The 288,358-nt window shown below is 44.4% G+C and overlaps 1 protein-coding gene across 1 annotated transcript; it reads right to left on the reverse strand.

Annotated features, from left to right (window-relative positions):
* Positions 1–2,782: 2,782 nt before the first annotated feature.
* LOC144767802 (putative DBH-like monooxygenase protein 2) lies at positions 2,783–172,561 on the reverse strand. Its single transcript, XM_078651180.1, has 13 exons — positions 172,292–172,561; positions 162,145–162,291; positions 161,583–161,744; positions 141,852–141,935; positions 134,694–134,858; positions 101,069–101,171; positions 93,160–93,326; positions 60,808–60,899; positions 59,620–59,716; positions 58,050–58,109; positions 35,706–35,836; positions 19,652–19,757; positions 2,783–3,381 (listed from the first exon to the last, which is right to left on the reverse strand). Exons 1-13 carry the CDS (start codon positions 172,559–172,561, stop codon positions 3,142–3,144), a joined length of 1,824 nt encoding a protein of 607 aa, XP_078507306.1. The 3' UTR covers positions 2,783–3,141.
* Between the last annotated feature and the right edge of the window lie 115,797 nt (positions 172,562–288,358).

A 288,358-nucleotide genomic window follows, 5' to 3' on the forward strand; every position in this document is an offset into this window, starting at 1 on the left:
AGACTGCACTACCTTTCTTGCCCCTGCAAACACAAAATCCAAAAGGAAACTGGAAGGAGAGAAGCTGGTACACTAAGGAACTTCATTCAACCAACCAGCAGTACAAAAAACTGGAAAGAAGATGGAGAACACGTCACAAAAAACAGACAAGGGTGCCTTCAAAGTAGTACCAATACGCTATCACTTACAGATCAGAGAAACCAAAGAAAAGGCCCTACTTGAGAGCATAGTTAACAGCTCCAATAGCTGTAGAGAACTTCATGATTGTTAATGACTACATCACATCAGCCCCCACCACAAACAGCATCACCCCCTCACAACACCTACACAACAACCTATTTCATGTTTTTCAGTACCAAAACTGAAACTATAACAACCAAACTATGGAAGCCTCACCACCAGCTTCCCCACAAAAATCCTCAGAAAGACCCAAACTACACAGAGAACCATCACCATGGAAGAGACAACCAATATCATGGACACCATCCATTCTGGGGCCCTAAAAGTCCATTGCCCTCACCTGATCTATGACATGGTCACCAGTCGATAAGCAAAGTACTTACCCGCACCCTGAATCCCTTCATCACACATTGCAATTTTCCCGGAGGCCTGGAAACATGCAGCAGTCAGTGCACTACTAAGGAAACCCTTGCCAGACTAGACCCAGCTAGCAAACTACCCCTAATCTCCCTATTACCCTACCCAGCCATGGCCCTGGAGAAAGCCATCAACAAGCAACTTGTCCACTACCTTGAAATGCACAAACTTCTAGATACCACTTAATCAGGCATCAGGCCCAATCTCCATACCGAAACTCCTCTAATTGCAGTACCTGAAAACATCAGGGTAATGCTCATTTGACAAAAAACTGTGACCTTTTTCCTGCTTGACCACTCAGCAGCTTTTGACATGGTCTCCCATTCCATCCTGACCAGAAGACTCTCACGAAGCGGCATTCAATTACCCACCTTCAACTGTATCTGTAGGTCCTCACAGGAAGTACAAAAGCAGCAAGACCTGTCTTCAACCTAACTCACTGCACCCACTTCATTCCACACCTCAAGGAACTTCACTGGCTCTCCATACACAAAAACTCCCAGTTCAAACTTCTCAAACACACACACACACACACACAAACTGCATAACATATGCTCCACCTACCAGAATACCTGCACATAGTTCCACCAACCTTTCGGGCACCTCTGCTTAGCTGGAATCTCACTGCCACATGTACCTTGTGTATACAAAAGCAGAACCTGAGGTTACGCCTTCCTGTCCATCTCCCCCAGAGCATGGAGTAACCTCCCACAGTCCATCAAAGTCTCCTCATCTCTTCTTGAGGTCCAAAAGAAGCTGCCTGTTCAAATAATTTACCTAGGGCGACCACCACCTGCTCACATGCAAAGCTCCTGTATAACCTTATGGTGATTATTTCACTTTGTAAATAGGTATAACATAAAATAACATACATAAAAAATGTCCTAATGCAAGTGACGAGAGCACAGTCATTACAGTTGCAATAGGGCTAGAGTGTGCAAATGTATTTGTTATTTTGTATAAAAAGAAAAAGACTTTCATAACACCTTTAATTGATGGATATATGAGAAATACAAATAAAAACAAGCAAGAGAAACAATGATTCAATTACGTAAAATTTTTGGTGTAATCTTTCCAAAAACGCTGTGCTATTGATAATCCTAATTCATGTGTGTGATCATTAGCTTATAAGAATTTAAAGGATGCAACACAGAGATAAAGAAAAGAAGAGTATATCACAGTAAAACCAAGTGTCTCAGTGTTCACTGCAAAGTTTTTCATCCAGTAAAAATTATTTCTGCACCGCTTTAGAGTCATGGATGGATAGTGTGTCTGAAAGTAGATATGGCATGACCCTAACATGTTAGTGACACTGGCTCAGGGGATCCAGTACAGGAAGACAATCCTTTCTACAGAAGTGGTAACCAGGGACCTGACCTTTGAGGAAATTGGAATGTAGGTAATAGGCATTTAAGGAATGCTCACTCCCATACAGGACCTCTTCGCTTTTCTGGACCTTGCTAGTGGCCATGAGGTCTAAGAGGCGAGGAAGAGGATGAAAGGCTATAGTTACTTCTTTCCTTGTGAGTCCTCTTCCTTTAGTAGGATGAATTTAGCAGGTCCTCTTAAGTCTTCTCCTTAAAAACTTCAAGGATCACTCTGACGAACCCAATGCGCTTGGGAGACCTGTCCCAGCATAATTTTTAGAACTGATTTGGACAACTTTATCTTGCAGACTACAACATTAAGGATTGATTCCAATGACAAAAACAAATGGAAGCGGCTTCAAGCTTACTAGTTAAAACTGGTTCTGTAAGCTTTGTTAAAAAACTGTGAACAATATGTATGAATATCAGGTTGAAAAATACTGATTGCGAAATGTGAACAGTATGTTTGCTACCATTAAAGATTTTAAAGAATTGTCCTGCTTACTAATAGGTCTCTTCTAGAAAATAAAAATTGCAGTAGATCGTAATTCAATGTATTTTATAAATTTTAATTATGTGGGTATAAAATTACTTTCCTTTCCTATTGGAAATGATAATCCACCTCCTGTGTGGGGTCAGGTAATTCTCAATGGATTTCAGTAGCAAAGCATTAACATATGAGATAACAATTCTGTATTTGGAAGGGATTCCTATAACACACCCCTTCCAGACACTAATTGGTATTCATTCAGAATCCCATTTTAGGAGATGGAAAACCTTTTCTAAGTCCTAAAACTAGCATTAGTACTTCGGAAACTGTGTTATAACAGAAGCAAAGACTGACTGGAATATTTGTGACTGTTAAAATGCTTAGTACATCTGGCCCCTTTCAACTCTCTCTGACCGGTTGATCGGTCAAAAGTGATGTGCTTACCTTCTGCTGCTCAGTATACAACCAACACTTGGTAGCTACTTGGGCATTCATGAGAGGGAAGCAAAATGCTACCACAATATGTGTGAAGAGAATGCTAAAAAAGAGTGCAATATTCTGGAGTAGGTCTATACCCATACAGCATTGTGTAGATATATATCATTTCATACATAGGAGTGTCTGTAGTCAGATTCCGAATGCCATTTAATTATTTCCAGTGAACAGTGTCGACCCAATGTTTAACATCTAGGAAACTGGGATGGTAACAATCACAGAGAATGCTGACAAGAGAAATACTATGAGATGAAGGACCCCTGTAAATGAGCTGTGTCCGGTGTCAGTCGGAAATGTGAAAGTTGGCTTCGATGTTGTATTTCTTGGAGTAGATGGAGATGGAGCATGACTGGTTGACTCTGAGCCATTGCAAGAAGTTGTTGATGGGTCACTGATGTTGTGAATATAGCCATAATTTACCCAGTAAGATCCCTGAAAGCAGAAAACAAAGTGGAGAGGATTAAGTATCACTATGCACATACATCAGCCATCGGGCATTATCAGTGTCATATATATTGTTTAACATTTTACAATTTCCTTGCAGTGAGGCACACGTAAATGTACAGTCTAGTACACATTGGTGATTGTGGCTATTTACAATTGTGGATCTTCTTAGTTGAACAGATACCTGTGCTTCTCTTTTGAGGCTTAAGTGGGTGACTAGTGAAAATGTCACAGTAAGTCTTAAAACCCAAGCAGACATCCTCAAACAAATGGGCATTCTGGACTGCCTACTACAGATTGTTCAAGACCATGTAAGAAAAACTGTGTTTTTCTCTTGATTGGATGCCCCCTTTAAATGCCACAAGGCATTAGCATCAAGCCATGGATCCTGAAATCAGAAAGGCCATGATATGGTATTAGTGGAGGGCTTTTGTGATCAGCCCTTCTTTATTTCTGGCCTCTTCAAGGATTGCAGAAGCATCACATCTTGCTGTACACCAAATAGAATATTTTTTATAATTCATCAAGGTTCTTACAGTTCTGTAAATACAGAGGCTATGTCACATTCCATTATGAGTTACATTCAGAGAGATTTTGGGTTTCATGGTTTCCTAAATAAGTGAAATTGTGAAGGATGTTACTCAACCCAGTCTTCTACACACCCAAAGCACTATAGTTCTGGGTACAGAGACACATGAGTGACGTCTGAGGAAGAGGGAAATCAAATCAAAAAATTAACTCTAATAGTGAACATGTTATAGTTCTAAAAACATTTTAGCTATCATGGAAAGAAAGAACATCAACCTGGGAATATATTATGTGTCAATCTCCTAGTTATCACATTCATGTAAAATCACAGCCTGGATGCTTGAATATACCCTTTCTATAGTAAACTATCAGAGTTTATTACGGAACCCATCCAGAATTTCCCTGCTTAACAGACATTTAATTTATAAGGATGGTTTATTCCTGTATAACCAATATTGAGTTTGGGACACAAAAGGAAGGGCCTCTGTAGTGTTGAGAAGGGACACAAGAAGGGAGTTAAGAGGTAATGCTCCACGAGCAGAATTGGTGGATATGTCCTCCTCAAGTTATATTGTCAAAAAACAAAGGGATAAACCCTTATGGGAAAGTATAGAAGTGTTCCTCCAGACTATGTGTATCTCCTACAATAGTGGAAAGCACACAGCTTTGTTTAAATACCCCTCACCCACCAAAAGGACCCTTGGTGGCATGCTTCATCATCTGGGTCTTCCCGCCCCGCTGCGGGACTGGGCGTGCTACGACCTATGACCACTTGGGAGCACTGGTTATGAAAAACAATACTATGTGTGGTGTAGGAGTGTGAGTGGAAGGGTCAGAAGTGAGTGAATGGTGAAAAATTAAAAAAATACCTGGCTCAGTGGAAATAATTTATGTTTATGCTCCTTTGAGATGGTAGCGTTAAAAGTGGGGAATGAGATGGAGATACTATGCTTTAATGAGCAGTGTTTCTTGCGTCAACATGATTCAAAGCCCTCCCCTGGCTTCTCATCAGGACCTAAAAGAGATCCCTTCCACACTCAAATCAAAACAACTGTGTATTTACATATAATCCTAACTAAGTGGTGCACATACATTTAAATGCACAGTATACTATACACCAGTAGGTATATTGCTGAATGTTTTTCTTATTTCACCCAGATAATGCCCCATGAGCCTTCAAAACTGGAGGGAAGGGGTACCTATAGTCACACAAATATCAATGTTACCTCCTCACCAGGACTGGCGAGGCTCATTAGTCTGAAAGGCATCAGAATAACAATCAAGTGCTGCTGCCCAATGGTACAATAAATGGCTCTTTTTCATTCCACCGGTGCCACGGCTATTTGTTATTTTGCTGGCTGCAACTCAGCAGGATGCTTCATTTCCGTGGTTCATCAAGGCTGCCCTGCAGGCTTATGGGCTCCTGCTCACGAAGAGACTGTGTTAGTACTAATGACGGGAGACTGACCCACTCCTAATGCAGGACTTACCTAGAAATCACTCGATAATAAGGAAATGAGCATGGGAGACAAGAGGGATATGTTATCACTTCTTGCCACAATGAAAAGATAAATTTTCGATGGTATTAGGGTGACACAATAAAGCAGCATATACTTACTTTTTGCACCTTAAGGAGAATGAAGCATTTTGCCTGGATTGGTACTCATTGAGATGGTGCATTGTGGGACTTTGATACATCTTACAAGTCTGCCTTTGATTTTCTATGATTAAGGCTAATGAGCTGAAAAGCCTCAGAATAACAATCAGGTTCTGCCGCCCAATGGTTCAATAAATGGCTCTTTTTCATTCCACTGGAAGTTATTAAGCTTCTATGCAAATTAAATGATACCTCGTAATGAGAGAGGTGAAAACCGCGAAAAGAAACTGCGACAGAGAGAATCAAGGCAAACACTGAACTTCAGAACTTTTACTCCGTTTGGGCTGAACCAAAGTGAGGAACTGTATGTCCATTAATAAACTGAACTGAATTCATTTTCGTATGAAACTGTTAGAAGCCAAGACAATCACAAAATCACACAATCACATATAATTATTGTCATTAGGATTAGTGCACAATTTTCCTAAATACAACAAATGCATGGCATAAAACAAGCGGTGAGGTAGGAACACAATTAAGTCATTCCTTATAATCAAAATGATAGCCTTGACAAAGCCCTCTAGAGGGCATAATTGTTTTCTTGGGGGGAGACAGAACTCTGTCCAAATAGAAAATCACATGATTTTTCTTAAATCTAAGGTGCATGGAAAGGATGTACGTAATAACAATACGGACAGCACAGTAAAAACAAGGTTGTCCTGTTAAGTACTAAACCTCCCTCTCTAAATGTCTTAATATGACACAGAGAGAAACGGCGCAGTATCAGAGCAAATCGGCAATGGCTTTACTGGAAACTTTTTAAAAAATAAAAGAAATTGGGGAATTCATTCTTTCTGCAAGTGCGATTCTAAATTATCTGAAAGGATGTTTTTATAGTTAGGACCTAGTTTCCATAGGAAATCCGCAACATTCTAACCTGGAATGGTTGGCCTCCTTTCTGGAGGGGCGTACCTTCGAGGTTTGGGAAGGAAACGCAAAATCTCCTCCCCTCCCACTTCACTGCAGGGTGCCCCAGGGCTCATCCCTGAGCCCCACGTTATTTAACGTGTTTATGGCACCCCTGGAGGGTGTGGTGTCTCCGTTTGGCTTCAAGACCATAAGCTATGCGGATGACACCCAGCTAGTAGTGGGTCTGACACAGCTGGAGAAACAGCCTGAGATGCTCCACTCATGCTTGGGAGAGGTGTTTGATTGGATGTCCAGGTCATCGCTCAAATTGAATGGCTCAAAAACTGAGCTGATGATCTTGGGCCAGTTCAAGCTTCGCCCTCTCGCCGAGCAGCTGGCCCAACTGTATGGGCACCCCGCCTGACCCAAAGAAGGAGATCAAGAGCTTGAGGGTCTGGCTGGAGCCGGATTTGTCCTTTAGGACACACGCCAAGAAGACCTCTGGCGTGTGTTATGGAATACTCCGGTCGGCCCGTAAGGTTCTTCCCCTGTTACGAGAACTCTCTCGGAAACTGTTAGTCCAAGGTCTAATCATCTCGCGCCTGGACTACAGTAATGCGCTCTTTCTCGGAGCGCCGGAGTCAACGTTCAAGATCCTGCAACAAGTGCAGAATGCAGCAGCAAGGTTGCTGCTGAACATTCCGGCCAGGCAGTCAGCCAGGCCCGCTTTAAAAGCACTTCACTGGCTCCCTATCCGAGAGAGAGTCACCTTTAAGGCCCTCTGTATTGCCCATAAGAGCATACAGGGGACAGGACCAGCCATCCTGAAGGATATGATCCGGCCTTACAAGCCTACAAGAGCCCTACGCTCTGACAACAAACACCTCCTTCAGACGAAGAGAGTTAGGAGAGCTCGTTCAGGCGGCAGGAGCTTTTCCATCCATACAGCGCGGGCCTGGAACTCCCTCCCACTCTCATTACGTTCTGAACGAAATATTCTCAGGTTCCGGAAACATTTAAAAACCTATCTATTCCCGGTATAACTTTAGCTCTCTTGCTCTGCATGTGCAGCTCGCTTTAGGTCTCTATAAGCGCTGGGATGCTCTTGGGTAACCGTGCGCGGTACAAAATTCGTTATTAATAATATTAATAATAATAACTTTGGCGCCAGTCGACAAATCTTCGTGAAATTCCTAAAGAAAATGGCTAGATCCGCTCCTTCCCTGAAAGTTTTGAGGTGATTCGTGAAGTGGGGGCCGAGAAAAAAGAGGGGTCTCAAAACGTGTTTTCCCCATGCAATTTTCCATAGGACCTTTAAGCGAGGCTACAGCCCGAACTGCTGAACGGAATTACACCAAATCTGGCAAAAAGGTAGTGTTCGGTTCGCAGATTACGGTTTTTGCTAAATGGTGTAAATCCGTTCAGTTGTTCCTGAGAAAATCAAAAGTAAAATCATCGATATATCTATAGACGATGTATCGTATGCGTACACTAAAATGTACAATTATGAGCACGAGCTGCATGCTGATTGGCTGTCAACTGTCTGTCAATACTCCAAACCAGGAAGTGTTGGCAGTCATCTTGTGCCTCAGAAAAAGAAAAGGGGGCAGGGTAGAAACACCCTGACTCTCTAGGCCTGCTTAGGGGGTCCCACAAGGACCCCCCAAGGCAATTTTGTTTTAAATCGCGGGATAAGAGTATGGTACGCGGTGAAAAAGAAACAAACTGAAGTCCGCTTTATTCTTAATTAGCCCCCGGGGGGCCAAATAACGGGGCAATTTTTTTCAAGAACGGGGGGCCCAGAGGGGCACCCTGCCCCGGGGACCACACCCCGGGGCTTTAACTATATGTAAGGGGGGCTCTTGGCTCCCCGCAGCCCCCGGGGCCAGCACCCCCCCCGGGACTTCATTTTATTAATAAAACCTGTGTGGGGGGGCTCTAATTTAGAAAGTAGGGGGGTCCGTGACAGACCCCCCAGCCCCGGGGACTACCAACCCCCAGGGCTTTTCAATGTCTGGAGGGGGGTCACGCGGCCCCCCTCCTGGAGCCCTCAATGGCCCTGGGGACCGCCACCTCCCAGGGCCGGCTCCTGCAGTGTCCCAAGGTGCCTACCCCCAGGGACACTTTTGTTTGCTATGGTAGGGCGGGAGCCTTGTGGCTCCCACTCTACCATAGCAAACTGCTTTCCTATTTGAAAGAGAGAGCAGGAAATAGGAAAGCATATTGCTTTTCATCAGAGAGAGCAGCATGTAAGCTGCTCTCTCTGACGAAAGGCAATACCTGCTCCCGAAGGACGCGGGGTGCCACTGGGACCGTGGGGGCATTGGGGCTCCACCCACGGTCCCCAAACTTATATTTCAGCTCTAGGGGATGGGGTCCGCGGGGACTTAAAAAAATTAGTGATAAAGGCTATTTTTTTTTACGCTACATTTAGCATGCGCGTACCATGCACGTACGTACGATGTCCGGTGCGATGTCTGTAAGTCGTCCCGTAAGCGTACCTAAGCTAGAACAATTAAAATATTTTTCAGATATTTATGAAGTGTATGTGTTTAGATGTTGGGTGGCTCTAAAAAGAGCCCTTGTGTTTATTGGAAGATTTTAGTACCTACACAAGTAAGTAGTGATGATCTCTCCTATAGATGTCTTGCATATTGAAACGCAGATTGTTGTTGTAAATGGACCCCATTTTATAATCTCGGAGAAAATCAGAAACAGATGTATTCACATGTTTCCTGGCTTTCTCAATTTGTGGACAAAATTGATTGGACCAGTTTCAATTCTGCCTTTGGCACATATTAGAATAGACAAAGGTAGTTTGGGGGGAAAGTGACATCAATTCAGTAAAGGTGTGCTTCATAAACATTTCCAGACCTACCCCAGTCAAAGTGACTAGGTCATTGCCACCACAGTGCACAATTATGAGGTCAGGGTGTTGGAGATGCAAAAAGGATTTCACCAATGGCATCAATTGGTGACACTTTAACACTCTCTGTCCAATCCATTTAATGTCTACATTTGGTAAACCTAGGTGTTTGTGGATTCCTTTCTGTTCTGCATACTTTTGACTCCAGAAAATATAGCTGTGTCCCACAATCCACACTCTAAGCATCTTGAAGAGAGGTCTGGATGTGCTTAGGTGGTCTCTGTAAATGAAAGGGCAGTTTGAAGAGTTTTTTTCTAAAATGGTGGATAAGTAGAGTTTTAAAAAAAGGCAAAGAAGTGATTGGTTGTTTGAATACTTTTTAGATAGAAAACTAGGGTGCAGTTTTCTGTTTTTTAAAAGCCTGTTATTTATTGGTTAAGAAAAAGTGATAGAAAAGAACATTACTTAAGATAAGCTGGTATATTGACAAGTCAAGCACACTTGCTGTTTTGATTTGCAAAAATGTATGATGAACTTTTCACCTGTGTGCTCATTTAGGTGTTCTCTGAAGTGTTTCTATGGTAACTGGCAGAATGTGGAGGGTTGTCAGGTTTGTCAGTTGGAAAGGGTTCAAAAGTTCAAGTAATAGAAATGTGTGTTTCGTTTTGATTTAATGTGGGAATAAATGTGATTTGTTTTTTATTTGTCTATGTGTGTAGATTGAGTGTGTAGATTGTCAGGAAAAGTTTTCTATTTGCTGTAGGACTTCCTAGGGTTGTTTAGGGGGTTTCAGAATGATCTCCAAGGTCAAAATCTTTTTTTAAATCACAGAATACGCATATGGTATGCGTACGTGGTGAAAAAGAAAAAAAATCCCGAAGTCTGCTTCATTCTTAATTAGCCCCCGGGGGCAATTTTTTTTTGATAATGGGGGTCCAGAGGAGCCCCCCTGTCCCAGGGACCGCCACCCCCCGGGACTTTAAGTATATGTATGCGGGGGGCTATTCCCCCCCCCCCCCCTGCAGCTCCGGGGACTGTCACCCCCGAGGCTTCTTTTATTTAAAAAACCTGTGTGGGGGTGCTCAAGTCCCCCCACATGCCCCGGGGACCGCCACCTTCCCGGGGTCTGATTTAGAAAACAGGGACAGCCACCCCCGGGACTTTAAGCATATGTATGCTGCTCCGGGGACCGTCACCCTCGGGGCTTCTTTTTAGTTAAAAAACCTGTGTGGGGGGGCTCAAGCCCCCCCCACATGCCCCAGGGACCGCCACCTCCCCGGGGTCTTATTTAGAAAATTGGGGATCCGTTACGGAACCCCAGCCACGGGGACCACCAACCCCTGGGGCCTTTGAATGTTGGGAGGGGCCCCCCTCCTGGAGCCTTTGATGGCCCTGGGGACCGCCACCTCCCAGGGGCACACTTCTGCAGTGTCCCGGGATGCCTACCCCCGGGACACTGCTGTTTGCTGTGGTAGGGCGGGAGCCTCGTGGCTCCCACCCTACCATAGCTACTGCTTTCCTATTTGAAAGAGAGAGCAGGAAAGCTGCTCTCTCTTTCAAATAGGAAAGCATATTGCTTTTCGTCAGAGAGAGCAGCATGTAAGCTGCTCTCTCTGACAAAAGCAATGCTGGATCCCGAAGGAAGGGTGGAGCCGGCTGGGACCGTGGGGGCTTTGGGGCTCCCCCCACAGTCCCCACCGTTATATTTAGCCCCGGGGATGGGGTCCCCGGGGATTATAAAAAATTTGTGATAAAGGCTATTTCTTTTTTTACAGTAGATTTAGCGTACGCGTACCATGCACGTACGTACGAGTGTGTAAGTCGTCCGGTAAGTGTACCTAAGATAGAAAAAAATCAATTAAAAAATATATTTTACAGATATCTATCAAGATTATGTGTTTATATGTTGGTTGGTTCTAATGAGACTTTTTCTTTTTTTTGGTACTTATAAGTAAGTACTTATGCATAGTCTAAACTTGTTGAGGAGCAGTGTTTTATAGAGTGCTGAACTTTTGACCTTTGTGTACAGTTGACTTTTGCATTATTTGTTGGGGGTAGGGTGCAACGTTATATCAGTTGGAAAGGGTTGAAATTTTGAACCAATAGAAATATGTGTTTGGTTTTGAATTAATATGTGTAGGAATTTAATTTGTTATTGCCATGTATATATGTCTAAATTGAGAGGGAACATATGCCATTCTTTGGATTTGCTGCAAAAACTGAAGTAGAGAGATTCTGTATAAGAATATCTGCTGTGTGAGTGGCATTCTTCTTAATCTACAAATCAGTTTGAGAGGTGAGTTGATAACTTGTAAGGAAATGTATGTGGTGCATTTTATTTTTAGTAAAAGTAATGTGTTTATCCTTCTAAAGTTTGTAGAATCATATTCTGAGTTTGTCTGCATTTGGATAGCTATTGTGATTAAATTATTTGGTAAGTTAATGTGTTTAGTGAGTCACCTTTGTGCAATAAAGTGCAGTACTAAAAAATGTAGAATGGGTGTAGTCAATTTTTTAGTTGTAGAGTAGTTAATAGTGTTGCTTGCTTAGAATTAGATTTGTGTTCTAAATCTACAATTTTGCAGTCAGTATACATACACTGCTGCATACACTCTTTGGCAGATTTACAAGCCTCTTGCGCCTCTTTGTTGTTCTATTGTGTAACTTTTTGGATGTAATGTTGACAAAAATAATGCAGCAGATTGGAAATTTATTTGCAAAATGAGTCAGGGTTGTCCACTGAAATTTAGTAGTTATATACATAGAATGTGCGCAGTCCTTAAATGTTTTAGTGTAGTAAATGTGTTTTGGTAAAATTTATGGTCTCATATTTTATGCCTAGTATCACACTAAGCGTCTGTGTACATTAAGGCATTATATTTGCTCTTTTTTCTATAATCTACCCTCTCTCTCCTCACAGTCTACCTCTCTCTGCTTATACTGTCCCCTGTCTTCTGATATTACCCCTCTTTCCTTATTCTCACTTCTCTCTCCTCATAGTGCTCCTTGTCCTTATTGTCCACCCTGTCCTCATATTCCCCTCTCTGTCCTCATTGTCTCCTCTGTCTCCTACTACTCCCCCTTCTTTTGATACTCCCTACTCTGTTCTCTTACTCTTCTCTCTCTCATTATAAATGCCTTTTAACAATTCCCCAGTCAGTATACATACACTGCTGCATAAACTTTTGGGCAGATTTACAAGCCCCTTCCAGACTGGAAATGTATTTGCAAAATGAGTCAGGGTTGTCCACTGAGATGTAGTAGTTATATACATAGAATGTGTGCAGTCAGTTAAATGTTTCAGGGTAGTAAATGTGTTTTGGTAAAATGTATGGTCTCATATTTCATGCCTAGTATCACACTAAGCGTCTGTGTACATTAAGGAAGTATATTTGCTCCTTTTTCTATAATCTCCCCCCGCTCTCCTCACAGTCTACCTCTCTCTGCTTATACTGTCTCCTGTATTCTGATTCACCTTACACTACTAATGTATTCATTCATTCATTTATGAACTACACATTCATTCCGACAAACTTTGACACACTAACATAGAAATATAGTTCTTTCTTTGACCAGTGAAGGTAAATCTAAAAAGAACAGTTTTTTTTGTCTTTTTAGTTTTCTATTTTTTTCGATTTTTTCAAAAAGTGTTTTTTTTTTTAAACCAAAAAAATAGAACTGGAAACAAAAAAACTGTGGAACAGGAGCAAAAAAGTAAAAATAAAAATGTTTTGGACAACGGTGGTCTTCTTTCCTCTTCGCAATGAGGTCAATAGACTGCTCACCGTAACAAAGTAATTTGTTGCAATATTTACAATGAAATTTCCGATCCGCAAACTGTGGCACAATAAAAAATATACTGGAACCCAAAAAGTGTCCAACAGGAACAAAAGAATGAAGAAAAAAAACTTAATGTCGAGGACAACGACACTCCCGCTTCTTGCGTCTTATGAGGTCAATTGACTGTTCCCCATAACTCAAAAGTTCATCGCAATAAATGCATAGAATTTTTAGTTCTACGAAATCAGGTTCAATCTGAGGGTGTGGACTGCTTCCCGAAGGTGGTGGTGGTGCATTCGATGTACTTGGCACAGCAGCAGGTGGGAATAATACAGAAGAACGGGAAAGGTGCCCTTAACTAGTACTAGTGGCCCAAATGGGGTCCTATATTACAAAATAGCAGTGCAGAACTCACCAAGACTAGAAGCAAATCAGACTGTCCAAAACCAACTCATTATAAGACAAAGTGCATTTTATTATTTCATATCTTTTTATTTATAAATATGTGTTCATTTATAGCAAAGAAAAAAAACATAACTGTCATAGAATACACATAGCAGTCCCATAGCGGTTATGACAATCAAATTAAACACCCATTTGTCCCAAAACACATACAAACCAATTCATATCACTCCATGATATCCACAGTTATTCAATACATCCGAAAAGTTCGCACCCATTCATAAATTCGTCATTTGTCAACAGCATATCGTGCAACGGTAGCCAGATCTTCGTTGGTGAGTTGTGTCCCGGAGGAATCACCCCAAGGGACTCGGGAGACTCTGAGAATACATTTCGGGACCGCCTTTAGGCGCCAACGCGCGTTTCGGTGCTCGGCCAGTTTTGGGGCCACACCTACATCAGGGCACACAGCAAAAAGGACAAACAGGTGCACAACCGCAAATAATATGAGGTGCAAAACACAAGGTATTAAATCAAGAGCGATTCCACAAACAGTCAATCCGTGGTGTAGGACAAAATATGAGTGCACATCCAGGTTCGCTCGCTCCAGGGAGACCGGTGACCACAAAGCCAAAGATAGAAGAGAACTAGGCGAAAAGTCAAGTGAATGATATCCTGTAGTCAAGAAGGTGTCCAAGAGTCCGGGATGGAACATAGAATGGTGGAAGTCTTCACGTCCAAAAGTGCGGCTCAGTTCGAATCAACCTGAGACTTGATTGCTCAGGGCTTGTTTTCTCAGAGGGGCACACATGCACGACGTAAAGTGTCCATAGACCTCTGATGGAGAAGAGTTCTCCTAGAATCGTCTCTCGGTCGCCACAGCAATCCAACGTAACGTGTGGCGGGAGTAGCCAAACAGCAGCAGGTGGGTTCTCTTGCAACCTCCGTGTTGCAGCTCTTGCAAAGTTGTTGGTGTGCAAGTTTTTCACGTGTCGCACCATACTCGCTGTGCCAAATGAGTATTTTTTTGATGGCTTGCCCCTGGAAAGAGTTGTTTGGCATATTTTGCAGGCTAATAGCAGATCATTACACTTTTTTTCCCCTTCAGGGAAAATAAAAAACTTCTAAATCAGTGCTTCTTTTTTCTTCTTCTGAGGCTCCTCAGGAATGAATTCTGCCTCAGATGAATAGCTGGAAGATTATTCCATAGGTGTTGTCATGGTGATCTTCCTTCTATTTTGATTCCCAGAAGAGATGCTTCTTCTTAAAAGGTCAAAGTAGAATGATAAAAATGGGAGGGGTCTTTCAAAAGTTGGAATAGGAAGAGTTATGAACCAATCAAATCTCTTCTTTTAGAGTCACATGGCTTTGCGTATGCCTACGGTGCGCTTACGCTGCTCTTACGCTGCGAGTACATATGAGGTACGGCCGCGATTTGCGTAATTGCTTTTCAAAGTAATATACGCTTATTAAAAGTTTAAAAAATATATTTTTATGGGACGCCGTACATGACGTCACGGCGGAAGCGTTGATGCGACGCGTAACGTCAAAGCGCATCCGTAACGTATGCGCGGGTACGCGCACAGTACGATTTACCGTATAAAGTATGGTGCGATCACCTTACGCTTACGGTACGATCATCCAAAAAAAAACAATGAGAAAAGAATTATATAGAAATTAATTTTAATATATTGGAAAACAAAATCAATTAATAAAGAAATATTTTTGAATGTAGTTTTGTTCATATTTTACGTAAAAAATATGAAATATAACTTAAAAAATTTGGGAAATTAGTATAAAAAGAAAGAAATATAATAATCAATACATTTAAAAATTATGATTTACAAAACCTTTGAAATTCACTGAAAAAAACATAAGTTTTACACACGTTATGGTTAGGAATTAGCATTTAAAAATCCTTGCAAATTCACTGAAAAAACCATAGGTTTCAGCCACGTTATAGTTAGGAATTAGCATTTAAAAACCTTAGACATTCACTGAAAAAAAACATAGGTTTCACACAAGTTATTGTTAGCTGGACATTTCACTCATACGAAACCAATGAAATTCCCCCGTTATAGTTAGTTCAGCTAACTATAACTCACGCGCCCGCAATGCACTGCTGATGACGTCACATATTACATCACTCATGACATGGTCAGTGACATCACTGATGACATCACTGATGACATCTCAAATGACAGGAGGTGGATACATTAGATCATTGAGGCACCAGACCCGGCTACTTTTCTTGCCTCTTTCTGCACCTCTGTTGCTTCTTTCTGCACTTCTCTTGCTTCTTTCTGCACTTGTCTTGCTTCTTTCTGCACACCTCTTGCCTCTTTCTGTACCCTTGTTCCTTCTTTCTGTACTTCTCCTCCCTCTTTCTGTACTTCGCTTTCTTCTTTCTGCATCCCGCTTGCCTCTTTCTGTACCTCAATTGCCTCTTCCTGCACCTGTCTTGCCTCTCTCTGCATCTCACTTGCCTCATCCTTTTGTCTGCAACTTAGTTGTTTCTTCCTGCAGCTCTCTTGTCTGTTTCATAACTTTTCAAGATTCTTTCTGCGCCTCTATTGCTTCTTTCAGCACTTCTATTGCCTCTTTCTGAACCTCTCTACCTTCTTTCTGCACCTCTCTTACCTCTTCCTGTACCCCATTCATTCTTTCTGAAAGTCTCTTGCCTGTTTCTGCACCTCTCTTACCTCGTTCTGCACTTCTTTTGCTTCTTTATGCACCTGTGTTGCTTCTTTCTGCACCCTGTTCCTTCTTTTTGCACCTCTCCTGTCTATTTCTGTAACTCTATTGCCTCTTTCTTTACTTCTCTTGCCTCTTTCTGTGCCTCTGTTGCTTCTTTCTGCACTTCTATTGCTTCGTTCTGCACCTGTCTTGCTTCTTTCTGCACCCCTCTTGCTTCTTTCTGTACTCCTGTTCCCTCTTTCTGCATGTCTAATCCCTCTATCTGCACTTCCCTTTCCTATTTCTGCATCCCTCTTGTCACTTTCTGTACCTCTCTTGCCTCTTTCTGCACCTCTCTTGCCTCTTTCCAGACCTCTGATGGTTCTTTCTGTACTTTTCTGGCCTCTTTCTGCACCCCTCCTACCTCTTTTTGTACCTATGTTGCTTCTTTCTGCACCTCTCTTTCATCTTTCTGCACCTTTGTTGGTTCTTTCTACACTTCTCTTGCCTCTTTCTGCTGTTCACACAGGAGGTCAGTTAACTGACGCTCGGAGTCACTCTGGATAGCCTCGGTTCAGTCAGCAGGCAAGACAGCCCCTCTTCCTCAGACAGTAGGGCAGTCCTTGTTCTGAATTTTCCACAGAGTTCTGATGTGGGGTCTAAGACTGCCACCTTTTATCACTGCTGCCATCTAATGTGTGGGGGCAACCCCTAGCCCATACTCTTACTAGTTCTGACCAGTCCCTTGCCCTTCTTTGGCTGTCCTTCTGACTGCCTCTGGTTATAAAAGCAAGTACAGGTCTGATGTCAGGGTCCTTTGTGTGTTCTGTATGCATGGCTACTTGAAATGTAATCAGGGCTGGGTACAACTCTTCTCCCTGCCATCATCCAAGGATGGACCATCCTGTCTACAACTAAGCCCCTTTTGTCCCCATATCTGGAAGGAATCAACAACTAACTAAAGGAGAGACAGTCGCAGACATGTGACCCTGGCTAGTGGCAGAAAGGCAACGTCTTGTTGGTGAGCAACGAGAAGATTGTCTGTTTTGCCGCTCGGCCAGGGAGGAAATCCTTTAAATGGCAAATTGCAAGCAACACATTAGAGCAGACCTCCACGTACAAATACTTGGGAGTTGTAATCGATGACAGGTGGTCGCTGAAAGATCATCAGTCTTACAGAAAGGCACAGGCTATCAAACTACGCCTCGCCCTAAACTTGTTAAAAAGAAAAATTAATTGTCCATCCAATTCGCATTTGTTGAAGATAATATCTGCAAAATTTCTCCCATCTCTCACGTATGGATCGGAGTTGTATAAGGGAAAAGATGCTAACTTTTTGAACACCCAACAATCAGAGTTGTTCAAATACATCTTTCATAGTCCGAGGTTCGTATCTCAATCCCAGATCCGCTTGGAATTCGGTCTACTAAACCAGCACCAAATCAGACAAGCAGCCATATTAAAAACATGCTGGAAACTAAGAGCTGCTGAAGAGGACACCCTTATGGGCCTTTGTTGGACTGAGATAAATAACCAGAAAAAGACAAAAAACTCATGGAAAATGGTATGGGAGAACGCCGTCTCGAGCCTTAATATGGAAAAGGCGTGGAACACAAATCAATCATTTGTGGCGTTTAAAAAAGAGACTAACGCAGCAGCAAAGCAAATATCATGGACAGCAGATAAAGCTGCCACAGCAAATAAAAACATGGATGGACTGTGTTGGGCACATATGGGAAGCCAGAGCCACAACCATATTTAGTCAACCATATATCCCCAGCTGCTCAAAAAATACTTTTAAAATTACGGCTGGTAACCACCATATTAAAAAATCACACACCTGCATGGAAGCAAACATGGCCGACACCCTTCTGTAGACTATGTGGGGAAATGGAAGAATCCTTGATGCACATATTGTGTATTTGCCCATCTTTAACAAATCTGAGACGTTATTACCTACTTCATGTTTTTCGTCTTTCTCAAATTAGATCATGCCGCCCGGCCGTCATGCTGGCCCTGAACAGCTACAAACTGCAGACAGCTTGTAGGGCCACTAGATTTTGCCAAAAGGCACTTCAGTTAATCATGAACACTGAGATAAAGGACGGCAAAGGTCCAAATCCGACTGTGCGAAGTGCAAGTACAACTGCAAAATCACTATGTACACAGACATTTTAGAAAGTTTCTCTATTTTAATGTATCTCTATTTTGTACACTTTAACTTTAAAGTACAAGTTGCTTTTTTATATGAACAATATTGTAAAGGTTTTAATTAACTATATACAATAAAAATTTACTTACTTACTTACTGGTTGGTGAGCACCAGTGAGGAAATGTAACCTCCTGGGAAGATTTCTCAAGGCGGACAGATTTTGCAATGCAAGAGGTCACGTATGCTCAGGATCCCTCGTGTTCAGAAACCTTCCGTTGAGAAAGCTGAATGACGTCACAAAATCTACCTGAGCAGCAGAAAGAAAGCAGCATCCTCTTGTGTTGTGCATGGTGCCATTTGTGATGATTTTCCAACATGGGACACTTACCCAGTGCTGAAAATCACAGCAAACAGCATGCCCCTAATGACCTCCGCCGCTTGCAGAACTCTGCATAGCACAGAAAAGTTTTTTTGTCCCTTATACAGATCTCCTCCCAGGCTAAGGTCCGGAAAGAAAGTGAGTGCCTGCAGACATGACTATCTACTGTCCTCCTGAAGGGCATCTCGAGTAGGTGTGGCACAGGCAGGGTCCTGGAATAAATACTTTTGATGAGACGCTTGGTGGTATCACCAGCAGCAAAAGCCAAGCTGGTGAGCCTAAAAAAACAACCTAGGTGTGTGGAGCAGAAAGCTTTAATGCGCCTGCACCCATGGGAGAAGCAAAGGCTGCTCTGCACATGTGCCAATACTCGGTTACAAGTTAATTCCAATGAAAACTGGGTTTTAAGAGTCACACATCAATGATAAAATAGGAGTTAATAAAACATGGCCTGAAGGAGAATGAATATGCATTGTAAAGAATCATGCCTGTCTAATACCATTGCATTTGGGAAATGTCAGACACATACCGGCATTTCAGAGTCAGGTTGTTCTCAACAGTCATATGTAAGGGTCATCATTTTACAAATAAAACATGTTCATGTCACAGAAATAAACCACAACATATGCTGATTCAATGAAGAATGACAAACATTAGCTTATCCTGTACAGATAAAGCAGTTTGCCAATTTTCTTCAAATGAACACTGAGACAAGCAGCATGTAATTCCTACCATGCCAAGCACCAAACGTTCCCAATTCACCAGCCTTGAAGTGTAGTGACTGCAATTGGTAGAGCATCGAACATAACAGACTCACTGCATTAATCCCTGAGTTCAGGAAGTAAAACCCTCTATAAATAATTTAACATATAACAGCTCAAACTTTGCAGTTCTACATCAACAGTTTAATATATTCTCATGCACAAATATATTTTTGTATTCTTTATATGGCAATAGAAAACAACTTACATTAGAATGAAACACTAGATTATACTGAAGTGTGTCCTTTGTTGCCTTTTGCACCAATGCTATATTATTAGGGGTCCAGGGTATTGAGTTCAAATCACTGGAATTCCTGTAAAGAAAAGACAGATTGGTTAAAAAGGCTATTTGGTTTCCTATATCACTTTTATTAGGAATCCCCAAATGATGGTAAAATGAACTACCAGGAGCTTTCAAACAAAGTTGCCAACTAGAGGCTCAGTGCCCTGAAGTCCTACACGTGGTGGTGTATCTCTTCAACAAGGCTACCTGCTCACATCAAAGATGGACCACCCCTCTAAAACTATCTTCACAATATGGAGGTCACTGAGAGGTGGGCAGAGGCAGCGCCCCCTCCCTCTGACGTGCTCTTTGTTACCTCAGAGTCTGCCCCCATGCCCCTGGTTTAAGGGGTCACAAAGACAGAAGAAGGACTCTATCCAGGGCTCGACCACTTGCTACCCCTGATGAAGCAAAAGTGGCCAAGCCTGTAATGTCACTGGTGGTCAAATATATCATTTCCACTATCCCTGGTGATTTATAATGTGGCAAACAGCCTGGAAGTGCTATTCCCCCATTCATGGCTTTTGGACCTGTAACACTACTTTAACCATAGATTTGTCCAAAATATGTACTTCTTTGTTCAATCCCTCTAAGCACATCCACTGCCTCACCTGCTCATTTATTTTAGTTAAAGTAAAAACAGGTTGGTCCACTAATTGCTTCAAATATTTCTATATGACCTTTAGATACAAGCAGCAGCACCCACTATATGGCTTCATCATAAACATCATTATGAACAGACAAGTGGGATATTGAACTGGAGGACACTACAGGCATCTTTTAGAGTCAATGAGTGTAACAAATTCTTGAAAAAGTAGCATCTCCTGATTAGGAGACATCTCCCTGAGCACTGCTTGAAACCCGCATTGGCGGAATGTATAAGGTTTGTTGTCAATTTATACACATAATGTAGACTCAAATACTCGTGATGAGCTTGAGAAGATTTTAATCATAGTTCGATATTCAATTTTTCATATCAATGATAAGGGCTTAAATGAAAATGTCTCAAATTTCAGTCATCTCTCCAGATGCATTTCAGGCAATATCAGCCCTTCATCAGGGTATCAGGGTATAAAATCTACAAAGGAATCAGCAATGTTGTTTTGAGAAAACCAAACCATAGGATTTACATGCTTTCACCTCTATCCGGGTGAATGATATGGTTTGGATCACGGTATGTGCCTGAAACTCTAAAGCACAAAACAGAATCTGATGTGCATTGTTAACCGAGCAAACTAAAGAACTGTATAACAAATTAGAGTCATTAAGTCAGTGTACCTTTGTGCTGCTTAAAATACTATGTGAAATGGAACAAGTGTGTATGCATGGGCAAAGGGGCTTGTTTAATAAATATGAAAAGGTAGGCTGGTATGCCTATAGCATTGGCCAGCACAGTGAAAAGTGAGTGTGTTGTTGAAGGCACCGTACCCAAGATCAACAATTAATACAATAAGTGTGCAACATTGTCTAACATGAGTGCAGAAAAGCTAACAGTGACCGAATCTAGATTCGAATACACACGCAGTGCCAAAAAGATATTGTGGCATGCAAGTAATTTAACTTACGTAAATGAAATTGTTGTGACGTGTGTCAGATAACAGCAAGAAGCACCGGAGTGAGTTGATAGGAAGTGAAAGCTCGCGAGTTTGGGCACCATCTTGCAACTTGTCACATATGTAACAATCCAAACATTGAAATCAATGCGTATATGGAGAACAGAAATAAAAAATGACAGTATGGAGAATAAGATACAGACATCAAAACAACATGATACAGCATGAGTAAAATGTTGGTGTGGAAAATAATGTATAAAGGTTGAAAAGTCGAGCACTTCACCCAAACTATTCAAATACAAGGCATATTAAGTGCCTGTGAGTGGTCAAAGCTTGAAAAAGGTGCAATGTGATAAAACCTATTAAATAATAATACGGGAATGGTGTGGGAAATAATTTAATGAAGTAAAAAATGCTGTACCTAATCCAAAGAAAATAGAACATAAGGCGTAATCTGCGCCTGTGAAAAATCGCAGATAAGCTGAATGATCAGAGGGTGTGGCAAGGCTATAAGGTATGAAAGAAAGATGGAAAACAATCAACAGGAGAAGAAGCACCTAGAGATCAAATTGATACGGGGGTGGATGCCACTAAATGGTAAATATGTGACAAGTTATATTGCAAATCAGACATCAGGAAAATCAATGTAGGAAGGAAGTCAGAGAGTGTGTTACAGAAAACATAGGAATTCCGTTCAGTCGTTAAGATCATGAGGTTTTAAGGAGTCGAGAAATGTAATCCAATAATACTCCCTTTGGAGAAGACGGTTTTTATTGTCACTGTCTTCATGTTTGTCCACCACTTCCAGGATCATGAACTTGAGTTGACTGATGTTATGGAGATTTTCAATAAAGTGGGCAGCAACCACTGAGTCCATATTTTTGGCCCGGATGTTGCTCTTATACGTGTATTCTGGTCTTGATTTTTCTTTCAGTTTTTCCCACGTATACTAGGCCGCATTGGCATTTAAGAAGGTAAATCACATTAGTTAAATTGCAGTTTGCTGTCACTCTCAAGTGAATTCTTGTCCCTTTCATGGGATGAGTTATCAGTGACCGTTTTATGATAATATAATCGTTGCTGCAATTGTAGTACTGTGATGATCCTTTGTTAATGTTTGTTGGGTGTCTTAAGTCATGTGATTCATTGTTTAAGGTTCTTGCCTCTACTGTATGTAAAAATCGGCGTCTCTGCAAAAATGCTTTTGTAGTCTGGTTCTAAGGCCAGGATGGAGCCATGGTTGTTAATAGATTCCTTGAATCGGTGACTCATGATGGAAAATTTCGACACTATTACCATGCGCCTTTGCTCTTTTTTCTGAACTTGGGTCATGAGTTCTGTTCTGGATTTGGTCGTGCTGCGTAATCTGACTTGTTCTAGCACGCTGCAAGGGTAACCTTGTTGGCTAAATCTTTTTAACAATGTGTTGCTTTATTCCTTCAGGTTGACAGGGTTAGATACTTTTCTTTTAACCCTCAGTTGTTGAGAATATGGTAAATGATTTTTGAGTTTTCTGATGAAAGCTGTTATAATGCAGCTATGTTATTCCTATCAGTTGTCTTTCTGAAGAGGTTAGTTTCCAATTTGTTGTTGACTCTGCTGATTTGTACATCAAGGAATGCTATACTGCTTTCATGAACCTCATAGGTAAATTGAATTCTGTCATTGATGTCACTAGAATAATCTAGTGCTGTATTGAGGGTGGCGTGTGAGCCCTTCAATAAAATAAAAATGTCATCAATGAATCTCAGGAATACAGAAGTGTGTTTTTCCCAAATATCCAATCTCAGAATGTCCTTTTTTTCAAATTTGTTCATGAAAATATTGGCGTAGGCTGGAGCAGTGCAATTGCCCATGGAAGTACCAGTGAGTTGTAAAAACCACTGGTCTTCCCATCTGAAGTAATTCTGATAGATAGTAAAATATAGCAATTCCATGAGAAACAGTTGAAAACTTTGTTTGAGGTTAGAATTCAATAAAGTGTAACATAACATAACTTCAAGGCCTAAGTTATGTGGAATTGAGGTATATAGGGATTTGACATCTACAGTGCACAGCGATATTTCATCATCTGCCATAAAAATTGTTTAGTTATGGATATGAAAAATTGAATATCGAACTATGATTAAAATCTTCACAAGCTCATCAAGAGTATTTGAGTCTACAGTTTGTGTATACATTGCCAACAGACCTTATACATCCCGCCAATGCGGGTTTCAAGCAATGCTCAGTGGACGTCTCCTAATCAGGAGATGCTACTTTTTCAAGTGGCAGTATGAAACATGGCATCCACTCAGCAAACTTTCAGCTCCTTCAGATGAGCTGCCACAACAGCGACTCCTTTAAAGGAACATGGAGCTCTACCAGGTCTGCAGAGATTTCTAAATATGGTGTGCAGAGCCTATCCTATGTCTATTTGAAAAATGTAAAAAAATACTGATTATGAAATTTACTCCAGTCAACAAGTAATGCAATTTCTGTTGATCAGTTTGCAGTTGTAGTTGGATAGGACTGAAGAATAATATTTTTACCTTTGTAGCCACCTGTTGGATACTCTACCTAACCAGAGATTCCTTAGCTTGCAAGTTTCTTTGCAAGCTCTGCACTGCATCTGAAACTTTTTCAGCAATTACTCTAACACGCTGGTAGATGGTATTATCAGGCTTAGAACTGCCTTCAGAAGGGATGGCAAGTAGCCATATATGAATATCAACCCTACACACTGACATCAATTTTCTTTTGATATTCTTGTGAGCATTTTGGCTTTGATCAATTATAACAGATTACAAACATGACAGGGTGGAGGACCTAACTTGGGGCCTCTATGGGAACATAAAAGCCTGCTCCACAGAGCCCACTCCACCGGGAGGGAGGTGAGCAATCTGCAGTTGGAGAGAGTATCCCCTAAAAAGAATGTTACTGAAGGTAAGTCATTTCTTCTTTTGATGGATACTTCTACCTGCAGAAATGAAAGCAGTACATCAGAGATGGTGAAGGATCTGAGGGATGGGCCTTTAACCAGTTGTGCAGGACGGAGGGGAAGAATGCACCTGTTAACAGACTTGAGAGTCGAGACAGTGTGGGGTGAATTTGTCAACAGATGCACAATTAGAAGCCTGGCATATGTTCCGCACTGGAACACTGATCCCCAGTGAATGGTAGTGGTAGCCTTGGTTGATGAGGAATGGGCCAAAATGCCCTCAGGAAGTTCCTTCTTTGCCAAGGTGCAACACATTCTTCTGCACAAGTTTTATGCATTTTGGGAATGTTCGTTTCAAAATGGTCCTTCCTTTCCTAGTACCACAGCATTCAGCAAACGCTAGTCATCCACCCCTTTACAAAATAGTCAGATTTATGTAGAAACTAAAGGCCCTCTTCAAATCCAACTGATGAAGCCTTCTAACCTATTTAGTAGAATGTGGAAGAGAAACAAAGCTAGTAAGTGTGATATACTCCCACACATACAAGGGCCACACTACAATTGGCAGAAAGAAACCAAAGTTCAAAGCACCAAGTTGTCAGGAATGATTGGGAATTATGGTTGGTGTACTGACATCACCTATAGCTCACTTACATGGAACACAGATGTCTTTGTAATAAGGAAAGCCTTCATAATACACACCTATATCACAGAACAGCTGTGCATAGGATCAAACAGTGCATATCAAGAAAGTGAAAACCAAGTTAGGATCCAACTGCGGCATGACTGAAGGTGCAGGAGTAAGCATATAAGTATGCCCTTTCAAGAACCACATCACAATAATGACTTAAACAACAATGTTTAGTTAGACAAATGAAAAAAGGACTAAAGGGGTTGACATAACATTTAACTATACTCACAGAAAGCCTTGCTAGGCATTCAACAATCAATCAATCAATCAATCAATCATTTGTAAAGCGCACTACATACCCGCGAGGGACTCAAGGCTCTGGCGCTACTGATCGAACAGCCAGGTCTTGAGTATCCTCCTGAAGGTCAGCAGGTATTGGGTCTGTCGTAGGCTCAGTGGAAGGGTGTTCTATGTCTTGGCGGCGAGGTGGGAAAAGGATCTCTCACCCGTGGTTGTTCTTCAGATGCGTGGGACGGCGGCGGGTGAGAGGTCGGCGGAGCGTAGCTGGCAGTTGGGGATGTAGAAGGAGAGCCATCTGTTAAGGTAGGCTTGGCCGGTCTTGTGGAGTGCCTTGTGTGCATGGGTGAGGAGCTTGAAGGATATCCTCTTGTTGACGGGAAGCCAGTGCAGGTTTCTCAGGTGGGGGGTGATTCGGCCATGGCGTGGTACGTCAAGGATCAGTCGTGCCAAGGCATTTTGGATGCGTTGTAGTCATTTGATGAGCTTGGTCGGGGCTCCCTCGTAGAGGGCGTTTCCGTAGTCAAGTCTGCTGCTGACGGGGGCCTGGGTGACTATCTTTCTTGTATCTGTTGGGATCCATCTGTAAATCTTGCGGAGCATGCGGAGGGTGTTGAAGCAGAAGGAGGAGACGGCGTTGACTTGCTTGGTCAATGAGAACTTTGAGTTGAGGATGATTCCCAGGTTGCGTGCGTGGTCGGTGGGTGTCGGGGCTGCCGCAGTGCCGTTGGCCACCAAGACTCTTCCCAGGCTGAAGGGTTGGGGCCGAGGATGAGGACCTCCGTCTTGTCCGAGTTCAGCTTCAGACAGCTGGTCTTCATCCAGTCGGCAACGGCCTTCATTCCTTCGTGGAGGTTAGCTGTTGCGGTGATAGGGTCCATGGTGATGGAGAGGATCAGCTGAGTGTCGTCAGCGTATTAGATTATGTTGAGGTCGCGCTGGCGGGCTACGTGTGCGAGCGGGGCAATGTAAATGTTGAACAGCGTCAGGCTGAGGGAGGATCCCTGGGGTACGCCGCAGATGGTCTCGGAGGCTTTGGAAAAGAATGGGGGAGGCGGACGCTCTGGGTTCTGCTGGAGAGGAAGGAGGTGGTCCAATCCAGAGCCTAGTCTAGGATCCCTGCGGTGTGGAGGCATGCGCGTAGTGTGCGGCAGGAGACGGTATCGAAGGCGGCAGAGAGGTCTAGGAGGATGAGTGCTGCGGTCTTGCCATTGTCCAGCAGGGTCCTGGTGTCTTCGGTGGCGGCGATGAGGGCAGTCTTGGTGCTGTGGTTGCTGCGCAACCCAGACTGGGAAGGGTCCAGGATTCTGTTTTCTTCGAGGTATCGGGTTAGCTGTCTGTTGACGATTTTCTCGATGACTTTGGCCGGGAAGGGGAGCAGAGAGATGGGCCAGAAGTTCTTGAGGTCTCTTGGGTCTGCCTTAGGTTTTTTTAGCATGGCGTTGATCTCGGTGTGTTTCCAGATCTCTGGGAAGGTCGCGGTCTCGAGGGAGAGATTGATAGGGGGCAATGGAGCTGCTTGCTCTGTTGAAGACGTGCTGCAGGAATGGGTCTGATGGAGAGCCGGAGTGAATTGTGTGCATGGTCTTGATGGTGTCATCGATGCTCACGCTGGCCCAGGCTAGCAGGGGGTTGTGATCGATTGTGTGTGGAGGGTCTGTTGTGTTGCTGTCTGTTGGTGCTGTCGGGGTGTTGAAGCTGTCGTGGATTTCTGCTATCTTGCAGTGGAAGAAGGTGGCGAGGGAGTCGCACAGGGCTTGCGATGGCGGGATTTCGTTGGTGTTGGAGCTGGGGTTGGGGAGTTCCTTTATGATCTTGAAGGGCTCCTTGCTATTGTGTATGTTGTTGTCGAGGCGGTCTTTGAAGGAGGTCCTCTTGGCTGCCCTGGTGAGGTGGTGGTGGTTGCGGATGGCATACTTGTGTGCTGCATGGCTGTCCGGACTGTGTTCACTGTACCATGTCTTCTCTAGTTTCCAGCAGGCTTGCTTGGAGGCTAGGAGTTCTGGGGTGAACCAGCTGGCCCTCTTGCTGGTGTCTCTGTGGTAGGGTTTATTCAGTGGGGTGAGGGTGTTGGTGCAGTCCTCGATCCAGCGTCTGAGGCTGTGGGCAGCGTCGTCTGTGTTGGAGGGTTCGGTGTGTGGGCTGAGAGCAAGGTTTGCGTGTAGTTGGTCTTCGGTGATTTTGCTCCAGCAGCAGTGGGGGATCTGTTGGCTGCAGTGGTGTCTGGTGGGTTTTTGGAAGGCAAAGTGGATGCAGTGGTGGTCAGTCCAGAGAAGTTCGGTGGTGTGGCTGACGGAGACGTTCAGGCTTGAGGAGAAGACGGGGTCGAGCATGTGTCTGGCGGAGTGGGTGGGTGTTGTGACGAGTTGCTTCAGTCCAAGGTTGGCAAGGTTATCGATCAGGGTTGTAGAGTTGTTGTCATTGTTGTTCTCAATGTGAAAGTTCAGGTCTCCGAGGAGGATGTAGTCGGTGGAGGTCAGGGCGTGCGTGCTGATCAAGTCAGAGATAGAGTCACTGAACTGGGGGCGGGGTCCGGGGGGGCGGTAGACGAGGGTGCCTCTGAGGGGGGACTTAGGGTCTGTGTGGATCTGGAAATGCATGTGTTCAGCGGTGCTGAGCATGTCATCGGTGCTAGTCAAGACCCTGATGCTGTTCCTGTGGACGATGGTGATTCCTCCTCCGACTCCGTAGGTGCGGTCTCTGTGGGTGATCTTGTAGCCATCTGGGATGGCTATGGCGATGTCGGGTGCAGAGGAGTTGTTAAACCAGGTCTCTCTCAGGAAGGCGACATCCGGGTATGTTGTGTCAAGCAGGTCCCAGACCTCGACGGCAGGCTTGAGCGCAGAGCGGGTGTTCAGTAGTTTGATTCAGAGGTGGTTGGGGTCTTTCTTGGCGGGTGGTTCATCGGCACGCTCATTGGTTGAGAGCGTGCAAAGTGCTGGCATCGTAGTGGCGGCAGTCTTGGTATGCAGACAAAATATCGAACTTTTAATATCGACATACACTAATATCGAAGTTTTAATATCGAAGGGACAAAATATAGAAGGTAAGTAATATCGATATATTTAATATCGATATTAGTAATATCGAAGTTTAAAATATCGATGTAAGTAATATCGATGTTAATAATTTCGATGTTACCAATATCGATTTTTTAAATATTTTTGTGTATGTTATTATGTATTTATTATGTTTTTTATTAAATTTTATGTAATTTAATTAAATTTTGTATTTTAGTACTGTAGCGGGTGGTGGGTTTATAGGGGAATAGGGTGGGAAGTAATTTAATTATGTTAAATTAATTATTAATTAGTAGGAATTATAAATTAATATTTATTATTGGTAAATATTTTTTATTAATTGGTAATTCATTTTTAATTAATTGATTAATTGGTAATTATGTTCTGCAGCGGGTTGTGGGTTTATAGGGGAATAGGGTGGGAAGTAATTTAATTATGTTAAATTAATTATTAATTAGTAGCAATTCAAAAATAATTATTATTATTTGGTAATTATTTTTATTTAATTGGTAATTAATTTTAAATAATTGAATAATTGATAATTATGTTCTGTAGCGGGCTGTGGGTTTATAGGGGAATAGGGTGGGAACTAATTTAATTATGTTAAATTAATAAATAATTAGTAGCAATTAAAAATGAATAATTATTACTTGGTAATTATTTTTAATTAATTGGTAATTAATTTTAATTAATTGTTTAATTGATAATTATGTTCTGTAGCGGGTTGTGGGTTTATAGGCGAATAGGGTGGGAAGTAATTTAATGATGTTAAATTAATTAGGAATTAGTAGGAATTATAAATTACTTTTTATTAATTGGTAAATATTTTTAATTATTCGGTAATTAATTTTAATTAATTGATTAATTGATAATTATGTTCTATAGTGGGTTGTGGGTTTATAGGGGAATAGGGTGGGAAGTAATGTAAATGTAATTAAGTAATGTTCTTTAATTAATTGTTTTGTTAATTATCTAATTGTTAATTAATTATTAATTAATTAAATATTAATAAATGGTATTTTTATAAATTCTTTAAATTAGATATATTTTGCTCATCATGTTTTAATAATTATGTATTGGTATTTGTAAATAGTTTATATCTATTTAATAGTTAATATTTTTATTATTTAAAATAAAACATTTATTTATAAGTATGTTATTTTTACTCCTACGCTATCCAACATTTTCCCTACTGTTGCACTCTCTGGAGTGGGAATGGTAATGTTTTACCCCTACGCTATCCAACACTTTCCGTACTGTTGCGCTCTTTGGAGTTGGAATAGTAATTATTACCCCTACGCTATCCAACACTTTCCCTACTGTTGCACTCTCTGGAGTGGGAATAGTAATGTATACCCCTACGCTATCCAACACTTTCCCTACTGTTGCACTCTCTGGAGTGGGAATAGTAATTTATACCCTTACGCTATCCAGCACTTTCCCTACTGTTGCACTCTCTGGAGTTGGAATAGTAATTGTTACCCTTACGCTATCCAACACTTTCCCTACTGTTGCACTCTCTGGAGTGGGAATAGTAATTGTTACCCCTACGCTATCCAACACTTTCCCTACTGTTGCATTCTCTGGAGTGGGAACAGTAATTGGTACCCCTAGGCTATCCAACACTTTCCCTACTGTGGCACTCTCTGGAGTGGGAATAGTAATTTTTACCCCTACGCTATCCAACACTTTCCCTACTGTTGCATTCTCTGGAGTGGGAATAGTAATTGGTACCCCTAGGCTATCCAACACTTTCCCTACTGTGGCACTCTCTGGAGTGGGAATAGTAATTTTTACCCCTACGCTATCCAACACTTTCCATACTGTTGCACTCTCTGGAGTGGGAATAGTAATTTTTACCCCTACGCTATCCAACACTTTCCCTACTGTTGGGCTCTTTGGAGTTGAAATAGTAATTATTACCCCTACGCTATCCAACACTTTCCCTAATGTTGCCCTCTCTAGAGTGGGAATAGTAATTGTTACCCCTACACTATCCAACACTTTCCCTACTGTTGCATTCTCTGGAGTGGGAATAGTAATTTATACCCCTACGCTATTCAACACTTTACCTACTGTTGCACTCTCTGGAGTAGGAATAGTAATTTATACCCCTACGCTATCCAACACTTTCCCTACTGTTGCACTCTCTGGAGTGGGAATAGTAATTTATACCCTTACGCTATCCAACACTTTCCCGACTGTTGCACTCTCTGGAGTTGGAATAGTAATTGTTACCCCTACGCTATCCAACACTTTCCCTACTGCTGCACTCTCTGGAGTGGGAATAGTAATTGTTAGCCCTACGCTATCCAACACTTTCCCTACTGTTGCACTCTCTGTAGTGGGAATAGTAATTTTTATCCCTACGCTATCCAACACTTTCCCTACTGTTGCGCTCTTTGGAGTTGGAATAGTAATTATTACCCCTACGCTATCCAACACTTTCCCTAATGTTGCCCTCTCTAGAGTGGGAATAGTAATTGTTACCCCTACACTATCCAACACTTTCCCTACTGTTGCATTCTCTGGAGTGGGAATAGTAATTTATACCCCTACGCTATTCAACACTTTACCTACTGTTGCACTCTCTGGAGTAGGAATAGTAATTTATACCCCTACGCTATCCAACACTATCCCTACTGTTGCACTCTCTGGAGTGGGAATAGTAATTTATACCCTTACGCTATCCAACACTTTCCCGACTGTTGCACTCTCTGGAGTTGGAATAGTAATTGTTACCCCTACGCTATCCAACACTTTCCCTACTGCTGCACTCTCTGGAGTGGGAATAGTAATTGTTAGCCCTACGCTATCCAACACTTTCCCTACTGTTGCACTCTCTGTAGTGGGAATAGTAATTTTTATCCCTACGCTATCCAACACTTTCCCTACTGTTGCGCTCTTTGGAGTTGGAATAGTAATTATTACCCCTACGCTATCCAACACTTTCCCTAATGTTGCACTCTCTAGAGTGGGAATAGTAATTGTTACCCCTACGCTCTCCAACACTTTCCCTCATGTTGTATTCTCTGGAGTGGGATTAGTAATTTTTACCCCTACGCTATCCAAAATGTAATAAATTGTTTTTATTAGTTTTACATTATTATTAATTGTTATTTATATTATTATTTTATGTATATAAATGTATTTGTAATTTATTATATTTTCATTTATTTATAATTTATTAAAATAATTATTTTACAATTACTATTAATTAAGTATATACTATGTATTATATTTGTATTATTATTATTTTTTTATTACATTATTTATTAATTTTAAATATTATAATCTATTTTACTATGTTTATTATATTTATAAGTATTATTTTGTTAATATTTTATTTTTTTTATAAAAAAAACAATATTTTCTAAAAAACGATATTTTTAACATCGATATTTTTTTTCGATATTTTTGTACTTACCTTGTTAGAGATAGGATCCCGATATTATTCTACTCGATATTTTTGTTGCGATATTTTGATACATCGATATTTTTGTAGTCGATATTTTGTCATAGATTCGGCAGTCGTCGTGGCGGGGACCAGGGGTTCTGGCGCTGGGCACGATCCAGGTGGGGACGGGCGCAGACGGGCTTGCTTTAGGCGTGCCTTCAGCGTGCCAGCAGTGTACCCGCTGCAAGCGGCCGCAGAGCAGCCACGCAGCGGCTGGCATATATGGGGAGATGGGAGGGAGAAGCAGCTAGGAGGGTGGGCGGGGCAGCAAATAGGCAGTGTGCAGTCAGGGGGGCGGGGCCACAGGGGACGCAGCGGCGTGGGCGGTGAGGAACAACGAAGATAACAGAAGGAAATAGGGGATCAGAAATGAGGGAAAAACAAGTGGCACAGAGGGCAAAAGGGCACAAAAAATGAGGGGAAAATGAGTGGCACAGAGGGCAGAGTGGCACAAATAACGAGTGGAACAGAGGGCAGAGGGCACAAAAAAGGAGTGGAACAGAAGGCAAAAGAGGCACAAAAATGAGGGAATAACGAGTGTCACAGAAGGCAAAAATGGCACAGAAATACCGGAAAAACAAGTGGCACAGAGGCAAAATACAGAATACAGAAATACAGGGGCAGCTAATAACAGAAGACAGAATGGGCAGAGAGGCACGGGGGCAGTGAGGGGAACAGAAGGGAAAACCGGGCAGGGACACGGAGGCAGCGAGGGGTACAGAAGGAAAGACCGGGCAGAGAGAGCACGGGGACAGCAAGGGGAACAGAGGGAAGAAAAAGGGGCATGGACCATGTACAGGCAGCGCGGGAAGACAGACAACAGCAGTCACCGACACAACAATGAAAATAAAGGCAATACAATAAAAGCGATAAAGCGGAGGATGAACAAACCTACCTGCGGCCTACCATTGGACACCAGGAATGAAGCACAGGTGGTAGCCTGCGGGTGGTGGAGGGCCTCGAACTTCCTCAGCAGCGGCAGCGGCCGCTAGAGCAGGAACACACAGGTGGTACTGTGCGGAGGGGGTGCGACCCACCTGGTAGGGTCAAGGGTCACATCAGATAACTTGGCCTGAAGGGAGTTAGTCTGATGCTCCTCACATCAGACCACATGTTTACCCAGAGGCAAGAATACATTGATTTAGTTCATGAGTTCCAAGCCCCCAAAATTATGTCCTCTAGTTCTAAGTGCAGAATAAAACTTCTGAGTTGGTTCTAAACAATGGGGTGTGGGTTGTGAAGGTTTGTGTGTAGAAAACTGATTTAATGCTGAGAAAGAACATTCTCCTGAATAGGTAGATGGAGAAGAGGTCAAAGTTTCAGGCTCGGAAGACAGGAGGAACAGTCTCTTGGGTTAGTACAGAGTAGTCAAAATGATGTGAGCTCAGTCTCTCCTGACCTTCAGAACTCAGGAAAGAAGAAGCAGCAGTGGAAAGGCATACAGATTGAATGTGTTTCCCAGGGAGCCTTGAGGCAGAGACTCTAGTGTGCAGGAAGCATGACGCTGTGTCCTCTGCAGTAGCTCAAAATTGATGCAAGGCATTCCCCACTGATGCTTTGCCACACTTTCTGGTGCAAACACCTTTCATGCACCACCAGATGATGTCTGCTTAGCTCGTGCACTGCTGTATTTAAGGAATCCACCAAATGATAAGCAGATTGAGAGCTCCCTTGGCGGTTGAGCCACTGGCAGAGACTTAGGGCCTTATTACGAGTACGGCGGTCCCTGGACCTATGCACTCGTTGTGGCGGTCACTACCGTATTATAACGGTGGTTGTGGGACCGCTACAAAATCGCTGCCCCGCCAGGATACAGGATCCTGCTGCGGCAGCAGTCTGCAAAGGGCCTGAATATGCTGGTGGTGCTGAGGCTGGCACTGCCAAGCATATTATGAGCTGCATTTCCATCCCCAATTCATGGTAGGTAACCTGCTATGAAAAGGGTAGTGGAAATGAAGGTAAGGGGGTTCTAAAAAAGCCCTGGATGAATTTGGCCATGGGGGTGCATGCAGGAGGCCACATGTTGTGCCCCCCTAAATTGCCCCTTCATTCCTGCACACTGTCTCTTGCACAATATGGTACATGCCACACCAGGCAGGAATGTGCTACAGGCTCTCGCATGGTGGCGTATGCTGTTTAGCCTCTACTATGAGCCTAACATACCCGCTTCCATGAGACTGCAGCCATACTGCAACGCCCGCCCTCAATTTAATTCATAATCGCCACAGGCTTGGCGGTTTTCCTGGCAGTTCCAGAGAGGCAGGAAAACTCTTAATTAGATAATTAGTGCTTCCTGGCACATTGCTGTTGACCCAAACCAACCTACTTGTTGCAGTACCAGTGGCCGTGTTGCTGTCTGTCAGAAACTATCACTGTTTAATTTGGATCAATAGGAGAAAAGTCTTCAGGGCTAAATAAATTGCCCATAAGCTGGAAGTCATTCGACACAAGCACAAACTGAGGAAACTTCTGTGACACTACAGGATGGACACATGAAAAGATGCACCCCCCTGGATGCAGGGCGGAGAATGTGTTCAAGAATCGAAGCTCTAGAATCAATATGAGCCTGACATCTTTCTCAGGCATTAGGAAGTAGAGAGAGTAACATCTTTTGCCCTTCTCCACCTCTGGGACGCTATGTGGCTGCCTTGTCCAGAAGTGAAGTTCCTAACATAGATTGCTTATCTTGACTGCTCTAGAAGGGAGCCCATTGAGCCCAAGGAAGTTTCAGGATGGTTGTATGAAGTAACAGTGCTGGGAATGCCTTTACCATGCATATGCTATTACAACGTATGCCTTTACCACGCATTGTTTATATATATATTTATATATATATAACAAATGAATTTGTTATATATATATTTATATATATATAACAAATGAATTTGTGGGGGAGACCACCCATGAACTTAATGTTAAATGCATGGTAATCGCATACGCTCTAAAAGCATATGCGTTCTAAAATCATGCATGGTAAAAAATGCATGGTAAAGGTACAATGGGGTAAAAACTATGTTGTAACGACTGTCCCCCATTCAGGACCATTTACCATTTTCTGAAATCAAGTTTACCTTAATGGTCTTGGCATTTTACACCAGAATTACTGGTTGAATGAATTTTGTGTTAATAAGGTCAGTTAAGTGTGGAACCACATTAAGTGAGAATATTTATTGAAAATCATGCAGTGCAGCAAATCACTGTGCTGCGCTGTGCAGTGTGATAGAGAAGGGAATGAAATGAGCGCATTCCTATATTTTCCTTGTGGTGACACTCAATCGTCTGCCTAGTGCCAATGCAGGCACCCTTGCACCATGCAGGATTGTTTCTGTGCAGGAAGGGGCACCGTTCTGCACATAAACAATCCTGAGAGGCATTTCCCTCTTTCTATGTGTGCTGCAGAATACAGCACATTAAAAGAGGAAGTAAAGAGGAAAAATACAAATAATTCTCCTCATTACGCCTCACCTTGTGAGGTGGAGAATTTTGATATATTTCCAGGTCTACCAGTAATAATAAATCTGGGAATAAGCCAAAAACCATGGGTAGATGTGTGGGAACACCCACGCTCCACCCATGGACGGCCTTCCCAGGGCAGAGTAATTGTGTGGCACAAGAGTAATACAACTCTTTAATCAATATGCCCCTCAGTACAGGAATACCACTTTTCCCAGATATATGTTCACGGGTCAAGCCCTCTCGGTAGAGCCTCATAAAGGAAGGACAAGACGAGCAAGGCAGGTCATAAGAAATCAATTCCATTGCTTACTGATAGCATTCATTACTCCAACTCCAGTTCTAGGCCCTCCTGCCCTATCTTCCTCCCTGCATGTTCCCTTAGGGAGTGTGCTGTCCATGGCTGGTGTTAACGGGAGGAGGATGAGCCTTTCTTAATAACAGATAGAGTTAAAAATGAAAGCAATAGTAAATATGCTTTTTCCTAGATTTCAAAGGAGAGAATTCACTTTTTGAGTAGGGGCTACTACATAACCTGCCTCTGAGATGGGTATATACCTTACAGAGCAAGGTGCTTGATTGGCAAAAATGAGAATTAATAGTAACTCAGTTAGTTACATCAGATATAAGATGAGAGCAGACACATACCTGGTGATGTCGAAGCCAAGGAATGATGAGACAGGGCTGTAATCTGGGATGCTCCAACACTGAGCAATGTCGTTCCTGGGGTAGTAGAGAAGGAAAGCAAGGCACATCTCATCAGTGGTGCTAAGACCACCCTGTCGGGAGACACAACCATACAAGACTAGTCAGGCAGGTGCCACGCGGGTTATGTGACTTCTACCTGTGACACAAAAGGGTAACATACAGGCTAGAAAGTGGCAGGCAGTGGCCACAGACATCAGTGCTGCTTGTAATGTGCCTGCCCTATAATGTGTTTCGCTTTGCCTCCTAACTGGACCTCTCTGGTGGGATTCCAGTCTTTTATCCTCACCCTAAACTAACAGATCACACAATGAAGTAGACAGATACTTTTGCATAGGGGTGGGCGGAATTTGCGTAATCACGTGACGCAAATCTCCGCAAAACGGTAAAAATCTCAGCGAACATGCAGAAATTCCACAAACAAGCGGAATTGCTTGTTTGCGAAGCTTTTTTACTGTTCGCAATCGCTGTTTGCGGGCTCGGAGGGAAATATCACGCAAACACGCACTTTGTGGACGCGAACAACCAAAAAATTTCGTAGCCGCGGAATGCAAAATTTTGGGCAATTTTGCATTCTCCGCGGAACGCGAAATTACCCAAATTCCGCAAATTCCGCAAACAGAACGAAATTTACCACCAGGCCTACTTTTGCAGTGCAATGTTTCCTTACTATGACCAGCTTTAAAATAGTCCAATGTATTTACAAAACACTTATGGCCCTCACAGTAGCTCTACAAAGCCAGTTCTGATTTGTACGTGTAGGCAGGGGCGGCCTTAGGCATGTGCAAGCTGTGCACCTGCACAGGGCCACCAAACCTCAGGGGCCACCACAGCCAATAATCCTCTGAGGATGAATACATATTTGCGTGGCGGCCCTTGGCAGGGATTTGGCAGCCTCCGGATCTGTTCAACTTCCAAACACCCTGACCCCCCTCTTCACTGGCCTCTGCGCCTGCATTCCTCGCTCCCTGCCCAGGGCCGCCATGAGCCTAGAGCCGCCCCTGGTGTAGGTGACCCCCCTCAAACAGCAGCTGCCACTGCCACAAGAGCAGAGAAGCAAATATATTTTGGATAAGGGGGTCTAAATCATCCTTGATCGATAAGGTCACATTCGTTCTGTGAGTCATCTCTCTACTTCTTTGTTCATTCATCTCTTAATTTGCTTTTAAAACAGCCAGCTAGACACAGCCAATGCATTTAGGTCACTAAACTTCTTCAGAACCACAAGAGACACGATTCTTTAAAAAAACATGAATACAAATTCATTTACAATATTTATAAAAATAATACACATGTACATGCAAAAGGTATGCATCCAATCACTTTTTAGGTCCATTTAGGAAACATGTAAAGAGAGAATTGAAACACGGAGCAAACAAATTCAATAAACATGATCGATAAACTTCTCCTTCATTAAAGTGAAGGACTTTGTTTTGATAAACTGATTTTCAAACTAGTGTTACTAACAGTATCATGGCACAGCTATTTTTATACATAGGATCAACAGCAAAGAGTAGAGACTATCTTCACCAACTGAGATTCATATCCTTTAGAATGCAACTAAGCACAATGAACCATGCGTACACTGTATTGTTCCAATAGATTGAGCCCATGATCGGGTCACATTAGTCACCTTTTGCAACACCTGTGATAGATTTTATTTAAATTAAAGCAATTAGTTGATCAGTCAGTCAGAAGCTTTGGTGATGCTGAGACATTTCCTTGTTTGTTTAAGGTTTCACAAATGAATATTGAACACTGTACTCCAGTCTCTTATAGCAGTGGATCCCTGCTGGAAAATCCCTAGATTTAGAAGTATGGGTATTGGTTCAGTGAGCTACAAATGAAATACTCATTAATTCATCTCCTTTTAAATCATCCTCTCTTAGAAAGCGAGAGGAAAAGGGTCCTGTGTCCTTTATTAGGGAACCATGATATCAGAGCATGAAAGGATGCACAAGTCACATTGGGCCAAATGTATGGCCCGGTTTGCAACATGTTTGTACCAGGAAATGTGGTACATAAGTGACAAAGACCTTAAATGAGGTTTATTGATCCACGTAAGGCCACTTTGCTTGACCCCGTGTAGCTCAATAAATCTGGAGTAAAAAACGCAGTGCAAATCGATGTGACTTATTCTGCCCTAGGTAGGTGTTCCATGGGCGTTGCTTGGATGTTTCTACGCAACTCCCATGGATTTGGATTTTGATGCATTCCCAGATTTATGAGAATTGGTAAACCTTGGAAAGCACCAAAAAGATGCACCTTCCTGTCTTGCTTCGCATTTCCAGATAATACAGAACACCCCTGTCCCACACAGAGGCTAAAACACGACAAATCAATACACATAACAAAACACCGCCTGGAAAGGGATTTCACTTTATAAAATGAAGCACATCAAAGGCTCTTTTCAGAATAAGGCTTGGGGGGTTTTATTTATGCAATGCTCTCTAACAGAAAGGCTTTCACACATGTCCCTAAGGGCCATAGGGAGCAAAGTATTCCCTATTCTATAAGTGATGGAAGGTTTCGGCATCAAATCTGTGACTTTTACTGTGTTCTTTCTCAGAATTCCCAAAATGCTTGTCAATCAGATTTCTAATCCTGTTTGAGCAAGAATTATAGATGGTGATGAACCATATTTTTGGGTTTACAATGTTCTTGTTTTCATTAGGGAATAGGATCTGATTTCTAGTCAGGGGAGTAACTTTCTTCTCCGCTACTCAATACCTTAGAGGTATATCCTCTGTTCTGAAATCTTTGTTTTGTATAAACGGATTGTCTTCTGGATTCTGTGTCCATACTACATACTCTCTTACATCTTAACAGGTCCCCAATGGGGATACTGATAATCAAACTTTGGGGATGGTGACTATTAAAATGGAATCCACTTTCCCAGCAGTTTCCTTATTATGAATGGTAATGATTACCTTACCATTCTCTATTAATATTCTCTCATCAAGGAAATCAATCAGTTTTTAACTCATAGTGGTGGTAAATCATAAATTTAAAGGATTATCCTTCAGTCTGTTCATGAGAGTACATGGCTTTTCTTTGGGACCATTCTACAATAGGAAAAGATTGTTACTGTATCAAGTACATATTAATACATGGCCCATATACTCCTGAATCTCATCCACCCAGGATACCTGCTCCTCCCACCAGCACATTTCGAGGTTTGCAAAGCTGGGGGTTTTGTGTCAGTCGGCAAATTAGTGAAAATATATATATATATATATATATATATATATATATATATATATATATATATATATATATATATATATATATTACCTACTGGCGGTCGCCAGTAGGTATATATAGTTAGGATTTTTTCTCTATGGGTTTTTTGAAAATTCTATGTCTAATAACTTTGGCGTTTGTGGACGGAATTGGCTGAAATTTTCAGGAAAATGGCACATTTTGTTTCTGAGCAGCCCTTGAAAATTTGGGGGGGGGGTTTGTCAAGGGGGGGCTGAGAAAAAAGGGGGGTCCCAAAACGTGTTTTTAACATTGAGTTTTCCATAGGGCGGTTGGCCTCACTTTTAGCCCGAACGGGTGAATGGATTTGCATGAAACTTGGCAAAATTGTAGGGACTGGTAGCCCGATGTGCCTTTTGTAGGTCTCAATATATGTGCTACAGTGGATTTTGAGAAATTAACGTTTAAAAAAAGATATATATCTGTAACAGCGGACCGGGCAACGCTCCAGGACGCGTACTTTTCGCGCAACGGAGCTTTGTGAAGCGAAGCTGATTGGTTCTCCGGCGTCTGTCAACATTCCAAACAGTCCGTAGCGGCCGCCATCTTGTCTCTCGGTAGGATCGAGAGACAAGAGGAGGCCAAAGCGAAGGGGCAAATGACCATAAGGGGGAATAGTAGATCCTCGCTGACCCCCTACGTTTGATGTGGAGGTTTTAAAAGGGCCCCGCGGGGCAAAAAAATAAAAATAATAATAATCGAACGGCTGAATGGATTTGCACGAAACTTGGCAAAATATTAGGGACTGGTAGCCCGATGTGCCTTTGCTAGGTCTCAATATATGTGCTCCAGTGGATTTTGAGAAATTAACGTTCAAAAAAAGATATATATCTGTAACAGCGCTCCGCTTCGCGTACTTTTCGCGTTACGGAGCTTTGCGAAGCTGATTGGTTCTCCGGCGTCTGTCAACATTCCAAACAGTCCGTAGCGGCCGCCATCTTGTCTCTCGGTAGGATTGAGAGACAAGAGGAGGCCAAAGCGAAGGGGGAAATGACCATAGGGGGCATAGTAGATCCTTCCTGACCTCTTAGGTTTGATGTACCATTTTGCCAAGTTTGGTGTAATTCCGTTCAGCCATTCAGGCTGTAGACGTATGTAAATGTCCTATGGAAAATTGCATGGGGAAAACACATTTGAAAGTGTTGAAATTTAGAACCAATTAAAATGTTACTTTGGTTTTGTATTTGTGTGTGATGAAAGTTAATTGGTTATGTATATATTTCAAATGAGAGGAAACCACAGCCATTTTGTGATACTACTGTCTGAGGTACATTTGTGAGGAATTTTTGGTGGTGAATTTCTGGTGTTTGATTTACACAGTACTAACACTTCTCCTACTTTTAAAAAGGTGAGTTGTTAATTTGTAAGGGGAACTATGTTGTACACTTGAAGATAATTTGAAAAATGTTTTCTGTTATTTAATTGCAGTCCTTCTGTTATACTAAATACTTGATAAAGTTAGTTTTATATTATGTATTACTAAAAACGATAAATGAAAGTGATTATTTTTTTCTGCAATTTACAGCAAGCAATTTCAAAATAAAATGGCTCACAATGAAGAGATCGTGGCAATTTCTTTTGAATTGTCCACTACATTGATTGAAATTGAGAGCACCAATAATGAAATATTGTCACAAGGAGGACATGACTTGTATGATTCCATTAGATTGATTGAAATGGACAGCACTAAGAATGAAATATTGTCACAAGGAGATGACTTGAATGATTCCACTACATTGATTGAAATTGAGAGCACCAATAATGAAATATTGTCACAAGGAGGAGATGACTTGTATGATTCCATTAGATTGATTGAAATGGACAGCACCAATAATGAAATATTGTCACAAGGAGGAGATGACTTGAATGATTCCACTACATTGATTGAAATTGAGAGCACCAATAATGAAATATTGTCATAAGGAGGAGATGACTTGAATGATTTTTTTGATCAATCTCTTGATGGCGAATTTATCGAGTGTTTGGAGACCATAGAGTTACAAGAATCATCATTGGAGACTTTTCATGAGGACATTGCTGATGAGGACATGTTACTAGTTCTTTCAAATTTAGAAAATTCTGAAGAATAAATTTATATTTAGAAATCAAAAATTGTTTGAGACATTATTCATTTTTATTTTTAATTTATGAGGTTGTAGCGAAGTGATTGTAGTATAAAATGAGACTTATAGTATAGAGTGCAACATTTTTATGTTACATGGTAAGTTTACTCATATTTACTTCCCTTCTGCCACTATATTATCTCCAATGTGTATTTGACATCTCTTCTTCATCTCCGGCCTCCTTTCTCTCACTGTGTGTCTCCGATGCATCTTATCGCTGCTATTTTGTGTAATTACAGAAGAGAGTAAAATAAAATAGTTCGGAACGTGAAAAGGGGGCAAAGTAGAGTACTCCTCACCCCCTAGGCCTTTTTAGGCGGTCCCAAAAGGATCAGTTTCTGCTTTCCTGAGAGATTATGGTATGAGTTCCATATACCACAATAACTTGCATTACAAAATGCAAGATATCTATCTCCTATTACCAACTTTTGGAGATATTCGCGCTAAGCGCGAATATCTCCAAAAAGTAACACCTGCCCTGAGCAGTTCTTAGCCATGTTATCCAATGGGAGGTGGATAACATGGCTAAGAGCATTAGCTCGGTAATGCATGAATATCGCTGAGTTTTTAGCGATATTCATGCATTGCGGCCGTTTATTATCGCATTTGCGATAAACCTTGATAATAGCAAGGTTTATCTTCGATAATTTCTGACGATGCTTAGTGGTAAAAAATGTGTTGGTAAGCATCGTTAGCGATAAATATCGCTTAACTTTGGTAATATGCCCCAACGTCTGTTAACGTTCGATTCGAAGGAAATGAGGAAGTGTTGAAAAACATTGTCTGCGCCATCTTGCCTTTTTTGAAATGCCACACTTTTGTCGTGCACGGCAGCAATTTTAGATGTCTTGACCAGACCCACTCTCTGCACGCTGTCGATTCGTAGCATGGCTCCTCACCCACGCAAGCATCTTCCCCAGGCACTGGTCACCACCGCTCTCTGTCTTATGCATGGGCAATAAACCGCCCCCCATCTGCGCTGCTCTTCCCTGAGAATCACACTCTGTGCCCGCCCGACACCTCCCTTTCGCCCTATTCACTACCGCACCCTCTGACACTCCTCTTCCTCTGTGTCCGATTGTCCAGGCTATCAGCTAGCCCTGCAGATGTAGTTTATGGCCCCAGCTGTAAAGAATCACCCCTCTTCAAAGGAGTTATAGTAGATCAAGGCCCACACCCGATGAGATCCGTCACACCACACGTATTCCTACTATCTGAAAACCATCCTGTATTGTGATTGGGGAGGGGACCGAGCCTGAAGCGGAAGATTCCAGGAATGACTCTTTGTACATCAAAGTTTTTACAATTATGTGTCACATTAAAAATATATAGCACTCCAACAAAGTAGTAGGAATATAAAACTTTAATAACATATAAATATATACAACAAAACAAAAACAGTAAAAACATTTAAACAACGAAGAGACCGTGGCAATTTCTTTTGAATTAACCTATAGATTTATTGAAATTGACAGCACCAATAATGAAATATTCTTGTCAGTAGCGGTCTGTTGTGCGAATAGTTCCAAGGCAGCGGAACGCGCTGAAATCTAGATGGCACGAAGGTGATGTCTAGTAAGTTGCCGCCCAGCAAATAACGGCGTGGGGCGCCGCGGGGGTGAGTGAGTCCAGTAGGCACCACAGCTATTCTTACCGGCATTGCAGAATTACTGCTGGGGACAATGCCTGTGCTGTAGCAGGGTCACAGCAGAAACAAAAAGGATTCTGTTGAAGATGTTGTTGGTTTTCAATTTGAAAACAGTTCTGGTGTCAACTGCTATGCTAATGTAGTGGTTAATGTTTTGTTTTCTCTAGAAAATGTAAAAGAGGGGGAGGCAGTCCAAAGTTCCGTTAAAAGGGCAAAGGAAAGGATCGGTGGTTTGAACTATCAGTCAAAAAGGGGAGGGGGTGCAATAATTTTTCCTACCGGGTCACACTGTGCTTTCACCGGAAGTGAGGTCTGCAGGATTCTAGTAATTCAAAGTGAGGCTGGCGCCAGCATGGGAGCGCCAACGTCCCGCGGATACAGTTTCGTCACTCCAGGGGCAATCATGGCAGTCATTCCCCATCGGGGGTCGGAGACTCCCGCGGCTCCTCTAGAATCTTCAAGGTCGTGGAGGACTACGGTGGTGGAGTCAACCAGTGACCGGGCCATTTCTTTATGCTGGGCCCGCTCTTGCCAGGTCGACCGCCATTTTGAGAGTTCGGCAGCTACCGGCGATCGCGGGGTCACATGAGCGGACGGGCTCCACCCTGCCGGGCGAGACGTTGCAGCATGGCCACAGTGGAAGAACCCTTTTCCGGGCGCCTGGAGCGCTGAGGGTGCAGCTGGGAAGCCTCCACCTGGGGAGGCGGGAGAGGCCTGTTCGCACCGTCTCTCCCTCCCAGTGCACCCCACGGCGTCTCGCTTGAGATTTGTTATGGCCGGACCAGGCGATGAGGACGAGGGGGGGGGGGGTCGGAGGCATGTGCAAGACATCCCCCCCAGTGTTGTCGCAGCCATTATTCAAGAAAGAAGAAGTGTCCCGTCCGTCTTCGGGCCGGGCTTCCGGTAGATGTCGGCCGGACGCCCCTGGCTCTGGCCCCATGAACGGGCTTCTTGGTTTATCGGCTGCAGCCGGATCCCGTCGGCCTCGGCCCCCCGACCGTTGGTGGCCGGACCGGAAGAGCATGTGGCGGGACTACCTGCAACTCTCAAGGGCCACCGCGGCCGGACTGGGAGAGAGAGGGGAGGGTCGAGGAGACATTCCCCCCCCCTGCAACTGTTCAGCGTTGTAAAGGCAATCCCCTGGCCGGGTCCCGCTGGCCTCGGCCTCTCCTCCGGCTACACCCTACGTTAGGATCTCCTGGCCGAGGCGTGGCAGCAGGACCTGCCTTATATGGGCTGCTCCCGGCTGGGCGTAGCCGGAACCCTGCCCCACCTTGGAAGTTTCCAGAGTGGGGGCGGATGTTCTACTGACTTGCATTTTCCCTAGTCTATCGATTTTTTTGGCGTGGCAGGCGGTGGGACAGCGAGGGGTGATTTGGTTTCTCTTACTGTTTTTCTGGTCTCTCACCACTGGCATATTTTAACGTTTTCTTGTTTCTAGGACATTAATAGGTTTTATCATTACGTTATGTTATCGTTTCTTTGTTCGTTGTTTAATAAAAGTTCATGTTCATCAGTGGCCTACTGATTTTCGTTTTCCTATTCTTTTCTTTCCAGGTTGTTTCATGCTAAAGTTTCTGTTAACAGGATACAGTGATCACTTCGTTATTATTGCATATGTCCTTTTCACTAGGGGTGCTCTCTGGTCGGGCCAGATGACGTATCTCTAGTAAATGGTCCGGGTGAAACAGGTGCATCAATCAGTGGGGAGTAGATAGGCATGACAGATTACAACGGGGGAGAAAGGTCCGCATTACGTACCCTTTCACTACTTGCAAAGATTTTCCTACGTTTATTTGCAAACAGGGAATACCTCCAAAAAGAACTAATTCCCAAACAGTCAATGTTCGGACAATCAATCAATCAATGAGGAATGAAATAGGTACGACGTGTTAAAGGCTTGCGTTACCTACCCTTCACTATCTGCAAAGGGAGAGAGAATATTCCTATTCTTCCTCGTTTGCAGGCAGAGAAGATCCTTAAGAGAATTAACTTCGAACAATTCAATGCTCGATTCAAACAATCAACAAGGGGTACTGTGAACACAAATGAACGCCGCTTATGTACATACGCATTGCTATTTTCAACAGGTTGTTCCTAATGTTTCTATTTTAGCGAGGTCAAAAAGAGATCCCATTAGTGGCCTACTGATTTTGCTCGATTCCTTTTGTTTTTTTACACGATTTTTCGCTATCTGCAAAGACTAAACAGAGTATTGCGACTCTGTGCTTGTTTGTAAATAGAGAATGAACCAAAGAGAACAATCAATCAAATGGAGAGAGAAGCAGGCACAACGGATTACAAAGGGGGCAAAGGGCTGCGTTAACTACCCTTCACTATCTGCAAAGAGAGAGTACTCCTAATAGAAATGAGGGGTGGGGGGCAGCATTCAAAGCAGATCAGTGTGCATAAACACGAAAATGTTTTTACTTACCACGTACTTGACATTCGACAGCTTATGATATTTGCTATTAAAAAAACATTGAAATTCACTGAAAAAACCATAGGTTATAGACCATATATAGTTAGGAATTAGCATTTACAAAACCTTGAAAATTCACTGAAAAAACCATAGGTTATACACCATATATAGTTAGGAATTAGCATTTAAAAACCTTATTTTACTCACACAAAACCATTGAAATTCCATATATAGTTAGTTGCACTAACTATATATCGCGCACCCGCAATCCACTGCTGATCATGTCACATATTACATCATTCATGACATGGTCAGTGACATCACTGATGACATCACTGATGACATCTCAAATGACATCACTGATGAGATCACTGATGACATCTCATTTGACATCAATGACCACATCACTGATGATATCATTCATGTGACAATACAATGCATCTCCTCACGTTTTAATATAACCTCTGTTTCACCCAGTGTTAAATACAGAGTATAATTTTTGAAACCATTGACACACCAATACTAGTTACTACATACGTACTCACTGATTCCTACGTCTACACACACATTCACTCATTCACCCATACAATCATTCATACATACAATCACTCATCTTTACAACACTATCATATGCACTCATACACCTATACAGACACTTACAGTCTGTCACTCATCCATGGAGTTACTCACACACCTAGTCAGTCCTGTAAAGAATCAATCACACTTCCATTTTCTTGTCTATACAGTTAAACATAGAGCACCTTACATTTTCAAACATATACTAACACATACTTACTTTCTTATACAATCATTGATACAAGTACACATTGATCTGCACAGAGTCACACACCTCCCAGCCAGCCACACACACACTCAGTCTCCTATACAAATACTTGGACAATCAATCAATAACCCATATAGTTAATCATATAGCTACTGATCAACACATGCAGCAGTTTACAGAACAACAGACATAATGATGCACAAATTAAGACAGTTTAGTCACTAACCCATGCACTCAGTGAGACACATTTAATCACTCACTCATACATTCAGTCATGCACCTACTAAATCCTTCGTCCAGACACTTATACATCTACTCATTCTTCAATATGTAAAACATATTTAAACTTTACAGAAACACACAGTCACTGGATGATGTCATCAGTGATCTCATCAGTGATGTCATTTGAGATGTCATCAGTGATGTCATCAGTGATGTCACTGACCATGTCATGAATGATGTAATATGTGACATGATCAGCAGTGGATTGCGGGTGCGCGATATATAGTTAGTGCAACTAACTATATATGGAATTTCAATGGTTTTGTGTGAGTAAAATAAGGTTTTTTAAATGCTAATTCCTAACTATATATGGTGTATAACCTATGGTTTTTTCAGTGAATATATATATATATATATATAAATATATATATGAGAAGCAGTTGCGGCCCATTTGTGGTGTCGGCGCTCTGTTAATGGCGTGGTGCGTATTTCCTACGACTGGGCCAGTCGTTAAATATTGTTCAAGGTTCCCACCAGGGAAATGAAAACGCACTCTCTCGTCTAGTTAAATTCACAGCGGTTTATTCATCAAGCTTAACCCAACGCGTTTCGCTTCTTGCAAAGCTTGTTCACGGGATGTTGAGCCAAATACTAAGTCCTTCTTTTAACACCGTAGCACATGTGAGTTCCTGTGCTACCACCAAGTGCATGCTGGTTGATGTAGTCTCCACTACATCCTCATCACCAGGATGCTCAATTTTGTGTCCTTATCATTTTTTTATAGAAAAAAAGGGGGGGAGAGAGCATGTTTTGGTTTGCAGATTAATATAACTCTTTGGTGAGTGATATTCGCAATGTATCTCTCTGGTGAGATATTTCATTTTATAATATAACGTCATACAGTACATTTTGCAGCTTGTATTGGATACTCTTCAGCTGTTTTTTCACAGGTACTTTCCTAATTTTCTGTATCTGTGCTTGGGTTCTTGCCCTCTAGTTGGCGAATTGTCTCGCTGAATGTCGGGGTTGCAGTTTTCATTGTTGTTGCATCTTGGTTAGAGGTGTACATAAAGTTCTTCCGTAAGGTTCAGGCCTCTGGGTTCGAGGGTCCTGAAATTGATGATGTGTTTAGACTCTTTTCTTCTCAGGTTTTTTTGGCGGTCCCCGCCCCTCTCAGTCTGTGGTATTTGTTCTATGGCGCAAAATTTGAGTGAATCCCAGTTACTGTCATTGAACTGTTCCATGTGTTTTGCCACTGCATTGGAGCGATCTCTATTTGTCGTGGCCCTTGTGTGCTCCAATATTTTCTTTTTTGCTTCGAAGGTTGTACTGTCTATATATCTTTCGTGGCACGGACACTCAATTAAGTACACCACATATCAACTTTTGCAGGTGAGGTGCTGAGTTATTGTCCATTTTGTTCCTTTTCTGATTTCTATGTCCTTCGTGGTTTTTGCAATTTTGCATACTTTGCAGTGTCTGCACGGGAAGAAGCCTTTTCATTGTAGCCAATCATTCTTCGGTGTCTCCTTGTAGTGGCTATTTACTAATTGATCTCCCAGGTTTCTTGCCCTTCTGTATGTTATATTCGGGTGATCACCTATAATTTGCGTCAATGTTGGATCAGTTTTTAAAATTGGCCAGTGCTTCTGTATGATTTTGGATAGTTTGTTGTTTTTGGCACTGTGAGTTGTTATCAGCCGAATTACATCTGTATTTTCTTGTGGTTCCTTTGCTCTATGTAAGATCTCTTTGCGATCTTGTGTGAGTACTCTGCTCAAACTTTGTTCTACCACTTTGGTTGGATAACTTCTTGCTCTAAATCTCTTGATTGCGTTTCTGCTGTGTCGTAGAAATTCATCATCGTCTGAACAGTTTCGTCTGAAACGTAAAAATTCTCCGTAAGGAATGCTCCATTTAAGTTTTTTGTTATGGAAACTATCTCCATGCAGAATGGCATCCGTAGCTGTTTGTTTCCGGTGCAGGGTGGTTTGTAGGGTTCCATTTTCGACGTAGATTTTAGTGTCCAAAAATGTTACTCTTTCTGAGCTGATTTCCCATGTGAACTTCAAGTTTGTGGTGGTGTTGTTTAATTTTTCAAAGTACATTGAGAACTCTTCCTTGGTACCATCCCAAATTAGTAGCAAATCATCGATGAAACACAGCCACACAATGACTTTCTCATGCCATTGATAATAGGTAGTATGCCACGCCAGATGTTGTTCGAACCATCCCATGGTCATTTTGGCGTAATTCGGCGAAAATGAAAAGCCCATTGCACATCCTTTTGTTTGTTTATACATTTGTTTGTTGAACAAAAAGATATTTTGGTTCAAACATAAGGAGATCATCTCATTTAAGATCTCATTATGATCTCTGTAATTGATGTTCCGTTTAGCAAGATAGAATTTGCAGGCTTGTATTCCTACCTGGTGTTCTATGTTAGTGTACAATGACACTACGTCCATTGTGATCAGTTTGTAATTAGGCATCCACGTGACAGTTTCAAGTTTTTTAAGGAGATCTGTCGTGTCCTTTAAATAATAAGTTACAATTTTTACTAGTGGTGCTAAAAACGGATCAATATATATATATATATATATATATATAGACTTGCGGAGCCTATACAATTCATTTAGAAATAAAAGAAAATGGCAGCGTGAAAGGGACATAAGGCTATTTTCAACAATAAGGAAAATTAAGGATGCCAAAGATGTGGTTGTGAAACCTTCTGACAAAGGAGGAAAAATTGTTCTATGGGACAAACAACATCAATAAGAGGCACTAAATTTGCTTAACAATGTGGAATTGTATAAATGCATAACCATGGATGGGTACTTAAATGAATAAGAGATGTTTTATAACAAAGTCACATGTGGTCTACTTATCACCTAAAATTCATAAGGAGCCAAAAGAGCCTCCAGGCAAACCTATCATTGCTGCCCAGAGCAATATATTTGAGAATGTATTGAAATATATAGACCTTTTCTTGAATCCAATCATAGCTACCTTTCCATCATATGTGAAGGATTTGGCTGATTTTCTGAAACATACATATCATTTAAAATGGAATCAGGCATGATGTTAATTCATCTTGATGTAGCAACTCTTTATACAAGTATAAGACACCAGTATGGCCTTCAGGCAGTCCAGCACGTTTTTACTTATGAGACCTATGGATACATGATGCATAATGCCATGATTCTGGAAATCATTACTTGGTGTCTAAGTAACAACAAGATACAGCCCTGGGTACCTGCAACGCATCCAGCTCTGGAAATTTGCATTTCTGCTGGTAGGAAGAGCAGGTGCTCATGGGCCAGGAATGGAACACTGGACAGGTCATGTTTCCCTGTGTTTAAGGTTTATTGATGATGTATATGTACTGTGGCAGGGTACTGAGAGTGAGGCTAACATGTTTATGTAATATTGAAATTCAAACAATTTCACCTGTAAATAAACAGTGAAAGACAGCAAATAGTGAATTAAGTTCTTGGAAATTCTTGTTTTGGTACGGTAAGGCACATGGGAAACCACCATTTACTGTAAACCCACAGCCGGAACCAATGAAGAAGAATTTGAGAAGAATAGGAGGAGGTTACACCACCCTTCAGCCAGGATAGCTTGACTCCAGCGGCATGGAGAGCACAGGACCCATGTCTGGGCATACCCGTCCCACTCGGGGTGACAAATGCAAAAACAACAATTGATGGACAGAATGCAAAACAATGTTATACATTCACCCCTGTACAGAGACTCGGGCCTAAATCCATTGTTTTTTTACACTCCACACCACCCCAGTTCAGACATGGCCATATACAAATCAGCCTTGACCCTGTGCCTCATGGGAACAGTCCAGCCCGAACTGCCAAGCCATGTCTTTCCTGGACCGGAATCAAGCATCCTAGGACCGGTTTCTGCCTATAAGCCATCTTCAGCCAGGATAGCTTGACTCAGTGGCATGGAGAGCATGGGACCCACGTCTGGGCATACCCGCCCCACTCGGGGTGACAAATGCAAAAACAACAATTGATGGACAAAATGAAAAACAATATCATACATTCACCCAAGTACAAAGATCTGGGCAAAAATGATTCATTTATTTGCTCACCTTGCCATTCCAGTTTGAACCCAGCCAACTGTTTCTTTTGCATATTTTGCGTTAAGTGGTAGGAGTATGCCCAGATGTGGGTCCAATGCTCACTACACCACTGGATTCAAGCTAGCCTGGCTGATGAAGGATGATGCCCTGAAACCAGTTCCAGGATGCTTGTTTCCGGTCCAGGGAAGATCTGGCTTGACAGTTTGGGCTGGACTTTTCCCATAAGGAACAGGGTCAAGACTGATTTGCATATGACTGGGTCCAAACCGGGTGGTGTGGTGAGCAAAAGAATTATGGATTAAACCCAGATCCTGTGACTGGGGGTGAATGTTTGCATTGTCCAGCATTCTGCCTATCAACTGTTTCTTTTGCATATTTCGCTCTAAGTGGGAAGGGTATGCCCAGACATGGGTCCCGTGCTCACTACACCACTGGATTCGAGCTAGCCTGGCTGATGCAGGGTGATGCCCTGAAACCAGTACCAGGATGCTTGTTTCCGGTCCAGAAAAGACCTGGCTTGGCAGTTCAGGCTGTACTGTTCCCATACGGAACAGGGTCAAGACTGATTTGCATATGGCTGGGTCCAAACTTGGGTAGTGTGGTGAGCAAAAGCATGATGGATTAAACTTAGGTCCTTGTGACTGGGGTGAATGTTTGCATTGTCCAGCATTCCGTTAATCAACTATTTCTTTTGAATATTTGGCCCTAAGTGGGAAGGGTATGCCCAGGCACGGATCCCGTGCTCACTACACCACTGGATTTAAGCAAGTCTAGCTGATGAAGGGTGATGCCCTGAAACCAGTCCCAGGATGCTTGTTTCCATTCTAGACAAGACCTGGCTTGACAGTTCGGGCTGGACTGTTCCCACAAGGAACAGGGTTAAGACTGATTTGTATATGGGTGGGTCCAACCTGGGGTGTAGTGAGCAAAAGAATGATGAATTAAACCCAGATCCTTGTGACTGGGGGCAATTTTTTGCATTGTCCAGCATTCCGTCCCTAAGTGGGACGGGTATGCCCAGATGTGGGTCCCATACTCACTACACCACTGGATTCAAGCTAGCCTGGCTGACGAAGGGTAATGCCCTGAAACTAGTCCCAGGATGCTTGTTTCCGGTCCAGAGAAGACCTGGCTTGGCAATTCGGGCAGGATTGTTCCCATAAGGAACAGGGTCAAGATTGATTTGCATATGACTGGGTCCAAACTGGGGTGGTATGGTAAGCAAAATAATGATTTATTAAACCTAGATCGTTGTGACTGGTGGTGAATGTTTGCATTGTCCAGCATTCTGTCCATCAACTGTTTCTTTTGCATCCTTATAACCTCCAAGCACAAGTATTTAAACACCTCACATACTTACGATCCATACATGGTGCACATTAAATGGTTCAATACAAGAAGGAGGTGCTATGTCAGCCATTTTTGTCATCCTGACAGCTGAGACCCGACAAGTCATGTACTTTGGTGTTATCCAGTAAATCTCCCTGTGCATACACCGTCCATTGAAGCTAATCATTGTTTCACACCTTGAGAAACCCACACCCAAGCAAATGACTGTATCCCCCCTTTGACATACAGATTCCAACCTACTCACTCTATCCCGCTGACAGACCCGTATTACCCATCCCCGATTCCCGATGGACAGCACCATGGACACACCTACGGACCAAGCACTGCAGCTACTCCTGGGCCAGGCATTGTAGATAAAATTAGCAGCTGCTCTGGTGACATCAAAAAGGGTGACTCTGGATGCCCGGCACTTATAGAGCTCCCCAAAAGCAGTAGCCCACAAGGGCGTTTCACTTACAGTAGGTAGAGGAGGGGGTCTGGGTTTGCCGAATGCTTGGTGCAGGGCAAGGTGTGCTGAAATATAACCAGATGACTTTGTTACACCTGAGGGCTTTGGAGAAGGAGTGAGAGAAATAATAAAGGACCCAGGGACAGGGAGGGAAGGGGTGGGTAGGAGTAGGGGGTGTCCCACTGTGCATATAGCAGACTAGAAGCCCGCCAGCTGACTTTGAGAGCCCCCCTCACTGTCTCAGAGTATGGTACAGGGAAGTGAGGGGCATCAGGGGTGATGTCATTGTGTCTCTGAGAAGTACCCTAGTCCTTTCTTTTACCAAAGGGAAGGTGATATCTGACACTTCCTGCATCGACCCCCAGGTCGTGACATCACTTCCCGGCTCCGTCCAGTCAGAGGGGAGTTTTTATGCAACTCTGCTGAATTCTATGTAGTGTAACTCCACTCACCGGTAGTGCTAGCCATTCAACAATTGCCTCACGATGCTTGATGCTGGATTTGTCCCTTTCTGCAGGGTCACCCCCACACTTTTTGCCTTCACTTTTCTGTTATCTGAACCTGTTTTTTGTTAGCTTTTAGGACCCTGTGCATGTTACAACTACTAACCAGTGCTAAAGTGCTTGTGCCCTCTCCTTAAAAAATTGGCACATTTAATTTACCTGTAAATCCCAATTGAATTGGCACCATTGGTACTCAGGGCAGCTAAGTAAATGCTGCTCGTAGGCCTGTAGAATTGATTGTGCCACCCATTTAATTAGCACTTCAAACCTGTATCAGGCCTGCCATTGCAACTTGTGTGTGTGTGTGTAGCATGAAACTTGCCATTTCTACCTAGCAAAGAAAACCTTTTTTGCCAGGAAAACACCTTTCTTTTTAATACAGGTGAGTCACCCCTAGGTTCGACCATTGACATCCCACACAGCAGGCTGCAATCTATATAAAAAGTAGGACATGTACTTTTAAGTTTTACACGTCCTGGTAGTGAAAAACTCCTAAATTAAATGTTCTCTACTGCAAGGTCTACCACTCTCATAGGATAATATTGGAGATACATGATTGCATTTTATACGTGTAACTTCCAAATGGAAACAGGTAAGCAGTTCATATTTGGTGTCTCTGGATTTGTAATGATAAACTCTACCGTATGGTGAAGTCAGATTTTAAGTTGCAATTTTGAAAAGGCCACTTTTATAAATTTGGCATTTTCTTGCTTTAGCTATTTGATGCCTGCATCCAGTCTCTGGGGCACATGACTTGGTGAATTTGACAGCTGGGCTTTGTGTATTCCTCCTAGCTAGCAACACACAGTGGGGAGCTTAGCAGTGACTGGAATGGCCATTACTGTTAGCATGAGAGGGGGAGCTGGGAACACTTGAATAGTATGGGCCTCATTTGTGAGAAATGACGCATCTCTGCTTGAAAGCAGCGATGAGTCACTTCTCAGTTCGCACTCCTTGCGACATACCTGATGCGTCATATTTATTGTATGACGCATCATGTCGCAAGGAGTTACAGATACGTCAGTATTTCTGACATATCTGTATGGCGCAAATGTGAAGCATTGCTGGAGTGTGTCACAAAACTGATCCAACTCCAACAATGCATCCTTTCACATGGGGAAAGCCCCATGTGAAAGGGCCTGCATCATTCTTAAGCCTGCTGTGAGGCAGGCATACGATTTTGATGCAAGGGCATCCTAGAAGTGACGCAGTGAAATCTCATAGATTTCACTGTATCACTTATATGAGGCTTTTTGCTGGGGAACGCCCCCCCTGCATACATTATACCTGACGCAGGTATAATGTAGCACAGGGGTTTACAAAGTGACGCATCTGCTTAGATGCATCACTTTTGTAAATAGTGCGCAACAGGAGGAATGTTTTACACCGCCGATGCGTCACAAAAAATTACGCATCGGAAGCGCAAAATTGACACAAGGCCTCATAAATAAGGCCCTATGTGCCCTGACTCCATACAAAGGGCTGCATACTCCATATAGTTAGTCTGGTGCCAGGAAGGCAATGCACCTGTGCATTAAAGGCATGCCTCTATCAGCTTCTCCCCACTTTAAAGGCTCAACTGGGTAATACACCTGTATTCCTGATGCCAACTCTTCAGTACACTTCTGAACCTGTGGCTACTGTGCCGGAATAAAGGATTGCTGTGCTCCTGAAATGACCATCACACTGCTGGCCCACTGAAGGACTGCTGTCGCACTGTTCTGACCTCCTGCCTTGCTTGGGTGGGAAGGACTTGACCTGCATTTCTTGAACCCAGAGTGATTCAAAGGGCCTGATCTGAAGCCTCATGGACACAACATGCTTCCAACATTTAACCTGCACCTGGGCTCTCCAAGTGTGAGTTTACCCTGCCAAATGATGCCACTCCAGTCCTGGATCATTGGAAGTGGGCTTAAGTGCTCTGCCGGCCTCTGTGGATCCAGATGTACGATGCATCTCCTCTGCTGCATGGGGCAAACCTGAGCAGAACTGATGCATCGCCGCTACTGCATAGATTGGACCATCACAAAAACCTGCATCACAGCCCATCAGAACCACCACTGTACAACGTATCCTGAGAGCAGGCCTTTACACCCCTCATCTACCGCAGCCTCGACAACGATAAAGGACACTGCATAGCAGCCTTGCAGCTCCTCAGAACCGCTGCATCACTCTGACAGAGTGTTGCATCCTCGATACCAGACATCATTCAGCAAGCCTAACTAGGGCCCAGTAGGCCTCCCTCACTCCATAGTGTTGTACCTGAGTTTGTGACTTTATCCCAGTCCAGTGAGTCCTGATATCCAGAGTTGGCACTTTGTGTTTTTGTGTGGTATTTTCACACACAAACATTTCCAACATTGAATATCTCCAGTTTTACTGATTGGATTTTTGTCATTTTTGGTTTGTTTTTTCAATGTTACACATTGCCTTTCAGCTTAGACAGATTGCACTGTGCCAAGCTACCAGAGGGTTGAGCACACGTTAATTTAGGGATGGTTTGTGGCTCTCCCTGACAAGGATTGTGGTTGCTGCTTGACCAGGGCTCACACCCAGTCAACCAACAACCCAATTTGTTTAATATGAGATACAAGGTTTGTACATCAAGAAATGTAGGTGTGGGAGATACGGGAATATAAATGCAAACCAATGAGTGAGGCGATCAGGCTTCTGTCCAACAGATGGGAACCCAAAGATCACCAAATGGTAATTAGTGGATTTACTACCCATGACTCTCTAAGACAAAAAATAATGAGTCTGAAAACAGAACTTTAAATGACACCAGGCCATATTTGAATGGTGAGAGTGACAGGTCATCAAACAAATTAACATGTTTTATTTCATGACTGGTGCAACTTCTGCTTTATAGTCACCAATAATAATTTCTGAAAACATATTTTCATCCCCACTCACAGCCCACAATCATCTGCTTCCCATGGTACATTCTGCTGTGAAACTGAGAAACGCCTTAGATGAAACCTATTGAAAGAATAGATGGATTCTCTGACTCATGCAACAACCTCTGAAATTATAGTATTTCTCAAATTCTGAATTCTTTCTGCTGCCTTTTCCTGCAAGTTTGCACAGATGCAAGGATCTTGGAGCACTAAGTTACGTTATGTTTTGATTTTTAGGTCACATAGAAATCTAGTATCTTCTTATCGCCATGCATAGTGATGTTGTAAGGCCCCAACATTAAGAATTTTGTATTAGTATACATGGTTAAGAATTAATTTTTGGGGCTCAGTGTTCAGCTGAACTTGAGGGACACTGCATTTTTCTGTGGCTCATTTGACTGTGTGCAAAGTAATTGAGGCTCTTTTCCTTTTCTCTCTTTTTCTTTTTAAGTGGTTGCAAGATAATTGTAGGCAAAGGGACAGATGGGACAGGTGTTCTAAAATGCTGGTAGAAAAATGTGATACTAAATTGTGCTCTGACGTTTGCAGCCAGTCTTTAATGTTGTGATGCAACCTACATACTAGCACTTGGTAGTTATAGAACTACCTGTCAAAAGAAGAATAACTAGGTAGGTTGCTATATGCAACCCATGTGATTGACTACAAATATAAGGATGGTGGCCCTCTAGGGACCAGAAGAATAACAAGCCTCAGTTTGCATTCCAAAATTGGATTCATTTCCTTTTAAAGCAGCGGTGTTCTTTAACAGAACCGTTGCTGCTTAAAAAAATATATCTCACATTTATGAAAAAATCAGGGATGTTGGAAGAGGTCTCCAGGACCATTGCTACTCTGCTGACACCTTTCTCAAAGGAGAAGGAGTCACAGTATGGACGTCGATTCACCAAATTGGCAGGTGTACCGGAAGTGATATCACCTGCCTTTACCTTTGATGACATTGTTGGACGTGACATCACATATGGGAGCATTACTAGAAGTGATGTCATGTGACTTTTGATCCTGATGCTATCATATGTAGCGACATCACCAAAGTAAACAAATAGTAGAATTAGAGGAAAATTAAAAGCAAGGTTAGTAAAATAATAAAACATTTATAGTTTTTACACATATTTCAACAGGGATGACATCATTAAATACCCTGGGGATACCACAATTTACCACAAGGCCATCCTCTGCTGCCCAATTACAGCCCCCCAGTGTCAAATTACTCCCCACAATGCCAGCCCCAGCACCAAGTGAAAGGAAACAACTATGGATGAAAGGTGAGGAACAGCTTTGGCTGTAGCAGTGCAGGTTTCAATCATACTCCAAGACATTTTCTAGGAGTGCTCTGGTGATTCTTCCCTGAGACAATGTTGAAAACAAAAGGGGTCAAATGTCACACAAATGCCAAACCAATGTGGCCCAACGCTACCTAGCAGTTGACCCTATTTTTTCATGGAGTGCAGTGGTTGCCCCCTGTTTACCAATAGCTAGACATATCTATATGAATTGGGTATACCCCCTTAGATTTTGTCCAAGAGTTACATGCATTATGATATTGACATATGTGTCATTTTCACTCAAACACTTGCTAACATTCTCTATCTTTCTCTTATAGACACAAACATACATACACACTCCTTCTCTCTCCCAAACACACACTCACAATACCGTTCACTGTCAAATAAAAGCACAGATCAGAAAAGCTTATAACTACATTTTGAACTGCTTACCTATAAAGACTCCCTATGTCAGTATTGCCTGGTCCATGAGGCTGTTTCATTCCTAGTTGACTTGAGTTAATTTGACACATTATGCCCAGTGTTGTACCAAAGGTCTACACTGCAATGAAGCTTCCATGCACCCTGGGCCAGTTATCCTTCATTTGACACATTGTAACAGCTGCTGTGCAATCTCAGTGATCTAAGCCACAGTTTTCTCTTCTTTCAATAGAAGTACACTCTGGAAATAGATTTCTCTTTGACTGGTGCATTTGGGTTGCTACAGAGACCTGGGGTAACCAGAACAATGCTAAGGGTCACAAGGGAGAGCTCAAGGGTTGCGACTGCGACCAATGGTGATCCCTAAACGACATACATGGGTCGCAGGAGAGTCCTTTCCTCATTGCAAACCAGTTGCCATCTTCTTCATCTGTACCTGATCCACAATTTTACTCACAATTGTGATTGCAAAATATTGATACATACCATTTGAAATTGCAATTTTGAAATATCTACCCTTTCACACTCCTTGCTGATTGTGATTTCGCATTGGTCAGCAAACCCAATTTGCAAGTTGCAAATAAGTTCCTGACTTGTAAAATGGGTTTAATACATATCAAAAAGTCATTGCAATTTTGCAGACCTAAATTAGGTGAATTTGAAAATCTGAGGATTTGGACGTGCAAACTAACTTTTGACATTAACCCAAAGTTGATTGTAGAAGCAAACACACAGCTGATAATATTCTTTTCATGCCGTTTACTAATTGCAAATGAGAGTATGATTTTTTTAAATGAACTTACAAATGTTACATTGGGACGTCCTAATGTGTTGTAGGTGCACACCGTCTGCAACTCATCTCCCTGTAAAGAGAGAAAAAAATGCATATTACTGAATCTAGACATACTTTTAGAAGAATTTAGTGGGTTCTTGCTCTTGATCTTAGCTTTACATGAAAGAGCAGCATATGCAGTAAAAAGACTGGATTTATTTAAAGTTTGGTGGGCAACTTGCCATGCTGACAGTTCAACTAAATGTTGTTTTTTTCCAAAACAAGTGCACAAAGCAGAACTGAAATAGGTGAGAGAGTTTGAGGTACTTAGGACAATGGCCACTGTCTGTTGGGCCTTTGGTCTGTTTGGGCCTTTGGTCTAACTTTCCATTGGCAGAGCCATCTAGGGCACTACCAGCAGAAACATGATAGTTTATTCAACTACAAATAGACCGTCAGTTTGGCAGAGATAGCCATACTCAACATGTGTCCATGCCAACCTGGCTGCAAACTTTGAATAACCTCTTGATTAGTGATCCTGTGGAGAACTTAGCATTGATTCAAGATCATTCATAAAAGCCAGAAGGGAATTGCGCGGAGGAGGTTTATGTATGTGCATAAATAATCGGTACAACAAAGAAACAAAATGTTCCATACCGACACAGAAGCTTGGGGATTCAGTTCTGGAGCTTTTATAAGATTACAGTTGGGTCAGAGAACTCCACAAATAAAATGATAGGTCAGGCCTAACTTTTATGTGCGGAGTCTCCAACTTGAGTGTGGAGTCTCTGCAGTCGGAAAATTACTTTCGGAAATCTAAGATTGTGTAAAATCCATGGGTCGATGCACAAGAACGCCCATGTGCCACACACGAGACGCCTTGCTGCAGTACATTTCTATAGAAAGTCAAACAAAGTAGTGCAAATCGCCCCTTGCGAGACTTTGCAAATATCTAATAGCATTTTGCTTCATGGTTGAGCCATAAAAGTGGAACAACCATGACTCAATCGTGGTGAATCTGGTCCAGGACATTAAGCAGCACCGATTGGTTTAAGGAACATTATTTGCTTTAACAAAAAGTATCCCTGTTGTGAAATCAAACACAGGAATAGTGGTTTGCTGTTCCTTAAAGGACACCATCTCTATTTGTAGCCTATCACAGAGGGTTACAAATAGTGAGCTGTCTAATCAACATTGATTCAGTCAGTCATTTTTAAACCCCCAAAGACTTCAGATTTTACAATGTGACATATTAGTAGATGGACACACTGCACATTCACAGACAGGTCACAAAATGTTGTTGCACAGTTTGCAATCACCTTTTATGACCTGCCCCTTAATATATATGGAACATATAGTCTGTAAGGTTCTTTTAATTTCAGTTGTCAATATTTTGTTTGACTGATATGTATAATTAGGAACTGATCTGGTAAAATACCTTGAAATTAAATTAATTCAGCATATTGGATTGACTGACAAACTTGTTAAGAATGAATGTAATTGTGGAATGTAATACCAAATGAAACCCCTGAAGCAGTGTGTCCCAGATCAACTAGTTCAGTAATAACAGCAGTTCATTCAGTCTCAGGTAATGCACTTACCATTTTGATCGGCATGATTGAAGGCAGGTATCTTGTTTCCTGTAGGCTGAAGTCATAGGATAGATCTTGGCTTAAGATTCCCGTCTGTGTTCCATTTCTAGTAGATATAAAAGGCTGTTTGGAACGTGCTCATTTGTAAAACATCTTCAAATCTTTATATTTGGGCTGGATTTAAAGGAGTTTTCCCCTTAGAATTAGTATTAAATCTTTTTATTGAAAAATCAGCTCGCACATAGACAGTAGAACTTCCCACGAATCGAAAAACATGTCATACATAGGAAATTGGCATAGAAACACTGTAACAAGAGTGACTAATGAGCCCAGAAGACCTACAAAGCCCTCCCCCCTTGACAGAACTGTAGAGACGAGCCTGCAATAATAAGAAGAAACAAAAACAAGATCCAACCCCCCTTCCCCCACCCCCACTCCACCCCCCACCTACCCTCCCACCTCCCCTGTTCCAGGTCCGGAGTCCCCCAACATCCACACATCCATCCACCCCAGAGCATCTCAAGAATCGACCTGCGATAAGCGTAACAGACGCATATATCGGGGGCATGTCACCTCTCTGAATTCTGTAGCCAACAGGGACAGGAATGGCTGCCACAGTTCCGCATACTTAGACCCCTCCCCTGCTTTGATTAGTGACAACGTTTCCATTCCTAGAACCGACCAGAGGCGATGCAGCCATTCCCCTTAGATTTAGACAGACTTATGGCCCCAGAAAAAAAGGTTTAATAAATAGGGCTTCTAAATGTGATACCACAGATTTTCTATCCACAAAGTTTATATTCGGTAATTATCTTACACCAGCTCTTGAAGAGAGTACCAGCATTTGCTGTACCCCTACACCTTCAGATCCGATAAGCATGTCCCAGAAACCATTCAGCAACATGCAGTCCTATTTGAAATCCAAACTTTCAGGCCCATTTATGTTTGCCTCTTGATTGCTGATAACCTACTCTTATATGTATGAACCACGCAGACATGATACTACACTGAAGCCTGGTAACAGAAACACAAGAAACTGTGAAATCCTTTTGAGGTCTGCATTGTGAAAATCGATAGTAAATGCTAACGATAATCAAAAAAGATATAGAAATACTAATTGGTGTGTCACGATTTTCATGTTGACCAGAGCCTTACTAAACACCCTTCGAGTTGGCACCACACCACGGCTCTGCTTACCTGTACTGAACCACCTGCACCGCTGTTCCAGCTAGGTGAGTATGGAGGAGGCTAGCAAACACCTGCATATCTGGAATCACCTGGTCGGTCACCTACAACAATGAAAGACACATCCCTTCAGGGAACAGTGCTGGACATCAGCATTCCTGCTTCAAGCCGCTACCAAAACCTACCACTCAGACTGATGTGTGCTGAAAGGATGTATGTCATTACAATGCATGCTTTTTCCACGCATGCCTTTACAACGCAGGTTTTACAACGCAAGTCGTTACAACGACTTGCGTTGGGGGGGACTGGATAGTAAATAGTTCAATTTACTATTCCAACTCCAGTCCCCGTGGATAGTAGGGAAGGTTTTGGATAGTAAATTGAACTATTCCCTATCCTACAGTGCCCTCCAGCGCAAGTCGTTGTAACAACTTGCGTTGTAATTCCTGCATTGTAAAGGTACTGCGTGGAAAAGGTTTTGTTGTAAAGGATGTTTCCCATTCTGAAAGAAGGAACATATCAGAGAGTGATTGGGATGGATGAAAACTTTTTGATCAAAGAGAGAAATGCGCATTTGACCATTTTCCCCCCTTTATTTGAGCATGTTTTTTATTAATACAATTAACTTTCACTGGATGTAGGGCTACAAATAGTGGGTCATTCTAAAAGCAAGAAACTCATTCATCCAATTCCGAGAGGTAATTCAATGGCTGGAGCTCGCCATTTACACAGATTTACACCCATGCATGAACTTACATTTTTCTGCATGATTGCAGTTCAAACGCTGCAGGCTGAGACTTGCATCAGTAGTAGGGGTGTGTGCTCTCGCCTTCTTAGGAAATGGGGACAAGAACGACTCAAAATTGGGTCAACTATGGAGCATATTATCCAGCACGGCATTAACATTATCGCCGCTTTAGCGGCACAAAACTGCCGCTAAAGCGGCGATAATGGGCTTGATAATACGTTGTAGAGAATTTCCATAGAAGCCCATGTTCGCACCAGAACCTGGGCTTCTATGGGAATTCTCAAGGGCATATTATCAAGCCCATTATCGCCGCTTTAGCTGCATTTTGTGCCACTAAAGCGGTGATAATGTTAACACAGTTTATTGATAATATGCCCTATAGTTCTACTGGCACCATTTAAGGTATAAATCTGCCAAATATAGGGCCATATTATCAAGGAAGGGCGATATATTATCGCCGCTTTTATCGGCAGGAAACTGCCGCTAAAACAGCGATAATGGGCTTGATAATATGCCCTTGTGAATTCCCATAGAAGCCCAGGTACTGGTGTTAACCAGAGCATGTATCGTACGTCCTTGATAATAATGGCCATAGTTCTACATTGCATAGGTGTGAATCTCTGCACAAGCTCTTCAGTGCCCATCCGCGCCCGAACAGGACCAGGAGCCAGGGATGCTGCCAGACACTCCTTTAATATTACTCTGCTCAGTCCCTACATGCACTCAAGCCCAAAGTCACCAAACCACCGTGCCCACAAATTTGCAATTATTCTAAGAGACACATTAAGATGCACATACACAGCCCTACCAATCCCTGACTGTGAACATCTCGCTTTCACTATATATTTGACAGCAACAGCTCCTTTCTCAGGTCTTTTAATTTATAGACCTCCAGGTCCATGCACATCCCTCTCTGAAGCCCTGCCAGAGACAGTAGCCAGCCTTGCGATGGGAAAAATAAATTCTCACTTCTTGGTGATCTAAATATTCACTTTTATATAAAGCAAACGTCACAAACATTTTACACGATCGCGCAAGCCTACAGCTGACTCAGAAAGTGAAAGTGGGACACATGCTAAATGGCACCTTCTTGACCCAGTGTTCAGCACAACCCTAACATAAAAATTGGACTGCCTCGTCCACTGGTCAATGCATACCAGGCCTTAATTCCATTCACAATGGAAGGCACCCCGCCCAATCGATCTAGACAACCACAACAAACCTGGGCAAAAGATGGGCAAAACTGAATAAGGAAAACTGGGAGAATTTACTAGCTGCAACCAAATCTTTTGTTGAAAGCCACCTAGGACTTCAGTAGATGAATGGCTAAGGAACTCACTAGATTAAGTCACACCATCACAACAATAAAGGTCATAAAAAAGGAAAGGTCAGCCCCATGGTTCACAAGTAACTTAGTATTCTTTAAAAAAAAACAGTATTTGAAAGGAACTACAGGAAAATGTATGATAACAACTTAAAAGACTCCTCTAGAATAGCCACCAGACACTATCACCAAGAAATTAAATGAGCGCAGGCAGTAAAACTTGCTGCCCACTCCCACCACAGCTGTTGTAATGAACTAGCAGCCTATTTTCAAGATAAAGTGGAAGATATTTATAGTAACTCACAACAGACTAGAAGGTTATTAGCAAAACTTTCAGATATTCAGGCCTCACAGGAAAGGAGAACTTCTCTCTCTAGCTTCCCTCGTCATGATATTATACACATAGGTGTGCTTCACACATCTTTTTATGTACCAATAATGATCTTAACTCATCACTATGACAGTGTGAGTCTGCTTTTCACCATAATATGAGATTGCATGGAAATTTATTGAGCACCTACATCCCAATATACGAGTGTGAAGTGCTGAATGAATGTTTGTTTTGCATGTAAAATGAACAGTAACCCATGTCTCTTTACCTATCTTCACAGTTTTAAGGATGAGAGAATGTCCCTGTATGTGATTGGTATAAGCATGCATAGTATATCACAAGTGCACTAATGATGGAGCAACACAAACAGTGTACAGTTTTTTAAATTAGCTATTAGGGATCTTAGGCAATGGTCTTGAAGAAAGCCAGATAACCTTTTGGTAGGTAATTTTTATTTGATGAAACATGTTGACCCTTAATGCATGAGTAAATGTATACACTTGGGACATCCTATATTGGTTATAATCTTGCAAAGATACCCTAAATAAAGAAGTACACTATCAATATATGGATAATATATAGGCAATTTTGGTATAAGAACCTGTTAGCAGAGCTCTGCTAACCATTATTGTTGAGCCCACCCAAACACAGTAGAGAAGTGGGTAAGGAAACGAGGATGGAACATAACACCAGTTAGGTTCCCCCTTCACCCCATTGAAGACAGAGTTCAGAGAGGCACAGTAAAACGACTTATCTCCCTCTTTCTAAGTTTTTTTTAATTTTGAAACCTGAGGCAACTCTTTATCTTTGCTTCTAGCTCCCCATTTTTGATATGCGGCTGAATAATTGTGCTTCTAATGATTGTGGACACCCTTGAAAACTGCCTATGTCATGTTAGCCTGGGTTATTCCTCCTTACATTCTTTAAAGTTCATGTCCTGTGCTGGACTGTGATGCAGTGAAAAGGAACAAATGGAGAGGTGATGGTGATGAATCTATGTCATGTACTGTAATCCTCATGAATGCATGAACGCAGATCAATGAGGTACACACTTTGTTTGAAGCCCCCCAGGTTAACACATACTATCTCCAATCCACCACTGCCATTCTGCCCTGCATGATGATCTTTATTCCATATAGAACATCAAGCCATTTGAGAGCAAATGTGGCAACTATGGAACATAACACACCCTCCTTTTAATATAAAAAAAGAGAAAAAAATGAATGAAAAACAAAATTTCATTTGGACTGCAACATATTAAAAATTCATAAGACATTTGCCAACATCTCTAATTAATTCCCCACTTACACTGTAGTATTCTTTTCTAAGAAAAGCCTTCTCACCACACACAAAATCTTTCAATCATTTGGGGGGGTTCCTTACTCTCTGCCCTCGACTCTCCTCCATGTCTCCATCATTCATTCCAATGTCCCTCTCTTCCATGCTACCATTCGTTCTTGACTCTCCAACACCATCCTCACTTTATACCACTATGTTTCTCATGCTGCCACCTTCAACACTCACTTCACCTTCATCAACACTCACCTCACCGACTTCCCCTCTTATAATACTAGAATTTGATCGACTTCCCAAACCTTTGTTTCCTATTGCTTTAAAATCTAACCACTGAAAATCTTGTTCTGGGAGGTTTACACACTTCCCTTAGATACTCCCGGAGGACTGTCAGCTACTCTTTCCAAATTCCATACCTTTACCCTGCTCACTCTGACAGCATGGTTACTTCCTCAGGTTCACAAAACTGACTCTGTCCCTTCTTAACATTGCTAGGTTTCTTTCTGTGAGCCCAGTCACCGACAGATATCTCCACCGGCTTTACCCCATGTTTATTATCATAGAGCATTTTCATTTTAGAAAGATGTTCCACCATTCTGTTCTGCACTATGTCAATAGACCATTGTTCAACAACAACATGATGTAACTAGTATAGAGTGAACTTAGATCTGGTATTGCGGCCCCTCATAACCACAAATGGAGACAAAACCTGTGACTTCATTCCTTGTTACTCACTATGCCCAAACCGCCTTGTACAATGAAAGCTCCCAATCTCTATTGCTACCAATGGCAGGTTGGATAACCCCCTTCACAACTCATTTGAATCTCTCAAACATACTATTTTCACTCGGGTTGTATGTGGAAGTAGATTTGTCTTGCACACTTTCTTTCCTATAGTATTCTTCGGATGCATTGGAAAGGAATTGCACCTCATTATCCCTTAATACTGATTTTGGTAAACCTTCAGAGACAAACACTTTATTTAAAAATTCTAAAACTGAATTGGTGTCACCCTTGTTCACCACTTCAGCTACTGGCCACCTTGAAAATAAGTCAATATGTACAATAGTACATTTCTCTTCTTCCCCCACAGGACCCACAAAATCAACTGTTGCTATTTCCCAAGGCTATGTAGGAAAAATAAAAAATTCATAGGTGGTCTCAAGGTTTCCAATGTATTATCCACACCAGCACAACTGACACATCCTGTCACAACCCTCTCAACATCCACATCTACATTCAGCCACCAAAACAAATTCTTGATTAAACTCTTGGTCTCTACAATGGCAATATGGCACCATGGTACACTATTATTGATTTCCAAAGACCCTTTGGAGAAATGATTCTCTCTCCCCTCAAAATGGTACCATTATCTACTCTAAGTTGGGACCTAATCTCATAAAATGGTTTGAGCTTCATTGGTGTGTTACTTTTGTTAGGCCAATCTCCTTCAAGAAATTACTTAACCTGAACTAGTACTCCACCTTTCTCATTCTCGGCCAGACACTTTTCTTTACAAACAGCATTGCTACCTTCCCCATGTATAAATGATATTTTGAAAACTATTCCAAACCTCATCTTCACATTCTTCTAACTTATTAAGTATTCTCAACCACATTGTCTTTGCCAGGTAAATACACACGTTTATGAATGTAATCTTGCATCCTCATTGATAGTCTGGCAATTCTTCCATTGTTAATAATTTCACAAGAGGTTTATGATCACATAAGATGTTGACTGATTTTCCCTTTACAAAAGCCAAGGCCTCTATTTCTAAAATCAGGTACCTTTCTTCAGTAGATGAATGGGCACCTGATGCAAATGAGATTATACGTTCTTTACCACCCTCATCTTTATGGTTAAGACTGCTCTTAGCCCCTTGCCACTGGCGGCAGTGGTGATACAACAATTCAAATTTGGATCAAAGCAATCCAGAACTGGAATTTTGTCAATTATAGATGTTATCAGATTAAACTCTGGCAATCTACAGTCCATTCAAATGTTGATTTTATTTAGGAGTTGTCGTAAATTAAAACTTGTTTCCACAAACTTCAAATGATGCAGATCCACACATTGTTCTTCCACTACTTTGAATTGAACGGTTCTGCTGGGATCTAGAATGAAGTGTAAGTTTCCTGATTAAACCAACCAATAACTTGGGCCCCTTTTTTGCTACATATAATTAGTCTTGTGAGCGTCTTTCGTTAAACCTGTAGCCTTCATTTACGATCATATATAGTAATCCCGAATCAACAAAAATCTTGATTTACACTCCGCCAATGCTCATCCAACATACTGGTCTGTTTTTTATACTATCATCACTAATATTTAAAATCAATTACTCGTTAAATTCATCACAAAATCATATCTTGCATCACAAAAATCACACTCATCATCATCATCCTCATCAACTTATCTAGAATGCATTTAACATTGTATCTTTTCTTTCTGCAAACTTTGACGAAATGCCCCATTATTCCACAGCTACTACATTTTTGTTTCAGTGCTGGGCAACTCCTACTATAGGCCAAATGCTCTCTACTATATCACCGGTAACATCTATTACCTCCCACCTTTGTCTTTATTCAAAATTTTTGACTGGTCATTGAATGTCTTAAACATAGGTTTACTAGTCTTTTTACCTACCACTCGGCATATAGCCTCAGCTGCTTTGTCTTTGGATAATACAGCCAGATTTATCAACCTTAATTGCGCTTGCAAAGGGCCAGATTCTGAGAATGTACTTGGGGTGACTTCAAGCAGGAGCGGTGGCGCTAGAGAGCTAGAGCAGCGAGAGCAGCGAGTCTGACCAGAGAGCCAGAGAGCCACGAAGCGGACGGCTGCGGTGGCGTGGCGTGGTGCGGGGCTGAGCCGATCTGACCCACAACTAAATCCGTGCAGGACCGGATCTGACTCCGAAAAACCACAGAAGACCCGCAGATCTGCAGACCCGCAGTAAGTCTGGCTTTCGTGCGGCTCTCGTGATACAGGACCCGCGGGAGTCCGAGGAAAACCGAGGCTTTGCAGCGCCTCAGTGACACTGCTGCAGCGGTTTTGCACCCGAGTCGCTCTCTGCCCCCAGGCATCCACCAGGCGTCCCAGGCGTCCGGGCATCTATTCCTTTGCAGGGCACTAGGGCACTAGGGCAGGCTTGGTGTCCAGGAACCGGGCGGCGGCGTGGGCGCGCTGTGCTGGTCTGACCCCCTAATTGCCCAACCCACGGCAGCTGTAGCAGTTCCCCACAGGGGGCAAGTTAGCCGGCAGCACCCCTCTCTAATAAGCATTGCCGGGTGGTCGGGAATTACAGTTTCGTCGATGCCGACCAGCTGACTTCCTGACTCAGCAGGGGCTTGTGCTGCTTGCCTCGCTGCAGCTTGCTGTGCTGTGGTGTGGACTTGTGTACTGGGAGGAGGTCTATTGTACCAAGGTGACTGTTGTTACAAGGTGAATACTGATCCAAGGCGATTGAATCATTTGAACCATCTGATATTACTGTGGACCTACTATGGACCTACAGAGGAAGTAAAGAGGTAAAGAGGTGTGTTGGTGCTGGTGAGTGCTAGTGAATAAGACTAACAGCACACGAGGACACTGGGCACTAGGTAAGGTCTCTTGCTTTGCTGCCTTATTGTTTTAACTGCTGCTGCTTAGCCATCCTCCCTGCTCTGGACCTTGCTCCTTCCTCACGGCAGCTGTCCCTTATTTGATAGGGCAGACGGGCTTGGGAGGGCACGCCCAAGGTGTGGGGGGGAATGCATAGAAGGCATAGAAGTGCGGCAATGCAAAGCAGTTATTAGGAGGAGGTATCCTTATAACCCGGCCCAATACAAACTCATACAAACTCACTTCCTTGCGATAATGCGCTCCGGCAAAGTGAGAACAGCAGGGACAACTGCCAGAAGTACAAAGAAACTACAGCAGCCAAATGTGAAAGCCAGTACTTTAAGACAAAATCAAACCCTAATCTCACCAATAGCTAGAATGTTTGCAAAATCAGGAAAAATACCGGATACGTTTGAGTTCCTGAAAGATCCGGCTGGTGCTCTTATTATTATGCATAAGGATATGGAAAAGGACAATCTACAAACGCCAATAAACCCAATAAACCCAATGTCAACTGAAAAACACAAGAGGCAAATCAGTGAAAGCACCCCCCTCAAAGGAGATTGTGTTTTACAAATGAAGGACTATGAGTTCCAAATTAATGATCACGATATCCTAAATGTAACCACCACTTCGGACTCAAATAATGTCGATCTAGCTAACCTAAAGGATCCAGAAATGCTAGGAAAACAAAATCTACTTACTCCCAGCAGCATGATGGAATCAAAACTGACAGTAATACCATTGGAAGTAAATGTAGAAGTTAGGAAGAAACCTCAGTTATACAATGATGATACTCATACCGGACCAATTAATACACTGGTTAATACACTGGCTCACAATAATGATTATGGAAACCAAGAAAAACTGAAAATATGCCAAAATAACACCACAAGAGTGAATGTGCTCTCAAAGGCAAATTTGATCCATAAGACAGACTTTGCTTCTCTATCAGATCCTATAAATGAAGCTCCTCTTGAAAACAACCCAATTGAAACAGACATGCCAACTGTTGGAATAAAATGGGATCTATTCTATCAAACATTAACGCTAACCCTAGAGGCATTAAATTATCAATCGAACAAGATGGACATTCAGATTGATCTCCTCACAATGATGGCAACAGCAGTTGCAGGGATAGACAACAAACTCGCACAGCTTAACAATCTGATAACCAGAGTCCAAAATGATAAACAAAAAACAGACATGGAATGTATCTGCTCCCCCCTATTGGAGAAACTTGCAGCAATACCGGAGGTCTTGCATACTATAATAGAGGACACAAAAAATGCTCTAAAAAAAGAAACTGGGCAGGAAGTGGGTACCAGGAAATATAAAGATAGGGATATAGTTAATATGGAGGATGACAAAACCACCTCTAAAACGAACAAAGAAGAGAAAACTATAGTGAGGTTATCAGAGGACAATGAAGAAACACAAGATGTAAGTGACCTTTTTTCTGAAATCAACCAAAGGAATGCAATGCACGAAGAAGATATAAATACAGCAGGAATAGGAGAATATGATTGTAAGAGACAAGATTCATACGGTTTTACTATGTCAAAAAGGCAAAAGAAAAAACTACGCAAAGCTAGGAAAAATCAAAAGTCTAGCCAACAGAAAAACGAGGAAACAATAAAGTCTAGTCAGCAGGAACATGAGGAAACAATGAAATCTAATGGTATAACAAAAAATAAAGTATGGCAACAAGAAGAACCAAGTAAGGAAAGAAAAAGTTCTCCTCTTTCCACCAAGGAGCCTAAGAAAGTATTCTCAATTTTCACACAAAAACCATTGCAGGAACAACTGTTACATAATGTGGATAAAAATGGACAAAATGAAATAAAATTAAATGAGATGGCTAGAACGAACCCTCCAGTTAAAAAACAAAATAGAATGGAGAAAGTTGAAGCCCTGGTGAACGATTCTAAACAGGGTCATAGGAATGGAATGCCTCAGTCCCTAAAAACAATGAGTAAATCCTGCGATCAACAAGACGGGCTTCACAATGGAAACACAGAGCTATGCCTGAGGGAAACCAAGAACAACGTACCTAGACGGAACTCAGAAGCTATAGTAGAGCATAAAATTAAATCCCCGCATTGGGATCAATTAGTAATTGAGAAACGAGAAGGAGAAAAAACAATTAGATATAAAAAAAATCAAATAACGGAAAAACCATGTAAAGAAAATCAACTAGTTGCTGAGAATATTCAACTGATATTCAACCCTGAATATGAATCCAGAGGCAGATATGATATATTGAATAGAGGGAACATCCTCAGATTATTCAAATCAATCCCAGCATTAATCAATATCAAGAACGATGACATCAACTCCATCGAATTTATTGCTGATAAGAACAGCTCCCAAGAAATGACACTGGTCACGGTTAATTCAATGCCAATAGCGGAGCAAATCTTAAAAGAAATTCCGACATTTAAGGCCTGGGGGATAGTTATTACAAAGCAGGCCCCGAAAGTGTACCCAATTCCATTCATAAAAGAGGCAAATCTGGTTCAAACAGAACAAATTACCAAACAAAAAGGAACTGTACTTAGGAATGCTCGGGGTAGATCCATTAGTTCATCAGGAGTGGCATCGCCACCTTCCGCAAATGAAATTACATCAGGAATAAACGAAAAATGGATTGTGCAGGCTCTGCATAACAATGATGAACAATGAAGTATTAAAAATCATATCTCCGAACCAAAAGCAATTGAGTTCAGAATGTGTTCATGGAACATAAATGGAGTAGGGCCCAAACTATCCAACGCACATATAAGGTGTATACCCATACCATGTCAAATATTATTTCTACAAGAAACTTGGGAAACCCACCCGTTTGCACTGAAGGGTTATGTAGGTTATTATGAAAATGCAAGCAAAAATCAAAGATACGGTCGATCAAGTGGGGGGTTAGCAACTTTTGTCTCCTGCAGTCTGCAAGCAGAACATGAAAAAATTGCAACAAAAAGTAAAAACATTCTCATAGTAAAATTGAAATACAAAAATACTGAGCAAAAGGATAGGTCAATAATTCTGATCAATGTATACATCCAGCCAACAAAAGCAAGCAGAATTGATATCTGTGCTACCATTAATACTATACTGTTGGAACAAATGCTAATTAATCCTTTAGTAGACTACGTGATGACTGGGGATTTTAATCTGAACCTATTAATACCATTTATAAGGGACGATGTATCACAATCCCAGGACCAACAATGGTCAATACCGCAGCAAGAGCTTCAAGGAGTTACGAGCAACAAGGGGCGAAACCAAATAGGTACGACATTCATCAAGGATATGGAAGCGCTCGGTTTGCGAGTCCTTCATGGTCGATTTAAAGACGATAGACCGCCTGCATAAACATATATAGCCCATAATGCAAGCTCCAGAATTGACTATACAATGGTCTCATTGAATATATTTCATAACATAATCTCTTACAGGTTGGTTAAAGTCGAAGACAGTGACCATTGTCATCAGATAATAACCACCAATATTACAAACAATATTAACCAACAATACTCTACTGTGCCAGGATACACTGGAACGATAAACTACAAAAAATTAATTTGGACTAATTTCAATTAAGAACAGCATGAACGAAACCGTCGAAAATATTATAAGGAGCTGCTTCATTGAAAATAGGAAGGAGTCAGCAGTTGACCAGTGGGTGGAATTTACTAAAAAACTAGTGAAACCCCAATCTTCGAGTAACCGTAGCAATATGAGGTTGAAGCGTGAAGCAGAGGAAAAAGACTCATATATGAATCTTCCATATACAATAACAAAGTTAAAAAGAGCAAGGAATAGGATAATAAGACAACTAAATTCCACATCGACTAGTGAAGAGACCCTGACTAACTTAAAAACATTGAACCAGCACCTAAAAAACTTATATGGAATGAGAAATATCAAGCAAAACAGGAATTATGGTCCAAACTATTCCATGCAAGTAAGCAGGCTAATGCGAGAGAATTTTGGAAAATTATAAACAAACTAGTACGGCCAAACAAATTGGTAGTTTCATCAACATTAACAGAACAAGAATGGGCAATGTTCCTAGAAAAACATCTAAACAACAAAGGTGCAGCAAAAATCACTGTGAGCATGCAAAACAGTTGTACAGCTAGCGACGAGATGCAAGAACAATTTGTAATTTCTAAAGTGCATTTAATAAAATTAATTAAGAAGCAGAAAGATGGGGCACCAGGCCCTAATGGGATACCATTTGCCCTATACAAAGAAAATCCTGACTTTTGGTCGACGTACTTGGTAAAAGTGTTCAAAGAAGTGATAGAGACGGGAAAAATCCCTGATTCCTGGCGAGGATCTCTAATCTCTCCTATATATAAGAAAGGTAATTGGTCTCTTGCTGAGAACTATAGACTTATTACCTTACAAGACACAGATGCCAAACTGTTTGCTGGAGTACTCTTAAACAAATTAAATGAATGGGTAACAGAAAATAATATTTTGCCAATGAAGCAAACTGGCTTCATTAAAGGGCTTGGTACAATGACAAACATCATGGCATTAGCACTAACAATTGAAAAATCACTGAGGATAAAACTGCCATTATATTTATGTTTTGTTGATTTTAAGTCTGCTTTTGACTATGTGCAAATAAACTTATTGTGGAAAAAACTTCTGGAAAAAGGCATCCCAGCTGTGCTATTAAATCTTATACAATTGCTCCACAACAAAACCTGGGTAAGAGTAAGGATGGGGGATGGTCAATCATTAACAAAGGAAATTCCTGCATTTGAAGGGCTGAAACAGGGATGTGTACTGGCCCCCCTCCTTTTTAATCTATTTTTAGGAGACTTATCAGTCAACCTGGATGACCTAAATGCACATCCTCCTAAGCTGGGGGATAAGCTGATATCCAACTTGATGTATGCGGACGATGCGATCTTACTACGTCACACTAAAATAGGTCTCCAGCGCTTAATCAACAGAACACTTTTGTATGCAAATGAAAATGGAATGGTTATTAATGAAACCAAAACAAAAATTATGGTGGTGTCCAGGAACAAAAATGTGAGACAAAAAAATAAATGGTTCATGGGAAACAATCAACTTGAACAAATAGAGGTGTACAAGTACCTGGGAGTACTGTTTGACCATAAGGGAACTTATCTCCTTCAGAAACAGGACATCCAAAGGAAAGCCAACCAACTAACAGCAGCATTTAAGATAGCACAAAAATCCCTTGGGAATTTAACATATGGGCCACTGTTGAAAATCATAGGAGCTAAATTGCTCTCAACTATTACATATGGAAGTGAGGCACTAATGGGTATGGATGCGGAACTAATTAATAAGGTACTTTCTAGAGTATTTAGATCTCTCTTCCAGCTCCCAAACAATGCTTCGCCAGCACAAATGAGACTGGAATTCGGTTTGAACAATCAAGAGTTAGCAAGAAAAGGTCAGTTTATTAAAATGTGGTATAGGTTTAAGAATGACCATGACAATCATATTTCACAAATACTCTGGCAAGAAGTAAAAAACAACAAAAAATCACTTGCTTGGAGATATCTTCACGAGGCATTAGAAGAGTTCTCGCTGATGCCTATATGGAACAATATGATAAACAATGGATCATTTAAAAAAATAGTGAATCGAACAACCAACTACCTATCACTTTTACATGACAAAAACGTGCTGGCAAAAAGAAAACACTCGTGGACAGTAATAAATGGATACGAAAAAAAGAAAGTCCAAGAATACCTGGAGATACCATGGTCCGAAAGAAGTAAACAATGGTTTATGAACGCAAGATTTGGAATTCTGCCAGGCCTTAGTCATGCTCTGCCATGGAAAAAAACTAACTCCAGTCTATTGTGCAGACTTTGCAAAGGTGGAGAAGAAAATATTGTCCACCTCCTATGTATCTGTCCTCAAACCTCACCTCAATCTCCGGGGTATAAGAACATGCAGGCAGGCACTGAAAATGTGTCTTCATCCAAATGATATAGTCATGAACGTTGCCTTTGTAAAAATTTTAAAGATAATAACTACTGAACTAGAAAAATAGATGAGGATTTTTTTTTTAAAGAAAATAAATAAACAAATAAATAATTTTAAAATGTTAATAATATTTTTAAGATCTAAGCATCTCAACTTTAAGGACAAAATTGTCTATTTTATTCTTTTACTGTATCGTACTATATAAACTGAATATGATTGTGTATTGGAAATATTGTAAGATTTTAAATAATCAAACAATAAAGAATTTACTTCACTAACTGATTAAATCAGCTTGCAAAATGCCAAATTTACAATCCATTGCCATTTTTTTAAACTCAGCAACTTAGTTGTCAACTGATTTCCTAACTTCTTGTTTGTGTTGAAAAAACTTGTATCTAGTTAATCCAGTGCACACTTTAGGAGTAAAGTAAAGGTCCAGATCCCACAATGCTGCCTCAAAAACATTTGTGTCTCCCACAACCAGAGCTTTGAACATTTGATTGTACACTTTTAATCCATACGGCTCCAAAGAATGTTAAATGATTCTCTTTTTTGTACTGTTGGCATGTTTGCGGAGTCATCTAGTGCAGCAACATAATTAAGAAAATATTCCTTCCATTCAACCCATTTTAAGGTAGGCTCTGATCCAGATGGGCAAAAAGCATGAGGTGTAGAAATGCTAAAACGTTGTGTTGTTGCCATGGTAAGAGTGAAGACAAAATGGTGGTGCACTGCTATAACACCCCCCAAAAAAATCATATCCCAACTTCCCCCCTTTTTTTTCTCCTAAGGAATCCACATGCTAAAAGCACAAGGTACTAAAATCACAAAGTCCCTCTAAAGATAAAGGCAAAGGGACGTGAATATTTGCTGTAGAGGGTTCCTCCTTCTTTCTATTTTTATCGATGAACGATCATGCAAAGCTGCTCAGGTATGTAGATGAAGGAGAAATCAAAATTGCGGTGGCGTGGGGTCACGCTGTGTGACCTCGCTGTAACAAAGCAGTTGATGGTCTAGCTGCCAATCAGTTCCTAGTTGCGTAGGACTACATGCATCACATGCGCCTAGACCTACCAATGTAACGTGTCACGCATTCCACATAACATGGATGGGGCAGCCAGAATCCAGATGCAGGATGCAACTCCTGATAAATGGGGAGCTGCAAGTGGGCAGCATTCAAATCCTTGAGCTTCCTTGAGCACTTCGACAAAATTTACGCCTCCCAATTCCTCTTGACCAAGGGTGCAGGCGAATAAGAATTAAATGAGACTCACATACCGGAAAACAAGCCTCCTGTAGTGCCACCTTTGATTCCTCTTTTTTACTTAGTGCAATATGAGTATTGCTTGCAATGTCAAGTTACTGACAAAGTAGACAATGAATGAAGAATAAAGAATCCTCTACATGGGCACCAGCTTCAAACACTCACCCCCACATTGTCATGTACTGTAATCCCCATGAATGCACAAACATAGTTCAATATAGTGCACACTTTGTTTGAAGCAGCCAGGTTTAAAAGTTTGCTTGCCAGTACACCACTGACATTCTTCCCTGCTTTCTTGTTCTATATTCCATATGGAACATATAGAACATCAAGCCGTTTGAGAGCAAACATATCAATTAGGGATAGTGATAGTGATTTTAAAAGGATGTAACATCTGAAATTAGTGTGGAAAAGTCTAAGCAGCAGGCTTGGGATGTGGACATAGGAGGAGAAATGGTCCAAATGCAAATGAAGAAGCAATTGACCGATGCAATATCTTGAGAACTGAGGAACTTGATTGTGAAAAAATATATATTTCTATGTATTACTTGGGGGTCGCAGATATCAGAATTTTTCAGTCTGAGATAAAGTGGACTATGTTTTAGGTTTGGTGAAAAAAGCCCATACAGATTGGTTGCCGATTAGACCAACAGGGCAACATTACATCTACTACCTACTGCAGAGAAATGTACCCAGAAATTTAAAATAGGGAATTGGTCAAATACTGGAGATTTACTTACCATATCTCACCCATGCATCTTTGTTATTCAACTATGTTTTCAAATATATCACTGGTACTTAAATATTGCAACAGAATAATGGAATCCAGTCAAGACCTACATTATCTTTAACGTTTTAGTTGATGTCGGGAACAGTTGTTGTCAGAGTATCATTATCAACTTGTTGCAATTTTCCAGTTTGTTTCCTATCTCCTTTATATAAATGCCACAATGAACAGCACTATGAACTGCTAAATCAACCATCACTGCCTCATTATTACCACAATCATTGATGTTTTTGAAGGATGCTTAATAACCTCAAAGAAGAGGACTTCTACTGCCTAAAGGCTCTTGATGATACATAATGCTGTTTACAAGCATGACCCCACTGACAATATGATTGGTTAACCCTACCTGAAATCAAAATCCATCCCACCGGCCCACACAGGTACATGATCTGTACAAAGTATGAGGTCAGATTTCCACTTCCTGGATGGCAGCCATGAATCTGAATTAGTGTGCCAGCAAGTTCCCTGGACACTCAACCACTAATATGGACACCTGCAGGCAGACAGCAGGTGAATGAGCTTAGTGTAAGCAATGGATACATATGGAAGCTACAGTTACATCCATAGCGACAATGACACTGCCTCCACCATTTTTAGTTTTTATGAGTAACTGGTCATCACACTGGTGAACACCCTCTATCCACCAGTTATAAAATGCCACCATTAGGATTCATTTTTATAGATGCTTACAATCAACTGGTACACATCAAAGAAATAAAACATGTAGTGTAGTGAGAAGCTTATTAAATGCCCCGTTAAAATATATCAATATTTTCTAACCAAGTGCCCCATTGAGTGCAGGTTTGTGCCTACGTCACATTGTTTCAAAGAGCAAGTTGGCACAGTAGTTCTGATAGAGCAAGATTTCGCATCGCGACTTGCTCGAGTCAAGAACCTCGAAAAATCTATTATAATCTCGTAACTTCAATTGTTCGTTTTACTAATTTTATGTATTTTGAATGTGCGTGGGTATCATAGAGATGCTTGCCTATGTGTTCTACTAATACGATTAATCCTTGTTCCTAAAATGGCCGCTGCTTGACTTTCCTCTTCTGCGCATGCGTCAGTAACACTCACGTGACTTCGCGTAGAGATAGTTTTGGAGGGAAAGGGTGCGCATGCGTAATCGCCATAAAGAGGCAGCTTAATGTGATAATGAAGTGAAGCTCGTACTATTGCTCATCGTGTCGTTATGTGTAGCACTTACCTGTAATTGCATAGTATATTTTTTTATGATAAACCTGAAGTGTGAAATCATGACATGTAATACATTCAGTCATTTCTATGTTTAATTTGTTTTCGCTTACTTTTCACGTATCCTCGGCACTGAGGGGTGATGGGGGCTTGGGAGTCCATCTTGGAGGGCAGCACTGCGCAGGACCAGCCGTGACGAGGTGGCATTGAAACCAAGCCAAAGAAGGTTCCTGCCAAAGCCTGCATGGGAAGATGCACCTTCACCCAGCAAGAGGGACTAGATTGTACTCTATTGTATACATTGTATTTCTTTCCATTGTATTCAGTGCGACTTCTCGTGGGAACCCCAATCTTGCTAGGCGGCACCTTAGAATGCAAAATAGGTCTTACAATAGTCTGTTCTGATTGGTGTGTTAACCAAATCCTACCTTAGGACCAATCGAAATTGGGTATTCTGACACTTTGCAACATTTGGGGGGTGGTACACTGTCCCAAAACAGTATATCTAGCCTAGGTTCACCTAGGGAATTTGTCCGACTTGTCCGAATAGCTGACCTGTCACTGACCCAACGCACTCAATAGGTGACTGAATATACAGAGCGCTGCGGAGCACTCTGTCCGAATTTGACCATAGACTAAGGTTTTACTAAACCTTAAGTGCTGGCGGAGCACTTTGCTGGGGAGTTCGCTAACCCAATCGGGGTTCTGACTGATAGCTGCAGAGAGGGTGGAGCGCAGGCGTTGCTTCCGAACTGCGGGTGCTGGTCGTGTCCTGGTGGTCCTGTCCTGATCCTAATCTGGGTTTCCTGTCCTGTCTTGGGGTGTCCATTCTGCACCTGCTGTCCCATTGATGACTGCTATTCCTTGGGGTATTTCCTGTCCTTAACTGACCCGTGGCCAGGGTTGGTTTTCACACCAGTCTAGGTAAATATCTTGCCGAAAACTCTAAACTGCACCTTTCTATTTTTCTGTCTTTGCTTCAATAAAGACATTCTTTGCATATGATAATTTTCCATGCTTTTTCCCGCAACCATTGCATATCATAAAGTTATTTGCATTTAATTTCATAGCGTGTTCCTATGTTACCCTACCTTTTAGAAATCATTTTTCTCCATTGCAGTTTACAATTTCCTGTTGAGGTCTATAAATCTTTTCTCGTATAAAACTGACTGAAGTACTTTATTAGAGTTATAGCGTGATTCCACTTATCACCCTTACTATAGCTGTTTAGGACCCTTATGTCCCATTCATATTCATGAAAATTGTCTCCATAGTATAAATTCTGACTATTGATTGTTATACTGTAAACGCTATGATTTTCCAAAATGAATTCTAGATAAAGAAACTTAAAACTTCCCAGTTGTCCGTGGTCATTTGATGAAACATTGAAATTAAATCTAGGTTGGGTTTTGTATTTTTGCTGCCTTTCCTTTTACAGCTAGCTCCCTGACCCATCGTGGTCATAGGTACCCATAACGGTGGATGGTAAGTTGGGTACACTGGAAGTAATCGAAAGGGACCCACAATTATTGATAGTGGATTGTAAGGTCATCTGATCAATGTATATGGTGAAATGAAATATATGGGCCCGAGAACACAGTGGTGGAAATATTGGTCGGGTGACCTGCGATCTCTATCAGTAATTTTCTGGTAGCATCGAGGATGGTTAGGGAATAGTTAAAGGTTAGGTAGGACTAGTTAGATTAGCTAAGTTGGATGCTGCTAGGTAGGAAACTTTATTTGCTGCTAACGAGAGTAAGCAATTCGGGTGATCTGATCACTCACTTGAAATGTTTGCTTTGAAAAAATTATGAAATGTTTTAAAATCATTGTTCTTGTTATTATACGGTTATATGTGCTAATCCATTCGTATGTAAAGCGATATCTATGTTGTCGGATATCCCCGGGGAATTGAATAGCGAGTGGTGAATAGAATCCACTTGCTTTGAGGTCACTGGCTTTCAAGGAAAGTTGGTGCAGGTTAGGCAGAACTGGAAGCACTAACTAGGGTTTTTTCTGAATGTATGATTGAATAAATGTTAGTAACGAGGTTCATTGGCAAAATTCCTACTGTGGCATAACCTAGTGAGGGTCACACCGGAAGAGTAGCAGGTTCATCGGAGCTTGAGTGAAAGCAAAAGGGCTCGCTGGTGAAACTTTAGACTTGGATATATCCCGGAAAGGTGGATGAGTCTAGGGAAGTAGCAGGTGCCCCAATGCTAGTGTGAAGGGTAGGCAGAAGAGATCTACTCGTAGAGTGTGAAAAGTAAATGGAAGTAGTTTACTTGCAGTGAAACTAATTCTTTCCTGTCTAGACACTTGAGCACAGTGGCGAATGTGTATTCATTGTTAAATAACCAAGCACTAAGCACTTTAGAAAGAAATAAAGTTTCCGTTACCTTGTGAAGGAGGGAGTCAGTCGCGAAGCTGCTCTGACGTCACTCCGTGCCGCGCTGGGATTGGTAGGCGTAGCGAGCTGGTAGCAGAGCTGAAATTGTAAAGGAGGGGTGAGCGCCGGAGCGTGGGAACTGTCCCACGAAAGGGCCGCGCACCCATTGGTCGAGATTATTTGAACTCGTGCATTTCATTGGTCGCATGAAAATAATAGACGCACTCGGATTGGAAGTGATTTTGTAAACAAAGTCACTCGTAAAAATCGTATGTGGCATTCGTATAGACCGCATACCAGACCTGATCCACGACATATGGGATTTGAGAACGATTAGTGGAAAGGCGTTAAAAACGACATTATGTACGGAAATAAGAGAAAAGTGTCTCTTGTAAACAAAGTGAAAAATTATTTCAAAAAAGACAAGCCGATTAAAACTAGAGAAGGTGTTGTCATACCCCAACCCAACACTCCCGCATCTTTCATGATGTTCGATAAAGGGTACAACACATGTGTATGGTTGGAGAATTGGGCGGAATACACGAAAGATGACGGAGTATTGACTTTTCCGTTAGAGGGTACCTTTAACAGTAGGATTCTATTCAATTTAAGAACCCGGATGAATGATTTACATCCCAGACCTAGATTAACGCAGTACGAAGCACTAGAGGAATGGGAAATTGAGGCTTTTGAAAGGGATAAGCCCTGAATGGATAAAGGGTTAACTAAATTTTATCCAAAATTGAAGCAGGAAGCCCGAGCCAAAAAGATGAAACAGTGGCGACAGAATATGATTGTAGAAGGGCTGTTTCCCATGATGCCAGCATGTGGTCCTCCTGGGGGGGAGAAGAAAACAGAAAAATGCAAACATTGGGTACCTATTGGAGAGTCGGATGATGAATTATTAGATGACCTGTTTATGAGAAGTCCGCCTCCTTATAATGAAAGAAATAGACCTTCCAGTGAGGGGGACAATTCCCGAAGCCTTCATCCCCAGGATGAGGCCCGATCAGCCAGTGCAGGAGGGGGTTGCCCCATACCTCCTTATACCGAGAGCTTAGGTCCCGTAGATACAAGAGATATCTATCCAAGAATACCAGCTAGTGGGGATGCCAGATACTCCTGTAAAATTGATTTTTCCCCGAGACCTCCCTATGAGGGTGAGCCAAGACCCTCAGGTTCAGGAATGCCATTTTTACAGCCTCTATATGAAAGAGAACCAAGGTCCCTAGGTACAGGAAGTTTGTTCCCAAGACCAAATTATGGTGAAGGACCTAGTGAGACTCATCCCACTGCCCCGAGTTATTCTCCCACGCTGACCCCGCAGGTGTTACATGACAAATCCTTAGAGAGATTACTGGAAGAAAAGGAACGAGAAATTCTAGCAAAGCAGAGAGCTGAGATAATTCAGAAAATGTCCCAGTTAAATACCAGTCCTGAGGCATTGACAATCCCAGTAACAATCGGACCCGTGGTTCCATTGTACGGGGATCGGCATGAAAGTCCAAAACCTCCAGTCATTTCCCCAGTCATAGCCCAGCCAAGACCAGAACCCTTAATTGTAGATGAACAGACAAGCGAGGGCGAGTCTGAAGTCTCACTAATGGATCTGCCCAAAAGAAATACAGGGAAAAGAATGCAGAAAAGACATAATCCTTTCAATGCGAGGGAGATTCAAATGGAATCGACTTCGGGTACTAGAAGTGTCACTTTGGTCACACCTGAGGAAATCGAAAGATGGAGCCAAGAATTAGAGAAACAAACTTCGCAGACGAAACCTTTAGACCTCTACAAACTGAGAGTAGAAATAGAAGAATTAATGGCAGGAAATGTAGGATTAGACAGATTAAATACCTACTCTGAAGAAGAGCTGTTGTTTATTTGCAAAAGTCTTACCCGCAATGCCCGAGTACTACATGAAAAATTGACAGATACTGCTGCTAGCATGGGAATAGATATTTCAAAATCAAAACCCTTACAGAAACCATACCGAGCAGATTTTTCAGACAAAGATTTGGAAAACCTGAATATATCAGGGAAAAAGGCACAGGTCAAGGAACTATTGACAGTATTACAGAAATGGGGAGAAGTAGAAAAATGGAAAGCAAGATGGGCTAGGAAAAAAGATGAGGCCAGGTCTAAGCAGGTAACTCCTGAATTCGTCCTAAAGGAAGCAGACAAACCAGAACAGTTATGCCCTATGCGCGAAGTGCCAGGAGGAAAATATGTACATGTTCCATGGTCCCGACAGGATATTGTGTCCTTTACCAATGACTTCCCGAAATTGCGAGAAAAGCCAGTCGATTGGTACCGGCAGGTAGAAAGATTTGTAAAAGTGCAGAAATGCTTGTGGAAGGACCTGGATGGATTCTTCGACATAGTGGCCCCTGTAGATCTGTGGACTGAGTGTAAAATACCCATAGCTTGGCCTAGTGAGGAATACCAGAGGGACTCCAAAACAGGTGAACCGTCTATTGAGGTGATGAGGAAATATGAACAAGTAATTCAGCATCTGAAGCTAAAAGTGCCCGCAAAGGAAACTGATTGGACCAAGATAGATAGAACCACGCAGGAAAGGGACGAGACTGTGCATTCCTTTTATGAAAGGCTGTTGCAGGTGTTCAAAACGTACAGTGGTATAGATAATATCGAAATGAAGGACATGACGCATTTCATTTACAGGTTTGTAAACGGTTTAAGACCCGAAATTTGTCAGTGGATAAAAGATAACAAAATCTGTTGGCAGTCCAAGAAAATGGACGAGGTCCTACGGTACGCAAAGTACTGTGAGGATGAAATGGCAGAAAAGAAAAAGGCCCTGAAGGAGAAGGTGATGTGGGCTCAAGTAAAGCTCGCAGAACAGCAGGAAAAACAATTGAATAAACTAAATAAAGCAAATCAGAACCAAGGCCCTGGGGGTGGGGGTGGAGGAAAGCCCCGAGCAAAAATGGGCAGGGAGGAAGCTAAAAAGAAATTTCCCTGCCACCAGTGCGGGGAAATTGGACTTTGGAGAGACGAGTGTCCGTATTTGCAGTCCGATAATACCCAAACCCCTGATTTAATTCCACAGACGCAGAATGAAAAGCCAAGAAAGACCCAGCAGCAGGTAAAAACGATTCAAATACCCCGAGCGCCAAAGCCAACTTTTAAGGGAAAATCACCGCAGGGAGATGATATAGAGATCTGGGGGGGCAATGAGAACAGAAATGCAGCAACTTCGCAATATTTATTGAATGACACTTTTTTCTGTGACGACGAGTACTGACGGGGCCTGAGAGGGGAGGACAAGGAGTGCGTACTTGGCGCCTCTTTGCCGGTAGACCAGTCAGGGCCATACATTGAAGGAAAGGTTGATGGAAATTATGTCACCTTTCTATTGGACACTGGTGCTACCCGTTCTACTGTAAGAACAGCAGACGTTCCAAACCTACCCCTCTCGGGAGAAGCAATCCAAGTAGTGGGTGTATCTAATCAATTGATTAGTACCCCCGTTACCGAGCCCATGGAGATCTCAATAGGGAACTTCAAAGAAATGCACAGATTTGTTGTCTATGATACCAGTCCAGTGAACTTACTGGGACGTGATTTGCTGTGCAAAATGAACTGCACTATCTTTTGCACACCAAAGGGCGTTGAGATTCAAACTCCAGACGAAGATGGTATTTACAAGCTAATGTTAGTCAGACCTGACTCCGAAATTAAGCCAATGACTATACAAGACTTACCTGAAGAACTCCATCAGACAGTGAAGCCAGAAGTATGGGACTTTACAGGAAAGGATGTAGGTTTAATGGCCAATGTAGACCCAATACAAATAGCCATAAAAGAAAATGCAGCCTACCCCAATACTAAGCCTTACAGAATGAATGCCGAAGTGAGAGCAGGAGTTGCCATTGAAATACAGAAATTGCTAGAAGCAAACATCATACAAGAAGTGATGAGTAGCCCGTGTAATTCCCCAATAATTGGAATCAAGAAACCTAGTGGCAAGTACAGAGTAGTGCAGGACCTGAGAAAGGTAAACAAAATTGTGGTTCCTTGCTGTCCCAAACCCAGCAGTGATTCTGTATCAGATTCCCTGGGATGCTGAATGGTTCACTGTGATTGACCTATGTCATGCATTCTTTTCGATCCCATTGCATCCAGATAGCAAATTTCTTTTCTCATTTGCTTTCAACAGTCACGTGTACGTTTGGAACAGGGTTCCCCAGGGGTACACAGAGAGCCCCTCTATCTTTAATCAGATCTTGAAAAAATGCCTGGAAACTTTAGTCTTACCTAGAAAATCTGTTTTGGTGCAATACATTGATGACCTCTTGGTGGCGTCCAAAAGTCATAGGGATTGCGTGATTGACACCATTGCCCTACTGAATCACCTAAGAAGGGACATAAAGTGGCCCCTGAAAAATTGCAGTTCTGTTCAAAATCAGTGAAATATCTGGGGCACCAGATAGAAAAAGGAATCAGAAAAGTAACCTCAGAGAGAGTTAGAATAATTCAAAAGATGCAGTTACCCCGTACTCAGAAAGAAATCAGAATGTTCCTTGGAGTTGTAGGTTACTGCAGGCAATGGATTGTGGGATTCGCAGTCCATGCAAAGCCTTTAATAAAAATGACAAAGAAAGGAGCCCCGGACCCTGTGGAATGGGATGATGAAAGCTTAACAGCATTCACAAAATTACGAGATTGTCTGTGTACCGCTCCTGCTTTGGGAATGCCAGATTATTCCAAGGAGTTTGCACTATTCTGTGACACACAAGACAATTGTGCATTGTCGGTCCTAACACAGGAACATGGCTTAACTAAACGGCCCGTGGCATATTTTTCGGCCACGTTGGATCCAGTGCCTGCTGGATTACCTGGATGTTTGAAAAGCAGTGGCTGCAACCTGCACAAGTTTAGAACAGAGTGAATCTATTGTCATGGGACATCCTGTAACTGTGTATGTTCCACACGCAGTTGTGATTTTACTAACCAGAACCAAGACTCAGTATCTCACCCCTAGTCGGCTGACTAAATATGAGAGGATTCTCGTGGGTGCTGCAAATGTGGCCATCACTCGGTGCAATATACTGAACCCTGCCACTCTACTCCCTGACTCAATGGTTTTAGAAGACCAGGGAGAGAACGAGCATGACTGCATTGACCTGACAGAATTCAGTACTAAACCCCGCCCAGACATTAAAGAAACACCCTTGCCTGTACATGATGAAGAATGGTTTGTGGATGGTTCATGCATGAGACACGAACTTGTAGGCCTAAGTGCTGCCTACGCTGTGGTTGCTTTAGACAAAGTTAAAGAAGCATTCTGTTTATTTGGAATAAAGTCTGCACAAGTAGCCGAACTAATTGCCTTAATACGAGCTTGCAAATTGGGAAAAGACCAAAGAATAACAGTGTATACTGACAGCCAGTACTGTTATGGGGTTGTGCATGACTTTGGCCAATTATGGCTACAAAGAGAATTCCTGACTTCATCAGGTACTCCCATTCGAAATGGAAAAGTTATCCAAGACCTTCTAGAGGCAATCCAATTACCAAAAGAATTGGCAGTGGTCAAATGTGTTGCTCATAAAAAGGGCATTGACCCTGTGTCATTGGGAAATGATTTTGCTGAATGGGTAGCAAAACAATGTGCTATGGATCGCATGTCAATGAATATCAGACGGGGTGGGACTGGAAACAGCTGCCAACTTATGGTGTTTGAAGAAGTGCCTACCTGGGATGAAGTGAGAGAATGGCAGCATGCTGTGCCCTGGGAAGAGAAAGAGAAGTGGAAGGGACTTGGTTGTCGACCAAGACGTGAGGATGGTGTCATGGTGGGCCCAGATAGTATGCCTGTGTTACCTAGGAACCTGCTTGCCTCTATGGCCAGACTGATACATGAAGGATCACACATTGGTAGGGATGCCATGGTTCTGGTATTTCAACAGACCTGGTATAACCCGAAATTCAGGAGGGTAGCAGAATCCCTTTGCCAGAGGTGCATGACGTGTCAACAGTTCAACGCTGGCAAGAGAACAGTAGTTGAACTGGGAAAAATTGGAAAGTCAGGGGGTCCCTTTGTGAGAATACAAATTGACTTTATCACCATGCCACGCTGCGAGGGAAAAAGATATGTCCTTGTAGTGGTCTGCCTATTTTCGAAATGGGTGGAAGCTTACCCTGTCCCACAGAGTGATGCCTTAACAGTAGCCAAATTGTTACTACGAGAATTGATACCTAGGTTCGGGGTGCCAGTCACTATTGAATCAGATAGAGGCGGACATTTTCAGAATGAGGTGTTGGACCAACTCTGTAAAGCGTTTGGAATCACACAAAAATTGCACTGTGCACATCGTCCAGAGGCTTCTGGAGTGGTAGAGCAGATAAATGGCACTATTAAATCAAGGTTGGCCAAAATGTGTGACTCAACTGGAATGAATTGGATTACTGCTTTGCCTCTTGTTCTGATGGGACTCCAAAGTATTCCAGATCGGAGAACAGGCCTGAGCCCCCATGAAATATTGATGGGAAGAGTGATGAGACAAGCATGGGTACCAGGAAACAAACTGTTAAGCATTTCTGATGATTTGGTACTTGAGTACTGCAGGAAACTGGGTGACCAAGTGCATTCTATCTCTCGCCAGATTGGGGAAGACGCCGTCGCCAACCCGACAACTCCAGTTCACAAATTGGTTCCAGGTGACTGGGTTAGAATAAAGAAGCATACTCGTTCGAGTTGCCTTGCACCGAGGTGGGGAGAACAACGCCAAGTAATACTGGTGACCACGACAGCAGTGAAGTGTGCAGGCATTCCCAGGTGGATCCATGCCAGCCATACTCAAAAGGTAATTCCAGACAAGGAGACTGGAGCTGAAGGTTGTCCAGCTGAGGGGTCTGCGGATGTCGGTCCTGAAGTAGCTGATGACGAACAGCCGAGCGCCAGTCCAGCTGAGGGTCCTGTAAACGTTGGTCCGGAAGTAGCTGATGACGAGCAACCGAGCACCAGCCAAGATGATTGGATACCTATAATCGATTTCATTGAAGACCCAATCAGAACAAGAGAGCGAATCTACGAAGATAGAGAGTGGATAAGAGAGGTCGAGACAGGCACAGGCGAAGACCCTCAGATCATTGAGATTCACATCAAATCTGAGGACGAAGAGGGAGGTCAGACAGGGACAGAACAAGTGATCGATACTCCTCCATTGACTCCTGATATTGAAAAGGGACAGACTAGAACTAGTTCAAAAGTTCGAGCAGAAGAAAATCAAGAGATCGAAGTGCTTGAACAGGATCAGACAGAACTAGAAGAACGTGTTCAGGACATAGAAACAGAGACATTTAAAAGCCAAAACCCAATTTCACCTGAACAAGGCCAGTTTAGTAACCAGGCAGAAGAATTAGATACAAGACCTGGGACTAGTAAGACAGGAAGGGAAGAGACAGAGGAAGTGCCACAAACGAATGAAAACAAAAGAGCATTAGAAGAAAGTCAAATAACAGTGCCAACCAAAAGACTAAAGAAAAAGAAAAATATCGAACCAAGATACATTAAGAGACTAAGATTGAGAATAAAAACAGTAGAAGAGAAACTTGCTGACAGAAGAAAAAGCATACGAATAGCAGAGCAAACTGGAGAAAGCTCCAAAAGAAGGAGTGATCGAATAAAAAGACTTAATGAGAAATACCAGGATCCTGAGTGGACATTTCTGATTCTGGAAAATTTAGAGGATCTTGAAATTACTGACGAAAGCGACAGGGAACAGATTACTGATTACTCTGCAGAGGAAGAGGATGAACCGCCGTGAAATTGCTCAGCATAAAGGTACCTGGGCAAGGCCACAAAGAGGGGTTGAAAACTTCTTCTGAGCCAAAATGTCTGATTCAAACGTGAGTGGTAGACCTAGCCGCAGTTGTTGCAAAATTATTATTATTATTATTATTAATTGGGTTTTGTTAAGCGCAAACAGCCCGAAGGCCTTGTAGCGCTAAGTAAGTTGAACTAAAATGAGCTGAACAAGGAGTTAGATGAAAAGAAGAGTTTTCAGATCCTTCCGAAATTTAAGCAGGTTAGGTTCACTGCGCAGGGTGGTGGGCAGAGCATTCCAGGCCCTGGCAGCGTTCCAGGAGAAGGAGCGTCCGCCCCATCTGGTTCGTTTGATTTTATTCGTGGTGGCCAGGCAGGCAGTACTAGATCGCAGTGTTCAGTGGGGAAGGTAAGGAGTTGCTAAGGCACAGATCATTGCTGGAGCGGTCTTCCACATGGCCTTGTGCATAATGCACATAGATTTAAATAGTACTCTCGCCTTGATAGGGAGCCAGTGAAGTTTTTTCAGGGCCGCTGTCGCTGACTCTCGCTTTTCAAGGCACAGCAAAAGGCGGGCCGCTGCGTTTTGGGTAACCTGGAGTTTCCTTGTAGTAGATGCAGGAGCCCCAAGATATAAAGAATTCGCGTAGTCCAGACGGGACAAAATAATGGCCTGAACCATTATTCTACGAGCGTGGGAAGGAAGGAGCGGTAGCACTTTCCTGAGCATACGCATAAGACCGAAGCAAGTGGCGGACAGGATGGTAGCTTGTTTTGTGAAATTTAGATTTGCGTCCAGCCAAATGCCCAAGCTCTTTATTTCGGTCTTTGGTTGGGGCGGGGTACCCATACATAAAGGCCAATCGGATAGAGAGCTAGGGATGGATGAATTGCCCAGAATCATTAGCTCCGTTTTCTCGCCGTTAAGCTTCAGATGCGAGATGGTCATCCACTGGGTAACTGCTATCAGGCATTTGTTAAGATTGTGAGGGGAGGTATTGGGCTGGTTCAGAGATACGACCAGTTGCGTGTCGTCGGCATAGGTCACTATGTCCAGCCCGAACGAGTGTACTATGTCAGCAAGAGGTTGCATATAAATATTAAAAAGGGTGGGACTCAAGGCAGAGCCTTGGGGCACACCTTGGTTGAGAGGCCACGTTTTTGAGTGGGTGGTACCCTCCACCACCTCAAAAGAACGGTTCTCCAGAAAGGACTGAAGCTAGAGAAGGGCCTTCCCTGAGATTCCTATTTGGTGGAGGCGGTGAAGTAAAATGCTGGTGTGAACAGTATCGAAGGCGGCACTAAGGTCAAGTAGCATAATTGCTGTAGTGCCGCCTTCGTCCATCTGCTTCCTAGCCAGTTCAGTCACTGTCAAAAGGGCGGCCTCAGTTCCCAACCTGGGACGAAAGCCCGTCTGAGAGTCATGAAGCAGGTGATTATTCTCCAGGAATTGTGTAATGGAGATGTTAATGTGTTTTTCTAGCAGTTTGCTGACCCAGGGGAGCAATGAGATAGGTCGATAGTTGGCCATATTTTCAGGATCTAAAGTGGGTTTTTTCAACAATGCTCTGACTTGGGCACATTTCCAAGTAGAAGGAACTATGCCAGTGGAGATGGAGGTGTTTAATATGTTGAGAACAACAGGTCTAATAGTATCTATGATTTTTACTAGGTGGCACGGGGGAACAGGATCAGTGGGAGACCCAGATTTAACTTTCCGCATAAGGATATCCAGGGAGTCCTCTTTAAGTGAAGGGAACTCCTCCATGGTGCTAGGTATGTATATGTAGTATAGTTATAGTAATAGTAGTTTGGATAGGATTAACAGTTTTCATTCCTTTTATGGTTAGCAAAAATACTAATATTGACCCTAACCAGACTACTGACACTGAAGAACTGACAACACAAAGTGTAGAAAGACGTGAAAAAGCACTCAGACAGACAAAACGAGACTTAGAAGCATCAGATGAGGAAGGACTACATTACCACGGAGTTAGAGACCAGACTCATTTAAATGTTTTCGCAAACCTGTTAGTGCATTATGTAGAAACTATGGAAATAGAAGATTGCTATGTCTGCATGAAGCTACCTACTTCTGTGGCTGAAGGCGTGACATATCATCACCTACCTCTGACCTATGGAATCTCATGTAGTATTTTAGCAAGCTTATTTTACAAAAGAGGACCGTTACAGTACTATTACTCTAACAATGACGTGATCTTTTCTGAACTTCCTATACGTGGAAATCTGAATCCTGTACATAACAGAAGTGACGTTACACGTTATATGGGAGAATACTTTCTGACTATAGGTACAATAGACTTAAATGAAGCACACAGAGACAACTTGACCTGTTCATTACATGAACAAGAAAAGATATTTTTGAACATGGCAGAGAAGAGAAGGGAGAGTTTCCAAAGAAAGGCAAATGACAAAAGACAGAAAACACCAAAATGGGCTGAGGACATGGAAAGCACCTCAAATGGCGGGGCAGGGCCTGCTTTGTTGCTGGATTTCGAAAAGAAAGGGAAACTCTGTCTTCATCGCGAGAAGACTAGTTATTATAATAATATTTTCATTGGTTCCAGTCAATGTGAACACAATTACAAGGTAATTGGAGGTTGAAGTTTCAAAAATGGGTCAGAACCTGTGTTTCCCGGAATTTATTATGTATGTGGAAACAAGGTTTATTTCAAATTGCCAGATCACTGGTATGGAAGCTGCTACTTTGGCATTGTTTTCCCGAAAATATACCACGTGAATGAAATTGCTGGAAGCAACGAAAACACTAATGGCTTAGTGCGTAGAAAAAGAGAAAGCGTAGGTGAAATAATGGGTAGTATTTTTAGTGCACTGATACCTGGAGTGGGAGTGGTTCTGAACACTCACAGAATTTGCAAATTATCCACAATATTGGATGTGTTGTCTACGGACACGGCTCATGGATTTCTGCTGGTCAATACTGAAATGGTTGCGATCAGATCAATGGTTTTGCAGAACAGACTTGCTCTTGACACCTTATTAGCAAAAGAGGGCGGAGTCTGCCGGATGTTGAAGGCGCAACATTGTTGCACTTACATTCCGGACAAAAGCGTACAGCTCAAGAGATATGTGAAAAACATTACTGATTTGGAAAAGGAACTCAAACCACTCGAGGTTGACAGTGCCTGGAAGAGACTGGCTGATGGTCTCTCCAATGTAGGACATTGGTTTGCTAGTTTAGGTAAAAGCTTATTACTTAAGGTACTGATGCCAATTGGAGTGATAGGTCTTATCTTATTTCTCATATTCGTCTGTTGCAAATGTCGCAAACACACAAAGAAATACCAAGTGAATGCGAGAGGAGTGAAACGGAGTGCGGGTGAGCTTGAATTGGAAGAAATGAATAATCAGATCTATAAAAAGGTGAAAAATTCTCACCCTACCAAAAATGAGAAAGAGAAACTGAATCGCCTGTTAGAAGAGATAGAAATGTACAAAGTGTGAAAGAAAGTTGGCATCTGGTTCCATTATTTTGTGATGATAGTAAATATCATCAAAGAGGGGATTGTTAGAGCAAGATTTCGCATCGCGACTTGCTCGAGTCAAGAACCTCGAAAAATCTATTATAATCTCGTAACTTCAATTGTTCGTTTTACTAATTTTATGTATTTTGAATGTGCGTGGGTATCATAGAGATGCTTGCCTATGTGTTCTACTAGTACGATTAATTCTTGTTCCTAAAATGGCCGCTGCTTGACTTTCCTCTTCTGCGCATGCGTCAGTCACACTCACGTGACTTCGCATGGGGATAGTTTTGGAGGGAAAGGGTGCGCATGCGTAATCGCCATAAAATGGCAGCTTAATGTGATAATGAAGTGAAGCTCGTGCTATTGCTCATCGTGTCGTTATGTGTAGCACTTACCTGTAATTGCATAGTATATTTTTTTTATGATAAACCTGAAGTGTGAAATCATGACATGTAATACATTCAGTCATTTCTATGTTTAATTTGTTTTCGCTTACTTTTCACGTATCCTCGGCACTGAGGGGTGATGGGGGCTTGGGAGTCCATCTTGGAGGGCAGCACTGCGCAGGACCAGCCGTGACGAGGTGGCATTGAAACCAAGCCAAAGAAGGTTCCTGCCAAAGCCTGCATGGGAAGATGTACCTTCACCCAGCAAGAGGGACTAGATTGTACTCTATTGTATACATTGTATTTCTTTCCATTGTATTCAGTGCGACTTCTCGTGGGAACCCCAATCTTGCTAGGCGGCGCCTTAGAATGCAAAATAGGTCGTACAATAGTCTGTTCTGATTGGTGTGTTAACCAAATCCTACCTTAGGACCAATCGAAATTGGGGATTCTGACACTTTGCAACATTTGGGGGGTGGTACACTGTCCCAAAACAGTATATCTAGCCTAGGTTCACCTAGGGAATTTGTCCGACTTGTCGGAATAGCTGACCTGTCACTGACCCAACGCACTCAATAGGTGACTGTATAGACAGAGCGCTGCGGAGCACTCTGTCCGAATCTGACCATAGACTAAGGTTTTACTAAACCTTAAGTGCTGGCGGAGCACTTTGCTGGGGAGTTCGCCAACCCAATCGGGGTTCTGACTGATAGCTGCAGAGAGGGTGGAGCGCAGGCGTTGCTTCCGAACTGCGGGTGCTGGTCGTGTCCTGGTGGTCCTGTCCTGATCCTAATCTGGGTTTCCTGTCCTGTCTTGGGGTGTCCATTCTGCACCTGCTGTCCCATTGATGACTGCTATTCCTTGGGGTATTTCCTGTCCTTAACTGACCCGTGGCCAGGGTTGGTTTTCACACCAGTCTAGGCAAATGTCTTGCCGAAAACTCTAAACTGCACCTTTCTATTTTTCTGTCTTTGCTTCAATAAAGACATTCTTTGCATATGATAATTTTCCATGCTTTTTCCCGCAACCATTGCATATCATAAAGTTATTTGCATTTAATTTCATAGCGTGTTCCAATGTTACCCTACCTTTTAGAAATAATTTTTCTCCATTGCAGTTTACAATTTCCTGTTGAGGTCTATAAATCTTTTCTCGTATAAAACTGACTGAAGTACTTTATTAGAGTTATAGCGTGATTCCACTTATCACCCTTACTATAGCTGTTTAGGACCCTTATGTCCCATTCATATTCATGAAAATTGTCTCCATAGTATAAATTCTGACTATTGATTGTTATACTGTAAACGCTATGATTTTCCAAAATGAATTCTAGATAAAGAAACTTAAAACTTCCCAGTTGTCCGTGGTCATTTGATGAAACATCGAAATTAAATCTAGGTTGGGTTTTGTATTTTTGCTGCCTTTCCTTTTACAGCTAGCTCCCTGACCCATCGTGGTCATAGGTACCCATAACGGTGGATGGTAAGTTGGGTACACTGGAAGTAATCGAAAGGGACCCACAATTATTGATAGTGGATTGTAAGGTCATCTGATCAATGTATATGGTGAAATGAAATATATGGGCCCGAGAACACAGTGGTGGAAATATTGGTCGGGTGACCTGCGATCTCTATCAGTTCCACTTGCTTTAGCAATTCCAAAGTGTAATAAGGTTTCAGCATTCTAGTATGCAGGTATGTTCTAAATATTAAGGGCAAACAACAGACTGTAACTCAATAAACACATAGCATTTAATTACCTGATTGAAAAGATCAGTTTTGCAGAGTGAGTAAAGGTTGAATGATTCTGCCCCTGGAGGGATAAAGCTAAAAGTCCGTGCTATGATCCCTGTTGATAGTACGCCAACATCATGCTCTCGTAGGATTGGGGTGTAATACAGCCGGATGCCAGAGCTGTCTGTTCGCCCTGGAAAAAAAGACACACAATACTTCTATTAATAAAACAGTTTAAAAAGAATAATAGCAGAGAACTGGAGGACACAGAATACCCCTAATGGTTTGTGTGTCACTGTTTTGATCGCCACCAAGTTGGGTTACCATTAATTATTTTGGATCACCATCATTTCAGCCTGGTAAAGGTCTAAATACCTTTAGAGTTATTCCATATTGTGAACTTCATTTCAGTTTTATTCTTATTTAATACTTGTTATTTTTTTGTTTTCAGTGTTTATATATGTTATGTATATATATATTCACTGAAAAAACCATAGGTTATAGACCATATATAGTTAGGAATTAGCATTTAAAAAACCTTATTTTACTCACACAAAACCATTGAAATTCCATATATAGTTAGTTGCACTAACTATATATCGCGCACCCGCAATCCACTGCTGATCATGTCACATATTACATCATTCATGACATGGTCAGTGACATCACTGATGACATCACTGATGACATCACTGATGACATCTCAAATGACATCACTGATGACATCATGACACACCAATACCAGTTACTACATACGCACTCACTGATTCCTACGTCTACACACACATTCACTCATTCACCCATACAATAACTCATACATACAGTCACTTATTATTACAACGCTATCATATGCACTCATACACCTATGCAGACAGTCACACACTGCCACTCATCCATGGAGTTACTCACACACCAAGTCAGTCCTGTAAAGAATCAATCACACTTCCATTTCTTCATCTATACAGTTAAACACAGAACACCATACTTCAGTGACATCACTGATGACATCACTAATGACATCTGAAATGACATCACTGATGACATCTCAAATGACATCACTGATGACATCACTGATGACATCTCAAATGACATCACTGATGAGATCACTGATGACATCATCCAGTGACTGTGTGTTTCTGTAAAGTTTAAATATGTTTTACATATTGAAGAATGAGTAGATGTATAAGTGTCTGGACGAAGGATTTAGTAGGTGCATGACTGAATGTATGAGTGAGTGATTAAATGTGTCTCACTGAGTGCATGGGTTAGTGACTAAACTGTCTTAATTTGTGCATCATTATGTCTGTTGTTCTGTAAACTGCTGCATGTGTTGATCAGTAGCTATATGATTAACTATATGGGTTATTGATTGATTGTCCAAGTATTTGTATAGGAGACTGAGTGTGTGTGTGGCTGGCTGGGAGGTGTGTGACTCTGTGCCGATCAATGTGTACTTGTATCAATGATTGTATAAGAAAGTAAGTATGTGTTAGTGTATGTTTGAAAATGTAAGGTGCTCTATGTTTAACTGTATAGACAAGAAAATGGAAGTGTGATTGATTCTTTACAGGACTGACTAGGTGTGTGAGTAACTCCATGGATGAGTGGCAGAGTGTAAGTGTCTGTATAGGTGTATGAGTGCATATGATAGTGTTGTAAAGATGAGTGATTGTATGTATGAATGATTGTATGGGTGAATGAGTGAATGTGTGTGTAGACGTAGGAATCAGTGAGTACGTATGTAGTAACTAGTATTGGTGTGTCAATGGTTTCAAAAATTATACTCTGTATTTAACACTGGGTGAAACAGAGGTTATATTAAAACGTGAGGAGATGCATTGTATTGTCACATGAATGATATCATCAGTGATGTGGTCATTGATGTCATTTGAGATGTCATCAGTGATGTCATCAGTGATGTCACTGACCATGTCATGAATGATGTAATATGTGACATGATCAGCAGTGGATTGCGGGTGCGCGATATATAGTTAGTGCAACTAACTATATATGGAATTTCAATGGTTTTGTGTGAGTAAAATAAGGTTTTTTAAATGCTAATTCCTAACTATATATGGTCTATAACCTATGGTTTTTTCAGTGAATTTTCAAGGTTTTGTAAATGCTAATTCCTAACTATATATGGTCTATAACCTATGGTTTTTTCAGTGAATTTCAATGGTTTTTTAATAGCAAATATCATAAGCTGTCGAATGTCAAGTACGTGGTAAGTAAAAACATTTTCGTGTTTATGCACACTGATCTGCTTTGAATACTGCCCCCCACCCCTCATTTCTATTAGGAGTACTCTCTCTTTGCAGATAGTGAAGGGTAGTTAACGCAGCCCTTTGCCCCCTTTGTAATACGTCGTGCCTGCTTCTCTCTCCATTTGATTGATTGTTCTCTTTGGTTCATTCTCTATTTACAAACAAGCACAGAGTCGCAATACTCTGTTTAGTCTTTGCAGATAGCGAAAAATCGTGTAAAAAAACAAAAGGAATCGAGCAAAATCAGTAGGCCACTAATGGGATCTCTTTTTGACCTCGCTAAAATAGAAACATTAGGAACAACCTGTTGAAAATAGCAATGCGTATGTACATAAGCGGCGTTCATTTGTGTTCACAGTACCCCTTGTTGATTGTTTCAATCGAGCATTGAATTGTTCGAAGTTAATTCTCTTAAGGATCTTCTCTACCTGCAAACGAGGAAGAATAGGAATATTCTCTCTCCCTTTGCAGATAGTGAAGGGTAGGTAACGCAAGCCTTTAACACGTCGTACCTATTTCATTCCTCATTGATTGATTGATTGTCCGAACATTGACTGTTTGGGAATTAGTTCTTTTTGGAGGTATTCCCTGTTTGCAAATAAACGTAGGAAAATCTTTGCAAGTAGTGAAAGGGTACGTAATGCGGACCTTTCTCCCCCGTTGTAATCTGTCATGCCTATCTACTCCCCACTGATTGATGCACCTTTTTCACCCGGACCATTTACTAGAGATACGTCATCTGGCCCGACCAGAGAGCACCCCTAGTGAAAAGGACATATGCAATATTAACGAAGTGATCACTGTATCCTGTTAACAGAAACTTTACCATGAAACAACCTGGAAAGAAAAAAATAGGAAAACGAAAATCAGTAGGCCACTGATGAACATGAACTTTTATTAAACAACAAACAAAGAAACGATAACATAACGTAATGATAAAACCTATTAATGTCCTAGAAACAAGAAAACGTTAAAGTATGCCAGTGGTGAGAGACCAGAAAAACAGTCCGAGAAACCAAATCACCCCTCGCTGTCCCAACTCATGCACTCTGAAAGTTCAAAGTTTTGAGGAGTGCTTGTAACATTGTCTGAAGCCTATTTGCAATTGCTTCATCTTCACTATTCTTAAAGTAAGTGGGGGCTGTTGTGATGCGGTGCCACCCTGAACCGCTTGACGGAGGCCCCCGAGGGACGGTGTCATGTCGCGGACTCGGAGGGGGCGCTTGGCTCCGGCCCCCTCCCCAAGTCGTGTTGCCCTGGTGTGGCCTGAGATCGCCCCCGACATAGGTGGCCGGCTCCCGGGGTCAAGCGGAACTTTTTTCCTTTTGGTGACTCTTCCATTCTTCACCTTGTCCCACAATCCGTTTCACCTAAAGACACGCTGTAGTGGGGCACCCCTTTTCCGTTTCATTTGCCATTCAGCCCGCTTTTGCTACACTGTGCCTCTTCCGCTATTCAGCTGTTTACCGCCCGCTCTTTCGACTACAGCGTCTCGCTCACCATGTACTTGAGTTGCTCCCGCTCTTGCGGTGCAGCGATAGGCGGCTGCCACAGGACTCTCAAAATGGCGGCCATCTCTTCAGATTTGGGCGTGGTCCACTAAAATGGGCCTGCGACACCTTGGAACTCGGACGCTTGTCTGCTAGAGCTTGGGCTCCATTCTCGAAAGCGTCCCCTCATCCTTGAAGATTCTACAAAAGTCTTGGGGGCCCCCGACTCCCGCAGGCTTCTGGTGGGGAGCGCCTAGCATGATTGCTCGTGGAATGGCCACGACGGAGCTACGAAATGGTGGTGCTCTCATGCTAACGCCAGCTTCAGTCTGAAACATCCAGAAACACTGTAGACTACCAATTCGATCAGTTCCGGTAGCGCTCCAACGTGACCCGGTAGAGAAGAACTTGCCCTCCCCTCTTTGACTGATGGTTCTTGTTGCCTGTCCCTTCTGTTGTCATTTAACAGAACTATTTAGCCTGCTGAAAGGGGTTGTGTGCCGTCCGCTGGTTGGTGGAGACATTTTGACTATATTCTGGACCTGCGTTGTCGCGTAATGCGTCATATGACGTGCCGCGTTAGAAAGTTTAATAAATTATTAAACACAATAAACAATCCTTAAAAAATAAAAAAAAATAAAAAATAATCAACAAAACCAACAATCAATTAACAACAGTATTTGAAAAGTCTATCATTCATTTTTCATTGCAGTACGCTGCCCAGAAAGCTTCCCGGTTCCCGGACCGGGCGCTACCCACGCAAAAAAACAAAAAAAAAATTTTTTTTTTTTTTGCCCCGCGGGGCCGTTTTAAAGCCTCCACATTAAACCTAGGGGGTCAGGGAGGATCTACTATGCCCCCTTATGGTTATTTGCCCCTTTGTTTTGGCCTCCTCTTGTCTCTCGATCCTACCGAGAGACAAGATGGCGGCCGCTACGGACTTTTTGGAATGTTGACAGACGCCAGAGAACCAATCAGCTTCGCTTCACAAAGCTCCGTTGCGCGAAAAGTACGCGTCCTGGAGCGCTGCCCAGAGCGCGCTTACAGATATATATCTTTTTTTAAACGTTAATTTCTCAAAATCCACTGGAGCACATATATTGAGACCTACAAAAGGCACATCGGGCTACCAGTCCCTACAATTTTGCCAAGTTTCGTGCAAATCCATTCAGCCGTTCGGGCTAAAAGTGAGGCCAACCGCCCTATGGAAATTAACATGGGAAAAACGCGTTTTGGGACCCCCCTTTTTTCTCGGCCCCCCCTTGACAAACCCCCCCAAAATTTTCAGGGGCTGCTCAGAAACAAAATGTGCCATTTTCCTGAAAATTTCAGCCAATTCCGTCCACAAACGCCAAAGTTATTAGACATAGAATTTTCAAAAAACCCATAGAGAAAAAATCCTAACTATATATACCTACTGGCGACCGCCAGTAGGTAATATATATATATATATATATATATATATATATATATTCACAAAAGCACCTCCGAATGGGGAGCCCCCGACCCTACAGGGCGGCCTCTTGCACCGGGCACGGAGAAATATATATATTCACTGAAAAAATCATAGGTTTCAAACATGTTATAGTTAGGAATTAGCATTTAAAAAACCTTAGAAAGTCACTGACAAAACCTTAGGTTTCAGGGGTGTTATAGTTAGCTAGACCTTTCACTCGTACAAAACCATTGAAATTCCTCCGTTATAGTTAGTTGTATTAACTATAACTCACGTGCAAGCAATCCACTGCTGATGATGTCACATATTACACCATTCATGACATGGTCAGTGACATCACTGATGATATCTCAAATGACATCAGGCGCGCAATGCCCATTGGACTCACAGGGCTTCAGCCACCCCCCCCCGTCTTGTGAGGCAGCCCAGGATGAGACAGCTTCCCGGGCGCACAAACAGCCGCACCCGAGTACTTCACGGGTCTTTTAAAGACCTTTTGCTTGTTAATGAGGCTTTGATGGTTTTCACCCCGCCTTAGGGCCCCTGCAGCTCCACTCTGTCTTTTGCTTGAATAATCCCCCCCCCCAATTTTTTCTTAGCCTCCTCCCCTCCCCCGAAATTTGACTCGAGGTGCGCCTCTGAATGACATCGCGGATGACATCATCCAGTGAATGTGGTGTGGTTCGTTTTTTAAATATGTATTATATATATAACAATCTGCATTGAAGAATGAGTGGATATATAAATATCTGGATGGAGGATTTAGTAGCAGTGTGATAAACTGTTTACTTGACTAATTTATAGTGTCTCACTAAATATATTGGATAGCGACTAAACAGTGTGAATATCTGTATCACTGTCAGTTGTTGTGTACACTGCTGCACCAGTTGGTTACTAGCTATGTGAAAGTCTATATTAGTTATTGATTAGTTAACTGAGTATTTGTATGGGACATGGCACGTTTGCACAATGGTAAAGGAAGGGGGCGGGCCTGAGGTGACATGTGTGCAAACACGCCCTGTGCACGTTTTTAAATGGGGAATTAATTCCTCTTCAATCCTGAGGCCCCCAGGGGGCCAAGTAACCTAGCAGTTACCTCCAGTATACGCCAGGGAGCTGCGTTGCAGAGAGGTGTTCAGAGGCCATGCCCCTTTTTGCACCTCTCTGCAACATAGCTCTGTGGCACTTACTGGAGGTACCTGGTGGGCTAGTTGGCCCCCAGGGCACCTCAGGATTGAAGAGGAATTAATTCCCCAACTTAAACATGCCACAGGGCATGTTTGCACACATATCACCTCAGGCCCCGACCCCTACCTTCACCACTCTGAAAACGTGCCCCATGGCGCGTTTTAAGTTGGGGGATTAAGTCCCCTCGAATCCTGATGTCCACTGGGGGCCAACTAGCCCACCAGGTACCTCCAATAAGTGCCATGGAGCTTGGTTGCAGAGAGGTGTATCAAGGGGCGAGGCCTCAGAACACCTCTCTGCAACGCAGCCCCCTGGCGCATATTGGAGGTTCCTGGTGGGCTAGTTGGCCCCCAGGGACCCCGTGTATTCAAGGGGAATTTGATCCCCTTCTGCAAACGTGCAGGGGGCATGTTTTACTCTTTCCAATTCACTACCCTATTTCTCATCATATACCTCTATCAATATAAACTCGACTTCCACTCTCTCATTCCTTACAAACCCTATACCACTACTATGATCCCCAAAATAACCCTTTCTCGACTCTTTCCTCCTCGATCCCTCTTTGCATCATCTCATACTACTTTTACTACTTCTCACAGACAAGCATTTCTAACTTCTTAGCTCTGACTTTTCCCCCTCCCCTTTACACATCCCAAACCCCCTCGTTCTGCTGTGATCTCCCCCCAAAAAATTAACATGTCTACCACTCAAATTAATTTCATATTTCCCTATACTAATTCCCCACTAATCCTGTTTGGGTTTCAGAGTAGTGTGCTACCTGCCAAAAAGCACTTCAAAACATTATCAGGCATAGCAAGCACCTTATAAATGCACACCCTTCCTTCTTCCATCCCTCCACTATCCTTTTCTACACAAATAACAGACTATCATGCCCACCGCTCAAATTAATTTCATATTTCCCAAGACTAATTCACCATTAATCCTTTTTTGGTTCTGGAGTAGCCTGCTACTCGCCTAAATGCGCTTCAACACCTCATCAGGGGTAGCAAGCGCTATATAAATGCAAACCTTTTCCCTCTAGTATCCCTCCACTATCCTGCTCAATCCTAATAACAGACTAACATATCCACTGTTCAAATTATTTTCATATTTCACTATATTTCATATTTCACCATACTAATTCATCACTAATCCTTACCACCGACAAAGCGTTTTAAAGCCTCATCAGAGTTAGTAAGTGCTGTATAAATGCAATTACAAAACAACACAATACAATTTAAAGTGTTGTTTATATGTTTATTTATGTATTTGTTTTTTGCAGATTTTTCCTAAATGGGCACATTTTCACTTTTCAATTTGGTGTGAAATAAATGCTGTAGTTTACCCAATGCAGGAGTACTGTCACAATCATGGAGTTTTGAGCGTTATAACCAGGAATTAAGAAACCTACAAAAGAAGCAACACCTTTCATCGCAAGTGAAACCTACAAAAGTATCAACACCTTTCATCGCAAGTGATCTGGTTCTTGCTAAAGTCAAAAATACACTGTCATATCCCACAACCAAGCACCTACCGCTTTGCAACATAATGTTGTTATAGTGGATTTCTAGTCTGACGTAGGTTGGAGCGACACCTTTACCCAGTGGGATGCCAGCATTGCTGGGGAATGTGAATGCCTGCAGAGGAAGAAAATAAATCATTATAACAAAACAGGAGACAAGAACTAAGCTGACCACATGACTGATTTTTTAAATATTTGCTCAGGAATTGTTGTAACATTTGTGAAACAGGAAAACAGTAAATGTGACATATAATGCACTTTCAAATTAAAATAATTTGACATCGATATGTGTCAGTTTGAATTATGTAAGACAATTCTCACTACAAAGCAACAGTTGCCGAAGAGGACAGGAGAAGTCTTTGCCGCAGTCTGAACAGATAAAGTTATTCTTGGGGGTGATACTGAACTTAAGGTTAGAAAGAGCTCCCCCAGAGTCTAAGACAGTCAAGGCATTAACTAAACAAACTTGCCTATACCTCGAGGCTGGAAGGGTAATTCCCAGCCAGTGAAGACAGTAATGTACCTGATGGGTATGATGCAAAAACAACAGTTGATGGACAGAATGCAGAACAATGTCATACATTCACCCCAGTAGAGAGATCTGGGCCTAAATCTATCGTTTTTTTGCACTCCACACCACTCCACACCACCCCAGTTCAGACATGGCCATATGCCAATCAGCCTTGACCCTGTGCCTCATGGGAACAGTCCAGCCCAAACTGCCAAGCCATGTCTTCCCTGGGCCGGAATCAAGCATCCAAGGATCGGTTTCTGGCTATCAGCCGTCATCAGCCAGGATACCCTGACTCCAGTGGTGCAGAGAGCACAGGACTCACATCTGAGCATACCCATCCCGCTCAGGGTGACAAATGCAAAAACAACAGTTGATGGACAGAATGCAGAACAATTTCATACAGTACAGAGATCTGGGCCTAAATCCATTGTTTTTTTGCACTCCACACTACCCCAGTTCATGTCTGAAATGGGGTGGCTTGGTGAGCAAAATAACGATGGATTAAACCCAGATCTCTGACTGGGGGTGAATGTTTTGCCATTGTGCAACATTCCATCCATCATCTTGCTTATTTTGATGGCTATGATGGCATCATGCATACTGCTCACACCACAGGTCAAGCTTCGCCTGTGTCTATTACAAGAATGGCTTAACATCAAATTTTCAGTGATCACAGGCAGGTGTGAGGATCAAGTGGTTGTCACAGAGAGGAATCAAAAGGAGACAAGCTGGAGGAACACACACCACATTACTGTGGGGAAACCATTCAAGCTACTAATTCCAAAAGTGACCATTTCCACAGATAATTCTCACACAGGATGGGTATTACACCTGGACAATCTAAAGATCAGGGGCCTGTGTTACCCAATGGAAGAAGTGAAACACATAAACCTTCTGGAACTCAAGACAATGTTCTATCACAGAAGCTCTTCCAGGTCCAGGTGCAGGTGAAGGGAAAGACAGTATTGTTCTACTTCAACACGCATGGAGAGTTGAAATGTTTCCACTTGTCCCAATGAGCACAGGTGATATAGAGATGGCAATTCTAATAGAACAATGCTGCTGATGGTTCACCTACCAGGCATACAAAATGTAGAAGCAGGCAGGCTAACCATGACCATGCACGCAAATGCATCCCTCGCGTGAGAGCTATATAAAGAGGCACTGGACTTGTTCACAATTGCACAAATCGTACGATGCCAAAACTACTTGTCCAGGTACCCACAGCCCTGAAGCTCTGTCGAAAGACTTGTCAGAGACATTTTAATACGCCTTTCCACTGATACCCCTAATACCAATGTTTCCGGACAAATGCGAAACCTCAGACGCCAGGCAAACATGGTTTTTAGAAATATCACGAGGACAGAGGTTTCATCTCAAACACAACCTGCTCATAATGAAAAGTGGACAATTATACCACCTTGACCCACTCTAAATCTATCAATATGGCACTTGAGTACCTAGAATTTGGTCAACTTTAGCTTCCATCGAGAACAACGGAAACACTCAAGATGCAAAAAGAGCTAGTACACACAAATGCTATAAATGAAACAGAAATGTCCAATTGTGTGAGACAAAACATGTTAGAAAGCAGGACTCAGGGCATCAAAGTGCTAACATACCTATCTACTGAATAACATATGTTTCGCTCAAGTTCCACCTGACTGCAATTGTAGCCTATACTGTCAGAAAACAGTTTTTCACATCACTGGTAATAAAGCTTCCTGAAAGTTTCAAAGAAGGTAGCCCCACATAAGGCCACACCAACACCTATGTGGAATCTAAACAACATGCTTGGTCAACTAATGACAGAAACATTTGAACCCATGTATAAAGAGGAACTCAATTCCCTAACACTAAAAAAGCCTTCATGATAGTCGTCACTTTTCTGGAAACACTGGGGGATCTGTACTCCGATGGCGCCCTCCTCCCCTTCGCCAATCTTGTGCAGACACATCTCTTCCAGCTGGACAGTTCCTATTGCATGCGTCCCTCACCCACACGCTGACTGCCGCCTGGGGTGACATTTCTGACGAGTTGCCCATACATCATCTTATACAATACCTTCACGTTATGAGTAATGGCACGCACATAATTCACTGGCTAGCACAAGCTCTCCTCCTTCACACTCATCCCGCCACCGTGCAACTGAGAGAGAAATGGGCGGCAGACAGGGGGAGGGATTGGATGGATAGGGAGTGGGCGATGGTCCTGGCTGGCCCAGTTAACGTCCCATGTAACCCTCGCTTCAAAATTATACAACTCTACATACTACACAGTGCATACCTCACCCCGGACAAAATAAACAGATATTTTTTGGTCACGGACACTGCCTGCAGCCGCTGCTCCTTGGTGGGAGCAGACCTCCTCCACATGCTCTGGCTCTGTCCTGCCCTTCAACACTACTGGGATGGGGTGACTGCGCTGCTTACGCATTGCACTACGGAACACGTGCCGAGGACTTGGGAGGCCTGCATACTGGGGCTGTACAAACGCACACAGCTGAATAAAGTCCAGGCCCGGTACTGGGATCTCGGGCTGATCACGGCCAAGCAACTGCTCACCAAGCGGTGGAAAGCCGACACACCTCCGCACATCCGACACTGGGGCCTGTCGCTCACAAATTGGGCGCGAGCAGAGAGCACAGTCCTGTGGCGGGAGGAGACAGCGGGCCTTAGGAAATTCCCAATTGCCCAACAATGGGATGACATCCTCCAATCCTTTCAACAGAAATGTGTGGAACAGGGGATCACGTGATGAGATATATGCTACCCCCCCCGTGCCCCTCCCTGCAGTGGAAACTATGAGGAACACCTGCACCCAGCAGCCTTCCCTACTCATATGATTTTCCTTTTTCCCCCTCCCCAGCACCCACACATTATTGCACCATCGTATATGCTACACTGATTGCTGCCTGCATGGCCCCCATGTCTCGATCGGCACACGCTACAAACCTGGCTGTTCCGCAGTGGTGCGTGCATTGCCCCTCCCACGCCTCCGTCCCCGCACATCCAACTATTGTCGGGGGTCCTGCCACGGGCTACCTTACGGACAGTACTGTACTACCGCACTTGACACGCCCTTCTGGTGGTCATCCCCCCTTGTGTACTTGACATGCAGGCGAGCCGCACAATATAGTCTCCTGCCTACCCGCCCACTTGACCGCTACCGATACAATGGCAACGCACTTCCTTCCCTGAGCACATGGCTATCTCTACCCTCACTCCCCTTCCTTTTACCGTATATTTCCCATGTTACTGTTTTGAAGTTTATTGACGCGCTGGTCCCACCTCCCTTTGGACCAGGCTTTTCAAAGTTGGCTACTGTACACGCTACACCATGGGACCTTTGAGAGTAGCAACCATGACCGAGGTGATCCTGCCTGAATGCCGATACAAATATCAGACACTCTCACCAGGGTAGATCAGCTATATAGATACTCGCTCACCGACACACTTAGGATGCTGTGCAGCCTCATCCTCCACTACCGTTGCCCCGAGCCCTCTTGGAGGGCGAACTTAACTGACATTCTTCCACATGACCCACATATGTCAAAGCGGGCCACTATCCACCTGAAGACGTTGATGAGTGCTAGCATAGCTCTGTAACTGCGGGTTCACATAAAAAAAGAGAAAACCCTACAGACCCATACCTCTGTATTACCGAATGTTTGTATGATTGTGCAGCGCTGAAATAGACCAATTTATGCCGCTGGACCTCAGGGTTGTCGGCCTTGAGGCTGTGTTCATCTACCACATAAGATACAGTTCGAGTTGTATGCGGCTGGCCCTGATGGGTTGTAAGCTGAATGCTGTGTATCATACCTGATGAATAATAAAAAAAATTAAAAAAATGATAGTCATCACTTTTTTGTGTGGGTTCACCAAATTACAAATACACACCATCCAAGGGCCCTATCCACAAACACACAAAGACAAGGTAGTTCTAAGAACCAATTCTCAGTTCATACCCAAGGTGTCACAATTCCATGTCAACCAAACAATTCAAATGATCTGCATTATTTCAAAATCCCAAAACACATGCAAAAAGAGCCCCACATATATTGCATGTGCAAAGGGAGCTCCTGTACTACATCCAAGAAAGAAAGACTCCTAGAAAGGGAAAGCAGCTGTTTGTCTTATTTTCAAGAGTGACTAAGAGCACATCAGTCAGTATCTAAGGGGGCAATCGCATGATGCATAGTAGAACAAATCTAAACCTACTACTATAAAGCTGGAAAACCTTTACCCTCTAAATCAGTTCACAATTCATATGGACAATGGAGGCAGCACTGGCCTTTTTGGCAAATGTACCTAAATATTACATCTTTATGCAGCAACATGAGCTTTTATACACTCCTTCATAAACCATTCCTGTATGGGTGTTTCAGATTAATCAGGAGGCACAGGTGGGACAGAGAAAATTAATAAACATGTTTGTTAATTTCACAACATTTCAAACCAACACCCCCAGGGGGCAGATACCATTACAATATCAATGCACAGTATATGAATCGGGAAATTCAGACCCTTGTGTACCTCACATCTTCAAAACACTATTTTAAGAACTTCAGCTGCCATTCAAGTCAGAACACTCATCAACAACTGCTTAATGAAAGGAGTTTTCCCAGAAGACTTAAAAAGGACATACATATGCCTCTTATTAAAGAAAACACAGCCGAATACTCAAAACCTTGGCAACTCCTCGAAAGACTTGAAGCTTGTGGCATCAGGCGTAGCACTCTGAGATAGATGACATTGTTTCTTTCCGGGCGGAGCTTTCAAGTGGCACAACAGACACACTTATCTGAGAGCATTCCCTTGTCCCAGGGGGTCCCACAAGGATCCATTTTGAGTACCACTCTATTCAACTTCTATGTGGGACCACTGGCTGAACGAGTGGAGCAACATAAAGTGTTGATCGTTTCCTATGCGGATGACACACAGCTAATTGTACCACTGTCACAAAATGATGATCAAGCAGCAATCCGCTTCTCCAAATGTCTAGAAAATGTGGAAGACTGGATGTCGAACCACTGCCTCAAGCTAAACAGTAGTAAAACAGAGGTTATGATTGTGGGAAAGACACAAACAATATGGTCCTCGGTGTGGTGGCCTGAGTCACTAAGCCAACTACCCACCCAAAAGCAGAAGTAAAAAACCTAGGAATATGGATTGATGCCGAGTTGACATTCGAAAGCCAAATTCGGAAGGTAGCGGGTAAATGCTATGGGGCCATGAAAATCCTGAGAAAGATCCTTGATCTTCTACCATCGAAGTCTAGGAAAACAATAGTGCATGCGGTAATAACTTCCCAATTGGATTATGGGAATGTTTTATATCTTGGCACCACAAAAAAAGAACTATCCAAACTAGAGTGGGTGTAAAACGCAGCGGCTCGACTGGTGCTTAGTCTATCGAGAAGAGCTAACATGAAGAATGCCCTGATTGGACTGCAGTGGAAAAGAGAATCATGTTTAAGGCACTGTGCCATTGTCATCTCATTCTTACAAAGAACGGTCCTAAATAACTTCATCCACTGCTAACCGAATACATCCTTGGACGGAACCTAAGATCCATGGGGAACGCACTGGTGTCGGTACCAAGAATATATATAATAATTGGGGCAGGCTCCTTGAGAAACCTTGTGGCGAAAACATGGAACACCTTACCGATTGCCCTAAGAACAGAGCCATTTGAAAACAGATTCCACAAACAACTAAAGACCTGGTTGTTTGCTAAAAAGGAATAACGGCTACATCAAGGAGTTCATGCATCCTGGTAGGATAAGCAGAAGAGAGTACCACCTCTTCATTTCCAATGTCTCAGCGTGGGGACACACTGTTCGGTGTTACCAAGCGCTCTACAAATGAATAAATAAATAAACTACAGATCTATAGCACACAGACCATTACTGGGAAAACGTATAAAAAGAGTAGCCATCCTCTAGATATCATTGATGTCAAATCCGAACTTCACAACTGGATTCCATCCAGGTAGTGGCACTAAATTATAAATAATCTCAAATTGGAATGACCGTAAAAGCACAGTAGACCAGAATCAGGTTGCTGCACTTACTGCTACCTTCGATACAGTGAATCCCGACACACTAATCCTAGGGCATTAGGAATCCAGAACAAAGGGCACAGCTCTCACTTTCGTCCAGTCTTACCTTTCCAACAGAAAAAAATCTCATCCATTGCTGAAAAAAATAAAGAGTAAAATCAGGGGTCTCTCAAGCCTCAATCATCTCATCCATGCTTTTCAACTTCTAAAGGAAATTGGTTTCTATTCACATGCTATAAAATTGCAGATGACACGCATATACTTCTTAAATTGGAATGTCCCAAAGATTTTGGAAAATCCAAAATCTTTAGTTGTCTCTGGGCCATTGACCAATGGTTGACATGGGGCCAAATTAAGCTCACTGCATCCAAAACTTAAGTAATCCCCTGTGGCGACTGAAAAACATATCACCTTCTCTGTGCCTGGACTGGTGATCTAGGACAATCACCAAAAACATTGAAGGAGGTAAGAAATGTCAAAATTACCATGGATCCAAAGCTGATCAATAATGCTGGAGTGGATATGGTAGCAGCATCAAGATTTCTTCAATAAAAACACTACACAACATCTTCCTTTACCTATGAGTCCCCACAAGGTCAAAGCGGCAATCTATCTTGTCCTATGAAAACTAGGTTATGCTAATGGTCTATGTCACAGCTCACCTTTATCAACCATGGAAGAATACCGAAGAATTCAGAACTCTGATGCTAGACTACTGCTACATATAAAGCCACAAGCACAAATCTACCCTGCCTTGTGGGCCTTACACTGGTTACCAGCTGCAAGAAGATCCTCTTTTAAGCTGTGTTTATCACCTACAAAGAAATGCATGTCAAAGGACCAGTAGGATCTGCTTTCTATGGTTACCCCCACTTTTTGCTGGTGTTTCACTGTTTCTCGACTTACGTCAGACTGGGTCCTGCTAACCAGGACTCCAGCCTAGCTGATTCCTCTCTAAATTGATTGCATGTACATTAGGTACACTCCAGATTGGTTACTGGGTTACCCTTGTAAGTCCCTATTATAGGGTACCTTAGGTACTAAGGGCATAGGTACCCTAGAGGCCTACCAGGGGCTGAAGCATGTATCAGGCCACCCCTGGGAAGCATTCCAAAATGACACCACAGGTCTGCTACTTCAGCCTGGGTAAGGTGGTGCATGCACCTCTTACTAAGATATAGGTTACCTTTATTTACCTTTAATAACAGACACATATACACATATAAGTCACTCCTATGGCAGGCCTTAACAATCCTGAAGGCAGAGTTTACTGATACAAAACCAGAGAAATTCAGCAGTTATAGTTAGATGAGCTAACTATAACTCTCGCCCCCACAATGCACTGCTCATGGTCTCACATATTATATGATTCTTGACATGATCAGTAACACCACTGATGACATCACTGATGACATCTCAAATGACATCACTAATGACATCATCCAGTGACTGTGAGTGTTTTAAAAACATTCATGAGAGTTAAATATATATACACCAAGGTGTATTAGTGAATCAGTGTTTGTATGAGTACCTGTATGGATGATTCAGTGGTTGCATGACAGATTGTATAAGTGAGGGATTAGGTGTCTCAGTAAATGTATGGGTGAGTGTCTAGTTGTGAAAATGTTTGTATCAGTCCGTTAGTTGTTTTCAAAGTGGCTGTATGGGTGTGTGAGTGGGTACATGAGTAGCTGTATCAGTGAGTAATTGGTTGTCCGAGTTCCTGTATGGGTGTCTGAGTTTCTGTGTGGATAGGTAGGTGAGTGTGTGTGTGTGTGTGTGTGTGTGTGAGACTGCCTGCATGAATGAGTGAGTCAGTGACTGTATGGGCTAGTATTTGCATGCGTGAGGGGCTGTATGGGTGAGTGAGTGTTAAATGGCAATATGGGTGAGTGAGTGGATGTGTTAGTGATATATGGGTGAGTAACTGGGTATATGAAAGGTAGTATAGGTGAGTGATGTGGTATGCAAGTGATTGTATGGGTGAGTGAGTGAATGTGAGAGTGACTGTATGGGTGAGTGTGTGCTTGTATCAGTAACTGTTTAGGAGAGTGAGTACGTGTTAGTGTGCGTATGAGTAGGTATGTGAGCAGCTCTATGGGTGACTGACTCAGTGTGTGAGTGGCTTTATTAGTGTATGAGGGGATATGTCAGTGACTGTATTAGTGAGTGAGTGGGTGTGTATAGATCTATCAATCAGTGAGTGGGTGTGCAAATACTGGTATGGGTCTGTGAATGTTTTTGTTAAGAGTTATGTGGGATTATGTGTATGAAAGGTTCTATGGGGGTGTGAGTGGGTGCATTAGCAATTTTCTTGATGATATTATGAGCGATGACTTTCGAAATGTCATCAGTGCGGTCATTGGTGATATCGCTGACCATGTCATGAGTGATGTATTATGTGAAGTCATAAGCACAACATTACTAATGACATGAGCATTTTTCAAAAGTTTATGAGTGTTAAGTTTGTATATATATATATATATATATATATATATATATTGCCTGTCATTAATTGAGCAGTCCAGGTCGGCCGCCCAGATCGACCATAGTCCCAGTCTTCAAAAAGGAGGATCGGGACAGCACTCTTTGCTACAGGAAAATTTCCCTTTCGGATTCTGTGGTGAGGGTGGTGGACCATATGGTACTGAATAGACTCGTATCAAGGGCCGATGAACATAACATTTTAGCTGAGGTTCAATATGATTTCCGCCTAGGCCGTTCCACAGTGGAACAATGTCTACATTTGTATATGGTACTGAATAGGTACAACGTGGCTTGATCTAGCTCTATCCGCCGAGCCTTTATGGACCTGACCTCAACAATTGGCTGTGTCAACTGATCAAAGCTGTGGCACTTTATGTCATCTATTGACATGGACATTGTTTTATTTCTTAATGACCTTCATAGAGACTCCAAAGCGGGGTGTATATTAGCCCCCTTTCTTTTTAACATATATATTAATTCCCTGGAGAAGGCCCTTGTGGATACAAAAGCTGACTGCCCCAGGTGGGTAAGCATTGCTTGCCGGTTCTCCTATACGCTGATGATGCTGTTCCCATGGACAGGACAGCCAGGGGTTTACAACTCCTGTTTAATTCCTTTGCGCAATTTATGGAGAATTTGGACCTGACAGTTAATTACACCAAATCCTTTGTCATGCAGGTGGGACCGTGCGAAGCCAAGAAGGCAGCTTTTAAGATAGGAACTCTGTCAATATCCAAGACAAAAGTCTATTCCTATTTGGGAATAGTGTTTGGTGATACCCTGAGTTGGGGGCCCTTACTCACTCGTAGGAAAGGGGACCTAGCTAAAGCGACCACAGCTGTTTTTGAATTTGCTTCCAGAGTAGGGGGGGAAACAATAGGGGCCCTTTTAAAGATTTATAAAGCGAAATGCATTTCAAAGGCCAGTTATGGGAGTGAGATATGGGGTCACATTGGTCTAGAGGGTCTGCAAGTTGCTGAAAACTCCTTTTTAAGACGGGCCCTTTCAGTACCGCAAAGTACCCTGTCCCATTTTGTGCACGAAGAATTGGGGATGCCCTTTCTATTAGGCAAACTGGCCTTTCGCCCATTAGCATTGTGGCTAAAGACCTAGGCTAAGCAAGATAATGCATTTAGTAGAGCTATTTTAAAGGATTGCCTCTCCCTTGACCACTTCAAGCATATCGGATGGCTCCAGTATATAAGAGCAGGCCTTTCTAGGCTAGGTATGATAGAATTATTTGATAACCCTGAGCTTATATGCAAGAGGTGCTTTTCCTGGGCTAAAAAGCATTTTATCAGAAGGAGCTGCAGTGACAGAGAGGAAATAGAGCTGTGTAAGTCCAATATGCCTAGGTACATTTTGTTAAAAACTGTACCCACCACTGAATCATACCTCTTCGGGCTTTAAAACATTCATGATCGCTTCCTGTTGACCTGATTCCGGATCGATCTTTTCCATTATCTCCTGGCACAACCACATGGTGCACATAGAGGGCCGTGTCTAATTCCTCTTGGCTGAAGCAATCAGTCTCCACAGGACATGATACACTTTTTATTGTTTTGTAGTCTTTATGTGGCTCCCAGAAAGTTATTTATTATGCCCATTCTTAAAAAGGCTTATTTTAGGAGGGTCAGACCAGCTTTTATCTTTTTACAGTTCCTCTCCAAGGACACTGTTCTGTACGCGCATACTTTTTTACGGGTTGCTGTAAGGCTTATGTCAAGCTTAGACTAATCTTGGCTTCTGGTCTCATGAATTTTAACCCTGTATATTAGATTACACTGGATGTACTGTAGTGTGATTTTGTATTTTGGTGCAGTTTTATTGATGTTTATATGACTTTCAAGGTTTTATATGTGAAACCAAATAAAGTGGTGATGGTGATGATGATGAGGGCCTGTATGGAAGATTCTATTATTAGGTGTAACAGTGAATGTATTAGTGAGTGACTAGGTTCTGTGAATGTCTGTATCCGTCTGTCAATTCAGTCTATAAGTGCCTGTATTGGTTGGTGAGTGTATACATGAGTGGCTGTACGGATAATTGATTGATTGTCTGAATATCTGTATGGGTGTCTTAGTGTCTGTGTGGGTGGGTGAGGGGATGTGTGACTGCCTGTGTGGATGAGTGTGCAGGTGAGTCAGTACCTGAATGGGTTAGTGAGCATACCTGTGATAAACTGTATGGGTGGCTGAGTGTGTGTTAGGCTGTGTCTGTGTGTGAATGAATGTGTCAGTGATATATGGGTGAGAAACTGCATATGTGAAAAACAGTATAGGTGAGTGTTGGAATATATGAGCGACTTTATGTGTAAGCGACTGACTGTGAGAGTGGATGTATGGGTGAGTGTGTTCTTGTGTCAGAGACTGTATAGGTGAGTATGTGTTAGAATATGTATGCATAAGTGAGTAGGTGTTTGTATAACTGTATAGGTGCGTAAGTGGCTGTGTGATGGACACAATGGGTGAGTGAGTAGGTGTGTGAGCAGCTCTATGGGTGACTGACAGTGTGTAAGTGGCTGTATGGGTGTATGAGTGGATATATCAGTGGCTGTAAAAGCGAGTGAGTTGGTATATGAGCAGCTGTATGTGCATATGAGTGGATGTGTGTGTTGACCTATGAATCAATAAGTGGGTGTGTCAATGGTTTTGAGAATTGTAGTATGGACGTCAGAGTGGGTGTATGAAAGGTTACATTGGGGTGCGAGTGGGTACATCAGAGATCATGCGGATGATTCCATCAGTGATGTCATTTGAGATGGCTCTATAATGTGTATTTTTCAAAGCTTGTATTTTCTTCAGTGGATTAATAAGCAATTATTTTTCTTTAAAAAAATCTTATATTTGCAGCAACGTTGCGATACCCACCGTGACGTCGCTGAAGACGCATGTTTTTGAGGATGTTCTAAACATATATATAGATAGGTTTTCCTTAACAGCATACACATGGTTTTTTAGTAATGTAGAGTTTATATTTGATTTTGTGTGATGCTTTTGTGAAAAAACCTCTTCAAAGTGGTGTTTCATATATTCGCCGTGACTCCCTAGACCACGGCGTCATTGGTAGTCGAGAAATGCGCATGTTTTTTTTAAAACTCTGGGACACCTACTTAGACATATTTTAATTAATATTCGACATAAGATTTTTATTGATATACTCTTCAGAACTAACTTTTGGAAGAATTTTTTCAAATAAAAGCCTTCTACTTGGTGTTTTGTCTGATAGCGGAGATGCCGGAAGTCGCGATCACGTCGGTAACCGTGATGAAAGTATGTTTTTGGTAAAGTGTATAACACATATTTTTACATATTACATTTGGGGTTTAATATCAGTTGATTAACACTTAAGTCTTAGTACTTATTTTCAAGCAAAATATTATTCTGTTAAATTTTTGGTCTTCGCAAGGACGCCTATTGTCATGCAGATCATGTGACCGGGAAAGGAAGAAATATGATTGGATGATATACCTTTCAACTATAAGAATAGGAAGAACATGCCCATTTATCTATCACGAAAATTCTTCAAGAGGAGGTCATTGTGAGCAGCTCACTTATATTTGTTTGAGTGGTTTTTTACATATTTTAGCAAAAATGGCAACTCAGCCAGAAAAGGGAGATCAGGTGCAACAGCAGATGGACCAGAAAGTCCAAGAGGTGGATTCTGGTGACTCAGGTAATGAGGGGCCTCCCAAGAAGGAATCAAGCATAGCCAGGGATTTCTTCAGAATTCTGTCGGGCGAATCAAAAACAGTCGCCAAATTTGTGCAATGCACAAAACGTGAGAAGACAATGTCAAGGGTGAAAAATAAGGAAAATTCTTGCAGGATTGCATCCATGCTTTACCATTTAAAAACATAACACATCAATAGACTGAAAGCAGCAAGAAGACAACATGAAGCTGGAGGACCCTTAGCTTCAGTAGCAGCCGCAACAATACCGGGGCAAAGAGCACCTTCAGAGGGCAAATTACAAGTTCAAGATTTGGCTCCAGAGTTTCCCTCATTACATAATAGTGCATGGATTGTGCAGGTGTAGTGAGTGCTGGAGAGCAGTACAAAACAGTCCTTTGAAATGCTGCAAAGAGTTACAAATGTTGATTTTTTAAATTTTATTTTGGACCCTTCATAGCTTTTCTACATTTGTGAATGCATGTTAACGTTTTTGCACTCCCAGTAGTCCGTTTTGGTCCCAGCAAGAATATATTTTTTAGAGTAAAACTTAAAAATTCACAACAATACTAAAGAAAAATCTATTCAGTTAAAAAAGATAAGCTGAATAAATCAGTGTATGAACACGTAAATGGTGATTGAGGGCATGCATGAGTAGTGCATTGATGATTGAATGAATGTAAGAGTGGTGCATGGATGACTGATTGAGTGCTTAAGTGGTGCATGCAGGATTGAATAGCTCTCTGATAACTTAAGAAATATTAATAGTGAATCTCCAAAATCCACCTTTGAGCTCCCCTGTAGCAATAGATTATTGCCTCTGCTAGATTTACCAGACACCACCACACACTACAGTCCAACCTAGCACTCAAGTTCACTGAAACTAACACCCTCAACCTAGACCTAAACATCATTCCTCCTATAAATTGTGAGCCACTGACATTCTTAATTTATTGGGACAGTCCTAATCTCCCTGTGCAAACCACCTTAGAAGATGATCTTCATACTCAGGACAGCGCAAATACCATCCTTAGCACAGCATCTTTAGATGAGTAAATGGGTCAGGATATCTTTCTTCACTCTTTATCCCTGATGCCTGGAGGCCATCATTCACTTAAAATAATCTCATGAAATGGATAAAACTAGTCAAATCCAACCATATATGTATTATGCAGGACACATGGAGCTCAACCCCAATGTTTATACCATGCTATGTTTCATTCCACCAGCCCAGAATAGCATCTAATAAGGGTCCTCCATCAGGTGGAATGTTGATATGGACTAGCACAGCACTGTATTGAACTGCAAAACTGAACGATAACACACAAACACCCTAGATATCCAAGCTGTTAGATTGAAAAGCAATTCTGGCAACACAGTAGGCATTTTTAACATCTATGTCAGAGGCATCAGAGGGGGAGGTAAATCCCTTACTATGCTAATTTTAGACAGGCTACTAGTCAAGAGGCAGACTTCCAATCTGATAATTGTTAGGGGTGATTTTAATGTGACTTTTGGACCCCTGGACAAGGATGATATCTTAGAAGCAAATGAGGAGGACAAACTTCGGCATGTCCCCTCGCTTAAACTCATCCCAATCAAGAAATGGCCTCATCCAGCTTTACAATTAAAAACACTGACCTTGGAACATAGTCTAAGGGGCACACATGGGAAAACTATATCAGATAAGGAAGATGAATTGACCTTCATCGGACCAACAGGATCCAGCCACATTTACTTTTAGGAGATCTTAGGTTGTGGCCTACCTTAGTTGATATGACCGTAATCAGGAGCAGGGATAGTGACCATAACACACTTAGTCTGGAATTAGTTTCACCCTGGGAGGAAGAAGTGAGTGCACCTAGGAGCAACTTGATCACAAAATAGGGAGCACCTACAAATTACAAACGTCACCTGAAATGGCACTTGGACCTGGAGGATGAAAACAAACTTAACAAAATTAAGCAGGATTTACTTGATCAGCTAGTAGGGATCCAATTGCATGCCCAGACCATGGAAAACGAGGAAGATGTTAGTGGGTTGCATGTAAAAAAGATGTCATCAGCTTTCCAAATACTTCTATGTCAACAAAAAAAACACAAATCATAATGGCAGTGAATTACGCAGGTTAAACTCATGGTTCTCAAGTGAGTGTAGATTGTTGAAATCAGCAACTAGTCAGAGCAATCTAAAGGAAAATATGCGAGACCTATGGAGGTTGTATAAATTAGCTATTACTAAGGCCAAGAGGAATTGGGATGAGGAAAGTGAAAGCAAATTGGGGAGGCATGCTCCCAGAAAGATCTTAGGAGATTTTGGACTCTTGTAGGGAGGGGAAATCTGGAATACCAACTGGCATTAGCTAATAATATTACATGTGGGGCTGAGCCTCAAGGGATAAGCTCCTTGAGGCCGAAATCAACTTAGGAGGGGGCCAACTACGCCCCTTAAGGTTAGGCTGGGCCCCAGGGAACAAATAGTAGATGGTCAGAACTCTTCCTAAACTAACATGGACACTACTTTTGCTTTTTTATTTGATTGGTCAATCAAGTCACTTGCCAAATAGATCATGGGAGATGTCATTGTGCAGTGTGTTTTAGTTTGAGGGAGTCTTTTTGTATACACTCTAAAATCATACAATATGCCAGCTAACTTCATCAACTGGTTGTTTGAAATGGTTAGCATTTTGTGTGGGCAAGCAAACCACCAAGGGTAGTCTTTGCTATGCACTTGCAACTGGTGTACAATAGTGGACTGGGTATTCACCATGCAGATTTTATACGATGCCCCAGCGTGTCGGCAATAACAGCGGACTTTTTAGGTATGAGCAAAGAACAAGTACCCAGGCTGGATCTGGATCTGTTTAAGTGGCCATTGCAAAAAACATACTCAGAGCTGCAGTTCTAAACTCACTACCTTCTGTCATGGTGGTCCCACTGCAAATGGGAAGTATGGAAGTTAAGTGGATATGCTGAGGAGGCTAACTGACCCAGGAAACCATTCTTTGGCAGTGCTCTAGCTTTCCCAATTGTAGTCTTTGGATCGATTCAAAGACTTGTTGCAAGGATTTCTGCTCATACACAGAACTGTGCACAGAGACCTAGGACATTAGTGAATTGTGGTGTACTAGAAACTCACATCAGTACCTAGAAACCCCAACCCGCTAGCAATTAGTGTCACATTAGCTCTTCATCCTATAGCAAAGTAACCAATGATTAGACTACCTAGAACATGCGACTTAGGACCATCTCAGGAATGGTGGGAAGTGAGAACACTCTTTTGTTATACTCTCATACCAGTCCACAACAGGAGTGAAAAAGAGACACGGTAAGGTTAAAATATTTATTTTAACGACGTGATCTCAAGCGCAGTATTTTGGTCAACATAGGCAGACATATGACTAAAAATAATATGGTCAGCATGGTTACAACTCAATAAAATACAAAAGGAAAAATCATATTACAATGATAGTGCAAACAGGTGATATAGTAGCTTAAACACTCTCCCTATCTAGGAACTATGTATTCTAAAACTATAAAAGGTTTCTTGAGCTTGTTTTGGGGGGCCCCATTACCTGTCCGCTCAGTAAGTGTAAATTGCATCTGTATCGGCTAGTCTCTCTGCATCACTGGAATCTTCCAAATTGTGTGAAATTATGGCAAGTGTGCTATGATAAAGGCGCCAGAATCCTACTCTGCTTGCAGCTGCAAAAATGTTGTGTCTAGAATGTGTTATACGGACACGCCGATAAACAAGCTCACATGTTATGATAACCTTGACGGCTCAGCACTCACTGTACTGACTGGGGGCACGATGTATGTCTAGAGATGTTGAAAAACAAACCTTTTCTCATGTATAGACCTTCGTGAAAGCTAACTTTGCAAAAACATTTAAGCAGTGTTGTGTGCAAAAAGCAGCAAAAGGTAAAATGGTGTTTAAACTTTTAATAAGCCATTCTAACTTAACATGCACGCAAAAAGAGGCCCATTAACCATACTACAGACTGTCACTATAATGGGATCTCCTCCAAACTGGCTGAGGTCTGGAAAAGGAGCCATATGAAATTTGCAGGACCAGGTGGGATCCTATCTGCAAAACTACTTTCTAGACACACACTCCCCCTCTCCTACCTTCTTTAGATACCACAGTCATGATGCTACATTGGAGGCTTAGTCTTTATTAGCATGGGCATCACCACCGTCAACACAGAATGTTTACCTCTACACTATGGTACTGATTTCCTGGGTCTTGATGGGGAACGCCAAAACATTTACTGTCAGTGGATACGGGAATACAATGGTGATCTTTCAAGCCCTTGAAAGATGTACAACGGTTCCTTGTGTTACTGTGTTCCTCTTATCAAATACATGCTGTCTGGGGGTATTATCCCTCTGAGCTGCGCACTTGCCTTGTTTTATTTGTTATTTATTATTTATTAATACAATTTATAGAGCGCATACATTTGCCCACGGGCGTCTTGGCGCTATGAATACCAAATAGAATTTTTTCTGAGGGTAGCAACATCTAAACGAGGAGCCTATTACTGAATAAACAACCAGGTCTTCACCAGTTTCCGGAATTGGAGGAGCGATTGTGCTGTTCAGATTGTCAATGGGAGCGAGTTCCAGAGTCTGGCTGCAGATACCGTGAAACGTTTGTCTCCCCAAGTGACCGTCCTGGTGCGTGGTATCGCTAGTTGATGCAGTGACATCGATCTCAGTGGTCTTGAAGGGCGATAGGTGGAAAGCTGAGTTTGCAAAAACCTAGGACTCTGGTTATGAATGGCTTTAAATGCTAAGCAAAGTGACTTAAATTTGATTCGATTTTTAATTGATAGCCAGTGATATGGTTATGGTTGCACTGTGTAATTTTAGTTGCCTAACAGTTGACCAGGAAGGGAAGTGAATAGTGACCAACATGAGTATTGATGGCTGAGCAAATCAGGTACAAGCAAGAGTTATGTATCCCAACAGAACCTGGGTTACTATTATGCCTAAGTAGTCCAGGTTCTTCTCCTGAGAATCATTGCCAACTCACACCAATCAGATTGCTGTCCTAACACTTTTGCAGCAGTAAATTTGCATATCTTGCTCTACACTAAGGTCAAGTGTTTGTGTCATTAAGATTAGAAAGAAAGGATTAAATGTTTGAGTTAATACCGATACTTTGACTATTTTATTTTGATTATTAGAGACTCACATGCAAATGTATAAGTGATCCATTTTACTCTACTTAATGTTGTCAGTTTTGTAAATGTATTGGCCAACTTCTTTCCTCTTTTTCATTCTTTACTTTTTATGTTCTCTACCTCTGGATTCTTCCTCTCCTTCTTTTGCCTCACCCCTTCTTTTCACCAATTGTTGTCTTTCTTCTCTCATTTATCCACTTCATTAACAAACTTTCTTTCGCCTATTCTGGTTTTTTACATTACCCTCTTTTTATCTTCTATCTCACTTCACACCCCTTTCTACCACTCTTTATGACTTGTTTCTTCAGCAATTGTACTTTTTATTTTTACATAGATGTTGTTAACATCAGTGTAGGTAAGTCATCATTTAGAGATATAATTGTCCTGAGCAAAATTTACATTGGCTTAAAGAGCCCCTAAAAGAGAATACTGAGATACTGCTGCAAGTGTATAGTTTTTGTCCTGATTTATAGCTCATCTGGGGCTAGATGTAGGTGGGCAAATACCGGTCGGTAACGGCTGAAAATTGGTAAATTCCCCTTTACGACCGGTGATTAGCCGTTTGCAATGTAGGAGGCTGGATTTAAGGATTCAGTAATTTACCGATTCCTTAATTTAAGCATTTTTGTTTTAAGGTTTCGTTATTTACCACCAACTACAAGTTGGTGGTAAATAACGGATACCTTTAAAAAAGCAATTTTGTGCTTTTTTAAAAGTGCCATATGGCAGACATAAATGCCCTTAGGACATGTATGTGCGCCACATGTGCACACATGCACGATTTAGGGGTGCAACAGGGTGTCAATGTGACACCCTGCCACCCTTGAATATGCTCCCCCTATTACCAATTCGGTATTTACTGAATCGGTAATAGTGAATAGCTTCCCATTCATTCCTAACGGTAGTAACAAATATTACCGAATTGGTAAAATTTACTGATTTTTTACCTACATTCTATTTACCGATTCTTAAATACCGAATTGGTAAAATTCGATATTTAGGAATCGTTGAATAGAAATTACCTACATCTAGCCCCTGGTGCTGTTTGTGTCTAAGTCTAATATCAGTCATTGCATTTTTTTGTTTTCCTTTTGCCTTGTCACAATGTAACATATACCTGGCATTTGCACTCCAGGTTTTCTTGTCCTTTTCCCCTTTTTCAGTGTGTCTCTTCGACCCTTCTGTACCTGGAGTTTAGCCCATTCAATTTGTCTGCAATTACTCCTGTTATTTAAAATAGGTCCTGGGGGGGATATTTTTTTCAGTGAGTGAGAGAAAGCAGGAAGTTGTGTGGTTCTGAAAATCTGGACCCTATTGTTACCCCAATATCGAGGTCCAATACCCGTGTCACAAAATATCAACGTACCATGACGAATTTAGTGTCCGTGAACCGATAATTATTAGGACATCATTCCTATGTATTTGCGTGACAATCGAGGGTAGCCAACACCCCTAAATCGTAGTTCTCGTCCCAATCCCTTAGACTCCATTTTGTGAACGGCATCCATCTTACTTCTTGCCCTCATGTTAAGTCAATTAAAGGTCGAGCTTGATCCAAAAGGACACGTCCACCTTCCCTGACTTCCCCCTGACCTGCCTTAAGCCAAACCTGTTTGGGCGGCTCCCCGCCCAGTGGCCGAATGCGATACTATCGACACATAACATTCCACAAACCAATCACCCCATACAGAACATGCTTTCTACAAACATGCACCTGTCCATACTTCTTCTTTATGGCCAGTTTTATGACTGGGTGGTACCTGCCTTTATTGGTGTTTCATCGATATCTGATGGGAGTCCCGGATCTTGCTGGGTAATCTGTCACGAACTGGACATCTAAAATGTGGGTTTGCTTTTGTAACGCCGCACTTTGTATTATTACAGAAATATGTTTACAGCCATATCATAAACTCAAGAATTCTTGCTTGAAGCCATTATCTCTGTATAAAAGTAGAAGACTGGTTCTGTAAAAACGAACACGTACAGTCTCCTGAGAATACATGACCCGTGTTTGTCGTGCTTCTAGGACACGTGTTACTTGGTAGCTACCAATAAAAACTTGATCTCTGACGGTGACTAGAAGACTCTTGTTTCTGTGGTCCGGAACAAGGGAGAACTCAGAGGTCTTCGGGTGTTGTCCCCTGGCACCACCGGTTTCCTAAAAACCCGGTACCTCAATTGGCGCCCAACTCGGGGCGATATCAAGCGGCGACGGTACAAGCCAGATGTTCGTGAGGAGCTTCGTGTGAAAATTCCGGAGGACGGCCAGCCACTTCAGCGACCCCTGTATGTCGACGTGGTTCCGAAGGTCTTTGCTGCGAGGTTCCCCGCGTCCCGACGGCTACGAAGGACTGCTGGCCTGACTATCACCTTGTTTTGGACCCAGTGATCCTTGGTAGAGCGAAACAATAGACGAGTCTTCTAGCGACGTCACCGATCTTCAAATACTTCAGTTAAGTATAAGTGGAGCGTCTCCCAGTCCTTAGTTTGTCCTTAGTTTTTGGTATCCTGGAGATACGACTTGATTTGGCACTTGCAAGCCCCAAAGCCGAAGGACTCGTGTTTTCACGAGAAATATCATAATAGATAAACCTTTGAAGTTTGAAGCTAGACTAGTGAGCGAAGATGCCTGGTTTTAGCAGACTTGGAAACTTGTTTTGTCTTGGTTATAATAGGGACTCCCGATTAGAGGATTCGTGTCCGGTTCCTCCAATTGGAACTCCAACGTATGAGCTCTATGTAAGACATGGCGTAGGTCCTATCACATATAATGAAGTGTGGATAAAATACACCCGTAAATATGGTGTTTTAAAATGGCCCCAATATGGTAGTTTCGACTCAGAAATTCTAGATAACCTAGAGATCAAACTGTTCAAAAAGAAAGCCCGACAGGCGATGTTTGACTCTTTCCGCTTATGGCGTAAAGATGCCAAACAAAAGGCAATTAAACTAGAAAAGAAGAATAAGAGGGAAAGGGGTATTTCGGTAATACAAGCCGCGATATAAAATTTAAAGACAACGAAGAGGATCGAATAAGTGAGCAGTTGCACAGGCAACGTAAAATGGCAATAGATAAATGCTATCCTGTTTTACCATCTCTTCAGCAAGAGACAGTAAAAGAGCGTGAGAAAGATCCATTAATGGCGCATTTGCTGAGTTCGCCACCACCCTATGCGCAAAATGCCACAGCACCTCCGCAACCTTTAGTTGCACCTCTGGTAGCTGTTATACCAGCTCCTCTACAGCACTCACCAGCTACTCTTCAGCTGGCTTCTATTTCTCTAGTGCAGCCTCCTCAAGGCTCACCAGTCACATCTATTTCTCCTACTGTTCCTTCTACAACTTCGCCTAGCGCACCTTCTATTTCTTCCGATACTAGTTCTGCGAACGCTTCTGTTTCTGCTTTGCGTGACTCTGTTCTGACACCAGTTATTCCTCCACTTTCACCTTCCGTCTGGCATAAAACGGCCAGCATTATTACTAACATTCCTTCACCACTTTTTCGGTCGCCTAAAACGACCCCTAATACGGGACTAAGACAGTTACGAAGCCAAATGCCTGATTATCGAGAGAGGGAATGCCTGAATCAGTTAGCACGGAATTGGGCTCTGGATACAGCCAGATATGATGTAGAGTCCGTCATGAACGTTTTCCGTCAATGGGATGAACCGACGCAAAGATATGTTTTTGAAGAGATGTGTGTTTTTCTGTGTGAGGATTTGGAAGATAATGGTCAAGAGAGCAACTCTCGAAAGTTGTGTAGTATACGATTTAAATTCGGGGAAGGCATGATTGTAGGTCCCGATGTCGACAAAGCAGTTGAGGTATTATTATCATATCGAAGCACAGGTGGTAACTCTGGGTCATCGTCTGAATGTGGTACGTCTAGTAGGAAAAGAGCGAAACAGTACCCCATGAGAGAGGTTCCTCCTGTTTGGACGGAAGGTGATGCGAATGCTAATCCACCAATTCTGCCCCATTTCCAGCATGTATGGGTACATGTCCCATGGAAAAGATCGGAAGTATTAGCACTCAAACAGTCACTACCTGACCCTCGTAAGAACCCAACTGGGTATTATAAGGAGTTATCGCAAACTGCAAGCTCATGTATAATGAATTTAGCAGACGTAGACATGTTATTTGGGAACGTTGTTCCACATTCTTTATGGAGCAAGATACGTCATACGGATCAGGAACTAGGTGACTCATGGGCGAACATTGCGACTACAGATGCTAGACAAGTCGGTGGTTTTAAACCTGAGCCGTTAATAGCTGAACTTCCCGGTAGAATTATAGCGTACATGAAGACAATAATGCCTGAAGTACGCGTAAATTGGGACAAGCTATCAGCATGTAAACAAAAGAAAGATGAGAATGTGTCTGACTTTTTCACGAGATTTGAGGAAACATTCACCGACCACAGTGGCCAAGATATGGCTACCGAGGGTGGCCAAAGATTGTTTGTGGACAAGTTCGTACATAATTTGCTCCCTGAACTATGTAATAAACTAAAAGACTCTGAGAGTGCTTGGGCTGTCTCTACGTCAGCACAGATTTTAGCTACAGCCCAGTACTATGAGAATAGGCGCAAAGACGAGCTAGACAAGGCAGATAAAAAGACGAAAGATTTGAAAACTAAAGTTCTCCTCCAGCAGGCCTATCCGCCTCGCACGGCTAGTCAGCCCGACTATCAACTGCGACAGCAGTATTCGAGGAACGCGCAAGGTAACGAGTTTTCCCACCAGCGTCCTACATATGGCCCGAATCAATGTGCGTATTGCAAAGAAGAGGGTCATTTTAAGGATAATTGTCCGGCTCTTGCACGACGTTTAAACGGTGGTCAAGGTGTAAGGGGGAGAGGTGTTCAACATGCCCCTAGAGGTAGAGGCCGTGGAAATTTCACTCAGAATACAACTTCTTTTCCGCCTCAGAAGTCCATGAATAGCTTTGACCAACAGAATAGTTCATCGTCTAAATCAGCTCAGTACTATGCTGACGACTATTACGCTGAACACGAAAATGAGGGTAACGATTGCTAGGACAGCCATGGACAAAGAGAGGGAGTTGTCTCAGTTCCGGTAGATCAGAATGGACCTTATGTCGAGGTAATAGCCTCAGGAGTGTCAGAGCCATTTCTGCTGGATACTGGTGCCACAAAAAGTTCTATCATGCACTCGAAACTTCCTGGCGCACCTTTGTCTGGCGAAATGAATGTCTCAGTAGGTTTCTCTGGCGCCCCTGTTAGAAACCCGATCTCTAGTCCTATGTCTCTTTCTGTTGGCCCATGCGAATTAGAAGCACCCCTCATTTTGACAACAGGTTGTGGTGAAAATTTGCTAGGTTTGGACTTACTAAAAAGGTTATATGCGACCTTGTACTGTTCTCCCTCGGGAGTACAACTTACTTTAGGCAAGAAGGTCATTTCTTCGATGTATTTATCAAAGGAAAATATTCCAACTGAATTATTGTCACTTCCTGATATACTCTGGGCTAATGGTTCTAATGATGTAGGTCGTTTGGAGATAACACCATATGTCATAACGTTGAAAGCCGACGTTAAGTTGCCACGTATTCCCCAATACAAAATATCTAGCGAATGCGAAAAAGCATTGTTGAAAATTGTTCATGATTTGATTGATAAAGACGTCATCGAAGAAACGACAGGAAATGTCTGCAACAGTCCGGTTTTGCCCGTCTTAAAACGTACTGATCCTTCACAACCCCCTTTGTATAGGTTCGTGATCGACCTCAGAGAAGTAAACAAGATAGTTATCCCACAGTTTCCAGTCGTCCCCGACATTACTGCTTTATTGACAATGGTTCCAGCTTCAGCAAATTGGTTCTCGGTGATTGACCTGAAGAACGCTTTCTTCAGTATCCCGATTGCCGAGGAGAGTAGAGATATTTTCGGATTTAATTTAGGAGGACGAAGCTTCCGCTTCAAGTGCGCTCCTCAAGGCTACTGCGAAAGCCCATCCATATTCAGTCAGGCCCTGAAAACACAACTAGACACGATTGTTCTACAAAGTGGTTCAACTCTGATTCAGTACGTAGACGATCTGCTGATCACTGCGGACACTGAAGAAATTTGCAAGAAAGCTACGTTATCATTATTGCATCACTTATGTGACATGAAGCACAAAGTCTCCCTTTCCAAACTACAATTTTGCCGACAAGAAGTAACCTACTTAGGTCACGTCTTGTCGAAGGAGGGAAGGAGACTGACACCAGAAAGAATACAGGCAATTGCAGAACTAAGTGCCCCAAGGATACAGAGAGAAGTTCGAGCTTTTTTGGGCATTACATCGTACTGTAGACAATGGATACCGAATTTCTCACTGCTAGCTAAACCCTTGCTGGCACTACTCCGTAAAGATACGCCCAATCCTATGCCCTGGTCTGAAGATTGTCAGACGAGTTTTCACAAATTGCGTGATGCATTGTGTTCAGCCCCTGTGTTGGGAAACCCCAACTACAGTAAGCCTTTTACATTATATGTCCATGAGAAGGAAGGTTGTGCATTATCAGTCTTAACACAACATTTTGGGAACAGACAGCGCCCATGCGCGTATTTTTTGGCAACTCTGGATCCTGTGGCTAAGGCACTACCAAGTTGTCTGAGGGCTACCGCCGCAGCAGCTGTCTGCATTCGACAATCCGCTGGATTAGTCATGAATAATACTCTGATCGTTATGGTTCCGCACGCAGTAGACATTTTACTAAACAGGACAAAGACACAACACCTTACTAGTGCTCGACTATCCAGTTACGAACTGACGTTGCTAGCAAGCCACATCCACATAAAGAGGTGTGATACACTGAATCCCGCAACGTTATTACCCATGCCGACAGGAACAGACAAGAGCGATAAACATGACTGCTGCTTTAGGACAGAAGAAGAGACAAAAGGGAGAGTAGACTTACAGGACACTCCCCTTCCTGAATGCAATGATACTTTATGGGTTGACGGTTCATGTTTCAAGTTACCGAATGGTGATACGACTGCTGCATATGCTGTAACAACATTACACACCATTGTAGAGACCGCACGTATTTCCCACAACTCTGCACAAGCTGCGGAAATCATTGAACTTACCAGAGCATGCGTGTTAGCAAAAGGAAAGCGAGTGAATGTGTACACGGACAGCCAATACGCCTTTGGCGTGGCTCACAGTTTTGGGAGACTATGGCGTGAACTTGGTTTCCTTACCTCACATGGTGCAAAGATACAACATGGTCAGCTAGTTCATGAGCTCCTTGAGTCACTGACCATGCCACTACAGGTTGCCATTATGAAATGCAGTGCACACAAGAAAATTCAAGACGATATTGGCCGCGGGAATGCATTTGCAGACGAGGTTGCGAAAGAAACCGCAAGGGACACGATGAGTCGAATGTATGTTGCGGGTCGCGCTGGATGTACTACTGATGTGGGAATGTGTGAGGACACCATTGAAAGCGTAAAATGCATACAAGCTGAGGCAACTGAGAATGAGTTGAATGAATGGAGAGAAAGTAAGGGTAGATTGGGTCGAATTATCGGAACACCAGCGATGGCTACTACCTAATGCATACGTACTTGCAGTAGTAACAATGGCTCACGGCATGGCACACATCAGTTCGAAAGGAATATGTAAGCTATTGGCCCCAGTATGGCAGAATAGCAATATCCCAAAATTTGCAGAAAATGTGGTCAGAAACTGTATGATATGCCTAAAACACAATCCCGGTAAAGGGACTCCAACTCCAGCTGGTCACTTTGCGCCTCCTACGTATCCGTTCGAGGTTTTGCAGCTCGATTTCATTCACATGGAAAGGTGCAACAATCTAAAGTATGTGCTCGTTGTTGTTTGCGCTTTTTCAAGGTGGGTGGAAGCGTACCCCCTTAAAGACAATACTGCTATGACAACTGCCAAAGCCCTTGTCAAAGAGTTCTTCCCGAGATTCGGTATGCCTAGAATTGTCTGGAGTGATAATGGAAGTGAATTCATAGGACGAGTGATGAAGAGAGTGTGTGAATGTCTAGGCATATACCAGAAATTCCACGCTGCAAATCACCCCCAATCAGCTGGATTAGTAGAGTGCTACAATGGCACTTTGAAACTCAAGCTAGCCAAGATCCAAGCCAGTACAGGTCTTAAATGGCCTGACGCCTTGCCCCTAGCACTCTTGTCAACTAGGATGACCGTCCATTCCAGATTAGGTCTTAGCCCCCACGAGATCGTGTTTGGCCGCCCAGCCAACGTCTGGGGCGTGCCAAGACCAAAGAAACTCCGTGAAATAGAACACCCTGTACTGTTTGATTATTTGTGCGAATTGACAGCTAAATTGCGTGTTTTACACCAACAGGTTCACAGTTCCTCTCCGCCAGCCCTTGACGATCCAGGTCATACAATCAAACCCGGTACGTGGGTATTGGTGCGGAATTTCCAGCGCACCAACAACGGACAGCCGAGGTGGACCGGACCATACCTGGTACTTCTTTCCACGAGATCAGCGGTTCGGGTGGACGGCAAAAAGAACTGGGTGCATGGGACCCATTGCAAACGGGTCCCTCTGCCCCTTCCATACGACCGGTGGGTCGATAAAGGACTTGCCGACTCTAAGACCAAATCCGTACCTCGTTTCATCCCTTTCAGCGGTGCACGTTTAAAAGAGACTGGTACCGAAAAGGAGAGTGATCGTATTTTGCAAGGACGTGTGTCACCATCTATGCAATTGGACACTACCGAACCTGAGACATTGTTTAAAGACCACACTATACCTGAGAAGCGACGATACAACCTGAGATCCAGCCCCAGGGACTAATAAAACCTTGATCTAATGTGATTTCCCTTTTTCCCCCAAGAACTATTTTTATCTTCCAGCTCTCTCGTCCCAGGGAACTAGCTCATTTTTTGATTTTCGAACCGCCATCCGGTTCTGCTGCTAGGGTCGCGGTTGAAGTGTAGGGAGTGCAACCAAGGAAGTTTTAGGTCCACGGTTCTGGTTGGTCCGAGGGAGTCACCCCGGACCGAACGGAGCGCGCTCCCTGGCAGAATCAACCTACCACCGCGGGCAGCAAGTAGAGGATGGAGTTTCCAAGGGTAGAGAGACCTGTCAAACTTACGAACTTTGAAAAACAATTGTGTACTATACTGTCCAAGAGAAGATTTTTAATAATATGTGTTCTAATGCTGTGTAGCACTGTGATGCTTTTGATTGGTTATGCTCTATTCGTATTTCAAGTTTCCCTACTCTCAAATGACACTCTGCCGACGCCTTCTCCCACTCTCTCACCACATTCTTTTCACCCTCTACCTGAACACAAGTCTGCCAGAAGGCTCGAATTTGTAAATAACTCTTTCATCCAACTCCTGCACCAACACCAGTCTATAATGAACACATCAAACTGTTGGATATGCGGACTCATGCCGCACACGACGGATAAGGGTATCCCATACTTCATCCTGCCATTTAGTTATTATGGTTCTCTGTGGGCTTTTCAGACCATGTTCCTATTCGCCCTAGAACCATACCCGACCCGTTCCACTGAAAGCGATTCCAGTAACAAGGCACTAATAGCAGGGATAAGAAATATGAGTAGAGAGTTCGACACATATCTGACTATCCCCAAAGACGAACTGACCCCATACACTCGTTGGAACGTAACCAAACATGGCGTTTACCTGGTCAAGAGCCAGGCAGCAAAGAAATCCCGCCCAGTTTGGATAGTGCCCCACCGAGGTCACCTATGTTTACAAGGTATTGGTAGAGATCCCACTGCACAGTTAGGAAAGAGCATTGCACAGAAACATATGTGCTCGCCTCCCGAACTTCCCCTATACTCTTAGCAGCCAAAGGCACGTATTTCGTCTGCCACGACCAAGCCTATACATGGTTACCCCCTGACTTCTCAGGCACGTGTTTCATCTCATTTCTGCTGCCTCCTACCTACACGGCCTGAGCAGATTACCATCGGACAAGGACAGCTAGAGGTGTCGTGAGTAAAGACGACACCGCGGGTCAGGAATTCGCTGACTTCACAAAAGGTTTTCTGCCGTTTTGGGGGCCTATGGTGAACAGCAGGAATATTCGCCAGTTAGCAAGGATAGTTGAATCCGCCGTGACTACAACGGCCGGAGCACTTGGCAATTTGACAACCGAGCTTCAGTCGGATCGACTTATGACCCTTCAGAACCGAATTGCCCTTGATATCATACTTGCCGATCGTGGTGGTGTGTGTAGAGTCATCCAATCCAGTTGTTGCATATTCATCCCTGATAATGCACCGACAGTATACCAGGCCATCTCTAAACTACATGAAATATCTGGTTCCCTTCACGTTGAGAAAGGGGATTGGTCCTTGCTAGGGTGGTTCTGGGGACTGATCGCTGCCTGGGGATGGAAAACGCTAATATTCATTGGGATGATCTTAACAGTTCTGTTTATGTTCTGCCTATGTGTCCAGTGCGCTCCTGCACTCTGTGGCCTCTGTGCTACTTCATGTGTACGGAAGCCTGCGTCAAGGGACGAACTAAGCAACAGGATGATGTTACAGCAGCATCTCCACGAATTCCTTCATCCAGATTTGGACTCGGATTAACATGAGTTATTGCCTTACATAAGGGCAAAAGGAGGGTCTGTGGTTCTGAAAATCTGGACCTTATTGCTATCCCAATATCGAGGTCCAATACCCGTGTCACAAAATATCAACGTACCATGACGAATTTAGTGTCCGTGAACCGATAATGATTAGGACAGCTCCAATAGACCATGTTAGGTATATAGAGGTTAAAGATGATAATGGGCACTCAAAGGGAGTCCTACAGCCCTTACCTTTGCAACCCCCCCCCATGGTCAACACTAATGATAAATTGGAAACTTTAAAAATTTTGTCCTGGAACATAGCAGGTATTAAGGCCCGCCTTGTCTCTACTGATTGGTCAAACTTTGTGGACAACTATGACATTATTCTGCTGCAGGAAACCTGGGCAACTGAGCCTGTCTACAAGTTGGGTTTCATTAATTTGTTTAAACCTGCAATTAAAGGGGGTAAGGGGCGGGCCTCGGGTGGCCTGACGATTTGGGTGAAACAGTCTCTGGGGTTCCATCCAACCGAACTCCCTGTTGACCATCCGGACCTCCTCCAAATCAAACTAAGCAAAGGGAATCAGCAAAATATGAACATTCTTAATATCTATGCTAGAGGTCTCCCCTGTGGTTGAAGTCCGCTCTTGTTGAACTTAATCGACCATATTACCTCAGAAATGGACAGCGGAAACATTCTTGCTGGTGACCTTAATTGCACCATAGAACCACTGTTTGACATGGAAGACACCTGGAGTATGGCTGAGGACTCCGTTTGGGGCATTCCCGACTTAAAAGTGGCAAAGAGGGCAAAAGCAACAGAGGCGGCAGTGTCTTGGATGGCATTCTGCCTACAAAAGGGCTTTCGTGCATGTAATGGCCGTACTATTTCGGACATCAATGCAAATTGCACCTTTGATAACGGGCAGAGGCAGAGCCGCATTGATTATATTCTGTTGAACATGGAGCACTGGCAGTTACTAATTGACATGGCAGTTCTGCAGCGTCCGGAAAGCGACCACAACCCGCTGTCATTGTCATTAGAGATTCCAGGCCTAAAGAGACAAGAGGAGCCCACCGCCACCTGTACTGGGGATGCCCTATTCACCAATGATAGGAGGAGATTGAAATGGTCCCGGGTTATAGAGGATAAGTGTCTATGGGACAATATTAATACTGTGGCAAAAAATGCGCTTAATGAAATGTCGCAAATTGATTTGTTGGGGGCGGATTCAAGGCTGGCTAAAAATGTGATGGGATTACATATTGAATGTTTTGAACAGTTGAAATCTTTGCTCTCCCTTCCGTGCCGAAATGCTCCTACCAAAACAAATCCCTTGCCCCAGAAATGGTACAATAGGAAATGTAGGGAGGCACATACAGCTCTCATCTCGGCCATTAAAACACGGGATATGGCCGCAGTGAAGGCCGCAAGGCTCAATTACAGGAAAACTCTTAGAGAAGCCAAACGGGAATGGGAAGATAAGTTCTGGTCAGACCTCCTGGAGGCATCTTCCTCTAATAACCAAAAAAGGTTTTGGGACTTAGTTAAATGGGGGAAAAACTCGGACTCTTTTACTCCGGGAAACAATATGCCCCTTGAGGATTGGGTATCTTTTTACTCTGCCCAATTCAGAGCCGATGACCCCGAAGTTATGAATTCCCTTGGCAATACATTTTTGAAAACCCCTCAAGGGGAAAAGTTAATTTTCACAATTGCTGAGGCTGAGCTGGCCCTGGCCTTGACTCTCCGAGGGAAAGCACCTGGCATGGACCTGATCCCGGCGGACTTATTTAAATCGAATCCCGCCTTGTGGCTCCCGTACATAACTATGATAGCTAACACCCTAGCCTATGGAGCCACAGTTCCGAAATCATGGAAGGGAGCGGAAATAGTCCCGATCTATTAAAAGGGTGATAAGTCCATCCCAGGAAATTACCGCCCTATCAGTTTGATCGATTCGATCCAAAAGATAATAGCACGTATGGTCTTGGGACGGGTCCAGGGATGGATCGAAACAGAGGGAATCCTATCTCCTATGCAGGCGGGCTTCAGATCAGGAATGAGCACCATAGATCAGGTGTTTAGACTCTGCCTGATCTATTGGAAGGTGGTCTGGCTCGGCGGCGGCACCATCTTTGCTGCATTCATTGATCTGAAGTCCGCCTTCGATCTGGTGCCAAGGGACAAATTGTGGGGTGTGTTAGAAAACTTGGGGTGCCCATCAGAACTGCTAGACCTCATTGTTAGACTCCATGAGGACAACTACGCGAGGGTAAGGTGGGGCGGCCAGGGACAAGTGACGGAGACATTCCCCGTAACTCGAGGTGTCCGCCAGGGCTGTGTCCTGGCCCCAACACTCTTCCTCCTTTTTATTGATCAAGTTGTCAAATTCTTCATGGACACCCCCACTGATGCCCCAATGTTGGCGGGGATGAGATTTCCACTTCTCATCTTCGCGGATGACTCTTTAATCCTCTCAAAAACACGTAGCGGACTCCAACGGGCCTTGGAACGCTTTGAGGAGTACTGTGCCATCAACAACTTGGTGGTAAATGTGGGGAAAACAAAGTTCATGGTTTTCACTAAAAATCACCCAGTTCGGAGCTCCGTGAGGTTGGATGGGGTGAACCTCGAGCAGGTCGATACCATGACCTACTTAGGGGTTACCCTTGACAGCCGTTTGAGATGGAAGGATCAGGTTAACATTCAACATCTTAAACTGGCAAGGCTGACTGGTTGCCTTATTAAAGAACAAAAGGAATCAACCACAAAGCGGGTCCTACCGGCCCTTAAGATCTATGATGTTAAAATCTCTACCGCCATTTTATATGGTGCGGATCTTTGGGGCCATATGGACTTGCTAAATTTGTTTAAAACTCAATGCAGATTCCTCCGCAACTTGGCAGGGCTACCTCAGTCGACCCCTTTGATCCCCTCTGCCTAGACCTTGGTTCCCCTCCGATCAACGAGATGGCTAGATTTAGGCTAGTGGCCCTATGGAGACGTATATGGACGTCCCCAGATCTATCGCTATTCGCAAATGAACTGGCCGAAGTTAGGTCCATCACTGGCTCGGGGAAAATCCCATGGCTTTCTGCTGTCAGAACTATCCTTACTGATATGGGCTTCGAACATCTTTGGCTATTCTCTCAATCCAATGCCTTTCCCTCTAAAGATGAGTTTAAATCTCTGTATTGGGCCACTACCCACCTAAAAAGAGTCCTACTTTCTAATAACAACAGCCTCACAGGCAGGTTCCTAACATTTAAACTTGATCTATCGCGAGAGCCCTACTGGGATATAATAACTAGACCGCTAGATAAAAAACTGTACCACCAGTTTAGAGTGGGTACTTTGCCTTTGAACCCATTCTCAAACAAATGGACCACAGGGTCATCGCCCCACTGTACATGTTGTCCAGGCCATGTTGAATCAGAAGGACATTTTCTTGCCCTAGATATGCCGCACCGCGGAAAAAGTGGTTAAAGCCCCTTTTTCTAAAATTACCATTCAAAACATCTATGGAAGCAATTCGGGTGCTTAGGACCAATACTTCCGAACTTTTCGTCGTAAGCCTCGCAAAATATCTGGGTTGGGCTTGGCTCCTAAGGTTGAAAGCTAAGAAGTAAAACATGCTATGGTTCTCAGGCCAACTAAATATGGCTCGCAATCTGCCATAACCTGTTTGATTATGTATCAGTTTAACGATATGTGATTACAATTAGCTTTTTCCATCTGCATTACTTGTAAATTGGTTAAGAAAGGGCCCACTGATAATGAACACGAACAGTAATGTTTCCTTCTAACATATTTTATTGTTTCATAAATTACTCAGGTTTTTTCATTACTTGATATTTAATTCACTTTTACCCATTCGTCTTAAATGTCCTTTTGTGTGTTTGCTTTTTTGATTGCTGCCTATGCTCCTATATATTTTTTTTGTACAGTTTTTCTTTGCTGTTTTTGCTTAAATTTATTGATTTAGTCAAATGTTTTCTGTATTTTAATGTGTCTTTTATGATTTGTTAAAAATCGAAATAAAGACTTGAAACCTGATTAGGACATCATTCCTATGTATTTGCGTGACAATCGAGGGTAGCCAACACCCCTAAATCGTAGTTCCCGTCCCAATCCCTTAGACTCCATTTTGTGAACGGCATCCATCTTACTTCTTGCCCTCATGTTAAGTCAATTAAAGGTCGAGGTTGATCCAAAAGGACACGTCCACCTTCCCTGACTTCCCCCTGACCTGTGGAAACTGACTCCATTGCCTTAAGCCAAACCTGTTTGGGCGGCTCCCCGCCCAGTGGCCGAATACGATACTATCGACACATAACATTCCACAAACCATTCACCCCATACAGAACATGCTTTCTACAAACATGCACCTGTCCATACTTCTTCTTTATGGCCAGTTTTATGACTGGGTGGTACCTGCCTTTATTGGTGTTTCATCGATATCTGATGGGAGTCCCGGATCTTGCTGGGTAATCTGTCACAAACTGGACATCTAAAATGTGGTTTTGCTTACGTGACGCCGCACTTGGTATTATTACAGAAATATGTTTACAGCCATATCATAAACTCAAGAATTCTTGCTTGAAGCCATTATTTCTGTATAAAAGGAGAAGACTGGTTCTGTAAAAACGAACACGTACAGTCTCCTGAGAATACATGACCCGTGTTTGTCGTGCTTCTAGGACACGTGTTACTTGGTAGCTACCAATAAAAACTTGATCTCTGACGGCGACTAGAAGACTCTTGTTTCTGTGGTCCGGAACAAGGGAGAACTCAGAGGTCTTCGGGTGTTGTCCCCTGGCACCATTGGTTTCCTAAAAACCCGGTACCTCAGTTGGAGACAAGAAAGGGGCATGTTACAGTTGGGCAACAAAGGCTACAAGAGAGGTGAACTTTGAGTGATTATTGTGATGCAAAAAATAAAAAATGTTTCATCAAATATGGAAGTGATGGTTAAGCAACACGGAAAGTTACCATGTAGCACCAGCTATGCTGGGACAGCCTAAGTTATAGATGGCAGAGAATCATCCGTCTCCATGATAGAATCCCTCCAGTAATCAATGGTGCTTGCAACTGTGACCACAAACTTTGTACAAGCCCAGTTGTTCATTCATTGACTTACCTTGCCACCAACAGCCCATCCAACAATCACCTCTGAACAGGCATAAAAGTCTGGATTGTAATTACAAATCCCTGGTGCAATGTTGACGTTGGTGGAGTTTGGACAGCCGTAGACCAGGATGTGATGCACCAGATTTTTGTTGCTGTCTTGTATGATCGAATCAAACTGTAAGGAAATCAGAGTGCGGAAAATAGGTTATAGAAAGTACATTTTGTTTCTTGTGCTAATATAGGAGAGAAATGTTGCAGGAGCAGAAATAGTGCACTCAATAATCCAGTGAGATTGTTACCTAATTTGCTTGGATCTAGACTCATTCCAGCCCCTTTGAAATAAGTCTAGATATTTGTAAATTAGGAAGTATCCTATTGGGGATAGTGAATGTCAGAAAGAAGAGTACCCTGGTACAAAAAAGCACATATCCACAATGTCTAGAAATCAACACATTTGACTCAAGTTTACATGCTTGAGAGGCACCAGGATGGCTTAGAAAATGCTCCATGAGAAGTGAGACACATATTGTGGGTACAAATGTACATATACTTTTTTTAGTGAGGGGATAAGCATCTATGTACTTATTCAAGCCTATCAGGTAATAACATTTAAGCAAAAACCATATTAGAATATGTATAGAAAAAAAGACATTAAGCTATACTTACCATTTATCAGATGTTAGCATTTAACTAACCAAAACTTCATTTACATGGGGGTCCACAAAGGTAGGAACCTTGTCAGAATTTCAGGATATTTACATGGGATACAATCACATACATTTAACCTAAATGACTTCATCAACACACTCTGTGGTTGTCCTCACAATCTGGGACATATCCCATACCAATAGATTGACCTCTGACATTCTCAAATTTGTAGGTATCCAAATTGCTTTGGTCATTAACTCTAGTGTGGTTCAGCCTTCAACTTAACCCTCTTTCTTTGAATACTTGAAATTAGGGGTGGGAGGAGCAGAGTTACCATCTCCAGAATGAGAGACACGGTGCAATTGAAGTACATGGTGAGGACAGTGGCAGTAGGAGAAATAGAACAATGTTAGTCAGGAATGCTAAATTGGGAGTAGCCTAGCCCTAAGCTCCCATTTCACCACCAAAGCCTTGCATAGATTGAGAAAATATGCAAATGAAATGCCAGATGCGTGGAAAGAAACAATGTCAAATGGATGCATCCACATCTTTAAGAAAATCAGCAGTTCAGCATCAGGAGTCCTGAGCTGAAAGGTCTGTGGAACATGCATTAAAAAAGCCAAAACAATTGTCTCATCAAACACAAACATTACTCAATAAAGACATATTAAGTCAATAAAGATATAACATGGGAGCAAAAATGAACAGCACTTATCTTGGCTGCTGATGTAACCACAAAAACATTTGCCAAAGATAGAACCCATACAGTTCCCCAAAAAGCAGAAGCCCTCCCACAGTAAAAGTTGCCAATAAGTGGGTACTACTCACTCAGATCTCCTGAGGACACCCAGTGCCTTGCTGAATGAGAAGCATACGAAAGGCACCTGCACGCTCTTCCCCAACCCATCAAAATTGGAGGTGCATGGCACTGACTGGCCACAGCAAGGGGATAAGCACCTGTGCCCTGGCCCAGTGCTTGCCACCACCAGACTGGTGCTTGCACCAACACGAAGCCGCCATGCATGTGGCAAACCTGACCACTGGGCACTTCATTGAGGTTGTTAACTTGACCTTCAAATGGTTCGAGGTACTGTGTGATGTCATGAGGATGGCTGGAGAAGCTCCTTAAAGCTGCTTAACCCTGGATCTCCAACTGCTGCAGCCATTTTGTGTCTACGCAGCCTAACCAAACCGATGTATACCAGATAAGTAATGGGAAGCACACCAGTAAACTCTGCTCTGCAGCTTTAGGCAGAGTGTTAGCCAAACTCTGCGCTCCGCTTGGAGCGTGGAGTGGAAAAAGTGTGTAAACTCCTCATGCAAAGCAGTGTTTGCCGCCCACCCCTACTTGAAATCAGAGCCGGGGACAATTCCTTCCTTGCTCAATGGACCACAGTGACTTCTGTTTGAGGCTAATCTATTAGTGAGATAATTTCTAGCTAACCAAAGCCTGATCTGGTAGTTACCAGGTATTGACCTAGCTGCCTATGTCATACTTTCAAACCATAATTCATATTGGTGCAGAGTTACATTATTTTGACAAATATTTGTAGCAATATCCATTTTTGGTAGGGCATGTAGACACTTTAGTTAAACACATCCACATTTTGGCTCATTTTTGTAAATTTCTAAGTGCCCATTTATTGGGCATGCATTTGTGTTCTTATTTCTAAACCATTAACTACCTTTTGAAAATAATTAATGGATCAGAATATTATCCTAGAGAATAACTTTAAAAAAATTCATGGGCCTCAATGATCATTTGACTCTGTCATAAGATGTAAAAGCCCAGCCTGGCTACAATAAATATGCATGAGTATTATTTACACATACATATGACCAGTGGAGATTATTTGCATATTTGTTGGCTATTCTGAACACCCAACTTTTATACAATTTGTTGTTTTGAAAATCCCATTCCTAGTATCTCTAGCGAAGGAAAGTGATGCTAGCTCAAGTTTCTAGTGCTTTAAATAACAGTTATGTGGACAAATGTGGAATTCACATCCTCAAGCTTGGCTGGACAAGTTGCTCATTCCTTTATGTTGTATTATCCTACCTCATCGAGCAATCCTAAAAGCTCCTTTAGTACTATTAGCTCGAAATGTGCCTCATCTAAGCTCTCAACAGAGGACTTTGCCGCGGCTCTTTATGAGTTAGGGGTTTGAACGGTTAAGTATTCCAGAGCTTCACCCTCAGTACTGTGAATGACCTGCCTTCAGCGGGACTTTAGCAAATCCGGAAACACGCATAACCCAGAGGTTGTTAGATCTCAAGGGTCTTTCTTGTGATACAGGCCAAGTCTGTTTCTCAAATAAAGAAGGCTCTGAAAGCCAAGGTGAGGGCCTTAAACATAATCATGTTCATCACATGTAGCAAATGTAGCTGCGTTAGGTGGGGCAAAATGCATTGGTGAAAAGGGACCCACCGAATTAGCCTGGCTGCTGCATTATGAATGAAGTCTGTGGGTCAGAAAAGCGGGTAGACCTAGATAGAGGTCAAGGTGTGATGTCACAAGTGCATGAATCACAATTTTTCAGGTTTCCTACGGAACCAGTGTTAAAGCTTCATAACAGACCATGAAGCAGATTGAAGAGATCTGTTTCATTTGGGTCGTACAGAAAAGGTTGAAGTCAAACCAGATATCCAGATTCCTTGCAAATGAGGAAGGTGATGGGGGTAGGTTACATTTTGCCGGTCATCAGAACTATGTGGGGGGGCCTTCTTGCTGAAAAAGAGAACCTCTGTTTTATTCTCTTTTAGTTTCAAAAAGAAAGATTATCTCCCATTTGCTATACCCTCAAACACGTTTTGAATTTGAGGAAGGACATTTCTGAATGTTCCCAGAACAAAAACAGCAATTGTGTGTCATTGGCACAGACAATCACCTTTACCCCCCAGGTTTCAATACGTGGCTAGTGGGACTAAATAGAGGTTGGAGATCAAAGGGAAGAGAAAGGGTGTAGAAATTATTTAAGCTAGGGCAGAAGTGTGCCCTGAAAGCCAAAATAGCTTAATCTGTTAAAAAAAGGTGGAATATTAGACCGTGTCGAATGCTGCTCACAGGGCTTAAAGAGTGACCATAGCAGAAGCACCTCCATTCACAGTATCTCTTACGGACTCCTCACTCCAATAATGCTGTTTCTGTGCTGTATTCTGCATGAAATCTGATTGAGTGTCATGGAGAAATACAATAAGCCTCTACGTAGGGAGAGAGTTTACGATTCACCAGCTTCTCCAAGCTCTTTGAAGTCGATGATAGTAATGAAATGGCCCTGAAATTGCTAAGCACACTCAATCAATTAATCAATCATAGCAATTCTAGACCACATTATTCACCCGTGAGGGTCTCAAAGTGCTGAGGGTGTAGGGGTGCTGCTACTGCACAAACAGCCAGGTTTTGAGATGTCTCCTGAAGGTCAGCAGGTACTGGGTCTGTCGCAGGTGGATGCGGAGGGTGTTCCATGTCTTGGGGTGAAGTAGGAAAAAGATCTGCTGCCGGTGGTCGTTCTGTGGATGAGTGGAACGGTGGTTAGGGCTAGGTCAAAGGAGCGAAGCTGGAGGTTTGGGGTATAGAAGGTGAGTCATTTGTTGAAGTATACTGGTGCGGCATTGTGAAGTGCTTTGTGAGCATGAGTGAGGAGCTTGAAGGTGATCCTCTAGTTGATTGGGAGCCAGTGCAGGTCTCTCAGGTGGGCTGTGATGTGGCTGTGGCGAGAGATGTTGAGGATCAATCCATCAATCAGTTCATTTGTAGAGTGAACTACTTACCTTTAAGGGTCTCAAGGCGCTGGGGGGCGGGGATGCTGCTACTGCTCAAACAGCCAGGTCTTGAGGATTCTCCTGAAGGCCAGCAGGTCCTGGGTCTGACGAAGGTGGATGGGGAGGGTGTTCCAGGTTTTTGTGGCGGGGTGGGAAAACGATCTGCCACCGGTGGTTGCTCGATGGTTGCGTGGGACGGTGGCAAGGGCGAGGTCAGCAGAGTGAAGCTGGTGGTTCGGGGTGTAGAAGGTGAGTCATTCGTTGAGGTACGCTGGTCCAGTGTTGTGGAGTGAATTGTGAGCATGGCTGAGGAGCTTGAAGGTGATCCTCTTGCTGACGGGGAGCCAGTGCAGGTCCTTCAGGTGAGCTGTGATGTGGCTGTGGCGGGGAATATGGAGGATGGAGTCTTGTGGCATCATTCTGTATGAGTTGCAGTCTTTTCTGGAGTTTGGCCGTGGTTCCCGCGTAGAGGGTGTTGCCGTAGTCCAGTCTGCTGCTGACGAGGGCCTGGGTGAACGTCCTTCTGTTCTGGTGGGGATCCATCTGTAGATCTTGTGAAGCATGCGAAGGGTGTTTAAGGAGGAGGGGGAGATGGCGTTGACTTGCTGGGTCATTGAAATCGATGAGTCCAGGATGAACCCCAGGTTGCGTGCGTGGTCGGTGGGTGTCGTTACGGCTCCCAGTGTGGCCAACCTACTACACTAGGGTTTGCATTAGGTTATTTGTAGAGCAGAAGAAGGAACGCTTGTTTCCAGGTGGCAGAAAAAATGCCAGATTTCAAGGATGCGTTTCAGATCTTGTTGAGGAAAGGATTAACAAAGTGTGCTACCATCCTAAATATCTGGGGGGGCAGGGCTGGTCAGATGGACCTCAAACTTATCAGCATCCTGGATGCTGCCTATCATAGATTCAGGCCATCATATAGCTCAGAGTCTGCTTTGATGTCTGTTTTTGACAATCTTCATTTGCTGGTGGACTAGGCAGATCTGGGCCTTCTGGTCTTGCCAATGCATTCAATATGTTTTCACATGATCAGCTTTGTGATTGCCTCATTATGCAGGGTTTCAGGACAGTGTATTGGTGTGATTCAATTCAGATTGCTCTAATCCTTCACAAGCTGTTCAACCCCCTCCTTACCATTCTATGTTTAAAACTCCTGCACATGGTGTCTCTCAGAGGTCTTTTACAGTCCTACCATTTTCAAGGTATATTTGCGCCCCTTGGCACAGCTTATATGTCTGGCGGTGTGAGGTTCATATGTTATGCTGATGGCACACACATTCTCATTTCTATTGATGATCATTCTCAAGATGCTGGCACCAATTTTCAACACATGATGAACTTGTTGATAGGATGGGCAGCAATTTCCTCAAACGTAACGCAGCCTGATCTGGATCCTATCCCATTGCAGCGTGACTCAGCACTGGTTTCCATCTCTTCAGTAACAAACTAGTCATCCATCTCGAATATAGCATTTCTTTATTTGTGCAAGTCATTAAAATCTTCTTGTTTTTTTTATTTCTTCTCAAACTTTCCTGATGCATCAAGGCCTCTTTAGTCCTTTCAGTCTCCTACCCCTGCTCTGATGACTTCCTAGTGGCTGTTCTCTATTCTCTATCTTGATTCCTCGATCCCAAGGACTTTCTGATGTCTTTACATCTGCATCTAGATTTTTCTCTTTCTTGGCTCCGACCCATTCTCTGTTGTTAGTTTTCCTGTGCCCTGTGTGTATTTCTTCGCCTGATCTTACTCTTTCAAAGCCCCAGTTCTACCCTCCCTTCATTGATGTTAACCAGGTTCCTTGTATCTGGCTCTTTCCCTGCACCTGCGCTCTTCTCCTGAGTCCCCAGCTATTTCTGCTGGTGAGTTGAGTGCAGCTGCTAGCAACAGACCTTGCGTCTTACTCTTCTAGCGCTCTATTTGATCCTGCTAAAGAATTACAGACTTGCTTTTTTGTTTCTGGTTTCATAGTTGTTGATTTCCTTTTCCTGGTCTTATTAGTTATTTGTGTCTGTTGTTTGACTCTTCTTCATCTTGCCTCTTGATTCCATTGCTTGCCTTGTTCCTAATTCTGATTGCGCACATGTAGACCTATCTTGTATATGCAGATTACTAGTCTTGTATTTCACATGCCTGTTCTGACTGCATATTCCTGTCTTAGGTAGTGTGCAGATTCACACTTCTGTGTATTCCATTTCAGACACAGACTCCCTTTACCAGCCCAGTTTTCCCCTGAGCTCAGTTTATGTCTACCTTCCACTAATCTCCTTGCCTTCTTGTTTGTTATATTATTATGCTGATTTTCATTGCTTCTAAAGGGTGCCCGTTAAATTCCAATGCTTGTGCCTTGCACAGGAACCCATCTAATTCATCTTCTCCATAGAAGCTCCTGAGTGTCTCCATAAACTATGTGAAAGTAATCTGTTCTTGCCTTCATGTAAGATCTTTTCACTTTTCAGAAAGATCACTTCTAAGGATCAAACTATAATTTATGGCAGTTTGTCTATTGTTTCCCAGCTTTCACCATTTCTGTTATTTGTACTTGTGTTATTGTAATAGTTTGCACTGCAGTCTTTCCAGTTCACTTTTCACTACCTATTTCAACATACAACAGGTAGTGGTTTGCAGTCAGATAAATTCACAACATTTTGGAGCAATAATACAGTCCTTTTCTTGTGTTGACATAATAAAAACGAACTACATGGCAAAGTGGTATCATGGACAATGTACTATATTGAGGGAGGTATAAAAAAATTACCTTATAGATATGATTTTTCACAGGCAGTTGAGGCAGGGGAATGTATGCACAGCCGTAGGTGGTTGCATCAGATGGTAAAGAAAACTAAACATTGGAGAAACAAAAGAATGATGTTAGGACTTGACCAACCTTGGCGGGCCATACTGAAACTAACTCAAAGGGTCTGTTATTAAAGAGCCAAGAGGAAATAGCATCAAGACAGAAATCCTATATAGCTTAAATTGAGTATCCATATGAGAGAATTACATAGTGCAACCTTGTTTGGAAAAATTAGTGAAACATAGTTGCTGATTTAACTTCAAAACAACTGTCCAGGAATATCCATCTTGGTTAAGTGAAACCCCCAAATCATATGCAAAGAAGTACCAAGGGCCGAATGTACAATAGGTGGAGTCTTAAAGCAGTCAGTGAGTCGTACAACTATTGTTTGCCACCCAACCTACATTTTACACTGCAACACATGCTGCAACACATGTACAGATCTATTACAGGGCAATATGACCATTCTATAGGATTTGATGAATCCAGCCTTATGAATAATATTGAGGCTTCCATTTTTCTAATCCTACCGAAATCCTATCAATACAGAGATGGAGCGTCACAAGGGACAGCAGACCTTCAACCCTGCATTCACAATCTCAAATTGCTATTTTTCTTAAGGAACAGATTCTGCATTCGGAATAAAATGAGTGTGCTTCAAGGTTACATCATGGGCACCCTTTTCTCCCTGTCTTCTCCCGCCTTTGGCTTCAGCTGGTATTTACATAGTGGAATCTAACCACCTTGAACGGCTTTTACTTTGTTGTTGTTCTTATGTTCATTTAGTCTAGTTTTTATCTTCATTCGGTTTTTCCAATGTATCCCAGTCCACCACGACATTTCAAAAAGTAGACCTCATTTTTTGAGGCACACATGGCTGTTACTTTGAGTTTGATTTTATTGCCTTTACTTGGGTGTGTAACATAGGTTCCTTTGATGATGTTATTACAGTTGTTGCAGTTGAGACAAGGGATGGTGCCCTGATGCTGTGTAGTGGTGTGGTTAAATGTGGGTTTGGAGAGCAAATCGCGGATGTTCCAGCTGCATTCTTATGCACACAGGGGTGGTTCATTGAAGATCCCTTTGAAGTCCGGCTCTAGTTGCAACATCGACCAATGCTTTAAGATAGTTTTCTTGAATTTGAGGCTTTGTTGTGAAAATTTCGATACCAAAACAGTTCAGTCTTTCTTATTATGCAGAGTGGATGTAAGGAGGTGGCTTTTCCTTTTTCATTTTTTAGGTCTACCTTCCCCTGACGAAGGGATCTGCCCAAAATACATTGGGTTCAAATAATTCGACCCATCCATGTCTTTGATGACACTTATTCTTGAAAAAATGTGAATTTCATCTCAACGACGATTAAGAATAAACACTATGGAATCTTAACTCTTCGTTTACCTGTTCAACTACATTGGATCAATCCCTTTTGGGAATTTGGCTGTGCAACCGGGGAACTTACTCTGTGGGGTAATGCTTTTTTAGCTAATTTTTCATTACACTGGCGATCAGTCAGCGATATCCTGATCACATGCAGAACTTTATCTAAAATTACGCCCGTACACTAGTTATTTTGGTGTGCATTTACAACTACCTCACAAAACTTTCTAAAGTTGACACATCTGAAAAAGTTACATTAAATTTGACTGAGGCATCAAGTCAGGTTTAATGCAACAATTATTTTGATACCTCAAAGTATCTATTTTGTTAGTCCTATTCAAAAGTTCGGACAGCTGAGTACTCGCCAATGGGGCTACCAGTCTTTCTTCTATAAACATTGCAATTTAGGGTTTTTACTGTCAGTTCATGTAAAAAGACATGCACCAGGTTTTAGTACACTGCACCCCGGCTTAGGGCTTGATAGCCTGCCTTTGAGGTGACTAAAATATATTAAAAAGGACGATCTGGACATTGTCATAGGTTTATAAGACAAAGTTGAGTTAGCAGTTTGAAAACCGCTCTGCCAGCCAGCAAGGGAAGGCTGGCAGTCTTGTTTTGCTTTGTTACTCTTGTGATGGCACACTAGATGCTGCAGCCAATGGGGGAATCTTTGATTTGCAGGCCCTGGGTACCCCTGGCACCATACACTTGTGGTAAATAAATAATTAATTACCGGTACTATTTTTCATATAATCAATAAAACAGGTAGCTCAATAAATAAGAGTCAGGATTCGAGGTATCTTGAGTCGTCAGGCTTTAATCAGACATAAAGGACAGGAACAGGACAGCCTGTACGGGAAGGGAATGAAGGCAGCTGCCGGGGGCAGGATCTGGGAATAATAGGGGGGTGGTAACTTTTAATATGGGTGCACTGTATATATATCAAAACAATTGCATTACATTCAATACAGTAGGCGTAGCAGTAGGCGTGACTCGTAGCAGTCGCGAAAGATAAGGGCAAAATGATGTAACAAGAAGGCGTGTACAGGGCGTATACATAGACATGTGATGTAAACGTAACAGAAGTGTCATAAATGAGGCGGAAACATGGAGGGGGCTACCTGAGCAGCTGGGACCTCTAACCTAGTGGTGCGCGCAAACGGGCAATGACGTATTACCAGGGAGAACTGGGGGCTATGACTTCTGCGCTAGAAGAGGAGACTAAAGTCTGGAGTGTCAGAGCGACATGTACCCAAGGCATATCTGGTATCTGGTGTTTAGAGTACATGTTGATAGAATCCAAAAGTTATCAGGGCAAAGGCTAATAGACTTTAAGACTGGTGCATGCATAATTCTATATGTATTGCGTGCGCGAGGAATATTCTATGAATATTAATACAGTATTTCTCTTACATGGAGACAGAAAGGCTAGACCATGACGGAAACTATTGATGCGATTCAGTAGCTTAGGAATGCAGAGAAGGAGGGCTGGACTGATAACTAGAAACATAACATACTCTTGGCAGACTGGGAGGCAGAGCCTGGCCGGGCCGGGCACTGCGAGGCATGAAGTAAGCGAAGGGTCAGGGATGCAGGTGGGGGCTGTATCGCTCCTCGGAGAGGGTTCAGGAGACAGGAGCTGAATCTGAGTCCGGGCCCTTTTGAGGCCTGGAAACGGGGACAATTCAATGAATTAACGTGCACACTGTAAAATGTGGCAACGTAGGTTTACATAGGCCTAATATTCGTTGTTTTCACGAAGACTGGAAACTGGCATACTAGAGATGGACACAACTGTAATTGCGTCTTTAATCGATCAGAGGGGAATACATGCATATCGATCATGCACATATAACAAAATATGGGGAACACGTAGGCACATATAACATGGCAAAATTTACTTTTCCACATTCCCTCCTTGTGCCCTACGTTTCCATCAGGAAACATCAATATTCATGATACCATCTATCATTTCATATAGCATCATTTGCTCGTCTCGAATTATCTTGGAACGGGATTTAGGACTAGGAATACAAGAGGTAGCACACATGCCGCAAATCGCAGGGCCACATTGTATACAGAGGCAGCAACTGAATATGATCATTACTGCTATACCTAGGAATGACAATACTTTCCATCCCCAAGCAGATATGATACTCCAGAGCCAACCGGACCATGTCCAGGTGCCTGGATTCTGGTGTAACTGATGGGCAATTTTATGAAGTCTGGTTATAGCTGAATAAACAGTCGGCGCGTTATTAGGAATGAAAATGCAGCAACTAGATCCGATGACTCTACATGCTCCTCCTCTATCGGCCAGTATGACGTCAAGAACGAGACGATTTTGGAGCACGACAAATCTCATAGCAGATTGCTCCTCAGTTAGGTTACCTAGAGCAGAAGTAGTCTCATTCACTACTGCTTCAAGGGTTCTGGTTAACCTACGTATTAACTTACTATTCTGGACAGGTCCTATAAAGAAGAAGAAACCTTTATTAAAGTCTTGATACTGTTCTAGAGTAGTTTCAGTTTGATCGACAATTGGGGACTCGATCTCCCTTCTAGGTCTGACGTGTACTAGATGTGTGTTTCTGTGATAATCAGATGGGGCTAGAAAAACTGGTGGCAGTAGGAAGGCAATGTAACATGTTCCATCCCAATCGAGGGGCAGACGAACATATGCGGTCTGACCACAAACAAAATAAGAATGACGTGAGGCTTTGAAAATAGATTTCCCACTGTCACTATACTCGACAGTAGTAGTACAATCACTATGTCCTACATGTGCGGAACCATTCTATCTGACACATAATTCGCCTTTGACTGGTAGTACTGAAATGGCAGGTAAATCTGGAGTAGTATCAGACTGAACATTCAGGACCATGAAATTCGAGGAATAATTACCTAGATCATATACTTCATTTTCTAGATCTAACCCTGTTCTATGGGAGAGACCTTGCTTGTCTGGGAAACATGTTCTATTCAGAAGGGACATATCATTGGAGGATGACGTTAACGTGGACCATGCTCCACACGAACCATTATGTGAAAACGGATAAGGAAAGAGTGGCAGAACTCCCTTCGGTGTCTGGAAAGGGGGGAGTCGACCACACACCCAACAATTAGTGGCATTGCTGGTCTGGTGTGAATAGTGTAACATCCTAATGAATGTATTATTTCGCATAGCAAGACGATAGGAGAGCTCGTGAGGAGGCAGATCACTAAATGTGTGCTCTACTGTAGTGTTAGAAAACATATGTACATGTGAGACTGGAAAACATAAATGTAAAGCATAACTTGTGCAGGTAACCATTAGACTCAAAAATAGCAAAAAACTTAGAACAAAGATACATCGTATATAGAGTTTTGACTAACTCTCTCACTATGGGGGTCTATCTCATACATGTCAGAAACCTGTCTAACCGTTTCACCCGAGAGGGACTTAGACAATTAAACTGGCTGACTTATTTTACTAGACCGAAGCTTCTGTTTATACTCCTGTTGCGGAGTTTTCTCTAACAAGGGAACTTTAAGTTCAGAGTCTGTTTTTAGGCAGTCTGTAGGAATGAGGTAGTCCTTAGCAAAAGTCTTTTCTGATTGTCCATGGAATTTCTTTATATGGGACAGGTGGACCCATCCTTTCCTGCCCTCCAGTTTCAAGGCGGTCCTTGTTGTTAACAAGACGAGGCGGGGCTCCTTCCAGCGGGGCTCCAGCGGACTTGAACGATCAAAATTCCGCACCAACACCAGGTCGCCTGGAATGACTTCATGCGGTTTAACCTCGGTGTTGTCTGGAAATGCGGCGGCAACCTGTGAACGACAAGAGTGTAGGGCAGACATCAAGGAAGCTAGGTAATCTGTCAGCATATTACTGGAAACATCTGTAATACTGCGGGGTCTAGGTGTACCCCACATGTTTGGGGGACGGCCGAATACGACCTCATACGGGGACAGACCTGATCTGGAATGTGCAACCATCCTCATAAAAAACAAAGCAACTGGCAGGGCAACTAGCCAGTCTACACCTTTTTCTCTACAAATTTTAGCAATGCGGATTTTCAGAGTCTGATTATGTCTCTCTACGAGACCGGCTGCTTCAGGATGGCGCACACAATGGAACCTCCACTGGTACCCTAACAGAAGGGAAACATGTTTCATAAGTTCAGATGAGAAGGGCTGGCCGTTATCAGAATACACGACCCTAGGGAGTCCATAGCGGGGAAAGAATTCACGAACCAACTGCCTGGCAGTGGTCGCGGCTGTGTAATCTGGAACTGGATATGCTTCTGTCCACCTGGACAAAGCGCATACAACTACGAGGACATACTTGAAACCTCGACATCGCTCCATCTGAATATAATCCATCTGGAGGACTTCAAAAGGGTGGTCAGGAGGTTGGAATCCACCTTGTTCCACCGGGACACTTTTACCTGGATTGAACTGACAACATATCATACAGGTACGGACTTTCTGCTTGGCTGCAGCTCGTAAGTGTTTGTTGAACCAAAGGTTCTGAATACTGTCTAACATAGCTTTCTCTCCTAGATGTGCTGGACTATGTGCGGTATTAATAATGACTTGAACCATAGAGTCGGGGAGAAACCATGTGGCTTTTCCCTTCGTCAACCATCCTTGATCTGTCTGGACCCCTCCTTGTTCGGACCATTTCTTGATTTCTTCGGGAGTAGCATGTAACTGTATGTCTATGACATCTTGTGTAGGGTCCTTAATTGTCATACAAGTAGTCTGATCTTGAGTGAGTGTCTGTGTCGTGTCAACTGGAATGTCTGGAGTCTGAGCTGTAAGCTTGGCTGTTCGATCTGCTAGATCGTTACCTTGGGAAATGATGTCAGTAACTTTCGTATGTGCCTTGCACTTCATGATAGCGATAGCTGTCGGTAAATGTATTGCATCTAACAGAGCTTGAATGAGGAGACCATGCTGAATCTTGGTTCCATGAGAAGTCATGAAACCTCTCTCCTGCCAGAGCACTCCAAAGTCGTGTACGACTCCGAATGCGTAACGTAAATCTGTATATATGTTTACTTTCAGGTTCTTGGCACGTATGCAGGCTTGGGTCAGAGCGACTAGCTCTGCTGCTTGAGCAGACAGGGTGTCAATACGATGTGTTTCTATAACTTCAGTTTCAGTAGTCACTGCATACGCGGCTACTAGTTCTCCTGTACTTGTTCTCATACATGAACCATCCACATAAAGTGTCAGGTCGGGATTAGGTAATGCAATGTCTGTCAGGTCTTGTCTTGGCTTAGTCATGTGTGGCAGGATTTGAAGTAACTGACGGTAACAGTGTAGCAGGATTTAGAATGTTGCAGCGTCTGATTTCTATGTGTGGCTGGAACAGTGTCAGTTCATAACCTGTTAAACGTGCAATTGTCAAGTGCTGAGTCTGTGTTCGGTTTAAAAGAACTTCCACGGAGTGTGGAACTTGTACTGTCAGGGAATGTCCTAACACTATGGCATCACTTTGTCTGATTGCTAGAGCTGTGGCTGCAACTGACTTGAGGCACGCAGGCAGAGCCTGGGCTACTGGATCTAATGTGCTCGAGAAATAAGCACAGGGCTTGTACTGTCCTGCTTGATCTTGTGTGAGAACAGATAATGCAGTACCATCACGTTCTGTGACAAAAAGTGTAAAAGGCTTACTGTAGTTGGGTGTCGCTAGAACAGGTGCTTGACATAAGGCTTTCTTTAATTCATTGAATACAAGTGTATGTTCCTGGGTCCAAGGGAGGACAGTCGATACGGCTGCCTCCTGTGTCGTTAACTGTATCAGTGGCTTGGCTAGAAATGCATACTGAGGAATCCATTGTCTGCAATAAGAAGTAAGGCCGATAAAAGCTCGTACCTCCTTCTGTGTCTTGGGCTGTGGAAGATTCGCTATTAACTGGATACGGTCTGGTGTCAACTGCCTACCCCACTTGGACAGTAAGTGTCCTAAGTAGACCACTTGCTGGACACAGAATTGTAATTTGGAAGGGGACACCTTGTGCCCCTGCTCGGCCAGGAAATACAGAACTGTAAGTGACGCCCGCTCGCAGTCACGTTCAGAACGGGCTGTGATCAGTAGATCATCGACATACTGGAGCAGGGCAGTGTCAGTTGGCATGTGAATATTGTCTAGTTGTCTCTTAAGTGCTTGACTGTAAATACTAGGACTTTCTGTGAAACCTTGAGGAGCTCGTGTGAATTTATAGCTCCTTCCATTTAAACAAAAACCAAAAAGGTACTGGCTGTCTGGATGAATGGGGACACTGAAAAATGCGTTCTTGAGATCGATAACTGTGAAAAATGTAGCTTCGGAATCAATGGCTGTCAATAGGGAAGAAATATCTGGGACTACTGGATACTGAGGTATGATACATTTATTAAGCTCTCGAAGGTCAATCACTAATCGATATACTGGAGGTGCATTTGGATCAGTACGTTTCAGGACTGGAATGATAGGAGAATTACATACATTGGAGTCAGTTTCTACAACCACTCCTTGAGCAATGAGCTCGTCAATAATTTTGGATAAGGCTACTACAGCCTCAGGTGGCAATCTGTACTGTCTGATTCGTGGCAAAACTATACCTTGCTTGAAAGTCACACGATGGAGTGTGATATACATACAACCTACATCAGTTGGACCTTGCGCCCATAAATGCTGTGGTACATTTAATAATCTTGGATCAAAATCACGTAATACATAATGACCTTTAAAGTCACGTAAGAACAATCGAACTCCTTCTGGGGAGCAGCAAATTACTGCACCTAATTCTTTTAATGTTTTAATGCCTAACAAATTTTCTGGACATGACTTTGTAAGTAACAAATCAGTAGTTCGGGACAATGGACCAACTTCTAGGGAAACTGGCTTCGAAATTTCATTAACAATCGGCTTTCCTGAAAATCCAAGGGAAACATTTTTAGAGCCTGAGAGCGGAGCCCCTGGAACCTCGTCATGACTGATAGTAGTCCTACTTGCCCCTGTATCAATCAAAAACTTTCTGTCTTTCCCTAATACTTGACTGTGTACATAGGGACCCTCTTGAGCTACAGGTATCTCGATGAGAGGCAAGCCTACCTCCCTCTCTAGGCTGTTTCATGAATACTGTTGATACTCTGGATACTCTGACTGAGCATACTGGTACATCTGCTGTGTAACATGCTGTGTTGCAGCGATAGGCTGCGATGCTGGAACTGTCTGTTGTGCATTCTGGGGTGACTGAGAAGTCTGTGAAACTTGTTCTTGTCTAGGCGGACGTGGTCTTTCTTTAGTCTTACCAGTAGCTATGTTGTGTTTCAGAACTGCACACTCGTTTATAAAATGACCTGGCTGTTTACAATAATTGCAGGTCCCTTTAACGGGAGCTGCAGGATGACTGGCTTGATTCGGACCCCTCTTCTGACTGTCTTGTGGAACAGATTGTGCAACTAATACTTTCATTTTTGTGTCTTTCATACGTCTCCTTTCGTGTTCTTGCTCTTCCCTGATTCTGTTCTGGTGATACTGGAGCATCTGGAGCATTTGTGACGGAGTATTAGCTTGCCAACTACTTTCGACTTTCAAAACTCCATTTTTAACTTGTGGACTTGAATTCTCGACTAGTTTGGTAACAAAAAGATGAGGGTACGATTCACTACTCGTCTTCAGACCACTGTTAATTATAAAACATTTTTCAAATCTAGAATAAAAATCACTAGTGTCTTCATCCTGTTTCTGTTTACAAGCTGAGATTGCATCCCAATCTTCCTTTTTCGTGGCTAGTAACCTTGGCAAAACCTATATCAATAACTCGGGCAATTCTTTAACTTTACCCCCTAGACCGGTACCTGGTACTCGTGAAGTATCTTCAGCTTCTAGAGCTGTCCAATCTATATTTTTCTCTCCCACCTCCCATTCTTTTTCCTTGAGTTTTTCATATACCCCTGCGGGCAACAGGACCTTTAACATTTTAATAATATCAGGATACGTGTATTCTCCCATACGGAGCATGTCTTTTAATTCTCGATGGAACCCTGCTGGATCTTTGTCGTGACAGGGAATTAACTTTTTCATCTCTAAGAGTTCCATCTTTGTGATAGGGGTGTAAACAAATACTCGTTCTAGATCACCACCCGTTGTCCTAACTGGGTGTACTTCTCGTAACGGATGCTGTCTATCTATGTAAAATGATTTACTTTCTGGAGGTGAGACATGAACAAAATGCGGATTCACAAACGTTCTATATTTGTGGCGCTGTTCTAGAATGATACTAATTAAATCGGTACCTAGACCTCTCCATCTATACTGGAGTAACTCGTTCAGAACATCCTGTAACGGACCTGGATCAGAATGCTGTCCCTCATACAATGTAATGAGGTGCTGGATCATATACATACCCACCAGTCGCTGCTCGGCTGGGGGCAGTTTCAGAAACATTTGTGCCACTATTTCGTCTGGAAAAGTGGTAGAATCAGTAGTCCATCGGACTGCTGATCGGGCTAATTCTTGTTCATGCATTGTACTCAGTTCACTATAACCGATTCGTGATTTCAGAATGTGATTGGTAGCTTGAAATACTTGCTCAAGAGAACCTTGTTCTGGTGCTGGAGGAGGGAAAACTTTCTTGTGTTCTAAGCGTGAATGTCGGTCGGGAAGTCTAGTACCACCTACATACGCTATTCTGGAGGGATTCTCGTCGTTTACCTCTTCAGTAGAAGAGTTGTCTTCTTTCTCGCTTACTTGTGCTGCTTTTCGTTTCTCGTGTAACTTTATTATTTCCCTACGGATCTTCTTGTACATACTGTCTATACAGTTCTGTGTCTTGTGTCTTCCCTCGGCTATGTGGTCACTCCACCTGGTCAGGACCTTTATTTCTTCCGGATCTTTATCCAGATAATCTTGTTCTCGTATTAAACAATTAATTAGAAACTTTAAAAGCATGAGCTGAATCTCGACTTTTCTTTGAGCCATGGCCTCGCCAATGCTTCCTGGATCTGCTCCTGTACGGATGAAAGGATATATTCTGTCTAGATAACCTTTCATATTCGGTAGGGTGTCCAAATATTCGGTCACCCGTCTTACACGCAATGAATACAGGACCATATCATCATCGCCTGGGACTGGATCATAACGGCATTCGGTAAGGGCTCGCTTGATATCGGCAACTGACTGGAGTTTGGGCGAACGCTGTAACGCTCGTTCATGTAGCTCGAGAAGTGTCAGACGTCTGTGTTGAGGCGGGGTTCCAGGAGGACTTCCCCCCGTGGCCCCTAAACTAGAAGCGTCGGCGGGTACTGTACGTGCTGGGAGAGTGACATGGACTGTAGGCTGGACCGGGGGTACCGTAACAGGTGCTGTAACCGGTGCCCCGGTGGCTGGAGGAACAGGAATTACATTATTTACGGGAGCTGGCGGAACAGGATTTGCATATTCTGGGACTGTGTCGTCCAAATAGGACGAGAGAAAAATATCAGCTGCGGTCGGTTTGTGACGTAGCTTAATCGGAACTAATGGCGGAAAATTACATGGTGCTTCCGGGGTTTCTTTCGGCAAGCCCTCGGCAAGAAGAGGATACATACCCTTAATAAGGGCATTTCTCTGTCTGTCTGACTGTTCGGCTTTAACTCGTTCACCTACTTCGATTAATTCCCTTTCTTGGGCTCTTTCGGAGGATTCCCTACTTAATTCTGTCTTTCTGATTTCTTTTTCTGTTCTTCTGTGAGATTCTTTACGCCATAACTCGATGGCATCTTTCTGGGACTGTCTGGATTTCTTTTTCCATAATACTTCTTCTACTCGCATGATGCACTCGGCATCCCATGTACCTGACACGGGCCATCTATATTTCTCTTCTAATTCCTTGGTGTAATCCACCCATAAGTCTAGATATAATATGGCACTTAAGCCATGCTTATGATACATAAAATGACCTGGACTGTCCCTAGGCGGGACAGGAACTGCTTCCTCTAGCAGACCTTTTCTGGTTTTTAACTGACGGAACCTCGAGAATAGAGGCATAGTTTAGGCTGGAGTCTGGACACAATACCATACACGATAAACACAATAATAACTGAAAAACAAATCACTCATACCACGACATTGAAAACACATGAAAATAACATTTAGAATAACAGTTCGGACAGAATACATGAATTTTCGAGAACTGAACTTACTAGAATGACTAGATGCACTGCTAAAACAGAACGAAACTTACCGGTCCCATAAAGAGACACGTCAGGACCCGCATCCACCTAGGTGGACACTTCGTGTTGGATCTGTGTACCCAAACCCACGGACCAGAGACAAATTAATTGACCCTGTCTAGATACTACCCCAGCAACGGTACTCACCGGGCAGCAAGAACGGAAGGCCTCGGACTGGACTGGACTGCTACGACGACGGACTACGAGCTTCAGACTTCAGTTACAGGTGGGCCTCCGGATACCTCGGACCTTGGACTCTCGGCTTGGGCTCTGGTCGGGACTCGCCGCGTTCCTCACCGCCTCGTCTGGATGCTGGACCGCAACCTCCGTCTCCTCCGTGGGCCTGAGGGATACTTGAAGCAGAAATATCTGCACGTGCACGGTATGGTTCCGTCACGGCTGCAGAGGATCAGGGGGCCTGCGTGGCTTCTCCGGCGCGTGGGGAAAGGGCAAGTCCCTATTCGGGCGCCATTATGTGGTAAATAAATAATTAATTACCGGTACTATTTTTCATATAATCAATAAAACAGGTAGCTCAATAAATAAGAGTCAGGATTCGAGGTATCTTGAGTCGTCAGGCTTTAATCAGACATAAAGGACAGGAACAGGACAGCCTGTACGGGAAGGGAATGAAGGCAGCTGCCGGGGGCAGGATCTGGGAATAATAGGGGGGTGGTAACTTTTAATATGGGTGCACAGTATATATATCAAAACAATTGCATTACATTCAATACAGTAGGTGTAGCAGTAGGCGTGACTCGTAGCAGTCGCGAAAGATAAGGGCAAAATGATGTAACAAGAAGGTGTGTACAGGGCGTATACATAGACATGTGATGTAAACGTAACAGAAGTGTCATAAATGAGGCGGAAACATGGAGGGGGCTACCTGAGCAGCTGGGACCTCTAACCTAGTGGTGCGCGCAAACGGGCAATGACGTATTACCAGGGAGAACTGGGGGCTATGACTTCTGCGCTAGAAGAGGAGACTAAAGTCTGGAGTGTCAGAGCGACATGTACCCAAGGCATATCTGGTATCTGGTGTTTAGAGTACATGTTGATAGAATCCAAAAGTTATCAGGGCAAAGGCTAATAGACTTTAAGACTGGTGCATGCATAATTCTATATGTATTGCGTGCGCGAGGAATATTCTATGAATATTAATACAGTATTTCTCTTACATGGAGACAGAAAGGCTAGACCATGACGGAAACTATTGATGTGATTCAGTAGCTTAGGAATGCAGAGAAGGAGGGCTGGACTGATAACTAGAAACATAACATACTCTTGGCAGACTGGGAGGCAGAGCCAGGCCGGGCCGGGCACTGCGAGGCATGAAGTAAGCGAAGGGTCAGGGATGCAGGTGGGGGCTGTATCGCTCCTCGGAGAGGGTTCAGGAGACAGGAGCTGAATCTGAGTCCGGGCCCTTTTGAGGCCTGGAAACGGGGACAATTCAATGAATTAACGTGCACACTGTAAAATGTGGCAACGTAGGTTTACATAGGCCTAATATTTGTTGTTTTCACGAAGACTGGAAACTGGCATACTAGAGATGGACACAACTGTAATTGCGTCTTTAATCGATCAGAGGGGAATACATGCATATCGATCATGCACATATAACAAAATATGGGGAACACGTAGGCACATATAACATGGCAACATTTACTTTTCCACACACTAGGGACTTATAAGTAGGGTAACCTATGCCAATGTGGGTAAACCAATCAGCCATATATGTTTTAAGGGTCAGTGCACTAGCACTGAGGCCTGTTTGGCAGGGCTCAGAGCACTCTCAAAGTCAAAAAGCCAGTAGCATGAGTCTAAAACGTTGGGGATGATCTGACAAAAAGATGGATTTCCTCACAATAACTACCGCCTATTTTGACAGGTGGTATTCTAACCAAAGTTGGGGCTCCAAAGAGTTGTTACATTCCACTGCAGCTTGATGAGGGGGTACTTCCTACCTTGTAACTTGCATGATTGTAATTCACAAAGTAACCTAAGCATTAATATGTGTATGCTCACCTGACAGTGCTTAATTTGATCTGGTGGTTGCAGGTGGGGCCCACCAGCACTCATTATTGGGGATCAGCACTTATTTTTTCCCCTTATGACTCTTTTGATCCAAAGCAAGAGGTTGAAAAACACAAACAATAGAAACAAGAATGAATAAAAACAGTGACAAAGGGAGACAGTGGGGAGTGAGGTAAAGAGGCAGCAAGTGTTCAGTGGTAGATTAAAGAGGCAGTATTTGGAATGAAGGAATATGCAGGCTTGGAATTCAGTACCTCAACCTTTGACAGTGCTGGATGTGGCATTCCCAGCAAAACATCAGGCCCAAATACTTATTTTTGTAGAGATTAAGCACTGCTGTTTTGGATACCTTCACTCCTGTCTACTCCCTTAGCACCTGATACAGTTTCTGATATAGATGATGATCTAGCTCTTTCAAAACAAAGGAAGAATTAACTAAAAGGTGGCCACTGAGCTAAATAAAGAATAAATGAGAGTGAGAGAATCAGAAAGGAAATGCTGTTTACTCGCCTTTGCTTGTCTGCACAGTAAGATCCAATAAAAAAATGGTCCAAAAATAAGTAGACTCGCAAGCACATAAACTAATCTAATATCTCCACTAGCTGCCCATATCTCCTACAAATAGTGCTAAATGTTGGCTCCCAACCATACAAACTAATCTAATATCTCCACTAACTCCCAATATCTCTTGCAAATAGTGCTAAATATTAGCCATTGGTTGCACTCATTTTTGGGGACCAGCAATTATTTTACTTCAACAGACTTTGATCCAGTGCAAGATAAAGAAAAACACAAAATCTAGAACGAAGGAAAGAAGGAGGTAGTGAAAGAAGGGAAAACATTAATAAAGAGAGAAATCGGGGATGAAAAAGAACCTGCAAGAGTGAAATGAAGAGACTGGAAATGTCTGGTGGCGGATTATAGATGCATGAGGTGGAATCAAGACTATTCAGCCTTGCTATGTGAACCCCCCCCCCCCCCCCTGACCAGTTGTAGCTCTGGTAGTGGCCTTCTGATCATAACATCAATCCCTGGCAATTTTTCTTTTACAAAGCAAGCACTTGCTACAATGTATAGGAACAATTCATCAGTTTCTGTTCCAGTCTCTCAGGCTGACATAACTCCAAACCCCCAACATGTTCCTCTAACCTGAGGCAAATTCCATATCTGCTAAAAAAAAAAGAGGCATCCAAACTTCTAATAGAAAACCCCCTTGCACACCTTGATGATCCCAGCAGGTCTCTATTTTGGACCTCTTTACAAGTGGCCAGACAATTCCGATGGGCAGGTAACAGGCATTATGCCCTCTTTCAATGAGGTCCTTAGCTTCTAATTCAATTTAGCACAATGTAGTAAACCAGTTTAACAGCATTGTGCCAACAACAATCCAAACAATACACATCGATCCTGATGTTGACTCGGTTGCAGCATTTAAGCTGAAATACTGTCAATAGCAGATACTACATTCCACCCAATTTACAAAGTAGTTTTTTGCCTGTGAAGCATCCTTGATTTCCTAGACAATTGTAACTATTTTGTGTTCTGCATGATTTTCCCCTCAGAAACAGGTTTTAGTAGAATGGTCTCCATCAGAGACATTTTCTTGTTGAACAAGACATTTATTTCTGCTTGTGTGTCTTTTGCAATTTGTAAATGTGCAATTTTCAAATTGCGTGTTTGCCAATGGTGTTCAGCAAAATACTTGCATCTTCACAAAGTTTTCAGACAAATAACACATATTACTTAAATTAAAAGTTTGTGAATTTTGCACTCCCTTTGCATCAGTTTTGCACTTTCGATGCGTCACTTTTTGTGACGCATCAGCGGCGTAAAACATGCCTCCTGTTTCGCACCATTTACAAAGTGATGCATCTAAGCTTAGATGCGTCAATTTGTAAACCCCTGCGCTACATTATACCTGCGTCCGGTATAATGTATGCAGGGGGGGCGCTCCCCCGCAAAAAGCCTCGTAGAGGTGACGCAGTGAAATCTACGAGATTTTACTGCGTCACTTCTAGGACACCGTTGCGTCCAAATCTTGAGCCTACCTCACAGCAGGCGTAAGACTGACGCGGGCCCTTTCACCTGGGGCTTGCCCGATGTGAAAGGACGCATTGCTGAAGTTGCGTCACTTTTGTGGCACACTCCAGCAATGCGTCACTTTTGCACTTTTGCACTTACAGATACATCAGAAATACTGACGTATCTGTAACTCCTTGCAACATGATGCGTCATACATTGAAAATTACGCATCAGGTATGTCGCAAGGAGTTCGCACTGAGAAGTGACGCATCACTGCTTTCACGCAGCGATGCGTCATTTCTCATAAATGAGGCCCCCTGTGTTTAACCTCATATGAAAACCTAAGCAGCAGAGCCTTCTTGCGACTGGCTAAAATGCAACCTTCCTCCCTGTTATCTAGACTTCAGAGCTATACTATTGACACATAGAAGACTTTCTTGAACTTATGCAGCGGTCTCATGAATCGTTGAAAGTATCCATGGAGGTCTGAAGGTGTAGATAACATTTTCTTACAGATTACTGACCCTACCTAATGTCTCCTTCTCTTCTCCTGCACTATTTGCACAGAAGCATTTCACCTGTCATGTCAATCTATTTAGAAAGAAATTGTTAAAAAAAAAAATTATTTAACATTTTTATAGTGAGATTTTATTTAAAGTTTCTGCCGTCATTATTTTCTATAGGAAGGTGTTGGAGTACTAGTGGTTGGCCATGTGAGGTGCTGGACATACTCCAATTCTGAGCATACTACTGTTTTGGGTCGTTTTTTTCTGTAATACTTTTAGAGGTGGAGTTTGTAGATAGGAATGAGCTTACTATAGGTAGGTGGGTGCATGTCCCTCCATAAAACCTCCTTAGTCCTCCGTTAACCCTTCTTACACTTCCCTAAACTCCACTTATTTTCAGAAAGTACACCCCATTTGTCAACCACCCCTTCTGGTCCCTCCAAAATTTACTATAAAGTAGTAAAATTATATGTGAGTATCTTCCTCTGTAAAAGATAGGAAAGGTGGAGGTGGAGTTTTACATATGTTGGTTTGTGAATAACATTTTGTATTAATTTAGTGGTATTATTGTAGTACTACTAAACATACTACAACATGCAGTTTGTGAATAGGCACTCTAGACATCTGTAGTTTGTGATTTGTGGGTTGATGTTTGCTGTGGCTATTGGGAATTCAGAGCTGGGGCACAATTATTTGCAGACACGTAATATTAACTCATTTAACCTCAACAGCAACATTCCCTGCTGCCTTGGCATTCTTCAAATCCCAAGAACTTCTGCCAGCACTGGAGGGCCTTAGAGACCCTTGAGGCGAGATTGGCACCATTTTTTTCTCCCTCTGTAAAAGGTGAGTCCTAGTTCAAATTTCGTTTTCCAGCCCTGAAGAGATTGACCCTTTTTGTTGTGTCAAACATGAAAGTTGGCTCTGTAGTAATGTTCAGACATAAGAGTTGAACATTTAGGGCCAGATGTAGGTAACTTCAATTTACCGACTCAAAAATACTGAATTTTACCGATTCGGTATTTATGAATCGGTAAATATGAAGGAGGGAGATGTAGGTGATTTTAAATTTTGAATTACCGAATCGGTAATATTCGGTATTTACCGAATCGGTAAATACCGATTCGGTATTGCCCATTGATTCCTATGGGCCTTGAAGCCCCTAGGAATCAATGGGCAATACCGAATCGGCATTTACCGAATCGGTAAATACCGAATCCTGCAAGGGTGCCGGGGGTGTCACTTTGACACCCTCTAGCACCCCAAGTTCAGGCATGTGTGACATGTGGCACACATACATGCCCTAAGGGCATGTCTGTGTGTCACATTGCACAGTGTGCATGCACAGATGTGCATGCACACCTGAATTCGGTATTTTCCCACACAATAGGATTGTGTGGTAAAATACCGACTCTTAAGGGCCTGTGGCACTCTCAGGAGTGTCACCTACATTTGGATTTACCGAATCGGTAAAATTACCGATTCGGTATTTTACAGAATCGGTAAATTTACCGAATCGGTAAATTTACCAATTCTGTAAAATAATGGCCCCTACATCTGAAAACCCAAATACCGGTCGGTAACGGCCGAATTCGGCCGTTACCGACCGGTATTAGGGCTCCTACATCTGGCCCCATGTTATGTTCGGATATGAGAGTTGAACCTATAGTAATATTTATACAAGAGAGTTGAACCTATAGTAATATTCATACAAGTGAGTTGACCACTTAGTAATTCTCAGACTTGAGAGTTGAACAAGTAGAAATTCTCAGCCATGAGAACTGAACATCTAGAAATATTCAGACATCATAGTTGAACATGTAGTTATGTTTATACACGAGAGTTGAACGTGTAGCAATGTTTGGACATGAGTTGAATCTGTAGTTATATTCAGATATGACAGATGAGCCTGTAGTAATGTTCAGATATGAGAATAGTCCTGTTGACCCTATAATAATGTTCAGACATTGAGAGTGGGACCTGTAGTAATGTTCAGTGATTAGAAATGAACATCTGGTAAAGTTCCATTCAGTTTAAACAAGGAATCTTGACTTGGTTGGGACCAGGAATTCCATTTTAAAAGATTATATTTAGGGAGAGTGAGGCCCCTACTTGTCTCATTCCTAGCCTCCCATACATTCTTAATGAGAGATGTGCAGCTCTTTGTTATTTTTCAAACTGCAACAGAATGAAGCTCCTCAAGAAAGAGAAAATGGGAAGCAAAGTCTGAGACCTTTTGCAGCAGTGGGAAACTGAAGCTACAGCCAGTTAGCCACAAGAGGCTGTTCAGGCCAACAGCGTAACTAGTGGCAAGAAGCAGTTGGTCCCATATCTCTGGTGGGAGCCACACACTCACCCAGAACAAAGTTATTACTAGTTGTGCACCAACCCTAAAGTCTCCACTGCTGCTTGTCCTGGAGTCAGTATGGTAGGAGAATATCTCAGCCTGAATATCATTTGAAACAATATTGTATCCTAAATATTGTTTACTAAAATATCGCCCCCCTTTGAGTTAATATTAAATATTTACAGTCAATTAGGCAATTGTTTTGTAAATAATAGACTGGGAAATTGTTGGCAGACTATATTTTTGTTATCAATATTGTAACGTGGAACCACCCACAATCACATTTTGCATTGTTACACTCCCAGCACCCTGCATACCTCCTCTCTCACATCATTACCCAGCTGCTACAATCCCCACCACCTGTTGATGGTTGCACAAGGGTATTACCCTTCTCATCCACCATTTCCTGCTCCAGGTTGTCTTGTTGTTTGTTTTGCATCAGATATTACTTCCAACAAAATATATTTACCACAGCTTATAATTGCTGAAGGAGATACAATAGTAACAGCGAACACATTATGAGAACTATAGCTGAATGAATACTAGAGCTCCTAATGTAAATAAATACAGCCAAACAAAGAAAGGACTTAGAAGTTGAAAGAAATAACAGGCTCAAAACGTACCACTGTCCTTATCAGAAAAAGACAAATACTTAAGGGTAGCACAAGAGCTGAAAACTGCCTTTACGTGAGAGGAAGGAAGGGGAGTGCTTCAGCAGCAACTTTATAATTTGCCTGAGGCAACAAACATACTTTATTTATTTTTGCAAAATACTTGCAAGCACCTTTTACTGTTACATAGCCCAGTGAGTAACTTTAACTACCATTTTTCTTACCACTTGGGACAGAAAACTTTTAAATCATGTCCTTTTGCTGTGTTATAGAAGCAGTGCCAAGTCAGGAGAGTCTGTTCAGATGCCTTTAAAAACCAATGTTTAATGTGGAATGCTCTACCAGATGACCTTCGGCACACTAAGGAACTGTCCATCTTCAAAAAGCACCTAAAAACTCATCTGTTTTAACAATCCATTTAGCCCTTGCCGCTTCCCATGTTACTGTTTCCCACACGCCAGGACACTCTTGAGTAGCAGTGCGCGATATAAATCTCTTTATAACATAACGTAACATAACAATGTCCAGAGTCCAAATGATCAGGAATTACAGTTTCATACAAATAATTGGATATTCGTTATTAAACTTTAAATATAATGCTCACATTGGACATTTTAATGTCATAGGTGTAGGACGGCTCTGGATCTGGTCCTGAGACTGGTGCTCCTGACAGCAACTGGACGGATGCCATGAAACGTTGACTGGATCCATGGTAGTGAATCGTGTCAGAATTCCCGTATGCGGCGATGATGCGCTGGGTGTTCTCCTACAAAGGGGGAAGGTAGAAAAGGTTACTGCTCATTAGTTCAACCTTTTACAAAATTTTCCTTGAGTGTCTGGTGGGGGGTTGGGGTGGGACGCGGGAATAAATTAAGCATTGCTCATGTTTATACTTTGCAGAGGTATATTTTCACCCATCATTGCTCCACGTTCCTATTGATATCCTTTATAATGGTTATCTGTATTACATATAACCACTAGATCACCATCATGAAGAATTAGATTGCCAGGAAACTGCTATCTCACTCCATAGTGGTCATCACACCTAAGCACTATGCTAGGGAACAGTAAGGCTGAACATGGAAGACACTTTTTGGATTCTTCATTACATCACATGCGCTTATATGACTTAGGAACCATCCCACACTCATATAATAACCACTTACTGTGACATCAACATCGAAGGGATCGCATGTTTTGAACTTGCGGCTGAACCTCATGGTTGTAAGTCCTTCATTTTCGGACAAAAACTCAAGTTGGTAGTTTTGAACCATATCCTGCACCGGAGGAACTTCACCAATACCATGGTAGTCCTGAAACAAAACAAAATTCGCAGATTATCCTGACATACAGAGATATTATGTTGTGGTTCTTTGAGAATACAATTCATGCCTCTACCAGGCATACCTTTTATATTTAAACATGTACGCTCCTTTGCCTGACCACAAAGATTGAGCAGCACTCCAACACAGGATAAAGGCAGCAAGTCTTTATTTAGGAGTAAAAGTGGCAAGCTGCAGGCAGTTTCAATCTGACAGCCACAAACGCGACCTGCCTGATGCGTTTCGAAGGTGTGTTCCTCTTCCTCAGAGGCAATCGCGGTTGCAGGTGTGCTCCGGTTCCTGTCCCAATATGCCTATATAATGTCCTCAGATGGGCGAGTCAAATGTCCCATGGCATCATGGAACTTATGGTCCCGGCATATCCAACCACTGATGGTGCACTAATGTTCTGTCATTTTCAAGCCCACAGATGGGCCACCGCCAACAGCGTTCACTTTAATCCCCGGTCTGTGCTCCAAAGCGACGGCGTAGGCATATATTCTGCCTTGTGCTCCCCTCTTATCACAGGGTGGTGCCGCTCGATGGCTGGACTCCCGCCAAAAATGTACGCTCCTTTGCCTGACCCCAAAGATTGAGCAGCACTCCAACACAGGACCAAGGTGGCAAGCCTTTATTTAGGAGTACAAGTGGCAAGCTGCAGGCAGTTTCAATCTGACAGCCACTAGGTGCAATAGCAATATTATTTAAACAATTAATGACAAATTCCTACATCTATCGCTGGCAAACAGGAATTAGTTCCATGAATGACCTAAAAGCTTCATGGCAGCCATCCACACAAGGTAAAAAACACTCTCTTCTCACAGTCTGCACTCCACAGACTGAAAAGATGACAAGAGGGAGGCCTTCACCCACTTGGACCAATGCAATGTAATTACCATCTACAGATTTTCAGTTTTACCAGACTTGTTGACAATCCTCTTATCCCAATATATACAGGGAATCTGCTTAACAGACCATGGTAAGTAAAGAGAGTGAGACTTCAATAGGAGCGAACCATTTTATGACTGCTGGTGGAACCAGTGATACAAAAACAATAGTGATAATATTAATATTATTAATAATAATATTAATAATTATAATTATAATTATAATAATAATAAAAACACCTGTAAGCAGTATTAACCCCTTCGATGCGGCGGCAATTCCGCCGCAGCGCTAAGGGGGCGGTTGCGCTGTGCTTATGACGGAGCGGTTCCGTCACGGCCCCTCCCGCTCTTAAGAACGTTCAGCGCAGGTGCGGAATCGCTGCCGCGCAAGTGCTCCACACCTTATTATTAATAAGGTAGGCTTTTGATGCCACTGCCCTCCATCAGCTCTGTAACGGGTTACCTTTTGTGTTTGGTGCTACAGTACCAAATTCTTTTCATTATGCTTTTTCAGACACTACTAATAGTAACCTGGACTGGGCCCCGCCTGGAGACGCAACACGCCCATCGGGCCTGTGGCCGTTTTTCTACCTGTTTTTTCTACCTGCCTTGTCAGGTAACTCAAACAATTCATTGTTCTGTCCTCAGTTTATCTACCCTCCTTTTTAACTCCTTTTTGATACTTTAATATCTTGATTTAACTGGCCTTCGGGCCTTTTTTAATCTAATTGTGTCGGGACTCTTTTGAGACAATTTCAAGTAACGAGCGTATATCTCCATCTTTACACCTAGGACTCAGCCCCACCTCTTCCTTCACCCCCTCCCCACGTCCTGATGAAGACCCGCGAGTAAGGATCCATTGTCCTACACCTTTGGGTCGAAACGTAGACCATCATCTACTCATACGAACTCCTTAACCCAAGATTGATAATAATAATCATCACGGGAGTCTCTGTCTCATGTAAAATGTTCTGTTTAACATGTGTTTTTTCTTGATCTCCTACATATGGATCAATGATAATGATGGTTTCACTTGTGGATTTGTGCTTAATGATTTTTTGATTAGTGATGTTAACTAATTGAAATACACCCCTTCCCTTGCACTCCCTTCCCCCTTTCTCTGTGGGCGCACTTGAATTTTGTGTACTATACTAGCGAATGCATAACCAATGTATGTTTTTTGGTGCAGTGAAAATAAAAACACTGTCCACCACTACTTTTGTTTTGATTCTATCTAAATAATTAGGTGAAAATTAAGTAATTGTTGTGTGTTTGGTCTGGGACCCCTTCATATACCTCAACTTATTACCCAGGTCCCACTGACCACATGGGTCGAACCCCTCTATTTACAACACGCGCAAGTGCTCCAAGCATGCCATGACGGAACCGCTCCGTCATCAGCACAGCGCGGCCGTGTCTGATGACGGAGCGGTTCCTTCACCAGCAGGGGAGCGGTTAAAGAAGTTTGAGATTGTAATTTACTCACTTAACTGAACTTGTCATATGATTATTTTCCTGAGTGTTTTTCACTCCTGGTCATGTTTATTAAAGATCCAGAGATAACAAACATAATTTAGTGGAATCTTGTGGGGTTCGTTTAGTTTAGTCAGATTTTGCTAGTAGTCTTCCTCAAATATCATTAAAAATATAAGGTTTAATGCTATGGTTTCCACGTGTCTGTTTGTACACAAAATTCACAACAATTGAGTATTTGAAGGAATTGGCATCCTTGAACATGTAGTCTACCTTCACTAGGATGTATGCCACTTCTGTATACATGTCTTGGGTCCCTACCATGGCTAACAAGTCCTTTAATTCTTCCATTAGAAAATGATACAAACAAGGGGTGTTTTTTTCTTTCAGCTTCATTGTTTTAGCTATTAGGCTCTTTAAACCAGTCGGGTCAGTGGTGTGAACAAGGTCCCCACAGCCCCCGCAGTGCTGGAGAACCACGAGTTGCGGGGGGCCCCTCAGCAAAGTAAGTGGTTGTTTTGTGCCAGATTCAAGAGCTTGTTGTCTGTGCCCTACATGAAAGTGAGTATATGCCAATTTTGACATCATATTCATTAGAGAAGCTTTGAAATTATATATTAGAGGTAACTTTTCCCCACCTTAATTATTGACCAAGTATCTGTATTTCCCCCTCAGATGATTTATAGATTCAAGAAGAAGCGGCGTGGAAGCTGCCACTGTTTCATCAAAATATCAAACATTGTAATGGCCAAAAAATGATACAGGTGATAACAGTCACTAGTACTGGGGTGTACACATAGATTGGCTGAAGGCTCCATGTGTTAGAACATTGACTGGGATTGAATGTCACTGACCTTCCCCCCCACAGACCTGAATCTAAGAAGATGCTGCATTGAACAACACGTTTGATATGTCATCCATGGGCTGGGGTTGTATGATGGAACCACATATATGAATATTGATGATAGATAGATAGATAGATAGATAGATAGATAGATAGATAGATAGATAGATAGTTAGATAGTTAGATAGATAGATAGATAAATAGGTATATCACCCATACAGCCACTTACACACCCAGTCACTTACTCATACAGCCATTCAGAAACTCACTCACTCACCCAGTCACTTCACACCCACTTAACCACTGTTAGAGCCACTTACAACGTCACATACACCCCCATGCATCCACTGACACACCCACTCACTAATACAGTCACACACACAGCATCTCACTAAGAAGAAGAAGAAGAAGAATTTGAATTTGTAAAGCGCACTTATACCCCAACAGGGGTGTCCTGGCGCTGTAACGCATACCGCTGTTGAACCCTTCCTGGCTTTTCCCTGTGAAATGTCCACTCCTGGGCACACCTAAGGTGAAGCCAGGCATCCCAGCGCTGTTGGGGCTGTTGTAACCCACATAGCTACTTACTAAGCCACTTATACACCCATACAGCCACTCACACACCCATACACACAAGGATACATACCGTCACAGAGCCACTCACATATGGTATGGAACTGTCTGGTGACTACCCATTTCTGACTACAGGACACATCTGAGCTGGAAAGGACTCTCAACAGGCAGGACATGCAACATGCACACAGCTGAGATATGCCTGTTTGACAAACAATGAGGATAGCAGAATAATTGATCTGTAGATCTAGCCCTTTGTGAAGCTGGTAGAGACATGGAGATTTATTGGATGTTCCGGAGGGCCCACCACACTTAAGCTGGAAGAAAGGGGTGGAAAGTTAGGAAACAGCTGAGTGGCAGCCCTCTAGATGGAGGAGGCTATCACAGTGCCGGGAGCCACTAGATGCACAGTGGCTGGAGGTTTTTGCAACATTTACCAAAGCAGAGGAGTAGGACGCCCACCTTCATAATATGGCAGCATGTCTGCTGAAGAGTAACACAAAGGTTACACTCACACAGCATAGAGTCACATGCCACAACCCCACTTAAAAAAAGGCAAACCCTTAACATAAGGCGATCAGGGTCTTTTAAAAATCCCTACCAATGCTGGGAGAGGTGTGGCGCCGCGGCTAGGGCGACTGACTCCGGAATCTTGGGATCACGGTTCAATCCCCGGCATCGGCGGCAGATTAGCCCAGCACCATGTGACTCTGGGCAATAGCTTGTTTAATCTTCCCGACGGCCCCCAGCGCATAGAGACCCTTACAGGTGATTGTGTGCTTTACAAATGTGGATTATTATTATTTAAATGCTAATGGGTTGGATCATTACACAGTTGCAGAATTGTTTATCTGTTAAATATACTCCTATGTATGCTTCTTGCTTTGACCAAGAAATGTATTGAACCAACAATGACACTGTAACTGCTGCTGATAATCTATAGTATAGTTAATGCCTAAAGACAGCTGCGTATTGTAAGAGGATATACTGGAAATTCTCTAGAGATGTACTTTTTTATTGTTTATAAAAGCCCAATAAAAATAAAAAAGTGACCGGGTCAGGACACCTCCAAGTGAGCATTTGGGTTGCTTCTTTTCACTACACTACATTAACACACTGCCACAAAACTATAAAACGTACCTTAAAGTGTAAGTTTAAGTGTAAGTTTTGCCTTAAAGTGCAGACTTTTCCACCCCCACAGTGAAGTCTCTGTAGGTGTAAGTGGGGGCAGACCTACTACTAAAGGGTTTGTTAGGGGTAAGAGGGTTTAAGGAGGGCCATGAAGTGGTTTAGGGAGGTACATCATCTACCCACAAAAGAATATAAAAGCTGAATTACTATGGGGGAAGAGACATGTTACTTAAATTTTTGTAATAGGTTTGCACTCAGAGTACTGAAAGTAGTAAACTTTCTACAAAGTGTAAACTTACCCAAAACATTTCAAATAAACTTCATACAGTAATCTTCATAGAAATCCATTAATGTACCACAATATAAAATCACAGTATTTCATGGGAATGTAACTTTATAATATAAAATCACAGGCACAAATCTTAACATATAAAAAATAACAGTTACATGGCATCATATCTACATTAATATAACATTTAAGTTGTTGCTATATTTCCCTCATTTATTCCTACAGGCATAGGTTTAAATATACCTCAGACAGATGATCTACCAATTACAACCTCTTTGAAATCAAGCACGGGGGAGCACCTCATTAAGGGAGGCAGCAAGTTCCTCCTGATGCAAAGACTATAAGTTCTGACTCCATCCTAAGTGGGCTGAGACTACATTTTATCTATGTTTACAAAATCATCAACATGTTTGCCTTTGAGGCAGATGTTTTCTGTCCTTATTTTTCCAAGAACCTGTGAAAGTGTCAAGTCACTCAGACATAGGCATCAATAAGACATCTGGGACCATATTATAGAAGTGCCCAGTGGGCGCAACAGCATTTGCGCCTGCTTTGGGCACCCAAGGGGCACTTTGGTATGACAGAAGTGGTCGCTGATGCTTGTTTGGCCCTTTCTGTAATACAAACAGCACTGGCACACATATAGAGCCAGCGCTTCATCAAGAGGGTGTTCCTTATTTGCAGGGGGGGGCATGGCCCATGCAAATGAGGGAATCCCTATGCCTCTGCACCCATGCTGAATTACAGACGGGGGTGCAGAGGTAAATGAGCTCTCAGGAAGCATATTGATAGTGGACCCCCTTACATCCCCTTGTAGGCGGGTGCAGTCACTCACTGCACACACTGGGAAATCATGGAGCGGCTTCAAAACAGCTGCCCTGTTTTTCACATAAAAGCACGGCCACCAGGGGAGCTCAAATTCACAACCGCCCTTGTGCCAGCACATTCACCCTAATATGGTGCATTTTTCTTGATTGCACCAGGCGCACGTTTTAAAAGCTGCAGCATGCGCAATCAATGAAAATGCTCAGAATGCATAATACAGCCCCAAAGGCGGTATTATAAAAGTAGCCCGGGGATGCAATGGGCATTTGTGCCTGCTTTGCATGCCCTCTGGGCACTTTGGTATTACAGAAGGGGCTGCAGACTCTGGTGCAGCCCCCTTCTGTAATATCAATAGGGCAGGCACACATAAAGCGCCAGCGCTATCTTCAGAGGGTGTTCCTTCATTTTCATGGGTGTGTGCCCCATACAAATGAGGGAATCCCTGAGCCTCTGCACCTGCTCTGTATTACAGGCACAGAGACAAAGAAGCTCTCAGCAGGAGACCTCACAGTGCACCATCTAAAAGGTGGCGCACTGCTAGTGCACCCCCTGATAACAGCTCTCTGAAGGGGGTAAAAGGGGTCCTATGGACCACCCAGACATCCCCTTGCAGGCATGTTCAGTCACCTGGTGATTAGAGCCAATTGGAGTTAGATTCAGCACTCAAGTTAGTTAGATGGTATATTTGAAATTTTCACTGGGTTTTGATACTTTCCGTGGTGCGCAGGTAGGTAACCCTACTGAGCAATAGGGTAATGGGTAACATGTATTGCCTGTGGTTCCTGTACCTCAAGAATCACCCCTGCCTCGCACTCCTTTCAATTTTCCTTAATCAGTAACAAGAGTCATTTAAATGCTTTCATTCCTTTTTATTTTCAAATTTTCTTGTTTTTATATATTCATAATTTCTTCCTTTTGTAATATTCTCATCATATTACATATTAATCATTTTTTGACTTCCCAATGCATTTCAAGCAATACTGCCCTTCTTCAGGGGATTATCTTTGTCTGCAAGGTCAACATAATAGGTATTAAGCGACAGGAACATCATTTTGATATTTATAGTGTGTTACACAAAACTAACAGTAAAACAATACATTTATCACAATAACATATCTATAACCGTGAAACCAACATTGGTGTGGTGTTTGAAACTGTTAAGTGGTTTGTAACCTTATCACCCGTTTTAAGACCTTCTCTGCATTCTTAAAACGGGTGATAAGGTTACAAACCACTTAACAGTTTCAAACACCACACCAATGTTGGTTTCACGGTTATAGATATGTTATTGTGATAAATGTATTGTTTTACTGTTAGTTTTGTGTAACACACTATAAATATCAAAATGATGTTCCTGTCGCTTAATACCTATTATGTTGACCTTGCAGACAAAGATAATCCCCTGAAGAAGGGCAGTATTGCTTGAAATGCATTGGGAAGTCAAAAAATGATTAATATGTAATATGATGAGAATATTACAAAAGGAAGAAATTATGAATATATAAAAACAAGAAAATTTGAAAATAAAAAGGAATGAAAGCATTTAAATGACTCTTGTTACTGATTAAGGAAAATTGAAAGGAGTGCGAGGCAGGGGTGATTCTTGAGGTACAGGAACCACAGGCAATACAGTCACCTGGTGAAACACTCTAAAGACTCTGCAAGTGTACTCGCTTGTCGGACTGCATCTACCATGATGCTTAGGGGCGACACTGCTGGGAGGTGAAGCAGTGTGCTCCCACACCAATTTTCTACTTAAAGGCTCCCTCTAGCCGCTGTGGGCTGACGAGCTCATGGAGAGGCACCTGCGCGCCTGGAGAGACACTACGTTCCAAGGATATGGCAGCCTGCTCAGCAACCCCAAATAATGCCTAATCTCTGCTGATGACAGATAATAATCTAGAAACACGTGTCCAGAGATGGCCAGCACTAATCTGCACCCACCTGGTGAAACACTCTAAAGACTCTGCAAGTGTACTCGCTTGTCGGACTGCATCTACCATGATGCTTAGGGGCCACCCTGCTGGGAGGTGAGGCAGTGTGCTCCCACACCAATTTTCAGTCACTGACTGCACCCACTTGCCTGGAGATCTTTAATCCCCATTCAAAGTGCAGGCAGGTTGCCACTGCACTGTGAAAACATGGAACGGTTTTGAAGCAGTCGCTCCATTTTTCTCCTGGATGCGCGGCCCTGGGGGAAGCATGAGTTCTTGGCTGCCCTGGGGACAGCACAGGCGTCATACTACAGAGCATTTTCATTGTTTGAACTCGACTCACGTTTTAAAAGGTGAGCCTGGAGAAAACAATGAAAATGCACAATTTGTGTAAAATGTCTCCTGATGTGACGTTCATCTGGAACACGTGCCGTCTTATCTCTATTTCAAGGTCACAAAGAAAAATAGCCAAACCTGTCTGAATTCTCATATTTTCACCACATTTGTTTATAAGAATGCATCTTATACTCGCATCTTGATGCTCATTGGTTATACTACACATTCCTAAGGTGATGTTAAAAAAATCCATCTCAGGTAAGAAATGGCTTAAAAGGACTGCCACTTAACCACTTGTCAGGAGAGGTCCTTTACCCCAGATTATCATGCGAGATGCTGCCAGAAGAGATATTGACTGCCAGAGATGCTGCTGTATTGCGCTTTCTACTGAAAGCTGATATTAAGCTACCAAGTGTGGGAGGAGAGGGGCTGATGCAATGTGTGTGTTTACCCTTCACAGTGCATAGGACCTCCCTGAGGTTTCACAACCACAGCGCATTGCTGTAAACAGGTATGCAGCGCCCTGATTCCCCTTAAGAAACTCTACATCCAAGTTATACTACTCCATGCCGGTGATTAGGCACTATAAAAATACCAGTTAACAATAACATTAACATTAACATTAATATGCTCTCGTAGATTAGTGCATGAAAGTAGGTTTCAGGGTGTTATGTTTTAGATAACATTTTGACCATGGCTTAAATGTTCATTTTATTCTTGTGGTACACAACAGGCATGTGTGCTGTTTGAATTATATTCTGTGTAATTGTTTTAGATATTCTAAGCAACAGGGCGAGCCCACTAAAATAAACAATTTTTTGTTAGTCTTTTTCTTAGTGCAGTTTATGTATTTGGCATTAAGAAGAACAATGTAGGTTTGTTTCCAATCACCAAGATGTCCCTGGATGCCAGGTTTAGGGATTTGTAATAATCCAAATGCATTGACATTAATTCAACTATGTACTGAGTGTGGTTCTCCGGGACCCAATGTGGTGCAATATAGCGCACTAGCAGTACTTAGCGCTAATTTATGCAACTTTCCAAAACAAACCATGATTTGAATTGGAAAGTGAATCAATCCATCACAACATTCTGCCCTCGATTTGCATCGCTTTTGCGACTGAAAACCACTGCATAGTGTGAGTAAACATGAGCCTTTATTTATATATTATATGTAAATTCCAAGGGGATTTTAAAAGCAAATTGTAATCCATGAAAAGATTTTTTCTACGTAAAGAGACCATGATGGTGAACGTTTTTTCTACACATGCATTGAAAATGGAATAAAGGTATTTTTGCCTCAGAAACAGTTTTAGCTAGAAAAGCAAGGCAGAAATTATGTGAAATCGGGAAGTGTCATGTTTGACCCGATGCTCCCCCTGAAAAACACTTTTGAAAATGCTTCTAAACTGGGTGGATGGAAAATGAATTCGCTCAATCTGTTTTCATCTTTCCTTAAGTGGTCACATTTGGATCCAGTGCCCCTTTCCCCCTCCTCATGGCCTCACAGCTGCATCATCCCTCCCCTCCACCTGCTCCTCTTCTTTATACTCTGCACTCTCTGTGAATGGCTGTCCTCTGCCCAGGAGCACACGTTTCAAAAGGGGATGCTCCGCTGCTGTTTAATATGAACATTTGGTGCAACAAAACCACACTTTAAATAACCCAACCCCCCCCCCACAATCTTTAGAGCACTTACTGCAAAATAAGTGGTTGGATTTGATGCTGGTGACACTCCACCAATCACGATGTCTGCCCCCGTCATGCCCCCGCTGGGGCTCAGGCCGAATCCGATCCACCCAGTGGTCTTCACTTGAAGTTCAAAGGTGATCTTCTCGGTGGTCTTGTTGAAGTCCCACCGCAGGAGAACTCTACCCTCGGGGTCAAGGGTCAGAGAAAACCTCAGGGCAGGCAGCTGGACCAGGACCAGGGGCACCAAGGAGAGGAGTAAGAGTGCGCGGGGGCTCATGGTCTTTGGGGGGCCCTTCAGTATCAAACAACAGGCACCAAACCTCACCGCTGCTCTGAGGACCGTGACAGGTGCGCCTGGGACTTATCACCGCTCACAGACGACAAACATGGAAAAAAGAAATTCCACGCTGCTGTACTATCAGTAAACATCACCCGGGGAGGAAAGCTCACTGGAATTTAAGGAGCGTTTAAAGTTTCTGAATTGACGCCCCCCTTTCCTGCCTAACAGGTTGTTTGGGATAGCAGTAAAAGAGTGACCCTGGGGCACAGGGCTCTGGCCTGTTTCTCAGCTGCATCGACCATGTACATTTGCAGCTGTAAATTGTCAAGTCACGAGGGTGCATATGCCCATGGATGTTTACTACTGGACTTTGTAACTCTTCACTTTTTGCTACTGACAATTTCTGAGTGGATTTACACCTATGTGTAGATGTATAGCCCCCCCCCCCCTCCAATGAGGGCTGGGCACTCCTATAGCAGAATCTCCTTGGAACTTAACAGCTGTATTTCACATTCTGTCTTGTTTGTGGTTATGTGCGCCACTGGGGCTGGCAGAATCCCTTGCAGAGGGCGGTGGGAAGTCAGGGGTTACTGACCAGCCGTGCCAAGTACTACCCCCTCAGTGCTTGAAACTAAGTGGTAGTTCACATATATCAGTCAAAGGCTTCTCTGCAGGGCACAAGGCATACACAGGGGCAAGGCTCAAAGTAGGGAAAGTCATCCCAATAAATGATTTCCGTGTCAAAAATCCCCTTTTGATAAAAGTAGTGTTTAATAGGATACAAACTGTATGCTAAGCACACTAAATCCACAGATTCTTAAGGTCAGCCTGTGAGCGTTTGCCTGGATAGAGTCCCTCCTTCTCTTCTAATGAAGTAATAGAGTTAGTTATTCCCCATTTGATAATGGAGGCAACTTTCATGTTTGGCCTGAACTAGTAAACACATATGGCCAGATGTATGACTGGGGCATTTAGCGACTCGCAAATTTAGCTCAATTGCGACTCACAATCTGCGAGTCACTAAATACCATGTAAAACAGTGTCAGAGACACTGTTTGCGATTCCCAATGGGGTCGTATATTGCATGCCTCATGAATATTCATAAGGCACTCGCAATTTGCGACCCCATTGGGAATGGCTGGCCCTCCCAGGGATGGTGGCCTGCTGGGCCCAGCAGACCTCCATGTCTGGGACTGCTTTTAAATAAAGCAGTTTCTTTAAAATGCAGCCCGTTTTATTTAAAGAAAAATAGGATGCATTTAAGAAAAGAAAAATGAATCATTTTCGTTTAATTTTTAAAGGGCAGGCCACTGCCTGTTCTTAAAAATATTTGTGCATCCATTCCCAAAGAGGAAGGGGTCCCCTGAGGACCCCTTCCCATTTGAAAATGCTTTACCACTCTCTTGGGGAGTGTTGGTAAACTGTGAGTGTTTTGCTTCTGCAATTGCGGTCGTAAAACATTCTTACATGGCTTGTGGGCTCGCTATTAGGAAGGGAACGGCCCTTCCTAATAGTGAGTCACAAAACCCTATTTTGCAAGTCCCAAATTATTTGCAAGTCACAAAATAGTGTTAGAACTTGCCCCACAGGATTTTTGCATGTGCAAACTGGTCGCAAACCCGTTTGTGCATGCCATTTTCCATCGTTCACACATACCATCGATCATTGAATCCTGCCGTTCGCCAGAATTCCCACAGAAACGGAATGATGCCTTGAAACTTTATTGACACACTGCGTGTGACATTTATTGCCACGTTTTGCTGTGATTTTTACAAGACTAGTATGGAAAGCAAGTTGGATTCGTCATTACTGCGCTGAATGTCATTCAATCTATCCGATCTCTTCGACATTCAGATACCGGATTTATTCCTAATTTCACGTCCAGATGGATGCCCCCTCTGCTGTCTCTCACCTCTAAGCTTGTTTCCGGTCCAGGGAAGGCATGGCTTGGCAATTCGGGCTGGACTGTTCCCATGAGGCACAGGGTCAGACTGATTTGCATATGGCCATGTCTGAACTGGGGTGGCGGAGTGGGCTAAAGAACGGTGATAGATTAAACCCAGATCTGTTGACTGGTGTGAGTGTTTGATTGGTTCAGATGCTCCGTCCATCACCACCCCTTTTTGGACTGTCTCTCACCTCTAGGCTCCTTTGCCGTTCCCTTTTGGAGTCCTTCAATTATCGAAGATTGGGCTGTCCCATACACCATCCTGTCCTGATGAAGACCCGCTTCTGACTTTCTCCATTTATGCTGTTTGTCAGGGTCTAAGTGTCAACGTTTTTTCTGTCCATCCATGTCTTAAAATGCCCTTCTAGCAAAATACAATATAATTAAATTATTAAGCTAAGGGTAATTGTATTTAAATTTGAAATTGGATCTTTTTCGCCTTACCTTAATTTTAAATATATGTACTGCATCTTGTCACCTTTGTGTTTAAATACCCAAATCTTGTCACTTAGCCGGCACACTCACTATGTCACTATAATCACACTCACATGCGCCGTTTTTATCTATTGAATTACCGGGCAGCCTTTTGTTCATTCAGTTTCGTCGTGGTAATTTCTAATCCTGTGTATGAATAATTGAAAAACATAGAAAAAATTTGGCTCATTTTGAGAATATTATTCACTACCTTGTTTTCTTGTCGGTGTTCATCTGTCATTGGTATCTTGATTTCAATCACCTTTCCAAATAAAAAACTACAAAGAAATTGTTGTCCACCCGACAGAGCCAATTGTTGTTCATTGGCCTTGGCCTGGGGTGGGAGTAGTGTTTTAGGGTTTAGGGTAGTGCTCTGGTGTGTGTGTGTAGTGCAGGGTAGTGTTTTAGGGTTTAGGGTAGTGTCAGGTGGTAGTGCAGGGTAGTTTTTAAGTGTAGGGAGCGGACTGGGGGTTTGGGGAGGGTCGTGCTGGAGGTAGTGTTTTAGGGTTTAGGGTGGTGCGGGGTAGTGTGTGTAGTGCAGGGTAATGCTTCAGGGTTTAGGTCACAGACTCCTGAGGCAGAGCAGGGAGATCGCTATTTTTAAAAACTTTGTTTGATTAAAGAAATATTGTTTTTACCTGTTTCTCACTACTTCCTGGGCACTCCCTTGTCCTAATCTCGCCCCTCATTCACCGCGCAGCCGATTTCAATGCTGCCACGGCAAAAACTTTCCCGCCGCCATTCTTCCCCATCAGCCCTAGGCCACGCCCCCGGCCCTGAGGCCACGCCCCCTGCCGGAATCCTACTACTTAAAGGCGCGCCCTGCCCTCGCTCACAGTAAGAGGTCACAGACTCCTGAGGCACAGCCGGGAGATCGCTATTTTTAAAAACTTTGTTTGATTAAGGAAATATTGTTTTTACCTGTTTCTCACTACTTCCTGGGCACTCCCCTGTCCTAATCTCACCCCTCATTCGCCGCGCAGCCGATTTCAACGCTGCCACGGCAAAAACTTTCCCGCCGCCATTCTTCCCCATCAGCCCTAGGCCACGCCCCCGGCCCTGAGGCCACGCCCCCTGCCGGAATCCTACTACTTAAAGGCGCGCTCTGCGCTCGCTCGCAGTAAGAGGTCACAGACTCCTGAGGCACAGCCGGGAGATCGCTATTTTTAAAAACTTTGTTTGATTAAAGAAATATAGTTTTTACCTATTTCTCACTTCTTCCTGGGCACTCCCTTGTCCTAATCTCACCCCTCATTCGCCGCGCAGCCGATTTCAACGCTGCCACGGCAAAAACTTTCCCGCCGCCATTCTTCCCCATCAGCCCTAGGCCACGCCCCTGGCCCTGAGGCCACGCCCCCTGCCGGAATCCTACTACTTAAAGGCGCTCCCTGCGCTCGCTCGCAGTAAGAGGTCACAGACTCCTGAGGCACAGCCGGGAGATCGCTATTTTTAAAAACTTTGTTTGATTAAAGAAATACTGTTTTTACCTGTTTCTCACTACTTCCTGGGCACTCCCTTGTCCTAATCTCACCCCTCATTCGCCGCGCAGCCGATTTCAACACTGCCACGGCAAAAACGTTCCCGCCGCCATTCTTCCCCATCAGCCCTAGGCCACGCCCCCGGCCCTGAGGCCACGCCCCCTGCCGGAATCCTACTACTTAAAGGCGCGCCCTGCGCTCGCTCGCAGTAAGAGGTCACAGACTCCTGAGGCACAGCCGGGAGATCGCTATTTTTAAAAACTTTGTTTGATTAAAGAAATATTGTTTTTACCTGTTTCTCACTACTTCCTGGGCACTCCCTTGTCCTAATCTCACCCCTCATTCGCCGCGCAGCCGATTTCAACGCTGCCACGGCAAAAACTTTCCCGCCGCCATTCTTCCCCATCAGCCCTAGGCCACGCCCCCTCCCTCTCAATATAACAATGTGCCCCCCCCGGACGCGAGGCGGGCTCGCCGTCTGCGCGCCGAAGGCGCGCCAACGGAAAGCCCTTCTGCGCCCGTCCACGCCAGACCGGGCGCAGGGGCCAGTCCTGCCGGCCACTTGATCTCATACTCTGCCAACTCCCTCAGAGACTTACAACACACCCATCTCACTCCTTCCCCCACCACCATCAAACGCATCGCTACTGCCGGCATTATCACATCTGACCGGCGGGCCATCAGTCGGAGCATGCCCCCCGCCAAACCTGCCGCGGACGACACCACCATCCGGGTGCTGTAAAGCACCACGCTGATATTTTTATTCTCCTCTCCACCGAGAAGCCGGACGTGCTCCTACTCACGGAGACCTGGCTGACCCCGGACTCCCTTCCTGACATCCTGGCGGCACTCCCCCTGGATTATAACATCCTTCGCGCTGACCGACAAGGCAACCGCCCGGGTGGCGGAGTGGCCGCCATAATATCCAAACACTTTAAATTCACTTCCACTTCCTCCCTCCCCCTCCCGGGTGTCGACAACCTTACCATCAGCCTAAAAACTGACCTAGGCGCCTTAACACTCCTCCTCCTCTATCGACCCCCTCAACCCATGCCCTCCTTCGCAGCCACCCTGACCGACCAGCTGATCTACCTACTCACCTCCAACCCTAGATTCGCTCTCTTTGGTGACCTCAATTACTGGTTCGACGATGTTAATGCCGGGCCCCATGCTCTGGAGACCTTTGAGGCTCTTGCCAGCCTCAACCTAATCCAACAGATCACCTCGGCTACCCATATTAAGGGCCACATCCTGGACCAGATATGGTCCCAAAACCTGACCTTCTCTCCCCCACTTGTCTCCCCCTGCACCTGGTCAGATCACTATTTAGTGGATACTACCCTTACGATCAATGGCAAAATGCCCACTCCACTAATGGCAAGTGGCCTCTCTCGCAAATGGAGCTCCCATGACCCCAAAGGCCTGCTCGCGACTCTGTCCGAGACCCGGCTCACTCTCAATCGACCCACCAACACCAATATCGACGAGTTGGACTGTGAGATTGACACCTGGCTGAAGTCAGCCAGTGACATATTTGCTCCCCTCACCAAATTCCCCCCTGTGGAAAAGTAAATTTTGCCATGTTGTATGTGCCTACGTGTTCCCCATATTTTGTTATATGTGCATGATCGATATGCATGTATTCCTCTCTGATCGATTAAAGACGCAATTACAGTTGTGTCCATCTCTAGTATGCCAGTTTCCAGTCTTCGTGAAAGCAACGAATATTAGGCCTATGTAAACCTACGTTGCCACATTTCTCAGTGTGCACGTTAAGTCATTGAATTGTCCCCGTTTCTAGGCCTCAAAAGGGCCCGGACTCAGATTCAGCTCCTGTCTCCTGAACACTCTCCGAGGAGCGATACAGCCCCCACCTGTATCCCTGACCTTTAGTTTACTTCCTGCCATGCAGTGCCCGGCCCGGCCTGGCTCTGCCTCCCAGTCTGCCAAGAATATGTTATGTTTCTAGTTATCAGTTCAGCCCTTCCTTCTCTGCATTCCTAAGCTACTGAATCGCATCAATAGTTTCCGTCATGGTCTAGCCTTTATGTCTCCATGAAAGAGAAATACTGTATTAATGTTCATAGAATATTCCCCGCACACGCACTACATATAGAATTATGCATGCACCAGTCTTAGAGTCTATTAGCCTTTACCCTGATAACTTTTGGATTCTATCAACATGTACTCTAAACACCAGATACTAGATATGCCTGGGTACATGTCGCTCCGACACTCCAGACTTTAGTCTCCTCTTCTAGCACAGAAGTCATAGCCCCCAGTTCTCCCTGGTAACACGTCATTGCCCATTTGCGCGCACCACTAGGTTAGAGGTCCCAGCTGCTCAGGTAGCCCCCTCCATGTTTCCGCCCCGTTTATGACATATTCTGTTATGTTTGCATCACATGTCTATGTATACGCCCTGTACACGCATTCTTGTTACATCATTTTGCCCTTATCTTTCGCGACTGTTACGAACCACGCCTACTGTATTGAATGTAATGTATTTGTTTTGGTATATATACTAATGTATTGTTACTGAAAGTTAGCGCATTATTCCCAGATCCTGCCCCCGGCAGCTGCCATCCTATTCCCGTGCAGGCTGTCCTGTTCCTGTCCTTTATGCCTGATTAAAAGCCTGTAAACTCCAGCTACCTCGAATTTTGACTCTTATTTATTGAGCTATCTGTTTATATGAGTATCCTGAAAAATAGAACCGGTAATTAATTATTTATTTACCACATAATGGCGCCCGAACAGGAACTTGCCCTTTCCCCACGCGCCGGAGAAGCCACGCAGGCCCCCTGATCCTCTGCAGCCGTGACGGAACCATACCGTGCACGTGCAGATATTTCTGCTTCAAGTATCCCTCAGGCCCACGGAGGAGACGGAGGTTGCGGTCCAGCGTCCAGACGAGGCGGTGAGGAACGCGGCGAGTCCCGACCAGAGCCCAAGCCGAGAGTCCTAGGTCCGAGGTATCCGGAGGCCCACCTGTAACTGAAGTCCGAAGTTCGTAGTCCGTCGTCGTAGCAGTCCAGTCCGAGGCCTTCCGTTCTTGCTGCCCGGTGAGTACCGTTGCTGGGGTAGTATCTAGACAGGGTCAATTTAATTTGTCTCTGGTCCGTGGGTTTGGGTACACAGATCCAACACGAAGTGTCCACCTAGGTGGATGCAGGTCCTGACGTGACCAGACACCACAATTCCCACAGATGGTTTACGGAGGATCTAAAAAAACTCAAACTGAAAGTGCGCCAGCTGGAAAGGACATGGAGACGGAATTACTCTGAAACTGACAGACTGCAATACACCCTTGCCCGGAAACATTACAAAAACGCAATCTCCTCAGCCAAATCATCTCACTTCGCCAACCGAATTTCCTCTTCGGACAATAAATCCAAAGAAATATTCCGCATCATGAATGAACTCACCTCTGATGACAGAACTCTTCCAGGTCAAACCCCACCCAAGGAACCTGTGACGCCCTTAATCTCTTCTTCATCGAGAAAATCAATAAAATCAAGGCCTCAATCTCCACTTCTCCCCGGACCCCCCTCTCTGATACCCCCTGAAACAATCTCTCTGTATATTCGGACTTCCCGGCCCTCAACGCTGCCTCCCTGGCTTAGCTTGCGTCCCGGGTAAAATCAGGCTCCCCGAATGACGTTTGCCCTCCCCCGATTCTTTGGAGCATCTGCCACTCCCTACCCGAATGTATCCTACCTCTGCTGAACGGTTCACTCAGCACCGGCACCGCCCCCAGCTCCTTCAAAGAGGCCATCTTAGTCCCGCTACTGAAAAAACCTGGCGCGGACCCAGCAGATCTGTCCAATTTCCGTCCCATCTCGCTCCTACCCTTCCTATCCAAAATAATCGAGGCACATGTCACCCAATGCCTCTCCAAATTTAACGAGTCATCTAGCTACCTGGAACCCAACCAGGCAGGCTTCCGGCCTACCTTTTCTACGGAGGCTGTCATCTTGGCCGTTTTTGACACTCTGCGTAGAAATGCCGATACAGGGACCCCCCAGGCCTTCATACTCCTGGACCTATCGGCTGCGTTCGACACGGTGGACCATAACATCTTGCTCCACCGTGTCGAACAGGCCGGCATCTAAGGCCTCGCGCTGAGCTGGATACAATCATTCCTGTCCGGGAGATCACAGGCCGTCCGACAGGGCCCCTACACAGCGCCCAAAACCCCCACGACATGCGGGGTTCCCCAAGGCTCTTCCCTGTCACCCTTATTGTTTAACCTTTACCTCCGTCCCCTTCTTCACTCCCTCCACACCTGGGACATCACAGTATACAACTATGCGGACGACTTACAGATCATTTTCCCCCTCAACTCTCAGAACGCAGTAGCCAACTTCCACGCCTCCATGGTCCACATACAGGAATGGATGAACACCAACCATCTGAAATTGAACCCCGGGAAAACAGAGCTCCTCCTTCCGGGCTCCAGTCCCTCTGCCTGGGGGGCGCACTTCTGGCCCACGGAACTTGGCACCCCACCTACTCCCGCGAACACTGTAAAGAGCTTGGGCGTGACCATCGACTCCGAACTCTCCCTTCGATCTCAAGTCGGCTCGGTGGTTTCATCCTGCTCCTTCCAACTTTGTAAGATCCGCAAAATTAGTCACCTACTCCCCCCTGCTGCTCTAATCCAAGGGATTGTTTCCCTAGTGCTCTCCCGTTTGGACTTCTCCAATTCCCTCTACCACGGCCTTCCCAAAACACTTCTCCACCGCCTACAGGCAGTCCAAAACCAAGCTCGCCTCATTCACAAATCTCCTAAATGGCAATCAGCCAAACCATTGCTGCACAAATTACACTGGCTGCCTATAGAGCAGAGAGTGGCCTTCAAGGTTGGTTGCCTTACGTTCAGAGCACTTCATGGCACCAGCCCTGCCTTCGTAACCTCACTCATCCACCCTTATTGCCCCACTCGCGATTTACGCTCTTCCCACCTCCTAAAGCTTGTCGTGCCCAAAACAAGAACCAATAAATTCGGTGGATGAAGGTTCGCCTTCTTGGCCCCAAAATTCTGGAATCCCCTCCCTAAGGCCATTAAATCCAGTAGCTCCCTCCTTCTCTTTAGGAAACAGCTCAGAACTCTCCTCTTCCCCCTACCCTGCTAAACCTTGTAAACCGCCTCAGTCTGCACCCACTCTGTCCTACAGCGCCAGGAAACTCATGGTGTCAGTGCGCTCTATAAATGTAATTTAATAATAATAAGTGCCAAACGACACCCACCTGACACAGATTCACTTTAAAACACATAAGTACATACCAAACCCTCAGCGCTCTCTGACCCTGCTACTGACAGGAATCACATTCCACTCTGAAGATCCAGAACACTCTCAAGTGGAATTATACTGAGGTGGAGATAGCCCTTACATTGACATTTGTGGCAAAACACTAACAACAACTACATGGGCTACCTCCTTTCACTCTCAGTGGAGTACAGAAGGCAGATTTGTGGTAGCAGATCACAGACTGTCAATACATTGGGGGAGGAGGTTTGTACCTTAAGGGAGGGGGCTTTAAGAGGAGATGGTTACAAAGAAAGAGTCTAGTCTTCAGCTGACACAAGCTCTTCCATGAGACACACTTGTTTCTGGTTTCTTTCACATACTCTTCAAGAAGGCTGTGCACTCCATAACCCTAATATTACATAAGGTTACAACTAGGGGGGATATGTATGAAATTAATTTTTAGTCGCAAACGCTACGAATCGCAAAAAAGCAGAGTTCGCGATTAAAAATTTGCATAACGCGATGTATGAGCAAAATTGCATTGCAATATTAAGGAATCGCAAAATTTGCGATTCCTTAATTTTGCGTAAGCATTTAAGGAATCGCAAATTGTGATTCCTTAAATGCTATGCAACAAGCACCCAAGTTGTGCGATTTCTCCTTAAGAACTTGAAGTTGGTGGTAATTTGCGATTTCTTTCAAAAATGCACTTTTTGGCATTTTTCAAAGTGCCATGTGGGGCACATACATGCCCTTAGGGCATGCATGTGCACCATATGCACACATATGTACATTTTCAGGGGCGCATCAGGGTGTACTTATGACACCCTTGCACCATTGAAATTATTCTCAATTTGCGATTCTCAAATTGCGAATCACAAATTTAGAATGACCTCCCATTTATTCCTATGAGCCTCCTGGCCCATAGGCATGAATGGGAAGGTATTCCTTAATTGCGATGTTTTAAAATACATTCCGTTTTGCAATTCTCAAATAGCGATTCTCAAAAAAATCGCTATTTGAGAATCGCAAAAACGGATTTTCATACATATGCCCCTAAGCCTCCTCCCTATCCCTAAAACATAGGCTACCACCACTCACCCAACCCTGCCCTAAAAATACACTGTTCTGCAGACTTCACATCTCTCAAACATAGCCTCTAACAGACACACATTAAAAAGTTGATATCTAAAGCAGAGAGGACCTAAACGCAACCCTGTAAAACACAGAGCTAGGTTTATGCTAGGAATGTCACTACCTTACTTAATGGTATTCCTATTATTTTGTTTGCTGTATCCCAACATTTTTAGGTCTGGTGTTAGCTAAGACATTTTGTCTTAATAACAATATATACAAAAATATATATACTATTCAGTCAGCCCTCTTGTTCCACTGATCTGCTTTATTATCATTCCCATTTTGTTTCCACCCACCACAGTATGTGGCAAGGAGTACAGGGTCAGCGCAATCAGCCATTGGCTTCCCTGATTGTGAGTGAGTGGAATTTCGTTTTGCACAATGTGCATTGGTGGACAGCAAGTGCCCAGCTCAGTGTAGAGGACCATGGATGCAATATGTTTCTTAACATAACAAATATTATTATTTTTTTGTTTTGAATTTGCCACTAAGATGTCTTTGTTTACTTTTACTAAGACCAGTTGTTTTTAAATGTCTTCTCTTGTTTGGAGCTGATTTTCAATGTTAGGGAAGGCACACCGATCAAAAGCTCAAAAAGCTCCCACCTGCTTGCAGCATCAGCATGCTCCTGTATTTGGAGCAGCAGCATCTCATTGTAGGAAGCTGGCTCTCTATATAATGTACTGAAAAGAAGAACACTGTGCAAAGAGTCCAGTGAGTCCCAGATTGGTATATAGAAGTACAAGCAGATAATACTAACACTCTATTTGAGGTATTGTGGGCAAGCAGTTAGGCTTATCAGAGGGCAGTGATAAGCATTGGTTGTACTCACAAAGGCAATATGAAACACACTCAAAAATAAATCTGAGACCAATATGCAAAAATAGCACTCATGTTTATATATATTTTAGGCACCAAAATCAGTATGATTAGGCAAGTGCATTTAAAAAATGCAGTAGAAAACAGGGGCAGATGAAAATGCTTAAACACATTCAAGTATTTACTGTGATGGTCAGTGTAGAATATACAACTGTAACCTGTGTCACTGTCAAATAATTTAGTATTGCAGGTAATCGGGGAACTTGGATGGCAGGCATGACTGTCAATGAAAGACCGTTGTGGTCGGGAGAAAACAATGCATAAACACCATCAAGTATTTACCCTGACGGTCAGTGTAGAATGCACTGCGATATCCTGAAATACTGTCAAACAATTTAGCATTGCAGGAAACGGGGAAAATCAGGTGGTGGACAGGACCATCAATTGAAGACGGGGGTTAAAGAAGAGAGGCTTTTGAAAGTCTTGTGCCAAAGGGCACTTGGGGTCGGATTTGTTTTCTACTTATTCAGTGCGCAGGTCTTTGGGATCCCATGACCCAAGTGGAACAGACAGTTCTTTAGTATCTTACCCAAGGACTCTGGTTGCAGGGCACGTAGAAATGTCCATTACCGGGGGCGAGTGCACCAAAGATGCACCTCGGTCGATCCATCAGTAATGTCGGTCATGTTATCATGGGATCTGCCACACAGTCTATGCCACCAAATAGGATATGCAAAATCACAGGAGCGGCGTTGTTAGCAGCACTGGTTGCAGGTGCTGCGGATAGTCCTCTTGTTGGTGTGAAGAATGACGGGATCAGTGGCCGGACTGGCTACCAACAAACCGTTGCTGTGGTAAATTAAGTTGCAAGGGACTCACAGGCTGGAGGTCGTTGAGGACAATGTAGAGACCCGGAATGACGGTGAGAGCCAGCTGCCACTTTTGGGGGCACTTGCCACTCCGCTGTTGGTCTCCAACTCAACAGAATCAGCGAGATCACTTTGTTTGTGCTTCAGATCATTCAGACTTGGCCTATGGCATGCAGGGGACTGGTTCCATCAATCCAAGGGAGTTCCTTGTTCTTTCTCAAAGGCAGGCATGGCTCTCGGGTTTTAGGACTACAGAGCAAGATGAGTAAGCTGCAGTGCAGGAGTCAGAGACAATAGGCAGGCTGGCAGGGTTGGCGCAAGGTCAGTCACATGTCCTCTTCTGCTGGTTCTTTGCAGCTTTTTGGTGTCCTTCCTCTTCTTACATTGCCAGGATCTGAAGTTCAGGCTCAGGGTTGCCACCTAAATGCTAATGGCAGGAGAATTTTAGGGGGTCTACACCCTCATATGGCCATTTCTGTTGGGAAGTGGGCATATCCTTGATCCTGGTTGGCTACTTCTCTCCAACACAAGATGGAGGAATGGGGAAAGTGGGGTACACTTCACCTGCCCCACCTTAGGGTTGTTGCTAGCTGAATGTGGGCACAACTCTAATCCAACCAGTTTTCCCGCCTGTCCTCCTGCCAAAAGTTGAGCAGGACAGGGAGGTTGACATCCTCCACTATTGGAGATGCCTGGGGTGCATTTCAAAGGCGGCAACACATTTAAAGCTCCCTGCCTTGGAATGCCATTCCAGCCTGGAGGAGGTGTGAAGGACCTCCACCTAGAGCTTGCATAGTTCCTGGCTTCTAAGAGCGAAGGCTCTCTCCCGATAAGGCCAGAATCATGTCTGATGGTGGCAGGCTGGTGAGACTAGTCAGACATTACACCAGTAGTTGGTAGGTTTTCAGGGAGCACCTCGAAGGTGCCCTCTGTGTTCATTTATTAGTAGGTTTATTAAGACCAGATGTTTGATACAAGACCTCTCTGGGTACAATGAAGCCATCATGGTGCAGGGAAAACCGTAATGAAGGGTGTCCAGCCAATGTACTCTCTTTGGCTTCCCTGTGCACTTAAAATATCCAAGAATGGACTTAGATAATGCAGGGTCATATCAGCTCAGGCAGCTATGACCACACATGTGATATAGTTCACACTGCATTGGGGCTGGAAGACCTGCAGTGGGGGTGACTTACCTATACCTCATGCAGTGTATGTGGGCAGGGCACACACATCGACTCTTTAGTTTTGTCTTTACCAAGATATGCAGCCTTCAAGGGCAGTTTGCACGATCTTGGTGAGGGGACCCCAGGATGTCACAGTTTGTGCTGCAGCTCTAGGGGGCCCTCTTCAGCCCCAATCCGCTAGGTACTCGGGGCACTATTTACTAGGGACTTAAATGGTGAGGCTGAAGTAATGCCAATTGGGAATCAATGGTACAGTTTTAGGGAATGAAAGCTGGTACTGGGAACCTGGTTGGCAGAATCCCACTACACTTCAGTCAAAGTTGCAGCAAAAACCAGGCAAAATGTAGGGGGTATTGCAAAAAGCACCCAACTTCCTACACTCATAATCTGTGCACACTTCCACTTCAAACAGTAGCGTCACCCTTGCACCTATCCTATTGCCTCTGTAACTGTGTATTAGTTCATGCCTCTAAGGGCGGATCACTTCTCATGCTAAGGGGCGGAGGGCACGCCAATCAAACCCTCTGCTGCCTCCTTCATGCTGCCGCAGTCACACTTACACAAAGTAAAATGCTTGTGCCCCTTTGAAAGTCTCAATCTTTAGAGGAAGGTTGCCCTATTGACATCCATAGAAGTATGCTGCAAAGCCTTACTGCAAATGCAGCCTTGCAACAAGGTCTCAGACCTGCCATTACAGTGCCTATGTGCAGTCTAGTACTTCATTTCGATCTGGCAATTGCACCTACTTGCAGGCCCTAACTTTCCCTTTATTACATGTAAGTGACCCCTAAGCTAGGCCCAAGGAATGCCCGAGGCATGGTGCAGTGTATGTGAAAGGAAGGACATGCCCTGATGTGTGTGGCATTTCCTGACAGTGAAATAATTTCATTTTTCACTATTGTAAGGCTATCCGTTACATAGGATAGAACTGAGCATTACTGCCCATGGTAACAAGATAAAAACATATAGTTTGATATGCCTGAACTCACAATGTTAAGATGCATCTTTTAGTGAGGGTGAGTTTTGCATTCTGGGTTTGAAAATACCACTTATAGAAAGTAGGTATTTTCTTGCCTGACCATCTAGTGTGCCTCTGCAAGGTTGTGTATTGACTGTCCTGCTTTGGAGTGATAGGGATTGGGGATGTCTATTCTGTTCAGACAGCCACTTGGGAGGTTGAGGTGTGGCCTGCCTTTCCAGGGTGAGTCAGTGCTAGGCTGAATAGACTTGGGCTGCATTCTGAATAGGGAGGAGGGTTATTTCACACTGGGAATGGCCTGACTGCCTAGGACAATGCTGTCTCCACCTCCTGCCAGGAAGCTGCACCAGAGAGGACTCGAGTGGTTTTGGCTGGGCCAAGAGCTTTTCTGCCACAGAGAACATAGGATTTTGTTTAATAAAAAGAGGGGCCCAGACCCCAGACTTTTAGATCACGTCTGTGAATCAAGAAGAACCTTTGCCAAGGAAAAGAGCTAGAGGAACTGAGGAGTACTGTCCCTTTGCTGTTTGCTGTCTGGGATTGGCCTGTAGTGGCTGTTTCTGCCAAGGAAAGGACCACGACGTTGCTGTGTGTTGTGTCCCCTGCTTGAGGAAGATCTTTAAGGGCTTTAAATAGAGCGTGCCTCCTGTTCTGAAGTCTCAGTGACACAAAGACTTCACCAGCAGCTACCCTGAGCTTCCTTGCTGGGATTTCTGACCTTCTAAGAGGTGCCTGCTGCTGCTTTTGACCTGTGAAGGCTGTTTGTCGCTGGGAGCTGGAAAAGTAATGAAACTTCAAGAAGCACAACGCATCCGCACCTGTTTCCAATGCATCATTGAAGAAATTGATGGAGAGCCTGCCCGCAGCTTGAGAAATCACCACACGCCGTATGAAGTACACCGGTCCGCGAAGTTTGCGATCACTGCACCGATTCTGACACAGGCCCTGCTGTGTGGCTGCAAGAACCAATGCATCATGGAACCACAGCTAGAGAGAAAAACGCAGTGTCATCGTCACGGCCACATCGAGAACGGACTCATCTCCCATCCTCACGCATCGTATCTGGGCATCACACCGGCAAGAACACCAGGGTCGCAGTAAGAAACCAACGCATCACCTCCACGCACAGTAAGAAACCGAGGCACCACCACCCCTTCAGTAACGAACCGACCATCACCGCCCCTGTGTGGCAATAAGGCACTGAAGCATCACCTCCACTAAAGTAAGGAGCTGACGCATCACTTTCCCTGGGTATAAGGAATTGATGCATCACCTTCCCTGCGACAGTTTTTATTTGTGTGTGCAAAGCATTCAAGGTACTTTCTGGGAAAAGTGGCGCATCTGCAATTTGGTTTCAACATAAGTATTTTTACCTGTTGAAAGCCATATTGTCGATTTGGTCTTGCTTTGGTTTAGATAAACATTACTTCTTTTTCTAAACAGGTGTGGTGTCCATTTGAAGTGTTTTCACTGTGCTACTGTATGCATGCAAAAATGATTTGCACACTGCCTCTGAGATAAGCCTGTTTGCATGTGCCAAGCTACCAAGGGGGTGAGCAGGGTTATTTTAGAAGTGTATTCCCCCTTTCCTGACTAGGAAGAAGGGCCCTATAAGGGCAAAGGTACCTACCTCTGCCAACTAGAGACCCCCATTTCTAACAAACTGTTTAAAAGAAATTGTGATCTTCTCTTTCAATTAAGTCTTGCAGTTCTAAGATACTAGCTCACACCTCACTGAAAATGTCAGTTGTGCATGGCCTAGCTATACATGATCTGATCCATAAGTTTTTTTACCTTTTCTTGTTGAACCTATATCTTTTAGCATTTGTGGTCTGTGAACTTTACCACTGCCAGCCAGTGCTAAAGTGTGTGTGCTCTCTGTCTAAAACATGGTCAAATTGGCTTACACCTAATTGGCATATTTATTTACATGTAAGTGCCTAGCATATGGTACTACATGTACCCATGGCCTGGGTACATGCCACCAGTAGGCATGCAGCACTCATTGTGCAACCCACTTAAGTAGCACTTTAAAGTATGTCACAGGCCTGCCTTTGCAACATGAAGTGCAATTTTAAAACTGCCAATTCAACCTGCCAAAATAAACCTTTTGCTAGGCCTAGTCCTTCCTTTCAAACACATATGTCACACCTAGGGTAGGCCATCCATTAAAACTCATAGGCAAGAGTGCATTGTAATTAAAAAAGAAAGTTTTACATGCCCTGGCAATGAAACACTGCTAAATAATGTATTCACTACTGTAAGGCCTATCAATCCCATTGGATAACATTGGGTTACCTAATTACATGCATGTAAAATTCTAACTTTTGATCAACGCTGTTTAGAATATCCTCTTTGGACTCAAATTAATAGTAAAGTCGGATTGTAAGTCACAAATCAGAGAATGCTACTTTTAGAAAATTGGCATTTTCTTGTCCTAATCATTTGGTGCTTGCTACCTGTGTCCTGGGGCACATGACTGAACTGCTTCACAGTCAGCCTTTGTGCATTCCTCCAAGACAATGAGACAAATAGGTGGTGGCAAGATGGGCCAGAGCTGTCCCATGCCCCAATTACATTTCATAGGGGCTTGCCTTTAGCTCACACAATTGAACCTGACTCTAGTCTTTTGTCACCCCAGACTTCTTGGAGCATTGGCAGGGGAAGCGAAGAACTTCCAAGAAAGAGATGTGGGAGTGCCATAGAGAATCTAACACTCTTCAAAGGCTGGCACATGGTATAAATATTGGAACCTCAGGACCGCTCTTCAGTACACTCCTTGACCAGTGGACACTACAGAAGAATGTCTGCCTTGTTCCCCAGAGGACTGATGTGCTGCTTGAGCTCTGCCTTGTTGCCCAGTGGCCTACCCTGTTACTACCAAAGGACTGCCCTGATTTTGAGGCATGGCTTGTTTCCCAGAGAATAGCCCAGCTGCTTGAGGCTTGTGCTGTTCTCTGAGCAGGAAGACCAGACCTTCTCCTTTCATCCTAGGTATGTTGAGTGACTTCAAGTCTGTTAGCTGAGCTCCTCATATGAGCTAGAGGGAAATTGTAAGCTCCAGAGGCCTCCTTGCACCTGACCTGCTGCAACTTGAGAAGCCTGGCCTACAATTGGACCCGCTTGAGCCCTGATTGCCTCAGCGACAGTGAGTCCATGATCCTCAAGAGGTGACTCCCCAAAGTCCTGGACCCTTGGCCGTCATCAGTGTGCACTGCTCTGTGAAGAATGGTGAGATCCAGAAGTTTTGGGCTCTTCATGACCGCAAACAAACGTGTTCACACCAAGACTCTGCTGTCTGAGTTGTGCTATCACTCCCCTCAACCAACAATCCGATTTCATTCAATGTCACATTGTCTTTTGTGTGCTGCATGTGTCCTTTACAGCCTATTTTATACTATTGGGAGGTGTAGTAGGAGGCAAAGTAATACAGTTGGACTTACGGATCCATATCATGGACTAGCGCAAGTGGCAGTACATGCTTCTAGCTGTTAATTGTCACAGATTTTATAGCATGATCAGAGGCATATTTTATGCTTACTTTTCTTGCTTTAATCATATGGCAACCAAGATAACAAACTATATTTCTCATAAGGTTTGAGAGAAATAATCAAGGTGAAACAAAGAATCTGTAAACCAAAAATCATTTAGTATTAAGCATTGTTCTTTTCTTGCTGCGTGCAGTCAGGAAATTAATTTTCCATAATTCATATGGTTATCCTTTGGGTTTAACCTTTGACATAGTGTGAGGTCCTTAGTTTAATGGTGGCTTTGTTGGTCTCTTTCCATTAGCGCTAGTGAGTTTACCCTTATGCTTAAATATTGTTCCAGTTCTCCTGCAATGCGCCCAGTTGCCTAACTTTAACATAATTGCAGTGAGCGCACAAGTGTTTATCACTTCAGAGACTTCGTTGAATCTCTTCACCAAGCTTTTGCCGGGAGTGCCATTCAGCAGCCTTTGAAATCATGGGGCCCATTTCCGTGGTTAACACTGAGGCTGTGTTTGAGGACAGCAAAATTACCTTTCTCGAGTGCTTATCTCACCACTCTGCCACTGGTGAAGCTGTTCTCCTCACTTAGATGCATTCCACATTCCCCTCAGAGCCTTTCTGAGATGTGTGACATCCCTTCTAAAGATGGACGGCCAAGATAACCAGCCCATCCATGCATAATTTGATTTGACATTAGGCATAAAAGATGGATGTTGGAAAATTGCCATTTCTGTACTTTGAGTATATTATGCTTTTTTGCCTAGAGAGCTTGGGAAGGGATAAGATCTCTGGATCAGCACCAGAGTGTCCAAAAGGTACCTGCGAGTGACCCCTAGAAGGGTGATTCATGGCCCCATCAGTAGAAGAAGTGGGGGGATCAGGATAGATCAGAGATGTTGTCCCCACTGCTCTAAAGGATACCTGTGCCAGCCAGACCATGGTGGTGAAAAATATGGTCTCCCCAGAGGATTATCTGCCAGAACAGGTATGAAGGGCAATCTAGGCCCATGGGCAGGACTTTTTCCACCGTAATGCCCTTTATTGCTGGAATGGGGTGAGGTGCCAATGCTGATGCCATTGTCAGTCCTCAGATGCGCATTTGCTGCATACTTGGACATTTACATCTACCAGTGAGAGAACAGTTTGGAAGGGCAGTTGCGACGGGTGCCAAGCCCCTCAGATTTCAAGGGTACTATCTCTAGATCAAGAGTATGGTCTCCCAGATGGAGAGAAAGGTGTGCGGGGTGGATGCAGTAGCCCTGTGGGAGGGCTAGTAGGTCAGGGGTACCCTCTCTGAGGGAAGAGCCTCCGTAAACTGACCCTGTTGAGTCCACTTCTAGCCTGAGGTACTGCCTGTACAGTCAGCTGCCCTAGTCAGACTTCTGTAAGACTCTTAAAAACCTAAGAGGCAAGAAAGACTTTTAAAGCAAGCGAGGCACTACTCTGCCTAACAGAAGACGTTGGCCATCTTGAAAATGCATGAAAAGGGAGATGGGTAGCACAGTGAACCTTTAACCCACTGGTAGGGCATTCCCAGGGCTCATCGCAAAGGAACACACTTCGGAACCTTCCTTAACCCGAGGAAGATCGGTAGAGGACTGAATCTGCAGTTTAGAACCTTTTGAAGAGACCTGTAGGACTACACCTGCTCTCTTTCTTGTATCCAGGACAAAGAAGTGGACTTCAAGTGTCATCTGGTTGACATTTTGTTAAACCTACAGTTACACATCAAGCTATAAGAGGCCTTTTCCTGCAACTGCCCAGCTGACCAGTGGTATCCTGCCCTAGATTGAAATTTCATGTTGGCCTCTGCCACTCACCTAGTGAGTCTCTATATGCACACTCTTTAGATTCCCAGAGGCTTTAGATGTATACTTCTGTGGTGGACTGGGACATGAAGGACTGAGGTTAGAACGTAAAATCTTTCACCAAAAAACGACTATCTGACCTGCTCTCCATGTGGGCAGCATCAAATTGCGCCTAGGTCTTGCATTAGCTTGACCATCAACAATTATTGCCACGTTGTGCTTCTCGGCGTTATCTAGACTTCAAACTTTAAAAATCCATACCAGCAGTTCCCTTCATTGAGATTTTTATTGTTTTGCATTTCAACTTTATTACTGGTTTAGTACTGCAAACATACTTTACAGATTGCTTGTAAGCTACACTTGTCTGCTGTGAGCCATAAGTGTCAGGGCTTTACTCTTGGGTTAGTTTTGTGACTTTGAGGGTGTGCCCTGACAAGGGTTGTGGTTATTACCTGAGGTGGATACCTACTCCGTTCAACTAATTCCCCAATTACTTACAGCAGTCCTAACATTTTTTCCGTTTCCTAGTGTTCTGGTGACCCTCACCTCACCCTCTTTCCTCCACACCCAGCACTACCCTATAGATAAAGCAGATCTATTATTTATCTCCAGAAATTAGCAATAATTATTATCAAATTATTATTCCATAATGACTTAAAAATATTGAAAAACATGTCTTTGAACTACAAATCTGACTCTTTCTTTCTACACAGTTTTTATTATTATTTTTAGTGTATGAAAATGTGAAAATAAAGCGAGATATGTTAAGACTGAAGCTGTAGCCGGGTAAATATATTAAAAAAAAATATGACAAGTTCCCCTTGGGTCATGGTTTCGTTGACCCAGGGGACTTGTGTTTTAATTCTAGTGTTGCTGGTTGGCTGCAGAAATCCCTGCAACCCCCACATAATATTGAAAAACCAAATTGATAATGTCACTGTCCCTTCTAGGGCCATCATCAAAAACGAAATATATGTAAATAGCCCTCCCACAGCATTATGGGGCGCTCCTTGAAGGACCAGTGAATAATAATACAGCGGCTATGGCCGCTCATTTAATATTCACTTTTTGTCTTTTTTGATTTTTTTTTTAATGGGAGTACAGATCCTATCCAGGACACTACTGTTTTTTTTTCTTTTTTACAAGGGGCCACAAGGGAGCCACCGTAAAGCATTAAAAGAAATAGATATATTGGCATGTCCCAATGCCCACCCAGGTCATGACACAGATGTAGCCATATTAGGGGCTGCAGGGGGTGGCCCAGGGCCCCCACAGTCATGCAGTCTGACCTGTTTGCACCTATTGCGGGTGCAGCAGGAGCCCATATTGTTCCACTTTCACAAGACCAGTTTGAGCTTGTGCTGGGTAGGAGCAATCATAGCATTTTCCTGGCAGTGAGTGTGGACAGGGAAATGATTTGTTCTCCCACTGGAGAGGAGCATCTTTGTGCTCCCATCAAGTGGGGAAATTGACGGTGACTTGGGTGTTGGGGACCCCAGGTCACTGTCACCGAGCCAGCCCAAAGGGATAGAACAGCCTGGGTCTATAGTATGGCCTGCATGACCCCCCCTTAAATTGAAACATGGCCCTTGGGAATGGAGCCATTCTGTGGCTTAGGGAGTGGAGGCCACGTGGCTCATCTTCCCATTAACTAAGTTTTGAGGCCCTGAGAATAGGGGCCCCTGTGCCTCCTGGAGGCATGGGGAGTGAGGTTGCATGCCCCCTCTCTGTAAAACATATCCCAACCCTCCTCCCTGGTCCTTATCCACCATGGGAGTCTTTTAAAAGAAACAGGCAGAGTCCATACTTATTTGAGATTTTACTGTGGATTTGCGGATTCTTCACAAATTTTGGACAATTTAAAAAAAATAAAAAGTGCAGGGGCCTTATTTATGAAGGCCTTGCGCCACCGGTGCGTCACTTTTAAAATGGAAAAAAGTGACGCACAGGTGGCGCAAGGCCTTCATAAATGAAGCCCCTGGTGGGGTTCCTCAGGACCCCATTCACTAGTTCCAACTCCTAAGATGGCTGCTGCCACTTCCTGGTTGAGGTGGTTTGAGATCTGTCTGCTGTTGCTTCAGGCCCTTTCATTGAAGCAGCCAGGCTCACTCCAATATAGTTATGCAGACTGAGTCTTCAATGAGCTCCATGTAGGCTGTATCAAGTGCTCAGTTCAGAGTTGAGCTTCTGGTGGCATCACATCGGATCTCTGACATTTTATCCAAGTCACCAAGTTTTTCTACTTCACTTAATTCTCTGTATCCAAAACAAATCCCTTTCAGTGACCTGTTAACCAAGGTCCTCCCTTACTTGTGCTCATATTCCAATACTCATCTTGCTATTTAGTACCTGGGTAAATGGATGTCACTTTCGGTATCCTCAACCCCTGTATTTCTAAGTGCTTCTCTGCAGGCTTAAATCCCCCCAGTTGTTTGTGTGTATGTGCTCCCTGCATCTGCAACCTATTTGTGTTCTCTCAGAGCTCTTATGGTGTGATGACCCTACTGATTTGCTTACTACCCTGGGGGCACCATCACTCTATTCAGGGAACAAGTCCTAAAAAATAAGTGGGGGAGACTAACTAAGTTAGGCAGTATGCAAGTGACATCAAGGCACCTGACATCACAGCACAACATAAAGGTGCTGCATCACAGGAAGTCAAAGGTGATGATGGATGGAGTGTTGACAATACAAACACTCACCCCCAGTCAACTGATCTGGGTTTAATCCATCACGTTCTTTAGCTCACTCTGCCACCCCAGTTCAGACATGGCCATATGCAAATCAGTCTGACCCTGTGCCTCATGGGAACAGTCCAGCCCGAACTGCCAAGCCATGTCTTCCCTGGACCGGAATCAAGCTTCCCAGGACCGGTTTCTGGCATTACAGCCGTCTTCAGCCGGGCTTGCTTGACTCCAGTGGCAAAGTGAGCAAGGGACTCCGTCTGAGCATAACCCTGCCAACTTAGGGCAAAGAAAGAAAACCCAAAGGTGATGATGGTCGGAGAGTTGACGATACAAACACTCACCCCCAGTCAACTGATCTGGGTTTAATCCATCACCGTTCTTTAGCTCACTCCGTCACCCCAGTTCAGACATGGCCATATGCAAATCAGTCTGACCCTGTGCCTCATGGAAACAGTCCAGCCCGAACTGCCAAGCCATGTCTTCCCTGGACCGGAATCAAGCTTCCCAGGACCGGTTTCTGGCATTACAGCCGTCTTCAGCCGGGCTTGCTTGACTCCAGTGACAAAGTAAGCAAGGGACTCACGTCTGAGCATACCCTGCCAACTTAGGGCGAACAAAGAAAAACCAAAGGTGATGATGGATGGAGCATTGACAATACAAACACTCACCCCCAGTCAACTGATCTGGGTTTAATCTATCACCGTTCTTTAGCTCACTTCGCCACCCCAGTTCATACATGGCCATATGCAAATCAGTCTGACCCTGTGCCTCATGGGAACAGTCCAGCCCGAACTGCCAAGCCATGTCTTCCCTGGACCGGAATCAAGCTCCCCAGGACCAGTTTCTGGCATTACAGCAGTCTTCCACCGGGCTTGCTTGACTCCAGTGGCAAAGTGAGCAAGGGACTCACGTCTGAGTATACCCTGCCAACTTAGGGCGAACAAAGAAAAACCAAAGGTGATGATGGTAGGAACGTTGAAAATACAAACACTCACCCCCAGTCAACTGATCTGGGTTTAATCCATCACCGTTCTTTAGCTCACTCCGCCACCCCAGTTCAGACATGGCCATATGCAAATCAGTCTGACCCTGTGCCTCATGGGAACAGTCCAGCTGGAACTGCCAAGCCATGTCTTCCCTGGACGGGAATCAAGCTTCCCAGGACCGGTTCCTGGCATTACAGTTGTCTTCAGCCGGGCTTGCTTGACTCCAGTGGCAAAGTGAGCAAGGGACTCACGTCTGAGCATACCCTGCCAACTTTGGGCGAACAAACAAAAACCAAAGGTGATGATGGAAGGAGCGTTGACAATACAAACACTCACCCCCAGTCAACTGATCTGGGTTTAATCCATCACCGCTCTTTAGCTCACTCCGCCACCCCAGTTCAGACATGGCCATATGCAAATCAGTCTGACCCTGTGCCTCATGGGAACAGTCCAGCCCGGACTGCCAAGCCATGTCTTCCCTGCACCGGAATCAAGCTTCCCAGGACCGGTTTCTGGCATTACAGCCGTCTTCAGCCGGGCTTGCTTGACTCCATTGGCAAAGTGAGCAAGGGACTCACATCTGAGCATACCCTGCTAACTTAGGGCAAACAAAGAAAAAACATAGGTGATGATGGACGGAGCGTTGACAATACAAACACTCACCCCCAGTCAACTGATCTGGGTTTAATCCATCACCGTTCTTTAGCTCACCCCAGTTCAGACATGGCCATATGCAAATCAGTCTGACCCTGTGCCTCATGGGAACAGTCCAGCTCGAACTGCCAAGCCATATCTTCCCTGGACCGGAATCAAGCTTCCCAGGACCGGTTTCGGATTCATAATCCTCATCAGCCAGGCTATCCTGAATCCAGTGGCCAAGTGAGCAAGGGACTCACGTCTGAGCATACCCTGCCACACTTAGGACGAACAAAGCGATACAAAAGCAATTTAGGGTAAACACCTGCAGCCCAAAGAGGTCAGACTCTGTTTTGCTTCTAGGGTTATGGTGGGAGTTCGTTCATTAGCCTAACTGCATGTGGCATCTTGGAATTCGGTTTCTCTGGAGGACTGAGGGAGGCAGGCTGATGCTCACCAGCAGCTTCAGGGCTCTCCTGGAGGAGAAGGGCTACCACTTGTCTGAAGATCTGTAAAGGACTTTGAAAGACTTAAGTCCACTCCAGATTTTCCATGTCCTGTCTTGAAATTCCAAGATGGAGGTGCACTGTTTTTGTACTCCTTTTCGCCCTATTAGCTGTGGTTCGGCTCATGTGACTTGCAGTTTCTTTTCTTTTTCCTGTCTATACACTATTTAAGGAAGGCAAATCTTCCTTTTCACTGCATCACAATGCAGTCATAGTATTTTCGGGTGTGTTGTCTACCCCACATGTCTTGTATTTTTGTTCCTATAATTCCTTGGACAATTGAATTAACCTTTTAGTTTTCTCATATACTCATTACATAACTAGAGAGATTTAGGGCTACAGGAAGGCCATTCCAACAAGTATGGTGCTGTCTTGATCTATGTGATTTATTCTGACTCAATGTCAAGGAACTGCAGCCATGTTAGGTCCACCACCCCTGACTACAGCTCATCCTGGACTTCCATCATAGGGACATTATGGCTGTTCAAGCAGGCTTTGCTGATGACTATGTACTGAAAACTCTTACTGCATCACATACAAAAAGAAGAGTTGAGAACTCACTCTGCACTGCCCCATGTTATGACTGCTTGGCACATGCTTCTCGACCCATAACCTCTGTGTTTGGCTAGCTGCGATTGGACTCTGTGACCTTGTCCAAAGGCCCTCTCCCTCCAGCCCTGCTCTCCCACCACCAATGTGCCATTACATTCTCCGGGTTCTGCTCTTTCAACAGTGCTGCACTCGAGACTCCCACAACTGGATCTGAACCCATCAGTGAGAATATGACCTACCTCCCTACTGGTCATTCCCTTCTTCCAATCCTACCCTCGTTCACCAATGCTCCTTTACTCTCTTCCACTGTCTGGACTCAGCTTTACACCTCTCAATATTAAATGGATCAATCCACCATTTTTTATTTTTTTATTTAATGAGATTTTATATAGCGCGAACATTACCCGAAGGTGTACATAAGAACGAGTTGCGATACATAAGGACTCAGGATTATGTGCATTGCATAAAAAAGATACAAAAAGAAAAAAATTGCAAATGTACAAGTTATAGTCACACAAGGAGGAGCACTCAAGGAAGGGATACGAATGGATATACTCTAAGAGTCACATAGGAATGGTAGAGAGTACAAAGGTCTACTGCATTTACTAGTGATTAGAGCTATCTCTATATACATAGGGAAGGGATACGAATGGATATACTCTAAGAGTCACATAGGAATGGTAGAGAGTACAAAGGTCTACTGCATATACTAGTGATTAGAGCTATCTCTATATACATAGGGAAGGGATACGAATGGATATACTCTAAGAGTCACATAGAAATGGTAGAGAGTACAAAGGTCTACTGCATATACTAGTGATTAGAGCTATCTCTATATACATAGGGAAGGGATACGAATGGATATACTCTAAGAGTCACATAGGAATGGTAGAGAGTACAAAGGTCTACTGCATATACTAGTGATTAGAGTTATCTCTATTTACATAGGGAAGGGATACGAATGGATATACTCTAAGAGTCACATAGGAATGGTAGAGAGTACAAAGGTCTACTGCATATACTAGTGATTAGAGTTATCTCTATATACATAGGGAGGGGCTACGGATGCATATACTCTAAGAGTCACATAGGAATGGTAGAGAGTACAAAGGTCTACTGCATTTACTAGTGATTAGAGCTATCTCTATATACATAGGGAAGGGAAACGAATGGATATACTCTAAGAGTCACATAGGAATGGTAGAGAGTACAAAGGTCTACTGCATATACTAGTGATTAGAGCTATCTCTATATACATAGGGAAGGGATACGAATGGATATACTCTAAGAGTCACATAGGAATGGTAGAGAGTACAAAGGTCTACAGAATTTACTAGTGATTAGAGCTATCGCTATATATATAGGGAAGGGATACGAATGGATATACTCTAAGAGTCACATAGGAATGGTAGAGAGTACAAAGGTCTACTGTCCTGTGTCTGGCCATGCATCTCCACACTTCTACTCTGGGTGTCTAAGCCATCAGAACTGGAGCTCTTCGGTGCTTTGACTGGTATTTCAGCACCGAAGTTACATTTATTTTTGCCAATCACTAGACTTACTGGTAGAGGATGCATTTAGCGCTTTATAAGTCTTGCTTGCTCTTAGGTTGTCTTCTTTCTCCAGCCCTTCTCCTACTTTCACTCTTTCCATACTCCGGCAGGATGTAGTATTCAAACAGACTCCTTCTGCCCCTAAGAAGATAACCTTTCGTCTCCTTTCCATATCTCTGCATCGGTAATGCCACTTAAAGCTTTCTAGTTTTATTAAGGAGTGCAGGAAACTGCTTTTTAGTGTGTTTTGCTATTTTGATGGACTCCATTTTTCCCTCTGGACACTTGGAGACTGCTGAATACCTCCCCAATGTATGGGCTCTGAACACAAACCATGGTAAAGTACTGGTTAACCCCACTTGCCCACCTATCTTGTAGGACATGCCATAGGGTGGTGGTGTGGACACAGCACCAGTGTAGTAAATGTTAGATGAAGCTGCAGCGTGGAGTTAGACCCCCCCTCAAGACTTAGAAGCATCTCTGCAGGACCACCACTCTAGCCAAGAAATGTTGTGATCCAAGGGTTGCAGGATTCCTGTGCAAACAAAACCCTAGGATCCTAAATTATATACACACAAAAGACTATTTTACAGATATTTTTTCAAAGCAGTTTTCTTTTTTAATTGAGTTTCAAAAAAGTTCCTTTAGAAAACAGCAAAGAAGGCTGGTTTCGAAAGGAACTTTTTCAAACTCAAGCTATGAAAATATCTATGAGACTGGACTTAGGAACAGCTATCTAATGTGTGTTTTTGGACAATTCTTGGATACTGCTGTTCCTATGTATTAATAATTCTCACAAATCTGTTTTAAAAAAAAAACTGTACAATAGTCTTTTGTTTTGTAGATATTTTGGGATTCTGTTGCTCCGTTTTGTACAAAAAAATCATTTATGACCATCTCGCATGACACAAATAATAAATATAAGGGTGAGATTTCAAACTTTCTCCAGTATATAAATATTTTTCTTTTTTTACTCCCCATTGGAAAATAATAGTTACATCTTGAAACGCATACGTATAGCGTGTTTGTGTCACTGCAATGCTCTGTACATCCTGAACTCACTCAAATTTTAATTTCAAACAAAACCTTACTTAGCCATAAAGTAAAAATGATTATAAGTTGGTGTGGGGGAGACCTACAGAAAATTCCTCTCACCATTAGAATATGTAAATAAAACATCTGACTCAGTGGTGGACATAGAGTTTTGGTGCCTTTGCTTGAAGATGCTTTTGATGGAAGTTGTTCATCTCTGCCTGGAGGCTGGGCGCTCTCCAAACTGGTTCTGCAGGTTCCCCGCCCTTCAGTGTGACACTCGCCTGAGGAGGAGTCCGCTCCCAGAGCAGCTGCCTCACCCCTGAGGATTGCTGGAAGGCACGGGAAAGATAACTGACGGGAGCACGCACCCACCTTATGCAGGAATGCCAGGGCATGTCTCCAAACTGGTTCTGCGGGTTCCCTGCCTGGCGGTGTGTTATTATCTCCCCAGCCCAGCAGAACAGTTATGAATGACATTCACCGGAGTAGGAGTCATAACAGCTGCCTTACTGAGCATTGCTGGAAGGCACAGGGGGGGGTTACGGACAAGACCCTGCACCCAGGTATGCAGGAATGCCAGGGTACGGGAAAGCACCCACGACACACAACGGGCCAGCGGCAGGTCTGAGAGAAGCATCTTTAATCAAGGCTCTGACGCTCCCTGTCCATGGCCAGGCCGGGGCCTGCCCCCCCAGGAGGCGGCCCTGGGCTCCGTACCAGCCCTGAGTTGGTTTTCTCGGGGGCGGGGAAGCGTCCTCGTGACAGCGCCGAGGGCTCGCGCCACCGCTATGACGTCTCTGCATTTTACAACACCCACGCAAATAGGGTTTTCTGTGACTGCTTCACAGTAAAGTTACACAAAGTCCAGCAAAAAAGGGTTGAACTGAGAAACCGCGTGGAAATACTTTGAACACATTATACACAAGCACTTCAGTAATAGACTAATATCTAAAAGAGATGTGTTGAACACCAACACTGATATATGTAGTTGACCCTTTTGTGGTGTTGGGCCCTAGGCCCACATGGTGTAAGCAATCAGACACACGGACACCAGTTAGGGGATCGCAGATCTGGCCACGAGCACGTGCGCTCTGGCTCTTTTATTAACAGCGTCACCTGACCCAGTGACGTCTGTGGTGGGTGGGTGTTTAGTGTAGGGTTACATATACACAACTAGACTGTGTCCTAGCAGGACACTACATTCCTCCCAAACTTTAATGAAAGGAAAAGCGAATGTCCAACCTGCAAGAAAACAGAACAATAACATTTGATAGCCCCAACAGATCTTCTTCAGGCGATCAGCTGGGAGAATGTTGAAAGTTCCAAAACTATAAAATCAATCAGATGAGCTTCACCTCGGTGGTGTACTTCAGATCATCCGTGTCTTGCTGTGTTGACGCTTATATACAGTGTTCATCACTTGGAGCATTGGGAGCAGGATGGGTGTGACCCTTGAGGGGTCTCGCAGGTGTTCCTAGACCAGTGGATGACAACGCTTGTCGGTTGTAGGAGACGACTCTGTCACAAGGGGTCTTTCTTTGGATTTGCTGATCTTGATGTCTTCACATCTCCGTCCGGCCAAGTAACTTCTGACTTGCCTTCCTTGCCAGACTCCTCTCTCACTGGAGCCTCGAAGACTGGCCTCTCCGGCTTGGACTCTTCTCTCACTAGAGACGCTGGGAGGACCCTCTTGCCGGACACGACGGGACCGGGTGGGCCGTGCGGGCTTCGCATGAGCCGCGCTAAGGCGTCGCTGCCGAACTGCCAACGGACTCACCGCCAAGTCTCTCATGATGTCCTCGGGGGTGTTGACGTCATCCGCCAGGATGGTCTTGCCGTTAGGACATGGGTTCAGTGTCTTCAACAGACCGTTTCTCGGTGCCAGGTGATTACCTGGGGCCGTCATGCTTCCTGTTGCCTGTCGTGGAGCTGCCGCTGCTGCACCTCTCCCATCCGGATTCCTCTCTCACAGGATATGCGGCCGAGGCCCTTGTCCCCTGGACCGCCACTTGATCGCGTGGGCTGTACGGGTCGCTGCCGAACTTCGGACATGGCCACAGTCGAGTCTTGTGTAGTCCACAAGGGTGGATTGTCTAGTGCTCGGGTATGCTCTGCTTCGGTAAGCTTCAGGTTCACGGGGCACCCATGCAGTTCTTCAGTGGTTGGTCTCCTTGAATGCAGGTTGTAGGGATTACTGGGATCCACACGGATGTTGCGATGCTCCTTGGACAGCACCGATGTTCCTGTGTGCTGTGGTTCTCCTCCTCTGTGGAGTGATGTTGTGTTACTCCGTTCTTCCTCTTCGTTCTCTTCCTCGACGCGGTCCGGTCTTCTTTCTTGCTTTCTCATGCTAACCAGGATTCTCCATATAGCGGGCCCTCTACATGTCATCCTCTTGGTCTTGTCCATGTGATAGGACACTGTCTTCACTTGGCTTGGTGACTAGACCTGTCGTCGTATCTTCCTGTCCCTTCTTCCTTTTCTTTATGGCGTTGCGCCCTTCCTTTCCATGTTCCTTCTTGCGACGTGGTCAGGTCCTCATGCTGTCGTGGGCCTTCCCGACCAGTCTTCCCCAGGCGGCGTGCACTCCACCTGTTTCAATCTGGTTTGGGCATAGCTCTCCGGCATGGTGTTCTTCTCTTCTCTGACTGGACCAGTTGTCGCGATCTTCTCTGTTGTTGCTTTTCTTTCCATGGTGACCAGACTGGGTGGTCGGTTCTCATCTTGGGCATGAGTTGTCATGCTGTGCTATTTTCTTTGTGGTCGCTATTCACCGTCACGGTGTTTTGGCGTTGGCGCGCTTTGTTTGCGCGGAGGAGGGTTGCGTCACCGCTCCTGGTGCAACTCTGGTGCATGCTGCCATGCGTGCTGACGATGGCGCTCCGGTTGCTGCGAGACATCGCTGTCTCTGTTGGGGACTTTTGTGTGCTGTCCCGTGGCGTTGGCGTGTCGCTGTGTAGCGTCACGCTGGCGCTCCTGATTCCTGGCACGTTCCGGCGCAGTGCTGCGCAGTCCTGGCGTGCGGGTGTGGAGTTCTTGGACGCCTGTTGCGAGTCGTTGGGTACTTGCTGCTTTGGCTGTTGTCAGGGACTTGCTGCTTTGGACCGTTGGCGGTAGTAGGTGAGGCTGCGGTGAACACCTGTGGCCACAAGGCGTCGCTGCTCTCTCCGTCGTTTGATCGCGACAGTCTTTTCCCTGGACGTTCTTCCAGTGTGTGCCAGTCGTTTCCCTCTAGACGTCCTGTCAGTGCTTGAGTTTTCGCTGGGGCGTTCGTGCCTCTTCCCACGTTGCGTTGGAAGTGGCGACTGCCGACTCCTTGCTGGTGCATGCGGGTGTGGTGTTTCCTGCGTGGTTGCGTTGCGCATTTACTTGCTGCTTGGTATTGGATGCTTTCCTTGGGGCGTTACTCAGTCTGTTGCCCCTTGCTGCTGTTGACCCATCGTGGGTTTGTGCAATGCTTGTTCTTTTTGTTGTGGGTCACAGTAACCTGGGACTGTCTCTGCCTGATTGTCCCTGAATGCTTTAGTCCGTCCTCGTTCTGTGGTAAATTTCTTTATTGTGGGGTGCAGTTGCTCAAAAGTGCCACTAGATGGCAGTGTAGGGTGTCCGAATGCAGATTACGGTCGTTTTTCTATGCTCCTGGACCCTCACTCGGTTTTGTGGTGCTGCCGGTTGCTTTGTCCAGGGAGGAAACCCTTGGGGCAGAGGAAACATGCAGGGACACTCGTGATGGGTGCTGCTTCCCTACCTACACACTGGCCTCACTTTCCTGCTGGGACACGTCGGACAGCTTTCAGTCCCTGCAGACTCTTTGCACTCGCTCTCCGTGGGGGTCAGGATAGTTGGAGGGCTTGTCAGCTGAGCAGGACTGGAGGGCTCCGATCCTTGTGGTGAGTCTGCCTCATTTTAGTGAGAGAGAAGGGGGGGAACAGGGCTTGCGCTGCTCCAGCTCCTTTCACTTATGCTGGGAGCTACCGGCAGTCACTCATGCCCGTCTCTGTGTGCAATGTACCTTCCACAGCCGGGACAGTCTCTTGTGGGCAGTTTACTTCCTTCCCCGAGGGCGGGGGAGGGTCGCGCTACTCCCGAGGCTGCCTGCCTTCGTTCGGGACACACTTGCTGTTCCTCCCAGGGCGGGGGCGCTCGAGGCAGGCCGCGGGTGAGCTCCGCCGGCTCTGCAGTGTCTGTCCTTCGCTGGGATGCCACCGGCGGGCCGCGGGTGGGCTCCGCTGGCGCTGCTGAGTCTTCCTTTGGGGGGCGCCGCTACCGGCGGGCCGCGGGTGGGCTCCGCTGGTCTCGCTTTTACAGGGACAACAGTCCGCACCACTCGCCCTGTTTGGGGCACAGTCTCTGTTCACAGCGGGTGGGCTCCGCTTTATATGTGGTGCTGGCGGCGCTAGCTGGCAGCCGCCATTGGTGCCGCTGTGTGCGTTGCGGGTGGGCTCCGCTGGCCCGGACCACGTTGCGAGGGGGGTCGGGAGGCGGTCAGCTACTCCGCTCCCTCCCCCTCGTCGTCTTTGGTGATTGCGGGTCCGGCCGCACTTATTTTCACGCCGGTTTCAGTCTCTGTGCCCTGCCGCTTCCACGCACACACGCGGCGGGGGCGGGGGACGACTCGGGCAGGCCGCGGGTGGGCTCCGCTGGCGCTGCTTATTTACTGGCACAGTTCATGGCGGGCACTTCGCCCGTGGGGCTCACCTTCGGCCGGCGGGCCAGATGCTCCGTCGCGGTCGCGGCGGGTGGGCTCCGCCCGGCCCGTGCACCTCTCCGATGGGGGTCTTCAGCCTCGCGGCCGTCGCAGGTGGGCACTGGGCGGTCCGCTCTTCCCTGGAGGTGCGTGGTGGTGGCGGCCGACGCGGGTAGGCTCCGGTCGGCTCGGCTTTGAAGGCTGGTGCGGTGGGCCTCACGGTCGCTGCAGGCTGCGGGGCTCTGACGTGCCCACCGGCTTCTCGGCGCTGCTGCGCCCTGCTACAGGGGGTGCCCTGCAGGCGGGCAGCTCTCTCCCCCTTTATCCAGGATGCGAGGCAGTGGCACGCGTGGCTACACTACCGGCCTCGTCGCCAATGTGGTGTTGGGCCCTAGGCCCACATGGTGTAAGCAATCAGACACACGGACACCAGTTAGGGGATCGCAGATCTGGCCACGAGCACGTGCGCTCTGGCTCTTTTATTAACAGCGTCACCTGACCCAGTGACGTCTGTGGTGGGTGGGTGTTTAGTGTAGGGTTACATATACACAACTAGACTGTGTCCTAGCAGGACACTACACCTTTCTATATTTTTTTTTACCTTGTCTCTCCCTTACTGTTTGCGGTCAGGCTTTGGGCGCTACGACAGCGCTTCTCTAACATGGATTGTGGGCGGCATTAAAACGTAGGCGATTGCTATAGGATATGTGATGAGGGTGTTGAAAGATATTTGAAACATTACCTATTTTTAAATCTAGTTTTTTATCTTTATGTATTAAGATGTGTGTGTGTGTTTTTATGAAGCGTGAATACATGTGAAGGCCCTATTTGAATTTATGAACTGAGGGGTCACATTTCATTTGAGTGGTTCTATTGCAGTTTCATGGTGAATTTTGACCCTGAAGGGTTGCAGTATGTTGATTCAGACGAGCATTGTTTTACATGACGTATCAAGATATGGTAGTATAATGTATGCTTACTTATTTCTCTTATTTGTTAAAACTTCTATGCGAATACATTCTGATGATGATGAACATGGATGACGTCACAGTTACTACAGCAGTTCGAAAAACTTCTCATACATCGCGCCAACGAAATTGATTAGGTATGTCTTTTACCATTATGTTTGATTTCCCTCTGTAGACAGCTTCAATATTCACATTTTGGGATATATACATCTATTAATTGATTAAAGTGGAAATCAGTTGAAGCTTTTAATACCTTTGCAGTGAACAAGGTCAGTGACTATATGGGGTTATCTCCATATATACTGCTATCATGTTAGCAGCAGTCACAGGTAAATATAACCTTCAGTAGCATTTATATAGGATCATTCTTAGTTTGACCCTATCCATTCATTATGTTTACAAGAGAAGGGGATTATTCTTTCATTTCCCACCAAACTGAACATGAGGAGAGAAAGAGGCCATTTTGAATTGGTCTCCTCCACAAGTTGTCTGTGAATCTGAAATTAAGATATGTGAAGGATTACTGAGGTTCTGTCTCACGGTGATATATTCCTGTGACCAAAGAAAACGTCGATTAGATCATTTCTTGTTTCTATTTTTATTTTACAGTTTCTAATTGTACAAATCTTAAATGGATATGTATTATTAGCATTTGTAATAACAAGTAATCAAACATGTATTTTTATTTTATTTTGTTTACTGGTAAAATATTATGTACAGCTGAACGCGCATATATTCTGGGATTATTATTAGAGTGATGGTAACCAAAGGAATGAGATATGTACCCCAACGGTTTGGAGAACACAGCTGCAATGCAATGACATCACGAAGAGATGAGCCATCATGAAAAATGCAAATAAAGATCTATTTGGAAACAAATCACCAATTATAGTCTATTGTCACAGTAGACCCGGACTTTGGCACAATTTCAGTCTGATTGGAAACATGTGCGTTGGATATACCATAAGGGTTTGTGTTGAACTTCAGTGCTTAATTTGAGCCACTGTTTCTGTTGCTCATCACTAGCACTTAATTGTTAGCACCGGCACTTATAACAGCCTGCCACATGGTGGCGTTGTTTGTCTAATTTAGTGTTGTGTGAGTGTGATTGTTAGTAGTTGTGTTGGTACTGTCACTGGCCAGGCTGGCAGGGGCTATGGGTAGTGCAAGCTGCAGCGGCCTCCTAATGAGAGCCCTGGTGCTTATTTCTTTTGACAAATTAAGCACGGGTCTGGGTCAAAGATTTTTCCTTCGGACTTAGGGCCTGAATAAACTATTGGCAGTCTGGCTGTTGTTCCGCCAGGGTGACAGAGTAAATAACCCAGTTGACCTGACAGAGGTCCCGACCATCTGATTTATAATTGACCACTAAGCTGACGGTTATTTATGTCAGGAACCACCATCACATCAGTTCCTGTCAATGCCTTTCACTGTATGGTGAAGGGCTCTGTCAGCACAATGGAGTCTTGCACCAAATGTTTTTTTTCCAAATGAAAATACCAACGTCACGCGAGCTACCTCCCTGGGGGCTAAAAAAAGATAAAACCCCTTCGCCTTCGGATGCATCTCCCCTGTTGAGAGGGGTGGAGCAATATTTATTTTACTATTGATAGTTAAAAATGGCTATATGTTCGCACCTCCTAATTGGGCAGACGGTATAGCCAAGATGGAGTGGTCACTGCTGTAGCCAAACCTAAGGTCCACCTGCCTTTAAATTGGGATGGCAAACCGTTATGTTGGCGTGGAGGGGTGGAGTGCCCTCTCCCTTAGCATATAGATCAGGCCGAGCCAACTGCCCCTTGGAGTCCATTTATTTGTCCAGGTACAATAGGGAATAGTTCCAGTCCTTTCAGTCTCCTCTCAGGTGACAGACAGTAGGTCCAGTCCTCTCCAGATCATCTTCATTTCCAGAAATTGTTTCTTGGGGTTCCACACTTATGGATGACACCACCTAGTGGGTGAGGCATCTTTTGGCTCTTCTGTCACCAGTGGGATAAAAAGTACAAGAAGCGACCGTACTAAGTACAAGAACCCTTTATACAACCAGAGGAAAAAATAGCCTCCTTTTCAATAGTCACCACCCATGATCTTCCATTTGGTCACTTCCTCAGAATTAGCAGAAATTGCATTGACATTTCCACATTTAATACACCTAACCATCATAATACACAACCAAAACCATCCGGATAATATCAGCACTGCATGCAAGAGAGCTCATAACAACCACAGAAATGTCATTTTATCACCGAGAACCAAAGATGTGCAACCCAACTGATAAGTGTGACCACATATACTCCCTCCGCAAACACGAGGAAGAAAATGATCAATCAACGTTGTTCCATACTGAGGAGTGGTGGTATGGAGATAGAGGGCAGTGCCCGCCTTCAAACCAACCAGCAACATTCGGGACCTTGTGGTCCATACTAGATCAAAACATAACATTTCCTGCAAGAGTATCACTAGCAGTTGACACCTCCCACCGGTCACCGGACATTTTTCTTGGGGACAATGTAATGTCTGCCGCATGATGGAAAACACAAGGTAAGCAGATTTGGGAGCTGAAGGAATCTGGAAACTGCTAAAACATACCAATTGTAATACTAGAAACTGTATTTACTGTATCCAATGTCCTTGTGGCTCCGCTATACAGGGATGTCTACTAGATCAATCAAAATGCAAATCAATGAACATAGGAACAATATCAGATGCGAGCATAGTACTATGAAACAGAGTACCCACTGCATTACCACAAACCCCTCCTGATGACATGCAGTGGGTTTTATTGGAGACTCGGACCATTAGGGACACCAGATGAAGGAGATTGTTTAGAAAGAACAATTCTGGATGTTTTGTCTCAAAATAAATCTAGTGGAATTAAACGATGATATCACCTGGACTGAGATCACCAGATCGTGATATCAGGGAATTTTAACTGCACATTCTATACCCTAATTTTCCTTTCAGACCACCATGATTTGTCATCTTAATACACTCGTTATTTTCCATAATGTGCTTTTTCTTGAAATTCTACCCTTTGGGGCCTGGAGTATTTCACTAGAGTCCTTGATTGCCTCTTGACTTCTCCTATACAAATATTCTGTGTCTCAGCCACTGTAGGGTAACCATCTTTTTGTCAACTATATTTGATCTCCTCTTGTCCTTTAGCATCTACATTGGGGTGCTTATGTGGGACCAGCTTTCTTTCAGTAAAAGCCTCTTCATAATAATTGGTGTGGATAGGAAAATATGCTTTATAAGGCATGGTCTTCATGGCCAACACCGCCCTTTTGGAAGGAGCATTTTTATTCCTTTCTTACATACCTTTATTTTTACTATTCGGTATCATGAGACCAGGCTGTACAAGCTCTTCAAGGGCCCCATTCCTGTAGGATCTTGAGACAAAGGACTCTGCTACCACATTGGCTTGTGTTTGCACTATTTACATGTTTTCTCCTGCCGTTTGCCACCAAGCAAGAAGTCTTTATTACAGATGTGAAATTACATGTTGAGCATATGAGTGACATGACCTCATTTATCACCAATGGGAGTATGTATATAAATATATGCAAAATCGTCACTGCTTGTGTTGCATTTGTATAATTGCTGTATGTTTTGTTTGTCTTTCTTTTTTAAGCAATCACTAGTACTGAAATATCAACCTACACATGGGAGTCTAAGTTTGCGAGGTTACTAAGGTTTACAGTGTGCTTCACAGAGGTGGGAGAATGGTCTATCACACAATCAGGATCCCCACACAGTGAAGATTAGGTATTCCTTTATAGGTCCTGATGAAATGCTGCATGCTCCTACCAGACAGCAGAGGCATGAAACATGCCAACCATAAACCTTTAATGATTTACTCTCACATTTGTTCAGTACCACAGACTGGTTGGTCATGGCGGTAACTAAACATGATTCTTTTTCCAAGATTCTCACTCTTTTTAATCTTGACAAACTCTTTATCTCATCTTAAGTCAAAGTGTCTATAGTCAACTTTAACACACTTCTATAGGGCTCTTGGTTCTGTGAGAAGACACTCCTAGTGACAATTGCTGTTCTGGAATTTTAATATATTACCTTGAAGCCATCATCGAAGCAGTATACCGTATTGAATTTATCAGAAGTAAACCTGTGGTCATTAGCACTAGATGAAGTAGTATCAGTCCTTACCCTCATTTGATACTTTGGTTTTGTATACTGGGCACTTTTATGTCAATGAATAGTAGTTTTGTTGGTTCCTAAATACAGAACATTGCCTTAATCCAGTCTGAGGATAAAAAGAGCTTGAATCACTGTCCTTTGTGCAGAGATGGGGATCACCTGAGGATCTTTTTAAGTCATTTAGGAACTGCAAAGCAGGTGGCCTTCACCTTAGCCACTTGTGGCTTCATGGATAGCGATGCATCTACAAGAACAACCAAGTTCTTAAGATTGTCTGAAGGTGTGGGTGGGGCACCTTATGAAGCCGGACAGTGACGAGTGCCCTAAAAAATGGGGCTCTTTCCCAGAATAATGACCTCTGTTGTCACTGTTGAGCTTGAGTAGATTATTATGCATCCAAGAGGAAATCTGTCTCAAGCCCAGGCTGAGGTCCGAAGGCCCAAGACGCTGAACAGATGACAAGAAAAAGATAATTTGGGTGTTATCAGCAAAGGAAAACAGTGAAAGCCCTCTGCTTTCCACCACGCCTGCTAATAATGGATATATTTGTTAAATAACATTGTTCTCAAAACAGATCCCTGGGGAACTCCAGAAGAAAGAGCTTTGAAATTGGACCTGGCAGCCAAAGAAATAAGCTGAAAGTAGTGGTCTTTAAGAAAGGAGCAGAACCACTCCAAGGCCATGCTATCAAGACCAAGTGCCATCAGCCTATCTATTAGGATGGAATGAGACAGTATCAAAGGCAGCGAAGAGATCTAAGATGATGAGTGCAGCTGTATCTCCCTCATCCAAGCGCTGCCTTAGCGACTATTACTCTCAGAAGGGGCGATTCCGTTGAATATCCAACCTGTAGCCGGACTGAGAAGGATGAAGAAAATTCTGGGCTTCCACAAAGGAAGTTAAAGTTGGACAGATTAGTTGGGTCCAAATTAGTTTTTTTTATAAGATGGATGACTATTGCATGTTTCCATTTCTGAGGAAAAATCCTTCATTCAGAGATGCATTAAGAAGGTCCTTGATCACAGATATTAGGCTGGAATCCAGCTTTCAAGGCAAATGAGTGGGTAAATGGTTTAGCTGGGAGCCAGACTTAATGGTCTGGAGAATAAAATTGACAGAAGTGGTATCCAAAGCGGATCAAACATTACGTTTAGGTGATTGGTTAGGAATAAACAGAGTGGTGTCCATTAACAGGGGAGAGCTTCAGAGTGTCAGACCATGCTTCATAGTTATATTGTACTCCCTGTAGATGGTCGCTAGCCAATTGGGAATTATTCTTTCAGACATTTTGAATTAAAAAAAAAGAGGGCATGCTCCTCATATTGAGTGTGAGATAAACATAACGTGCATTTATAAAGCGCACGTTCACCCGGAGGTATCTTGGCGCTGAATAACAGATGTTTCTTGTTACCCAACTCAATGGTACTCATTTTATCGACCTCAGATGGATGAAAGGCTGAGTGGACCCACTGGGAATTGAACCTGTGACCATGAGGTTGAACACAGGCCCCTGCAGTGGAAGCATTAGTCCACTGAGACACCAGACCCGGCTCGCGGATAGAGGAGGACGGGAGTCAGATGATTCTTTCACCACCTTAAAAGGTGTTTTTACACACTTTTGAGTGCTTAAGTATGTATTACCGTATAATCAGCTCAAGCAGATTTACATATCCCATGGTATTTTTTAAATGCTACTCTGTAGTTAGTTTTAGTGTCCTCTATGTAGGACGGCTGCAACAGCCTTTCTAGGACCTTACATTATTTATTCTCATAATGTAACATGGCATTAAACCAGGGAGCAGGAGGCAAAGACCGGCCTGAAATTTTACAGTAGCCGGCAAGCTTTTATCAACATGCTTTGAGTTGTAAGCCTGTGTTCACCACCCTGTGCCTACCTGTCATCTGAGAAGCCTTGGACTGCCTGACCTGCATTACCACTGAAAGTCAAATGCTGAACGGATACTTTTACCAGTTGCTCAGGACCCATAGGTGGTCTGACCTTGGGACATCAGGAGTAAATGCCTCAAACCCTGCAGTTGGGCCCAGTAGCTCCAGCGAGACCTATGGCCCTCAGAAAGAGGTTCTGTTCTGCCAAGAACACACTACCTCCCCTGAGTAGTCCCTGGACTGCTCTGCCCTGTTACCCTGAGAGGGTCAAGTGTTTAAAAGAGGCACTTGGTTATCAGTATACCAACGGTTGTTGACTTAGAACTTGTGCTGGATCCATTTGATAGTGATACGGTTGTTTAGTGCATTGATAGTCACTTTATTTAATTGGACTCTATGCTCTATAACAGGCTACCTTTCATTCTTTATGCATTTACTTTGTTTATTTCTCGAATTTAGCCCCTGATTGTATAGTTCTCATCCATGAATTGTATCACTTGCATTGTATTGTGTATCCTTCTACTCTTTATCAATACTTTCTAAATAAAAGTTTCTTGAACAAAAAAAAAGAACTTGTGCTGGATCCAAATCCTTTTGTGTTTATTTATTTTGAGATATCTTTAATTACACTTTTTTTTTTTTGCTTGATGGAGTTTTATTAGGTATAGGGTGGGTATTGTGTAGATCTAACATTCAACCTAAACCATCGTTTTCATGAAAAATAATAATTAAAACATTTTTAATTTAAAATCGGTATTCATTATGTTATTACAACCGGCTGCCTTTAAACCCATCACAGAACCATCTCTTCTTCCAGCTTGCCGCCAGATTGTTCCTTTGTGTGAGGTCAGCGTCTCGAGGAAAGTGCAGCGTCCTGATTGGTTAATAACCGTGTCTAGAAGTATCATTCTCTGGATGCCCTTTGCATGCTAGTTGTGCCCTGGTATTGGCTGGAACAAGATCCCAGTCACTGTTGGGGCCACTGAGACAGCAGTGTCTTTCCACTCTAGAACTCCATCCAGCTGGTGCTTTACTGTGCCTGTGCGCTGCTACACTATTATGTGGCCACTATCTGCTCTGTAAAATATGATGTGTCACTACCCTCAGCAGGTCACTCTCATCCCATCACTTGTCTCCTCCAGTATTTCAACAAATGCCACACAGGTGTCACTGGTGACCGCTGCTTGCCTAATCCAGCGGCCGAAGTGCATAAAAAAAGGTAAGGCGGTAAAGTTTGTTTTATTTATTATTGTGTCAGCCTGTCATAGGACATACATTACACTTATGAAAATATACACACTTCTGAGATTTAATAACATACTTCAATTATTAAAAGTTAGCATTTACATTCAACCACACTGATGTATAGAAAACAGCTGAATAAAATACTAATACTTTTAAAAAATGCATTCATTGGGGCTGATCAAAGTGACAAAGACTGTGGAGCCGCAAAGGTAATTACAAATCACAATATCAGGTTACATCGCTAATAAAGTGGTTTTCCAGATGGCTCTGTTACTATAAAAGTGCTAGTGCCTGGTCAATGACCAGCTCTGGAACGTTCGTTGTTGTAAAGACACATTATTACAGCCAGCCAGAAAGACATCAGTTGCTAGGCCGCATAGATGATTTTAGAGCAACTAAAATAGACTGGCTCACTATCTGCAGGCACAAAAATTATGCATTGCAGGAGTGTGTCACAAAAGTGACGCAACTCCAGCAATGGGTCATTACACATGGGCAAGTCCCATTTTAAATGTTCCTGCGGCAGTCTTACGCAGGCTGTGAGGCAGGCATAAGATATTGAAGCATTTGAGTCCAAGAAGTGGCGCAGTGAAATCTTATAGATTTCACTGCGTCACTTCTATGACCCTTTCTTGCATCCGAATGCCGCCCTGCATACATTATACCTGGCGCAGGTATAATGTGGTGTAGGGGTTTACAAAGTGACACATCTACCTAGATGCGTCGCTTTGTAAATATGGCACAACATCGCACTTTTTTACTCCTCTAGCAAGTCACAAAAAGTGTCGCAGCGGCGGCGTAAAAGTGACACAGGGCCCATAAATAAGCCTAAAAAATGTGTGCCCTCTCTGCCCGCCCTGCGAGTGAAACTGGAATGGCACACAAAGATATTTAATAAACATTAAGAAGGGACAAGAGGATCTGTCCGCTCTACAGCTAAAAATCAGGAGGGATAGCTTTTATTAGAAAGAGACCAGGGCTGGACTGGCCGTAGCGGGCACAGGGCAATCCCCCGGAGCGCCGCATGGGTGAAGGCCGGTTTTGGGCCCCTGGGGGCTGTTTTTGCATAATCGTCCCTGTAACAAAATCGGCAGAAAACCGGCCCTGGCAAAGAGCTCGGCGGCACCCCCAAACCCCCGCGGGGAGGGGGGGCGGGATGGACGAGCACTTTGCCAGGGACGGATTTGGTTCCCAGTCCGGCCCGGTAGACACCCCTCGTCATATCACTGCCACTGCCAGCATTCACAAGTTTTTAATACAGGGTTCAAATAGGCAGCGTTATCAGATGTAAGAAGCAATCGAGTCTGTCTGGCCAGTGTCCGAATACGTCGTAAGGTCAGACTCGGCCTGATGTTGTTGTGGAAGCAGGCCAGAAATCTGAAAAGTATCCTCTACTGACACAGCCTCACTCATGTCAAGCCAGGATCAGTCACGCATTCTATGTCTGTACTACACAGTGACAATAATACACGTATAGGAGGAACAGTTTCTGGCCAAGCAGCATTTGTTTTTCCATCAAGGCTAGAATTCTACATATACACATTTTGTGAAAAAGAAAACCCTTATAAACAGTGCGCAAACACAGTTACAAAAAAGAAAACAGAAATTCAGAAAATGAGAGTACTCGATAGTTAAGTAGACAAACAGGACTGGTGACAGGTTTTGCGTTGACAAAGTCACTGTTTCCACCCCTCTATTTGATGACACTGTTCCCCAGTGTAAAATGAAATCTCTCATTATACCGCGCTAACTTCCATTGTTCTCATAAGGCCCTTCCTCTGCTGCATGTCCCTGTACAATGTTCAATAGTGGGGTGACTGTATGTGCTGAGGGCTGTCGGAAATGATGTGGCCAGGCCCAGGATGTTGGAAAAAAATTGGCCTATGTTGTTATCTCTTGAGGGAAATACCATTATATTAGAATCCACTATTAGCACTTCCAGCACAGTCCCAAGTAGTCTAATTACTTAAATATGATTTTAAAATTCACCAGAAAATAACCCAAATCGTCTTCTATCGAGCTAAAATTGGTGTTTAATTTTCTGATTTTTTTTTATAATTGAAGATGAGACGAGTGGCCACTGTGCTGAAGATTATAGAAACCTGGGTTTTAACACTTCTTCACTTGACCAAAACAATTGTGAGGCTGGGCAAATAGTTTATCACTCTGTTGCTGCAACTGCATATATGTGGAAAGTAAAAAAAAAAAGTTACGGATGTAACAAAAAAACGGCACAGTAGCGTAATTTAAAACTATATTAATGATATGATTCCCCCTTCTTCACAGCTGGTTTCTCTGCTTCGGTTTCACTTGGACCTCAACCCAGGATGGTTCTAGATACAGAAACTCAGGTTTGAAACACCTGTGTCAAGCTGACTTTCACATCTCAAGCAGGACCTTGTTGAGCTTTGCCTTTATTAACCTTCTTCCTTTCTCAAATTTGACTGAAAATGCACTATTTGCCCTCTCTTTTTAAAAAGAAAAATCTTGGGGGAACAACCCCCCGGAACGCCCTTATGGTGCTCAGCCTCGCTTGCTATGCTCACTTGCCACCAGGTTCTCGTACAGAACTTGTACGCCTCACCACCACTTTTAAATCTCACCAACCGCCACTGCTGTTCAGTACACCAAAGTGCTGTAAAATCCAGATTCTGTCTGGTTCTGCTTCCTTCAAGGAAACAACCCTTATTGTGATCTAATATGTACAGATCTTCACTGTTACCACAGGAATACAAAAACTTTACTACTCATCAAACATGTCTTCAGTCCGCATTAAGCTACTCAGGCAGTGCAATGAGACCTGCCAGGCCGGACTGGCCATAACGGGCACTGGGCAATCCCTCGGTGCGCCACACGGGTGGGGGTCGGTTTTGGGCCCCTGTGGGACGTTTTAGTTACAGGGCCGTATTTGCAGAAAAGCTGCAAATCGGCCCTGTACCAAAATCGCCCGAAAACCGGCCCAACAAAGAGCTCGGCGGCACCTCCAACCCCCCGAGTGTAGAGGGGGGGCCGTACGAGCACTTTGCCAGGGCTTGTTGTGGTTCCAAGTCCGGCCTGAGACCTGCGAATGCTCTATTTGAAGGTTTTATATAGCGCTAGCTCCACCCAAGGGTATCAGAGCGCTTTACATAACAGGGACAATGCACAGTAGAGCAGCAACACAAGTTCCATATTAGGTTAGATACAAGTTAGAGGAACCATTTAGAGAATTCAAAGTGTGAGGAGTACAGATCATATATACAGAATGACAATTACAAGAAACAAAATTGTCAAAATATATAGCTATTTTACAGTCTGCAAGGAGGACTCAGAAAGGTAGCAACGAGATGCAGGAAACAAATTTACAGAGAGGAGGGCAGGGGGCTACATTCCCCAAAATTTAGTGAGGAAGTGTAATTTAAGGTTTCTTTTAAAGTTGGAATAGGAGGGGTTGCAGCGAAGGCCTTTGGGGAGGTTGTTCCAGATGTTTCGGGCATTGCCAGAGAAGGAGCAGGATTGAGAGGAGCTTTTTTTGAGGAGTGGGGGTATGAGTAGGAGAGAATTGGTGCTTCTCAGGGTTCGGGAGCTGCCAGCTTATTTCAGTTTAGTTGATAGGTAGGATGGAGTCTTCCGATAGAGGGCTTTGTGTGTGATACAGGCAAGTTTGAAGGAGGATCTACCTTCAATGGGGAGCCATTTGAGGGCCTTCAGGGCGGGTGAGATGTGTTCGAAACGCTTACAGTTGGTGGTGAGTCTGGCTGCGAGGTTAAGGACGGATTTGATGGGGGCAAGATGGATTTTGGGGGGACCAGAGAGAAGGGCATTTCCGTAGTCAATTTTGGAAAGGACCAGTGATTGGGTAATAACTTTGAGGTCTTCTGCTGGAATAAAAGGTTTGATTTTTTTGAGATGCCGGAGTGTGAAAAGTGCACTTTTTGCTGTGTTTTTAATGTGGGAGTTAAGAGTAAGATTATTGTTGATGGTGATGCCAAGGGATTTGACAGATTCTGCGAGGGAGAGAGGGCAATTAAGAGCATTGAGGTCCGCTATCCATGATTGAATGGGGATAGGGTTGTTCTTGGGCGAGAAGAGGATAATCTCGGTTTTGTTAGGGTTGAGTTTAAGATGGTTGCTGTGGAATCAGGTTTGGATCTTAGTAAGTGCGGAATTAAGGTGTAGGATGTCAGAGTGGGTTTTAACTTTAAAGTACAATTGTGTGTCATCAGCGTACAGATGGTAATTGATTTTGGCTTGTTTGAGTACCAGGGTGAGGAGTTCCATAAAGAGGTTGAACAGAGCAGGAGAGAGGATGGATCCTTGCGGTACACCAAGGGAGACAGGAGTTGGGCAAGATAGGGAGTTAAGAATTTTAACTTGTTGTGTTCTGTGTTGGAAGTAGGAGGTGAACCAGTTAAGGACAGTGCCATTCAGGCCAAAGTGATCCCTGAGTGTATTGAGTAGGGTCGGGTGGTAGACCGTGTCAAAAGCAGCGGAGAGGTCTAGAAGGATGAGTAGGTAAATCTCACCCTTGTCCAGGGCCAGGTGTATGTCATCGACTATATTGAGCAGCGCAGTTTCCGTGCTACAACCTTTGCGGAAGCCCGATTGAAGGGGGTCAATAAGGTTGAATGAGTTAATGTGTTCGTCCAGTTGAAGAAGGGCACACTTTTCGAGAGCTTTGGAGAGGAGGGGAAGGTTGGAGATGGGGCGGAGGTTGTTGGGGTCATTAGGATCAGCTTTAGGATTTTTAGGAATAGGGGTGATTTGTCCGAGTTGAAGGGAGGGGGGCGTTAATGATAGTGGTCCAGTAGGGGACAATGATGTGTTTGAGCTCTTGGACAAGTGAGGAGGGGAGAGGGTCTTTAGTGTGTGCATGATGGTTTGAGATGTGAAAGGATGTGAAAGACTTCCCGTTCAGAAACGGAGCGGAAAGTAAGCCAAGTGGTTTTGTTTTTAAGCAGAGTGGAAGTAGGGGGGAGTTCCGGGGGGGGGGCAAGAGAGGGGAGGATGGGTGAAGGTGATGTGGGAGATTTCAAGGGCGGGGTATTAGGTGTAGTATCCTGGGGAGGTTGAGGGATGGGCGGGGGTTGGGTATTAAGGAAAGTGCGGTCGATTTTGGCAATTGTTTCAGCGAAAAAGCAGGCAATTTCTTCAAACTTGTTAATAGAGACCAATGGGTTGGGTGGTGCAGGGGAGGTTTGGTTTCTAATAATGTTGAACAGTTCTCTGGGTCTGTTTTTGGCATGTGAGAGTTGAAGGCGGAAGTAAGAAGCTTTTTCAGAGAAGATGTGTTTTTTATAAGAGGATCTGGCATTTCTAAGGAGAGCAAGGTGGGAAGGTGTAGGGTGTTGTCTCCATGTTCTTTACGCTAATCTGAGTGAGCGTCTCTCTCTATTTAGGTCGAGGGTAAACCATGATTTGGAGGGGTTGTTTTTGAGCGTTTTGCTTTTCAGCGGGGCAAGCTCGTCTAAGACCTCTGCGACTGTTTTGTTAACGTGTTCCGTGAGTTCGATTGGATTTGAAGAGGGAGGGTAAGGATGAGATGGGATTGGGGTTTCAGTTCAAGGGTGCCGGGAGGGATTTGCTTAAGATTTCTGTTCAAGATAATAGTTTTGTTGTTTTTGATAGGAACAGGTGGGGTTGGAGGGGAAATTTTGAACAGAATGAGATGGTGGTTTGACCAGTCGATAGGGATGATATTGGATAAGGATGTCAGGTCAGAGTTGGAGATGATGGCATCAAGAAATATCTTATGAGTTTGAGAGTAGAGATTTTGTTAGAAGGTCCGAGAGTTCTTCGGCAAAAGGAAGGGGTTCACCGGGAGGTTGATAGATATTATGAAGCCGTATTGGGGGGGCGCTTTTCATTTTAACTTCGGCTCCTAAGTATTCAAAGGTTGAATAGTCATCATTGGTGATTGGGGAAAGTTGAAGTTCTTTTAAAAAAATTATTGCTAGTCCTCCACCTATTTTTACAGGTCTGTCTTTTCTGAGAATAGAGTAGCCACGGGGGCGAGAAGGTCAAGGATGGGCATGGAGTGGTCTTTGAGCCAGGTTTCGGTGAGGAATGCGATGTCGGTATCTTCATTTAGAATGGTTTCAGAGATTTCGGTTTCATGTTGGACGGCCGAGCGGCAATTCACAAGCATGCAGTTGAGGGGTTTGGGGTTGTTGCTAGTGACAGGGAGTAGTTGAACGGAGGTGAGTTGCGGGGGGGGGCTGGGGGAGTTGGGATAGTCGGGGGTCCTGTTCATCCCCAGGATAACAGGGATCCTGGAGTGAGGGGGAGGCAGATAAATAAGCGTGGGTTTGTTAGTGTAAGTGTTGCAGAGTACGGAGAGATCATGGGTGGAGTAGGTATTCAAGGTACGGGGGGGTCTGTGGGAGCAGGGTAGGAGAGGCGTTGTTGACCAATGTTTGAGGTATGGACGTTTTCGAGGGTTGGCGCAGGGAGCAGGTGGACAGGAGGGGCTTGCTGTGAATTTGTCGGATTTGAGCCGAAAAAAAGTCTTTCATGAGTAGGGTAAGTTCATCCACTAATGCAGAGAGATTGAAGTCAATGTCACGAAGTGCTTGGTTGAGGATGGATAGGAGGGAGTTGGGCGTGATTGGAATGGAGGGGGAGTAGGGGACAGATTGGTTAGGGTGGGAAAGATTACCGCTAGAGGATAGAGGTATACCAGGAGGCTTTGATGCAGGTGTGCAGTGTTAGTATGAGGAGTAGGGAAGGCCAGGGGAGGAGGGAGGGGTGTGGACCGGAATTGGGAGGATGGGATGGGCAAGATGGCAGGTGAACTGGTATGGAGAGGGGAGGAAAGGGGGAGATGAGCGGGTGGAGTGTGGGGGGTGAGGGGATGTGGTAGTGGCGTGCTGATAGGGGGAAGAGTGAGGGGAGGAAGGGGCAGGGGAAAGAGGGGCTATGGATGTTTTGGGGCAAATTGGAGGGGTAGGAGGGGAGCTAGGGAGGAGGAAGGGAGTAGGAGGTGGGCTGTCATTAGGGATCAAGGGAATTTGGAGAAGTGTGGAAGGGGATAGGAGGGGGACTAGGTTCAAGGAGGGGGGTATGATAGGGGAAACTGGGATTGAAGTGCCCTTACTGCTGGGAAAGACCAGGGGAAGTAGGGTTTGTCCAAAAGAGGAGTGGGAGAGCAGGGAGGGGTCATGAGTGGGAGCAGGTGTGGGGCTAGCGAAGCAGATTGAGACAGGGAAGGGTTCACGAGGGGGGAAGTCATTAGGGAGGAGGTTGTGAGTTGGGCCGGTTAAATGCAGAGGGTGAGGAGTCTGTCTAAGAGAGGCGTTGGAGGGCTGGTAGGTGGCATGCAAGGGTATGGGGAGGGGGAGCGAATTACGAGATGGAAGGTTTCAGGAGGGGGTATGTTGTTAGGGAGGGGGTTCGACATTGTGGTGGTGGTGGGAAGCTGGGAGGTGTCGGGGGATTGGGAGGGTGATGGGGGAGGTGTGGGTAATGATAGCTGGACAGAGAGAGTGCTGAAGAGAAGTTCAAAGTATGTGAGGTGCTGTTCGGAGGCTTGTATCAGAATGTTTCCAGTTTTGTAGATGGAAATGGATATTTCACCAGGGCGGGGAGAGGTGGGGGAGGTGGTGAGTTTGTAGCCATGGGGGATTTTAATTGCGTTAGAGATTGGGAGGTGCCGTAAGAAGGTGCTCTTCCATTTGGAGGGGCGTTTGGTGTAGAAGATATAGTTAGTTTTAATAGGGGACGTGGGGCTGTGGTAGTTGTCTTCGATTAGGGTTTAGGGATGATGGATTAGGAGTTTGTGTTTAAGATTCTTTTTGGCATTTTTGGTGAGGTGGGGAGGGTATGGGATGGTCCAGGAGTTAGGTCCATGTTTGGTGAGGGCGGGAAATTTGTCTGAAGGGGCAGGAGGAGGGCAAGGAGCAAGGGCAGAATTAAGGTGAGACATGATGAGGGGGTTTAGCAGGGGAATGAATAGGCAGGTAGGCTAAAAGAAGGGGGAGGTTTGGAGGAGGGACGGTAGTTCTGGGGGTCCCAGGAGCCGCACCGCACGGGGCAAAGAGGTAGAGGATTATGCCCAGGGTGGTATAATGTGTTAATCAGGTAGGGGGAGGGATATGAGGCAAATTATGGTGGTCACAGTAGCCGCGCCTCACAGGGCCAAGAGGTAGAGGTTTACACCCAGGGTGGTCAATGTGTAATCCGGTAGGGGGGAGGGATTTGTAGCAAGGGAAAAGAGGAGGAAAGCAGGAGGGCTGGGGGTGCGGAGAATAAGAGTTCAAGTATGCAGGAAGTGCAGTATAACAGTGTAGATAATAAACATAGTATCAATACAGACATTTGATGATGTATACAAAGTCGAAGAACCATAACAAGTGTGTTAAAGTGCATACGGCGGTGGGTCGGATTAAATAGTAGAGGTGGATTAGAGTGTTAGTGAGTGAATAGGGAAGGGACAATAGCTTGTAGGTGAGAGAATCAATACATCCAGTTTAAGATACAGGCTGATTAGATAAGAAACAGTGTGGAGAAGCAAGGGGAAGGTCTTGTGAGGGTAGGTTCCGTGCAGATCGGAAAAAAGTGTATGAGAAAGGGTTAGAAGGGAGGGAGGGGGATCAGTGGGTGGGGTAAAAGTGGAAGGGGGGGGTACAGAGAAAATATAAAATATAAAATAGCAAAGGTAAACAGTAATAGTACAGGATTATCAAGTGTAAGCAGGTCAGATTTGAGCATTTGAGTAAACAGTATTCATGGAACAGAACAGTACCGGAATTAAACAAAGTGCATAAAGACCATGTTAAATTAAATACCATATAGGAGGGAGTATAAATATCAGTCATATTGTGGTTTAGTTAAAGGTTAAGGCCTAGTAGTATGAGCAGTGGACCAAAAAAATATATTTAAAGAGGAAGCATTCAGGCATCAATATGAACAGTACTGGTTATTTGAAGTGCAAGCAGGTCAGAAGTTAAAAGCAGTTAGGAAAAGTCATTAAATAAACAAAAATAGCGTATTATAGTTAAAGGTCTAAGTCTAGAGGCAATAGCGTATTTTAATTAAAGGTCTAAGTCTAAAGGCAGTAGAATAGGTGGCAATCATAGTGGCATAGTAAAAGCTAAAAATAAGGTGAATTGAGGGGTCAGAGGAGATGCAATGAGGGTCATTAGAACGGAGATGAATTATGCAACAGACATTTTCAAGTATTAAAAGAGTGCGGTAGGCAGTTCAGCATGTCTCCAAAGGTGATTAGTCTTGGCTCACCTTGTAAGCTTAGTGCTGCGAGGGGATAGAGATATTGCCAGGAGCTAGTTCAAGGGGTTCTTAAGTTATGTGGGTGATCATGGGCCAACTCGCCAACATTTCCAAATAGCTAGGAGAGCGTGGCATAGACGAGGGCGTCAGGGGGGTGAAAGACAGCAGGCTGGAGAGATTTAGCTGAGCTCCATAAGGACAGGGCACTCGGTGTGGCGGAGGGAGACTGAGTCTCTTATTTTCAGAGTGGTAGATAGACTTCCTGTGGGGGGGAAGGTTGGCGGCGTTACAAAGAAGAAGGCCGGTTAGTGGCTAACCTTTTATTCAGGAGTGGCGCTAGGATCACACGTAAAGGGGGGGAGCCCTTGGCGCCAGGCAGGCAGCGCCCAGGCGGCCGGTCAAGCGCGTCTGGGGGTCCAAAAACAACGGATGTTTCAGCTAGTCCGCAGGAAAGTTTTGCAGCTGGGACGGCCAGACCCCAAAATGGTTTGTTCATTCAAAGCGTTGCCAGATTGTAGCTTTTCTTTTTAATTTAGCAAGACATTTGGATAGCCATCTTGAGGGTAGGATGTCCCAATCTCCGGTGGAACTGTGGACTATTGTAAAACGGGGGTGACGCTACCAACCAGAATATAAGATCCTTAAGTATTGCCCGGCGGTGTCGCCTCTTGAACCCACAAAGAAGTTAAACTATTGAAGAGGCAGGCGCTGGAGACTGGAAGGCAGGAAACAAGGTTTTTATTCTCTCCGGAGGAGAACACAGCAAAACAGACAGCAGGTCCCGTTCTGAGGTGCTCTGTCTGCATCTCTGAGGCCTGGCCTCTTATACATAAGTTAATCACTTTATTGTATGAAACACATTCTCGTTAATCCTTTGATGTACGGAAAGACATCCTCGGAACCTCCCCTTCAGGCCCGTTCCCACACATAGTTACAGTTGAAGTCCCCACCCCGGTCACAACAGGTGATGATCATCGCGCAGCTGGATATTCCGCCGATTCACGGAATGTGTGGGGTTCGATCGGATCTCGTAGGGTGGGGGCTTTGATTGACCCGAGGGTCCTTTAATGGGAGGAAGCTTCCTACTGTACTGGGGGCAATAAACGGTATCCGCAGAGTCAGGTGGTGGCCTGGGAACGAGGAAGACAAACGGGCACACAGGGAAAAAGGGGTTTGTATCAAAGGACCTGGGACCATGAAAGGAATGAAGGGAGGTGTCGTGCTGGGAACAGGATGGGATTCCGAGGCAAAGCTGCGCTGAAGAGGGGTTTATGACCCGAGGCATGTGAGGGCGAGGGGGTTGTCGGTATGCGGGGTGGGGGGGTGCCTGCGAGGCTAGGAGAGGAAGAGAGACGCGCTGGCTATCAGCAAAGGGCAGGGAAGCCATGGTGTTCAAAATGGCGGCGGTTTATGTGCGTGAAAGGGTTCGAGAAGAGCAAGAGGGCGCCGATAATGTTGACGGTTTCAGCCTAACTTTCAACAGTCCTCCCTTTTCAACATATCTAGCCAACTTGCTTACTCAATGTCAATTTTCATCAAATTCCTAACCTCGACATCATACAACGCTCTCATGTGTTCGTTTCCAAAGTCCACAGTTTTGGGGAAAATACAACTTGCACATAAAGAACACAGAGGTGGCAGACATTGAATTCCTAAGCATAAACCACATATTACAACTACAGGAACCAGGATAATGGTGAGCAGTCTCCAGCCCCAGTTCTTAACGGTGTCCCAGAACCAACCACCGAGTGACCATTCTTCTTGTTCTTGGCGGACTTCTGAAGAGAGTCTGTGAAGATGTTCGATGGCTTTGTACACTGAGGGTGAGTTGTCCGGTATGTATGTACAACAGCTGGACCCAATAATACGGCATGCTCCTCCACGGTCCGCCAGAACCACATCTAGAACAAGGCGGTTCTGAAGAGCCACCAGACGGACCGCTTGGAGCTCAGCAGTGTTGTTAGCAAAGATACCAGCTGTGATGTTCATGGTTGTCTCAACTGCCTGAGTCAGATGTCGGATGGCACGGCTGTTTGCCATCGGGCCCCAGAGGGGGACGAGTCCTTTCATAGCATCGAGGAACTGCGCTCCCGTTGAGTCGGCTTGCTCAATGTCTTTGGCTCGTTTTTGTCTATGGTGATTCGCTGGTGCCACATAAGTCGGGGGAAGGACGAAGGAGATGAAACAAGTGCCCCCCCAGCCTTTGGGGAGCCAGGTGTAGGCTTTTGTGCCGCAGACGAAATACATGTTTGGGGACGACATAAAGGAAGGTGGGTCCGTGGAATCCAAAGTTCTGGTAAAGCGGCAAGCGCTGTGGCCCACCAGCTGCGTCCCAAGTCCTTCTACACACATGTGGCCTGTGACGTTGATGACCGATAGGGCCACAGTCAGAGTGGCAGCCGTTCGTTTCCGCAGATAGGAGAAGGTGGGTCTGGTTGGATTGTTGAACACCTGCATTTCAATTCGTTCTTTTTCAGGGATGTCCATGTGGATTGAGTCGCTGGGGGTCAGCGGGCAGAAGTGTGTCTTTGTCTTGTTTCGCCCGACCCCGTGAGAAGAATGTGCTGCAGTTCTGCTGGAGGTGGCATTGTCCTTATAGCTCTCTTGCAGGAGGATCAGCCAAGCAAGGCAGGAGCCGTGGACAGAGAAGGGTGAAGGGATGAATGGTATTGAATGTCCAGTGGCATGGGGTAGCAACCCACAGATCCAGCAGTTGGTGGTATTGGTGGCAAGATTGTGCTGGTGAAGTAGCTGCACGAAAGAGTTGTTCCAAAACTCCCTTCGCCTCTCTCTTAGTTGAGGAGAGAGCGAAATCAGATAATGTTCCTTCATGGTGGTAGGTTGAGCAGTGGTTAGGAATGTTTCGTGAGCAGGCGCATGTTCTTCCATAATCCAGAGCGTGGTCATGAGGAGAAAACAGAAGAGGATTGTGATGAAGAGTGCAATTGTCTTTGAGCGATGAAGTCTGTCTGTTCTCGGATTTCTGTAGTGGGTATTTCCTGCTGTCTCCGTCGGCTTCTTATTTTGCGCTTCCATCATCTTCTTATCTGGCGCTTCCATCATCTTCGTTTTCAAGGTGCTCGGTAGTGGGCAGGACCACAGACTTAGTTTAGCTTCTCTCCAGGTAACCCTTGGTAGTTTGGGTCACCGTTCTGAGATCCTTTAACCTAGTCCGTGGCCTACTTAGCCGAAGCTCCCTCCTTTCGACGCAGGAAATACCCTTCTCGAGATGGTACAGTGGGGTCAGGATGTTTTGAAAGTTCAAGTGTCTCTGTGTCAGGATAGCAATTCAACGATGGTCGGTCCTGGTTCAGGAGCTCTTCTTGGGTGTTGACGGTGTCTGTCGTGGCCAGGGCTGGGGAGACCTTTTTGCAGTGATGGGCGTGCAGCCAGTGCTTCTTCCCCTCCACTCGAAGTGCGGTCCGAGTGGTGATCAGCACTTGCCAGGGGCCCGTCCACCGGGGTTCCAAACTCTTTGATCGCTGAAAATTTCGGATCAGCACGAAGTCCCCCGGCTGGATGGCGTGACCCGGACCCCTAGAAGCATCGGGGATGGCCTGCTGCACCTGCTGATGAATGACAGACAGAGTTTCAGTCAATTTATACAGATAATCAGACATTAGGACGTCCGGAACGTCATGAATGGAAGTTGGTTTCGGGGCAGACCAGACGCTCATGGGTCGACCGAAGACAACTTCATAAGGAGTTAAGTGATGTCGGGTGGGGGTAGAGCGCATTGATAGCAATGCCAGTGGGAGGGCGTCTGGCCATTTCAGGCCCGTGGTAGCCACTATTTTGGCCAGTTTAAGCTTTAGTTAGGCATTGTGTCGTTCGACAAGTCCAGCAGATTGGGGGTGGAAGACTGCGTGGAATTTCTGTTTAATACCCAACCCATTTAGGATGAGCTGGATAACTTTGGCTATGAAGTGGGGGCCATTATCACTCCATAAAACACGACAGAGGCCATAACGGGGGAAAAACTCTTTTAACAGAACCTTTGCAGTGGCCATAGCGGTGTTGTCACGGGTTGGATATGCTTCCACCCACTTGCTAAATGCGCACACCACAACAAGTACGTATTTCAGGCCTTGGCATCTGTCTAGCTGGATGTAGTCCATCTGCAGGACTTCAAATGGGTGGTTTGGGACCCCAAATCCCCCCCGGGGTACTACAGTTCCTTTCCCGGGGTTGTGTTGCAGGCATATTAAACATTGTTGGACCAGGCGTTTGGCGGAATCTGGGATCTTATCATTGTGCCAAACCCTGGAGACAAGTTCGATCATGGGGGCTGATCCTATGTGGGCAGGGGAGTGTGCCATGGTCAATATGGGAATCAAGTATGAATCAGGTAGCAACCATTTGTTCGTGTCTTTTGTCCGCCAGCAGCCTTCATCGTCTTTCAATCCCACCGTGTCCATTCAGTCAACTCGTGTTGTGTGCTAGCCGTTTGAATGTCCCTGATAGTGTCTCCAACGTCAGTCCATTTTTCCGCTTGTGATCTGGTCACGTACATATGTGTTGTCGTCCTATTTTCAGCTGTCGTTCGGGCGGTGATGTCGGCTAGTGCATTTCCCTGTCCAATAATGTCTGTCACCTTCTTGTGTGCCTGGCATTTGATGACGGCAAGCTTGTTGGGGAGGAGGACAGCTTCGATTAAGGCGGAGACTAGATCCCCGTGCAAAATGGGTGTGCCGTGTGAGGTCAAGAATCCCCTTTCCCTCCAAAGGAGCCCAAAATGGTGAACCACCCCGAAGGCATACTGGCTGTCGGTGTAAATGTTCGCTGTGGTTCCTGTTGCCAGGATGCAGGCTCGTGTCAAAGCAATCAGTTCCGCTGCCTGGGCAGATCGCTGGGTGATGCGGGCTGTTTCTACTACGGTTCGAGCCGTGGTGACTGCATAGGCAGCGGAAGTGGTACCATCGGAGAGTTTGATGCAAGAACCGTCCACCCACAGCTCCCCGTCGGGGTCAGGGAAAGCCGTGTGAGTTTGAGTTTAAAATTATTTGTAAAAGCGCGCGTACACCGGCGGTTTCTTGGCGCTACAACTGACAGACTACAGAGGAGAAGAAAAAAGGGGAGGGGGGACCGTTGGAGATTTATTCAAAGGACTTCTTGAATAGGTGGGCCTTGAGTTGTTTCCGGAATTGTGAATACAAGGTGAGGGATCGAATTTCCAAAGGAAGAGAGTTCCACTGGGACGGGGCCAGAGTGGAAAATTTAGAGCCTCCCCACTTCTTTGTTCTAAAACGTGGAACCATAAGAAGGGCCTGGGAAGAGGAACGGAGCTCTCTGCATGGAACATAAGGGGTAATTTCAGAGGAGATAAAGGCTGGGGCTGAACCTAGACGAGCAAGGAAGGCGATGGATGCGATCTTAAATTGGACCCGGGCTCGTACAGGCAGCCAGTGTAGGGACTTCAGGAGGGGGGTAGAGTGATGAAATTTCGGGAGGTTAAAGACCAGGCGGGCCGCCTGGTTCTGTATGAGTTGGAGACGCCGTAAACTATATGCAGGAATCCCCGCATATAGGGCGTTACCATAGTCCAGGCGGGACACCACCATGGCCAAAATGATAAGTTTAAGGGCAGAAAAGGAAAAAAAACGGGACACCCTGCGTATAGTACGCAGTGCAAGAAAAGAAGCAGAAACCACAGAACCAACCTGGGAGTGAAGGGACAGTTGGGTATTAATTTTAATGCCAAGGGTTTTAACTGAGGTAGCAGGAGACGGGGAGGGGCCAAGAGAAGGGGGCCAAAACATAGGAGTCCAGGGGCTGGATGAACCACCTGTCAACACCAACTCTGTCTTGTCAGGGTTGAGTTTAAGGTGGTTTTGGCTCATCCAGTCCCGGATATAAAGCATAACAGATTGAAAGTTAGAAGCAGAGGAGGGAGAAGAAGACAGGTCAAAAACAAGCTGGAGATCGTCCGCGTAATTAAACACGGCGACCTCCATTTGTTGCAGGGAAAAAATAAGAGGAGCAATGTAAAGATTAAATAAAAGGGGGGAAAGGGAGGAGCCCTGAGGAACCCCGCACTGAACTCTACGAACGTCCGCTGTAAAATCACCCAGGAGAACGGCCTGGGTGCGGTCACTCAGGAAGGAGGAAAGCCAGACCAGGGCCGTCCCCCCGACCCCCGCCGCCCTGACACGGGAAAGTAAGATGGAATGATCCACCGTGTCAAAAGCGGCTGAGAGGTCGAGGAGTACCAGGGCCTGGCGCTGGTTAGTGTCCATACCCTCCCTGAGGCTGTCCAAGACCGAGATGACAACGGACTCAGTAGAGTGTGCGGGGCGAATGCCGGCCTGACGGGGGGCAAGGGCTCCATGCATCTCCACAAAGGAGCTCAGGGCGCAGGTGACATGGCGCTCGAGCACCTTTGCCAGAAATGGCAAAAGGGAGATGGGGCGGAAATTGGCAGGCACAGAGGGGTCCGAACCGGGTTTTTTCAAGATAGGTACGATGACCGCCGATTTCAACGGATCGGGTACCACACCTTGAGCAAGTGAACTATTTAGGAGGTGAAGTGGAGGGTCAGGGCAGGAAGTGAAGATGTGACGGAGAACATGGGCGGGACAAGGATCCCGTGGAGATCCGGACTTGACCAAGGGAACTATGGTGGACAAGGTTTCCCTCGTCAGGAGGGGAAAGGAAGTGAGTTCGCCCTTAGGAAGGGGACACAAGGGATCCACAAAGGAAGGGGAAGGGGGGGGAATATTGGCCTTGATGGTCACTATTTTGTGGATAAAATAGTCATTTAAAGAGCTCTGAGATCGACCCTACTCCTGGTCTGTTCGTCCGTAAGAGTCACGCAGTCATGCACGGGGTGCACATTGGGATCGTTCTCTGGCAAGGGTAACAGAGTTGCCGGGTTCAGTGTGGTGCATCTTTTCAGGGTGATATGGGGGGCAAGCAAGGTCAGTTCGTATCCAGTCAGTCGTGCACTCGTCAGATGTTGCATCTTGGTTTGGTTCAGGAGGGTGTCGACTGCATGGGGTACCAGTACCGTGAGGGAATTCGAGAGTACAATCCCCTCACTCTGTCGGATAGAGATTGCAGCAGCAGCTACAGCTCGAAGGCAGGCAGGCAAGGCTCTGGCGACAGGGTCAAGAGTGGCAGAGAAGTAAGCGCACGGTCGTTGCTTAGGGCCGATGGCCTGGGTCAGGACAGATAAAGCGCACCCCTCCCTTTCGTGAGTGTAAAGGGAGAAGGGCTTTTTGTAATCAGGGGTACCTAGGACAGGGGCTGAGCAAAGGGCATCTCGCAGTTCCGTGAAGGAAGTTTGACACTCAGGGGTCCACGGGAGTGGGAAAGGGATGTCTTTGTTTAGCAGAGAAAGCAGTGGTTTTACAACGAGGCTGAAGTTTGGTAACCATTGTCGGCAGAAGGAGGTGAGGCCTAATAGGGAGCGAACCTGCTTCTGGGTCTTAGGGACAGGGGTATCTAGAATGGTTTGGATTCGATCAGGAGTGAGTTTTCTTCCATCTTTGGACAAAAGGTGGCCTAGGTAAGTGACCTGGGGTAGGCAGAATTGCAACTTCTTCTTGGAGACCTTGTGGCCATTTTCCGCAAGGAAGTGCAAGAGTTGAATGGTGGCGGTAACCGCTAGAGGGGTGGTGTCGGCTGCCAAAAGGATGTCATCGACATATTGTACCAACACCACTCCGTCGGGTAACTGGACTTGGTCTAGTTGTCTTTTGAGGGCCTGGCTGTAGATGCTAGGGCTTTCCGTGTAGCCTTGAGGCGCTCGGCAAAACCTATATGAGCGGGCTTTTAGGGTAAAGCCGAAGAGATATCGGCTGTCTGGGTGGATGGGGATGGAGAAGAATGCGTTCTTGAGGTCGATGACGGTAAAGGTGGTGGCAGTGGATGGAATCAAGGTCAGGATGGTGGTGATGTCTGAGACCACAGGGTACTGGGGTACCACCACTTTGTTGATCTCTCGGAGGTCGATGATAAAGCGGTATGCTTTCTCATCTCCCCCTCCCTGCTTCTTGATAATGGGCAAGATAGGGCTGTTGCAAATGTTGCTAACCACTTCCTCTACCACTCCTGCGTCTATCAGTGCCTGGATAATCATTACCAATGCCTTCTCGCCCTCTGGCGATATCCGATATTGGGGGAGTTTTGGGAGTGTTACGTCTGGTCGGACAGTAATGTGTACTGGGTCAATTAACATACGCCCTACGTCCGAATCCGCTTTGGCCCACAGATACGGAGGCAGAGTGTCAAGCAGGGATGCGTCAACGTCGGTGATGGAAAACATGTGTCGGGGAGAGCAATGTCTAAGCAGAACGGGGTTGTCGTAAAGAAACACTCGAACTCCATCTTGAGAACACCTGATCGTCGCTCGGAAGTGTTTCAGTAAGTCAAGTCCCATAATGGCGTCAGGGCTATTGGAGGAGAGCAAGAACGTGGTGTCGGTGGTGTTGTTTTCTACGTCAAAGAGAATCGGGGCAGACAAAGGGTTGGTGGAGGGCGTTCCATCGAAACCTGTCGATGTTATGAGTGAGCCAGACAAGGGTGCCCTTGGAATCAGTCGTTTAGATAACGCACTACGTGTTGCGCCAGTGTCTACCAGAAATGGTGACTTGGTACCCAGGACCTTAGCAGTGACGTAAGGGCCCTGCTGGTCAACATAGAGCTCGACTGGATCCCTCCCTTGCCCTTGGCTGTCCTATGCGAAGTTGTGGGTGTCTTCATAGTCAGATTGTTGATATTGGTTCTGCCTGGGTCGATCGAACGTATTTGGTCTGCCTGATCTGTCGTTAGTCGCGTCATTTGGGGGCCCTCGCTGTTGTCCCTTAGGTCTCGGTCCGTTTGCTACGTCCCTGGGGTCTTTGTTTCTGATCATTTCCAGAAGAACTGGGCACTGGGATTTCCAATGGCCAGTCCCTTTGCAGAAAGCGCACTGGTTCTCTCTAAGGTCTGTGCGCCCACTGTAGGAAGTCAGAGTGCGGTCTTGGGGAAATGTAGTCTTGGGGACGTTCGTCTGGTAGTTTCCCTGGTATTGGTCTCGTCCTATAGTCACCCCTTGTAGTTTGGCAATCATCACCCTCTCTTTCAAGTCCTTCTTCTTTTTCTCTGTTGTCCTATCGTTTTCATTTTTCTGATGTTCATAATATTGGGCCATTTGGAGAATCGCTGTAGGTTTGGAGGCTGCCCAACTACTCTCGCTGGCCTGTAGTTTCTGGGAGATCTCCGATGACAGGCCCTTAACATAATTCTGGACAAACAGATGGTGTCCGGTTGCAGTGGTCATGTCCTGGCCGCTGTAATCGGAGAACACCGTTTCAAACCGGGAGAAGTATTCTGATACATCCTCCTGGGGTTTCTGGCGACAGGCTGTTACTATCGACCAGTCCACTTTCTTTTCTGGGATCAGGGTTTTTAATTTCTCTACGATTTTATCTGGAAGGTCTAGAATGGATTTCAAAGGCTTTTGTCCTGGTCCCCGTTGTTTATCCAGGTCATTGAGTTGTGACCAGGTTTGTCCAAACAGCTCAAGGTGGTCGACTTTCCGGATTTGCTTCCACACATCAGCTGGTAGACATAACCCGAAGAACAAGTCGATGTCAGCCAGGGTCATAATCGTTGAGCCCAGGGCTGTACCCAATTCAGTGTAGAAGGCAGTGGGGTTTTTACGTAGGTCGGGTAGAGATTTTCGGAATGTCAGTATCTCTTGCCGGTCCCATGGCTGGTAGACCCAGTTGTACACTACCCTTCCCTTCGCATCTTGGTTGTTTGCATCATCGTGAGTCCCTGTACCTCGGGGAGGAACCCAGTAAGGGGCAGCCTCTCGTATCGGCATCATGGTGTTAGATTGCTCGGTTGGTGGTTTGGTCACTACGGAGGTCGCGGATTTAGCTCCCGGCTCTCGTTCAGTGAGGTGGCGGAAAACCTCAAGCGTACGCGTAAGGAGGTCCGACACATCACACTCGCCCTCATCCCCGATATCGACCTTCCGGTACAGAGTCGTTAGGCTCCCGGGACCGTTGTCTCGATATCGGTCCTCGTATGCATTCAAGACATGATAACACAGTCGTACGGTAAAATGTCGTCTGTGACTCCCTGTATAGGAGCTGAACATATCTGTGATGTACTCTTCATCATCCTTCCTTTCTACCAGTGTCCTTGCTATTTTGTCGATCCCCGCTCGCTCATCTTTGCTTAGTCTGCTTGTTCTTGCAGGGCCAGCCCCTCGAGTCTCATGGTCGTCTAACGTTGTTGTTGATGCGGTTTTTAATACAAGGGGTTCGGCTGGCACAGAGGCCATTGGGGCCGAAGCTGTGGCGGTACCTTCGTTTGTACCTGGGGGTGGCGCGTGCTGCGCCAAGGGTTGGGAAGGGGCATATGGAGGGGGCATGTAGATGATAGGAGGACCTAACAGCAGATCCTCGTTGGCTCGTTGTTTCGAGGGTAAATCAGGGTAGAGCATGGAGGGAGTTCTAACCGGACACTGGCTTGGTGTTTCCATTTCTAGTTTCTGTTTAGCTTTCTCTCTTTCCTTTATCTCTTTTTCTAGTTTCTGGGCAGCTAGGTGGGCTGCTTTTCGCAGCTCTTTTTCCAACCTACTCTCAGTTTTCTTTTTACGTTGTTCAGTTTCTTTTCGCCACATGCCGAAACTGTCAAGCATAGTGGGTGTTGTCTTGTTTTTACCCAGGGCAGTTTCTAGCGTTTTTATTTTATCATCATCGAAGGATCCTATCAGGGGCCACTGACTTTCTTGACCCTTTTTCGTATATTTATGCCATAGTTTACTATAGGCTATAGCGGTCAATCCATGCTTCATGAACATGTCCTTATTAGGGGTGCCTTCCAGCGGGGCTGGATGGTCCATCTCTAATAAGCGGTCCGGGCTAAACAGGCTACTAATCAGTGGGGAGAAGACAGACATGACGGCTCGTAACGAGGGACTAAAAAGTCAGCACTGCCTATCTTATCACTAGGTGCAAAGACTGGACAGAATATTTCTATTCTACGTTGTTTGCAGGCAGTGAATACCTCATGGATCAAAATAACAAAAAGACCAATAAATATTCAATGGGGAGAATGAGTAGGCCCGCAAAGATCTGCGTTACCTACCCTTTTCACTATCTGCAAAAAGGGTGGTCTCTTCCCTGTTTGCAGACAGAGAATCTCCAGAAAACAATAGTTTTGCGAACAACAGTTCAGTTTCAAGTAATTATTGAGTGGGGGAGAAAAAATAAGCACGGCTGCTGCCCTACCTATCCTCCACTGCTTGCAAAGAGAGAGCCCGTTGTTTCTCCGTTTGCAGACAGTGAATCTCCAAATAAATAAAAAGAGCAATACTAGTATTTTTTAAACAATCAAGCAATCAAGCAATCATTTCGCAACTTGTCGTGATTACACGACCTTACCCGGACCGCATGGACAGTTTCTTGTCTTCCGAATCCAGCGCCCGATCGTCCTCTCTTCTCCGTTATCCTCGCGGCACTCCTGATGGTTCCCAGTCAGGACCGTAGATCACTCGAGAGAGGTCTGTTCGGAACTAGTGAAGTTCGGATGATCGGCTGTCAGACGAGGGTCTATCGGACAGACGCGTTCCCGATCGTTGCAGTCGTTCACTCTGTCGTCAGGACCTCTCCCACTGGATCCACGGGTCGCTGATGGGCCCCACGCTTGGGACGCCAATTGTAAAACGGGGGTGACGCTACCAACCAGAATATAAGATCCTTAAGTATTGCCCGGCGGTGTCGCCTCTTGAACCCACAAAGAAGTTAAACTATTGAAGAGGCAGGCGCTGGAGACTGGAAGGCAGGAAACAAGGTTTTTATTCTCTCCGGAGGAGAACACAGCAAAACAGACAGCAGGTCCCGTTCTGAGGTGCTCTGTCTGCATCTCTGAGGCCTGGCCTCTTATACATAAGTTAATCACTTTATTGTATGAAACACATTCTCGTTAATCCTTTGATGTACGGAAAGACATCCTCGGAACCTCCCCTTCAGGCCCGTTCCCACACATAGTTACAGTTGAAGTCCCCACCCCGGTCACAACAGGTGATGATCATCGCGCAGCTGGATATTCCGCCGATTCACGGAATGTGTGGGGTTCGATCGGATCTCGTAGGGTGGGGGCTTTGATTGACCCGAGGGTCCTTTAATGGGAGGAAGCTTCCTACTGTACTGGGGGCAATAAACGGTATCCGCAGAGTCAGGTGGTGGCCTGGGAACGAGGAAGACAAACGGGCACACAGGGAAAAAGGGGTTTGTATCAAAGGACCTGGGACCATGAAAGGAATGAAGGGAGGTGTCGTGCTGGGAACAGGATGGGATTCCGAGGCAAAGCTGCGCTGAAGAGGGGTTTATGACCCGAGGCATGTGAGGGCGAGGGGGTTGTCGGTATGCGGGGGGGGGGGTGCCTGCGAGGCTAGGAGAGGGAGAGAGACGCGCTGGCTATCAGCAAAGGGCAGGGAAGCCATGGTGTTCAAAATGGCGGCGGTTTATGTGCGTGAAAGGGTTCGAGAAGAGCAAGAGGGCGCCGATAATGTTGACGGTTTCAGCCTAACTTTCAACACTCTCGGCCATCTTGGGGAGGATTTTTTTTTGTCACAGGTTTCGGTGTGGGTTCTAGTGTGCCCCTTATTGCCCTCTGTCCCCGAGGCTCTCACTGCCATGTAGGAGGGCACTCGGCAAGCCACAGGGAGGCACTACGCAAAATGGCCGGTCAGAGGGAGAGGCCACTGCGCACCATTTTTCAAACTTCCTGATCTAAAGGGGAGTAGAATGTGTACCTGATGGAAATTTTTCAATAAATGGGGCCATGGGTCCGTCGTCAGCTCCAGGCGAACAGCCGGGAGCCATCACTCTGCTCAATCAGACTTCGTTGTGCCGACTACAGGACCCCGAGCGGATGATCGGACGGGGCTCCTCCAGGCGACGGCCTCTGCTGGGGGATTCGTGCAGCTTGGAACAGATCCAGTGATGACACACCACAGCGGGCCCAACCTCCGGCAACGATCTCAGTGAGACCCCGGGGCAGTCCTCGCACTTGGTCCCCCAGAGGACGACGAGTCGGGTGCTCCACAGGCGACGGCCCCAGCGGGGGGCCTGCACAGCATGGGCGAGATCCGGTGACGGCACACCACAGCGGGTCCAACCTCCGGGAACAGTCTCAGTGAAACCCCGGTGCAGTCCTCGCACCAAAGGAAAGGTCCGTTCAAGCAACAAGGATGAGGACTCACCGTTTGGGTCCATGACTGGGATGCAAGTCGGGACCTTGCCAGTCAGTAGAATCCTGGCAGCGATCTCAAGGACCCAGACCTTAGTATCGGTCCCAGCGAGTCACCTGGTCAGCCCTTTCAACCGGGAGTAGGTCGACCCAAACCGGGACCCAAGCAGCAAGAGCCCGCGGCACAGCAGTCTGTCCCTCGGGGGCCGGATCACGAGTGGAACTGCCGGGGTGGACTTGAGAGCCAAGACGTAGGCCAGGGTGCGAGGAAGTCCAGGCGAATCGACGTTGAGTCCTGGGGTGAGTTGATACAATATTTATTCCAGTTTCACTCAGTTTTTGTTGCTGGATACAATGTTTCAGCTGGATGGGACGGGTGGGTCGGATGGTCGGGTAATCAGGGGATAAATACCGATTTGGTATTCCCCAACCCAGGAGCTCGGAGAAGGAACTCCTACTCAACCATAAACAGATGACTATTTGTGTAAAGCAGAATCATGAATGAACCAGCTTTATTGCAAAAAGAATATGTTTGTCAATATGGAGCCAGACATTGCTGCATAAAAAGCGGTGCTAAGGAGGGCAAAAGTTCAAAAGTAGAGAAAAAACGGTATGTTTGAACCTGAAATAAGTCTCATATTTGATTGTCGTTGTGAGACATAAAGACGTGGTTGTAGGGCCTCATTCGCAAAGGAAACTTACACTTTTGAGTAATGTATATTTTTTATTAGGTTTAGTAGTTTTTGCTCATTCACAAAATCTGTATATATGTTACTACTGTCTCCATTTGTTTTTGTCCTACCTATTGCTTTGCCAACCCTGCATCCCTCTCCTCTTGCTTCCCCCTCTGTGTTACTATCCCCTTTCTGTGTTGCTTTCTCCCTTTGTTAGTTCTCCTTCTGCACACTGCTTCAACAAACCCTTCCTGTTGCTTCCCACTTCCATGTTGCTTTTCCCCATCCTCAGTTGGGATATTCTCAAGAACGTGTGATAATTATCGCAAAATTAGCTTAACGCAACTTTGCATATCGCAGTCTATCACGGGAAAATAACGTAGTGTTAACGTTGTTTTCTCAACCCGGCGGCACCATGCGATAGTCTTACGATAACGATAACGTGCCAAATGACGGCGCTAAAATTAATGCGACGCTGAAAAATGAGAAACACAAATGCAAAAAAAGTTGCGATGCCCCAAATCGCGATACAATAACCTGCGATAACCAGCGACAGGCCTGCAATTCCCACAAGTCATGCGGGAAAATGCTCCCTGAAAACAGAACAAAAAAAAGGCAAAAATAAATGAACTGCGTAGCACCATGGATGCACCCGGACTAAGAGCAGAGGACAACGCAAACCCCACAAGCCCCACAGATGACCAGCAAGGAACCTCGGGGTCTGGGAAGGCCAAGGAGCCCTCACAGACACACTTAGCTAGTTTGTGAAACTGCCTACGGGCAGGTGCACCCGGCCCCTTTTATTGCCAGCATCACATGTCCAGTGACGCCTGTGCAGATGGGTGTGGGGTGAGTGTAAGCCAACCCTCAGGGAGTGGTTGGTGTTGGCAACAACTACAACAGTGATCAGTCAATCAGAAGTTCAGATTTCAAACAGCAAGGGTCCATGACTTGAGCTGCACAGAGTTAGTGGCCCGGATGCTCTGCGGCCGATACAGGCACATGGCTACGGGACGGTGACTTGCGGTGCACTTAGGCAGGGCCACAAAAGCCGTCAAGGTGAATGTTGCGGAGTGTTTCAGGGAACAGTGGAAGGTGTTTTTCCAGGGCATGATGCAGAGGGCAGCACCAAGCAGAAACAAGCAATATGGAGGAGATGGATGCTACTTGACCGCAATGTAGGCCTAAGGCAGTAGTCGGTAAGGGACCACAGACACGTGTCATAAGAATGCTATGCACAGAGTTGGTGGCACCACATCGTAGGGAGTACAGAGATATCAAACGTCCCATTAACATATGAACTCGGCCATCATGATATCAAGACTCACTTCCAAATGTGGGACCTACTAGACTGCAGTGTAGGCCGGAGGCAGCGGTGGAGTAGGTCAACGAGAAAGGATTGCTGCAGGCCTGTGTCGCGGAGGCCTGCGTTGGTCTGAGGAGGCTGCCAAGGTCACGTGCCTCGGGCTTGGAGCATGCACCGGCACGTGGTGGGCCCTCTTTGACACATTCCGGTGTTGGAAGGTGAGCAGTGAGGCCTGGGTGCGCAGGGGCAGCCATGACAGGTCTGGGTTGCAGTAGGTGCACCGGATTGCCGGCACCACCGCTCATGGCATCGGCCTTGTGGTTGGGTGAGAGGCGTTGCTCTGGCAGACACGTTGGCCATTCCCGAAGAGAACCACGCCTAGAGCAACAGGATTTTTATTCACACCCCTATGCTAGTCTGGCGGGCGCCAGCCCAGCCCACTACACTCACGCATACAGGGGGGGACGTAACAAGCAACATTTCCGCGATCTTCCCCACTAGCTGAGGTAACATGGTTGTGTTCATTGTCCACTACACTCTAGACACCAGCAGTGTATGTCTGTGGTCTGCATACTGCAGTCTGTCCAGCATATCCACGCCACACTTGGCATTGTGTACATTCTCATTCATGGGTCACTTGCCTCATTCGCACATGCCTGGTTCCCACCTCTCCCCACATTCCACTATTGTGTGGTTGAGGTGCATGCTGTTGATGGCTTGAGTACATGACTAGCCCAGGCTACCACAGTAAGTTGTGCTGTTGTGTCTGGTAGGTAGGCATGTTGGTTGGCATGTTGTATGTGAGTTTGTAAAGTATGCATTCCCAGAGTTGTGAGTTGCATGATTGTGGAGTTGAGGTGTGTGGTGTGTTCATTTGGTACTTACCAACGAGCAATGCATTCCCATAGGTGCCAGCCTCAAAGCGCAGGTTGATGATGGACTGTCGGAAGATGAAGGAATCATGCACACTGCCTGGGTAGTTGGTGACGACATTGGTAAAGTGTCCCAGTTGGTCCACTATTGCCTGCACATTGATGGAATGCGTGTGTTTCCTGTTGCGGTTATTGTGTGCAGTGGCAGCAAGGCACCAGGAGTACATGTGTGCATCCGATTGCCCCAACACGTGTGGGAAGCCAGCTATGGCGTAGAAGCCTTGCTTGGTCTCCAGCTGTGCCTGCGCAGTGTGGTGGAAGTGAAAGTGCTGGGGTACCAAGCTGATGATGGCATCCGAGACAGGTGTGAGGAACTTTGATAGGGCTGGCTGTGAGACTCCTCCGACTCTGGCGGTTGTTGGTTGGAAGGTACCAGAGGCCAACAGGTGTAGCACAGCCAGCAGCTTTGGCTTTGGAGGGATGTTGGTTGTCCCCTGTTTTAGGGATGGTTGTCCTCTGGTGTTAAGTCTGTGAGGCTGATTCATTTTCTTAAGGTCTGCTGTCTTTGTCTGCGCTGCCTCTGTGGAGTCTGGGGGGAGGGGTTGGTGGGCCTAGGAGTGGTGGCGGTGGGTGTTGTGGCCCTCGTGGGTGTCAGAGCTGCGTGATCAGTAGCTCCATGGCATATGTGGTTCTTCAGACTTAACACCAGGTATGAACAGGTGTTAAATCCCTGCTGCTAACAAGCCTTATCTCATGTTTTGGGATCTAATCGCCGATCTGGCAGGTCGTTGATAATGTTGCAAAGTGGTGTTGTCACAGGTTTTTGCTTGAGAATGCCTACTCTGCATGTCATTAGCGTTAGTTGGCGGTGTAAACTGTGGCGATGTTTTTTGCGATGGCTATCGCAGGAAAACTTGTGATATCGGCAGTGCGCACCAGCTTGTGAATAGGGCGATAAATGTATCGTCACTTTGACTGCGACAAGTGCCGCTAACTTTGCAATAAGTCCTTGAGAATATGCCCCTCATTGTTTCCATACTCTGTTGCTTGTTTGTTAAACTAACTTGAATAAGTATACAGAAAAAATAGCTTAAACGTCTTTTTAGAGGGCACCTTCAGATGACATGCCTACCTGCATATGTTTTTTTTCTTTTATAAAAATCAATTCCACGCTGCATCAGAGATGTTGTACAGCATGGTTAACACCATTGGAACAGGCAATAGGTCACAAAGGTGAAACCTATTGGCTTTGACTAGACTTGTTTAGATCTGCTATTAGACGAGACCTTTTGGTTTTACTAGAAATGGTGCATGTGAGGTGGTTGAGTGGGGTTGCTCGGGGGGGGTTCCAGTAATTAGTTTATTTTGTGTTGCTCCACGAGACAGATATGGTTACAGGCGAGTACGGGGGACGACAACAGCGGGAATATCAGCGACTGAACAGGAGCAGGAGGTCCTGGATGGGCTCTCAGGTATGGGTCTATGGTTGAGGGCAAGGGGGGAGCTGCGGGGGTCTTCGGCTGGTTGGCTGGGTTGCATCAGAAGGTGGTGGATATAAGGGGATGCAGGTGCTGCTACGGCAGGCTGCTGGGGTACTGTGTAGGGTCAAGTAACGGGTGGCCATGGGACCGGACTGTTCCGATGCCGACCGGCCCAACACCGCAGGAGTGAAGAACGTCCCAATCCTCTACCCTCACCGTGACCCCCAACACCCGCAATCAAAACGGATGGTGGAGAACACGACACCGGGAGAAGGTGGGTAACAAAACAAGGGAACCCAAGGTCTTGGGGAACACAACTTTTCTCCTCTGGCTTCCTGGCAGCTGACAGCTTGACACAGACGAGACCGCTAAAAAGAAAGAAGGGGACAAGATTAAACACACCCCTACTACTATTATCAGTGCCAAGTACACACACAAACCACCGACCTCCCTGCATACCCAAGATAACAAACGGGAGTGGCTTGATATGAAACAGGAATTCTTCCACTGCAATCGTATTGGTTGTTTCTTGCGTAACCCCAGACCAACCACGCCCCCTCGGGAAACACCGAGAATGACAAAGGGGGTGGAATTCACAATTCTTAGGACAAAAAGGGACAGGGGAAAAATGGTATCAAGGGAATACGAAAGACAGCCAAAAAAACCCTGGAATCTAAAAAGAACACGAAGGTAGCACAAAAACGGCCGTTATTCAGCTCCTTCGTGAAACCACCCAAACACAGCGTATAACAAGATGGTTTGGATACAAAAAAGGATAATAACGGGACGTTAAAACTCAAAGGAAACGCAGCTGCGAATCCCAGAACGTCACCGAAGATCAAAAACAGGTCCCCAATAAAGGGTTCAGAAATGCCCAAGGGAACAGGAAAACAAGGGAGCAGGGGAAAAAAGGGGATCAAAACCCAGCACTAGAAAAGACCGCTGGAACGGAGCTCGAAGGAAGGGAAACAAGGTAGAACCACAGGAACAGTAATCACACGGCAAGGGACCAATAAAGAAACCAAGCACCTGTTTCATGTTGGCAGCCCCCTTTTAAAGCGAGCCCTAGGGATCGTCCATAAATTTGCATGTGCACTTGGCACTTTTAGGAAAAAACCACTAACGGGGAACTAGACAGAAGGAACCAGGCCCCCTTGAACCCCAACAGTACCCCCTCCCGAAAGCCTCCCTACAGGCCTTGGCTTTCCAGGGTGCAGGCGATGAAACAGACAAACTAACCGGGCAGCATGAACCCTACTTGCCGGGACCCAAAAACGGTCCTCTGGGGGATAACCCTTCCAGTCAATTAGGTAATACAGCCGTCCCTTCATCCGCTTGGAATTCAAAACAGTTTTAACCTCATACTCCACGTTATCATCTATTAAAACGGGAGGAGGAGGTGGCAAATCTTGAAAAGTGGTGACGTATGGCTTCAACAAAGAGTTGTGAAATACAGGATGAATACCATACTCAACCGGTAACGCCAACCTGATCGCAATTGGATTCACCACCTTCTGGACAGGAAAGGGACCTACAAACCGAGGCTGTAATTTTCTTGGTCCTGGCAACTTCAGATTCTTCGATGATAGCCAAACCCTATCCCCTACTGCATACAGAGGAGCTGGCCGTCTATGCCTATCTGCCTGTACTTTCATGGCTTTCTTGGACTCAATTTGCTGCTGTTGGGCTTTCTTCCAGATCTCAATCAAACCCTTACTCAGGGAATCCACTGCTGGTATCCTCTCAGATGGCTGAATAGGAATTGTCTTGGGATGGAACCCCATTGAACAATAAAACGGTGAAATGCCTAAAGCTGAGTGCATGCTGTTATTATATGCAAACTCAGCCACAGGAAGGGCTTGTACCCAACTGCCCGTCAGTGACGTTAGCAAACAGCGCAAATACTGCTCCATGGTTTGATTGGTACGTTCTGTTTGCCCGTCGCTTTGTGGATGGTAAGCTGTTGACAAATGTACTTCCATCTTTAATGATCGACACAGGGCAGTCCAAAAATGTGAAACAAACTGTGCCCCTCTATCTGAAACGATGGCAGTAGTAACCCCATGCAGTCGGATCACTTGGGCCATAAACACATCAGCCAATTCTCTAGATGTTGGTAACCCTGGTAAGGGAACGAAGTGAGCCATTTTTATGAATAAATTCACAACAACTAAAATGGCCGTAAACCCTGAATCAAGCGGCAAATCGGTCACAAAGTCCATACTGACCGTATGCCAGGGGGAAGGAGGCAATGGGTGCAACAACCCAGATGGAGACATGTGCGAGGACTTACTAACAGCACACACCGGGCATGAGGCCACAAATACCTGTACATCATGGGCCAGAGACTTCCACCAAAACCAACACATACACAGCTCTTTGGTCTTATTGACCCCCGGATGCCCAACCAAGGACGATGAATGACAATATGTAAGAACCAGTGTACGCAATTCGGGGGGCACAAACAACTTCTTTGCCTGATACAATAACCCATCCTTTAACGTGATTCCAGGTTCCGACAGCCACGGAGCCAGATCTAACTGCTTCATTTCATCCTGCACCTTAACCATGAAATCGTCCATGGAAGCACAACCAACTATCTTATCACCAGGAATCATAAAACAGGACTCCTCAATCTTGTTTCCTTGTGACGGATCCGCATAAATCCGAAATAATGCGTCGGATTTCCCCTGTTGAGCAGCTGGCCTATACGTGATGGTAAAATCGTATTCATTGAAGAATAGCACCCATCTCATCTGTCTGTGAGTTAAAGCCCTAGCGGACCGGAAAAACTCCAAGTTCTTGTGATCCGTATAGATGGTAATGGGGTGACGAGCCCCCCAATGGTAATGGCGCCATTCCTCAAAAGATAGCTTTATGGCCAATAGTTCCCTTTCGGCAATTGTATAATTCTGCTCAGCAGGTAGTAGTTTCTTTGAAAAGTACGCAATTGGATGCATCAACTCAGATTCATTGTCACGCTGAGACAACACGCCCCCAACAGCTAGCTGGGACGCATCCGCCTCTACATAAAACGGAAGAGCAGGATCAGGATGCATCAACACAGGAGCAGATGTAAAAAGCCCAATCAATCTTTCCAAAGCCAACTGTGCCGCAGGCGTCCACTCAAACACCACTCCCTTCTTCAACAATGAAGTCATAGGCGAAACAATGTCAGAGAAATGACTGATAAAACGCCTGTAGAAGTTGGCGAAACCAAGTAGCACCTGTATATCCTTAACACATGTGGGTATGGGCCAGTTAACTATAGCTTCGATCTTCCGGGGATCCATCTTTATACCATCCGCAGATATCAGGAAACCCAAAAACTCAACATGTGTCGCACCGAAAGTGCATTTATCCAGCTTGACAAATAAACGATGATCCAACAACTTAGACAAAACCTGTGAAACATGAGCATCATGTTCATCAAAGGACATGGGAAAAAACCAAAATATCATCAATGTAGACAATCACACTGACATCCAAAAACTCACGCAAAACCTCATTTATAAAAAACTGAAAAGCGGCAGGGGCGTTACACAAACCAAAAGGCATAACACAATATTCAAACAAACCAAACTTAGTACGGAACGCCGTTTTGCATTCTTCGCCCTCGCGGACGCGAACGAGATGGTAAGCACCTCTTAAATCAAGCTTTGTGAACACCTTGGCATGTCGCTGCTGGTCTAACAACACCGGTATAACAGGTAATGGGTACTTGTTCTTTATTGTGACCTTATTCAACGCTCTGTAGTCCATGAAAGCGCGAAGATCACCCTCCTTCTTCGGTATAAAAAATATGGAGGAAGACACAGGCGAAGAAGAAGGCCGAATAAACCCATTCTTTACCATCTCATCCAAATAATGCCGTAGATGTTTCTCCTCCGGCTCCGACAACGCATACACCCTACTACAGGGCAAAATGGCCACCGGAACCAAATCAATACGGCAATCAAAAGCCCTGTGTGGTGGCAATACACACGCCTGATCCTTATCAAACACCTCCTTATATGCCACAAACGAAGGAGGCAAACCGTTCTGATCGCAACCACTCGCTGCACAAGACAACGGAGACACCCAATCAGTCGCCTCACAATAACAGTGAAGAGGACAATACTCCGAATCAAGCATAACCAGCCTCGGTGCCCAATCAATTCTGGGATTATGGGCCTGTAACCAGGGTATCCCGAGTACCACCCCAAATGCTGGTGCGGCAATCAGATCGAAACAGACCGTCTCAGAATGCCCATTATCAAATGTCATCAACAAAGGTTCGGTTTGTCATACAATCGACCCAGAGGTTAGCTCCGTGCCGTCAATAGCCCTCACGGTTTCAGGTTGTTTCTTTATCACATAGGGAACCATCAACAACTCGGCCAACCCAATGTCCATAAAGTTCCCTGTGGCCCCACAATCCAATAGTACCGACAAGGAAACTCTACCACAAGATGAGTAAGCGAAACAAGCCGATACCGTGAAATGATGCGGGACACTTTGAACCGCCCCTTGTACGTCATATGGGTTACAAATACCTCTTCCATGGACTAAAGGACTCTCACAATCCCTTCCCACAAAAGCCACAGCCTTATTTTCCGGGATCCGGGACGGTTTCACTGGACACTCTCGAGCAAAGTGTCCACCCCTCCCACAATACAAACACAACTGCAACAAGCGCCTTCGCTCCTTTTCCTCCTTGGATAAGGGACCCCGCACCCCATCCAAAGGCATAGGTTCAGGATCTGTTTTCACGCCCCCATTCTCAGATGTTTCTCTCTTGGTTACAGTTGTCCTTGGGGGTTTAAACCTGATCTTTTCCCCTTTTCTTTCACTCATTCGATGGTTGAGTTTAACAACCAAATCGATGAACTCAACACAATCTTTAGGGGTGTCTACAACCTGATAGACTATATCTTTTAAATCCTCGCACAAGCCCTGATAAAACAAAGAGGTTCTTTTTGCCATGGGCCATTGTGTCTCTGCTACTAGGCAATTGAAAGCAGCCACATAACCCAAAAGATCCTGCTTACCCTGCCGTAGCTTTAACAATTCAACATCGCTTGCCTGCATAAAAGCATGCTTAGCAAACAGACTATGCAGCTGGTTCTTAAAGGCCGGGAAACTATTCAACACAGCGTGATTGTTTTCCACTAAGGGGACCGCCCAACTAGCTGCAGTACCCGAAAGATATGAGATCACAAACGCTACTTTAGTAGTGTCGTCAGGAAATGCGGTTGGTCGACACATGAAGTGCAAATGGCACTGGTTCATAAATATAGCATATCTGCTACTATCCCCGGAAAACCTCTCTGGAGCTGCTAGAGGCACCGGCACGGGAGTGTTCACTGTAACGGACAAAGGAGAACGAGACCCACTCTGCCCCCCACTCCTCTCATATCTAAATGTGGCTGGTTGAATCAATGGGGGCTTAGCCTTAACTGAGGGATCCCTCCCTCTTCTCTTAGTGCTTTCCTTCACCTCACTCAGTGTCCCCCGCAACTCCTGATTCTCCTGACGCAGGGATTGGACTTCACCCTGTATGTGCGCTAAAGCCTGCATGATTTCCTGCATCGAAGAAGCCCTCCCTGCTGCCTCCTCAACCATTCTTCACTCGGGCGGTGTGTTAATTCGTGGGCTTGGTTTTCTGTTCCGATGCCGACCGGCCCAACACTGCAGGAGTGAAGAACGTCCCAATCCTCTACCCTCACCGTGACCCCCAACACCCGCAATCAAAACGGATGGTGGAGAACACGACACCGGGAGAAGGTGGGTAACAAAACAAGGGAACCCAAGGTCTTGGGGAACACAACTCGTCTCCTCTGGCTTCCTGGCAGCTGACAGCTTGACACAGACGAGATTGCTAAAAAGAAAGAAGGGGACAAGATTAAACACACCCCTACTACTATTATCAGTGCCAAGTACACACACGAACCACCGACCTCCCTGCTTACCCCAGATAACAAACGGGAGTGGCTTGATACGAAACAGGAATTCTTCCACTGCAATCGTATTGGTTGTTTCTTGCGTAACCCCAGACCAACCACGCCCCCTCGGGAAACACCGAGAATGACAAAGGGGGTGGAATTCACAATTCTTAGGACAAAAAGGGACAGGGGAAAAATGGTATCAAGGGAATACGAAAGACACCCAAAAAAAACCTGGAATCTAAAAAGAATACGAAGGTAGCACAAAAACGGCCGTTATTCAGCTCCTTTGTGAAACCACCCAAACACAGCGTATAACAATATGGTTTGGATACAAAAAAGGATAATAACGGGACGTTAAAACTCAAAGGAAACGCAGCCGCGAATCCCAGAACGTCACCGAAGATCAAAAACAGGTCCCCAATAAAGGGTTCAGAAATGCCCAAGGGAATAGGAAAACAAGGGAGCAGGGGAAAAAAGGGGATCAAAACCCAGCACTAGAAAAGACCGCTGGAACGGAGCTCGAAGGAAGGGAAACAAGGTAGAACCACAGGAACAGAAATCACACGGCAAGGGACCAATAAAGAAACCAAGCACCTGTTTCCTGTTGGCAGCCCCCTTTTAAAGCGAGCCCTAGGGATCGTCCATAAATTCGCATATGCACTTGGCACTTTTAAGAAAAAACCACTAACGGGGAACTAGACAGAAGGAACCAGGCCCCCTTGAACCCCAACACTGACTGGGGACTGACGGAGCACACTTGTCGCTGGATTGGACATTAGGTAACGGTGTTTGAGCGTGGTTGAAATTCTTTGCCAGGGTTGCCGGGGCATTCTCAGAAAGAGAGGAGTGCTTGGGGGGCCTGAGGGGCCGACTGCCCCACAAACAGTAATGGGTGGTATAAGCGGTATCTGTTCTGGGTTTTCTGCTTGGGTGCCATCCGGCTGGGATTGACTTGCACAGGAGGAATTTAGACAATCCATTTGACAGGTAGGTGATCGAAGGGGCTGGGAAGTCCATCTCTGTGGTTCGAAGCCATGGGTCCATGGTGCTCAGTGTCGTAGGGAGATGAGTCGGTAGTCCGGCGCAGAGGCAGTATTCTTCTGAAAGGGTTTTTTTTTGCATAAGTTCAGGGACGCTGCAGCGGGAGTCTGTGGCGGCGATGGGGGCCCATCCGGGGGGGCCACGGACATGGATGGCTGACACAAATGCTGCGGATATGGAAGACTGGCATAAGAGTGGTAGGGCTTGGGGTTTGCGCTATTGGTGAGGCAGGCTTTTGATTGATATACTGTCCCCATTTCTTTAAGTACAGCTTATATAGCGGTGGCTGGACTCATGGGTATCAGGGCGCTCTGCGCGCAGGCTGTGACAAACTGGTGTGGCTGGGGGTGTGAGGCGAGTGGGGTTTTTGGGGGGCCTGGGGTGCATGTGGCTTTATAGCATGTCTGGTTGGTAGCGGTACACATGGGAGGGGGGGTTTGTAGGCTGGGTGTCTGGCCAGGGAATCTTTGCATGGGCGCGCAGAGTGCGAGACCGAATGGTGCATCGGGAGTGTACGCGACAGGGTAGGTAGGGATGGTTTTTTGGGATGTGTGGTGCGGGGAACCTGCGCGCGGGGCAGTGGCGGAAAGACTCTGGCGCTGTGCTATTCTCATGAGTTACAGGGGTCCTGGAAGTGCATTCGTTTTCCCCTGGAGGCAGGTTTACAGTGGTCAATGTTGAGCAGCGGATGAATGGGTGACCGGCATTGTTGGCGTGCCCTGGGGGCACATAATGGGGGCACCTGATTCTCAAACAGGGCGACTTTGGTGCTTTGAGGTGCTTTGTGAGGAAGGTTTGTCTGGGTGTCTGGAATGGGGGTGGGTTTAGTGGTTACGGTTGGAGGGCAGTTTTCACGGGCAACGAGATTATTGTTTTAAGATTGAAGGCATAGGACTGGGGGTGTTGTTTCCAAAGGAGGAAGGTGGAGTTTTTTCAGTTCTGCAGGTCGTTATAGGCTTTCCCATGAAGGGCTGCATACAGTGGTGCATGGTTTGGGCGTTAGGGGACTGCTGCAGCATTGACAGACGGAGGGCCCCTGGGGGGGATAGAGAGGGTACAGCTGCAGCATTCGGGGCTGCGGGTGTCCGTCAAGGTGTTTCTGTGAGGACGGGTTGACTGGACACTTGGCGACCGGGGCAATGGGAATAAGGATACACTTCACTCAGGACTAATTATTCTTTTCTACTACAGGAGTTGGGAGTGGAGCAGGACCCCAGGCGGTCGCCTGGCGGGAGTGGCCCCCCTTGCTACTGGGCATGGACTGTCAGAAGAGGCGAACTAGCCAGTTGCACAAGGGCTGAAACATGATGGACAAATCTGGGGGATGTATGGGGTTTTTTGCTTTGGTCTGGACGTTGGACGTTGTGTTATGTGGTAAGGAGTCGCCCCAATCCGAGGTTTCAGGTGGGAGACAGACGTATGCTGGGATTAGTGGGGCATGGTTTCCACGATGATATCTGATGGGGGACATGGTGCAGGGAAGCAGATACTGGAGGCAATGAGGTCGCTGTGATGAATGGGGGCCTCTCAGCAGAATGAGTCGAAGGGGGGAGCCATTGACTGACAACGGTACAGGTGAAGGGAGTGGGATTGCACTGGGTGGGGGGCCACCGGCATGGACCGGGTCAGCACCTTCCATAACAGATACTGGTGCTTTTGGGTGCAGGCCCTGGTGGTGGATGGTCGTTCACCATGGGGGGGGGCTCTTGTCATGAGCAAAGTTTGGCCTAAATATTGTTGAGCGGTTTACGCGGGAGGAAGGCAGAGGGGTGGACTGGTCGTGCAAAGAGTGGGGGGCAAGTGTCACAAACAAAATTTAGGTACCATCGAATCTTATCTGTCTACAATGGTGGCGAGCAAGAGGGTGGATGGTCGTCCATCGGGAAGGGGACATTTGGCACTAATAAGGTTTGGGCCCCAGCATCCTATCTATCTACATTGAAGGCAAGCAAAAGGGTGTGTGGTCGCTCACCAATGAAGGGGCCTTCGTCAAAAAGCAAAGTTTGGGCCCTGTACCTACTGTTACACTGGTTACATGCAAAAGGTGGATGGTCGTTCACCGCGAAGGGGGCGCTTGGCACTGGATTGATTTTGGCCCAAGAATCTTGTCTGTTTACACAGGATGCAAGCAAGAGGGTGGATGGTCGTTCACCAAGGAGGGGGTGCTTGTCGCAATCAGAGTTGGTCCCGAAATAATCTTCCGTTACGCTGAATACAAGCAAAGGGTGGATGGTCGTTCAGCGCGAGGGGGGGCACTTGTCACAAACAAAGTTTTGGTCATATTGCATTCTCTATGTTCACAGTGGAGTCGGGCAAAATGGTGGATGGTCGTTCACCGCGAAGGGGGTACTTGGAACTAACAAGGTTTTGGCCCAGGAAGCCTTTGTCTATGCTGGACGCCAGTAAAGGGTGGATGGTCGTTCACCAGCCAAGGAGGCACTTGTTGCGAGCAAAGTTTGACCCAATAATGGCTCTTATTGGTGTGCTGGGGATGCAGGCAGAGGTGGTGGATTGGTCGTTCACCACAGGGGGGGCACCTTTCGCAGACGAGGAGTGGCTTGCAATATGTGATGTGGTCACGCGGTGGCGGGTCTTTCAACGCATTAGGGGGGCACTGGCCCGGCCATGGTTTGGCACGATGCAATGTGCCCGGTAAATGGGAGTACGGACACAGGTGGTGGATGGTCATTCACCAGACGGGGGGGGTCCTGCTGTCACTGACATGGTTTGGCCCGGCAAAGGTTTGGTTACACAGGATACATGCAAAGTGGCGTGGTCTTTCACTGAGAAGGGGGCACTCCAGACATGGGATTGCCTTGGATACGTTATTTGTTTGCGCAAGATGCATGGGGAAGTGGTGGCTGGTCGGCCACTGGACGCCACAAGGTTGCGGACGCATCCGCTGCACAGGAACTTGGGGTTCAAGTGATGCTGGGAATGTTGGCACCTTTCCCGAAAGACGGTTGTCCCATCAACAGTGAATTATATAGAACATACATTTGGGTGGTGGATTGGTCGTCCACCGGGTGGCGCGGGGTGGGCGCACAGGAGGCGAAAGGTGCCTGGGGGTGGGGCAGTGAACCGCCCTACGGGGGTTCCCTGGTTGGCGGTACTTTGGAGGGGTGGTGAGTCACATACGGGCGATCCACCCCGCGAGGGGGAGAACGGTACACGGGTGACTGATAGCGGGGCGCGGGAGGCAATGAAGGAAATTCAACAGAGGATGCTCGGAGGGCAAGTGAAGGTGAGAATGGGGAGAGGAAGGAGGTCACCGAGTGAATGGGGAAGAGTCAAACAGGTGAGATGGTTTTGAGAAGGAGGAATGGAGAATGAGTCGGCATGGGGTGGGGAAAGTAAATTTATTGCATTTATGTACTATATAATAAAGTCTAAAGGAGTGCAACCTTGTCCTAATAAAATGGCCTTTTACGCTTCAAGTAACAGCGTGGAGTGTGGTTCTTGCGCGATGCAGGCCCCAGCGGAAGTAAGGTCGCAGACCAATGTTCCCCTGGGGATTTCGCGCAGACCGGAAGGACAAGGTGTGGGGGCGGGATTAGAAGGGCAAGGGGTGGGGATTTGGGTGGGCTTAAAAGGTGTCGGGAGAGGAGATTCAGCCTCTTCCCAACACCTAAGCACCACTGGGGGGACTTCAGAATAATTTTGTCCACCCACCCACCCTACAGGTCTTAAGTGATGGGCTTGGGGGTTGTTTTTTGGGCTTGAGTGTCCCAGTTTAGGGCAGGTTGCAGGGCAGAGGCGTGGCGGTACTTTGGAGGGGTGGTGAGTCACATACGGGCGATCCACCCCTCGAGGAGGAGAACGGTACACGGGTGACTGATAGCGGGGCGCGGGAGGCAATGAAGGAAATTCAACAGAGGATGCTCGGAGGGCAAGTGAAGGTGAGAATGGGGAGAGGAAGGAGGTCACCGAGTGAATGGGGAAGAGTCAAACAGGTGAGATGGTTTTGAGAAGGAGGAATGGAGAATGAGTTGGCATGGGGTGGAGAAAGTAAATTTATTGCATTTATGTACTATGTAATAAAGTCTAAAGGAGTGCAACCTTGTCCTAATAAAATGGCCTTTTACGCTTCAAGTAACAGCGTGGAGTGTGGTTCTTGCGCGATGCCCGTCTTTTCACCGATTCTTAGACCAAAATGAATGTTTTATTTACGCATGGGTTTAAAAAAAACAATACTTATAGCACTTACTTTAGCCACTAGGTGGCACTCATGTCTGCTGGTGAACATTGTCAAAATAGAACGGGATTTTAGCTAGATGCATGATGCGATGGTGCGAGATGTTTGTAATCATTGGCAAATGTAATTAACATTAAATTGTGATGATCTACCATCTGACACAGTCTATCTTTTGAAAGTGTGTGTATATTTGTAATATTAATTCTCACTTTGTCGCATGCTCTATTAAATGATGTTGGTGAAACCACCGTTCATGCTGGGACCAGCTGGAACTGGGATTGTGAACAGTGAGGTTGGACCACTCGTCCATTATCTCACTACATGCGCGCACTAGCGTGATACCAAACAATATTGTGGCAGTCCTCATCCAAATATTTCTAAAAAATGAAAACTTGGGGCCATATCAGCAACAGACGGCGATAAATATCCCTAATGCGCGCTTAGCGCTTTTATATTTATTGCCGCCTATCGCTGGAATTTATCGCCCGGATAACGTGCTATCAACAACGTGTTTCTCCAGGGCGATAAATAATCCAACAAAAGTGGCGTTATGCGGGAATATCGCTGCAAATCAAGCGATATTCCCGCAGCGATAGGGGAAATCTTGATATTAGGGAGACGTGGATTCAGCCACTGAAACCACCTCCCATGTCAAAGATAGGGTAGTCATAAAAAAAGCAGAAGTACAATACCGGCGATAACAGCAGTTAGCGCTGTTTTTCATATCGCTATGGGTGTCCTGGGCCATATTGTAAATATGGAGAAGGACAGTTAGCGATCATTTTCCATCAGTTTTCGCAGGGAATGCCTACTTTGCATCTCATTAGAGATGCAAAGCGAGGCGTGAACAAAAAGGGAGCAGAATCAAGGAAACACGCGATAGCGTATCCGTGTAAAACATGCAATATAATTATCCCCGCTTTTCGCCCAAAACCGGACACTAAAGAGGCGATAATTATATCGCCATCCCTTGATGATATGCCCCTTGATTTGCCTCATTACAAAAAAAAAAATAAGTGAAATAATGTACTGGAAAATTTTGCATAGAAACCGGCAGTATAATTTATATATTTGTTGTATTGGAATATTTAATTGTACTGTATGTGCCACTGTGCTGTTAAAATTCGTACTATAAACTGGCGTGATAATGCCAGCGTCATTGAAAAACATCTGTATTAAAAGGCGTCTGCTATATGGCTTTCATTATAGAGACAAACATTCCTATTTGGTGTTCCCTTACTGTGATATGAGCGGCAGTACTCAATGGGAGGGACTTTGTCGCCTTGCTTGAGCCTCTGGCCTCGACCCTGGAAAAAAGGAAATCTAGTACCTCTCACCACTGGTAAGAACCCTGCACATTCAAGCCACCAAACTTTCTAAAAACAGGAACACTAGGTTTATTTAGCTGAGCAGCCATGTTTATTGATTCTTGATTATTTTGTGTTCTCTTCCAACCTCCCTAGAAACTCTTTGGGGCATATTTATGAGTTCTGGCGCATCTCTGCAAATCAGCAGGGATGCGCCAGAACTGATGCGTCAGGCAATTCCCTCCTTGCGGCACCACAGATGCGCCGCATTTACAATGTTATCAACAACAAGGGGTGGTGAGGGACAGAGTCTCTGAATTAAGCAGAATACTCTCACCCAGTCAAGAGATCAGGGCTAGATCCAACACTGTTTTTTAGCTCATTGCACCATCCCAGTTTCAGAACCTGGCTGTATGCAAATTAGTCTGTTCCTGTCCCAGTGCATGATGGGAACAGGGCAAACCAAACTACAAAAGCCAATTCTTACACTGGGAAGGAAACAAGCTTCCGGGGACCGGTTTCTGGCATTACAGCCGTCTTCGGCCCGGCTTGCTTGAATCCTGATGGTGCAATGAGCAAGGGACTCATGTCTGAGTATACCCTTCCACGCTTAGGGTGGACAAAATTATTAACAACAAGGGGTGGTGAGGGACAGAGTCTCTGAATTAAGCAGAATACTCTCACCCAGTCAAGAGATCAGGGCTAGATCCAACACCGTTTTTTAGCTCATTGCACCATCCCAGTTTCAGAACCTGGCTGTATGCAAATTAGTCTGTTCCTGTCCCAGTGCATGATGGGAACAGGGCAAACCAAACTACAAAAGCCAATTCTTACACTGGGAAGGAAACAAGCTTCCGGGGACCGGTTTCTGGCATTACAGCCGTCTTCGGCCCGGCTTGCTTGAATCCTGATGGTGCAATGACCAAGGGACTCATGTCTGAGTATACCCTTCCACGCTTAGGGTGGACAAAATTATTAACAACAAGGGGTGGTGAGGGACAGAGTCTCTGAATTAAGCAGAATACTCTCACCCAGTCAAGAGATCAGGGCTAGATCCAACACCGTTTTTTAGCTCATTGCACCATCCCAGTTTCAGAACCTGGCTGTATGCAAATTAGTCTGTTCCTGTCCCAGTGCATGATGGGAACAGGGCAAACCAAACTACAAAAGCCAATTCTTACACTGGGAAGGAAACAAGCTTCCGGGGACCGGTTTCTGGCATTACAGCCGTCTTCGGCCCGGCTTGCTTGAATCCTGATGGTGCAATGAGCAAGGGACTCATGTCTGAGTATACCCTTCCACGCTTAGGGTGGACAAAATTATTAACAACAAGGGGTGGTGAGGGACAGAGTCTCTGAATTAAGCAGAATACTCTCACCCAGTCAAGAGATCAGGGCTAGATCCAACACCGTTTTTTAGCTCATTGCACCATCCCAGTTTCAGAACCTGGCTGTATGCAAATTAGTCTGTTCCTGTCCCAGTGCATGATGGGAACAGGGCAAACCAAACTACAAAAGCCAATTCTTACACTGGGAAGGAAACAAGCTTCCGGGGACCGGTTTCTGGCATTACAGCCGTCTTCGGCCCGGCTTGCTTGAATCCTGATGGTGCAATGAGCAAGGGACTCATGTCTGAGTATACCCTTCCACGCTTAGGGTGGACAAAATTATTAACAACAAGGGGTGGTGAGGGACAGAGTCTCTGAATTAAGCAGAATACTCTCACCCAGTCAAGAGATCAGGGCTAGATCCAACACCGTTTTTTAGCTCATTGCACCATCCCAGTTTCAGAACCTGGCTGTATGCAAATTAGTCTGTTCCTGTCCCAGTGCATGATGGGAACAGGGCAAAACAAACTACAAAAGCCAATTCTTACACTGGGAAGGAAACAAGCTTCCGGGGACCGGTTTCTGGCATTACAGCCGTCTTCGGCCCGGCTTGCTTGAATCCTGATGGTGCAATGAGCAAGGGACTCATGTCTGAGTATACCCTTCCACGCTTAGGGTGGACAAAATTGTTAACAACAAGGGGTGGTGAGGGACAGAGTCTCTGAATTAAGCAGAATACTCTCACCCAGTCAAGAGATCAGGGCTAGATCCAACACCGTTTTTTAGCTCATTGCACCATCCCAGTTTCAGAACCTGGCTGTATGCAAATTAGTCTGTTCCTGTCCCAGTGCATGATGGGAACAGGGCAAACCAAACTACAAAAGCCAATTCTTACACTGGGAAGGAAACAAGCTTCCGGGGACCGGTTTCTGGCATTACAGCCGTCTTCGGCCCGGCTTGCTTGAATCCTGATGGTGCAATGAGCAAGGGACTCATGTCTGAGTATACCCTTCCACGCTTAGGGTGGACAAAATTATTAACAACAAGGGGTGGTGAGGGACAGAGTCTCTGAATTAAGCAGAATACTCTCACCCAGTCAAGAGATCAGGGCTAGATCCAACACCGTTTTTTAGCTCATTGCACCATCCCAGTTTCAGAACCTGGCTGTATGCAAATTAGTCTGTTCCTGTCCCAGTGCATGATGGGAACAGGGCAAACCAAACTACAAAAGCCAATTCTTACACTGGGAAGGAAACAAGCTTCCGGGGACCGGTTTCTGGCATTACAGCCGTCTTCGGCCCGGCTTGCTTGAATCCTGATGGTGCAATGAGCAAGGGACTCATGTCTGAGTATACCCTTCCATGCTTAGGGTGGACAAAATTATTAACAACAAGGGGTGGTGAGGGACAGAGTCTCTGAATTAAGCAGAATACTCTCACCCAGTCAAGAGATCAGGGCTAGATCCAACACCGTTTTTTAGCTCATTGCACCATCCCAGTTTCAGAACCTGGCTGTATGCAAATTAGTCTGTTCCTGTCCCAGTGCATGATGGGAACAGGGCAAACCAAACTACAAAAGCCAATTCTTACACTGGGAAGGAAACAAGCTTCCGGGGACCGGTTTCTGGCATTACAGCCGTCTTCGGCCCGGCTTGCTTGAAACCTGATGGTGCAATGAGCAAGGGACTCATGTCTGAGTATACCCTTCCACGCTTAGGGTGGACAAAATTATTAACAACAAGGGGTGGTGAGGGACAGAGTCTCTGAATTAAGCAGAATACTCTCACCCAGTCAAGAGATCAGGGCTAGATCCAACACCGTTTTTTAGCTCATTGCACCATCCCAGTTTCAGAACCTGACCATTAGCCCACATCAAAGCCTCAGGTGGACTAGCTGATGTCAACTCACTTTTCAGATTCCTCCATGTTGTTTTGGATAAAATTAGCATTCTAGTGTCATGGGTATGCCCACTTCTCACAGGAAGTGGTCATATAGAGGGTGTAGACACCCTAAAGGTAGGCAGCCCATTGGCTATTACCTGTCACCCCCCTTAATCCCTCTAAATTAAATATTTATGTGGCACACCTGAACCCGAGAACTCAAATTCAATGGATGAAGAGAAGAAGGACGAAGAAGAGTTACTGCCTGGCAAGAACAGGCGAATAGCTGTTTAGAACATGAAACACTGACTGCTGCAACATCTCTCAAGAATTGAGACAGTGACTCATCCTGCCAACTGGAGAACTACTAAAGCCTTAGGTAGCCTGCCAGCTCCTCACAAATCACCTCAAGTTTCCCTTGGAGTAGAGGAGCTACTCCCCTGCAGGCAGGGACACGCAGAATCTGGTCCACTGCCTTGCAGGTCCCTAGCCCAACCAACGTCAAACATGACCAGCAAGAGATACTCATTCTCTGTAAGGTCAGCTATATCCTACCACTGAATGTGCGGACATCCGGGCTGATTGGAGCGATGCAGCACCCATACCTGTGTACTGGATGCCCTACACCAAACAGCAACAGCAGGAGTCTAATCCGGATTATCACTGCACCCCGACTGAGCAGCATTTGAAGGATGTCAGTATCACTGAGACCTACTTCGTGAGTGGCCCAGCTGTCCTGATTTTACATTTGCCAGCTGTTTGACACTAACAGCAAGGGGCACCTCGTGCATTCAGTTCAGCCGAGCTAACCACACCGCACCTGTGCCACCAGGCCTGGGTACCGTGTGCACAAAGGCACCTTGCAACCTATGCCCCCGTTTGAGAGCCCCTGAACTTGTTTAGAAGTCCCCTTGTGCAGCATGTTTTTAGGTGGACCCCTTCTCCAAAGCTCACCCAGCTATCAACTTCACCTGCCTTGTACTACTCTAAATCCAGAAGGTGAACCTCTAAAATTGACTGTACCTCCCTTTATTGCATTGATGACATTTCCTCCCGTAGGATTGCATAGTGCATAAAGTAGCATTAGTCTGAAGTATTCGCTTACTTGTAATAATTAATATCGAAAGTAGTACTTACCTTTGGATGAAGGTCTTGGTTTCAAAACATATATAAAAATAAGTGTTATTTTTCTAATTTGGTCTCAGATTTATTCTTTGAGTGTGTGTCTCATTTATTGCCTCTGTGAATACAACAAATGCTTAGCCATACCCTCTGATTAGCCTAACTGCTCGCCCAAACTACCGCTAAAGAGAGTACTAGTGTTGTCTACTTTACCTTCTAGAAACCAATTGGGGACCCAATGGACCCTGTACATGGAGTACCTCATTTGAGTGCACTATGTAGAGAGACAGCATCCTACAACTGTGTCACTGTTTGATGTGCTGCACAAATACTTTACACCTTGACTCTTAATTTAAGCCTGATTGCTTTGTGCCAGGCTGCCAGAGGGTGAGCACAGGATAATTAAGGGTGTGTTGTGACTTACCCTGACTAGGATTGTGGTTCCTGCTTGGACAGGGCGCATACCTCTGTCAATCAGAAACCCCAATACTAACAGTACCACTTCAGATTGGACTGTTAAAAATATTATACTATTATCATTTAAATGGTAGCTTTTTGTCTACCGACTGATTATAAGGAAAAATGCAAATTAAATCATAATGTATTTTTTATAGTGCTTCATAACATATTCCCGGTGATCTAAGCACTGTAAGTAACAGGTGTTATTGCTAAACAATGTTATAATTTAATATCTGACTTCACCATAAGTTAGGATTTTTCATTATAATTCCAGAGATATCAGACGTGAACTGGTTACCTGTTCTCATTTGGAAATTACACACATAAAACATAATGAGGCAACTCCAATGCTATCCTATATGAAAGATAGGCCTTGCAGTAGTGACATTTGAATTTAAGATTTTTTCACTACCAAGACATGTAAAACTTACAAGTGAATGTTCTACCTTTTCAAATACATTTCACACTGCCGTCTGGGCTGTGCATGGCCTACCATGTGGGGCAGCTATTGAATAAGTATAATTCTGGCAAACAATATTGTTCAAAACAAGATCACGTAAAAAAATCAATGTAGTGTTGTTTGAAGTAAGATTCCGATGAGTTAGGTCCTGCCTTACTTCACAGTCAGCTTTATAAAAAACAATAATAGTGGTTTGCAACCTGGAGACTTTTAATCACCACCAGTCCTGGAATATACCTTGAAAATGTCCTCCAGTTGGCAATGTGGATCAGGGACATAACTTCTTGTTGTTGATGCCTGATGACATCTGCAAGTAGAAAAATCAGAATCCGAAAGTTAGCTTTCATTTTTTAGTGGTGGGTGAATTCAGAACCATTACACCTGTTACTTACATCTCCTCTGTTGTGCAGTGAAAACTCGAGTATAAGCGACGCATTGCCACTGCTGCATGGATTGGATGCATCAGAAAGGATTGCATTGCATCGCAGCGCATCAGAACTGCCGCTATGCAATGCATTCTAAGCACAGGTCCTCAGAACCAACGCATCACCGGACTGGGCACCGTATCTTTGATGCTGGATTTTGCATCGCAAGCCCCGCCAACTGGATCCTCAATGAAGACCTGGCCCTGATGTCACAGCCTTGCCGCATCTACGGAACTGACACATCACCTCTGTTACACGACACATCTTCAATGAGGGTCCTCACAATGCCCAGCAAATCCAAATGTAAAGTACTCTGTTCAACAGGCCTAACTGGGTCCCTGTAGTCAGCCTGCACTCCATTGTGGTTGGCCTGAACTTGTAACAATGTTACGTTCCGGCATAATCAGATAACCACAGTTGATGCTTAATGCTTTTTGGCACTTAAGGCTCTGCATGGACAGGGGCCGATACCGCTCCAAAATCTTTTCTCCTGGTGTTGCGCTGCCAGACCTTTAAGATCCTCCTCTGCGTTTCTAGTGACGGTCCCTAGGATCAATAGAGTGAGGATGGGTGGCCGTGCTTTTAGTTTCACGGCCGCTACTCTTTGGAACACCCTCCCGCTGACGCTGAGGTGCAGACAAGATTTCACCTCTTTTAAAAAGGACCTTAAGACCTTTATGTTCCCCAGAGTAATGTAATGGCAGTCTGCCTGTGGGATAGACGCAGTCTCAGCGCCAGGATACCCTTTGGGTGGCAGCCGCGCTTAATAAATAAATAAATACATACATACATACACTATTTTTACTAAAATATTTAAAACTGCATATGTCTTGTTCTAGTGATTGGATTTTTGTTGTTTTGATTGTGTTTTATTTAATAAAGAAAGCTTTACTTTCCTAACTGGGTTTGGGATCCTTTTGTGAGGTATGTTTTTCCTATATTAGCTTTTGAAGTGTTGCACAAGTACTTTACACATTGCTTCTAAATTAATCCTGATGGCTCTCTGCCAAGCTACCAGAGGATTGAGCAGAAGTTAGTTTAGGGTTGACTTCTGCCGCACCCTGACAAGGATTGTGTTTGCTGCTTGATAACAGCTCACACCCCAGTCAACCAACAACCCGATTGTGTGCACCCTCTCCTTCTGCCTCCATGTATCCCACTGTTAGAGTCACTCCTCTTTACAGAAAACTACTTAAAAAAGCCCTACTCAGCAGGTAACGCAAAATAAATGGATGCCTGTCTGCGAGACAGAAAGCATTTCACAGTGGAAAACAGGATCCTGTGCCCAGATGCCCACAAGCCTGTTCAAAGCACTCTGTTCACATGCAGGAAGTCAATGTTAGCGGTGCTGCAGACATGCCTAGTGGACAAAGGAGGACTGAGTAGCAAAAGTTATAGTATGTCCGCACCTTTTTAAATATTTGAAAGTATCTTCTATAAAATATTAATATAAACCCATCTCCTATAAAATATAGAATCTGTTCTCATTAAATTCCAACCAGCTATCAAATGGCACTGTTCAATTAAGAAGCACAAGGAGATGATGGATGGAGCGCCGACTTCGCCACTCCAGTTCAGACCCAGCTATATGCAAATCAGTTTTGACCCTGTGCATCATGGGAACATTCCAGTCTGAATTGCTAAGCAAGGTTTTCCAGTGGCAAAGTGAGCAAGGGACCCACATCTAGGCATACCCTGCCAACTTAGGGCGAACAAAGTAAACACAGGGAGATAATGGACGGAGCCCTGAAGCCCCCAGTCACAGATCTGGGTTGAATCCATCATTGTTCTCTAGCTCAATCCATCTCCTCAGTTCAGACCCAGCTATATGCAAATCAGTCTTGACCCAGTGCCTACTGGGAACAGTGCAGCACAAACTGCCAAGCCATGTCTTCCCTGAACCATAAACAAGTGCCATAGCATGCTGTGTTTAGAATGCAGCCATTCTTAACACCTTGATTGTGGGTCTATCTGTCTCGATTTCTTACGGGATATGTTTTTTTCCTCTAGAGATAGTGTTTAGTAGAGAAAATCCTGCCAATTAAAGAAATATTATTTTTCATTTAAGTCGGCCCTTGTAGGTAGGTGTAAGTCCTTTCTTTGAGAATAATGTGCTCGCATATGATGCCCCATGACTTTGAAACTACACTAGCTGCCAATAAAACAGCCTGAAAAACAGGCAAAGTTAAAACAAAATAGAACAATATAAGAAGCGCAAGATTGTCGATTTCCACATGGCACAACATCCAAGCTACCTATAAGTTTCCGGCAATACCGCATTGGCGACACAAATGAACTGAAATAAAATATCATGTACCATATAAAAAGAAAAATGTTACTAGTGCAACAAGAATTGTTACAAACCAGATGAACCATAATTACGTTCACATACATCTTTAATTCACAGTTTAGGTGGATTTAATAATGTTTACAGGGCAAGTTAAGTTTTTAGTAAAGATAGAATGCAATTTATTTTCTGTGACTGCCTGAGGAGGAGGGTGGGGCAGACAAGCTGCTGGAACCAGCGCAAGCTGAGACAGAAGGGCGGGGCAACATACCAGCACTGAGATTAGTATCAGAGAGCTGCAGGAGCAGTCGAATGAGGATAAAAAAACAAGCATTTGCAATGCAATAGGTCTCGCATTTATGCGAGTTTGAGTTATTGGCATTGTAAATGATTCCTTTTATTTATGTTAAACATAAATAAAAGGTATTGTCATTTACAATGTTAATAGTTTAAATTCTTACAAATACGAGACCTATTGCATTGCAAATGCTTGTTATAGTTTGCACCTTGTTACCAGCTGCTTTCACTTGATGGGCATTTGTGACTAGAAAATCCACTTTTTGCAACTATTCACTAATTGCCACTGTTTGGTACACTGTAGCTGTGAATTTCAATTTAGTAATCACAATTCGGTAATTGCAATTTCATGCAAATCGCAAAGTAGTTGCTTTGAGCGAAAGCTTTTGCAACTACTACATTTGTAGTCTTTTGTACATTCCATTCCTAATATTTAGCGTTCGCTAGCCAACTGGTAACTGACTTGCAATTAGCTAAACTTGTGTACTTCGAGCCATTAATGGGGAGAGGTGCTTTTGGTTAATATCAGAGAAACATGGACGTACACAGACACACAGACTCATCCACCCACTGACTGATACATGCTCAAACACTTAGTATACACTGGAATACACAGATATATGGTGAGGCACGCTAAGAAACACGCAGACATACCCACACGGACATGCATACATCTAGGCACCTCTCATCACACTTCCTTGGACTCACACACATTTGCATACATTTCAGACCCTCAGGGAAATTCACACCTACAGTCAGACAGATATACACAAATAACAATACAAGCAAATGTATTCGGATAATTACACCAATCCATGCTAAGGGGTGTAAAAACCAGATACACAGTCCATACAGTACACACCCAAAGACGCGCACCGAAAGAAATGTGCAGGCTCACAGTGACAGTGATGGAATCTAGGGGCATATTATCAACAGTTAGCGATAACTGAGCTTAGCGTTAGTTTTATTAACGCCGCGCTTCGCCCAATATTGCAGGCGTTAGCGTGAATATCGCTGGAAAACCAGCGGTGTTCACGCATTAGCGTGCAAATGCTGTTAGCCATGTTATCCACCTCCCATTGGATAACATGGCTAAGAACTGGTATTTGAAGGCGTTAGCGTTTGGCAATATTCACGCCTAGCGCTAATATTTCTATTGCTTCGCCTTTCTTGGTAATAGGCGATAGCGAGGTTAGCGACTGCTTTCAGTCGCTAACCGGTTGGGTACGCCCACTTTGCATGTCATTAACGATAAATATCGGTGACATGCAAAGCGGGCCCCAAACCGCTCGCTATCGCCTACAAGCTGTCGCTAACTGGTGTTAGCGACAGCTTGGTAATAGGGCAATGGAATTATCGTCGCTTAGCGGCCGAAAACGGCCGCTAAAGCGGCGATAATTCAATATCGCCACCCTTGGTAATATGCCCCCTAGCTCTTCCGGTGACAGGGCTCAGTTGGTGATTTCTCCAGCTGTTAACCCCTGAACACCAGAGGTCATCGGTTCGAATCCCCATGGAGCTGACCTCACTCTTTTCTCCTTCCAAGGTTGATAATGCACGCATACATTTCTGATGGATAACAATTGGTGAAGATACAACTTGTCATTTGAAGAAGAATTACTGTCTGCAAGTTGGGTGCAGTTTTGGGATTTAATTTTATGACCGAAAATGGATCCTGTTTGAGGTGCTCGAGTGGAGAAGGAAACGTGAATAACGTGGTTAAATGGATAACAAAGTATTGTAAAGACAACGGAGTACAATAACAGTCATCAGAAATATGTTCCCCTTGTAGTGTGCTGATGTGAGACAGGAGCCCCACCCGCTCACCTGCCCTGAGAACGCTTCCCTGGAGAACAACTGAGGTGAAGAAACAAACAAGCATTTACAAATTTGCATTTAGAAGTCATAAACCCAAACCAAAGTGCTGCAGATCGGCAAAGTAAAAGCGGCATGAAATCGAACAGCCCTCTACCAAAAAGCTATTCGGCACGATGCGGGAAAATGCAAGTGCCACAAATATTGAATAAGTCCCACATCAACACGCCGCAAACAAAAGATCCAGGGTGGGTGGAGCCTAAAGGAGACAGGTTGGTCACCAACCCCACTTCCAAAAGAAAACCGACAACAGCAAAAGTGGGCAGTACCAGAGGATGAACTAGGTGTCCCAAGATAAAAACAAGCATTCTTAGAGCCAGTGTCCAGTGTAATCTGCAGCCAAATGTCCTATATAATCAATTATATATTGCATAATCTGCAGATTTTAACACCAAAACGTTTTTGTAGTCCAAACGGATTAAAAGTTACTAAAAGAGAGGCGATGTGCCTCTGCGTAGTGGATAGCCCTTTGCAAAAGTTTGACTTGCCATCTTTCAACTGCTTATTGCTGTATTCTAGCCTTAAACTGCTGTTAATAATTGAAACAGCAGGTGAAATATTTGCCCAAATAGTGTTACCATGAGTAAAAATTGCTAAATAATGAAGAAATATGATGGTAAAATGTGCCACATCATGCCGCATAATTTCTCTTTCATTGTTGCATAATATAGTCAACCCTGACTACATAATTTGGCCCTCCCCTGCTGCATATTTTCAGTGGTTCTGCCAATAGGTCTTGGGTTTTCTTTACTAAAGTAGTGCCAAAGCCAATAGTAAGGACCCCACCATGAATTCAAGTCCATCTTTTACTCCTCCTGCCAAGAGTACTATGTTTACACCAATATGGTATAACTTTTAGCATGACAATCACACTTTAACGTCCCCCTGCCAGGACAACTGATTACCTTGATTTTGAGAAAACTGTGTAAGGACTGAACAATAACCTTGGCAGTAGTTCGCGTAGTAGTGCTACGCGTAGCTACGCGAATTGCACTTATCACTATGCAAGCTAAGCAAACTGCGTAGTGTGGTAGGGAAAATGCTGTTTGCACTGATTGCACAGTGCCGGATGCTTGTCCCCACTGTGAAATCATTGCAAACAGCATCTTGCACAGTGAAAGCAGTCGTTTTTTGAGGCTCAAGTAGATTTGTACCCATGCGGCAGCTTTCTCAATGCAGACTGGTTGTTTCTCATCGTGATCGGTCGCGAGCATACGCGACCACTCGCAATGAGAAACCTGACCTCCTGGCGTTGAGAATCTCACCGGGAAGTTTATTTTCCACCCTCGCGATCGGCTACTTGATGTTGCTGATCGCGAACGAGGAAAAAGTCTTGCCAGGATGTTATTTTGCTCACTCGCCAACTTGATGTTGAGGACTGCGAGCAAGCAAAAAATGCCCGCTACGCGTTTTTTGCACTGTGCTACGTGCAATTCGCATAGCGTGTAGATGCACAAACTACGCTTGCTTCAGAAGCGTAGCGTAGTCCTACGCGCAGTTACTCAACAAGCTAAAACTGACATTGCATCAAAGCCAATTCTAGTCACCTGGCCATCTATATAGGAGACATGCCAGTGAATCCTTCCTCCCCCGATTGACCCTACCCAAAGCAGCATGTTTTCAATATAATTAATTCTGAAGCAAATAGCAGAAGAACCTTTGCTGAATGGATGAAAATTGTTTGTGCATTAATGTTCACCCTCAAATATGCTTGGTGAGAGTGCTGCAAGCTGCAATGTACCACCTCCAACACTTTGGTTGTGTGGGTTGAAAAGGCTGCACCCATGTGCATAGGCTCAATGGAAGGGTCACACCTGATGTAGGGGGAACATTTAAATAAACAGGGTGGGTCTGAAAAGGCAGTCCCAGATTATCCCCAGTAAAGTGAACCTTGTTGTGGTGTCCATAATATTTTATAGGGTGGCTTGTGGCCCGGGCCCCTACTCCCAATCAATGAGACCCTGATGTAGTCCCCAGCGCCATCCCTACACTGGCAATAAGTGCAGCTGGTATTTCGGCTGGCCGACCCTCATATAGACACTGACGGGCCACATTGTGGATGCAGTGATGCTAGGGTGAGGACAAGCTGCCTACACGCCTACCTGCTGAGTATCCTGTCATCACTGCTGTGGGCCCAGAAAGCTTGTATTCCAGTCATCGCTGATGCCACTCTGCCTCACAAGGCGCTCTGTCATGGCAGCCAAACAACATAAAGCGGCAGTTACACGCAGCCGTTGCAATTGAAGTGACGCCTTATGGTGCACAGTGCACCGTCCGACCGTCCTTCTCCAGTTATGGTGAAAGCTCTGCTCCATGACCCAAACCATGTGGTAGCTTCTCACAGTGCATCCTGGCATCTGTCAAGGTGCTGAAAAGTAAAGTACACGGTTTCAAGCAGGCCTCATCAATCCGAATGCCAAACTGAGGAGTGTATATGCTACTAACCCAAGTCACACGGTCCCAGCATGATTACTGCGTTAGTGAATTCTCTCGCCTCAAGTCCAGTGAAAAAACGTATTTTGCTCATAGCCCCCAATGATAAGATAACCATACTCAACACTTACTCATCCCCTCGGCCAGGTGGCTGTCAACACCACAGGGATAGGACAGTGCCCATGCTGGGAGGTGTCCCGAAATGGTGAGACCTCACCTATTGTCTATCATTGCGGCCATGCAAGCCATTAAACCCTGCATAGTGGATGGGGCATCGTCCACGCTGGAGCCCAAGTGGAAGGACTGGACAGAGTGATTGCAGTTCTATTTTGAGGGTGCTGACATCTCTTGGGAGAGATGACGAGCATTGCTACTACATCTGGGATGGAAGGATATCCACAGAATTTAAAAAGCATTGGTGGAAGCTACCCCAAAGCCATACAATACACTTCTGAATGCTCTCCATGCTCACTTCAAGCCTCTGGCCAATACAGATTGTGAATGCTTTGTCTTTGGGCAAGCCCGCCACGTGTCCGATGAATCTCTCAACTCATTACATGGACAATTAACTTGCAAGCATGTTCCAGGATGAGCAGGAAGAAATTCGCTCTCAGATTATACAAAAGTGTAACTCCACAAAATTACGAGAGGCAATTCTCTATGAATTGTGGAAGTCCCTGCAGGACATTCTATTGACAGGGAGGTCTAAAGAGTTGGCGAAAGTGTGAGCCTCGAATGTGGATTCTGCCCTCAACTGACCCATGAAAACAAAGCAAGTCAATGCAACCAAGACCCGTTTGACATCAACGCCTCCCAAGCATTCCAAGGAAGAACAAAAGAATGTGGATACGGCTGAGGATGTCCACACTAACTGTATGCCTGGGACCAAAGGCAAAAGATGTTCTGAGTGTGAGAAGTATAACCATTTTGTAAAAGTGTGCAGATCACCCAGTATCAAGACAGAGACAGTGCATGAAGTGTAAAATGTGCCAGAAGGCAAAGAATATATGGATGATGACACTGAAGAGTACTCGGTGCACTAGGTCTCTGAGATGGTAGCAGCCCCTTCTACTTGCTGCCACCTCACAAAGTGTCAAATCAGTACAGGCACCTAATAGGTCACCACCACCATAGCCATGAGGGCATTCATTGAGCTAATGTCAGCGACCAACAATAGAGCCATGGACCACAGCCCGTACTGGAGAAGAGTCTGCATTGTTTCAAGTCCACATTAGCCCACCCTCCAAGTAGCAGAAAAGGGACATTGCATGCTGATGAGGGGTGCAACTGCTGAGGCACTAAGGCTGATCTCCTTAACACTGGAGGTACCAGAAAAAGAACTTGCAACAATACTCAAAAAGTTCAACACCATTTCAACGGGAATGGCTGCCTCAAGAACAAAGAAGTCAAGCTCCACATAGATTCATCCATCAAACTGGTTGCCCTACAAGATAGCTGCATCACCTTCTACCAAAGGCCGAAGGTAGAAGAAGAGCTGGAACAACTTGAGAAGGCCGGCATCATAGGAAAAGTCACATGGCAAACTCCATGAGTCTCCCCAAATGTGGCTGCCAAGAAGTCTAAACACCTAGGACGAATCTGCAGATGTGTGGATATGAGGCTCACCAACATTGCTATCAAGTGGGAGAGAAACTCAACCCTGACAACAGATGACATACTGGGTGAGTTAAGTGGAGCCAAATTGTTTTTTTAAACTGGATTTTAGGCCGGGGTATCTTCAACTGCCACTTCACCCGACTCCCGGTATATCACCACCTTCTTCACACATGCAGGGCAACGCCGCTACCGCTGCCTCAATTTCGGCATATCCAGCTTGGCTGAAGCCTTTCAAAATATGATATGAGAAATGCTAATTGGTATACTCAGCATCATAAGTGTAATAGATGACATCCTTGTCCATGCCAAGTCACTGAAAGAACCTTATGAATACCTACGAGGAGTGCTGCAGACTACCAATGATGCTGGTCTTACCCAATAATAAGGAAACAGTGAATTTCTAAAAATGAAATCCAGCTTCTTTGGAGACACTTTCTTCAAGCAAGGAGTTGCCCCAGATCCAGAGAAGGTGCAAGATGTTTAAGAAGCTCGTGCACCACACAACATCTTGGAGGTAAAAAGCTTTCTTGGCATGGTGAACTTCTGTCGGAGGTTCATCCCAGACCTCACTGGTCTTACATGACCCCTGCGAGAGCTGACACTATTACCCCGTCTTGTCAATGGGGACCCAAGCAAGAGACTGTCTTCTGACAAACAGAAGAAGCATTATCAGTTAACACCACACTGGTGTACTTCAACCCGAAGAAAGCAATCAATATAGCTGTAGATGCGAGCCCCATGACCTAGGTGCCATGTTAATGCAATGCCAAAAGGATGACTATTGGGCTCCAGTGGCCTGCACCAGTTAAATCCTGACAGAAATGGAACAAGGCTACTCCCAAATCGAACATGAGACAGTCGCTATACATTGGGCATTTTGATACTTTTACATTTATCTGTACAGACACCCATTTGTTCTCTTCAAGTACCTCAAACCACTATTGCCTTTATTCCAAGGTTCAGCCTCAAAGTCAACATACCAGATCAAGAAGTGGCTGTTGCAGCTTCAAGGATATGTTTATCAAGTAGAAAATAGGTCTATGTGGTGAAATCCGCTCTGTTTGTGGAGTTTGCAGAGTTTTACACACTCCAAAGAGCACGCAGAGTTCCGAAAAACTCTCAGAGCGGAGTTTTCTCCCCACTCGCGCTCACCAATATTAAGTTGGCAATCCAGGAAAATACAACGCAAGACCACCTCCGAGTGAGATTTCTCAACACGGGCGATCATTGATGGTCATGACCGCTAGCATTAAGAAGCCGTCTGTTCGCTTGGAGGAAGCTAAAGCATGAATGGTGCAACCTAACGCACTCCACTAATTGAGGAACACCGTGTAGGGTACCAAAGATTTTTGATCACTTTGTGAAGTTCAGCATTGCGGAATTAAGGAAACTCCCAGTCAGGGCTAGTAGCATACAAGCTAGGCATGTCAAATTTGGCAGAATACTTTCCCCACAATCTTCATTCTACATCATCAGAAGAAGTTGAGGAAGCTGAAGCAACCAAGATATACATGAGGTACATTATGGAACGATCCCATACCCTGCTTTTGGCTCTGGACACTCTGAAAAATGCAACTCAGGAAGAGGAGTGCCTTCAGGTGGTGATAGCAGCCATTCTCTCCAATGACTTGAGTACCTTGAAGAGACACTGGTCTCTGAGAACACTGGAGGCACAAAAGGTACTTGCCTCTCTGCTACACGTTCATACAGAGCTGTAATTGGATAGCAGAGGCTGCCTACTCTGAGGACCTCAACTTGTCATACCGTTAAGCTTCACTTTTCAAGTTGTGCAACTCGCACACCATGGCCATCAAGGAATGGTTAAAAACAAAAACAGACTCTGAACAAAAGTATGGTTCCCAGGGATGAACGAAATGGTAAAAAAGGCAATCAAGTCGTGCTACTGGTGTCAAGCGGCCAGAGGTCCAGAATGATCCTCTCTTGTATCACAGAGAGAGGCCCAAACGCCCCATGGGAAGAAGCTAGTCTACATTTTGGCCATCAATCTGATGGATTGTTATAAGGCAACAAGGGAACCCACTAGGTAATCAAGGACCAGGGGTAATAGTTATAACAGGCAACAAAGGTCCTTAACTTAGCAATATACGTATGGGGCAATTAATGAGTTATAGACCACAATGTGTGCTATAAGCAAAACTTGTCCAGCCGGACAATGATTTAATCAATGTAAATGTTTTAACAAAATAAGGTGAACAATTATACAGTGGGATACAATCCTGTATCAAGTACATATAACACAAGGAGGACAACCAAAAAATACATAGAAGGGAAATTGGCAGGCAATTCTAAAACTAAGGGGGCGCTGGTAATGAGTTAGAGTTTTACCAAGTTGACCACATGTAGTAAACACAGATGGGTAACACAATGGAAAACTAACGTGCAACTACATAATCTGTCGACGGCATTTCGATCCTGTACAAAATAAAGGATCATCATCAAGACTCAAATTAAATTGCCTGATTATTAACCATAACCCTGTGGGGAAAAATATTGATGTGAACAAAAGACAAAAACAATATTTTAGAGTACGAGCCTGCAACGTGAAACAATTGCTGTCTGATGCACCATGCTTAATGTGACGACCTTCCATCCGTGTGTGAATAGTGTATAGTGTCACTCAGCCAGCACAACCATTTTTATATTGTGACAAGAGAGTGAATCAGAGTACTAGGGCTAGTGCGGAGTGATTATTTAAAGTGACCGTTGTTGTAGTGAATTAAGCATGGAGGGTAGGCGGTTAAAGGAAGAGAGGAGGATCTCACCTTCCACATGAGGGAGTAAGGAAGGGGTTGGGGCAGACAACCAATGGGTTGCTGTCTGGGTGGTGTGCAATTCTCCTGGTTCCCTGTGGAAAATGAGCATGGTTAGCGGGCTGTGGAAGTGGGGCAACGATTCACCATGGTAAGGAAGGTGAGGTTGATATACCTGAGGGGAGATGTGACGGTCGGAGCGCCGCGGATTGAGGGGCGCTAATGCGTTCCTTACGTGCAACGAGGATCAATGGATCAATCTCATTGAAGACTTCCCCTTTTCTGAAGAGAACCAATTACTGTGTACTCTAGATGTGGAATCTTTGTACACGAACATACCTCAGATTGAGGCTATGTTCGTGATACAAAACATTTTAGAAACCATACCTAGACCCCACCGAGTACCCACGCTTTTCATTCTCCAATTACTTGAGCTTTGCCTAACGAGAAACTTCTTTACCTTCGATCAACAATATTACCAGCAAGTAAAGGGCACATCCAAGGGGGCTATTTTTATCCCCAATCTGGCTATATTGTTTATGGACTACATTGAGACACATACCATACTCTCTCCCACTAATCCCTTTTTTCAGCCATTTATATTTGGAGATGTTACATTGACGATATTTTTCTCATTTGGCACCACGGTTCAGACAGTCTCCGACAATTTATTCACTGGCTTAACAACAACTGCTCAGGCCTTACATTCACTAGCACAGTAGATAGTGCTTCCATTTCATTTCTAGACCTAACCATTTATCATTCTGATGGTGCTCTCCACAGAAGATTGTTCCTTAAGCCTACAGAACGGAATACGCTATTAAGCTACTCCAGCAACCATCCCAGAGCACTAAGGGACTCACTACCATACTCCCAATTTCTCAGGATTAGAAGAAACTGTTACGCGAAGGAAGACTACTTCAGGGAAGCGACTATTCTATCTAACCAACTCAAAGACAGAGGCTACCCCAAAAGATTAGTACATAGAGCCTGGTACTGTCCCAGAGAGGCTCTACTCAGTCCCAAACAGAAAGAGGCAAGCACCAAGATTGCCTGTGTGATGACCTTTTCACCGGTCTCCAACGCCCTTAGGAAATCGATATTGAAACATTGGCCCTTACTCAATGCTGGTACTCTTAAGATTGAACGCCCAGTTTTTGCCTTTCGTAAAAGCTCCAACCTCAAAGATCATTTGGTTAGAGCAGCACTTCCCTGTCCACCACAGCGTCAAACACTTGATGCCCTTTGGAATCAAACTCCATTAATAGGGCATGCAAAATGTGGTTCATGCAATGTTTGTGATTACACTATAGAAGGTAACTTCTTCAAGTTCAATAATGTGCAGATAAATTGTCAATCTTTTTCAAATTGCAATATTAGTGACGTTATTTACCTGATTGAATGCCCTTGTCTCAAAGTAGACATTGGTCAGACAAAACAGAAAATTAAAACCAGAATTGGTCAGCATCGCAGCCGGGTCCGATGCAAGACACCCAATGCCCCACTTGTCGACCACTTCACGCAAGAAGGTCACACAGAAAATGACATCAAATGGACTGTTCTGAAGGCATTGAAACTGCCACCCCGTGGAGGAGACATGGCTCTCCTACTGAATAAGGAAGAATTACGCATTATGCACAGTATAAAAAGTGGTCTCAACAGAAATGAAGACTGGACTTCTTTGCTATAATCACATTATTCTCTGCTGCTAATGCTTCTGTAATCCTTTGTCCCTTAATAGAAATGAGCTAATTGCATTGATGAAAAGATCCTGTATGTTGTTTAGTGGCATGCGTAGTATCACTTGTCGCACCCACTAGTTCTGACCTAGATACCATTGCACCAACCTCACCCTTCACCCATCCCTCACCAACTCAACTCTACCCTGATTGGTCCGCCGGCTGCCCTAGCATGTTCCGGTTGTTCCACGGGGACACTCTTGACACAACCAAGATGGCCGCCGAATTGTCCCGCTATGCTATCCCCTTGCACTGAGGACTACCAAGCCCCTTGACCATAACTTCCTCCCATCATTTAGGAATCCCTCCCCGCCTACCACTGCCAGACGAAACCCACGCTGGTGACGCCTCAACCCTGATTCTGGGCAAATCATACCACGGGACCTTGGTAAGCAGCCCGCAATTTAATCTGGCTACTTGGTACCTCTGCCCCCCTTGGTCCTAACCGTCACTCTGTTTCACTCAGATTAACAGGTCCAGGCACCAATTGCTCTGCTCCTTGGAACCCTCGAAACCAGGGATTACTCAATCCTCTAGAGGGCATTGATCCCCGTCGCACGTAAGGAATGCATTGGTGCCCCTCAATCCGCGGCGCTCCGACTGTCACATCTACCCTCAGGTGAATCAACCTCACCTTCCTTACCGTGGTGAATCATTGCCCCACTTCCACAGCATGCTAACCATGCTCATTTTCCACAGGGAACCAGGAGAATTGCACACCACCCGGACAACAACCCATTGGTTGTCTGCCCCAACCCCTTCGTTCCTCCCTCAAGTGGAAGGTGAGATCCTCCTCTCTTCCTTTAACCGCCTACCCTCCATGCTTAATTCACTACGACAACGGTCACTTTAAATAATCAGCCCGCACTAGCCCTAGTACTCTGATTCACTCTCTTGTAACAATATAAAAATGGTTGGGCTGGCTGAGTGACATTACACACTATTCACACACGGATGGAAGGTCGTCACTTTAAGCATGGTTCATCAGACAGCAATTGTTTCACCTTGCATGTTTGTACGTTAAAAATATTGTTTTTGTCTTTTGTTCCCATCGTTATTTTTCCCCACAGGGTAATGGTTAACAATCAGGCAATGTAATTTGAGTCCTGATGATGATCCTTTATTTTGTACAGGATCGAAACGCCGTCGACAGTTTATGTAGTTTCACGTTAGTTTTCAATTGTGTTACCCAACTGTATTTACTACATGTGGTCAGCTTGGTTAAACTCTAACTCATTACCAGCGCCCCCTTAGTTTTAGAATTGCCTGCCAATTTCCCTTTTATGTATTTTTTGGTTGTCCTCCTTGTGTTATATGTACTTGATACAGGATTGTATCCCACTGTATAATTGTTTACCTTATTTTGTTAAATCATTTACATTGATTAAATCATTGTCCGGCTGGATAAGTTTTGCTTATAGCACACATTGTGGTCTATAGCTCATTAATTGCCCCGTACGTATTTTGCTAAGTTAAGGACCTTTGTTGCCTATTACTTCTATCTGATGGATGGCACACTCTGGTCATCATCGATGACTACACTAAGTACCCCGAAGTCCAGGTAGTGAATTTGCATTTGAGAATAGAAGTCACCACCAAGTTGGAGAAAGTCATCGCCACGCACCGACTCAGGAAAGTAATAAAAACGGAGACCCCCCCCCGCATGGGCAAGAGTTCAACGACTATCTAAAGTCGTGGAGTATCCATCACCACAAGGTGACAAAGAGATGGCCTCAAGCCAATGATGAATTGAAGCGGTTTATGCAGACTCTCAAAAAAATAGTAGCCATAGCCTCCTCTAACCACCAACCGATTGAGGAAGCCACCTATGAGTTCCAATATGAATACTGCCAAACTCCTCATGTGACTACAGGTAAAACTCCAGGCTATGCACTTAAACAGGGATGATCCCTGGTACACTTATTTAGGTGACATCTTGTTGAGGGACTCGGTACTGTTTACTTCTTTCTTTTTCTATCGTATTCCTCTTCTGAGTACACTGGTTGGCTTGGGGGTGTATACCAGTTCAGATATCTTTTTAGTGACTTTGAGTTCTGATGAATGCTGTAGATGCTGTGTAAATATTTCATATTATGTTGTTATCTTATATGCTGTTATTTGGGTTGCAGCCCTGAAGAAGTCTATTGCCTTGTACTGGCAAGACAAAACATGTGTTGGCTGAAATATCTTTGTAAATTGGAACTTTGTTTTCTTTGGCATCAATAAACTTTGGAAGCTGTGCCGACTGGACCTGCTACTAATGAATGATACTTTTCTAAATGTAATATATATTGACTGTTGGGTGCTCGGAAGGACGTATTTGTTCACATAGTGTAACTGAGCACAAATTTACTCCACAAAGTTAAAATAACCCATTGGTTTCACAGACAGCTATGAAGACGAGCTCCAAAAATATTCCAAGTATTTTAGGTACTGACACATTGGAAATTCTTATATGAGTTTGTCAATGAGAACACTGTACACACACGCAAGAGACAGATGTTGCAGAACAGGCACAACAGACTTCTCCTCTCAACTCACTGACAACTGCGGTGGTCAAACTCCACTCTAGAGTCTGGTGGAAACGGATTGCTAGTTATAAAGATGTTCTATTTATTGAAAGAGCAGCCTGCTAGCCCTGGAGTCTGAGGGACCATCATGTTTGTGGCAGTGGAACAGCCCAACAGAGATGGGGTGTGAGTGTAGGTACATTAGACTGTGGAGTGGACTGTCTGATGAAATACCTCTGCACCCTGATGGATGATGGGCCACCTGCCAAACTATAAACCAGACCCTAAGTTTGATTTATGTATAAAGTACAAAAAGAGTACACTCGGAGTTCCAATAGGGGTGATATGATGGTAATGACAGACCAAGAATAATGTGGGTGTATGGTATGAAGAATGGGGAGGTGTCTGCCGGTGTTCATGAAGGAAAGAAGGACTGTAAGTAGGTGATAGTATATTTGTGTGTGTGTATCAGTGGTGGATTGACATAAGTAGTCACTTGAAAAGGACAACAATGGGAAAACTGGTTTCTAACTGTGTAAAACAATGTAAAAAAACAAGTGTGTACAGGAGGAAAGGCATTATACAGATTCAATAACAGTCAGTTCCAAAAACACTATCTTGTCAGGTAAGTAAAGACATCATTTCATTACTGTGTCATGCCCCACATGCCTGAGATGTAAATCTGTGGATCTTGAAGGTAATTAAATGCAAATAAGTACTTTTTTATGTTCAAGTAGGTTGCTTGCAGCAATTTTACTGTGAGTTCAAAGCTGGTACATCGCAACAACAACTACGGGGTCACAAGACAGAGAATGCGTTTTTGAGGGGGATGGAGTCCGAGTATATTATCAAGCTTAATAGTAAACACCCTGGGAGGCTCAACCTGGATGAGAAACTTCCACATAGGATAAGACTTTTGTCTATTCCTGTTTCTTTACTCTGCTCTTAGATCCATTCTACAACCTCCCTGTGATTTGTGATACTTTTTGTTGCTATAGGGTTGGGAATGAAATTGATGCAATGTAAAATTCAGAGATGCATACATAAAGTGTATGTCAATTTTGTATTCCAGCCTTGAGCTATACAATGTAATGATTTTCTGTACCTATCATTACTTCTAAGATAGTATTTCCTAGTATATTTGAATATGTGTGTTTTAGAGATCCGTTTTTACACAATTGTTACCAGAGGGTGTTTATGTATTGTATTGTGAGACATACATGCAACTACAGATTTCTTTTGTTCAGCTGGATGCATATCTATTTCTCACCTTGGTCACTTGGTATTGATGGCTAATATTGATATTTGTCGTATTGATATTATGGAGGCACAGATCTTTTATCTCTTATTAGTTTTAAGTATTGTTTATATGGAACTCAACCACTTGGCGGCTGCTCTGTGTAGTTTCCATTTTAATACAGCATGCATGAACACGCGTAAATAACAATATCAAGAATTTTATCTGTTCCTGGATGGCCGTAAATTACATTATGTAAACACATGTTTGTTCCTTTTTAAAGTACCCCTGAAGAAGGGTTCAAAGAAACCTGAAATGCATTGGGAATCTAATTACAAGCACAGAGGAAGAAATGTTATGTATGATATAATGTGATTTAACACTGTTAAATTTGATGTACGTAAAGGCCTTATTGGACCTCGTGTTTTGTTATAAAGCCTTTTTAGGTCCAGCTTTTGAGTCCTGTTGTAATTTCCCATGTTGGCTTAAAAACATCCCTCTACTTTTGATTTGCTTGTTTCAGTGTCCTTTAGAAATCCTTGCTTGCTAGTGGTCAGCCATGTCTCTTTGTTCCTCCTTTTTCCCTTTTGTTCCTCCCATGCAGCAGGGACTAAGTACTGTATCATTCCACTATGGCTCTATATGTGTTTTTGGGGGAACTATTTTTGTTCTCTGTTTCCTGCTCTCTTACTATTTGCCTGTGTTTAGCTTTGGAGGCAAAGCTGCTAACAGTTAAATATATCATTCCTCCCTCCCATCTCCTCTTAATGCCACAATTGTGTCATTGCGACCTTCCTCTCTGTTCCTCCTGCTCTGTTTATTGTATTTATTCAGTGTTTTTCCACTTTTCGATGTGTACAGCAGGTGGGCTCCTTTTTGGTAGGATATTTGGTTCATTTTGGGTTTCCTTTTATGAGGGGATTGGGCTTATTGAAGTCTTGTTTGTGAAAAGGCATGGGTCATTGCAGCCCCTCCCACGGATGTATGACGTTATAACGCATACTATTACTCCGCAGACCATTACAACGCAACTTTTACTCCGCATACCGTTACAACGCATAGCGCCTTGGGGCGCTGGATAGTGGTAAGTACAATTTACTATTCTAACTCCAGTCCCCGTGGACCCTAGGGAAGGTGTTGGATAGTAAATTATACTTATTCCCTATCCTAGAGCGCCCCCCAGCGCAATGCGTTGTAATGGTATGCGGAGTAATGGTCGCGTTGTAATGGTAGTGCGGAGTAAAAGATCCTTTGTAACGGGTGTATACCCCCTCCCACTCCTGTAACCTAAGTAAATAAGGAGAAAAAAAGTTGTGCATTGCTCTGTCAACACTATTGCCTCGAGCAGGAGGATCGCACTCCTATCAGTGCTGCTAAATCCCACTCCTTTGGAGCTGCAGTGTGTCTTTGTGGATTGGAACCAGGCTGCAGCGCCAGCCCATCTGCCGCCATTGACCGGATTGACTGTCTCAAGCGGTACATCTGCATTAGCTATGTGAAAATAGCATCTAACCCATTACAGCATCAATACTGGAAAGTGTAAACAGAGAGTTGCCATTTTAAAGTTTGGTATGAAGATGCCACCTGAAGATGGTCTGACAATGCTCCTGCCCTCCCTGCACATTTAAAGTGAAGTTTGCTTTAAGGTTGGCAACTAAGGCAGCGTGCAGTTTCCACCTGAAGGGGATGCTTGTCATGCCCCGGTGAGCGAGGAAAGGAGGCAGGGAAATGAAGTATATTTAAAGACCGGTGTATATTACTAGGGAGACAACCTCAGGCGCGTCCTCTGGGAACCCGTGAGAGTTTTGAGAAGGTAGATCATGAGCCCTCAGCCCTGTGTTTGCTGCCACCGCACATTAGGTTCTCAAGGAGTTAAAACAAGCCTGTGTTAACATCTCGGGCAGCCCCACCCAGCACTAATTTCCTACTGAGAAAACGAATGCTAATCACGGTTTACCTCTTTCAAAAATGCAAGCAGTCCACATGTTTTATGAATGGCATGAATTGAAACTCGTACAATTGGTGATAGCTCTGAGCTACATCATAGTGGTTTCTCCTGTTGGACTGGCGTCACTAGGAATGGGGAATAACACCATAAAGTAGGACCCAGCTCCAGTGATGGAACAGACTTCAGTAAGGAGATTTTTTTTTTTTAAACCCTAATGCGTGACCCAACATTTTTCAGTGGTTGTATGCAGTTTAAGAATAATACAATTCTGTAACATAATGTTAAGTTAATGAATGTGCATGTGAAACAATTCCTACGTATTAGTGTGTAATTTTCTACTTTTTAAAACAAATAGTGATAATCTACATTGTGTGACACATTGCTCTTAAAGGAGTACCAGGTCAACTTGCTGCTAATGCATTGTTTATAGAAAAGATACTTTTCAAACTGTCTGTTTTATTGACTGTTGTAAAAAGCCAATCATAGGAAGGCAACACTAATATAGGTACTGGAGCATCTATGCACCTGGTGCCTCATTTATGAGGCCTTGCGTCAGTTTTGCACTTCCGATGCGTCACTTTTTGTGACGCATCGGCGGCGTAAAACATGCCTCCTGTTGCGCACAATTTACAAAGTGACGCATCTGAGCAGATGCGTCACTTTGTAAACCCCTGCGCTACATTATACCTGCGTCAGGAATAATGTATGCAGAGGGGGCGTTCCCCCGCAAAAAGCATTGTAATAGTGACGCAGTGAAATCTATGAGATTTCATTGCATCACTTTTAGGACGCTGTTGCGTCAAAATCTTGCGCCTGCCTCACAGCAGGCGTAAGACTGACGCAAGCCCTTTCACATGGGGCTTACCCCATGTGAAAGGACGCATTGCTGGAGTTGCGTCACTTTTGTGACACATTCCAGCAATGCGTGACTTTCGCGCTTACAGATACGTCAGAAATACTGATGTATCTGTAACTCCTTGCGCCATGATGCGTCATACTCTAAATATGACGCATCAATCATGTCGCAAGGAGTGCGCACTGAGAAGTGACGCATCGCTTCTTTCACGCAGCGATGCGTCATTTCTCATAAATGAGGCCCCTGGTTTGCACCCTTATGCTAAATGTAATGTATCTTACACCCAGAACCCACTTGGTGCCTGTCATTTACAAAAGATTTCATATTCCTGATGCAAATTGTCCTCCATGTCAAAACATAAGAAAATGGTGACATAATTTTCTACAAAGGGCATGTGTCAGGCTGATTTGTCACACTCAGTAAGATTGTTTGTAATAGTCTCATAATAGCAGCATGCAGATGACCAATTCCAGACTGATCATACTCTTGCATTACAACAAACTGGTTTTGAGCAAGAAATACCGCTTGAGTTAACGTGGCGGTATGAAAGGTAATTTGCATATTCACATCATCTCTGCTTGGTGCAAGGTGCCACATGGTCGGATTACTAGGCCTTGTCTGATTGTTCCCTCTTTTTTTGGTGCCACACACTTAGCACCCCACTGCCCTTAAGATCAGGCTCATGGTGTGTAGCTGCCTATATGTTTAAGTCCTTATTACAGTTTTAAATGTCACAACCCTCTCCAGTACTTAATTTTTGCCGGTGGTTTCCGTTGCTCAGCACCAGCACTTATTTCACAGTGCACGGTCTATGTGATACTTCTCCACTTAGAGGTAGGGCTGGTAATTATTAACCCCTTCGCCGTGGGGCTAATTCCCCCGCTGCGTTGGGGGGAGGGGGACCGCGCGCAGCGCCGTGGTACTTGTATGCTGCATGGTGATGCTGCTCATGACGAGCTCAGACCACACCCATTTCCACAGAACGTTCAGCACAGCAGGGGAATTATCCCAGCGTATGAGCACCGTGGCGGTCATGATGATCTCAGCTCGTCATGAGCACGGAAGGTGTTATAGATAGATGTGCCTGTCCTTAGGTGTTCGCCTTATTGGTCTTTGTGGGTGCACCCACCCTGGTCCAGGCATGTTGAATGTGCAGCATAATCATGATCATCATCACCAAGTTGGTGATGTCAGCAAAGCACGCATGCCTGCCTCGAAGGAACATGTGGCTTGTTTCCATTGAATGGTCATGGCTGCGGGTGGGCACTTGACATGAGTCAGACTGGGAGAGTTCAGGACAGGCTTTTAGCATTGTCACTGAGACTTAGATTGAAGGTGCATCAGCTCGCACTGAACTGAGATCAGTTGCAACTGTCTGTAGTTCAGCATTTGGCGCTCTCATTGTTGGGCCAAATCTTTTGACATACTGCTCAAGAATGTCACTGGCACCCACTTCCTGCTCACCTCTCCCAGGCCTAACCGTTTGAACTTCGATGTTTTGGAGCTCTCGCTCCCACACACCTGGCCTGGAAGTAGAGGCCTCTTTGTTTCCACTGAACCCATTGAGTCTGCCAGGTGGAAGCATTGTGAAAGCCTGGGCTGAAAAAAAAATGTTATACCGTAAACTGATTGACAAGTTCTGATCAGATGGCTTAGGGATAATTTCAGGCTTGTTTCCCAATTGCTTTTCCACGTTTTGGACATGTAATTTCTGCAGCCCTTCGGCCACCTCGGGAGAGAGTGCAATGACATTCCTATTTATGAGCGCCTCACAGTAAGTGAAGAGTAATTCCTTTTGAGGTCTGTGTGCTGGTTCTTCAGGAGGTAACAAGAACGAGCACAAAATGCAGTAGAGTCAGGATAGTAACTTTCAATGGTGCAGCAGGTGTATTGGCACCAGGTCCCAGGAGTATGCGGCCCCACTGATCACAATTATGAAGCTGCTTTTTGGACCTGCAGCTAGGGCATGAAAGCGTTCCTGTTAGGCCACTACGTTGAGTACACAAAGGCAGATGCAACACTTAGCAGTCACTTGTAGCTGGAACTCCTTGGACACTTTTACAATACTCTGTCCACTGGTAGCCTGTCCCTGCTCAATGTATGGGATAAAACACTAGCCAACGGTACTCAGAGTTAAGTTACTTTTACTTCACTGAGGAATAAGAAATGTAAATCATGTGTGTTTCATTGGTGCCTCTTTTACTGTGGCACCACGGGCAGGGGTGCAAGGGCAGTATTTAATTTGAGCTGGTGGTTCCTGATGGGACTACCAGCACTTATTAGTAGGTATCTGCGCCTATTTTTTCCTATCAGATATTTACCGACCAAAAGACAGGAAAAAATACAGGAGCATATTATCAAGGGATTTATCTCTGCTTTTTTGGCTTTAAAAGCCAAGAAAGCGGAGATAAAATTATCTCCCTATCAGCAACATGGTGCTAACACGCAAATTTGCATGTTAGCACCCTTTTTCTCTACGCTTCCCCCTGCATCTCTAATGAGATGCAAAGGGGGCGTTCCAGAGAATAATAATAGGAGAAATGTTGTTAAGCAACATTTCTCCTATTATCAAGGATTTTGCTAACCCTGTTAGTGATAAAAAAAAGCAGCGCTAACCGCGGTTAGCATTGCTTTTTTTAAACCTGGGGGCATATTACCAACAACTAGCGAAAATGTTTGTCTCTAACTTGTTTAGAGACAAAAATTATCGCCGCACATCGGCGATTTTTATCGCAGATAAACCTTGCTATTAGCAAGGTTTATCGCAAATGCGATAAAAAACGGCCGCAATGCATGAATATCGCTGAAAAGTCAGCGATATTCATGCATTATCGAGCAAATGCTCTTAGCCATGTTATCCACCTCCCATTGGATAACATGGTGAAGAACTGCTCAGGGCAGGTGTTAGCTTTTGGAGATATTCGCGCTTAGCGCGAATATCTCCAAAAGTTGGTAATAGGAGATAGCGATGTTAGCGACTGTTTCCAGTCGCTAACATCTTGGCACGCCCACTTTGCATGTCATTAGTGATAAATATCACTGACATGCAAAGCGGGGCCCAAGATGGTCGCTATCTCCTATTAGCTGTCACTAACTGGTGTTAGCGACAGCTTGGTAATAGGGAGATAATTTTATCTCCGCTTTCTTGGCTTTTAAAGCCAAAAAAGCGGAGATAAACTCCCTTGATAATATGCCCCCTGGTATTTTCCTGACTTAGCCATGATAGCCTATGGAAGGTGGATATCATGGCTAAGTTTGTGAGCCCCTATCATCAAGCTAACGCCAGACTTCGAGAGATTATCGTTGGTTTTCCAGCGATAATCTCTCATTTGGCAGTTAGCGTGAGGATTTTTATCACTGCTGAGATAAACCTTGATAATAGCAAGTTATCTCTGCGATAATTTCTGGCGATGCTTAGCGTTAAAAAATGTGTTGCTAAGCATCGTTAGCGATAAATATCGCTAATCGTTGGTAATATGCCCCACAGAGCTTTGAAAGACTAAAGAAGACAAAGACGAGGGAGGAAGGGAAATACAGCATAACATTCACAAAAGGGAGAAAGCAGAAGCCTTCAGGAATGAGATAAATGAGGCAGGGATTGGCTGATAGTGAATTAAAAAGACATGAGGTGGATTAAAGACCACCAGCCTTGGAATTTGGTGAGCCGACATTTAATTGCTCTAGCCTCGGACATCTAAGCTGAGTTTTGAGCACCGGAAACTTTTCTTTTCAAATTAAGCACTGATCTCAAGCTAAAGCGCAGGTGCCTCGCTTGCTTCAAAAGTAAAGAAATAGAAAAAAAATATTTGTTTCTTTTTTTTTTTTAAGCAATACGGGCACCCGTACTTTAGCTTAAGATGTTTACAGCTAAAGCACGAGTGCCACAATCACATTGCAAATGCTTGTTTCTGGAGTATGGTGAAAGTCTGGGGATTTCAGAATGGTCTGCACATCCTTTTTTTGGAATTCCCATTGCCTAGGGCTTTTTTTTGTTTTGTCAGACTGTAACATGGGAAAATACATGATACTCCTATGCACATGTTATGCAAATATAGTGCCTCAGGCAAGAATCATGGGAAATTAACCCAGATACAATCAATACAGTGAGCTGTGCCTTTTCTGTGGAGATTTGCTATTTTCCCTGGAAATCAGCCAATTCCTGTCTCTTCTTAACACATACACTTTTACACTTCGTACTAGATCTCTGGCCCTCTGTGTGTGGACAGGGTACAATTAACACACTTTTCTTTATTAAACGATTTTTCTTTACACATTTTATTGCAGGGCATTGGCTCATATTCTGCAGTCTCTTTCTTACTGTTTATTTACCACCTTTGAGAGAGCTACAATGCTCATAATGTATTTTGTTGAAAACAGGAAGTGACAACACAAGTACCAGTAAAAAATTGGCTCCGCCTCTTTTGCTGTTGCTCACTATGATAAGTGATGTGAAATATCTATAAAATTTACTGGTGCTTTATGTCGATTGATTTATGAATTGTATTAATTTCTGTTAGAAATGGGATCTCTGGTTGGCTAAGGCTTGCGCCAAAGCCAGGCGGAGACCTCCACTCTGGCCAGGGCAAGGGAGTTACACGCCAATGATAACCCCTGCTCAGCCCCTTGGTAGATTGGCACGAGCAGTCAGGCTTATCCCGGAGGCAATGTGTAAAGCGTTTGCGCAGCACAAACACAGCAACAACATACTAAGCACACCACAAAGGGAACTCCACACCAGGTTATCAAAAATAGCCTTTGTATTATCATAAAACACATTAGAATAGTAATCACACAATATACACTTTGCCACCTGGCACTGGGCAATATTTACAGGGGATTATATACACATGACAGGGCCACATGAACCACTGTCAGAATCATCACTTAGATAAAATAGTAAATGTAGAAGATAGAATAAACATAGAACATAGAACAAGCGCTGCGACGCCTCCGCGTGGTTATGCGCTATATAAATGGAATTTTCAATTCAATTCAATTCAACACAATCAGCAATTACTGGCAAACACTCAGCATCATCCTGTAACACAAACCATATTATGCACAGTATCGCCTTAGGCGTGAAATATATTCTGCACCGACCTCAAAGACCTAGACATATTAGACCATAACCTCCTAAGCATAACTCACATTAGGGGCATAAATCATAGTAGAGAATAACTCAAACATCAACACAGTATGCAAAACCTAAAAATTCTAAAACGACATTTAGAGGCATAAAAGAGGGTGCATAAACCATTGCATATAATTCTCATTTCCTAGCACCACTGCAAATCTAACAGTTCCCCACGCATCTGTGAACCTCAAGTGTGGGGCACTGGCACCGACTGTGCCCTGAGAACAATTATGCCCCAAACGATGCAGGTGCGGGGCAGCTGAGGATAACAACGAAGTAAAGGGCCCTGGCACATCTCTGCCTCCTCAGCCCCACGAGGGTTCTCTTACTCAAGTTCCCCTCTCAATGCACCTGCCCTCTAGAAAGCTGGGCAGCTGTAGACCGGTCAAACTAGAAGGGGTACAGCCCCCTCTTGGCCCTCAAACAAAGATGCCAACAACGTGGGAACGGCCCGCGCTCTAGAGGGACCACTCAGGCACCAACACTGTGCCTTGGAGGAGTAACAATGAGGGCAGGCACCAATAGCGTGCCTCGACATACACCCCTTCCCCACCAGCACCACTCACCAGACTCCTTGCTCCTGACTCCTCTTCTTCCAATGTGGCGGGGGCAGGCACTGACAATGTGCCTTGTGCCCACTCCACCGTAATCACCCAAACTCAGCCACACGCAGAGCTCTCCCAGGCTTATGGGAGTCCTGCGCTGACTTCCGGCTGCCTGCAGGAGGCCCCGCCTACAAGCTGGTCGTGGGGCCAGACTTCCGGGTCTCACTAGGCAGCGGCTCGGCAACTTCTCCTGGCGGCTTCGTTCTCCTTCGGCAGCAATGCTGGGTAGGCACCCGCTAGTATCTCCGAACACGGGCTGGGCTCACGTAATAAAAATAAAAGCAAAGGTGGTGGGCGGGGTGGGCATCCGCAATGACCTTAAAAATAAGCGGGGTGGGCACCCGCTGACAAAAACACCATGAAGTGGAGTAGGCTCCCGTTATTTTAAATAATCATGAAGTGGGGGAATCCCCACACTGGGATTCCCTCAGACAGCAGCTCCACGCTGCCAAGCTCACGCTCTCCCTCTCCTTTGGGGAAAATGTAAAATAAAGTGCGCACAGGGTGCAGGATGCTGCACATTGTCCTGAAGACACAAAGAAAAGCAGAAGAGTCCCAAGAAGTCCTCAGGGATGAAGGGGGAATGCAGGGCCCAGGGTGGCAAGCCCTCATGGCAGCCCCCTCTGGGCCCCAGCAGCAGCACGCCCCGGCAGGATTCAGGAACCAAGACCAAGATATCTTTATATCACACAATCTCTTTGTCTTCAGCGCAGGGCTTAGGGAACCAGATGCAACTGGTTCAGGGGGGATTTGGAGCACTTTGTTTTTCAAGCTCCTCCTACCCTTTGTTAGATAGGGGCTAGGTGATCAGTCACACCACAGGGGGCGGAGTAAGCATTTACTAGGGCAGGCACCATCCTATTCAGAGTCAGGAGATTACCCCCCCCCACTACTCTCAGCCCAGATGTCCTATTCAGCCCAGCGCTGACTCATCCTGCCCCTCCTGGAGCCGCACACACCTCCCAGCTCCTGTCACAAGCCAGACATGCAATCCACGTCAGGCAGGCAGACACATAGCACACAGAAATGCCAACTTCTAAAAGTGGCATTTCTAAAATAACCACAATAAATCTGTGCACACCATTGCACAGCATTTATTCACACAAGTTTATACATACCAGACTTGACCACACTGCTCATCTCATAGCAGGAACTACCACTGACACACACTGAACAGGGAATCCCCAATGTATTCCTAAGGGAGGGCAGGCCAAGTTTACAAATGTAACACAGAGAGTGCACGCACTTTACACTGAACCACAGTGCTAAAGTGCCCAGAAGCCTAAAACCACCAATACCAGGTCACAGAAAAGACAAAAAAGGTTTAGGGGGGAACGTGCCAAACAGGGCCAAGTCCAACAATTTCTCTAAATTCATTTGTGAATGTTTTTTCCTTTTGCTCCTCTGAGAGCAACCTGCTTCCATCAGAAATGTGAGTGTATTTAGTTTACTTGTAGCTTTCACGCTTTTGGCAGAAATGCTTCCCTCAAGCGTTTTTACTGCATTATGCTTTATTGTTTGTTTTACTCATGCTTGAGTGAGTTAATACCTGTAGTACAGCTTCTGTGCTCCGGTGAATAGAGGCTTCCTTTAGGCATGACATTGTAGTAAAACTTTGTTTACTTTGGGTCTCTTTGTTTCCTGCCAATTTCACTGGCAGGTGCAAGCTAATCTCTTAATTGCATGCTGTCACATTTGGCAGTTCCTGTACATTTAATTTTAATTTTTTTTCCATTCATCAAGCCTTGAGTTCTTAGACTCTGCTGTTTCCATATCAATGTCAAAGGCAGCCACAAGTATGTTTAATACGGTAGCTTCCGGTATTTGCTAGTCAGTGGTTACAGCCATTTACTCCTATCTGTTTTAATCAAAGGGAAATGAATTAGCCAAGAGTAAACACTGTGATACTAACTCACTTATGCACACTCAATCAATCAATAATTAACTTTACTTTGGTTCAAAATAACCATATACGTGTCCTGTGCAAATATTGAAAAAGAAGCTAATAATAAGACATGCACCATGAAATTACCCCATAAATATTTAAGACATTTCCTGCTGATAAAAACCCCCATAAAACAGCAAAAACCTCAGAAAGTCCAAAAATGTGGGCTAAAAGGGTCAGTTATGGCATTTAATGGGTCTGAGCTAGGGGGAGCTATTATAAAGACCTGGAACAAATTCTAAGGGGCTGATTATGATGCTGTCAGAAAGGCTCCGACCCTTGGTCGGAGCCTTTCCGACAGCATCATAATGTGCTGGTCGGATTCTTTTCCACCCGCCTCATTAAATAGAGGTAGTCGGAAAGGAATCCAACTGGTCCTTCCGACTGCCTTCTGACAAGCTCGGAAAGCCCGTCCACCAATCAGAATGCTGTCAGTAATCCAAAGGGCAGCTCTTTCTGCCCTTGGGATTACAATGTTGGATTTTGGCAGCCTTTCTGTGTCGGCCTTTCCAACACATAAAGGCTGCTGTAATTTGACTCGATTAGTCCATGGCCTCAGGTTGGAGGCTAAAGGGGCTCATATGGTGCCCCCCTGTTGTTACCTGCACCCTAAAGGGGCCTGCCACGGGGTGCAGGGATGAAATGCACCCCCCATTTTTCAATAGGAGCATGCATTCTGGCTGGTGTACTGCTGAAATGCATGCTTCAACTGAAAAATGTAGGAATGCACCAGAACCGTGTTCGGTCACATCCTAATTGGTCTGTCAGGAACAGAGACCGGGTGTCGGTTGGTCCCATGACCAAGATGATGTCGAGCAGAGGAAACTCCCCCTCTCGGTCAGTAATTCCTATGGATTTACTGGGCACTCAGAATAAAATTCAGCACCTCACTTCCCAATTTATTCAGATAACTTAAAGCTAGTTTGTGGGGTCATATTCCTGATACATTTAAGATTGGACAAAGAAACAGCTTCCTTTGTGCAGTATACAGAGTGCTGAGAAGGCAAAAGTGCTTTGTGCTTTGAGGTGCAAGCCTATTTCAGGGGCAGTGGGGAAGTGAGGAGAACTGAGTACCCTGGATAGGAAATGCAGCCAGAAAAGGCATGGTTATTTGGTGGAATCTGGTTAGTAGAAATGTATTTGGCTCTTGTGAAATTATTTGGAGACACAGTGTAGGATGTAATTAGGCAAATAAGGGTTCTTGCGGGTCCTCCACTTTCATAACTATTTGTTACACAGATTGTTTTAATGTATTGGATTAGAGCTATTTCATCTTGGGTATGAATGTGAGGGTTTCTGATAAGTGAAATTATTCTGGAATGCCTAACACTTCAAAAGTATCTCTGATGTATTTTAGCAATGGGATGTCTAAGGCCCTATCCATGGATAAATAGTCGGCCAGCATGGATCTACAAACATGAATATCTTGATTGTTTCATACCCTGAGCCAGAGTAGCAAAGGCTGCAATTGGATGTTGTCTTCTATATTGTCTATAGTCTGTAAACAATTACTGTTAGAATAACCCAATACACCATCCCCAAATGTGGCGATATAAAGGCACTTACTTCTAAACATATATATCAGTTGTTTCATGGGTTTTTGCCCCAACCTTTGGAAAATCAAAAAAATGCATTAATGGACCTTTCAAATTGTAGGGCTCCAACACTTAAATGAAATTTCCAGTTAAAACCAACATCTAGAGGCACACCTAAATGTGTAAAAATGGGAACTTTTATAATCTCTGAGTCAACAAGCACAAATGTCCTCATTTTAGTAAGCTTTAGGTCAAATCTTTCCTTTGAACACCAAGGACTCTGTGGTTGAATTTCAAAACACCATGTCCCACATTCTGAGTTGGATGAGCTGCAATCATCTGAAACTCAACCCAGGCAAGACCGAACTGGTCTTGCCTGGCCAGAGTACACTCAGTTGGAACCCCAGCTTCTGGCCCTCCAGCATGGGCGCTCCCCCATCCAAATCATCTTCGGTTAAGATCCTAGGTATCTTCATTAGCGAGGACCTCTCTTTAAAAAAACAGGTTGGAGCAGTAGTGTCCTCCAGTTTTTTTCAGTTGAAGAAAATAAAAAAAATAGCTCGTTTCTTCTCCATAGCGGCCCTCACACAGATTGTCATCTCCCTGGTTTTGTCCAGGCTGGACTTTTCCAACAGTCTTTACCTTGGGCTCCAAATGGGAGAGCTTAAACGCCTCCAGCTGGTTCAGAACCAGGCGGCCAGACTCCTTTTGAACATACCAAGGAGGCAGTCAGTCAGGCTTGGCCTCAAACAGCTACACTGGCTGCCGGTTGAGCAACGTGTGGCCTTCAAAGCTGGGTGCATTATATTCAAGTCTCTGCATGACACTGGCCCTTTGTTCATTAGAGACTTATTTAAAAGATATAGTCCTTCCCGCAATCTCCGGTCCATCCACAAATCTCTCCTGACTGTACCTCCGTACAAGAGGAAGCGTCTCGGAGGCAGCTGCTTTGACCACCTCGCAGCGGCCTACTGGAATTCTCTTCCCCTCCATCTAAAACTGAGCGACAACATCCTCAGCTTCAGACACTCCTTGAAGACCTGGCTTTTTTCTCAGGCACATTACTGAGCTGCTTCATCTCCACTAATTGACTGTCGCGCCTTGTTCCTTTCTATAGCGCCATGAAGCCTCCGGGCGTACGAGCGCTCAATAAATGATGATTAACATTAACATTAACATTAACACTTCCTTATAAAGGACTTAATTCTATTCGTCCTAAGGCCCAGATTAGTCATGAAGGTGTTAAAGGCATCCAACACAGATTGAAGGCATTGGCTGCTTTGGCTATGAGGACTGTAGATGTAGGTAACGGGCCATACTCCATGCCAGACAACTAGTACGTTGTACCGCGTGGTGTACCTACTCCCTGCCCGACGAGGCACCAAACAAAAACGAAAATAGTTTTTGTTTTTCTAATTTTTGCTCCACAACGTTGTGAGCATTTTACCTAGGTACAACTGTGCCATAGGTTGCACAAGGATTTAGGATAGGGTGAGTCCTTTAGGAGGCTCATACCGTCCATCTCCTTTGGTCCTGAAGAATACCGGGAACTATCCCATAAGGTAGAAACATGTTGACCTAAAAACACCACCAACACATATAGAGATACGTAGGTCGTAACTTCCCCCTTCCAGTATCTCGCATTTTGTTTTAATATTGTCCAGTTGCTTTTTAATAAAACTCATTTTTGAAAGACAAACCAGGACATTTTTAACATCACCCCTTTTTTTGCACTTACACTTCACAAACCCGCTCCACTGTATTTCAGGTGTCGAAGCACACCCTGG

Source organism: Lissotriton helveticus, chromosome 7 (assembly GCF_964261635.1).
Source record: "Lissotriton helveticus chromosome 7, aLisHel1.1, whole genome shotgun sequence".
In the NCBI taxonomy this organism is placed as follows: Eukaryota; Metazoa; Chordata; class Amphibia; order Caudata; family Salamandridae; genus Lissotriton; species Lissotriton helveticus.

Excerpts from the sequence above, each read along its gene's own strand:
- LOC144767802 (XM_078651180.1), bottom strand. The coding sequence starts at position 172,561 with ATGAGCCCCCGCGCACTCTTACTCCTCTCCTTGGTGCCCCTGGTCCTG. Across the intron at positions 101,172-134,693 it reads GATGGGCTGTTGGTGGCAAG|GCATTCACATTCCCCAGCAA; the intron begins GTAAGTCAATGA and ends CTTCCTCTGCAG. Across the intron at positions 58,110-59,619 it reads CAATCATGCCGATCAAAATG|GGAGATGAGTTGCAGACGGT; the intron begins GTAAGTGCATTA and ends CTCTCTTTACAG.